A 208,005-nucleotide genomic window follows, 5' to 3' on the forward strand; every position below is an offset into this window, starting at 1 on the left:
ATATAACAGAACAGAGATGGGCTTACATAACGTTAGTTACTTAATTCTCAATCATCGGAAAGGAATAGAATGATGGCTGATAGTGTAATGTTATGCGTGATATATGGAAGTAACTGACTCTTTCTGGAGTAAACAGATCAAAAATGACCTGTTGGGAAAAGTGGGCAACTCGTCCACTTTTCCCGATTAGTAGAGGAGCCACTTCTCCCGATTGGACACCATGTCGGTATAAATGACTCACAGATGGAACTATAAAACCAAAAAAACAAGGAATTACATTCGTAAGCCAAAATACATTGTCTATATATTGGTATTGTACAAAGCTATTACTTTACGTATAACTGAGGTAATAAGAATAGTACGAATGACTTACATCAGACCACTGAAAATCAGAAAAATTTTTACTAAGAAATAACGGAACAAGCTTCCTCTAAAAAACGCACTGACAACCGTGACGGTGTAGATTTAGTCTGATCTATTCTCGGTAGATAGCAGCACTGTTAAAAACATGAAGTATGCGAAGCCCACTTTTTCCCCTCTGGCCACTTTTCCCCATGTTCTCCTACACGGTTCGACTTACCGGCTTCGCCGACACGAGTTGCATCTTTCCTACCGATATAGGGTGTGTCCGTGCGTCAGAAAACTGAAAGAACAAATTCGAAGAGTTCGTCCACACATGAAGCGTCCTCTCCTTCAGCATGACAATGCCAGACTACACACGAGCGCTGCGACATTTCAACAATCCGACTCTTGGGTTCATTGTCGTAGATCATGCGTCATACAGCCTCGACTTCGTCCCATAGATTTTCATCTGTTTGCAAAACTTAAAAGAACAACTTCGAGGATTTTGATAGCGATGAAACAGTGCAAGCAGAGGTGAGGTTCTAGCTCCTTCAAGAAAATGAAACATTCTTTAGTGACGGTATCAAGAAACAGATTTCTCATTGGAAGAAATATGTTCGTCTGGAGGGTGACTATGCTGGGAAATAAATACGTAGACATGAAGAATAAAGATGTAGAATGTCAATGAAGTTTGTTTGATTTAAAAAGCTGTAAGAGTTTCCACGTAAAAATTTCGAAGGTATTACTTTTCAGCACTCTCTCGTACATGGTTTCATTATGAGCGTTTTCGTATATCCAAGGGATGTTGTGTGGATGTTCATCAGGTACACTTAGCGCCTTGGAGGAACGTTTGGTTTAGGTGGCTCACTAGCACACACTGCAAATCGCCAGAAAAAAAGATCTCCGCACCTCACATATCTGTCAAATACCACTTGCATTTTTGAGACATACGGATCACATTACTACACACGCAAAGTAAGTTGACACTCGGCTCGGTGGCTGATACAAGCGATTTTAAACAAGCTCCCACCAGCCAACGAGACCAGAGTCAATTTAGCTTGAGTATATAGTAAAATATGTGGTGGAAAACGCGTTTCATTTTTATTTAATAACTCAAAAAAATTATGTTGTATGAGAAATTACATTGAATGGGTTTAGTATTCATTTCAATGACTCATAGTCGCTCCAAGTAAGTTTTATGCCTGTTAATGAACACAAATTACGGGACTTATGATGTTTACCAGCATTCTCTTCCGTTAAAGTAGGCCGCTCGCCTTCGTTTATAAAAGCGTACTTCTCAGTTAGGATTTTAATGTGCACCACATTTACAACAACTTAAATATTTGCTGGGCCATAGCAGAAATCAAACGATCTCCTCATAACGAGCATTGTACTGAACTTACGTCCTTCTGTCATATTGAATGAAATTACTTATTATGGTGTTTAAAATGTATTGCGGAAGAGAAATTAATTTTCCTTTCATCATTCGATGTTAACTCAAAATATATCGAGAGTGATCCACCATGTAAAAACTCTATCAAGTGTCGCAGTTTGCAACATCTTATACAAGGGCTGTTCGTAAAGTAAGGTCCTATCGGTCGCGAAATGAAAACTACAGTGAAAATAAAAACTTTTTATTCGAAACAGTTAGCCACACCTTCCAGCTATCTCTCTAAACAGTCGCCATAGAAAGCAGACGCCTGTGCCTTCTGCTAATTCTTTACGCTGGTCTACCTTTCGTTGTTTGTGCCAAAATGTTGTCTTTGTAGCCAGCGGTTCATGTGAGCAGATATAAACAACGGAAGGAGCAAATTAAGGGCCATATTGTGGGTGATGAAACACTTCCCATCATAAACGCTGCAGGAGCGTCTTCATTCCCACTGCAGAATGCGGCTGAAAATTGTCATGAAGAAAGAAACGCGTGGCATTTATGTTATGTGGGCTGCATAGCTTCAGGCGAAATCTCTCGCCAGACCCACATACCTGGTGAGAGACACTGTTGTTTTAGACATTTCTATGTGATTGCTTTGCGCTCGGAACTGAAAAGAGGGATGTGAAGGGATCGACAGGCACACTAAAGACACTGCCAAACTCATTTGTGCAAAGTTCTATCACATTTTCATATTGGTTTCCATTTCGCGACTGACCGGACTTTACTTTCTGAATATGACTCGTAATAACACGACTGTAGCCGTTTGCAAATATCAGTCTGTCTTCTAACGACAATTATTTTCAGCGAGCGATAATCTAGTGATGTTCCTTTTACTGTAGATATAATGTCACATATGGTAAATGGTGTGGACTTATAGTTGAATTCGCTTGGGTACTGTCAGTCCTGAAAACACAATGCCACATGTGAATATATTACTCACAAGTGTACAAATACGTGCCTTAATAAGCCGTCCTACTATCGTTCTATATCCACTACATTTAAGGCATTTCTGATAAAATACACCTAACAGACCTAAGAAATATATATAGTTTTCCAATGTAGATGTCACACTGATACGACCGCTGATGTGATATAAAAAGGTACATGTTTCATCTGATTGGGAAGCCTCGTTACATTGTCCCATTAGTCAATGAATATCCCTAACTGACAATATCGCTGACCAATGACAGTAGAAGCGCAAGTCGGCTGGTTTCGGACTCAATTTCCCAGGTCGTACATCACATGTTGTTATCTGTTCTGTTCCACTGCACAGGAAAGCAAACGATGTTTACATCTTTGAATGTGATGTACCTCTTGTTGTTCACAATTTGTCTTTTTCGATAGACACTAACAACGGCAAAATATGAGTAAGAAACTTGCCCCTCGCGTTTGATTTCTTCTCAGCTACTGCGAAACTACCTCTTTAATTATTTTTATTAAACACTGACCTACAGAACTTCCCCTGACAAAGACAACTCAAACTTAACTTATTCATTTATTACCCACAATATACAAGCCCAACTCTGTCTGACTGCTATACATTGACAACATGATTTTCAATAATTAACACAAGAGAATGGCCCTGAATGGCAAGAAATCCTAACAATAATACAAATTGAAAAAATATGAAATTAAAGAAATATGAAACTACTTCCAACTCTGTTAATTGCCTAAACTCATTTCAGTCACGAATCCCAACAGTGCAAACCCCATTCTTTTTCATAAGACACTTACCGCACAGAAAATATTCATATCATGAACTATAGCAATTACAGCAAGTAGCAACTACAACCAGCTAAATAAAAAGATTCTAACTACTACAGACTCTAACTACTACGAGGCATATGGTTAGAGAAAGAAAGATTTTGTTGAAGAGCAAACAGTGTATTTAGAAAATTTTACCTCACTCATGTGACATCCAGTTCCCAGAATTATATATTTGTCAATAGTTCCACTGCTCAAACTTTATCTACCAAACATCCATCATCATACAATTCCTTGCCTATTTTCTTACAAACACATCATTTCATCTCACTTTACAATGCATACCCTACCAACACAAGAGTCTCCCCTAAGCATATCATGTCCATACACTTCCAAAATATCATGTCCATACACTTGGCAAAAGATTCCGGAAAAATCCACCATTCGGATCTCCGGGAGGGGACTGCCAAGGGGGAGGGTACCATGAGAAAAAGACTGAATAATCAATGAAAGAATAACGTTCTACGAGTCGGGGCGTGGAACGTCAGAAGCTTGAACATGGTAGAGAAACTAGAAAATCTGAAAAGGGAAATGCAGAGGCTCAGTCTAGATATAGTAGGGATCAGTGAAGTGAAGTTGAAAGAAGACAAGGATTTCTGGTCAGATGAGCACAGGGTAATATCAACAGCAGCAGAAAATGGTATAACAGAAGTAGGATTCGTTATGAATAGGAAGGTAGGGCAGAGAGTGTATTACTGTGAACAGTTCAGTGACAGGTTTGTTCTTATCAGAATCGACAACAAACCAGCACCGATAACGATATTTCAGGTATACAGGCCGACGTCGCAAATTGAAAATGAAGAGATAGAGAGAGTGTATGAGGATATTTAAAGGGTAATACAGTAGATAAAGGGGATGAAAATCTAGTAGTCATGGGGGACTGGAATGCAGTTGTAGGGGAAGGAGCAGAAGAAAAGGTTACAGGAGAATATGAGATTGGGACAAGGAATGAGAGAGGAGGAGGATTAATTGAGTTCTGTAACAAGTTTCAGCTAGTAATAGCGAATACTCTGTTCAAGAATCACAAGAGGAGGAGGTATACTTGGAAAAGGCCGGGTGATACGGGAAGATTTCAATTAGATAACATCATGATAAGACAGATATTTCGAAATCAGGTACTGGATTGTAAGGTGTACCCAGGAGCAGATATAGACTCCGATCGCAACATAGAAGTGATGAAGAGTAGGCTGAAGTTCAAGACATTAGTCAGGAAGAATCAATACGCAAGGAAGTGGGATATGGAAGTACTAAGGAATGACGAGATACGTTTGAAGTTCTCTAAGGCTATAGATAGAGCAATAAGGAATAGCTCAGCAGGCAGTACAGTTGAAGAGGAATGTACATCTCTAAAAAGGGCCATCACAGAAGTTGGGAAGGAAAACAGGTACAAAGAAGGTAACTGTAAAGCAACCACGGGTAACAGAAGAAATATTTCAGCTGGTTGATGAAAGAATAAAGTACAAAAATGATCCGGGGAACTCAGGAACACAGAAATACAAATCGCTGAGGAATGAAGTAAATAGAAAGTGGAGGGAAGCTAAGACGAAATGCCGGCAGGAAAAATGTAAAGACAGACACAGCATACAGGACAGTCAAAACAATCTAAGATGACATTATAAGAGATGGTGGTAACATTAAGAGTGCAACGGGGATTCCACAGTTAAATGAGGAGGAGAGAGCGGATAGGTGGAAAGAATAAATTGAAAGCCTCTATGAAGGGGAAGATTTGTCTGATGTGATAGAATAAGAAACCGGAGTCGATTTAGAAGAGATAGGGGATCCAGTATTAGAAACAGAATTTAAAAGAGCTCTGGAGAACTCAAGATCAAAAAAGACAGAAGGGATAGATAACATTGCATCAGAATTTTTAAAATCATTGGTTGAAGTTGCAACGAAACGACTATTCACGTTCGTGTGTAGAATGTATGAGTCTGGCGATATACCACCTGACTTTCGGAAAAGCTTCATCCACACAATTCCGAAGACGGCAAGAGCTGACAAGTGCGAGAATTATCGCACAATCAGCTTAACAGCTCATGCATCCAAGTTGCTTACAAGAATAATATAGAGAAGGATGGAAAAGAAAATTGACGATGCGCTAGATGACAATCAGTTTGGGTTTAGGAAAGGTAAAGGCACGAGAGAGGCAATTCTGGCGTTGCGGTTAATAATGGAAGCAAGATTAAAGAAAAATAAAGACATGTTCACAGGATTTGTCGACCTGGAAAAAGCGTTCGACAATGTAAAATGGTGCAAGATGTTCGAAATTCTGAAAAAGTATGGGTAAGCTATAGGGAGAGATGGGTCATATACAACATGTATAACAGTCAAGAGGGAATAGTAAGTGTGGACAACCAAGAATGAAGTGCTCGTATTAAAGATAAGGATGTTGTCTTCGCCCCTATTATTCAGTATGTACATCGAGGAAGCAATGATGGAAATAAAAGAAAGGTTAAGGAGTGGAATTAAAATTCAAGGTGAAGGGATATTAATGATACGATTCGCTGATGACATCGCTATCCTGAACGAAAGAGAAGAAGAATTACATGATCTGCTGAACGGAATGAACAGTCTAATGAGTACACAGTATGGATTGAGAGTAAATCGAAGAAAGACAAAGTTAATGAGCAGTAGTAAAAATGAGAAGACCCAAAAAGTTAACATGAGGATTGATAGTCACGAACTACATGAAGTTAAGGAATTGTGCTACCCAGGCAGTAAAATAACCAATGACGGACGGAGCAAGGAGGACATCAAAAGCAGACTATCAATGGCAAAAAGGGCATTCCTGGCCAAGAGAAGTCTACTGATATCAAATATTGACCTTAATTCGGGGAAGAAATTTCTGAGAGTGTACGTCTGAAGTACAAACTTGTATGGCAGTGAAACATGGACTGTGGGAAAACCGGAACAAAAGAGAATCGAAGCATTTGGGATGTGGTGCTACAGATGAATGTTGAAAATTAGGGGAACTGATGAGGTAAGAAATGAGTAGGTTCTGTGTAGAATGGTAGAATGGGAGAGGAAAGGAACATGTGGGAAACACTAATAAAGAGACGGGGCAGGATGTTAGGACATCTGTTAAGACATGTTGGAATGACTTCCATGGTACTAGAGGGAGCTGCAGAGAGCAAAAACTGTAAGATTGGAATACATCCAGCAAGTGATTGAGGACGTAGGTTGCAAGTGCTACTCTGTGATGAAGAGGCTAGCACAGGAGAGGAATTCGTGGCGGGCCGCATCAAACCACTTAGAATACTGATAAAAAAAGAAGAAAGAAACACTTCCCTATCCACTCTCTAGCTACTAGTCCGACCAACGACAGAATCTCTTGCCGAGGGCACAGAGCGGTATCAGCGATATTAATACAGTCTATAGCGCTGCAACATACAAACAGGCTACTTACATCTGCTGTTCTCAGTCTCGAACTCACACAGCAAACACTACTGTTCTCAGCCACGAACCCATCACAGCAAACACTGCTTCAAACCCACTTAAACCAGAAGATTTTTCTGTTGTTGGCAAAAACTGTCGAGAAAAGAGTTGTTAATGAGTGTGACGCAAATTATACGTGATTTTTGTTCATAGTAAACACTAGTGACATACTGAAACTTGTTTACTTCGCTTCCTTTCATTCCTTGATGCCATGTACTGTTGTAGTTCAAGACCGCGAACATCGTGCAGAACTGACATTTTCTGTGCAAAAGCAAGACAACTCGGTAGTGGGAAACGAGGGTTAAATCTCGGAACTCATATAGTCCTCTACTTTGAGACTTGGGATACTTATACTGACATCGCAATATATTTACATCCAAATGAGATGACTGGCAACAAGGAGTTTTTTTAGTAGTCGTCAAGTACAAGTGACTGTCACAACTACAGATATGACAGAGGTTTTCTGATGCTAATGATTGTGTAAAATTCTTATTTTAAAAGGTGAATAATGGACCTGATTGTACTACAGCAGCTTAATTTGCATACCTGATACGTCAATTAACAGGGGTGAAAAGGGAAATTGTGTCTGGTCAATTAAGACTAAGCTTGCAGTCTGTGTCGTGTGTTTATTGATTTCAGGTACTTCCACGTGTTATCTCTGTGCTTTTCGTAGCAGTAGTATGCCTACTTGCTACATGGTCTACAGTTCAGGTTTCTGCCACTAGTTGTCGCCGTTGTTGTAGCGCTACATTCACTGGTGGTGGCAGGAAATTCAAAATTGCAAAATGGCGAATGATGGGAAATTCAGAAATCAAATACAGTGCTGGTTTCAAATTTATAAATGCAAGATTACACAGACGAAATATTAAGAAGTGCAAGATACAGGGGAATTTTTTAAAAAAAATGTAAGAGAGATCAAAAAATTGAAGAATAAAAAAAAATCAATATTTTGGAACTATCCCAGGTGTGCTTTGCAACCTCTCCCTCTCTCTCTCTCTCCCATCTCCCTTAACCCTTACCCTCTCCGTTTCCCTCTTCCTGTCTCTGTCCCCGATCCTCTCCTTCACCCTCTGCCTCACCATCACCCTTTCCTGCCACTCCTTTCCGACCTCCCCTTCAATCTCACCCCAGTACTTTACAGTCCATTAAAATGAAACTGCCAACCGCAATGTAGAATCAGAGCTGCCATTGTGTCTGTGCTTAAAATATCTGAATGACGAATTTTTGTGTCATCTTCAAGAACGTTTATCCTACAAATTGTGTAAAGCGTGCAACTTGCAGTATTTCCACATCTAAAGTACATCAGCAAACACACACACACACACACACACACACACACACACACACACACACACTATATGTGCAATGAGCATACAGGTTAAGCAGAACTAGTGAATGTGCGATACGCAATTACTGTATCATATATGGCGTAAGGTCTAACGAACACTCAAATTAATTATTCTGACATCTAAATCGTTCTATGGCTCTTGTCAAATGTCACAGTGTTAATTCAGTGCGTAAAATATCACCAGCAATACAAAAAATGGAATGTTTACGTCAAGTGTCAATTTCATTTTCCATGCGCCCTTGCGCGCGCCTACGCACACACACACACACACACACACACACACACACACACACACACACACACAAATTCGTCAAATATGGCCTAAAAGATAATTTTGAACGCTCAAAGTAAGAGTGCCAATGCAATATTTTATGTGTAAGAACATCTGGCTCGGAAATGACGTGCTAAATAGGGAGTTCACATTTTTAGCTAGACCTAAATTAAGCAATGTAGCAGAACGAACCTGACCAAGCAGAAAATACTTGTTGGCTAAAATACTATGCTAAGCAGACAAAGGTACAAAGTAATAAGGAGTCTGAGTCACTACCAGCTAGAGGAAGGATGTACTTAATTACACTACAATGTAAATGTTTCATGTGAAATAAGGTACAATTTTATAAAAAGTTTATTTTTCTTGTTGCGCCTACTGTCGTAATTTTAGGCGTGCACGAATCTTTCAAAAAGAGTAACATAATTTTCATTTTCATTTATTTCATATTACATACCATTAAAATCTATCAGCCATGTTGATGTAGCAGATTAGTTAAACACAGAGTGCTTCGCGAAAATTCTAGGTTGTGGTTACATTGGGGTGACTTCAGTGATGAAGAGAATTCTGTGATCGATGGAGCTTTTCCATGGAATTGCAGGTTCTGTCAAAAAGACTGGAAAATTAAAGAATAGGAGGTGAAGTTTTGTACCATTCAGGCAGAGTTTGAAACCATGAAAACTGAATTACGACACCTGAAGGGGGAGCCAGCACGGTTACTCAGCGTGTTCAGAGGGTTAGCTGCCCTCTGTAATAACAAGAAAAAAAAACTGAGTTGATGGATCAACGACGAGCTGAAACGGATGTCTTGCGACGTCCGCCCCGAGCAGACACAACGAACGAAAACAAAAAAAATGAGATTATTTTTTTTTTTAAAAAAAGGGGGGGGGGCAAAAGAGAAGGGCTACTGGGAAAAGGCAACAAGGAAAAGGACAACCAAGGGAAAGTTTTGTTAGCAAATTCGAAATTCAATGGTGCAATATATATTGCTTGCTGCCACAATTACAGAAGGAAGTGCCTTATACGGATTTAGAGAAAGGTAGTAGGCGACACAACAATTTCAAGAAATTTACTGATAAGTGGGGTGAAATACAGAACATGAAAACAAGATTTCTGCTGATGGGTAGCGCTCATGAGAGGATGAAACCAGGAGCTGCAGGAAAAACTGGATGCAGCACATCTGGTCACAAGTTTTGTGAAACCAAGTGCTAGTCTTAGCCAGGTTAGCAGCAAACGTAGGACAAATATGTAAGCATTTTAACAATGATTATCAGGTGTACATAGTTGGGGACGCTGGGAACAGCCTAGCTAAAAACAAAAAATGCAGTACTAGGCGTGATCTGGACGTAATAGAAGCAGCTATTGAGCACACGAGGATGGGTTTTGTGGAGATTCTGTGGCCCAGGACTGCTCCTGGATTACCTCTGCTGTAAAGCACGTAAACATGGAGCTGAGTGTGATGCTTCAGATGAATGATAAATCTGGTGCTCTTGTAGTAGTGGTTATAGGAAGATGGGGATACACTGTGCTTGTGGCATTCACTTGAATGGTAGGGGTAAGGACAAGTTAGCATATCTATCAGCAGAAAAGATAAGGGAGGGGAGGGGTACACCAGCACACAAAGGCAAATTCCTGTATTTATAATGGTTAGGCGAGACACTACCTACAGGAAAAATGCAGAATTCAGACAAACAACGTTAAAGGAAATTACATTGTCAGTGACTCCTTGTTCATGTTATAATGATAGATGAAACAATATTATCATGTTGCTTCATCAGAATATTAAGGGGGGGGGGACATTAAATAAATGAACAAAAGAACAATGTACTGTGGGTCCTCGTCTTACGTTAAAATCGTCCACATCTGTCAGTGGCCGTTTTGTCTCACACCGTACACTGCACCAAGCCAAAACCTAATGCTCTGCTGTGGGCTCCAAGAGCGTCATGTTGACGCTTCTGCAGAGGTCTGGAGCTTATCGGGAACTGACAAGTCCTCTGCAATACTGTGTAAATCAGATTATTGACGTCACCGTATCTCTGTTTTATTAATGGCCTGCTTTTTCTCATTTCCTTAAACTACAATCGACAACTTCTAACTGTTCCGTCATAGAAGTATTAAAAAGTTATAACCATCTTTCTGACCTAAAATAATTCTACAGAGTTGTTAAGAAATCTCATTTCGTTGCCTTTCAGTTGTGCATTCAGAGTAAGTTTCTTTCTTGAGTGACGATCTGTCTGACCAAGCCGTTAAGGGTAAAATGGTTCGTTGTAAACGTTATGTAAGCAATACTTTGTTGCCTGTTGACATTTCAGTTGAAGATATTGATGAATTACTAAAAACGTCAACGATGCCTGTAGCATTTCGGAGTTGGCCGTGGACCACGAAACTGACAGTAGTTTACAATTTCGCGATCTGAACATTAAGAAGCAGGGTAGTAAGCACGCATTTATCGTCTACAGATAACAGACAACTAATACTGTGATTTCTAATGATTCATACTATCCACAGGTTTGTTAAGAAGCAGCCTTCCGTGGTCTAGTGCACAGAGCAGTCAATATGCCAATGACCAGGAGTACAAAACAACCCCTCAGTGCATGGTGAGCGTCACATTTGCATGAAAATTGTTTTTCACTGGCATTGGAAGAAAGGGTTCATTTGTGCTCTGAATGTCCAGGTGTGTATATGATCCTGAATTTGACTGGTCCTAGGCTTTTGCTAGTCTTAAGAATGGAGAGTAAACTCTTTAAAATTGATTATGAGTTTGTTCAAACATAATCTTTTTAAATTGATTATGTTCATGTGTTTGTTCAAACATTATCTTTTTAAACGTTCTTACTGTGTTGATCCACTTATTTTACTACTGCTAAACTTTCTGTAGTTCATTTTGAATTTTAACGTTTATGATGCTTGAAGCATGTTAAGAAAGATTGCAGGTAGCTTATAATGCCTTCTGGTTCCCTTCAACTGATTGTATTGAACCGAAATTGGCTACATATAAGTTGCAAGCATTAAATTTCTACAAGATAAAGAGAAATTTTTGTTTGACATTCCTGGACATAACCTTCTAGTGAATATTAAGTTTTATTACTGTTTCCTAAATTCAACTAATTTAATTTTGTTTTCACTCCAAGACTGGCTTCATAAGTGTCAAGCAGATTTCCTTTTAATTATGTCAATGATTATTTGCCAGTGACATTTTGTAATTTTTTAATATATGTGTGTTTTAGATTTTGCATGTAACTGATATGTCTTAATGAATTCTTTGAAGGCAGCAGTTAGCAAGACCATAGGGGCTGGTTATTTGGAGGTTATGCTGTTCATTAAGTGCTGTTATTTAGTAATTTTGTAAATTATTCAGACTGTTATTTGCTGATAATTTATTGTTGAATAAATAATATATAATTTATCTGGATCATCTGCGTTTGTGTCCACAGTCCTTCCACGACACAAATGAGCGTTTTTATGTTTTGTCCAGTAGTTGGCTAGGATAGATCAACAGTGTACAGGTCACCACTGGGTATTTGGAAAATTTTCATGAAAACGTCTGAAGAATCATTGTACTCCCATTTGTGCAGTAGGAAGAGTTGTTGATTTTAATGTAAATTTCTGGAAGAACTCTGACAGGAACAATAATTTAGAGGTGCTTATAAGTTGATATTACTTGTACCACAGTTGCTCAGTGCAGTAGTGCCCTTCGAAATAATTCATTTGACAAAGGAATGTTAAAGAGCCACAAGCCTATCTAGTGGTAAACAGATTGTCAGATCGCACGATTAAAAGTTAGTAACATTATATAACTGAGTTCCATATGCAGTTGGGAAAACTGTAAGAAACGAGTGAGACCGATAAGTGACAAAATTATGGAAGATTTTAAGGAAAGCTTAAAAATGTTGACATGGGATGAAGCTTACAATGAGCCTAAATCCAACTCTAGATTCAGCTTATTTGTTCATGAGTTTGTATCCACTTTTGATAACAGGTTTCTTAAAAACATAATTAAATCTAATAATGATGTGCCATTGAGGAAACTACGAATCACTACAGGTATCATGGAAAAACGACTTGTATAAAATAGCCAGAATCCTTTTTATTATAAACAATACTCTGATGTATTAAGGAAAGTTGTAAAAAAATTAATCTTGTCTGAAACTGACAAATCAGATAACAAAATAAAATTAGTATGCAATGTTGCTAAAAGGGAGACAAGGAAAGGAGTCATAGAAGATGACACTATTTCTATTAAATAAAACTGGAACGTTGTAGAAGACAGTTCTTTTGTAGCAGATATTTTTAGCAATTACTTTTTAAAAATATTTGAGAAAATTGGTGCAAACAGTTCAGAAGAAAAAGCGAAACAATATACTGAAGATGCAGAGAACATTTAATGAAATAAAAATCTCACGCCCTCATCTGAAATATAGAAGCTCATCATGACTCTACAAAAGTAAAAGTTTATAGGGGATGGATAATATCTCCAATAAGACATTAAAAAGCTGTGGGCCTGTAATATGTAATATTGTTAGTCACTTATGTAGTGGCTCATTAATGCAGGGTGTTTTTCCAGCAAGATAGGAGTATGCCATTCTTAAGCCAGTCTATAAAAAGGGTGACCCTGCAGATGACAATAAATACCACCCAGCGTCACTTCTCACACCAGTTTCTAATAATTTTGACACTTTAATATACTACAGGATTGTTACTCAACTGTCTAGTAACAGAATACATAGCCAATCACTGTTTGGATTTCAAAACTGCCGTTGTACTGATCCAGGTATTTATGCATTTACTGTGTACTTAGTAAAATCTTTAAATGATAAGATATCATCAATTGTGACCTTCTGTGACTTATTAAAGGCATATAATAAAAATAGCAGGATTAATATTTTGCCAGAAATGTGAATTTTTAATTTTTTATTGCGTTTTACAAAAAGCCATAACTCAAATTCGAATCATGCAATGGATTTTAAAATGTTATTGTAGTGTTCTAAGATGGTTATAAGTAAAACAGCATTATCGACACCTATTTTCAGAACTTCAAGTCCATAGAATGTCGTTTTTGACCATCTAATCCAAATTAAGTGAATAAGGCTTTCATTCGCTTCCTGTGCCTTCCCATGAAAACAATTTCTCAGTAAATCAGAGAAATCAGAGCTTGTAAGAAACCTGAATGCATGCTTAATTGCATTTATGACAGGTTCCAGTAATAAGTGTTTACATGAATACATCCCATTTCTTCTGTTCTGCTTAAACCAATTGTCTTTTGGACACAGATCATGCATTGGTGTTGGGCCAGTGGATAGTTTCTGGGAAAAAAAATTGCCCACACAGTAGGTCTCAATGCCTCTAAATCGTTTATTTGTTTGCTGATAGCTCTCCCATAAGAAAATGAAAGCCGCGCGGGATTAGCCGAGCTGTCTAACTCGCTGCAGTCATGGACATTGCGGCTGGTCCCGGCGGAGGTTCGAGTCCTCCCTCAGGCAGGAGTGTGTGTGTGTTTTTCCTTAGGATAATTTAGGTAAGTAGTGTGTAAGCTTAGGGACTGATGACCTTAGCACTTAAGTCCCGTAAGATTTCACAAACACACAAAATAATGAAGAGAACCAATTTCTTTCAGAGTAAGGCTCCCTTTCCCTCCTAGTGATTTTGCCACCTCAAGCACCTGACCTTTCATTTCCTTCAGCAACTGGCGGAGCCTACCACCAAGCCTCTTTTGGACATGGCCAACACACTTCAATTTTTCTACTGTAGGGTTGTTGGTTTTTTATCTGTCATCGTTTTGTAGAAAGAGAAGTTCTCATCACCAAAATATTTAGTATTTCTAACAGCATACTGATACTGAGAGCTGGAGAAAATCCTCACAACTACAGAGGCCTCTCCGCTCCTGCCTGAACCACTATAATTTTTAGAACATGTTAATGCATGCTTTCCTTGCCACAGTTTCTCATTGTCAGACATTTTTCTTGATGCACATTGGTGGGATTATTTAAACGTAATTTCTACATCTAAAACATTACCTGAGTCAATGCCAATTAAGATGCGACCCCATGTGGAGATGTGTATTCTTTTTCATCCAGGCCTCATCTACGGTAACAAACAGGTCAGTAACATCTGCAGGAGATGAATATCTACCACAGCTTTTATTTTTTTTGGTTTATTTCCATCAATTCTCCCACTGCTTTTTTCATTGGAGTTTCTTCATTTATTTTTTCAAACCTTGTAAATTACCTCCTTCCCTACGCTGTCCAAGGCATCTCAGAGCATATGCAATACTAAAATTGCTTTCATAGGTACCACTGGCAGTTTTTTTGGAGAAGGTGAATGAAAATTTGTAGCCATATGAGTTACAAATTAAGATAACTAGCTACCCCAATCTTCTTTCTCTGGCAGCAGTCATACAGTCCGTATTTTTGCAGCTAACACATGAACATTAAAGCTTTATAGCTTGGCAGAGAATCTCTAAATCAGTAAGCCTGAATCAAGTGACATCCATATCAAGATCACTCATGCATGTGTACAATACTCCTATTGCAATTTTTCATGCCAAAGCCAAGAATTTTTTCTAATGCTGCTATCAAGAAAAAATTTACACACAATATTGATCAAACACTGTAGATTAAGAGAATAGTGTTTCAGAACAATCGATTTTCTCTTCCCAAGCCCATTACATACCCCTGAAGTTTTTATCATATGTGTGGTTCAGCAGATGTCTGGTTTAGTTCTTATTTAAGTGTCAGGATGAGAAAGTTGCCATAGACAGTATGAGCAATACAAACAGGGCTTGCTACTATTCTTGCTCTATGTTAATGATCTGCCATTTTATTTAAATCAGGAGGTGGAATTAATCCTGTCTGAAGATGATACAAACATTGTTGCGAAACCAAACAAGGGAGTAAATAACAACAGAAAATGAAGTACCTGAATGGTTTTGCACAAATGTAGTATCTTCAAAGTTTGAAAATAAAAAAATATGGTTCATCAATGTATGTACTGTACAAAAATACACTTTAACCTAGTACATCATTGAGAAATAATAAAATGGGTAGAAAACTGTATGTAGATACGAATACAGATGAAGTCTTAAACTGGAAAAGCAATGTAGCACACTTGCGAAAACATTTAGCTTTAGTTACTTTTGTCATAAGGATAACTGTAAACTTTGAAGATGCAGAAGTCAGTAAGTTAATGAATTTTGCAAATTTTTCTACATTGATGTCTTGTGGAATAATATTCTGCTGTAATTCCTCTATGTGTGGAGTTCACACATGTATATCTTGCAGACATCTTTTTAAGCAGCTGGAAATATTAATGACAACTTTGCAGTAAATTTATTCACTTATGAAATTTGTTATCAGTAATCAGTCAGTGTTTGAAAGTAATAGCGATATTTATAAGCACAAAACTAGAAAGAAAAATGATCTGCATTAGTCTTTAATGAATCTACTTACTCACAGAAGTTGGTGAAATAAAATGTTTCACATACAGCAAAAGTATTTTCAAAAGTAGATAAAATATGTTTCTCTTTAAGAACTCCTCCTATACCATCCAGAAATTACTGAGAACAGATGATTACTCATTTTTTTAAAGAAAAGCTTTATTAGCAGTTCCAATACACAACCAATATGTAATTTTTTTAACCTTACAGAACTATTAAGTTCTCACAGTAGTAGCTTCTGTTTTGTGCTTGAAATCTTACATATTTTAAGAAATAATACAATTTTATTTTTTGTAAAGATTGAAATTTCATTCATAATTAGAGATTTGTAGTTATACCAGCATATTATGGCAAGCAACCTGTTTATGTATTTGCGTGTGTGTGTGTGTGTGTGTGTAGTCATTATCTTTACTTATTATGATAAATAATTTTATTACAGTGGGAAAGATTGTATTTTTGAGACGTTCCTCTATCTTGTTCCACCATTCTGTTTGATTGTATTTCATCTCCGTCTTGCGCTACCACTACCATCTTTGTTCATGTGTGTTTGCATTTGATGTTTGGAGTATTGCAAAATTATACCCACACGTTGCGAAAATATGTAGTGTATGTGATTCAGAACGATAAAGTTATTGTCAAAACACCTTCTTTCTTTCTTCCTAAAAAGGTGTTTTATTAGTTTGCTTTCTTGTGGCTAAGTGAGATGTGAATGTGTGCTTTTTGCATCATGTATTTTCATACGATTTTTGGTGTAATTTACACTGATCAAGCAGAACATTATGACTACCTACCTAATAGCTGATATGACCACCTCTGGCAAGGATAAAAGTGGCGATGTGTCGTGGCATGTAACCAATGAGGCCTTGGTAGGTCGCTGGAGGGAGTTGGCACCATATCTGCACACACAAGTCATCTAATTGCCGCAAATTCCTGGGAGGTGGGTTATGATCACTGTGATCACTGACGCCACGTTCAATCACATCCCAGATGTGTTAGATCAGGATCAGACCTGTCGACGTGGAGTTCAGCACATCAAATGGAACTCTGGAAATCGCCACCACGTTCCTCGATACAACCCATCACACTCCTGGCCTTATGACATGACGCATTATCTAGTTGAAAAATGCCACTGCCATTGGGAAACATGATCGTCATGAAGCAGCGTATGTGGTCTGCAACTGGTGTACGATACTGCTTTGCCGTTATGGTGCCTTGAAAGAGCTCCACTGGACCCACGGATGCCCTTGTGAATGCCCCCAGAGCGTAATGGAGCCCCCACCAGCTAATCGACGTCCCTTAGCAGAGGTGTCAAGGAACTGTCCCACAGAAGATGACGGATTCGCGCCCTCTCATCGGCATTATGAAGAACGTAACGGGATTCATCTGATCATGCAACGTTCTGCCACTGCGCAAACGTCCAGTACCGATGGTCATGTCTCCATTTCAGTCGTAGTGGCCGATGTGGTGGTGTCAACATTGGTACATGGATGGGTCGTCGACTGCAGAGGTCTGTCGTTAGCAGTACTCCACCCAGCATTAAAGTCTGATGTTAGTTCCACCACAGTTGCCCGCCTATTCTGTTTTACCAGTTTGCTCAGTCTACGACATTCGACGTCTGTAATGAGGAGTGGTCGCCGAATACCACGACATCTGGACGTGGTTTCACTTTTGTTTCGCCACGTGTTGAAGATACTCACCACAGCATTCCTCGAACGTCAGACAGGTCGTGGAGTTTCCGAAATGCTCGTGCCGAAACTCAAGGCCATCACAATCTGCCCTTCGTCAAACTCAGACAGATCACGCGCATTCCCCATTCTACACATGGACAGCACGCTCACTGATATTACTTGCACCATCATATGTCTGATTAGCAGTCATTCCTCGCCAGGTGACGCTGCTATTCCTGGACGGTATTTAAATCAATAGTAGGTCGGTGATCATAATGTCCTGTGTGATTAGTGTACTAGCTGATTATTTGGAATACAGTTTTAGAGGGCCCTGGCACCACGGTTCCAATTGTTAAATATTGTAACATTACTGTAAAATTTGTTTTGGACATAATATCTAGTAGGCCTATATCAAATGCAAATAAAAATCAGTATTAGACCGTTAATAGCATCGGTTATGTTTAGTAGCGTAGAACATGCTGCATTATCTTCATACCTTATAAAATGGTGCTTGCTAAGGCGAAACATTATCTAAAAACCTGTAAACACTACAAGTGATGATTCGTCCTATGAACCAGCAATAAGCCGGCCGGGGTGGCCGAGCGGTTCTAGGCGCTACAGTCTGAAGTAGTTCTAAGTTCTAGGGGACTGATGACCTCAGAATTTAAGTCCCATAGTGCTCAGAGCCATTTTTTGAACCAGCAATAACGTACCCTATGACTGAAATACTAACACCATTTCCCTATTTTATATGTGAAGATACCATTGCGACACCTGACAAGCTTCATAAAACAATTTAAATGCTGTAATGTTTTATTTGGGGCTTTATTGTGCGTGTAATTAATTACATCCTCCCAGTAATGTAACGATTTAGTTCCTATTTCTTCGTGCGTTTGTTTGCTTAGCTTAGTATTTTACCCAACGTGTAATTTCTGCTTGATTAGGCGCGTTTTGCTACATTGCTTTCTTTAGGCATTGCTAACAATGTCAACTGCCTGTTTGGGATGTTATTTTTTAGCCAGATTTGTTTAGACATAGAAATAACATTGGGGCACTTAATTTGAAAGTTCATAATCATGTTTTAGGCATCAGTTTGATGGTTGTGTGTGTAGAAAATAACATTGTGACATTTGAAATAGATAGGGCATTTTTTGTACTGTTGATACAGTTTTACAGAAATTTTAGCTGTTGAATGAAAATTTTGACATTTGACAAATTCCACAGAAGAATTTAGAGGTCTACTGTGCCTTCTACCACATGTGATGCAGAGATCAAAATTTGTTTATTCGAAAGTGCTGATTAACCTGAAAGTCTATAGCATACAAATAATGTGTGTGTGTGTGTGTGTGTTTTGCTGGCGTATTTTAGGTTTTGAAATACTGGGAATTACATCTTTCATGTAATATTTTGGCTAAATACTTGAACATGGCCCAAAAATTTAGATCGTTTGGCTGCCTTTGAACACAGCCATGATTGTAGTTTTGGAGCTACATTGCGATTAGCTGTTTTATTTTAAAGCACTGTAAAGGGGTGGCATGTGATAGAAGGAGAGGGAACAGAAGGGGTGAGGACTGGGAAATGAAGGATTGGAGGGAAGGAGTTACATAACACAACTGGGCTATTTCTATCATCTTGGTTTTCTGAATTTTTTCCTGTTTTTCTTGAATTTTTTCAATTATTGAATAATTTTTAAGTTTTCCACTGTCTTGCATTCTTTTATAATTTCCCAACATCACTATCTCGAATTTTTAAGTATCCCACCATCTTCAATTCTTGAATTTAGTGTCACTGCCATTGAGTGCAGCATAACAGTGCGGACTACTGATGGGAACTTGAACTGTTTACCAGTTAGTAGCTAGCTCTGCTAATTACAATACATAAAGTCACAATGTATGTGGTATAGAAATCGTTGAGACATGGTAGACATCTCGCTTATTGAACGCAACGCGCGAGATCAGTTGACAGAACTTCAAGTGCAATGCACATGACCAAGTCCAGGCATAATCGCCGAACACAAGTGGGAATCTGGCCTACCCTGTAGCAAGCTTGTGGGCACTGAACCGTGTACGGCTCGTGTTCATGCCATTTATTGTTTGTCATCTTCTATTACGGTACTGCCGCCTCGTTTTCTTATTCCATTTACTGGAGTCACTAACTTTCTGCCTTACTTGTCCGTGAGTGGCAACAGCAGCTCGTATCGATAAGTGCACTGTCGTACCATCTCTGGAGCGACCAATAGTATTTCCGAGTCGTTGTGTGTCTTAGTAGTCAGTACGGGACGGACCAGCAGTGCAGTCGGGACACAGCAGCAGTGAAGTCGGGAACGGAGTGCCGCTGAGGTGCCAACAGCCAGTGCTCGCTGACCGCTGGCGACACACATGAACTGTCGGAAGGAGGGACATTGGAGCGGGATGACCGTTTGTTGGCCTCGGCAGTTGGTCGGTTGGCGTGAAGTAGCGAGGAAATCTCCGCGGTGCATTGTTTGGCTGGGCCCACTGGCGGCCTCTGCACGGTGTCGAAGTGTGTGGTGCAGTTCCCATTGCTACGAGGTTCGTGGCTCACCGATCCTGGACATGAAAGTTGAGTTTTGACTTAATCTACCAGCAAGTCACGACTGTTGACATTGTGTCATTTGGAGTTCGTTGTCAGCTATTGGGGTAATCCCACGAGCAACAACGTGTGTTTTCAAGTTGGCAAATTTTAGTCACCCTCCGGTGGAGTTTAACTGTACTTGGTTATTTGAATTGAAATGCACCAGTAGAATCTTCTGTCTTGTGGCCGTTAACGTTCCAGTTACCTGCCCTGGTCGTTGACGTAAATTCAGGTAGTGTATTTTCCTCATCGTATTATAGCTGTCTATCATGGTGTGTAGTTTGACAGTTCAATGTATAATTGGTTGTGGGCGCCAATACCTTCTACGTTGTTCCATTGAACTCCCTGTTGTGTGCTCGTCAGGTAAAGTGGAAGTTATCTTGTCGGTGGGTCAGTTGACTGTCTGTCGGTAGGGTTGTCGTCGGATGGACAATGGTTGGGCCGACTGCCTGTCTCACCTAAGCGAGCGTTAGTGTCTGAATTCCAGGCTGACCCTCAGAACTTCTGAGCGCCCTTGGGTGTCTGCCTTCACCTGTTTGCTCTTGTTGTTTGTACTTGTATGGCTTCTAGCCGATTTTTAGATTCAGGTTGCTTTGCCCTTAAGGCCTCAGATGGTTTAGACCTTCAGCCTAATTTAAGAACTGTTTTACGTAAAGCCTTTGGCACTTTTAAAATTAATGTTATTGAGTCTTAAGTGATGGTCCTTCAGCCGATTTTGAATTTAAGTTGTTTGCTTTTAAAGTGTCAGATTCTTTGGGCCTTCAGCCTAATTAAGGGATTGTTTCAAGATAAGGCTTTGCCTTTTAAATTTCTGATTTTGGTTGAGCTTTAAGTTATGGGCCTTCAGCCGTTTTTAAATTATAGTGCTCTTCCCATTAAGGCACAAGATTGTAAGGTGCATTCAGCCGCTAATTAAGTTCCAAAGCTAAAGCTGTGTTTTCTTAAAAACAATTTTTCATGCCTCTTGTAATGTTTGATCAAATAAAAGGTTGTATGTTCTAGTGTAACAGAAAACCACTTATTTTGGTCCCTTTCCACAACTTAAATTACGGGTTTAGCAGGGCTCCCAGGCATGACGAAAGTTTTCGTTAGACAAGTGGCCATATTGTAGTATAATATCATGTGCGTGAACACATGAGTCCTCTAAATTGTATGCGTTTTGATCAGATGAACTAGAAGAAGCTGCACAGGACATTACCCATACCAATCTGACTGTGCCATTGATGATGTAAAATTGAAGGGTTATGAATTGTGTAGTCTGTGAAAGCATGCTAGTCTCTATAAGTGTCATGTGAGAATTATCTCTGGACATATGTGGAGCAAATTTGGTAGTATTGTGTCTAGGAACTCTGCACACTCAGTTCGCTACGCAAACAATCAAACAACTCATATTAATGAGTTTTATTACAACAAGACAAGTACAAATACTTGGGGGGGAGCAAAATAATGCGATACGTATTTTTTTTTCTTTGTGTCCAATTTCACTTTTAAGAGGTAAAACGCAGACCCAAAAGGTAATTTGGCATGTTGGGTTTAGACGGAATATCTTCGAAAAAATGACTTGTAAAAAAGGTTTTTCATTTGAAAGTTGATATGTAGTCAACGTACTTAAAAACTGTATAATAAATTTCTGTAATAATTTGAAATTTTGTGGAATGCCCCATCACCATGAATTAATTTTGAAAAATGAGAATTTTTGTTGCACAGTGAATTATAGAAGCTTTTAAGCCACAGTCATCCACGTGTAATAAAGCTGGTCTCTAAAATACTATTTTTTTAAATACGCTCTACAAAATGTGCTGTCAGAGTATTTTCAGCATACTTAATTAAAATATTTAAACATTCGTTGGTATTCTAATTATGTATTATAATTATATTGGCTATGTTTTACATTCATATTTTACGTCTTACAGTCACGGTTCCTTTTTTTTAATTTGGCGTTTCACGTATGTTTATTTTGTCAATTGAAAGTAGTGGGTAATTCATTGTGATGATACAAAATCATTACAATAATGATAATCTGTAGAGAAAGTGTTTTAATTTTGTTTTTTGCACCATGTACATTAAATTAACGGAATTTAATCACATAGTGTACACGGCAGAGAACACAATACAAAACAAAATTCAGCAGGATTTCAAATTCTCGCGACTACTTTTAATTTTCTTAATTGTATCAGGCATATAAAAGAACTTTGGTAACCCTAAGTGAAGGGAACCGAATACGTATCAGTGACTGCAGTTTGTTATATTATTTCTCATGTGGAGACTGACACCATAATCATTCAGCAGAACTAGAGCTCAAAATTTTCTCACAAAGTTCTTGCGACATCGAATGCTAATTGTGTCCAATGGCTACACCCTGTTCTGTCCAGTATTTTGGGATTATCAGATGAACAAGTTCCTTTTCCTCAAACGGATCTTCCACGTTGCCCATCCCAAGAATCTAACAATAATACAGTTTTTCCTCCCTCACTGGGGAAGAAAACACATTTCAAATATCTTTTGACATGGTCAGATATTTGGTTACCAGGTTTCCATGCTGTCACAAGGACATTTGGGGTTTCAAAAAGAGATTCTCGAATCCTCGGTACAAACTTATTATTCGTTTATTTTAAAACTATGAAAGTGTGAAAAAACCATTCTGAGCATCGTACCCGGGGACATCAAATTGTTCATCTGGTGTTCCCAAAGGGGTCGCCGGCACAGCTACAGCCACGGTACGTATACAGCTTTCGATGTTGGAAGGAATTTGTGAGAATGTTTTCAGATCTAGTCCTGTTGAATGGTTGTGATGCCATTATCCACTCGAGAAACAGTGTAATCAAGCTTCAGTCACTCGTACATAATCATTACTCATCGCCAAGCCTTACCAATGTACTGAAATATGACTGATACGAATCAGGATATTTAGAGGAGCACCTGTGACAATTTGAAATCCTGCTGAATTTTGTTTCATATTGTGTTCTCTGTCGTGTATATTATATGAAGAAATTTCGCTCATTTTATGTGCATGGTATACAAAAATGTTATATTTTAAGAATTTCTTTACAAATTATGATTATCAAAATGATTTTGTACATAATAGTGAGTTACTTAATATCTTCAATTAACCAAAGACACGTGAAATTTAAAACTTTCCCAGCTTACAGACTGCTTGTACTGTATTTCAGCGCTGTGTCTTCTGGCCGTCTTCCCTATTTAAAATCACGCCGGCACGTGCATGGCGTCCTAGTTGGCATAGCGCATACGGTTCATAGCACGTACGTTAACTTGGAACCGTCGTCTCGATTCATAACTGATTCATACTGTCGTATTTCCACTGACTTATCCCTATGACCCCGAGATGAAGGAAGACAAGCATATGGATCACCAACGCTGAAAAAGTCGTAGACCCAACCCTCATTGAGCAAGGTGGTGATGAATGTTTTTCCTTGATGCTGACTGGTTATGCTCTTTAGGGGCCAACCACCACTCGAGAATATTACCGAAAGCTCCTGACGAAGTTATAGGAGGCTGTCAAAATGAAGCTTCGAGGGAAATTGTCCGTCAGGTTGTTTTTGTCCACGACAATAGCCGAAACATTCTGAGCAGGACACAGTCATACATGCTGATTATTTGCGTTATCGAACATTTAGTCTGTACTGTCCCCAATCCGGTATTCTCCTGACATGGCACTCATAAGGGAACATTCTCATGTGTAAATAAATGATACTGATGAAACCTGGCCGGTAAGCATAGGAGGCAAAATAATGCAATACATATTTTTTCGTTGTGCCCAGTTTAATTTTTAAAAGGTAAAACACACCCCAAAAGGTAATTTGACATATTAGGTTCAGGGTGAATATCTTCGAAACAATGATATCCGAAAAAGGTTTTTCATATGATAGTTGATATGTAATTCATGTCCTTGAAAACTGTATAACCACCTTTTGTAATAATTTGAAATTTTTCGGAAAAGAATCATATGGACCTCGTAGGAGTTGCTGAGGTAAGATGGAATGGACATGGAGAGTAGCAGTCAGATGAATATGTGTTGTACTACTCAGGAGGAGAAGTAAAAGGAATGAATGGAGTAGGAATGATTATGACAAAGGAATTGGCTAAATGTGTGGAATATGTAGACTATGCAAATGACTGGGTTATTGGTGTAAGGCTGAAACGAGCACAAAAAGATTTACTAATTGTCCAGGTGTATATGCCAACTTCAGAACATGATGACCAAATTGTAGAGGAAACGTATAATGTAATAGAGAGGATAATGGACGAAAATAAAAAATGCTGCAAAATAGTAATGGGAGACTGGAACGCCATTGTGGGAAAAGGGAAAGAGGGAAACATAGTAGGCAGTCATGGTCTTGGAAAGAGAAATGATAGAGGTGAATGGCTAATTGACTTCTGCAGGGAAAGGCAGCTGATAGCGGCAAACACATGGTTCAAGAACCACAAGAGGAGGCACTACACTTGGAAATCACCAGGGGATAAATGCAGAAACCAACTCGATTTTATACTGGTAGAAGAAAGATACAGGAATGAAATCAAGAAGGTGCACACATTACCAGGTGCAGTTATTAATAGTGACCACAACTTACTTATGGCAGAAGTAGAACTAAGAATGAAAAAACTGAAGAAGGCGACCATGGTGAAGAAGTGGGATCTAGAGAAGATAAGATCCAACAAAGAACAAATTACAGAAATGCTGTCTCGGGAGTTTCTCAACACATTACGAGACAAAGAACCACCTGATAATGCCAATGAGTACTGGAATATGCTGAAAGAAGGAATCATTAAATCAGGACAGCAAAATATAGGATATGTAAAAGGGAAAAGGTCAAAAAAACCATCGGTCACACAAGAAATGATTTCCAAGATGGAGGAGAGAAGACAACTGAAAAACAAGAGCACTGAAGATGCAAGAAAGACATACCGATGGTTAAATAATGAACTGCGAAGAGAAACAGAGCAGGCTAGGAAAAAATGGCTAAAAGAGGAATCTGATGAAATTGAAGAACTGGACGGGAAGGAAGATACGACCTACTATACAAGAGAGTAAAGACTATGACATGGGAACAAAACAGAGCAGGAAGTGCTGCTATGTAAATTTTGAGTAAAGACGAAGAGGTGGTGTACAAAGATCGTGACGATGTCCTCCAGAGATAGGAAGAATATCTAAAAGAGCTATATAACACAAATAGCAAACCAGAAACTCTGGAACTTGATCACACAACAGTGTAATTGATGACGAGAAAGGACCAACCATCATAATGGAAGAAGTAAAGTCTGCCATAGCTGCAATGAAAAATGGCAAAGCGGTAGGTATAGATACGATAACGGGAGAAATATTAAAGTGCTTGAACCAAGGTGGAATAAGAGAAATATTGAGATTATGTAATAAAATATATGACAGTGGTGAATAGCCTGAGGACTTTCTGACAAGAGTAATGATTCCATTACCGAAAAAACAAGTAACCAAGAAATGCAGCGAGCACAGGACAATCAGCCTCATTTCGCATGCAGTCAAAGTGATGTTAAGAATAATTAATGAAGGACTTGAAAAAGTAATGGAGGAGAATATTGGCGAGGAGCAGTTTGGCTTTAGACGGAATACTGGCACCAGAGATGCAATAGAGCTCCTACGAATCTTGGGAGAAAGGTTTATTGAAAAAGGAAAAGACCTATATATGTGCTTCATCGATCTAGAAAAGGCACTTGACAGTGTGGTTTGGGACAAGCTGGCGACAATAATGAGAGAAAAGAGAGTGGACTGGAAAACCAGAAGACTTGTAAACTCATTATATCTTAATCAAAAAGTTTCAATTAAAGTGAGAGGAGAAAGTACAAACTGGATCGGACTAGGAAAAGGAGTAAGACAAGGATGCTGTCTATCACCTTCTCTTTTCAACCTCTACTTGGAAAATATGATTGACCAATGCTCAGTAGATGACAAAGGCGTAGAAATTGGAGGAAGAAGAGTAGGGTGTTTGAGGTTTGCTGATGACGTGGTCTTTCTAGCCACAGGGGAAAAAGAATTACAGGATTTAGTGGGCACCATTGAAACTAACGGAAAAAATATGGAATGAAAATTAACACAAATAAAAGAAAAGTATTGGCACTAGGAGGAAATACGTAAATAAAAATAATGCTGAATGGAGAAATACTAGAACAGGTGCAAAATTTTAACTATCTTGTAAGCAGGATAGACACCGACTGGAAGTGCTCCACAGAAATTAAAACAAGGATAGCAATGGCAAAAGAGGCGTTTTATAAGAAAAGGAGAATTTTCTGCAGCGGTCTGGACAGGGAACTCAGGAAGACACTCATAAAATGTCATGTGTGGAGTGTTCTTCTCTATGGCGCTGAAACATGGACTATGAGGAAGAATGACAGAGAAAGGCTGGAGGCTTTTGAGATCTGGACGTGGCGGAGGATGGACAGAGTAAAAAATGAAGAGGTATTGAGAAGAGTGGGAGAGAATAGACAGTTACTAGATGTAATAAAGAGAAGAAAAAGAAATTAGATTGGGTGTATATTAAGAAAGAATAATGGACTGATCAAAACAGTTTTAGAAGGTTACGTAGAAGGGAAAAGGAAGCGAGGAAGGAAGAGATTCCAAATACTGGATGACATGATGAACGGTACAACATACAGCAGCCTTAAGGAGGAAGCAATGGATCGCACAAAATGGAGAGGCAAAGGACTTGCTAATATAGCAGATAACTGATGATGATGACCCCACGAGCATTAATTAATTTTGAAAAATAAGAACTTAAGTTGCAAGATAAATTAAAGAAGCTTTCAAGCCACTTAAATCAATGTCAATAACATTGTTACTGAAATAATGTTTTTTTTCTTTTTAAAAAAAAAGCTGTACACAATGTGCTGTCAGTGTATTTTTAACATACCAAATTAAAATGTCTAAACATTCATTACTTACAATTATTTAATGTTTTAAATTGTTATCTTACGTTTTACATTCTTCTTTTTTGTACTTTACCGTTTCACACACATTTGTTATTCTACAAAATTTCGGGAGAACTGCCGGATGTCTCTAACGTGCTGGTACGACATTTCGGTGCAGTGTCTTCTGGCCATCTTCAGGTGAATACTGAAATACAATTAGCTCCCCCGTTTTTAAACGTCTTGATACGATGTAAGAGCAATGGCACTTTGGGTATTCAGTATTTCGAAAAGCCACAACTTTATTTAGAACCTACTAGTTGCCACCATCCTGCAAAAATGATGGACGTCCTAAAGACCTTAATCCAACGAGCCCATACCATCTAAGGTGCCTATAGCCTTCAACCGGAACTGAAACACCTACAAACTTTGTTCCTGAACAACGGATGTTCATCTCACCAACTGCAGGGAGCGACAGACGTATAAACGACAGAACAATTAAGACAATTAAGTCTTCAAAACGACTGCTTCTCTACCATGCACTGGAAATATTTCAGATAAAACAAGCAGAATATTAAAAAGACATGAAGTTAAAGCAATCATCCGACCTCCTTCCAAAATATCAGCTCTTTTAGAGTCTGTTAGAGACGACATAGAGTTTCGCAACGCAGTTGTTTACAGAATTCCATATGACGACGGCAAATCTTACATGGGGCGAACGACACGCACTGTGCAGGATCGCATTGTAGAACATCAATGGCATACTCCATTCTCCAAGCAATTACCACTGGTCAGTCAATTAAAAACAATGAAACAAAAACCACGGCCAGTATGTCACAGAGATACATCAAGCACTCTTCCAAGATGATTGGGCGGCTAATAAGCGCCGGCCGTTGGTGGTCGAGCGGTTCTAGGGGCTTCAGTCCGGAACCGCGCGACCGCTTCAGTCGCAGGTTCGAATCCTGCTTCGGGCATGGATGTGTGTGATATCCTTAGATTAGTTAGGTTCAACTAGTTCTAAGTTCTAGGGGACTAATGACCTGAGATGTTAAGTCCCATAGTGCTCAGAGCCATTTTAACCATTTTTGGCTAATAACCAATCTAGATCAGTTGTTTCCAACCTTTCTGAGATCATTACCACTGAGTGCGATTAGATTTAGCTAATTCCTCCCCCCCCCCCCTCAACCCCCTGCCAACATCATCAAGAAAAAGGCCTAATTGAACTTTTGTACGAAAAAGAACTTTCTTTTAAAGCCCATTTGTAAAATGATGCAAGGTAAATGATATTTAGTTTGTAGGCATTTTATTAAACAACGAAATAATACGCTAGTCATACAATTGATGCTGCTTATTTCTAACAACGTTTTCATTCAGAGACTGATGAAACGATTCCCAGGGCGTCTCGAATGTTACTTACAACTCCTCCTCAGAAAATAAAGGTTAGAGTCCATTTTGAGGTTACACACTTGTTACAAAATATGCTTCTTCTGCAGTAGTCATGTCCCTCGACATTTGCTTCATCCATATCCTAGACCCAGTTTAACATCAACAAAGTTGAAACGTATGTGCTATACTTTGTAAATCACTTGATTGCTGGAATCTTTTCTTCTGAAGTGGCAGAAATTAGAAGACTACAGAAGAAAAATGCTTTGTATCTTACGAACGCAAGTAACATTATTATTATTATTATTATTATTATTATTATTATTGTGCTATCAGTTAGTTCATTTATTACTTCAAAGCGGATAATGAAGCAATTTCTGGTCTATTGCAGGAACTACCTGCAAATCGGAAATTGTATTTTCGTGCGATGTTTAAGCATATGCGTTGGGTAGGTCTCAACTTTGTCATAGATACATTTACAAAGGATTTATGTAGCAGGTGGATCATTTGAGGGAGATGTTGTGCACACATCTGTTTCACAAGCCAAAGCATCCACCACATTGAGTCACGTGTTAATGCTAGTAACTGGAAAAAGTTATTTTTTATAAATCAAATAATCAGTATTAAAGTTACAAAGTAATAATAGTAATGGTCTTTCAAAAATAACTTTGTTTGGTGACGGAAACACACTTTAATCCCTTTGTTTTTACCCGTCAGAAAATTACATTTCACACCTCAAAGTTAATTACTCCCAAGATGGGAACAACTGATCTAGATTGACCGGAAATAACTGCAACAGCCCAATGGCAAGTGGCTTGTGTGGAAAACTGTCCTTGGACCGGTGCTGGCTGCTCCGTTCTGATTTGGCTGCCCAGGCGGAGTGCAACGGTGCTGTGGCAGGAGGACTTCAGTTTAAAGAGGAACTACGGGAGGAACGCGAAAATTAATATTTAACAATCTTTGTCAAACGAAGGAACACAGGAAAACACTTAAAATTCTGTAAAAATCACCTTCTTGAAAATCACATAAAACTGTGTTATTTGTTTTACGTCTTTTTAGATAAATGCTAGCATGTTTCCCATTCAGAATGGGATGCAGCAATCTTTGTGCATAAACGTTGAAGTCACCATCAGATTATCATATGTAGTTTAATGAAACGTTTAGACTAAGTAACATGAAATTGTCAAAAAATCATGAAGAATAGGAAAATATTGTAAAGCCAGTATGAAAAAGTTGAATTTACTTTTAGTGCTTAATACCAAGTTATTGTTGCTATTACGTTATTAAATCACGTCACAGGCTTGCAAATAGACACATAAGAATAGAATAACTGGTAATAAATCCTACGAGGTATGGATTTTTGTCCGTTACTTGATAGACGAATGATGTGGCACGCAAATGTTTCAGCGTTGGATTAAATTGTCTGCTCTTGACTGAGTATAGGTACACTAATAGATCACTTTCTTTTCCTGCAGTGGACACGTTTTTTAAATTTTCTTTCTGATTTGTCAAATCTGTAGTTGGGATTATTCCTAGATTTACGAAAGTATCTTTCCAACGTTGATTTGGGTAAGTTAAGCTCCTTGGATGCTTTTAAAACTCCCATTTCAGAAGATGAAACAGCTGAGACTGTCTTTTCCGTTATTTAATACCCCATTGCTGCCTGTCACTGTTTGTAGAAGAAGTTCCCTCCATCTGGAAAGGCAAGGGAAAAGCTACACTCGTGGAAATGGAAAAAAGAACACATTGACACCGGTGTGTCAGACCCACCATACTTGCTCCGGACACTGCGAGAGGGCTGTACAAGCAATGATCACACGCACGGCACAGCGGACACACCAGGAACCGCGGTGTTGGCCGTCGAATGGCGCTAGCTGCGCAGCATTTGTGCACCGCCGCCGTCAGTGTCAGCCAGTTTGCCGTGGCATACGGAGCTCCATCGCAGTCTTTAACACTGGTAGCATGCCGCAACAGCGTGGACGTGAACCGTATGTGCAGTTGACGGACTTTGAGCGAGGGCGTATAGTGGGCATGCGGGAGGCCGGGTGGACGTACCGCCGAATTGCTCAACACGTGGGGTGTGAGGTCTCCACAGTACATCGATGTTGTCGCCAGTGGTCGGCGGAAGGTGCACGTGCCCATCGACCTGGGACCGGACCGCAGCGACGCACGGATGCACGCCAAGACCGTAGGATCCTACGCAGTGCCGTAGGGGACCGCACCGCCACTTCCCAGCAAATTAGGGACACTGTTGCTCCTGGGGTATCGGCGAGGACCATTCGTAACCGTCTCCATGAAGCTGGGCTACGGTCCCGCACACCGTTAGGCCGTCTTCCGCTCACGCCCCAACATCGTGCAGCCCGCCTCCAGTGGTGTCGCGACAGGCGTGAATGGAGGGACGAATGGAGACGTGTCGTCTTCAGCGATGAGAGTCGCTTCTGCCTTGGTGCCAATGATGGTCGTATGCGTGTTTGGCGCCGTGCAGGTGAGCGCCACAATCAGGACTGCATACGACCGAGGCACACAGGGCCAACACCCGGCATCATGGTGTGGGGAGCGATCTCCTACACTGGCCGTACACCACTGGTGATCGTCGAGGGGACACTGAATAGTGCACGGTACATCCAGACCGTCATCAAACCCATCGTTCTACCATTCCTAGACCGGCAAGGGAACTTGCTGTTCCAACAGGACAATGCACGTCCGCATGTATCCCGTGCCACCCAACGTGCTCTAGAAGGTGTAAGTCAACTAACCTGGCCAGCAAGATCTCCGGATCTGTCCCCCATTGAGCATGTTTGGGACTGGATGAAGCGTCGTCTCACACGGTCTGCACGTCCAGCACGAACGCTGGTCCAACTGAGGCGCCAGGTGGAAATGGCATGGCAAGCCGTTCCACAGGACTACATCCAGCATCTCTACGATCGTCTCCATGGGAGAACAGCAGCCTGCATTGCTGCGAAAGGTGGATATACACTGTACTAGTGCCGACATTGTGCATGCTCTGTTGCCTGTGTCTATGTGCCTGTGGTTCTGTCAGTGTGATCATGTGATGTATCTGACCCCAGGAATGTGTCAATAAAGTTTCCCCTTCCTGGGACAATGAATTCACGGTGTTCTTATTTCAATTTCCAGGAGTGTATATAGCTGATACTGTAAGCGGGCGACGTATGTTATGGTCTTTATGCAAGTGGATAACGCATGCTACACGTCAATGGATAATGTACCTTAACTGTCTCAAACCCCGGGGGGGTAAACAGGCATTCCACATAGCTATAAATTTTGGGCTTGTCCCAGAATTAATTAAAACGCCACTGTGACATGAAAAGAATGGGTTGTATCCTAAAATGTAACGCAACTTCTCCCTTTCTCATTCTACATTTTAATTTATCAAAGCTTTCAACGTTCAAGTCATAAACAACAAGAGGGTTTAATTACTTTCAACTCCCAAAAAATTAATTAACATTTAGATACTGAATGTTGTTGTTGTGGTATTCACTCCAGAGACTGGTTTGATGCAGCTCTCCATGCTACTCTATCCTGTGCAAGCTTCTTCATCTCCCAGTACCTACTGCAACCTACATCCTTCTGAATCTGCTTAGTGTACTCATCTCTTGGTCTCCCTCTACGATTTTTACCCTCCACACTGCCCTCCAATACTAAATTGGTGATCGCTTGATACCTCAGAATATGCTCTACCAACCTATCCCTTCTTCTAGTAAAGTTGTGCCAGAAACTCCTCTTCTCCCCAATCCTATTCAATACCACCTCATTAGTTATGTGATCTACCCCTCTAATCTTCAGCATCCTTCTGTAGCACCACGTTTTGAAAGCTTCTATTCTCTTCTTGTGTAAACTATTTATCGTCCATGTTTCACTTCCATACATGGCTACACTCCATACAAATACTTTCAGAAACGACTTGGTTGGTTGGTTGGTTGTTTTGGGGAAGGAGACCAGACAGCGTGGTCATCGGTCTCATCGGATTAGGGAAGGATGGGGAAGGACGTCGGCCGTGCCCTTTCAGAGGAACCATCCTGGCATTTGCCTGGAGTGATTTAGGGAAATCACGGAAAACCTAAATCAGGATGGCCGGACGCGGGATTGAACCGTCGTCCTCCCGAATGCGAGTCCAGTGTCTAACCACTGCGCCACCTCGCTCGGTCAGAAATGACTTCCTGACACTTAAATCTATACTCGATGTTAACAAATTTCTCTTCTTCATAATATTGAATATGTGATTATTAATGCGTTATCTCTATATATGAAAGTATTATGACAAATGAAACAATTAAACCTTTATCAGTGATATTTACATCTACGTTGTCGTAGCTCAGCAATGGGCTAAGTTGATGGAAAATGAAATTTACCTTTTGAACAAATCTAAAGTCTCATGTACGCAATGGAGGGTATGTTAGTAATCAACTCTTGAATTTCTATATTCATAGCATACACAGGTTGGAGTAAACAAAATCTCGACTCAACATTTAATCTCGCCTAACGCGTGTTGGTACATTACGAATCGGGAACTGCAGCGGCATTGTCTCCATGCTGGATCTAAAACGCTAATACCCTGCTGTGGCCTTGACTGAATTCGATCAGTCTTAACTTTCCTGCGTTCTGTAGAACGTTAAACTTTCGCTAGTCGAAATTAATGGCAATTCCACACTCGCTGTGGGATGAAGCGACGTGCACAAATCTCAGCCCACAAAAATTCCTGCAGGACTATGAACTACCACTTTACGTTTGTCACCAAGATACGTGAAGTATACCACCCTCACTCGCAAACGTAAAGTTTGAGTCTCAACGTCTTCGCTAATTTTACCACATGCATGTGTGTGGCCCGCAGCGAAATGAGAGCTCTCCGTGTGTTAATTTAATTCTCAAAATACTTTTATATGCCGTTACTCTCCCGAGCACGATTCTACTACGTCACACAGTATGGCTTCGGCAACTGCTTCCTTGTTATAAATGAATTCTTATTTTTCTTTCCCAGGTCGCCACTAGCCTCGTTAATGTAGTATCACCAGTTACCCACAGTCTCGGCTGTGTTTATTCTAAAAGGTATTATATTGCACTCGCCTTATTTCTGTCTGAGCTGCAGCTAGGCCCTCTTTTGTTAATGTTAATTGGGGTTTCCCAATGCCATTGTTTCGTTATTCGGTACTTGAGATTGCCATAGTTTCTTCCTGTTGACAATATAGAGTTATTTTCTGGGGATTTTTATTCTGTATCGTATGTATGAAGATTATGTAAGGTCCGAAAAATCCGAACACTTTACACATGCCGTCCCTTCCGACTTGATTTTGTGCTGCTATAAGCAAGATTGAGGTATTGGTCATTGCAGTGAAAAATTATAAACTCAGTTAATTTTTCATTATCCAGCTACTGTTCTATCTTATTCTAGATGATCTTGTCTTAATATCCTGAAATTTTAATTTAAAATCTGGCTTTACACGATATTTTTTCTGGGTGGTTACTGTTTTGCTTGACAATCTTTTATAACAGTGCTATTGAATTCAGTCCTACAGTATTTCCTTCCTCTTATAGTTAAATTAAGTCAAAATGGTCCACCCACACTATATATTGTGTTTTGTTAATAATAATTCCAGGAATTCCACAGTAATCAGACACTCATGATGCTGATTATGGAAGATGCAGTTAAGGAAGCATTTTGTTTATGTTGTCTATAGTCTCAACACATATACCTGTAGCTTCAATTAAATTGTTATCATATTTAAATAATTAATAATTTTCCATTGTGGCAACCTTACATTTTTCATCTTATTTGTCTTTGCAAAAACATGTTTTCTATCTCTCTTATACACTAATATTTTTTGCTATGTTTAGATTAAATGAACAGACTGTACATATGAAGTACAAAATTATAAAAACATGATGATTTAGATTAAATAAAGGAACTTTACATACAGAATACATACCATAAATATAGGGTACATTTTTCAAATACATTTACAGTGGAATTACAAAAATACAATGAATTCCAAAATACAGATGCGCAGTGGTACAGGTCCAATTTATTTACTGGTATTTTAATTCTTTTCTTTGAATGAGTGTCTTTTTCTCTCCTTTTCGTATATTACCATGACTTTGCAACATGCATCACTTTTTTCATAACACTTTCACTTAATTTTGGGCTGGGTTTGTTCTTGATGCTACTGTTGATTAGTGGTCACTGATATTATTGTCGGTTGTAGACTCTGCTGTTGCTGAAGATCATTTGACATCTACAGTTCTGAGTTGTTGATTACAAGTGCTATTACATGGTCAATTCGTTCAAGGCACTGTCATGAGGTAATGAGTTAGGTGTCCTCGTCCCTTTTTCGTGTAGTTGCCATCGAGAGTGTTGAATGTAACTCCTCAACAATAGTTGCAGGATGCTGTATGAAGTCCCAATATGCGCTCTGCTAGAAGGTTTGATCACCTTTATTTGTTGAATAAATTAATTGTTAAGGTTTGTTGAATATTACTTGTAGTTTATTTGCGACATTTACTGCTTTTAAGGTAAGGATTGGGAAAAAAAGAATCTTTTATTCTGTCTTCTGCCCTCATCTTGGGAACCTCTCTCCTCTTCGTTTCGTGGTGTACTTTCATGTCTTCTTCTATGGAACTTGCGCTTCTTGGGCATAGAGATAGGATTTGTTGTTCAGTAAATTATTTGAAAGGATTGCCAGTTATGTCTGTTATGAGATATGAAGTTTGAAAAGATCACAGAAGTGATAAATCGGCATTCAGATATAGACTTGTCCATTAGGTAATTAAGAGAAATACTCGGTGTTTGTTTTTACCAGGTGGTCATGATGATAATGTGAGCTTAGCTTGTTTCCTGTCGCTATTGTTGTCGTTAATGACGTTTGCTTGCCTTCCTTACACATGTACATCCCAGGTGTCCTAATTGCTGTCTTTCCCTGACCCTTTCGGCAAACGGGGTGAGGCACATTCTTAAACATCCACCTGCTTCGTTATCCACCTTCATGTAAGGCGTGAGGCAGTGAATTCTTTCCTTCAGTAGTTGGTTTGTTGCTGACGCCATGTTGCGCAATCGTTTACTCTAACTCAGATCTGTAGCTTCCCGCAACTTTGCGTTTTTAACATCAGCTTGGCTGCTCCTTCCTCACCCAGACATTAGTAATGACGTGGCTCTGCATCTTCTTCACCTCTTGATCACTACTTACAATTTTCTTTACATGAATTTTACAATACAGTTTACATCACTTCATTACATAGATAATGCAACAATATGAGCTTACATCGAGTAATTATATAGACTTTTAGATAAATATTTGCATAAATGAACATGTACATGAATAACACAATAAATATTTAAATGTTGGATTTTAAATAAGATTTTCTTAGTTACTTTACATAAATTTATCATTTATATGCCTTTACATTATTTTGGTTTTACGGTTCCTTCACTTCATGTATGAGTATGAATTGGTGGTATGCAGATTAGTTTGTTAGTGTGTCATGTTATTAGTTTCCTTTTATTAATCTTTTCTGACCTAGTTTACCAATTTAATTGATTAGCATTATGAGACCTAAATTTTAAATGATCACTTGTTTTTGTAACTTGTCCTGTCTACATCTTGATTTCTGCTGTAACCTTTAACAAATCTGTCTTTGTTCTATGTTATCCATGATCTATTGATTTTTATTCTCATGGCTACATGCCTTATAATTAGTGTAAAATTATTTTACAATGTGCCTGTAGATCAGCACGCCATTCTTCAGCAAATAGTGCTGTGGAATGTCAACCAATTTCTTTTCTTTCCATTTATGTTTAACTTTTATCACTTCAGGATCTTCATTCTTTTCGTGTACGTCATAGTCATTACTGTCACTATTAAATAACTGCTCTGATATTGTTGTTAACTCAGTTCCGCTATCTATAATTGCGTTAACACCAATACCCTTTACTGTTACTCGCAGTATCGGACTTATCTCCGAAGTACTCTTGTCTCTGACTTCTTCCATTAATACATCCTCAATTACTTCGTAGTTTAATCGATGTATTTGTGTTTGTTCGAAAGTCTGGGGAGAAGCATTTCCCTTTTGCGAATTATGCAACTGTATTCTTGCTGCTTTTAGATCAGCTTCTACCTCAGCCAGTCTAGATATAAAACATCATTTTAACACCTTGCTCTCTCTTTTAACTTTATCTCCTCATCACACATACACGTGATCGTATTTTATTTGGACTTTAAATCATGACAACTATTTTTTAAATGTGGTAGTACCTCACGTTTAGATTCTGGAGATTCGTTATATTATGCATTAGGTGTGTTTGTACTCACACCTTGAGTCAACAGTTCGTTTTCATCTTTGTTATCTGCCACTGAAGGTTGCAAATTCACATTTTCAGCTATGTCGTTATTTATTGCGATGCAGTTTCCTGTATCTGGCTTGGTGATCACATATTCTTGGTAATATTGCCATACCATGTCCTCATATGTGCCACAATTATATACCCCTGACTCTGATTTATCAGACTGTTCATATACTTTATTGTTTGGTTCGTTTTTCGGTCTAGACGAAATATTTGCCCTATCATTGGCCTTACTATGATCCACCTGTTCTTCCCTATTCTTTTCGATTCCCTGTATCCATAACGCTTCCGACTCTTTCTGTTTTCCTTCCAAGGTTTGATGGAAGGATTTTATCAAATCTTGCAGCGTATCGAACTTTTGATTAGGTATTCTAGTTCGTACTTTCCTTTTTGCTTTCTGACCTACACTAGCTGTATTTTATCGTCTTGATCAATTGCACAGTGAATAATTACATTAGGACGTGTATTATCCTGTTGAGAATCGTCTTTCATCTGTGCAGAATCAAACATCTGCGCCATATACACCATTGCTTCCTCATTATTACTTGGTTAATGATTACGTAAAGTTAGGAGTTCGCCCTCATCGTCGGTATCTGTCCAATCTATCTCATCCCAACACTTTTGTTGTGACTTCCTTACTATCTGAAGTATCGGTCCTGATACTTTTGACGATCCTTCTCTCTTTCCTGTTTCCAATTTTGAATCCTGTCCATCATATTTTAACCTGTTTATCGCTGCTGTTTCTCCGTTACTCTTTTCAATTACCTGACGTATTTGGTTGTGGTTGCGTTCTTACACCACCTCCCCATCTACTTTACCTCCATTGACCTGGCGACCGCTGATTAAAATCAGTCTGTGGTTTTCCCGAAGTCTCCAATTGCCATGCCTATTCTCGTCTCTATTCGTCCTGTTCCAATTATTACCATTATTAAATCCGTACCCATTACGTTGTGGTCCTGTATTTCCACTATTCCTACTTACGTAAGTATTTCCATTTCGTCCAGAATTCATTCGCGTTAGCGATCTACCCTTGCTACCATTACTAGTCTCTTTATTACTCGTTCTTTCAAAGTTATTCTCTCCTGACTCATAATGTCTTTGAGTATCATTTTCATACATGAACTCAACTTCTCGCAAAACACTTTTGAAAGTTTCAACATTATCGCCGCCACGTCCTATCAGTGCTTGTTGATATTTCATTGGCAGTTTAGTTTTGCATATCTGTATCAATTCTCCATCACTATATGGGCTGTCTAAAAATTGATTTCTTTTTGCCACATTCTCAAAGAATTTGACTGTGGTTTTCTTTCACGAGTTTTGGAATGAGACATTTTGCAATAGGCCATACTTGATTCTCATTTGCGCCTCAGGTGACCAATATCTAGCTATAAAGGCTGCTCGAAACGAGTCATACGAATCGCAAGTTTCTGCTATTTTCTGCATGGTTTCAGCTATATTTCCTTCCATGTGTGCGCAAAAGAAATCTAGTTTATGTTTCACAGGTCAGTGTGTTGGTATTCCTACTTTGAACTGATCAATAAATGTTCAAGGATGTAGACTATTTATATCTTCCTTATAGTGCTGGTATTTGCGCACTGTAAGAAAGTGGTTACCATCAAAACTTCTTGCTTTGCTCTGTGACATCATACCTTCTGTCCTATGTTTACATTAAATATACAGAAACTTGTGTAATTGGGCTCATTCTGTGACACTTGTACCGCAGAATCACTTGTAGTTTTCACTGTGCAATATGCATGCATAACACCCGCTACCGGCTCTGTATCTTGTCTTGTGAGAGATTCTGGCTAGTGAGATACTGTACTGTAACCCATCGGTATTCGTCCTACATGTTGTGGTGTTGCGCAATTTGTCGCTATTGCTTGGGCTGCGCATGTAACGCTTCGTGCTTGTCGTAGGTAAACTTGCTGCAAGCAACATTCTCGTATTCCTGACTGACCTGTTATTCTTTCGTGAACAAGTGGTCGCAAACCACATCGTTCCCTACTGGTACCATTTTGCTCTGGGATATGCTGTTTCGGACTAATGTCCCAATATCTGTCTGCGGTTTCCGACTGACATTCACATGTGCCTTTCCGTCTCACTTCACCCATACTTTCGCGTTGTTGTTTGTCATACAGTCGACGGCTGTTGAATTTACCATCTTCACAGTATTATCTACCGACATTAAAGTGAATTCTCTCGTCGTTTGCGACTCCCCACTAACGCTTTCCGCGTCTCCTCGACTTTCTATTGAGCGCAAAACTTCCTTTCTGAGCCGCTGAAATTGATGTTCGTTTTTCTCTTGTATCTTTAAAATAGGATCATCGAATTTCTTTAATGCAGCTCTTGTTCTTTTGTGAGACATCGTTTCAGCAATGAGATGTCTCGCTTTCGTCTATGCTTTGATGGCAAAAGCTTCGACCTGTTTTTAACTTTTTTGCCACATTTTGCATATTTTCACGTAACTTATTCATGTCTTCTTGGACAGTGTCAATGTCTGTTCTCATTTGTGTGTCCCCTCTAACAAGGGTTTGAGCTTCAGTTCGGATTTCATCTAATTGACGTAGTATATTATTACGCACTTTTTGTATTTCTTTGCTAGTTTCTTTCAGCCCCAGTGCTATGCACCATTCTAACTCTTTTTGCCCTTGAGTTATGCACCCTTCTAAATTCCCTACTAATTGTTTTTGTCCATGAGTTATGCGTCCTTTTTCTGATAGTTGAGATTGTTGTAATAACCCCTGCAACATACCAAATATGTTGGCGTTTTCTACTCATATATCATTTTCACCTGTTGCCATTTGATGTAACCGTTCCCTCCCGCGTTTTTCGTGAAACGTTTCCTTCTCTTCTGAACACAGTGTAGGTGCACTAACACTTGTTCTTTCATGTGATTGCAAACCTGTCTGATTCAATATGATCACGTTCGGTTCTACATACTCTAAAATACTGTCAAAGGATTCTATATCTGAATAATGTGCACCGCTGTTCTCATGTTCATTCATTTGACCAGATTGAACACTATGTGTTACATTTTCGGTCTCATTCGGTATTTCTACATCCTCTGTTTCGTGTTGTTCATGCTGATCTGGCTGTTGGCGTGTTCAACTCGATCCTATGAATATCTGCCATGACCTCTCTCTGCCTTGACCTATTGTTATCTGTCATTTTTGATCGTTCCTCTGAGCGATGCTGTTCGTGAATTTTTCGAACCTGACTACGCGATCACATCAGATTATAAGACTTGACTTTACCCCAAAATATCAGTCACACAATCTTATATTCAATCCATTTCCCCATCTTTCCTTTAGCCTTTTTTGTTACTGGAGTTGAGACACAACTCAACAAAACACAGTACAACAATAATTTTGCGCCAGGAATTGAAATATACACAAATACACTTCTATCTACGCTTTACTTATATACTTAACTTATTTACTACTACACAGTTGAGTCATATGTAAATGAAAATTTTTTTCTCCAATTTGCGTCAGCTTTTTACACACCGTCAATAAACTATCAGAATGCTGTTAATTCAGAATCCTGTATTTTCTATCTGAGCAGAACGCTGTTTATTCAGTATCCTGGCAGGCTCGCCATTTGTAAGAGGGTGATGTATCTTATGGTTTTCATGCAAGTGGGTAACACATCTTATGCAACAATGGATAATGTATCTTAACTGTTGTCTCAAGTCCAAGGTGGTAAACAGACATTCCACATAGCTAAAAACTTTGGCCCCGTCTCAAAATTAAATAAAATGCCACTGTGACATGACAAGAAAACTCAAATTAATATAAATGACAAGTTTGGGATTTATCCTAAAATGATAATACAACCTCTCCCTTTCTCATTCTGCATTTTAATTTATCAAAGCTTTCGAGATTCAAGTCATAAACAACAAGAGAGTTTAATTACTTTCAACTCCAAACAAATTAATTAACATTTAGATATTGAATATGTGATTATTAAAACTTTATCTATATATATGAAAGTGTTATGACAAATGGAACAATTAAACCTTTATCAATGATATTTACATCTACAGTGTCGTAGCTCAGCAATGGGCTAAGTTCGTGCAGAATGAACTTTATCTTTTGAACTAATCAAAACTCTCATGTACTCAATACAGGGTTTGTTAGTAATCAACTCTTGAATTTCTATATTCAAAGTGTACGCAGGTTGGAGTAAACAAATCTCAACTCAGCATTTAATCTCGCCTAACGCATGTTGGTACATTACCAATCAGGAACTACAGCGGCGTTGTCTCCGAGCTGGATCTGAAACGCTAATTCCCTACTCTGGCATTGACTGAATTCAATCAGTCTCAACTTTCATGCGTTCTGTAGAACGTTAAATTTTCTCTAGTCGAAATTAATGGCAATTGCACACACGCTATGGGATGAAGCGACGTGCACAAATCTCAGCCCACAAAAATACCCGCAGGAATATGAACTACCACTCTACGTTTGTCACCAAGATGCAGAAGCGTACCACCCTCACTCGCAAACGTAAAGTTTGAGTCTCAACGTCTTCACTAATTTTACCACATGCATGTGTGTGGCCCGCTGCGAGATGAGAGCTCTCTGTGTGTTAATTTAATTCTCAAAATGCTTTTATATGACGTTAATCTCCCCACCACGATTCTACTACGTCACACAGTATGGCTTCGACCAACTGCTTCCTCATTATAGGAGAATTCTTATTTTTCTTTCCCGGGTCGCCTCTAGCCTCGTTAATGTAGTATCGCCATTTACCCACAGTCTCGGCTGTGTTTATTCTAAGAGGTATTGTATTGTTCTCGCCTTATTTCTTTCTGCCCTGCAGCTGGGCCTTCTTTTGTTAATGTTAATTGGGGTTTCCCAATGCCATTGTTTCGTTATTCGGTACATAAGATTGCCAAAATTACTTTCTGCTAACAATATAGATTTATTTTCTAGGGATTTTATTCTGTGTAGTACGTATGAAGCTTCTATAAGGCCCGAAAAACGCGGACACCTTACAATATATACTTACACCAAAAAACTACTGGGCAGAACGGGACACTATCCCGTCCTCCCCATTCCCTTCCGCTCCCAAAACATATTTCAGGGTAGCAGCTTCTATGGAACATAATAACTGACTCATTGATATGTAGTATATAACTGACATATAGCGAATGGCTTTTATCTTAAGATCGCATGTCATCTAAGGGTGTTGGATTAACAATTAACGGCTTATCTTGAGTAGAAATTCACCAAAAGTTATAAAAATACAACTGGAAACATGAGCGACAACTATTGACTTATATGCCCGTCAACAAACCAAGTGAAAATAGCTGTCGCACCTTTCCTTCTGTTCAGTAACACAGTTAGATGTTAGAGATGAGGCAACAAGTCGTGCAGGAAGTATGCAACCATATTATGTAACTGGAACAGTACAGCACACATGCTGAGTAGGGCACTTAATAAAGTGTCATCAGCTGGTGACTGAATTCACAAGCTGATGACCTTATACTGAGTAACCTATTCAGCATTTGTGCAGTAGAGTGTCAATTGTAGTTGCTTGTCAGAACAGCACTGTCCAATTTAGAAAACAGGACATTTGTGTTGTGCACCACAACTCCTTTTTGCACCGAGTTACGTAAATTTAGTTTTCCGAGATGACAATTAAAATGTTACTACCGCTGATGAATTACTTTACAGATGAATTACGTTCTTTTTGTATTCTGAAACTGTGGTCCCATGATATGTTCAGCATCCTTGTAAAAGTAAGCCGTGGATGAGCAAAGCAACTGCAATTACTGCGTTCCAATTTGTTCATGAAGTTTGGTGATGAATGCCAAGATAAAGTGATTAGAACTTGTTTTATTTAATTTTTAGTAATGTACGGTTACCTTACGTGGACTTGAAAGCATGGAAATCTACTGTAAACTGGTAGACAATCAGAGTGTACTTTACCAACAGATTGAAAGGCATATTTGCCGCGTCAGAAAAAGTGCATCAGTTACCGTCAGTTATGTTAAAAATACGCAGTCGTTATAAGCTGACATGACGTCACAGACTGCTGACATTTCTCGTGGTGAGCTCGTAGATCCCCTCTATCATTATCTAATATCTCAATACAGTTGATCGATTAATTCCACTAGAATAAAGTGACCGCGTACTTCATTACTGTTGCGTCTGAGTGGATGCATTGATATCGGCAACTTTACGTTGGTGTCATGTTGTACATAGACGCTGCTGGAGGCGACACAATGCTAAAACGCGAGACGCATACTACAACATAACTCAGAGACGATACTTAAAAACAATAATCACTGGCCTTTCCTTCGTGGGGGGACCAAAGTCGTATAGAATTTTTTGAATGAAATTTGCGCCGTTTGAGTGTTAATTGTTTATTTACTTCACAAAATCGTGATTTTGGCATTTGGAGCCATTCTCAAGTGCATGTTGATATGTTAAGATATGTCTGACCTGTCTGTGACGTGCTATCGTCGAAAAAACATATTTTTGCTCTTATAGACCAGTTGTCGCGCAATGAACAATTAACAGTGCAACTTACAATTAACAGTAACATGGCGGAAATTACTTAAAAAAAACTCACGCAGAACAGAAATGAATAACGACGTTTCCTCATGAATATAATCCTAGCATAAAACTCTGGAGACACGTTAAGCTCAATGTTTCTAAGGAAACTATTAAGGTTTCAAACTGAGAGAATGAACTCATGAGCAGCGTCCTACGTACGCTTAGCCATGTAATTGTGTTGGTGCAAAATTGGACACAAGACGTCACTGTTACGTTTACCTTCTGCAGCAAGTGAAAAGTCATGCACTTGGTGACGATTACACAATACTCTTCTCATTTCAGTTAGTTTTGTAACTTTGTTTCACCAGTGAAGTTTTGTTCTTGTTAAAACAGACAAAGCTCAAAACTCGATTTTCTGCACTCGCAGGTCGTCGGTATACGACAGCAGTGCGATGTCCATGCGCTCTGCGTCCTTGTCGTGTGCAAGTGTGAAGTTGGCCTGCATCAGCAGGTAACTGCGAGTCGAGTTGTCGTACGGCTCCCAGATCACAGGGGCTGGCGCTGGAGTGGGATTCCTGTGGAACAACGAATCTGTCATAGAATATTCAAGGATGTAACACGGTTGTTACATTGACATCTATATTTCGATTCTTTACAATTTTATTGTTTATTTATTTATTAGCAGCTCTGCTGCATATGACCTGTGTCCTTGAAGCTACTAATGGCTGTGTTCCACAGTTGTAATTAATATCCAAAGTTCATTAATAAAATGGTTTCTTTTTACAAATCATCACCGAAACACGACACCACATGACGCTAAAATATTTAATTATTCAAAAATGAAAAAATAATAAAAAAGAAAGGCATCTAGCGAAAGAGACAAGAATGAAACTGAAAAAGGTAAGGAAGTGTCTAATTACAGACAGGTAATAGACTAATAAAAAATGTTATAAGTCATGGTAAAAAAACGGTGAAAAAATAATGAAATACTACTAGGCATTAGGTGTTAGGCTCATGTTTTTGTTATTTCTTTATCTGTATGTGATGGGGGTCACTGCTTCGACGGCAGTCCATGACTCCGTATCCGGAGCGCTGAGGCACTTACGTTACGCTCCTGTAGACTCGGAAGACGCGGTCTGCTTAAGTCTGCCAGATGCTCACACCGGTCTTCACGTTTTTGACAAGGAAGGTGTCATCCACTGGGTATGGCTGCGGACATTTCCTTTGCCCAACGCCGCAGACTCTGTTGACGTGCTCTCTTTCAATCCTGTGATGGAGTGCGTAACAAGCCGGAACTGCTGGTGTAAGCACCCTATTATATATTTCTGCGTGAAATTTAGCCCAAATTTACCTCCCGATCTATAAAAAATCTACGTACTACCGAAACTATGTACCCACAAACTGTTGTCCAACTTAAATTTATACGCTAACATTTGACAAACACAACCTAATTTGAATAGCACTGTGACTGATGTGAATACAACTTGTTTTCATATTAAATGCACTACTGAAGTAAAACTTTTACCTTGCCCTTATCAATATTTCCACTTACTTCGTGGCTTGACAACATTGTTGCAAATTTATCGAAAGCACAACAGCAACAGCAGGCAAGAAGAGTCTAAGCTAGATTTCTATTTTTTACACAAAATTTCCAAACAAAATACAAACTGTGGCACACCATACGGTGCAATGTGGTAACGTGTAATGATAAACCTTCTTTAAACAATGGGATGGGGAAAGTAGCATTTTCTATAAAATGATATACCAAGATAATGATTTTAGAATGAAGCATGTATTCAAAAAGACAGAGTAAAACTTCGCGTAATCTTCACACGCAGCATTTGTCCGAACAGTATTATGCTTTAGAAAGTGAACAATCGTTTAAATAGGATACAATGTTAACATAGAATTTCTATAAAATTCAAACAGGTTAATCAGTTGATATAATAATACACGGTTCAGGGAAGTGGGGTGGTCTCTTTCGCAGCTCTGAGCACGTTAATCAGCTGACAATCATATGTAGCTGTGCAGTTCTGCATTCTTACCCCAAACTTCTTCTCTTCAAAAATATATTTATATTCTTTACGCCTTCCAATATATACATCACATTTACCCTTGCTGTCCTTTACAGTAAATCTTTTTTCATCTAATAGATACAATCAAGTCAACACAGCACTACCGAATACGCCCATCATCTGCCACACTTCAGCTAAGCAGATATCACACAGCACAGAGGGAAAGACCGTACCATAACGAGACCGAAGACTATTTAACGGTAACGTAACTTGCTCTGTCTATGACGTGCACAATGATAACTTACAAAAATCAAAATGACATGCCCACCGTACACTGGTACTGATCAGGGACGTAGAAGTCAAGGCTACTCGTACTTCCTGGGAATATAATGCTACGTCTTGCCAAGAGTTGGCATCACTTATTTGTTTTTTCACTGTGTCCCCCGATACTAGGTCTATAGTGACAGTGTACTGTAAAACGTTACCGAGCCTCCTCTCTTAAGAGTAAGATGCCTCTATAGCTCTGTAATGGAATAAGTGTCTTACAGGCAGTTTAGAACAGCTCAGATTCTCTGTAATGTATGGTATCAAAGAAACTACGACCACTTAAACAGCCTGTCTCGGCAGAAATTGTGGATCTACTCGTATACTGTCAGATCAAAACAATTCGAAAGTCCACATGTAATATGGAACCGACCAGTAGATGTCATGAGAAGCGGACCCGCCAATACAAAAGGAGATTGGGAGTATAGTGTTATCAGCAGAGAAGCAGTAACATCAGAATGGGACGATTAGGAGAGATGCGTGACTTCGAACGTGGGCTAGTTACTGGATGTCACCTGAGTAACAGGTTCATCGGGTACGTTTCAAACCTTATAAAGCTGCCCAAGTCGACTATTAGGGATGTTTCTGTGAGACGGAAACGCTATACTAAGACCAGATAGATCTCATATACTGACAGACAGAGACCTTGAACATTGTGTAGGGTGTTTGTGAAAAATCACATGAAATGAGCTTAACGAGTCACCCTCGACTTCCAAAGCGATACTAGCAGTCCAGTTAAAACAATGACTATGCGTAGGGAGTTAAGAAGGATGGGGTACAATGCAGCTCCTCGTTAGACCCACATTTTGGTAGTCAAGCTAAGCAACACATGAGGTGGTGTAAAGAGCGACACCACTGGTACACTGGTAGGTGGATGAATGGAAAAAGAGTGCTTTTAAGTGGTGTATCACGTTATACCTTGCGGTAACCCTACTGAAGGGCTGGGTTTGGCGGATAGCTGGAGAACGTTACCTGTTATCATGTGGAGTGCTAACAATGAGGTACAGTATTACGGTGTGACGGTGTGTTTCTTTGTTAGGGTGTGGTTCCCCTATTGCGCTTAAGAAACCGTAAACTGTGGAAGGATATGAACGTAGTTTTCAGTGTAATGTACTGCGCACAGTAGAACAATTCTGAGACTATGGTTATATCATGATGACAATGCACCCTGTCAAATTACAATATCTGTGAGGTAATGACACGTGCACAATAACGTTTCTAAAATTGTTTGGTCCGTCCAGAGTCCCGATCTGAACCGATGGAAGACCCTCGGCATGAGTTAGAACGTTGAATTCGCTCCAGCCTTCAACGCCCAACGGCTCTCGAGCGAAAATAGGCTACAACTCCTCTAGTCATTCAGACACCTCATTGACAGCGTCCTCAACGGAGGTGAAGCCGTCACGAAGGCGCAGGGTGGACACTCCTCCATGTCCACTACTAAGAGTCCGAATACTTTTGATCAGACCGTGTATGTTTCTCCACAAAATGTACCACTCGTTGCTACTTGCCACATTATAGAGAAGTCAAAGTAATTAGAGAATGAGCCTACATATGATAGGAAGAAAGTTTCAGGCGCTTGGAATGACTCCATGAAATGGAGGATGGCAACAGGACTCTCGATTTACGTGTTGTGTAACACGACTAGAGTTTTGAGGAAGCAGCTTTCAAGTACTACAGTTTCATGAGTGGTTTGTTTACAGTGCAAATGCACATTCCGGGATGAGCGAGAAAGACGAGGCAGAACTCGCGGCGTATCGAGACATCAGAAAGTTAGAAGGCGATAAGTCACTGAAGGTTCTTGACTCGCACGAAGGTTGTTCCCTTATCACCTAGTAGCAGATATTTGAAGACCAGGACAAGGCCGTCCAGTTCCTGCAGATACAATCTTTACGTCTTGGAAACAGTTCTTTGTCAACCATCTTGCAGCGCAACCGTACTTTGCCAACAGCAAGAGTTCGTGCAGATTCACTACAACATGTCCGTTCAGATATTTGCGGTCACATATACGAATTTCCGTAAATTGTTTTATAATATGAAGAGCTCTTTAAATTACGCCAACTGGACAAGCAGAACTTCCACATAACGTATCCAAGGAAGGTTTCATGAACACAGCAGCAGGCTGCGCAGTATGCTCAAGAGAAAAGTAATAAATGATTTGTAATTACTCGAAAAGTTATCGTAATGAAGTATAAAAATAAAGAAGAAATTTCCAGCATCTGGAAGAGATACAAAGCGAGTATCCGCAGATGTTGAGGAAGATTTCACTTTTTTTGTTACAAACTATAAATGACAGGAACACATCGGCTATGTCACTGTATAGAGGAAGGTTTAAAGCTTTGACACAGGAGCGCTGTTGTTTGTTTGTTGAAATGAAAGAAACCTTACTAATAATACACTCAAAAGAACGTCAAAGAATTTCAGCGGTATTTGTCAGTGTTTTCCAAGATGAGACAGCCCAACAGTTACTCTCACAATAAAAAATATAAAGAAAACAGTCAACGTCCCATTGTAGAAACCTTTTGTCTGCAATAACGCGGGTGTCATTTAACGCTACCAGCTGTGGTTACAGACGAAGAGGCTACACTACGCAACATTTCCGCCACAGCTGAAACCGGACCTTGGCCCCACAAAGTACTTATCGTGTCAGTGTCTACCACAACACGGTGCAGGTGCTGGTTCCATGCTGGGTAAGAGCAGCCGCATTCCGCTTCGCCGCAACCAGCTGCGCATCGGTTTTACCGGCCAGCAAGAACCCTATCCCACGAAACGAATGCTGACCGGGGCGCACGACTCGGAAGCCCTTCAATTAGTGGTACATAGGTTTAAACTACCGCGCCACCGAACAACCGACTGCGACATCGTCACCTACACTGATATCCAATACGTGGGTCCCATAAGCTTCACCTTAGAGTGTCAACTATCACAGACTACCACCACTCTACAAAGACCGCCCAAACACGGCTGAAAGTGTTTCCTAGTGATCCGGAATCATAAAAAAATGTGAACATCCTCTGTCATCTGGGCGAACAGGCAGAGATAAGGTTTGAGTTGGAAGAGAGTACCTCAGAACCCAAGGCAGGCTCATAACACCACATTCGACAATGCGTGAAGCCCAGCCGAACCTAAAGCGCGAAATTCTCATGCTTACCTGTAAATTCCCGAGCACCCAAGAACAAAGAGTAGTTCAAGATCCACAAACAGGGAAAAGGGGGAGATGTTAAGAATCACACCAATATTCAAGAAAGGTAGTAGGAGTAATCCACTAAATTACAGGCGCATATCGCTAACGTCGATATGCAGCAGGATTTTACAACATATATTGTGTTCGAACATTATGAATTACCTCGAAGAAAACGGTCTATTGACACACAGTCAACATTGGTTTAGACAACATCGTTCCTGTGAAACACAACTAGCTCTTTATTCACATGAAGTGTTGAGTGCTATTGACAAGGGTTATCAATTCTATTCCGTATTGGTGGATTTCCGGAAGGCTTTTGACACTGTACCTAACAAGCGGCTCGTAGTGAAATTGCGTGCTTATAGAATATCGTCTCAGTTATGACTGGATTTGTGATTTCCTGTCAGAGAGGTCACAGTTCGTAGTAATTGACGGAAAGTCATCGAGTAAAACAGAAGTGATTTCTGGCGTTCCCCAAGGTATTGCTATAGGCCCTTTGCTGTTCCTTATCTATACAAACGATTTTGGAGACAATCTAAGCAGCCGTCTTCGGTTGTTTGCAGATGACGCTGTCATTTATCGACTAATAAAGTCATCAGAAGATCAAAACAAACTGCAGAACTATCTAGAAAAGATATCTGAATGGTGCGAAAAGTGGCAGTTGACCCTAAATAACGAAAAGTGTGAGGTCATCCACATGAGTGCTAAAAGAAACGCGTTAAACTTCGGTTACACGATAAATCAGTCTAATCTAAAAGCCATAAATTCAACTAAATACCTAGGTATTACAATTAAGAACAACTTAAACTGGAAGGAACACATAGGAAATTTTGTGGGGAAGGCTAACCAAAGATTGCGTTTTATTGGCAGGACACTTAGAAAATGTAACAGACATACCAAGGAGACTGCCTACACTGCGCTTGTCCGTCCTCTTTTAGAATACTGCTGCACGGTGTGGGATCCTTACCAGATAGGACTGACGGAGTACATCGAAAAAGTTCAAAGAAAGGCAGCACGTTTCGTATTATCGCGAAATATCGGAGAGAGTGTCACAGAAATGACACAGGATTTGGGCTGAAAATCGTTAAAAGAAAGGCGTTTCTCGTTGCGACGGAATCTTCTCACGAAATTCCCATCACCAAATTTCTCCTCCGAATGCGAAAATATTTTGTTGACACCGACCTACACAGGGAGGAACGACCACCACGATAAAACAAGGGAAATCAGAGCTCGTACGGAAAGATATAGGTGCTCTTTCAGTCCTCGCGCTATACGAGATTGGAATAATTGGAATAATAGAGAATTGTGAAGGTGGTTCGATGAACCCTCTGCCAGGCACTTGAATGTGATTTGCAGAGTATCCATGTAGACGTAGAATCAAGGAAATCAAAACTAAATACTTTTGCAAAGTATGAAAGATGTGGTTATGCTTGGTTTGTGGCGACTGTTTTGAAAAATGGTGATTTTAGAGGCCGATATTCACAAACTATTTATTACATTCACAATTTCTATTTATTCAGGGTGTTACAAAAAGGTACGGCCAAACTTTCAGGAAACATTCCTCACACGCAAATAAAGAAAAGATGTTATGTGGATATGTGTCCGGAAACGCTTAATTTCCATGTTAGAGCTCATTTTAGTTTCGTCGGTATGTACTGTACTTCCTCGATTCACCGCCACAATTTTCACAATCAACATCTGTGGGCTGACGAGAATCCGCACGCAATTGTGCGATCACGTCATCAACACAGATTTTCTGTGAACGTTTGGGCAGGCATTGTTGGTGATGTCTTGATTGGGCCCCATGTTCTTCCACCTACGCTCAGTGGAGCACGTTATCATGATTTCATACGGGATACTCTACCTGTGCTGCTAGAACATGTACCTTTACAAGAACGACACAACATGTGGTTCATGCACGATGGAGCTCCTGCAAATTTCCGTCGAAGTGTTCGTACGCTTCTCAACAACAGATTCGGTGACCGATGGATAGGTAAAGGCGGACCAATTCCAAGGCCTCCACGCTCTCCTGACCTCAACCCTCTTGACTTTCATTTATGGGGGCATTTGAAAGCTCTTGTCTACGCAACCCCGGTACCAAATGTAGAGACTCTTCGTGCTCGTATTGTGGACGGCTGTGATACAATACGCCATTCTCTAGGGCTGCATCAGCGCATCAGGGATTCCATGCGACGGAGGGTGGATGCATGTATCCTCGCTAACGGAGGACATTTTGAACATTTCCTGTAACAAAGTGTTTGAAGTCACGCTGGTACGTTCTGTTGCTGTGTGTTTCCATTCCATGATTAGTGTTGCTTGAAGAGAAGTAATAAAATGAGCTCTAACATGGAAAGTAAGCGTTTCCGGACACATGTCCACATAACATATTTTCTTTCTTTGTGTGTGAGGAATGTTTCCTGAAAGTTTGGCCGTACCTTTTTGTAACACCCTGTATAATGAAAATTCAAAATTTTTGCTTTTTAGTTTTATAAGTTATTCTCATTTATATTCGTATTTCAATCAAAAATACTTGTATTTCCAGTTTTCTTACATTTAGTACTAGAAAGAAGTATGTTTTCCAATTATCCCACAGACCCAGTCCGATCATTCTTGAAATTATTTTTCGACCGACCGTTCTAGGGTTAAAGATGGTACAATGCGTCGTTATGACAGCAGACCCACCCGGCCGTCACAAACCTCTCAGCCTGTGTCCAGTGGATCTGCAGATCGCGAAGAACGCTACTGATGAACTGCTCTAAGCAGGGGTCATGCGATCATGGGACAGTCCGTGGGCCCTCCGCGATCAAACTTGTCTGGAAAAAGGACGATATCATGAAGCCCTGCGGTGATTACGGGGTTCTTAATTCTAGGACAATTCATTACAGATTCTCGATTCCTAACACGCAAGATTGTACTCGTACAATGATGGGAGCCACGATGTTCAGCGTCATGCACTGCTCCTGCAAATTCCAATGCATCCAGACGACTTTGTGAAAACCGCTTTTATTACCCAGTGGGGAGTGGAAGAACAAGAACTAAGTAGATTAAAAAGGATTTAAGACAGGGATGCAATCTTTCACCCCTACTTTTCAATATACACATCGAAGAAGCAATGATGGAAATAAAAGAAAGGCTCAGGAGTGGAATTACAATTCATGGTGAAAGGATATTTATGATACGATTCGCTGATGACAGTGTTGTCGTCAGTCAAAGTGAAGAACGATTACATGGTCTGCTAAAAGGAATGAACAGTCGAGCACAGACGATGAAGTGTGAGTAAATCGAAGAAACAGGAAAGTAATGAGGAGTAGCAGAAAAGAGAAAAGCCTCGAGAAACTTAACGGTAGATCATCATTGATGGTCACGAAGTAGATGAAGTTAAGGAATTTTTCTACCTATGCAGGAAGCATAAAAAACAGACTGCAGTGGCAAGAAGGGCGTTTCTGTGAAGAGAAATCTACTAGTATCAAACAAAGGCCTTATTTTGATGAAAAAATTTCTGAGAATTTACCTTTGTATTACAGCATTGTTTGATTGTGAAACATGGACTGTGGGAAAACCGGACAAGAGAAGAGTATCGAAGTATCCGAGACGTGGTGCTCCAGACGGATGTTGAAAACTTAGCGTGACTGATATGGTAGGGAATGAGGAGGTTCTGCGCAGAATCGAAAGGAAATGAATATGTGGAAAACACTGGCAAGAAAAAGAGACAGAATGATCGGACCCTGTGAAGATATCAGAGAATAACTTCCATGGTACTAGAGAGAGCGGTAGAGAGTAGAAGCTGTAAAGATAGACAGAGATTGGAAATACATCCAGCAAATAATTCAGGACTTAGGTTGCAAGTGCTACTCTGAGATGAGGAGGTTGGCACAGGAGAGGAATTAGTGGCGGGCTGCATCACACCAGTCAGGAGACTGCTGATTAAAATAAAAGGTTTTTGGAGTATCTGTATATGCCACATGATATGAAGAATGCAGCCCAAACGCGGCGGAGATTCACTGAATGGCTCTTTTTCCACCTCCCACGCTGCTACACGTATTTATACTATATTTTCATCTGTTCCAATAACCTCGAAGACCACTCAGTTCATTTAGAGCCGGTCTTAGTCAATCTCCGTGAAGGGGTATGAGAGTTGTCATTAACGAGGCTAAATCCCAAACAAGCTGAGGTCACGTTCCTGAGCCATACCCAGATGCTGCCTCTACGGGAGACGTCGTTTCCTCGGCACATTAAACTTCTTTTACCATCGTAACCCACCATATGCGGCTACTTCAGTCGTTGCAGACAGACGCGCTGACTGGAAAGGACAAAAAACAGGCAATAAAAAGGTCGAAAGGATGACAAGCATGTAAAAAGCCTTCACATCTCGAAACAACAGCTGCTTAACGCTGTCATCCTAGCGAATGCGCAACTTGCAGCAAACGCTAGTAGCATCGCAGTTGGGCCACTCCGCAGCAGATCGTCTACGACTTACCGCGTCCGTTTAGATTCTTCTCCAAGAAGCTAACACTTCCCTAGTGTAAGTGGTATGCCGTTAATTACGGACTATTCATGAGCTACGCTGCGATCAAACATTTTCGAGAAGACATAGAAGGTGCAACATAACTGTTTACATCGACCATAAGCTGCTTGTGAACACAATCAAGAAGCCCCATCAAGACGTCACCCCGCGCCGTCTCCGCCAACCAGACCTGATTTTGCAGTACACTACTGTTCTAGGGGCAGACAACGTAATCGCAGATTACCTCTCGCGGATCAGTTCAGTTTCGTTACAAAAAGACTGTGAACTTATGGCCACAGAATAAGTCAATGATCCTTCCATCGACGAACTCATGACAGGTCAGACGACCAATCTCGAATTGAACCCTAAACCTTTACCCAGTACCGAGCTAACACTGCTGTGAAAGACAGAATACAGCCCATCGTGCCACTCAGCACGCAGCGAGGCATTTTCAACATACTATACATGTCGAGCCACCCACGAGTCAGAACAACACACCTGTCACAGACAGGTTTGTGCGGGATGGGCTTAAGCAAGACTGCAGACACTGGGCACAAGAATGGTTAGCCCGTCAAGGAAGCAAAACAGGCCAACGTCTCCAGCCACAATCCGGACGCTTTCTGATACCCAAAGAACGTTTCAAACACGTACATATCGACATAGTAGGATCCCTTTCTCAATCAGAAGGCTTCTTGTACCTGCTTTCGGCCATCGATAGAACATCAAGTTGGGTCGAGGCGGTACTCACCTTCCATATTACAGCAGAAACGAAGGCGCGCACATTACAGAAGTGTGGAGCATGTACACTGGAATCCCAGAACGTATCACGATGGATCAGGGCCGGCAGTTCAAGTCACCCCTCTTCACAGCCCTGTGCCATCTGTGTGGCATCGATCGCATGCGCACCACGTCTTTCCACCCCCAAAGGAAAACGCTGGTCGAGAGGTGACTACGATGGCAGCTTTGATGTGCCACGGTGGGTCCTGGTCTGAGGCACTACCACGGGTGCTCCTCGGCATTCGATTGGCATATAAAGACGAGATCCATTAGTCACTTTCCGAGCTATCATATGGTGAAACTCTACTGCTTCCCGTGGAATCCGTACAGCCTACGTTCGACGCAGCACACACTGAGCTGCCGACACCAGTGAACCAAGTTCGTAAACATACTCAGAACATAACAAGTTTGTTTGCGTGGCCATCCTCCACTGCAAGCATATAAATATTTGTTTTGTAAATAAAACTACCTTTTCCTGCCGCTCCTTATTTATTTATATGGGATGAAAAATGGTTCAAATGGCTCTGAGCACTATGGGACTTAACATCTGAGGTGATCAGTCCCCTAGAACATACAACTACTTAAACGTAACTAACCTAAGGACATCACACACATCCATGCCCGCGGCAGGATTCGAACCTGCAACCGTAGCGGTCGCGCGGTTCCAGACTGAAGCGCCTAGAACCACTCGGCCACCAGGGTCGGCTATTTATATGGGATAAATAAATTAAGTTGCAGCAGGGAAAGGCCGTTTTATTTACAAAACAAATACTCAGAACATGTATGTGCTGCCTCCGTCACCACACATCAAGAGTGGATCTTTATCACAAGGACCGTTACCAGCGTGAGTTTGTAATGACACGTGATAACACCATACATCCAGCCCTCTAGCCACCATACACAGGGTCTCACAAAGTGCTGTCCCTCGGCGAACAGACATTCGACGGACTAATGCGCGGCACACCAACAACAGTGTGCCTCGCAAGGCTCAAACATGTGTGAGCTCTTATTTATTTATTTATTTATTTACACGTCTGGTTCCGTAGGTCATAATTGAGGAGCAAATAGCCAAGATCTAGAACGTGTCAGTAAATTAAATTACAACATAAAAGTAATAACAGATAAAACAAAATGTTTATGAACCCAAAAAAGTCAAGCCATAAGTTTAAGTAAACGCAATCAACGATATAACATAAGAATCAGCTTAATTTTTGAAGGAACTCCTCAACAGAATAGAAGGAGTGACCCATGAAGAAACTCTTCAGTTTCGATTTGAAAGCGTGTGGATTACTGCTAAGATTTTTGAATTCTTGTGGTAGTTTATTGAAAATTGATGCAGCAGTATACTGCACACCTTTCTACACAAGAGTTAAGGTAGTGCGATCCAAATGCAGGTTGGATTTCTGCCGAGTATTAACTGAGTGAAAGCTGCTAATTCTTGGGAATAAGCTGATATTATTGACAAGAAACGACAGTAAAGAATAATATATTGTGAGGCCAATGTCAAAATACCCAGACTAGTCAACAGGGGTTGACAAGAAGTTCTCCAACTTACACCACTTACTGCCCGAACTGCTCGGTTCTGAGCCAAAAATATCCTTTTGGAATGGGAAAAGTTACCCCAAAATATAATACTCTACGACATAACCGAAAAGAAATAAGCAAAGTAGACTAATTTTCTTGTCGAACGATTACTTACTTCAGACACCATTCGAACAGTATAACTGGCAGTAGGACGTGCTGGGTACTACACACAGAATGTTCACACAATCACGTGGAATTGTAAGAAAAATTCTTCTTAGCGTAAATGTTGGTTAATTCGTCAAAGCACTCTCCCTTCATGTGAAACTGTACTTTGTTCTTTTGTGATAGGTTTGTATCGATACGACCAAGTTTCATCGCGTGTGATGATTTTTTTCCCGAGAAGAAATGTCCGCATCTTGCATTTCAATTTGAATCAAATCGCGGAAGGCGTCCAGGAGTGGTTGTTTTTGTTAGGGAGTCAAGGTATGCAGGAGAAATATTACTGACACTTTTCTTTTCTTCGAAAAGTTCTGGAGAATGTCTTCAACACTTGATTTACAGTGTTGCTCCAATGCGATTTGTGACACAACAGCCTTGGAAGACTACTGTCATACGTCCACGGCATAACACTGCTTGCTGACAACTAACTAGTTGAAAGCACTTCTGTTGTTTACCGTTGTTAGTTCAAGCTGCCACAGTATCAACCGCGCTGACGACGATTTTTTTTTTTTTTTTTTTTTTTGAGTCATCAGTCTTCTGACTGGCTTGATGCGCTCCGCCACGAATTCATCCCCTGTGCCAACTTCATCTCAGAGTAGCACTCGCAACCTACGTCCTCAATTGTTTGCCGGACATATTCCAATTTCTGCCTTCCTCTACAAATTTTACCCTCTACATCTCCATCTAATACCAAAGAAGTTATTCTCTGATGTCTTAACAGGTTTCTCATCCTGTCCCTTCTCCTTGCCAGTGTTTTTTCCACCGCGCGAGGTAGCCGCGCGGTCAGCTGCGTCTTGTCACGGTCCGCGCGGCTCCCTCCATCGGAGGTTCGAGACATCCCTCGGACATGGGTGTGTGTGTTGTCCTCAGCGTAAGTTAGTTTAAGTTAGATTAAGTAGTGCGTGAGCTTAGGGACCGATGACCTCAGCAGTTTGGTCCCAAATTTTCAGTGTTTTCCACATACTGCTTTCCTCTTCGACTCAGCGCAGAACCTCCTCATTGCTTATATTATCAGTCCAGCAAATTTTCAACATTCGTCTGGAGCACTACATCTCAAATTCTTCGATTGTCTTCTGTTTCGGTTTTTCCCGGTTTCACTACCATACAATGCTATGCTCCAAATGTACATTCTCAGAAATTTCTTACTTAAATTAAGGCCTATGTTTGATACTAGCAGACTTCCTTGGCCAGGAACGCCCTTTTTGACAGTGCTAGTCTGCTTTTTATGTCCTTGTTGCTCCGTCTGTAATTGGTTATTTTGCTGCCTAGATAGCAGAATCCCTTAATTTCATCTACTTTGTCACCATCAATCCTTATGTTACGGTAGGTTCGTCACTGTTCTCTTTTCCGCTTACTTTCGTGTTTCTTCGATTTAATCTCAGTCCATATTCTGTACTCATTTGACTGTTCATTCCATTCAACAGATCATGTAATTCTTCTTCACTTTCAAAATGGTTGGTTCAAATGGCTCTGAGCACTATGCGACTTAACTTCTGAGGTCATCAGTTACCTAGAACTTAGAACTAATTAAACCTAACTAACCTAAGCACATCACATACATCCATGCCCGAGGCAGGATTCGAACCTGCGACCGGAGCGGTCGCTCGGCTCCAGACTGTAGCGCTTAGAACCGCACGGCCACTCCGGGCGGCTGTCTTCACTTTCACTCAGGGTAGCAATGTCATCAGTGAATCGTATCATTGATATCCTTTCACCTTCAATTGTTATCCCACTCTTGGATCTTTCTTTTATTTCCGTCATTGCTTCTTCGATATGTAGATGGAACACTACGGGCGAAAGACGAAATCCCTTACACCGTTCTTTAATCCGACCACTTCGTTCTTGGTCTTCCACTCTTATTATTCCCTCTTTGTTCTTGTATGTATTGTATGTTACCCGTCTTTCCCTATAGCTAACCTCTATATTTCTCAGAGTTTCGAAAATCTAGCACCATTTTTAATTGTCAAAGGCCTTTTCCAGGCCGACAAATCCTATGAACGTGCCTTGATTTTTCCTTAGTTTTGTTTCCGTTACCAACTGCAACGTCCTAATTCCCTCTCTGGTGCGCCTACCTTTCCTAAAGCTTAACTGACCGTCATCTAACACATCCTCAGTTCTCTTTTCCATTCTTCAGCAAATTATTCTTGTCAGCAACTTGGGTACATGATCTGTTTAGCTGATGCTGCGATAATTCTCGCACTTGTCGGCTCTTAGAATCTTCAGAAATGTGTGGATGATATTTTTTCGAAAGTTAGATGGCATATCGTCAGACTCAAACGTCCTACACACCAACGTGAATAGTCGTCCTGTTGTCACTTCCCCCAATGATTTTAGAAATTTTGATGGAATGTTATCTATCCAATCTGCCTTAACTGATTTTAAGTCTTCCAAAGACTTTTTTAAAATTTGATTTTAATACTGCATCCTGTATTTCTTCTATATCGACTCCATTTTCTTCTTCTATCACGTCATCAGATAAGTCCTCTCCCTCAAAGAGGCCTTCAATGTACTCTTTCCACCTATCTGCTTTTCCTTCTGCATTTAACAGTGGTATTCCCATTGCACTCTTATCGTCTTTGTTTTTAGTTTCAGTGAAGGTTGTTCTGACGTTACTTAATCCTGGGCCAATCCTTTCGATAATTATTTCTTTTTCAATTTCTTAATATTTTTCATTTACCCATTTCGCCTTAGCTTCCCTGCACTTATTCGTGAATTCCCTTGAACATTTTTGTATTTCCTTTTTTCATCTATCAACTGAAGTTTTGATTCTGTTGCCCATGGTTTCTTCGCCGTTACCTTCCTTATACCGACGGCTTTCTTTGCAACTTCTGTGATTGCCCTCTGTGGAGATGTTCGTTCCTCTTTAAAAATATGAACTGCCTACTGAGCTACTCGTTGTCGCAGTATCTATAGCCTCAGCGAACTTCAAGATTACCTCTTCATTCCTTAGTATTTCCCACTTCTTTGCGCACTGATTCTTTCTGACTAATCTCTTAAACTTCAACCTAGGTTTCATCACTACTAAATTGTGATCTGAGTCTACATCTTCTCCTGGATACGCCTTATGATCCAAGGACTGATTTCGGTATTTCTATCTGGACACGACATACCTAACTGAAATATTTCTGTATCAGCCGGCCTTTTCCTAGTATACCTCTTCCTCCTGTGATTATTGAACAGTCTTTGCTATTACTAACTGATATTTACTGCAGAACTGAATCAATTTTTTCCTCTCTCATCCCTAGTACCAATCCCTCATTCTCCCATAACCCTTTCTTCTGCTGCTTCCCTTACAACAGCATTCAAATGCCCCGTAACTATCAGGTTTTGATCGCCCTTGATGCACTGTATTACCCCTTCAATATCCTCATACACTTTCTCTGTCTCTTCATCTTCTGCTTTCGACGTCGGCATGTATACCTGAAATATCGTTGTCGGTGTTAGTTTGTTGTCGATTCTGATGAGAACAACCCTATCACTTATCTGTTCAGAATAACTCATCCTCTGCCCTACCTTCCCATTCATAAAGAATCCTACTGCCGTTATACTATTTTCTGACGCTGTTGATATTACTCTGTACTCATCTGACCAGAAATGCTTGTCTTCTTTCCGTTTCACTTCACTGAACCCCTGGACCTAGATTGAGGCTTAGCACTTCGCTTTTCAGGTTTTCTAGCTTCTTGCCACGTTCAAACTTCTGACATTCCACGTTCCAGCTAGTAGAACGTTATACTCTCGTTGGTTATTCAGTCTTTTTCTTATCGTCACTTTCACCTTGGCAGTCTCCTCCCGGAGATCCGAGTGGTGGACTAGTCCGGAATCTTTTGCCAATGCAGAAATCATCATGGCTCTTTTCCAATTCGAGGCCACGTGTCCTGTGGATACACATATGTGTCTTTAATGCAGTGGTTTCCATTGCCTTCTGTATCCTCATGACATTGATCATTACTGGCTCTTCCGCCTTTAGGGTAGTTTTCCACCGAACGGTCAAGGGAGCGCCCTAAACCTCTGTCCGCTCCTCCACCCTCTTTGGCAAGGCCATTGGCTGAATAGGGGCGACTTCGTATGCCAGAAGTCTTCGGCCACCACTGCTGACGATTTTTATTTCAAATTTAAATGGTGGCAAGGCTCGAACCCGGGACCGAAGATGTTTTTTATTTCCAATCAAAGCCGCTACCTCTAGACAATGTACATTATACACCAGCAATAAAATCAGGTTCGGAACTTTTTGAACGAATGTTTCTGACACTTTTTAGCAGATTCTAGTTAAAATGTTTGTTTAACATACTCGTAGATTAAGGGTCTGTGTTAAGGTCAATTAAATTATTGAGAGTGTGTACTTATCTTGTTGGTTTCGACGACTTTTCTCCGCCATTCGACATTAATTGGGGTGGAAAATATTAATTGCTTTACTGCAGAAATCACAAGAGTCAATTTTAAAAGTTAATTGTTTACACCAACGCATAGTTTGCATTTTGTGTTGATGTTTATATTGTCCAGAACATTCGCACAATGCATAGCTAAAAAAACTGATTTTACAGATCATGTACTTGAAGTAACTGAAAACAACTGCCACTCCACTGCCACTCTACTGCCGGTCTGCTGCCACCCTTGAGCTGTTAGGCTCACTGCTTGCATAGTTTCTTAACACTACAAGTTCTTTGAAAGTATTCTTCAACAAAGTGACATAAATTGAGTTACTACTAAAATCGGTTGTTTCATAAGAAATTTCAGTTATAATTTTGAAGATAATAAATGACTGATTATAACAATATGTTATTTCTAATATTGCGTTTCAAATTTAGTATCGAAATTCTAAAAAATGGTTCAAATGGCTCTGAGCACTATGGGATTTAACATCTGTGGTCATCAGTCCCCTAGAACTTAGAACCACTTAAACCTAATTAACCTAAGGACATCACACACATCCATGCCCGAGGCAGGATTCGAACCTGTGACCGTAGCAGTCCCGCGGTTCCGGACTGAGCGCCTATATCGAAATTCTGATTGAGAAGTGTGACTAATAGTACTTGATATTAAAAAAAGGAATTTTGCTGCTAACATAGTTTGGAGTACTTTACATAATGCGAAAATAGATTTTGAGGTTAAAATTTTACAAAATAACCTCGTCTTGACCAAATGATGAAAATAATAGTTTCTTCATGACAGAAAGTTCTAGAACTCGAAAGTACAGAATTAATTTCAATGAATCTGATTTGAGTTTTTATAGAAACATAATCTCTTGAGGTTGAATGTAACTTTCACTGCATCAGTTAGCCATAAATCTGCTCAAAACATTAATTTATGAAATCATCGAATTTTGAGAATTAATTTCCAGTTTAATGACTGAACTGATTTTTACACCAACATTTCTAAATGATTACTGTCTGATAGTTACACAAGTGAAATAATAGTTTTTCTGTAAATTCGTCACACTGATGATTACAATAAGATACTTGTTACCTGCATTTAAATGAACTGTAGTTGGCTAAAAAGGTGTGTTAAATTTTGCATATCATTTGTACAATGCTACTTGAGACAATATAGAGCACTAAAAGTTGTATTTTTACATTTACTGTACTATGAAATGTGTATCGTGTAATACGTAATAGCGTGCTACCGAATGTTCATATAAGGGTCCCCCATAGTACGTGCTGTGTACGTGTACGCCGTTGACTCCGTGGATAAGTGTCAGCAGCAAATCCCAATCGACCCCAGGATTTTTTTTTCTGTCACTTATCTTCTCTTTCACCTCAAAAATGTCAAGCTGCACTGTCGTTCGGAGTCTGTGTTAAAATGGAAATCCCCTGATAACTCTAAGTAAGACAGTTTAATTGTGGGAGAAAGACAATGTAGCACTACCTTTAGCAGTACCACGCCTCTAAAGCACGGTGGTGTTGAAATCAACCTTTGAGCTGGTGACGGCTTGACTTTTTGTTTTTTGCTGAGACCTGAGCAAGGACAACAGAGTTCTGAGCTGGACAACCACATTCATTGAAAGCCAAAGTACCAAAGGAAAGGAACTGGTCATCCATCCTCCTGTCCAAAAATACGGGTTCGGCATCCACAAATGGAAGATGGGCATTTCCTCGCTTTGTTTCATTTTTATCTTCTCCAACTATATATCTTACTAATTCAGTTGATTTGCACTGACAAAAAAAATTAGAGCGTTTACAAGGCATAGTGCCCCTACTGTACACAAAGGGCATTTCATCCATATCACGCATTACACTTTCGGCCCGAACTATTCATGCGCCTAGCCCCAGTGCCGTTAAAGCCTTCCGGAGTTGAACGTACCGTCACAGCCTCCGGTGTCCAGGAACCAGTAGCGACGGCCAGTCCCTCTATTCAGTGGACCATGTGTTCGGATATCTCATTATATCCCACCAGGCCGTCACCGTTCTGTGGCAATAAGTTTCCTATACGGCAGTTCTCAAAAAGAGCAAAGAGCGACTTCAGCGCCAAACAGCGTCGTTTGTTTTCTGATATTATCAGCCACCTACCTAAGGCCCGGCTGTTGCTGTCTCCGACCAGTGCTTCTGGACGACACAGAATGTGACAGGGAGTCCATTTATTGTTCTCGGATAGAGGGAGCAGATGCGAAGGGACAATGACAAGTTTGGTGCATAAGACGGCTATCCTCCTTTGTGGTGACCAGACGTCGTCGACCAATACCTTGACGAATGTGCCATCCCTCACGTTGTCATAAAGTCAACATCAAGCCATTGTCATATCCGAATGCACCACAAATCTGGATACTGAACGACTCGACCGGCTGGCCAAGTGGAGACCCACAGTGAGGCTCCATATTCTATCACGTGCTGATAACGCTGTCTCATACGAGTACGCGCCATCTTTGTCTCCTTTGCATGTTCACTCTACATCTAACACTGTTCACGCTCCCCTCCTCCCCCCTCTCCAATATACCCTATCAGGCCTGGTAAAAACTCTAAACTTGAACAACAGTGATGCACTCTGTTTGGTACTCTGCTTGCACAGAGGACTGCAACTCTAATCATTTACATACTCCCTGAGAGTGTGTTCTCAAGAAGAGAAAAGAGCGACTTCAGCTGTACCCTTGTATTTCGTCGTTAATTCTGGGTTGCTCTGAGTGTCTTCACTCGCTTCTTATGAGCAGTCAAAATCGTGTTAGCTTTGAAAGTGATTTACTTTCTGGTGAAAGTAAGCAAGGATTGAGTAACATTCTAGTCGGTGCGAATTTTAATATCCTGAGTGAATTACGTACAACACGCTCGATCATGAAACCGGCAGACTATCCGCATCTGTCTTTAAATGTGAAATGAATTAATAACATTTGAAACTTGAGATATGGAAACGACAGCCAGAACATTGTTGCATTCACTGTGGTTGATGCTGCTTATTGTAGGTTCATTTCACTCTGTTAGTTAAATAGTTACAGGTAATGGTGATCAGGGGTCTACAGTCAACAAGGCAAAAATCAGGGAAATATGCTGAGAATACTACACGTTCGTGGAGCGACCTTAACATGTATGGTTTAGAGACTGCAGACATTACCATACTTGTAAAGGCGATGTCGGTTGCAATATGACATGTAGGGCATCATAATGTAGCTATTGGAGGCAGCAAATCTTAACATCCTGCCGCCTTAGGCTAGTATTTTGTTAACAGAGAGCTACTGTTTGATTGATATAGCCAGCATCTGTACCTGATTTAAATTTCATTTAATATAGCTCGTATGTCTTAGCTTGAGCCACTGCAGGCGAGACAGCAATACCAAGTATGAAAACATTAGGTAACATTGGCATGCTTGTCGTTCTGTACAAATCAAACGAGACAAATAAGAGCCTGCTATTATAAGTATTATGTCCTTGGCTGAGGAACCATCGTGAAAGTCGCTTCATGAAAATTAGGAAAATCACAGGAACTCTGAATCTGAAAGGCCTCTCAGGGTCCTGTGTCCTGACCACCTGCATAATGACTGATCAGGAGCCTGCTTTCCTAACACTGGCGTACACCTTCTCGCTCTGTAAACTTTGAAGAGGGACATCGGCAAGTAGCTCTGTTGTTCCGAGTTTTTGTTAATCATATAATAACGTCCGGTGAAATGATTATCATAATTTTCTGACAGACTGTAACACTGTGCTGAATCGCACTCCTGTCTAACTGTTGACATTAGTGGGGAAAACCCTCATCAGTTAAGCTATTCACGCACATCTCAGTGTTCCAGTTTGTCAATATTTTCGTCCTCCATTATCAGTTCCTTTTCCAGAAAGTGATTGGAGAGCTATAAAAAATGAATTTAAAAGCTTCAAATAAAACAACTTGATTAGCTTGCGTAATTCGAAAAGTTTCTAAGATATTGAGCGACATGGAAAAGAATTAGCAAGTTATCCTACAAGTTTTAAAACCACGCGTGAACTTTCCGTATCACTTCATATCACATGGATGTTATTCAAGGAAGCTTAGTGTATGTTATTTCTTTATGGTAAGACAAAGACTGTACAATCTGATACAAACAACATACCCATACTTAGCGAAATTGGTCCAATGTCGAAGTACCCTTCGACGCACTTGCTCCTCCTCTGACACTGGATCAAAGCTGTACTCAGTGTCCTCCCTGAGGAAGAGGAACGGCAGCTCACCGGAATGTTTCACGCCTGAAAAAATTGGAAACTGCTAGTTTCTAACCTTCTCAATTAATTCCAGAATGGAGGGTAAGTGTTGCTCTAAATTACGGTGCCTATCTAAAACATGTTTTGTGCAACATTCTTTTCATCTATTTTAATTACTGGGGTATATTTATCAGACCAAACAGACGTAATTAACATAATTTTGGGAGGGGTGACCAATATAAATAAGTTTTGCCTAAACTTGAAAGAGTTTAATGTATTCAGGGACTGATTCACTTTCTTAGGTCATCGTTAGGCGATAGCAGTTGACTGACGCAAAACAAGCAAAGTGCATATAAAAGTTAATATATTTACATCCGTCGTGGATTCGAAAAATATAAACAAGAGCATATCTGCACTTTTAAACATAAAGTTAATCCTAGATCACAAATACCTTGTTACATCATATTTCCATAAATCAAGTTGAATCCTATTGCCTCTAGATTTTAGGGTCCACCTAAGTAGTACAAGGGCGATGTTCCAACATATTGTGTGTTAACATCGTTAGATGTCACTACCTTCTTCACATATAGGCCAAAAGGTGAATGTATAAAATTAAGAGAACTTGTGTAACACTGACAGAACTTTTACACTGTCTAAATTAAACACTACAGAACAACGTAATATAAGCTGTGGTAAACCAGGCTTACTGAAAGCAAAACTGTTTTCAATTCTTCTATTAGTTATTACCACCTGAAATTTTGAAAGAAAACTTTGAATTTATTCTTAAACACAGAACATCGAAGATGTAAAATAAAATCAAATTCAGATATGCAGATAAAAAGGTTTCGTTGTGTAAGACTCTGTAGTTTTCCAAATTAGTAAATTTAATTGAACTGCAAGCATTGAAAAAGTTTCTAGAATGAAATTTTCACTCTGCAGCGGAGTGTGCGCTGATACGAAACTTCCTACCAGGTTAAAAATGTGTGCGGCACCGAGACTCGAACTCGGGACCTTTGCCTTTTGCTAGCAAGTGCTCTACCGATTTTTTCTTTTGGACTACCCCCCCCCCCTTTTTAATTTTTTGTTTTTTTGTTCTTTTTTTTAAAAAAATAATAGTGTTTAGACCTCTTCCACTTGAGACGTTGGCCCCTATCACCCATTCAACCCTCAAAAACCCACCTAACCTAAAAACAAAAACAGAGCTTGTGCCACCGCCATTTTGACTCTAAGGCTAACTAGGACGGCCATGCGCCACCACTTCAGGCTCCACCCACAAACAAAAATTAAATATGCCTCTGAACATTTTATTAAAAAAAAGAAAAGGTTAAAGGAAGGGGTACTATACTTTATTACACTTTATTTGTTGTACATTTGTTCTTATGTTTTCATTTGTAATTCTTTTCTGTTCTACATTTTTTCTCGGGGGTGTCCACAGCAGACAGACGGCGGGATGTCCTGGTCGTCTTCTCTTTCAACGAGGTGAAACACCCTATAATTACCGTCGATGTCTCTCATCAGTCCTTTATGTTCGATATCTCAGTCTCTTCTCATACCCAATGGTCTGGAGGCCGCCTACACAACTACCCCATGTAATTCGCCAACAGCGTATCATACGACGCTTTGCGCCGTAAAATCGTGTAGTTACTCGTAAAATAATGCCAGTAATCTAACAACCCTGCAACGCTCTCGTAAAAAAGGATGATAATGCCATACCCTTAACCCACACCGTGGTGTTATGACGAGTAGCAGGGGAGTAAGTGATGTCGGGATGGATCAGCTCGGTGGGCTCTACGGACTGAGGCGTCCGTCGCAGCAACAATGCCAACAAGCGCCGTGTGAGGAGCCAGCAGTCGGTAGTCGTGCCACAAGTGAAACGGTGCATATCGGTGTCGACAGCGGCGTATCTAGGGCAGAGAGGATCCTCGGCAAGCCGTACCATGTGTAAACGTAATCGGGCGGGGAATTTTTCAGTCGTTGTCATATACCACAGCGCCATGACCATTATGGGAAAGAAACACACCCGCCTCCATCAAACTGCCGGATGTCGGCGTTCAACCACATTAGCAGGCAGCGTCCGTTGAAAGTAGCGGTAGAAGTCCTTGGTTCTAGGATCCCGCGCGGTCGGCGTGATACGTCCAACAGGAATCGGCGGACGGAGGGATTGAGGCACCAGCTTCTGAATCAGTGTATGAGGGAGGGTGTCCTTGTCCGAAGTACGTAGGCGATGCATCGTCCGCAGGAAGAGAGCGAGCGCCCTGTTGTGCACGTTTATCATTCCAGTGCCGCCTGCATGTGTGGGCAACGTTAGCGTCTCGTAACGGTTCTTGAACACCCTACCCTCGCTGATGAAATGACCGAAGGCGACTGGAACTGCCGGCCGCTGTTGTCAAGCGGTTCTAGGCGCTTCAGTCCGGAACCGCGTGGCTGCTACGGTCGCAGGTTCGCATCCTATCTCGGGAATGGATGTGTGTTATGTCCTTAGGTTAGTTAGGTTTAAGTAATTCTAAGTATAGGGGACTGATGACCTCAGATGTTAAGTCCCATAGTACTTAGAGCCATTTGAACCATTCGACTGGAACTTGGCAGCTACCGTAGCGGCCATCAGGAGAACGTGCGTGTAATGATTAAGTTTCGGAGCGGGTTAGACGTTGACAAAATGTACACGCATGATCAAGTCATGAGTTGGAAAGTTATGGAGACGAATTTGCGTGCGGATCACATTAAATAGTCTGCGAAACGTAGCTGCTACTGTACGATGCACGTTCCCATGGAAGGTCACCCCCAAACACTTCATCGCCGGGACTTTGGTAATGGGCACTAGCGTACTCAAATGCAATCCTCTGCCCATATCTATGTAGTGCGACTTTCGCAGGTTGATACGGCTCCCGGCCACCTCTCCGTATTGCTGAAGCCACGTGATCACCCTACATGCATCATCTGCCGACCTCGCCAAAAATGCTACATCGTCCGCGTAGGCACAACATTTGAAGCGCACGTGGTGGAGGCGAATGCCCTCCAAACGCTGTCGTAGACCATGAAGTGCAGGCTCGAGGGCGACGGCGAAGAGAAAAGCTGACAGGGGACATCCTTGTCGCACTTAGTGCTGAACAGTGAATAGTGGCGAGTGGTAGCCATTGACCAGAAGTGTGGAAGGGGCTCCGTGGATGAGACGGAGAACCACACCTGCCGATATTGAGGTCAGTCCCATGTTCTCTAAAACAGCCTAAAGGAAATAATGCTCAACTCGGTCACATGCGTGGTCTAGGTCAACCACCACGAGGGCACCTTCTAAGTGGCATACCGACATGAGCGCCACCACATTTCTATAAGAGCTTTACGCCGTGTATATGTTACTGCCACCTCCCAGACATGTTTTGTCGGCATGAATGGCATCTTTGACAATAACGAGGAGACGAGCACGAAGAATGCGAGCGAAAAGCTTGTCAACGGCCGGAAGTCTTGCGGTCTGCACCCCCCCGCCCCTTTGGTTTTGGCACAGGGATGATCATGCGCTCCAAAAATTCGGGGGCGGGGGGTATGCGGAAGTCCGGATCCAGGAGTTCATAGCACATCTGCCGAAAAACTTCCCCATCAAGTCAGAAAAGGAGCTATAAGATTCAAGTGGAGGACCGTCAGGTCCAGGTGATTTGTTTCTCGCGCTCCGCGAGAGGGCCATGTGCATTTCTTCCCACGTGGTGGTCTCCTAGAATGTGGCGTCGCCTTGCGCCCTACCCGAAGGTGGCAGGTCGTGCACGACGTCCTCAATGTCATTGTCATGCTGTTGATCTGGTAGATAGAGAGTGCGGTAGTAATCAGTGGGGGCACTGGAGATGGTGTTGTATGTCTGTGTGCGTTGACCGTCCGCAGAAATAACTGCCATGATGAGTCGTCTTTTACGGTGTCTCCATTCTCTGAGGATGTGATAAAGAGAGGCACGTTCCTGTGGGATGGAATTTTGCAATCTCGATCGAACCTGCATGCCATCCAATCTGTCAGTCGTGATTAGCAGAAGCTGTGCCTGTGTCCGGTGGATGGCCATTTGGCGCTCTGGGGAAGTTTGTTCCGACGCTAGTTCCTGGAAGACTGAGTAGTAAAACTCAGAGCTGGATCGGAGCCAAAGCACCTTGTCTCGACCATACGCCATGAGCGTGCAGCAAAAAGCTGGTTTGGTTCAGTATGTCCACCATCGTGTTGTGGAATCATATGTATGACGCTGTCGCTCCCATTTGTGCCAGGTATCAGTGACGGCTACATGGCAAGCCTCTTCCCGGAGAATGTTAACGTTAAGAGTCCAAGGTCCTCTACTATGGCTTGTCTGTTGTGGCAGAGTCATGGCGCAGATGGAGGCCTGATGGTCAGTGAATGCAGTGGGCCACAGGTCACCACCGGCAGTTCCTGCCCGAAAACCTCGGGAGATATAAATACTGTCCAACCTGCTGGACTGGTGAAGCGTGTATATCCGCGTCGGTCAGCGTGGATTAGCATCCATGTATCTTGCAAAGCGAGATCTCTGACCATAGCATGAAGGGCTAGACATGGAACGTGGTGAGGGATCTGATCCTCAGGGCGCAAGACGCTGTTAAAAGTCCCCACCCACCACCAGTTGCTCTATAGCGCCTTGAAACAATGGAGCTACCTCAGTGGAATAACAGATTGTTCGCTCTCGACGCTTCGCAGTACCAGACGGGTCATACAGATTCACAAGGCGGACTGCGCCGATGGTGAGCGCAATGTCCCTCACTGATATCAGAAACTGAATATCCGTTGGTTCGATGCCATCGTGTAGTAGTATGGCCGTACCACCACCACCCTCAGATGATGGGTTGACGTAAGACGCGTATCGGAGGAGTAGATCAGGCCGTACCCCTTGAAGAAACACGTTATCATTGTCCGCCGCTCGAATCATGTCCTTTAACTGAGTTTTGATCGTGGGACTAATACCGTTGACATTGACTGTACATATCTGATACACCTGGGTCACTGGATAGTACGATGACGTATCCTGCAGTCGTTTAAGCCAGTATGTTCCTTGTCGTCCGTCCGACCATCCCTGTCACGTGCACCGTATGTATATTGATCGGCTGAGACAAGATGTCCGTCCGACAATCCGCCGCCACGGGCATCTGGTTGTCGCTCGAGTCTGATATCATTCTTTCCATTTCCATCTCAGACGCCCAATCACCAAGCTGGAGGTGTGGTACGTGAGGTGACGCAAGACGTTAATCCGATGTCTTAGCCGCAAAATCGCCAGGGGGCTCGTCGGTGAGATGAGCATCGTCAACTTGGCTTTGTCCTTGGGCGGACGTTGCCAGCAGCGAACCAGGAACCGTTGGTGTGAGGTCGACAGCCTTGGCCGCAGATGGATTTTCCTCATCCTCCTGCAACGTGTCACCATCTCGCGAATCATTTCAAGCAGACAGCCTCCTCTTCTTTCGTCGCTTGGGCGACCTCTGCTTGCGGGAATGCGTGTCCACGTCCTGTGGATCACGGCAAACAGTAGGCACCTCCCAAATCTCCGTGTCAGAACTCGAATCGATTTGCTGATGATCTCCTTCCTCACACGGCTGGGGTGCAGAGATGGCCGCTGCTGTCGAGCACGGCGACGGTACCGATGAAGGCTGCGTCGTCGTGGGAGCGGAAACCGGGCCCGCGGAGGTCGGCAACTGGAATGGAACAATGTCCACGTCCGACATGTTCCTCACTGCCTCAACGTATGTAACAGGCAGCGTTGTCAGTTGCAATGGCGGATTCGTGTCTGCAATTGGTATCTGCAGGCTACAGAGCGTATATGCCCTTCCTGCCACCACCCTGTACAAGAACCCTGTTGACCGTCATAAATGACGATCGCTCGACAGCCACCAACGGTCACGTACGATGGGATGTGTTTAAGCAGTTCGATTCGCACCTGATGCGCTCCATTCAGTTCATGAAACGTTTCGAACGTATGCCACTTTTCTTCTACATGACTTAATACTTGGCCGGCCGGAGTGGCCGAGCGGTTCTAGGCGCTACAATCTAGAACCGCGCGGCCGCTACGGTCGCAGGTTTGAATCCTGCCTCGGGCATGGATGTGTGTGATGTCCTTAGGTTAGGTAGGTTTAAGTAGTTCTAAGTTCTAGGGGACTGATGAGCTCAGAAGTTAAGTACCATAGTGCTCAGAGCCATTTGAACCATTTGAACTTAATACTTCCCCATAAGGGCGCAGCGCGTTCACGACAGGCGTGGCTGGAACTTCAAACGGCAGCTCGTAGATTCGTATGTTCCGAACTCCGAATTCTGCATGGTCGACAGTCACTACACCCACGTTGCCATCCGAGTGGTGGAAATGATATCCATTGGTGGAACGGCGAAGAAGTCGTTCGGACGCTGCTTCATCGACAAGTTTCAGGTGAACTGTGCTGGAGACGATCGAAAATGTATACCAATAAGTTCCTGTGGATAGACATGAATGACTTCACTCAGGAAACGCTCTACTTCGTATGCCTTAGGTCGTGAAAAGTTACCTTAATCGTGGCCTTTCTATAAGAAAGCGCCATCGTCGTTAGAGGTGATCTGTTTACACTGCAATACCGCTGCCAGAGCGAGTAAACAACGGCCCGCACTCGGAGCGCCGCAAAGAGCCCCGCACACGTCCGCTTCTCAACGCGGCTGAGAGCCGACTGTCCGATTGAGCTACACAAGCACTACTCTATGGGCGCCTGCAGTGAGCTGGTCCGATTGAGCACTGTGCGCGTTGTGGGTGCGCCGCCACCCGGTACTCGCGCCGCGACGCCGTCTGCTGCACGGTCGCCCCGGCGGTTCTCGCTGGTGGCTTGTATCGCAGCTGCGCGGACGTGTCGGCGCGCGCGACATGTCCTCACAGCTTCGATTCCGCCAGTACCTCGTCTCCTTCTGAGCCGTGTCACGGCTCAGCTCATTTGATTTATCCGCGAGATTATTCACTTGTTTTCGCCACAGCGATAGGGGGCGTGATCGCTGAGCGCTGTTGGCGCTGGTGCGCGAAGCAACAGTTTTGGAGGACGGCTCGGTCGGGAGATGGCGAAAGGACGAGTCGGTCAGTCTCGGCGAGTCTGTTCAGTCGGTTAGTCGCTCAGTCTGGGAGTCGGTGTAGTGAGGTGACAGAGTCAGTCAGAAGGCAGACACTCGCATGTTAGTCGGTCTGCTCTAAGGCTCAGTCGCTGTTGGGTTGTGCACTGAGCCGGGTTCGTCGTTACTCCGCGGTTGGACGAGTTGGCAGTCAGCAGCAGCCAGGTCCGCACGGTGTAAGTACGCGCCGGGGCCGTGGTCGACGCAGACGGAAGGCCGTTGGTCGATCGGTCTGCAGGTTGTCGTATGGCGACAGGACGGAAGTGGCTGGGAGTTAACTGGTGCCAGCCGTTAAGGACTGCGATAAGATGGCTGTTTGCGAGCATGTGGAGAGGACGGAATGCTCGCTTGCTTAGGGTGGTTCTCCATGACCAGCTGTTGCTTGTTGGGCCTAGCACTCGAGTGTAACAGGAAACTGCATTGGTATGGTTCTCGTCACCTGGCTAAGGCCGAAATTTTCATATACTTTTATTATATTTCATGGTCATTACTTATTATGGGGTTGGTACTTGTAGCCAACATTTTGTGATTTGGAATAATTCAGAATATCATCTCGTGCCAGGTGTCTACTGTGAATAATTCTTAATTTGTTTCATAGTGTATGGCACGATATCCACTATCATCGATCATTTTATGAAAGTTCTGTCCTAATTATTATTACATTACATCTTGTTAAACTTGGTGCGTTTATATTGCAAATTCCCTAATTCTACTAATACTGCTTGGGATACAGATTTTGAGCTGTGTTGTGCAGGCACTTAAAAGGACAGTTGTGAGTGAGAAGCACACTTGAGTGTGTAATCTTTTTCAGTTCCATTGTTACGAAGTGACCATTATTTATATTGCGTGATTTGTTGGATTTTGTAGTGAGTGGAACTTTAATTGGTGTTATTCTGTTTTGTAGAATGTTTTTCGTGGCAGCATTTGAGAATCAGTTGTTACACGAAGTTGCTAGCTCTGAATTGCCACCTCGTTAATCAATCATTTATTGACTGAGGTGTTTGTCTGTCTGTAGCAAGTAAGAGGCAGCAACTGTAGTTTCTTAGTACAAAAACTGTTATGCAGAAATTTGAATGGGAAAAAAGGGCAGTCATCTTTTATTATAAAGTTGTTTTATAGCATGTTGGAAGATCATTATTTTACTAACAGTACCTTTATGTAATGTTTCAGAGTGGGGCTGCATGTTCTTCTGGAGAATGTTACAAGAAAAATTTTTCTATTGCTAAAATTAAAAAAAAAATGGTTCAAATGACTCTGAGCACTATGGGACTTAACATCTATAGTCATCAGTCCCCTACAACTTAAAACTACTTAAACCTAACTAACCTAAGAACATCACATAACACCCAGTCATCACGAGGCAGAGAAAATCCCTAACCCCGCCGGGAATCGAACCCGAGAACGCTACCGCACGACCACGAGCTGCGGGAGCTAAAATTTCCTTTAAACTGTTAATTGCATTAACTTAGATGTATTATTGTTAAATAATAAATTTGTGTCAATAAGGCTTGGACCAAATAAATGTGCCTACCCCTTTCCCATCCTGGGTCTGCTACCGTCGGTACATTACACCTTCCTTCCAAACTTCACGGAAGCTCTGGTTCGCAGAAGAGCTTTTGTGAAGTTTGGAAGGTAGGAGACGAGGTACTAGGGGAATTGAAGCTGTGTGGAAGGATCCTGAGTCGCACTTGGGTAGCTCAGTCGGTTGAACAGTTCCCCACGAAAGGCAAAAGTCCCGAGCTCGAGTCTTGGTCAGCCATCCAGTTTAATCTGCCAGGAAGTTTCATTGTAAATGTGGTTGGATAGCTTGACAGTCTTGTAAAATCGCGTCATGGTTTTCGTGTAAAGGTCTCAGAAAACTGTTTTTCTTAGCTAAGAGTGAATTTACAATGAAAAGAGACTGTCTAGCAATGACAACTTACTTACTCATTTACAGACAAAAGAATGCACAAAAAATAACATAAAAACAATGTAGCAAGCAATTGGGTACAAAAATTTCTTCATTGAAATATACGGTCGTGGCAGCAGTCACGCTTTACTGTTATTTGAAAAGAAAAGAAATGTGCCTTGTAAAAACTACTGTTTGTATTTACCGTTACTGATTTTACCAAAGTACTGTACGCCCTTATTAGTAAAGACAATTACGTCAAAACTTTTCAATTACAACTTTTTGGTAGACTGCAGACGGCTCGTTACTTTTAGAATTTCGCAGCTGAAAAAAAGGAATGAAACACTTTTTCAGTCTTTCCTGAAGAGCATCACTACAGTAATAGGAAATCTTTACCTTTTGTTTCAGAGACATTTGTCGCAGCACTAATTACAAAAAATAGGTTTTTTTCTTTTCAACCAACACTAAATGACTTTTGAGCACAATGAGGTAGAAATGCAACAGAAGCTATGGATACAGAACCACGAAAACAAAACTGCATCATTGCTGGAAATTCGCGCTATAATAAAGTTGAATTAACTTCGTCAGACACAGGCTCATTTTTCGTACAATTTATTTCATAAATGAAATGTTTACTGGAAGGGGAGATTTCGAATGTGAAACATTGTGCTTTAATATACGGTAAGACGCACTGACGTAAGTACAAAACTTCACGTATTACGCACTGAATAAAATATTAACTCTAACAGAAGAGGGAAGAAGTACACTATGTGATCAGAAGTATCCGAACACCGGGCTGAAAATCACTTCGTGGCGCACTCCATCGGTAATGCTGGAATTCAGTATGATGTTAGCCCTCCCTTAGCCTTGATGACAGCTTCCACTTTCGCAGGTATACTTTTAATCAGGCGATGGAAGGTTTCTTTGGGAATGGCAGCCAATTCTTCAAGGACTGCTGCACTGAGGAGACGTATTGATATCGGTGGGTGAGGTCTGGATCGAAGTCGGTGTTCCAAAACATCCCAAAAGTGTTCTATAGGATTCAGGTCAGGACTCTATGCAGGCCAGTCCATTACATGGATGTTATTGTCGTGTAACCACTCCGCCACAGGCCGTGCATTATGAACAGGTGTTCGATTGTGTTGAAAGCTGCAACCACCATCGCCGAATTGCTCTTCAACAGTGTGAAGCAAGAAGGTGCTTAAAAGATCAATGTAGGCCTGTGCTGTGATAGTGCCACGCAAAACAACAAGGGGTCCACTACACACGCTGGTAGATGACGTTCTCTGGGCTTTCGCCAGACCCATACCCTGCCATCGGATCGACACATTGTGTACCGTGATTCGTCACTCCAAACAACGTTTTTCCACTGTTAAATCGTTCAGTGTTTACGCTCCTTACACAAACAAGGCGTCGTTTGGCATTTACCGACGTGGTGTGTGGCTTGTGAGCAGCCGCTCGACCATGAAATCCAAGTCTTCTCACCTCCCGCCTAACTGTCATAGTACTTGCAGTGGGTCCTGATGCAGTTTGGAATTCCTGTGTGATGGTCTGGATAGATGTCTGCCTATTGCACATTACGACCCTCTTCAACTGCCGGCGGTCTCTGTCAGTCAACAGACGGCCTGTAAGCTTTTACGCCTTTATGCTGTACGTGTCCCTCCACATTTTCACTTCACTATCACATCGGAAACAGCGGACCTAGGGATGTTTAAGAGTGTGGAAATTTCTCGTACAGATATATGACACAAGTGACACCCAATCACCTGAACACGTTCGAATTCTGTGAGTCCCGCGGAGCGCCCCATTCTGCTCTCACACGATGTCTAATGACTACTGAGGTCGCTGGTATAGGATACCTGGCAGTAGGTGGCAGCACAATGAACCTAATATGAAAATCGTATGTTTTTGGGGGTGTCCGGATACTTTTGATTACATAGTGTATAAAGTTACATGCAACTTTCCAACAGCAATCCATATAAATCTCACTATTCCGTTTTATATTTGACGCACTGAGTAAACAATAACTTCATAATCATAAAATAAGAGTATTATCCTAAACGCATCTTTACGACAGCCGTCCACATAACTCAATCAATTTCTCATAGTTGGCGTAACTTCCTAAATCGGACTCTTTCTCATAATCGGCAAAATTCCTGGAACCATTTCACTTCGTACAACGTTTTGGTCTTTTGTACAGTGCTATTGGTTCATACTTCAAGCGTGTTAATCTCTTTGACAAGCCTAACACTTATATAAATCATTCACAGCCAAAAACACAATTCTCTTCTATTGTCCTGCTCTACAGTGCGTTTTTGCTGCTTCAACTGTATGAATAGTAAATTGATTTTAGCTAAACTCTCATATATAGAATTCCACCGTCCATTCATATTACTGTGACCACTGCCTAAGTTCGACGTCAACATGCAATTAACACTCACAGACGGCGGATGGCAGCACTAGCATTGGAGGGTATATAAAGCCTGTCGGGGGAGCGGGGGGTGGGGGGGGTGGGGGGGGGGGAAGGGTAGGAGGAGGAAGCGGAAAAACAATGCAGTTGTTGTCGTAATAGGGGGTAATTTATCTGACGTCCAAAACGGAATGATCACTGGTTTTCGGGCTAAGAGTGGAAGCATTCCCGATACGGATAGGTTTTTAAACTGTTCGTATGCCGCCGTCGTTAAAGTATAACGTGCATGGCAAAGTGGCACAATCCAAAACCGGCTCCAAGGCAGCTGTGGTGCGTCGCGAGCCATAAATGACAGAAGCTAGCGACGGCTGGGGAAATATGTATGGCCTACTAGACTTGCAACTGTTGAGCAGCTGACGGGCTAGATGAACCAAAGGGCTGCCAATAGCGTCTCCTCAACGATTCTTCAGCGAACGTTGCTATTTGTGGGTCTTCGCTGCAGGCGCCTGGATCATGCACCCAATCGTTCTGCGAACGTTGCTAAGTATCGGCCTCCGCAGCAGACACCTGGATCATGCACCCCTCGGTGCCATTGGACGTCCACCGAGTGGTGACAGGTGGCCTTTCCAGATGACTCATGGCCGTTGGAGTGTGTGGCGTGAAACGTCTGAAAACAGACATCCTGCAACAATCATCGGAAGGTTGCAGGTCAGAGGAGGGAGCGTTATGGTCTGGAGGTTGTTGCAGAATTCTGTGGATGATCTCCACGTTCCGCAAGGCACGGTGGATCAACACAAGAATGCATCTGTCCTCGGAGACCGTGTCAACTCCTACACGCAGTTTATTTATCCTCTGCACGATGGCATATACCAGCAGGACAATGCCACGTGTCACACAGCTTGCATTGCATGCCCGTTGTTCGAAGAGTACCAGGCCGTTTATCGTACTTTCTTGGCCACCAAACTCCCCGGAAAAACTCAATCGAGAATCTACAGAATCACCTCAACCGAGCTGTTTGCGCCATAGATTCTCAACCGATAAACCTAGCGCAGCTGGCAATGACACTGGAGTCGCCATGGCTCCACATCCCTGTCGATATCTTCTAGAACCCCATCCACTCTTCCTGCGCGTCACGCAGTGATGGGCGCTGCAGAAGGTGGTTATTCAGGTTTTCACAGGTGGTCGCTTTAAGGTGGTTTGGCAGTGTACAAAAGTTAAGTAAAAGATCCTTATACCTTTTCTCTCACAAAATATTACAATGTTTTCAATTTCATAGACATGTGAAATAAATCATGAAAAATACACACATTACAACTATGTTCTGGCTACCAAAAGATGATGTTTTTAATATTTATAAATAATATGGAAGAGTCAAGTGGTACAACTACATAAACTTTTCGTCCAACCTTATAGATTTGGAAAGTACAACAAAAAACAGCTAGGATTTTACAAGTGCTGTTGTGCAATGTATTGTTTGTTATAGTTTATCGACAAGAACGTTACTGAGTACTTAAAACTCCCAACAAACAAAATAGAATTCACATTCGAGCGAGGATGCAATTTATTGAAACTAATACAAATACTGATTTAGAATGGAAGAGAGGGCAACTGTTACTAATGTTACAGTGTCTGCAAGCCCTTTGTATCCACTGGGTCACAACTATGAAACTTTCCACTCATTGACGTATCTCTTACCCTATCCGCACCAGACTTTCAAATACTGTTCGTACCTACGTCTGGCAGAAATTCAGGAGTGCCCTGCAGGCAAGCAGAGTTACACGACCGACTACTTGTGCAATCCCGTGCTGCTGGTGTCCAATGCAGTTCTTCCAGTGTTCTGATCAAACGGCCGATATATATGACAGGTTGTGTTGCAAAGGGATCTGATACAGTTCCTACTTTCAGAGGTCCGTGCAGACTTTCGTGCTTTAAGAAATTCTCTGCTCCCGGAATACGAATGTAAGTATGTGATGGTAAATGTAAGAGTATAGTGATCTGATACACAAATGATTTTATTTGCATACGATACAGTTCCATACGATTATAGAGAAATTGTACGATTCATATGAAAAGAAATCATAACATGATGATGTCTTCCTGGAAATGGCCGGATATCTGTTTGTCAGTTGTTTACCGCAGACGTGTTCTTGGTATACCACACTGAACCCTTGTCCGTCTACTTGAATTTTGTATACGTCGGTCTCTGAAGAACGAATGTGGTTGGATGGAACAAGATCACAAAAAGCGACACTAGAAAACAAAGAATCTAACGCAGCCTATTGATCCTAGAAGTACGTTGCAGCTAAACATAGAAATTTCCGTTGCCAACGTGTTTGGGGTGGAATTTGTCGTTTGACGGATGAACAGAGTTGGAACCTAGAAGACCTAATGAAAGCCACGAGTTTGTATTACCGAGCCCCATTGGTTGGAGAATTTATCACCGATAATCCAAGACAAGGACGTCATTGGAGGGCTGTCATGTTGAGGGCGTGCAAGAGTGAAGATCCTTACTAGCCGCTGCTACTCTGTGTTGGTATACCTGCGAATGTCTAGCACCATCTTGTCCACACTCGCCTGGTGACAGCATCACGGGTCTTTATACTGATAATCTGAGATTAATCGCACTTCTATGTTGACGCGAGCCACACTGGTTGCTCTGGTTATAGATGCTAGGCAGCATCCCAGTATTCGCCCCTACCTGCCTCTATATACCACGCTGCAGCCTCTTCCCGGATATGGGAATCCATTGACTTTTATAAGCACTTGTCTCACTGCATAGCACTGACTAGTCATCTCCCGAAGAACAGGTAAGTTTAATGATACCAAGGCAACAAGCCTGCCACAATTTTGATGTCTGAGCAGATGGTAAGTATTTTCTTTTTTCTCAGTTAATCCTTCTTTGTAGAGATTCTGTCTTGCTGTTCATCGATGTTTCCAATTTTTCAATACATGTAGTTCGCAACAGTAATGTTTCATTATCTAATACCCTGCATATCTGTATTACATACCTAATATCTTCTCTTACAGACCTCTTAAACGTAAACTAAACCCATACGAATGAATTATCCTATAAATTCGAACCTCAATGAGCACTTTATCAAAGCAAAATTAAGACTGATGAGACAAAATATTATGACCATTGGCCGCCGCAAGACTAAATGCTGCCTGGTGGCACTCTAGATAAGCGACGTGGTACAGAAATTATATAAGCAGAAGGAAAGAAGGAAATTGGATTTAACGTCCCGACTTCGAGATCATTAGGAACGCAGCATAAGCTCAGATTGTGTGAAGGATGAGGAAGGAAATCGACCATACTCTTTCAAAGGAACCATCCCAGTATTTGATTGGAGCGATTTAGAGAAATCGCGGAAAACGTAAGTCTGGATGGCCGGACGCGTCCATTGTGGTAACCACTGTGCCACCTCGGTCGGTATAAAGTATTTAAACCGACAAACTCTGGGAGGTTGTAGGTGACATCAAAACAAATATTTTTCCCTAATGTCATTTTTTCCTAGGATTATTTAAACCGGAGGAGGCCGTATTACGATCATCAGTTGCTAGAGGGCGTACCTGTATTACGCTCTTCAGTTGTAGGCAACTGCTGTCCACCAGTGTAGTAGTGCATTACCTTTGTTTACAAATGGAGCGATACACCTGGAGTGAGTACACTGATATGGTTGGTGCGTACTACGTAGCCCACCACAACGGACGAGCTGCACAGCGGGTTTATCAACAACAACATCCTAATCATCGTATTCCACATCATACGACCTTTGTTGCTGTGTACCTACGTCTGCGTGAGACCGGGTCATTTAGCAAATTACCTGGACAGGACGCTGTCGCACGGTAAGAACGCTGTAATTTGAGGAAGCTGTCTTGCAGCATGTGGAGCGGGATCCTTCAAACAGCACTCGTGCAATTGCGCGTAACATGGGGACGAATCAGACAAATGTAAGAACAGTCCTTCGAGAGCAGTTGTTACGTCCATTTCACTTACAGCTTGTCCACAACCTGGAACCAGTTGATTATCCACCCAGAACACAGTTTTCGCAGTGGTACCTGGAGCAGTGTGAAATGCATTCTTCATTTTCATCCTCTGTGTTGTTTACCGATGAAGCAACGTTCGTGCGTGATGGAGTCTTCAACATGCACAATTCGCATGTTTGGAGTGAGGATAACGCACATGACACAGTTACTAGCGCTCATCAAGTGCGGTTCTTCGTTAATGTGTGGGTCGGTGTTGTTGGGGACTGTTTAATTGGGCTGTATCTGCTACCTAGGCCATTAAAGGGCAGGCACTACAACAATTTTCTCGCCAGAGCATTGCCAGAATTGCTGGAAGACGTCCCGCTCCCTACAAGACAACGCGTGTGGTTCCAGCATGACGGGGCGCCGGCACATTCCAGTCGTCGTGTGCATCGATTCCTGGACCGACGGTTCCCAGAAACGTGAATTTGCAAAGGTGGTCCTGTACCATGGCCTGCTCGATCCCCAGATATGTCCCCTCTGGACTTTTTTGTGTGGTGAGAGATGTGCAACCTTGTTTACGCAACTCCTGTTGCATCAGAAGAGGATCTGATTGCCCGGATAGTAGCAGCAGCAGGAACAATTCAGGATAATCCTGAGGTTTTTTCTCGCGTCAGACAGAACATGATCCGACAGTGTAACCTTTGTTTACGTGTCAGTGGAGGAATTTTTGAAAATCTGCTGTAATTGGAATTGGGTTGTGTTAATGTGTTGTCTCTTGGTCATAAAAAAATGGAAAAGTCTTTGTTGGTCTAGTTAATTTGCCGCCAGAGAAATCTTCCTCTACCGGTTTAAATACTCCTCATAGGAAAAAATGACATTAGGGTCAAATATTTGTTTTGATGTCCCCTACAACCTCCCAGAGTTTGTCGGTTTAAATACTTTTCACCCTGTATAAGCGGAGCAGAGACGAATGAGAAATCATTATAGTCGCGATTGGGGAAATCAATTGATATAAGCGTCTTTGACAAAGGGCAGATTATTATGGCCAGGCGCCTGGGATGTAACATCTAGGAGACGGCGAAGCTGGTCAGTTTTTCGCGTGCTGCTGTCGTGAGCAAGCGGCTGAAGAACGGTGAAAGTAGGAGACAACGTGCTGGGCGTCTACGGCTCATCAGAAAACGTAGAGTTCGGAGGGTTGTCCGCTCTATAAAGCAGGACAGGCGGCGATCTATCACAGGTCTGACGACAGAGTGGAAAGGTCGTACAGTCAAAGTTCAGAGCACACCGTTCAAGTGCATTGTTGGACATGGGCTTCCGCACCAGGCGACCCTTGCGTGTTCCAATGTTGACACAACAATATCAGCAATTACGATTGTTGTGGGCAGCATGTAATCGAAACTCGGCCGTTAATCATTGGAAACGTGTCGTCTAGGAGGTGGATCACTTTCCTCGTGATTCCTGGCGAATGGCTGCACGACTCATGCACTACGTCACGAACACTCGCTGATGGCCGTAGTTTTATGCTATGGAGGACAGTTATCTGTGTTTCCCTGTAGCAGTAATCAAAGGCACTGCGACAGCTGTGAACTACACCACCTGCACCGCTTCATGCTTGATGTCTCTCCCGACGGCCATGATGTCTTCCAGGAAGGCCACAATCATGCTGCAGTGATTCGAGGATCGCGATAGCGGGCTAACGTTGATGTCTTGGTCCCTAAACCTGCCTGAACTGGACTCAATGGAACACACCTGGGACGTTATTGGCCGCTTGCTTCGCGTCCATGAACAATCGACTCGCAATTTACGGGAATTGCGTGACCTGTGTGTACAGATCCGGAAACCTACCAAGGACTTGTCGAATTCATTTCACGTAGAGTCTCTGTTGAACTGCGTTCCAGATGTGAACCAACGTGCTATTAATCAGCTTGTCTTAATGGTCTCGCTTACCGGTCTCTTAGTCTCTATGGAACATACCTCAATAGATACGTGACCATATCTGCAACTGCAGGTACAGCACGCTCTCTATCAGTCGTCTAATTTTACAGATATGCTACCCGGCGGTCATGTATGCACCTCATTCCACTCCACGATATGGTCGATCCTTACTGACAGAACGCTAAGATAAGGAGGAGAGGTGCAGCTTGTGTCTAAATTTAAGAAACTGGGTCCCACCTGAGTATGCAAAACATAAAATCTTAATGCTACGCTCAAATACTTTCGTCACAGAGATTACAACAGAAAAAAATAATGGTAGATTGAATTTTCTAGTTGGGAATTATTCCGCAAAAATATTGTATTTACAAACATCTATAAAGTATGACTACACTGATGACGAATGTATTATGGGGCAACAGATTTGGCCGGCCGCGGTGGTCTAGCGGTTCTAGGCGCTCAGTCCGGAACCGCGCGACTGCAACGGTCGCAGGTTCGAATCCTGCCTCGGGCATGGATGTGTGTGATGTCTTTAGGTTAGTTAGGTTTAAGTAGTTCTAAGTTCTAGGGGACTGATGACCACAGATGTTAAGTCCCATAGTGCTCAGAGCCATTTGAACCATTTTTGCAACAGATTTGAGTAATAAGAAGATTATTTCAGTTGCCTTATCAGGCGGAACCTAATTCTCATAATGCAGTAGTCTGATGAAGATCGGTTAGCAGTCTTCACGTTAAATATAAAACTGCATAGTTACCATTATATTAATGAGTTTTAAGCTAGGAACGTCTGTATGCAACAAATTAAAGGTAATATGTGTTTTTCCAACCTAAAAATCATTAACACACTGCATGACAGCAAAAAGTAAAAGGGGAAGAGGAAACGATATAAATTTTCGCTGGTTATGCATGGTGCATAATAAGCCTATGGCTATTCGCCCTTGTAATGGCTATACGTAGTCGACCGAACCATGACGAGTATGTCAAGCCTCACGTTCTCATGCAGTCTAAAATCGAGTCACTGTCACATCCGAATGCCCCACAAATCTGGATATTTCACGTTTCGACCAGCCGGCTACACAGAGCCCCCTTTCAAACTCTGCCAGGTCCTGACAATATCTCCTTCGAAGTGTTAGCTCAACATATGACGTCGTCCGCGCCTAGTATGTACCCCACCAGGCGTGGTAATAACTTGAACATTACTAATGAGCTCTGGTGGTCGTTCTACTTGTCACATACAATTGCAAATCTAGAACTATTTACTTACGCGCCGACTGTTTGTACGTGTACGAAGTTACTTTCACATCCGATCATGTCTTCTGGATGCATTATTTTTTTGTCAGGCAGTGTCTAATATTACTAGGAACAGAGGATTTACAGATAAACAACATTAAAGGTATTTAGTGCTTACGGTTGCCAAATTTTATGATCAAATTTTCTCATTCTCACTCATACGGAACACTTGAATTTGCAATCTCAAAGACTATTTATTTTATAGTCAGAAGTGGTAACTATCATATTTAATAATCACGTAATTTAGTTTGCATCACCTTGGCTCTTTCTGAATTAAAATTAACCACTTTTGGATGTTTACTGATGCTATTGAAGTATTAAAGACAGTACTACTGAAAGAGCATATTTCTCTTTAATTTCGACAGATCTGTCCTTGTCGAGCTTTCGGAAAGGAAAAAAAAATGTAATAAACATCCACCATTCACAAGAAATATTATATTCAGACGTATTTGTGTGCAGAACTATTTCAGAAATGAAAACTATTTGAGTATGGTATGACTAGAAGTTTCTTAGAATTCTGCCATATACTGTACAGGTAAGCGCTTGTCTCTTATGGTTGAAGTCAGAAAAATAAATGGAGTCGGAAAGAAGATTTGTCGATGAAACACAGAGGAAAAATAAGTATTCTGTTATTGAGTCCGTTTTGGAAGACACCATGTTCAACTTCCTTTTAGTTAAAAAACAACTATAGCCTAATCGAGTTTCATTGTAGTATCTCGTTATATTTCATTTAAATTGTGAGTTATCTCTGCTTATCTGCAAATAGTTTCCGAAGAAATAGTAGAGGCGAAATAACACGGAATTTTTCTTAGGTCTTAGTACTAATAAGTGCAAGAAATGGAAGTATTATTGCATTATTTCAGAGGAAATATATTGAAATTTGTTTAAAGTCTGTTATCAGTCTTAATATCTTTCTAACTGAACGAAATGTTACTTAAAATAACACGCTCTTGAAATACGTTTGTGTAGCCTCTTCGTACTTACCCCATTGTGTGACGTTCACGTGCTCTCCGCGATAGTCAAATTCGTAGTAGAACACTGGCAGGTCGGCAACTTCTGTCACTTTTCTCACCAGAGCGTCAGTTGGCTCCAAGAAGCGTAGGTCGTTGCTGAACTATTGCAGTACAACCAAATTCATTGCAGAAATTGTGATATGCATAATATGTGTAATGAATTATATATTGTAGTAACACTTAGGTTCAAAAATATTTTCATTTGTACGAAAAGCTATACGAATTATGACAGCAACTCTTACGAAACTACTACTACTTGGTGTCTAATCTTTCGGTAGTAATCTAATTAAAAACGTTAGAAATTCTGCAAGAGGAAAAATTACTATATGATGGCATTATTACGATATGATAGCATTAATTTGGATTACAACGAACGCTTTCCATGTGGTATATTATCGAATAGTGAAGAAAAACACCGGAATGTGTCAGAGAAGACAAAATTCCAATTTCTGGTGACTTCATATCTCGAAGAGCGTACACGTTTTCCCAAGACTGTTTCTTAAACTATCGAAGTTACCTTATTACTTCACTTTAAATGCGAACAAACTTCAAGTAATTGTACTAGTGATGTAGTGCAGTGTGTGTGAACGTGTGTGAATTCCTAAGGGAACAAACTGCTGAGGTCATCAGTCCCTAGACCTACACACTATTTTTAAAGTAACTTAAACTACGTTACGCTAAGGACAACACACATACACACACACACACACACACACACACACACACAAACACACACACACACACACTTGCCCGAGGGAGGACTCGAACTTCCGGCAGGAGGGGCCCCGCAATTCGTGACATCGCGCCTCACACCGTGCGGCCACTCCGCGTTGTAGTACAGTGGCTATAACTCTAAACATGTTATGGCCTCTCCTTTGCCCCATCCTTTTCCAACTGAATTAGGTTTTTTTTTCTAAAGCCGTCGACTTGCACGAAACGTTGAAATTTCTCTTTCGTTCGAATAATCTGATCTTGCTTATACGTATTTTTTGTTTATCCTTTTCAGTTTAAGGACTAAGCTTTTCCTTAAAAAGTATTGTATTATGAAATCGATTGACTTCCGTCATCTTTCCCGTGTAAGAAAATAAACTTTCCTGACACTAAAAGAACATTCCGATGATTCTTTCTCAAGCTGTGGGCTATAGAAGTGACCTTTTATCGGCGTGTAACATCACGATGAACGTATCCGCGGGTAACTCCTCCAAAAAGAACGTACAGTGCCAAATTACATTCGTCATCGCCATATCCCAGCACGCAGCGTAATAGTATGGTGGGCCGTTGGGTGCACTACATGATCAACTCTGGCTTGCAAGGTCTTTACTGCAGCCAGCAGCCGTTACATTTCATACGTGTTAAGATCGGTTGACGAACCCTATCTTCGAGGTCTCTGTGACATTATGTTTCAACATGATATCTGTCTTTGTCGAAGCCAGTACTTAGAAAAGAAGGGAAAGCTCACAGGTGGAAGGAATACAGAATGTTGAAAAAGCATTCCATATTGTGAGAAATGGTAGTATGGTCGAAAAAAAGTCACCAAGGTCCAATGAAAGTGGTTTCTAAAAAGTATATCTTAACAGCTATGAGAATTTGTTCATCTTCGCTACTGTGAAGCACTTCTTTTCTGCTACATGGACTTCGTTATTGCGAACCACCTACAGAATGCAGTAAGCAAATTTTCCTTTATTTCCCATGGATACACATGTTTTAGGAGATATCATGTCTACAACTGCTGGAGATGTGGTTCACGCATATTTAAGCGCCAGCCCATTTACCCTGAAATATCCCACACAACATTTAATGCGCAATGAACTGGTCACGGAGGTCCAGTATGTTGGCTAGCTCGTTACCACGATCTTAATCCCTTCGACTTTGATTGTGGGGATGTCCAAATCTTTCGTCTACGTAGGTCCCATTAATGAAGAAAAACACTACAGGAACATGCAAAAGCATCCGTGACCTGCCTGGAGTTTGCTAGAGAGTGCGTGATTCTCTAAGACGTCTCACTTCGAATGGACACGACGTCAGGCACCTCCTTTATCAAAAAATGTGTATGAATTCCTAAGTGACCAAACTGCCAAGGTCATCGGTCCCTAGACCTGCACACTTCTTAAACTAGCCTATGCTAACAACAACACACATACCCATGCCCGAGGGAGGACTCGAACCTCCGGCGGGAGGGGCTGCGCAGTCCGTGAAAAGGCGCCTCAAACCGCGCGGCCAATCCGCGCGGACCTCCTATGTCCATGGCTCACAAGTGCAGGTCGTATTTAATAGCTAGTAGATTACTTTGGAAGATTTATTGCTTCACAGTAACAGAATAAGTGTTCTCATTTGTTGACTGCATTCTGTAGGTCGTTCATTGTACAGGAGAGCTTACAGTAGAAGAGATATGTTTCACATTTGCGAAGATAAACATATGCTCCCAGCTCTTAAGGCATGCATCTTATATCCTCTTTAACAGAACAGTCTTTTTCAAGGTTTCGTTCATACTACCACCTCTCAAAATACTGAATATTTTTAATACCCTGTTTAGCGGAAACAAGCTCGAGGAAAATATTATAGAAATAGTAGAGGAAGCTCGTGAATCTGAGATGGAAGCTATGATACTGTAAGAATCTGTCAGAGCACTGAAAGGTCTAAGTAGAAACAAGTCTCCTGGAATGGAGGATCAAACGAAGTGCCGTAGTGGTTAACACACTTTTCTTACATTCGGGAGGACAACGGTTCGGACGTAGACCCGAAAATCCAGATTAAGGTTTTACATGATTTCCCTAAACCACTCCACACAAATTCTTGGTTGATTCCTTTGAAAGAGCGCAGAGGATTTCCTTACCGATCCCTGAGCCAGTCCGAGCTTGTGCTCCGTTTCTAATGAGCTCGATGTCTTCATTCCTTTGCTTTTGATTACATGGCCTTCGCTTAAAACTATTGAAATCCTTCGGAGAGTCAGCCACGATAAATCTGTTTCACCTAAAACACAAGATATACTGGACAGAAGAAATGCCTTCAGACTGCAAGAATAATGTTTCTTGCAAAGAAGACATGCACTGACGGGTTTGGATACAACTGAGTCATCAGTTTAATAAGCCATTGTTGCAAAATATTGAGATTAACTACTAACAGAAAATGGAAAAAACGAGTTGAAATCGGCCTTAGGGAATGTCAGTCGAGTTCACGAGAAATGTAGGAACATGTGAGATAATACAGACTCTATGTCTTATCTTAGAAGATACGTGAATATTGCGAACAAACGTTTATAGATCTTGTACATCTACCGAAAGCGTTTGACAATGTTCACTGAACTACACACTCAAAAATTCTGAAGGTAGCAGAGATAAAATACATGGTGTGAAAGCTTATTTCAAACTTCTACAGCAACAAGATGGCAGTTATAAGACTCCAGGTGCATGAAAGGGGAACTGTGGTTGAGAACGGAATGAGACAGGGATTTAGCTTATCCCTGATGTTATTTAACCTGCACTTTGAGCAAGTAATAAAGGAAACGACGAAGAAATTTGGGAAGGGAATTAAATTTGTTACATCATTATACCCGAACTCGGTCAATGTAGGATTATTGCTAATTTGTTTATAACGGAACCCATAGTGCTTTGACCTTGAATGAAGAGGCATACACATTTGAGCTAGTTATAAAGATGATAAGGGGGGAGGAAGCTCGAATCTTATTGGTCCGTGTGATTTCCCCCGATTTTAATGTCCTACCAATGGACCAGTAGTTTCCCGCCGACTTTATATCCCATGACCAGTATTTAGTTACGTGTCCACTTGCCTAAGGTGTGTGGATAGGCCAAGAGTTCCTCAGGGTGACCTTGAATATAACTTGCACAACTGCCTAAGGTGCGTGCGGGGTTGCCCTAGAGGACCTTGAATGTACCACATACACGTGCTGGTGGCTGCCTAGGGGGAAGGAAATGGGGGATGATCATTAATACAAGTCGCCGAAGTGTCTAACCGGACACAGAATGTGTCACCTGACACCGGAAGTGATAAGATTGCTTTCTGGGCCGATACCCACAATAAATGACGATTGCTCATCAGTTATTGCGTTATCATATCACTAGAAGTGATGCGTCGCCCGATGCTTACCTGCACTCGTACACGCCATGGTATCCTACTACAATGAACCAGACTACATATGCACTGCAAACAGAAGGCACATCTGGACTGAAAAGTACCAAACCTCATGAATATAAAAAAATTACTAAAAAAAGAGAACAGTAGTCTATTAAAGAGATAAGATATACACGCTACAGTCAAATAGCAAACTAAAGATTAAACAGCCACAGGAGGTCTTCTCTGGAGACATTGTGGCTGTCTTTAATTCCGTCTCCACTGGAACTGTAAGTTACACAATTTAAAATATGGGTCATAGTTTCATGTTCACCACACTCATAGAAAGGATCATTCGCAAGACCCACTTTCTCATTAAGCTTTTACAGCAACCGTTCCAGCTATTATTCTGTTTAATATTGTCCAGAGTCTTCTTGGAAGATCAAAGCAGGAAGTTGTTTTGTCACAACAGCAATAAGGAATCCATTTTGTTCCTTGCCAGTGTTCCTGGCAATCCCTTCCTTCTTCAACAATTCTAGGCTTTGGGTGGTTTTTCGGACAGATGTTCTTGACTTCAGTCGATCCTCCGTGTGTAAATGATGATAAATTGGGAGATCGCATTGGTTTGATATCTTCTTCCATTCTTTTTTTATTGCAGCTTCCCGTCTGATGTTTGGTGGTGGGATACTGGCTAGCACTGGAAGCCAAGTTTTGGGGGTCGGTTTCAGAGAGCCAGTTAGCCTATGATCTTCGTCGATTCATTGCGATCCACATCAACTCTTATTGGTGAGGCATTCGTTGCCTATACTGGGGGTAGAATTTTGCAGCACTAGATACCAGTGCAAATGCTGATGTGCACAAAGTGTTTGAGTCGCTTCCCCATGAGCTACCTGCTAGCTTGGCTAGCATAAAGTTTCTGGAATTCAGTGTTCGTTTAACTTCTTCCACGGGGTTACAATAATTGAACTACATGAAAAAAAAGCAAATTAATTACAGACTACGGTGTGAACACACTTTATTCGACATGTAAACGTTACTACAGATATTCGGATTTAGGTTACGACATGTTCGATATGCCTGCCATCATTGACGACGATGTGGCGCAGAAGAAATGGCGAAATTCTGCATGACCAGCTGCACTGTCGGAATATCGATGTTGTCGATGACCTCCTGAATGGCTGTTTTCAGCTCAGCAATGGTTGCTGTACACCTTATATTTAATATAGCCCCAAAAAAAGGAGTCGCATGTGTTCAGATCCGGAGAATGTGGCTGTCAATCGAAGTCCATGCCAATGGCCTCTGGGAACTCCCAGCCAGAATGTGGGCCCCAAAGTACTCCTCCAGGACATCAAACACTCTTCTGCTTCAATGGGATCGAGCTCTGTCTTGCATCAACCACATCTTGTCGAAATCAAGGTCACTTTGGATAATGGGGATGAAATCGTATTCCAAAGCCTTCACGTACCGTTCGGTAGTCACCATTCCATCAAGCAATATCGCACCCATTATTCCGTGACTCTGTGTTGCACACCACACAGTCACCCATTGAGGGTGAAGAGACTTCTCGATCACGAAATGCAGCTTCTCAGCCCCCAAATGCGCCAATTTTACTTGTTGACGAACACATCGAAATGAAAGAGGGCTTCGTCGCTAAACCAAACAACAATGCGCATACTGATTCCCATTATGCCCCGCGAGACCATCCGTACAGTTTTAAGGTTCTAATGCAAACCGTTCAGGAGTTATGACTATTTTATTTCATATAGCTCAATAAATGTCACCCTATAGGTGGTGCCTGAAGGAAAGTGTATGGTAAAGTTTAGCTCCTAAGTACTTCAGTGTGTTTTCCTCTTTAATTGGCTCTCCGCTGAGTTTAAAGTTCAACTTACTGTTACCTTCTTTATTGTTGAGATGCACAGTGATGCAGATCTGGAAGGATTTGGTCTCTTGTGGCAAGTGGCATAGTACACTACTGGACATTAAAATTGCTACACCAAGAAGAAATGCAGATGATAAACGGGTATTCATTGGACAAATATATTATACTACAACTGACATGTGATTACATTTTCACGCAATTTGGGTGTATAGATCCTGAGAAATCAGTACCCAGAACAACCACCTCTGGCCGTAATAACGGCCTTGATACGCCTGGGCATTGAGCCAAACAGAGCTTGGATAGCGCATACAGGTACAGATGCCCATGCAGCTTCAACACGATACCACAGTTCATGAAGAGTAGTGACTGGTGTATTGTGACGAGCCAGTTTCTCGGCAACCATTGAACAGTCGTTTTCAATTGGTGACAGATCTGGAGAATTTGCTGGCCAGGGCAGCAGTCGAACATTTTCTGTATCCAGAAAGGCCCGTACAGGACCTGCAACATGCGGTCGTGCATTATCCTGCTGAACTGTAGGGTTTCCCAGGGATCGAATGAAGGGTAGAGCCACGGGTCATAACACATCTGAAATGTAACGTCCACTGTTCAAAATGTCACCAATGCGAGCAAGAGGTGACCAAGACGTGTAACCAATGGCACCCCATACCATCACTCCGGGTGATACGCCAGTATGGCGATGACGAATACAGGCTTCCAATGTGCGTTCATCGCGATGTCGCCAAACACGGATGCGATCATCGTGATTCTGTAAACAGAACCTGGATTAATCCGAAAAAATGACGTTTTGCCATTCGTGCACCCAGGTTCGTCGTTGAGTTGTGATGCAGCCTCAAGGGTAACCGCAGCCATGGTCTCCGAGCTGATAGTCCATGCTGCTGCAAACGTCGTCGAACTGTTCGTGCAGATGGTTGTTGTCTTGCAAACGTGCCCATCTGTTGACTCAGGGATCGAGACGTGGCTGCACCATCCGTTTCAGCCATGCGGATAAGATGCCTGTCATCTCGACTGCTAGTGATACGAGGCCGTTGGGATCCAGCATGGCGTTCCGTATTACCCTTCTGAACCCACAGATTCCATATTCTGCTAACAGTCATTGGATGTCGACCAACGCGAGCAGCAATGTTGCGATACGATAAACCGCAATCGCGATAGGCTACAATCCGACCTTTATCAAAGTCGGAAACGTAATGGTACGCATTTCTCCTTCTTACACGAAGCATCACAACAACGTTTCACCAGGCAAGGCCGGTCAACTGCTGTTTGTGTATGAGAAATCGGTTGGAAACTTTCTTCATGTCAGCACGTTGTAGGTTTCACCACCGGCGCCAACCTTGTGTGAATGCTCTGAAAAGCTAATCATTTGCATATCACAGCAACTTCTTCCTGTTGGTTAAATTTCGCGTCTGTAGCACGTCATCTTCTTGGTGTAGCAATTTTAATGGCCAGTAGCGTAATTAAACTTTCCCTGTTTAACACGTTATAACACTGAAACTAACTACCATACGAGGGTCAAACTTGGCAGCATTAATGTCAAGGACATGGGAAAGAGAAATAATGCGGAATCAATTCAATTCAAGCACTTTTAATATTCTGCTATGGTACATCACACCATTACGACTACGAAAGGGGCACAATATGGCGCCCATTAGTGTCCAGAATAGTCTGAAAGCGCAGAATTGCATGCTTCACAGCAGAACGAAGAATGTCCGTAGGTATGCTGGCTACCTCTCTTGGTATGCTGCGCTGCAGATCAGCATATGTTTGAATTTTTCTCCGGTGAACCCTGTCCTTCAGGTTTCCCCACAACCAGAAATCACAGGGAGTGAGATCTGGTGATCGTGCCGGGGAAGCATTTGGAAACGATGAGCTGATAATTCGATCGTTCCTAAATGTGTTTCGGAGAAGCAGGTAAACTTAACGAGCGATGTGCGATGGGGCTCCATATTGCATGAAAACTGTTGAGTTTAATGCGTCTCTCTCCTGTAGGACGAGTATGACATGCTAGCGAAGCATATCGGACAGACAAATTTATGTGACTGTGCGATGGGTAAGCCCGGTGTACATAAACTGAAAAGTAAGAGATTGTGCACTGAACTTTGAACTATGCCGTTCTGAAGTGTTCTGATACTGATTACCTTATCTCTCAGGTGGGCTCCAATAGCACAGATTTCATAGTCTTCAGCGAAACCTTGCCTTTGACGACTTCTATGGGTTTACTTAAACGCCCTTGGATCCAGACTGAGTCATATGCTGATGATAGATCCAGTATCACTGCTCCTGTTTCCATTGCATCTTGGGAGACTCTTTCTATGTTTGTGGTCCATACTTGTTCACAGCAGCTCCAATTTTTCTTGTAACCAGCTTGTTCCACCGGCAGCACCATTTCGATAAGTGGCCGTAGTCTCGAGGCCACTACAGTCTCAAACAGTTTGTAGGTTGTACATAACAGAGAGACAGATGTACAGTTCTTCGGATCGTCTGTGGTTTTCCCTGGTTTAAGTATTACAATCACCATGGCCTCCTTCCACATCTTTCTGTAGTTTTGCAGAATCAACTATTTCCATGAAACAGATTTCAGTTTTTGGTCCCAATTTTTCTTTTAATTTTGGTAGTTCACCATCTAGATTTGGTACCATATGGTTTTTCACTTGTTTAAGAGCAGCATCTATTTCATCAGTATCAACTGCACATGCAATTTATGTTTTTTCAGGGTCTTTTCTAAATAGCTGTTCCTCTTCCTACTCATTTCCTTCTTTTCTGAACTGCTGAGTCTTATTTTTGATGTTTGCTTAAGTGTGAAAGCAATCTGGGTTGGTGAGATGCTGGTAACTACGGCTTTCAGTTGGTTCTCTCGTGCCAGTTTTGCTAGAAAGTTCCATCCCTTTCCATTGTAATGCATGAAGTTAATAGTGTGATTGCGCCTACTTGGTCTGCAACCCAAACTACATCCCAGTTACGCAGGAAGCTTGATTGCTGCAGACGTTATTCGGGGGCTACTGCGGCACAGACGAACACCAGACGGCGACCAATGCACCAGGAGTGGTTGCTGGACCTCTTTCTAACGTTAGCTACGTAACAGGAAGCAAGACAGAATGTATCTTGGCAGCAAGGGCTGTATTTCTGGCAGTGCTTGGGCCCTAGTTAGCGAGTCCCACCGAGCGAGCTTTCTGGGCCAGGCGCCGAATTCTTATTGCATTTCCACAATCAGGAGCTCTTTCGCTGGTCGTCATTACGCCGCGATCGCCATCCGAGCCAGCCTCCTCGCCCTGAATCCTGCAAGTGGTCTCTGTCTTCCCTCCTCGACAGGAAAACTGATTCTATATTTTGGAATACCTCTGTAGTTCCCTGTTGTGTGGCCTCACCGGACATAGAACTTCTTCTTTGAAACTTAGATTCTAACCGTTTTCCACCGGATTGCGTTGTCAGATTTAGAAGTCCTGTCGGAGTTTGTCACTATCCCAGATGTGTTGTGAACTTTGAATAGACTTAGTTATTTCTCTAAGTGACTCAAGAAATTTCCTCCGACAGTGCTTATCTGAAATGTATTAAGAACTTACGATCACAGATTCTTTCCTATCTTTTAGAGCCAAGACTCAGAACAGCACTTGGTTTTCCTCATTACCAGAAATCTGGACTATGTTTATGTTTCACTCAGAAGACTTCATATGGGTTTTTCCTTTAGTAAGATAATTCAAAATTAGAAAACTTTGTTGTCTTCTTCTGAGACTGTTTGTGCTTAAATGGTTCAAATGGTTCTGAGCACTATGCGACTTAACTTCTGAGGTCATCAGTCGCCTAGAACTTAGAACTAATTAAACCTAACTAACATAAGGGCATCACACACATCCATGCCCGAGGCAGGATTCGAACCTGCGACCGTAGCGGTCGCTCGGCTCCAGACTGTAGCACCTAGAACCGCACGGCCACTACGGCCGGCTGTGCTTAAATAGAAGACTGTAGTTTGTTTCAAGAGTCCCAAGATATCTCATTATTAAGTTTCTCTCTATTCAAATAAACTTTGTTCGTTTGTTAATACATTGGCTGTTTGCTTGTGTACCGCTTATTGTGGGCACTACATAGAGGATACTGTCTCCCACCACCGATTTCTTCGTTATCAATCTAAGAACTTGATTTCACGCCTACCCGCCTCCATCGCCCAGAACTCTGTTGCACTCAAAAAGTGTAGAATTAACCGCAAGCGACTCCCGAACGCACCCCTGCCTCCTGGCCCTCGCGAAGACAAACAAAGCTTGATGGTCTATTAAAAACTTGCCTGAAGGAAGATACGAAAACAGTTAATGTACAGAAATGTAAAGCTGCGCGCTTCACATAATGATAAAACGTAGCACCCAATGATTATAATATTAGTAAGTCACAGATGGAATCGGCCGCCGGTCGGAGTGGCCGTGCGGTTCTAGGCGCTACAGTCTGGAGCCGAGCGACCGCTACGGTCGCAGGTTCGAATCCTGCCTCGGGCATGGATGTGTGTGATGTCCTTAGGTTAGTTAGGTTTAATTAGTTCTAAGTTCTAGGCGACTGATGACCTCAGAAGTTAAGTCGCATAGTGCTCAGAGCCATTTGAATCGGCCAACTCACACAAATACCTGGGTACAACACTTCGTAGGAATATGAAATTAAACGATTACATAGACTCAGTCGCCGGTAAAGCAAGTGGCAGACTTCGATTTATTCGTAGAATACTAAGAAATTGCAACCAGTATACAAAGGAAATTGCTTACAAGTCACTCGCGAGGCCTGTCCTAGAAAACTGCTCAAAAGTGTAGAACCCGTACCAAATAGAACTAATAGGAGATATTGAACGTATGCAGAGAAGGGCAGCACGTACATTCACAGGTTTATCTGACACGCGGGAGACTGTCACATAGATTCCGACAGAACTGAACTTGCGGGCTTGAAGATAGACGTAAATCATCCCAAGAAGTTTCAAGAACTGACTTTAAATGATGAGTCTATGAATATACTGCAACCCTATGGACATCGCTCCAATAAGGATGTTGAGAACAAGATTAGATTAAGTACAGGACATCCAGAGGCACTTAAACAGTCATTCTTCACACGGCCCATACTTGAACGGAACGGAGAAAAGCCATAGCAACTAGTACAACGGGACGTACCCTATGCTATGCACTTCACAATGGTTTGCTGAGTATGGACATAGATGCAGATGTAGAAAATGGCTGGTTATGGGAGTGTTAAGGGAATTGGGCCACAAACTGGTACATCAGAAACTCATTGCTGTCATGCCAGCATCAAAATCAGCAAAAGAACAGCTTGCGACAGTGACAACGGAAAAGCAGGAAGATAGGTACAAAGAAATAAATGGCTTCAGAAAACCGAAGTAGGCCCAGAACAGAAGGATTAATGGCTACAGACGGCACCACAGACAAACCTGGGAGCAAGTAAAATAAAATTTCACAAATGAAAACCAGCTCCACATGTCGATCTTTGCATCCTATTCTATATTATTTAACGAATATAAAATCATAACTTACATTGATTTTGTGCTTGACAACCAAATGAAAAACGAAAATTATAAAGAAGCATTGACTGAAGTAGGAATATGGCACGGAAAGCATGGGGATTCATTACTAATACCCGTCAATAAATAAAAACAAAGTGCAGAAAGGTGAAGTAAAATTCGTTTGTACTCCGCTGCAGAGAGAAAATTCGTTCTGGGGCAAAGAGATAAAGTTTAACAGTTTTCAGCTTGTGCTGCAACGTGAGCTTTCTCCCGTCCCAAATCAGTTACATTTCGAAAAGTAGGAGGATTACGTCATAAAGTACAGTGTGCGAAAGACAAGAAAGAGGTTTCAGGGAAAGGAGAAGGTACATGTAACATCTGAATGGTATAGGTGCTATAGAGGAAGGGGAAAGATTAGGGTTCAGAAGAAAGCCGGCGAAGAGAAACTTTAAATATAATCGAATTACTTTCAATATTCTACGCGTTTTAAACAGTGTTTTAGAATGTGACTGTGAAAAAGATGTGAAATGCGGTTTGTATACTCCAGTTTATAAATCAGACGTTCTTATTTTGTCTATATGCTGATGCTATCGAAATACAGCACAGAAAAAATCTCTTTTAAAGAATTGGGAATATTTATGATGACAGGTCGGTTTAACCACATTCATGATTAAAAATATGTGAACAGGAAGTTACTTACAATCACGAGAGCATCAGGACTGTTATCTGCAGAGATAGTCTCGTTTCTGAAATAAAAGTCTCTCAGTTTAAGAGCTGCGTCGATTTGTTGCTCTGTTGTAGGTAGGTGTACGTTAGATCCCACTGATTCAACAAATCGGTTGTTGAGGAAATTGATTTTTTCTATGTCATTTAGAAGATTTGAACCTGTAATATGAATTTAGGTAAGTAACCAGTCAATTAGAATTAAAATATGCTACAGCAATCGTATTGGAATAGCTTACAGACACACCATCGAAAACGTATTCAGTGATAACCTGAATAAAGTTTGACTGTAAATACTAGGTAGACTCTAATGCGTTACTTAGTAGTTTGAAAAGTGTAAGGGAAAGTTAGTTTAATGTATGTGCAGCTTCAAGTGATTAATGGATAGTGAGATGCCTATACAGAATTTGCGTTCTACTGTTAAACATAATTTCTTTCATCAGGCCGGGAAATTCATGGCTACGAACCAAGTTCGCCAGAGGTAACGCCTGTCAGAATTGGCACTCTGTGGAAACGTCCGTAGATGAGTGCCTGAATAGGAGACTCCGAGAAGAAAGCGCAGTCCAGCTCAGGCTCTATGTGTGGCCACCAGGGAGAATACGAGAACAGCATTTGCTCCTGTAATTGTAATTTCTGGTTACTTTCTTGAAGCGGCGTAATTGCTAAAACATGTATTCGTATATCATTGTACACGTAGTATATCTCCCCGCGAAACGATAAAAACAATACCGTATCCAGTTCAAATGGCGATCTAAATTACGTCAGGCAGGACAACTGTTTCTTGGCTACGCTACACGACAAAAACGCCAACTAAAAGAATTAAAATAAATATTGGTAATCTTTTTGTACATCACCGCAACACTACGTTCCTAGGCCACTGCTCATTATTTCCGCCTTTTATTCATTAAGTGTCCTGATTGACAATATGCTTTGAATTTTTTACAACTGAACAAAAATTTATTTTAGTAGAGTAAAGAAAATGTGGTTTCTAGTGCAAAAAACACCAACAGGTGTACAAATACCTCTTTTCTAACAATTATGTGGAGAGAATCCGAAACATCTGTACCACCTACAAGGAGAATGTCTTTAAAGGAAGCACGACAAGGGAAAAAGTCTGTCATTTAAGAGATTCAGTTTGAAGTGAGCAATAAACCACCATTAGTTATACCATTCTGCTTGGTGGAAATATGCTGAACTCTAACCTACGTTGGGCTTTGTTGGTCAGCACAATAATTACCAACATCGTGAATTATGATTGCACACTTGAAGTACAAGCCAGAAAACTTAGCTGGTGACCGTTTGCTAGGTATTCATTGGGTAGCTCGTAAGCAACATCGACCATTGTTCTTCATAATTGTTACCGGTGAGGGAAACTTGTACTACAAGTAGGAGTAACTAAGTCCTATCAAAACTACAACTTACCGTTACAACGCTTACTTTCACTCACAAAAGTTGACATTATGCGAATTGTGACTGGAGCAGTGTATGCTGTACCTCATCTGTCAGGAAGAGTGAGGTGTCTAGCAGAAGGTCAGTAGCGTTGAGAGAACGTAAAAAGTCCACTAGCTGTTCAGAGTCATCAGTTTCGAATCCCAGGGCAGTACCCAATCTGAAGGCGTGTCTCCGAGCCCATTCCATGGTGAGCGGTTGCCCGATGAAATTTCCGCTCTGAATTATGACCTTTGAGAAGAGACCTGTTAGAAGATGACATACATCAGTCGAAACCCATTTGAAGATGCTTACTGCACTGTAACTCAAATAATTTGATTGCATTATTATTTTTAAAGGCATCTTTCAGATATAAATAGAGACTGTAAGAAGATGAATATAGGCGGTGAAACATGTTCGGGTATAGACTAAAGAAATAGGTTGTGTACAGAAGGTGGAATTTAAAAACCCATATTTAAAATTTACTTCCTCTTTCCTTTGCGAAATTTATATTTTCCATCATTGAGGCAGAATAACGAAGAACTGTTTGCACATATCGAATGAATTTAATGGGTGGACAGCATTAGCATCTGCGTAGTATTAAAGGATTTTTCAAAAGCTGTAATTTGCGCATTTGTTATGTTTTAAGAGGTGTGGAAACAATGAAATAGTTTACTGACTTATACGGAACACAAGATACTACAAACAAGAAAAATAATACATGTGAATCAGAGTGAAGATGTCTCGCGAAGAGTACCACACAGATTTTTTATAGTTGGATGTTCTTTTCGTAATATCCATGTATGTGGCGACGAAGAGAATCTTAGAATCTTGTTGAAAAGAGTCCATTTTGTTATGCGTCCTTCTCTTTTTACAGGGTGTCTCCAGTTTGGGGGAACTAAGCTCTTCCCATTCTGCACAATATTTCTCCTTACAAATGCTGATGATAGTATTTTAATGTGTCTTCAAAGCGTCTGCAGTTCTTTCGACTACTTTCGTTACAGGCAATAGAGTTGCACCATTGTCTCTCTCCTTATCCAAATATTCCCACACTGAGCACACACTCACGTGCATTGACCACGCAAAACATGGGCAGATCGCTGAACATTCCGTATAGCAGTCACATCATTTTGCTCACTTCCACTACAAGCGTCAGACATTCTGTAGTGCCATACAAATTCGCCCCACAAAACAATAAAGCACGCAACGAAACGACCACAGATGTTTACGTTGCAAGCCGCGAGTGTCATACGCAGCTGGCTACATCAGGCGAGGCGCTACCGGGAATAGCAGAGAGATTTGACAAGGGTGAAAGGAACAGGAGGTGCGACCAAGTTCGTTCTCTAATCGGCTGTTGCTGAGGTAGCAGCCTTGTGAACAGTTAGATGTCACTCACTTCGTTATTCTGGTCCGGGTACAGAGCACAACATCATATGGATGTAAGTCATAGACTGTGGAAAAACTGGAGAAGAAGATAATCGAGTCATTTGAGATGTGGTGTAAAAGGAGAATGATGAAAATTAAATGAACTAATAAGGTAAGAAATCCTCCATAGAATCTTTAAGAACAGGAATATGTGAACAGCATTTGCTGCAGGAAACGATAAGATGAAACAACGTTTGTTAGACATCAAGAAATAACTTCCGTAATACTAAAGGGAGCCATGGAGGATAAATACATATACAGAAAAATATAAAAGAAAGTAACTGTGGAGATGGGGTGTAGATGATACTCGTAGATGAAAAGACTGGGCTATGTGAGGAAATCATGATGGGCCACATCCAAATCACTCATAGATCGATGACCCAGAAAACGTAAGAAAAAAAAATTGTTCAAACAGTGATTTTGTGTGGCTCCCGTCTGGTATATTACGTTACATTTTGTCACGGACTAACCGTTTTTCAATACAAAATGCTACACCCTGTGAAGTCCGCATACTTTCACAAAGAGATATATCAGTGCTATCGTTAATAGGTGGACGTCTTAAATGCTCATGTCGTATGATGCCATAAGCAAAATACTGGATTTACTTCTTTTCATTGTAAATATATCGTCAAATAACCCATTTTTATTGTGTTGACAATTCTTCTGATAAAGCGTGACTAAATTGTCTTGTTCATCGTCCGTTTCGTTGATTTTACTGCTAATTTTATTGCGTTATTCAACGCGAAGTTTGATATTTAAAGGTTTGTGCATCACTCGTTCTCTTAACGTCTAGTGCTGCTGCTTCATAGCTTATTGTTCTCACTGCGATGTTAACTAAAGAAACCTCTGTATTCTGTTTAATAATGTCAAACATACGGCAGATGATACTTTTCAACGTAGCATACGTTCCATTCAGTGAGTGAGACTCATCCAATTCTTCTACAGGATTTTTAATTAATATAACCGATATGGTGAGGGTCTTTCACCGTAGTAACAATGGCATGTTAGCGTACGAAGAACGTATCCGTTAGGACAGTTCGGCGAAATTTGGCGCTAATGGGCTATGGACAGCAGACTACCGACGCGAACACCGTTGCTAACAGCACGAAACCGTCTGCAGCTCCTCTCCTGGGTTCAGGACCATATCGGTTGGGCCCTAGACGACTGGAATATCGCGGCCTGGTTACACGAGCCCAGGCTTCAGCAAGAAACAGCTGATTGATGGTAGGGGCCGGGTGTGGCACAGATCCTACAAAGCCATGGACCCAAGTTGTCAACAAGGCACTGTGCAAGCTGATGGTGACTCCATAATGGTGTGTTTTGTTTTTACATTGAATGGAATGGATTTTCTGGCCCAACTGAACCGATCATTGACTGAAATGGTTTCGTTCGGCCACTTAGAGACCACGTGCCGCCAAACAATGATGGAATTTTTTTGAATGAGAATGCGCCGCGTCACCGGACCGCAATTGTTTGTGACTTGTTTGAAGGACATTCTGGACAGTTCGAGCGAATGATATGGCCACCCAGGTAGCACGATGTAGCTCCCATAGAACATTTATGGGCGTAATCGAGAGGTCAGTTCGTGCACATAATCCTGCACAGGCAACACTTGCGGAATTATTGACAGCTATTGAGGCAGAATGGCTCAGTATTTCTAGAGGGACTTCCAAAGACTTGTTGAGTCCACACCAGGTCGAGTTGCTGCACTACGCCGGAGAAAAGGAGGCCCGACACGATATTGGGAAGTATCCCATGACTGCCGTCACCTCCACAATTCTCTTTGTAGACACGTTATTAGTAAATCAACTACCGCAAGTCGTGCATTATTGTCAAAACAATGTTCCTAATTGTACCCAAATAAAATAAACCTCTGAGTTTCAGGATACAGTGGTTAGTAGTTTTATTAACAGTGTATCTAGAGATAGTACATAATAGACAAAATTAAAATAATTTCTTAAATAAAGAGGTCCAAACTTTAAGTGAATTCTTGTTTATAATTCCCGTACATTAATACGCACAATTACAAATGTTTTCAATCAATTTGAACTCTTAAGTCACAAACAACTGATCCAAAATCGGTTTTTACTGAAAAAATTATTGATGACCATACGCCAGCATGTTGCTGAAAATTATATATACAATATTGTGAAATGAAATTTCAGAGGACCACGTTTCTTAAACAGTTTAGCTTATTTATTAAGCCTGAGCAGCTGACATTCCACTAGTTAATACCCACAAATTAATGGCGCCTTGTGTCCTTCCCTTTTGATATTTTTCTTATATTTCTATGTACTCCTCATAATATTCTTGAGCTTAGAAGCAAAAACAAAGACGGAATTTTAGCAACACTGAAGGTTCACATACATTCTAACGAAATTAAGGTTCTCATTTCCAGTTTTGTTCCGTAACCTCAAAGACATCTGGACGAGCAAGAAGAAAAAAAAAAAAAAAAAGAAAAGATGCAGGCTAACTGGAATAATCGCTCGGTTAGCACATTCCCGATTATTTTAGAACTTTCGAGGTAATGTTATCCGTTTCTTTTGCCTTCTCCGATCCCAAATTTTCAAAGATACCCTTGAACGCGAGTACGGTATCTTAACCTCTGTCTTGGTTCACGCATTAACGACGCGAGCAAACGCAGGACGGTACATTGCCACAGGCAGTTGCTTAGTGCAATATGCTGAACCACAGCACCCACTTAAAAGTAACCAAAAATAATTTAAACTTTGAATCCAAATAAGAATTAACCTTTATCGCATGAAAAATACCAGCTGGTGCTGGCCTGAGAGTTTGTGACCAACGTGTAACCAAGCCAGGGAGGCTCCGGTACGCAGCGTACGTGACATTTGTGACACTCACACTATGACAAACCCGTTTGGGCACGTATAAATACTGGCATTTCGGCTGGGCATGTCATCCGATATAATGGATCGAGACAGCGTCCGCTTTAGTGTTGGCTTTCGCCATGAGCCTGCTTCTGCTCCACCGTCATCCCTTCAGAGAGTCCACATGCAGCACTATTGGTCCTGGGGTTGAACTGAGGCTTCGTAGCACACAGCGTTTTCCAGATGGACGACTGCCTTGCTGCAGTCATTTTCTCTTGAGATGGATTCCTGTAGCTCTCAGGAATCCATGGAACCCACAGTGTGTCGACAAACTCTAAGAACGACTCCTCCACCCATCTGTAGTGGTTATTGCGCACTGGACCGCTAGACTGCGGTGTGGTTTCATTGAGGATATTGGATAGATGAATGGTTCTCCTGGAGAATCACCCAGCTTTCAGCTTATAGGACTTGAAGTGTCAACGGCGAACCAGCGTGCTATCGCTTCCTATGATATGAAAGATAGAGCTGGTGGGAAACTTGGCATAATGTTGGGTTCACTGACGACAGAAGATTCTGCCTCGAAGTCAATGATGATCATCTGCAAGCGCACTAGGCAAGAAGAGTGGAGACTACTGGGAAGTATCAAGTAGCGATATACATATGTCACTCTGCACATAATACCATGTGTAGCAGTTGTCTACGATGATTGTACATCTCCACAGTTTTTTGATTGGTACCATTGGAAGCTGCTAATAAGAAAGCTGCCTTGACAAGTGAAACACGTTAAAAGTAAATATTTAATAACTTTTATCAGTTTCACACTACGATGTGAATACTTTGGCTAAAGACATTATATATATGCTTGCTTGACGAGAAGCTTGAACGGTCACATGTTTGTCTGTCTCGCGAGAGTTTGCAACAGAATTGCTGAAAACACTAACGCTGGTTGAATGTGAAGAAATACGCCTATCGAGAAACTTTCAGAACAGGTATTTAGTGCGGAATATGCAAATATCGTTCGACCACCCACTGTAGTTCTTCTGCTAAAGATATTAAGTTAGCAGCAGACAGTTCGGTTTTAGTATATTTCACAGCAGAACACTTGTGTAATCGAAGAAAATATTAACAGTAGAACTGTACAAAGGGTGGAAAAGAAAATATGCCTAGTCTCCACCATCACATGCGCAAACCAAATATACTTTAAAACCCAAGGATAGACCCTTAATTTTTTTGTTGTGTAATTACACACCTAATCTTTAAGTAAATCGATTGTAAAACTTATGTCATGCGGAAGTTTCTTGAAGCTGCCCTTACTGAACCTTAGGCGTGCGCTGGCGGTTCTGATGCATCATGGACATCAAAAATGGTTATGTAAGGGACGAATGGTAGTGAAAGGATTTTTTGCAATAGATCCTGTCCCTAACTCTTGATGACTCCTACCATCCTTTATCCCACACATCTCTCGCTGTAGCTGCAGCTCTTCGTAGTAAATGGGTAGTTGGAATTCCACAATGACTATTTAAACCATCGCGTGTTACAGCCTTAGCCACGTCTAATGTCGTATAGCATTGTTAGCTTGGAGTGACCAAGGAACAGATTACGTCGCCTTTGCGCACAATAGCAAGTTTCCTCGTTAATTGAGAGTTTGACAATGATAAGAGAAAAGGGATATGATCAAAACCATGGCCAGCAAGGATTCATCTCAGTTAAACGTTCCTGTTTGACGGACAGGTCACAATGAAGAGTGTCAGTGCAGTCGCTCCATGAGACATTGTGAAGATATTTCAAATAAAGCCTAGGAAATAGGCAAAATGTTGTTTGGTCTTAGATCTTCAGGCGTATCACCTGCCTCCCTTATCCGGCAAAATACTGGCGGAGACAAATTTTCCCTCCCTGGTTTACCTGTGCAGTTTGGTGAATAAAGACTCAATATTGTGGAACTATCCCGACTATAGTTCAGCCCTTTCTTTTTCCGTTTCTCTAACGTGAAGGATATTTGCTTTTTGAACAGAACTAGGCCCGTGCAAATATGTCTCCTTTTAACCAACACGCTATCCCAGGTATTTAGCAGATCCTCTGATAGCGCAGTTTCCCGACTCGTTCCCCACTGAGCATCTGTGGTTCGTTATGAAGTTGCGTTGCATTACTAGCAACATCTTTTAGCTGTCTACAACAACTGTTGGTAGCAGCGTACAACCATATCTCCCAGGATGACATCCGACACTTCAGACACGACTGAAAGCGGTTTTATACGCAGGGAAGGCTATGAAACATGATGAAATTATTGACCAAGACAATATGTCCACAGATGTATGACCGCGATAATATGATCATATAATATATACAACCTGTGCAATTAATTTGCGTGGGCTTTTCTTCAAATTTTTCGTCTTTTTTCCACTAGTAGAGATTCGGCATCTCCAACTCAGAGTAACGGTTAATGCATAGCTTGAAACGCATTACACAAGTCTAATCCACTTTACATAATGTTTTACCCTCTACTTTGAACAGGATTCTAAAACATTATACTGAAACGATAGAGTACGAATCCATGAATCTGATATATATCGCTTTATATTAGTGGCATCATTCTTCTGTTTCGTTTGTCTGCAAAAATTTATTTTAATAAATAATAGATGGGTTCAATAGAAATGGAATGCGAGTAGAGGTGAAAACTAGCTACATTGTCGCGAACATCATATAGAAAGACGGATAAAAAAATCGTAGCACCAAAAAGGAATTGTGTGGCAAAAACGAAACTTGGTAGGCCTGTTTCTAGATCTGATAGATGATATCTATTCAGATTTGGCGCCAGTCCCATAAGAGGGGCGCAAGTAACGCCACTATGAGAATGAAAATCGGGTTCAAATGGTTCAAATGGCTCTGAGTACTATGGGACTTAACTCCTGAGGTCATCAGTCCCCTAGAACTTAGAACTACTTAAACCTAAATAACCTAAGGACATCACACCCATCCATGCCCGAGGCAGGATTCGAACCTGCGACCGTAGCGGTCGCGCAGTTCCAGACTGAAGCGCCTAGAAACGCACGGCCACTCCGGCCGGCTGCAAATCGGGTTTGCTTTAAATACACACTGTAACATTCATGAACATTGGTTACCTTTGAGACTGGTCGCGGTAGTCAAGATTGTCTTTAAGGTGACAAAGGAACCACTAGCAGCACTTCACTGAAGTTGAATGGGGATGTGTAATGGGGCTACGTGAAACTGGATGTTCCTTCTTCGATATTGCAGAGTAGCTTGGCAGGACTGTAGCCTCTGAACATGACTGCTATCAGCGATGGTCATGAGAATGTATGGCCACAAGAAGACCATACTCCGGACGACCACCACCCCTGTGGACCCGGGGGTTAGAATAGGCCTGAGGTATTCCTGCCTGTCGTAAGAGGCGACTAAGAGGAGTCTCACACCTTTCAGCCTTTATGTGATGGTCCCCTGTAGGGTTGACCTACATTTTTCAAAATTTCCCCGAAGAGCGAGCCAATTCGGGAAGGGCGCCTTAAAAGGTGCATCGTGTTCATCGCCCATTGAGATCTTTAGCCCACTTTCTCGTCATGGCATTGCAGTCCCGCTCGTCCTTCATCTCTTGAGTGAGGACACCTACCTGGGTGCGTTTTCCTCCACCAATTATGCAGTGTCGTTTTCTGCCCCGATGAGGACCATGGAATTCTTTACACCTCGTATCCAGTATGATTTTTTTTTGCTCGTCAGTCTACTGACTGGTTTGACGCGGCCCGCCACGAATTCCTTTCCTGTGCTAACCTCTTCATCTCAGAGTAGCACTTGCAACCTACGTCCTCAATTATTTGCTTGACGTATTCCAACCTCTGTCTTCCTCTACAGTTTTCCCTCTACAGCTCCCTCTAGTACCATGGAAGTCATTCACTCATGTCTTAGCAGATGTCCTATCATCCCGTCCCTTCTCCTTATCAGTGTTTTCCACATATTCCTTTCCTCTCCGATTCTGCGTAGAACCTCCTCATTCCTTACCTTATCAGGCCACCTAATTTTCAACATTCGTCTATAGCACCACATTTCAAATGCTTCGATTCTCTTCTGTTCCGGTTTTCCCACAGTCCATGTTTCACTACCATACAATGCTGTACTCCAGACGTACATCCTCAGAAATTTCTTCCTCAAATTAAGGCCGGTATTTGATATTAGTAGACTTCTCTTGGCCCGAAATGCCTTTTTTGCCATAGCGAGTCTGCTTTTGATGTCCTCCCTGCTCCGTCCGTCATTGGTTATTTTACTGCCTAGGTAGCAGAATTCCTTAACTTCATTGACTTCGTGACCATCAATCCTGATGTTAAGTTTCTCTCTGTTCTCATTTCTACTACTTCTCATTACCTTCGTCTTTCTCCGATTTACTCTCAAACCATACTGTGTACCCATTAGAATGTCCATTCCGTTCGGCAGATCATTTAATTCTTCTTCACTTTCACTCAGGATAGTAATGTCATCAGCGAATCGTATCATTGATATCCTTTCACCTTGTATTTTAATTCTACTCCTGAACCTTTCTTTTATTTCCATAATTACTTCCTCGATGTACAGATTGAAGAGTAGGGGCGAAAGGCTGCAGCCTTGTCTTACACCCTTCTTAACACGAGCACTTCGTTCTTGATCGTCCACTCTTATTATTCCCTCTTGGTTGTTGTACATATTGTACATGACCCGTCTCTCCCTATAGCTTATCCCTACTTTTTTCAGAATCTCGAACAGCTTGCACCATTTTATATTGTCGAACGCTTTTTCCAGGTCAACAAATCCTATGAAAGTGTCTTGATTTTTCTTTAGCCTTGCTTCCATTATTAGCCGTAACGTCAGAATTGCCTCTCTCGTCCCTTTACTTTTCCTTAAGCCAAACTGATCGTCACCTAGCGCATTCTCAGTTTTCTTTTCCATTCTTCTGTATATTATTCTTGTAAGCAGCTTCGATGCATGAGCTGTTAAGCTGATTGTGCGATAATTCTCGCACTTGTCAGCTCTTGCCGTCTTCGGAATTGTATGGATGATGCTTTTCCAAAAGTCAGATGGTATATCGCCAGACTCATATATTCTACACACCAACGTGAATAGTCGTTTTGTTGCCACTTCCCCCAATGGTTTTAGAAATTCTGATGGAATGTTATCTATCCCTTCTGCCTTATTTGACCGTAAGTCCTCCAAAGCTCTTTTAAATTCCGATTCTAATACTGGATCCCCTATCTCTTCTAAATCGACTCCTGTTTCTTCTTCTATCACATCAGACAAATCTTCACCCTCATAAAGGCTTTCAATGTATTCTTTCCACCTATCTGCTCTCTCCTCTGCATTTAACAATGGAATTCCCGTTGCACTCTTAATGTTACCACCGTTGCTTTTAATGTCACCAAAGGTTGTTTTGAATTTCCTGTATGCTGAGTCTGTCCTTCCGACAATCATATCTTTTTCGATGTCTTCACATTTTTCCTGCAGCCATTTCGTCTTAGCTTCCTGCACTTCTTATTTATTTCATTCCTCAGCGACTTGTATTTCTGTATTCCTGATTTTCCCGGGACATGTTTGTACTTCCTCCTTTCATCAATCAACTGAAGTATTTCTTCTGTTACCCATGGTTTCTTCGCAGCTACCTTCTCTGTACCTATGTTTTCCTTCCCAACTTCTGTGATGGCCCTTTTTAGAGATGTCCATTCCTCTTCAACTGTACTGCCTACTGCGCTATTCCTTATTGCTGTATCTATAGCGTTAGAGAACTTCAAACGTATCTCGTCATTCCTTAGTACTTCCGTATCCCACTTCTTTGCGTATTGATTCTTCCTGACTAATGTCTTGAACTTCAGCCTACTCTTCATCACTACTATATTGTGATCTGAGTCTATATCTGCTCCTGGGTACGCCTTACAATCCAGTATCTGATTTCGGAATCTCTGTCTGACCATGATGTAATCTAATTGAAATCTTCCCGTATCTCCCAGCCTTTTCCAAGTATACCTCCTCCTCTTGTGACTCTTGAACAGGGTATTCGCTATTACTAGCTGAAACTTGTTACAGAACTCAATTAGTGTTTCTCCTCTTTCATTCCTTGTCCCAAGCCCATATTCTCCTGTAACCTTTTCTTCTACTCCTTCCCCTACAACTGCATTCCAGTCGCCCATGACTATTAGATTTTCGTCCCCCTTTACATACTGCATTACCCTTTCAAAAAATATCCTCATACACTTTCTCTATCTGTTCATCTTCAGCTTGCGACGTCGGCATGTATACCTGAACTATCGTTGTCGGTGTTGGTCTGCTGTCGATTCTGATTGGAACAACCCGGTCACTGAACTGTTCACAGTAACACACCTTCTGCCCTACCTTCCTATTCATAATGAATCCTACGCCTGTTATACCATTTTCTGCTGCTCTTGATATTACCCGATACTCATCTGACCAGAAATCCTTGTCTTCCTTCCACTTCACTTCACTGACCCCTACTATATCTAGATTGAGCCTTTGCATTTCCCTTTTCAGATTTTCTAGTTTCCCTACCACGTTCAAGCTTCTGACATTCCACGCCCCGACCAGTAGAACGTTATCCTTTCTTTGATTATTCAATCTTTTTCTCATGGTAACCTCCCCCTTGGCAGTCCCCTCCCGGGGATCCGAATGGGGGACTATTCCAGTATGGTAGCCAGTCCATTGTGGTGAGGCTGCCATGTACCTTGTTGGTTGTAGCCCCCTGACTACACAGGGATCGCTTTGCTGATGCCTGCGCTGTTAACTCCCCACATATGCCAAGGCGTAGATGCCCATCACCCTGGGTCATCGGGACTCCCGACAATACACATCCTGACAGGTGGCCTTTGCTGAGGCTGGGTGGCACCTGTGAGGTGGGGCCCTGGTCGGAGTGGGTGGCATCAGGGCGTATGACGCGCGCTGAAGCGTACCACATCATCACTTGCTGGTGATCAAACGCCAGCAGTCTCTAAGCGTTCCAAGTCTCAGTACAATGCAAGGAAGTATGATCCTAAATCGTCCCCCTCTCTGGCCACGCCCTGAAAGGAATGCCAGGCTAAGGATGGCAGCGAACCTTATTTACCCCGGTACCTCATATGTATGAAAACTTATGGGGACTCCTTTGTTTCTATGAAGCCTCAGTTTTTTGTAGAGCATTTAGAGGACAAATTTGGGGAGGTGGAAGGCTTGTCCAAAATTCGTTCAGAGTCAGTCTTGATAAAAACGGCTTCCTGGCTTGTGACAAGCTGAGGGATGTTTCAGTTGCCATCACGCTTCATAAGAGCTTAAATATGATCCAGGATATTATATTCCACAGGGATCTTCTTTTGCAGTTTGACGACGAGCTGCGCGCCAGCTTAGAGCGGCGAGGAGTTCATTTCGTCTGGCGCATCCATCAGCGCCCAAGGAATATTCAGGTTGCCACCGGTGCCTTCATCTTGGGCTTTGAGGGGGACACATTACCCGAGAAGGTCAAGGTGATGGTCTACCGCTGTGATGTAAAGCCCTGTATCCCTCCCCAATGTGGTGCTTTAAATGCTGGAAGTTCGGCCATATGTCTTCGCGCTGTACTTACAGCATCGCAGGTCGAGATTGTGGACGTCCATCGCATCCCAACACTCCATGCGCCCCACCTCCCATCTGTGTCAACTGCGGAGAGCATAATTCCCCTTGAAACTTCCTGGCAGATTAAAACTGTGTGCCGGGCCGAGACTCGAACTCGAGGCCTTTGCTTTTCGCGGGCAAGTAGGAGACGAGGTACTGGCAGAAGTAAAGCTGTGAGGATGGGGCGTGAGTCGTACTCGGGTAGCTCAGTTGGTAGAGCACTCGCCCGCGAAAGGCAAAGGTCCCGAGTTCGAGTCTCAGTCCGGCACACAGTTTTAATCTGCCAGGAAGTTTCATGTCAGCGCACACTCCGCTGCAGAGTGAAAATCTCTTTCTGGAACCATTCCCCTTGCTCACCAGATTGCAGGATTTTACAGCGAGAAAGGAAAATCATGGAATTCAAGACCCTGGACCGACTGAACAAACTGAAGCCAAGAGGAAATTTGTATGCCTACATCCTGTGGCTATGACCTCCTCTTCTGCCGCCACTATGAGAACAGTTGTAGCCCCGTCAGTTCCCCGAGTTCCAGTCTGCTCTGAGAGCTGGAAGACTAGATCTGCCCTCTTGATAGTAGGGGAAACTTCCCTCTGTGTTGCCCCCACACCACCTACCTCTGTCTTCTTCAGCTCCTCTCACTAGTAAGGGGTCACTTGGATCAATCCCTTCCCAGGTTTCTGCTAGTGGGAAACATCTGCCACTAGCTGAAGTGCCCAGAAGCAGCTGGTTGTAGAGTTTCACGATCATCTTCAGTCCTGGAGACTGGATCAGTGAAGCCCTCCCAGCCAGAGAAACCCAAGGATCAGCGAGAGAAATCCAGAAAGAACACCCCCAGGAGCAAGGGAATTGCGATGGCACCCACACCACCGCTGCCTACAAGCTCTGCGTCTGAGGACCTAGCCGGCCGAAGTGGCCGTGCGGTTAAAGGCGCTGCAGTCTGGAACCGCAAGGCCGCTACGGTCGCAGGTTCGAATCCTGCCTCGGGCATGGATGTTTGTGATGTCCTTAGGTTAGTTAGGTTTAACTAGTTCTAAGTTCTAGGGGACTAATGACCTCAGCAGTTGAGTCCCTTAGTGCTCAGAGCCATTTGAACCATCTGAGGACCTAGATCACGCCGGACCCTCAGACACAATGAATATAACATGTTCAGGATATAAGTTGGTGGCAGCTGGTGACCCTGAGGCGTAGACTGCCTCATTGAGTGTTTCATGCCTCCCCAGTCTCACGATCACGTCATCCTCCAGTGAAATTGTGGTGGTTTTTTCTATTACCTAGCTGAGCTATGGCAACTGTTAAGTCTTACACCTGCTTTCTGCATTGCCCTCCAGGAAACCTGGTTCCCGGCAATGCAGACCCCTGCCCTTCTCGGCTACAGGGGATATTACAAGAACCATAGCGAATGTAATAGTCAGGTGGAGTTTGTGTTTATGTCCTGAACTTGGTATGTAGTGAACCAGTGCCCCTTCAAACTCCTCTTGAAGCTGTGGCTGTCAGGATACGACACGGGAAATAACTGTTTGCAACGTATATCTCAAGACTAATCTTGAACGAACGAACTGTGACAGAAGCCCGAACAACGGGGGACTGACGTACTAGGACATGCACTGAAACTATGAAGTAGTGGATGGATAGTGGCTAGGCACTAGCCGAAATCTAGATTTGCTTAACAAGACCTGAAATGAGAGGACGACTGATTGCTGTGCTCCATCATTGTGAAAGTCTTATCACAGTCGTTGAGTGCATACACATTCCTATTGTAAGGAAACTTGATGAGCATTAATCGTCCCAGTATTATCGACCAAGTGCAGCAGGCGTGGAACTCCGTCCCACAAACTGACATCTGCCACCTGTGCAACATAAAGCATACACGTTTGCATGCTTGCATTCTAGCGGTTACACAGGTTATTTATGTACCAGCATTTCACATTTGCAATGTCTTACGTTCTGCTTACATTAATTTGCAATGTTAATCACTTAAATATGTTACCTAACAAATTTATTCCCGAAATTTCATTAGTCTACATTAATTATTTTTTGATGTTGTGGTTTTTTCCGTCAGTGTACTAGTTTTCTGAAATTAAAAGAGTGGATATTAGCAACGAGGTATAGATCAATCCTTCTAATTCTTGTATATAACAACTGAAAATATCGAGCACATGAACGGTGAAAGAAACAAAGAAGAGAATTAATTTGCTTGAGTTCATTAGGGAAATTTAATATCTTATTCTTCATCCCTTCTTGTTTCCTCGTTTATTAGGCATATGCCTGATTGGTTCTCAGTGCATCTGTTGTTCGTGGTTACTTATAATTTAATCTCTTCTCCTCTTCCTATATATTGACCTTTTCCCTATTGCTGGAGGATTCATTACAATTTTAGACATTCAATTTTCACACTTTCTTGTGAGATGACCTCTCTGTGTTTCTATACTCCTTGACCTGTTCATTCTTTTTTAAGCCCTAATTCTTGTTTGATTGTTATATTCCTAATCACATCAGTATATACCAGCTGCTTTCCTTGAAAACCCTGTCTTATTTGAGAACAGAGTTTTAATGAACCTAAAACGAATGTCTGTAAATAGTGTGTAGATTCCGTTTTAACATTGTGGAGTTCCAATTCATTGTGGAGGCCATTCATAAACTGAGAGACGCCAAAGGGGCAGAGGAAACTAGTATTTTGAATAACTGAAAGGAACAAAACACGTGTAAATTAGTGAGAGGAAAGGCAGTGGTAGAGGACGTAGCGATCACGAGTATGATGTCATGGAGCACTGACCAGATTTACTGAAGCATGATTCGATTAAAGTTGAAATAATCGAAATAAGAAATCCGATTGAAACTCTTTACAAATCATAACTGTGTGCGGTTCAGGGATTCGAACGCAGGACCTTGTCTTTCACTGGCATTGTAGTAATTGACTGAGCTATCCAGTCTGTCAAGAATCTAGACTGACGTCGACTTAATGGAAGGTGAAGTTGTGACGCCAGCTTCTTCTTCTTCTTTTTCTTCTTCCACGTGATCAGGCCCAGTGGATCGAAAGCTTCTACAAGTTTCCTCTTCCAGTGTATTCTGTCAATTGGTGCTATTCGCTATAGCCAAAGAGGGGAAATACGAGGGGTGTTCAGTAAGTAATGCAACACATTTTTTTCTGGAAGCAGGTTGGTTTTATTCAGAATTCCAATACACCATACTATTACCCACCCTTCTGGCTACAAAACATGTAGCGTTGCTCTTGGGGGGGCAAAAAGAAAAAGAATTGTTATTTTATATTTTTTTTGAAAAATGTCGAAAAAGTGAATATTTTAGTGGACCACTTGGCAACTGAATCAGGGATTGATTACACTATTATAACATACGTTGAGCATTAAATACCTGAATTAGGGAAACATTATCATTTCTGAGCATTTTTATATTCGCGAGGTAGTCATATCTGGAACAACACTAAGGGACCAGAAGATTTATAGACTTTAAAAGAAATGCAACACTACACAATTAAAAACAAATTGGTTCAGAAATAATAGGAAAAATATAATGTTCCTTCTGCTTCATGGTGCGTTCGGCCCATCAGCGTGATCGCAATTTCTGATGATGAACTTTTCATATTAAATTACAATAGATGACCATTGTGGTTAAATACTTTATACATAACACTCAAAATGTCCTCTTGATGCTGTCTGTTCGTAATCAGTTACAAGAAACTACATGTTTTCTGATTGGAAAAATAACAATTAGCATATTCACTCAATATTTTCACATGAAATATAAAATGCCGTTGCGGAGCGCAGCAAGTCCGCGTCCGCCTTTCATGGAAAACAAACAGTAAAAGGTGAGGCGCCAAATGCCTCATTTGTTTTGAAACAACAGAATTCTTTTTTATATCATTAATCGATACATGTACGTAGAGATTTACAGGCACCGCGCAAGAACGGCAAAGATAAAGAATAATAGATTCTGTCGCTGCTATGCGATGGTTCATTTCTTTTACTTTACAATTGTTCGATAACTTTAGGCCATCAGGCGTGTACTATTGAGCGTATATTAATGTTTGTGAGGCGAAAATTACTAATATTACAAACCATATTTTTCAAAATAATTTCCATCCAATGCGACGTCCTTACGCCACTTTACTGGGTGGACTTATACGTACACATGGTACCACTCTTGCTGCATCAGTAACCTCCCCATCATTTCCCCGGAGCGCATCCTTCATCAGGCCAAACAGAGGAGGTCGGATGGTGTGTAGTTAGCGAGGAGCCCAGCGTGCACGCACCTTTGAGTCCATTTGTGCAGTGAGGTGTTTGATTGTGATCCGTCGATCACTTCGACTGGGAGTGTCCCCCCCCCCCCTTCTCAACACTGCAAGAGACCCAAGTGCGTGCCGCTGGCCGGCAGATCTGCGCGACCTTGTTGCGATGACGACAGAGGCCTCGCCCGACGACTCACCGTGCTTTACTACCAGGTCTCCGCAGACATTCTACAAGCATCGATGAATATCTGCGATGCTCTGGTCTTCTGCCAAAAGAAACCCGATGAGAGCTGTCTGCTTGGAACGCACCTCCGTTACAAACTCCATTTTGAAGGTTACATACAGCACCGTCAACTACAGGAATTTCAAGAAACTGTAGGAGCTGAAGTAATAATATTCCACGGTGTCCGAAAACAAATTCTGCATTTATTCAACCGAAATTGGACGAGAGAAGAATGTGTTTCATTACTTATTGTAGTACTTTATGCTGGATTGCTAATCGCAGCCGGCCGCTGTGGCCGAGTGGTTTTAGGTGCTTCAGTCCGGAACCACGCGGCTGCTACGGTCGCAGGTTCGAATCCTGCCTCGGGAATGGATGTGTGTGATGTCCTTAGGTTAGTTACGTTTCAGTAGTTCTAAGTTCTAGGGGACTGATGACCTCAGATGTAAAGTCCCATAGTGCTTAGAGCCATCTGAACCATTTAATAATGTTGACTGGAATACTCTCTTTCAAATTCTAAAGGTGGCAGGGGTAAAATACAGGGAGCGAAGGGCTATTTACAATTTGTACAGAAACCAGATGGCAGTTATAAGAGTCGAAGGACACGAAAGGTAAGCCGTGGTTGGGAAGGGAGTGAGACAGGGTTGTAGCCTGTCCCCGATGTTGTTCAATCTGTATATTGAGCAAGCAATAAAGGAAACAAAAGAAAAATTCGGAGTAGGTAGATGACATTGTAATTCTGTCAGAGACGGCAAAGGACTTGGAAGAGCAGTTGAACGGAATGGACAGTCTCTTGAAAGGAGGATACAAGATGAACATCAACAAAAGCAAAACGAGGATAATGGAATGTAGTCTAATTAAGTCGGGTGATGCTGAGGGAATTAGATTGGGAAATGAGACACTTAAAGTAGTAAAGGAGTTTTGCTATTTAGGGAGCAAAATAACTGATGATGGTCGAAGTAGAGAGGATATAAAATGTAGACTGGCAATGGCAAGGAAAGCGTTTCTGAAGAAGAGAAATTTGTTAACATCGAGTGTAGACTTAAGTGTCAGGAAGTCGTTTCTGAAAGTATTTCTATGGAGTGTAGCCATGTATGGAAGTGAAACATGGACGATAAATAGTTTGGACAAGAAGAGAATAGAAGCTTTCGAAATGTGGTGCTACAGAAGAACGCTGAAGATTAGATGGGTAGATCACATACCTAATGAGGAGGTATTGAATAGAATTGGGGAGGAGTTTGTGGCACAACTTGACAATAAGAAGGGACCGGTTGGTAGAACATGTTCTGAGGCATCAAAGGATCACAAATTTAGCATTGGAGGGCAGCGTGGAGGGTAAAAATTGTAGAGGGAGACCAAGAGATGAATACACTAAGCAGATTCAGAAGGATGTAGGTTGCAGTAAGTACTGGGAGATGAAGAAGCTTGCACAGGATAGAGTAGCATGGAGAGCTACATCAAACCAGTCTCAGGACTGAAGACAACAACAACAACAACTAATCGCATTCTGGAAGAGGCTTTTATATTGCAGTGGTTGAAGAATGACTGATGACGACATACGTGTTTGTATTGGAAACTTACCGTAACTGGAAACTTTTCTCATACGCAGTGCCCCATCTCCTTATATCTTCAAGTAAATTTAAATACTGGCTGTTATAAAATGTAGCATGTAGAAACATGTGAATTGGAATTTTGAAGAGGCTAGAGAATATTGAATCGTTGAAAGATAAAAAACAAAACAAATAACAAAACAAATGACATAGCGTAGCTACGTGCCGACAAAGGCGCGACCAGGTGGAAGGAGACGGCCATGCCCCCAGCACTCTGTCCGAACGGCGTCACCAGGTCGGGGTCTCCTCCGAAGCTGGCGATGTTGCGCTGCACCCAGCTGAGCGCCAATTGCTGATCCTTGAGGCCAGCGTTGCCAGGGACGACCTCATCTCCCGTACTGAGGAAACCTACAACGAGTGGCTGTTACACTGTGCGAACGGTACGATATGTTCCTGTAATCATGCTTTACTGGTAGTGCATTTAATGTACAATTATGAACTCAAATTCTCAAAGCAAGAGCTGTCTTTGTAGTATGTTTATATCATTTCTGTTACTAACGGTATTTATAACTCGTATTTGCAACTACTAGAAAATGCCTATCTATATCATCATACGCATTGTGTTTTATTGACTTAAATCGTGATCAATGGTGTGAAATAAACCACATTTAAAATTGTTTTCCTTTCTAGATCGTTACATAAGATATTGAGTATGCATGGATGTTTTTGGCCTAAACCTTTAGCCGGGACAACGTAAACAAACATCAATGGTGCTGTCTTTCATCGTATTTTACGTCTAGGAATGTGTAGTGCTGTAAACGGACGAGATGTTGGAGCTACAGTCATCCTGTCTTTTTGACTTCAATGCACTCTCTCCCATCAGCCAAAACATTATGACCACTGCCCAGCTCGACGATGGATGCTTCCTGGTGGCGTTTCGGACACGTGACGCGCTAGCAAAAGTATTTAAGCGGAGCGGACTCGGACGAGTGATCAGCCTAGGAAAGATATGGGCTGCAATTGGGGAGATCCATTAAGATAACTGTCTCTGACAAAGGCAGAGTACTTTTAAGCAGAACCTGTGAACGAGGGAAACGGCGAATCTGGTCGAATGTTCACGTGCTACTGTCGTGAGCATCTACGGAAAGAGGCAGAAGGACAGTGAAACAAACACTAGGCAATAAAAGGTTGGACGTCCATGAGTCTACACGGAACGTGGGCTTCCAAGGCTTTTCTGTTCTGTAAAGGAGGATAGAGGGTGATCTGCGGCATCTCTGCCGAAAGAGCACAATGCTGGTGCACGCATAAGTGTTTCGGAGCACACTGTGCATCTTACGTTGTTGAACATGGAGCTCCGCGACACACCAACCGTACGTGTTCAATTACGACTGCAGTGAGCGCGGGACCACCGGGATGCAAACAGCGATCAATGGAAACGTGTCGGCTCTTCGGGTGAAGCACATTTTTGCTACACTAGGTCGATGGTCGTTTCCACAGACGCCGTCATCAAGGTGCAGCGCGCCACAGACGCAGGCTGTCGGGAACAGTTTTATGCTATGGGATACATTCTCCTACGCTTGCGTGGCGGCTGTGGCACTAACCGGAGACACGCTGACAGCGGTGAAACGCCTGCATGCTTGATGTCTTCCCCGACGGCGATGTCATCTTTCGGTTGTACAAATGTCCGTGTCTCGGAGCCAGAACAGTGCTACAGTAATTTGAGGAGCATTATAGGGAAGTCACGTTGACGTACCGGCTACCGGATTCGACAGATGTAAGTCCTATGGAGCCCATCTTGTTCTCTATTGGGCGCCATCACCGCGTACTGAAACCAGTGACTTGTTATTTACGTGAATTACATGATCTGTGCCTAGACATCTAATGTCACATACCTCCAAAAACCTACCAACAAACTGTCGGATCCCTGAAACGCAGAATCGATTATGTATTTCACTCCAAAGACAGACAAACGAGCTATTAAGCAGGTGGTCATAATATTTGGGGTCATCAGTGTATCATTTACATCTACCTTTACGTGATTACTCTGCAGTTCACAATTAAGTGTATGGCAGAGGGTTTATCGAACCACATTTAAGCTACCGCTCTGCCGTTTCACTCCAAAACAGCGCGCAGGAAAAACGAACACTTAAATCTTCCCGCGCTAACTATGATTCCTTTTATTTTATTGTCATAATTATTTCTCCCTTTGATGGTGGTCGCGAACAAAATATTTTCACACTCTGAGGAGTAATTTGGTGATTGAAATTTCATAAGAAGATCCTGACGCAGCGAGAAAGGCCTTCGTTTTAATGATTGCCTCCCCAATTCGTGCATCATATCTGTGCACTATCTCCCTTATTTCACGATAAAACAAAACGGTCTGCCCTTAGTGGATCTCAGATTCAAGAGAAGTAAAAATCTAGCTGACAAACAGAAGTTGAACTAAGCGAAAATGAGTATAAGGAGAGCAATGAGAGAAAAGTTCAATGAGTTTGAATGCAAAACTTTGTCAGCCGATCAGAGTAAAAACCCTAAGAGGTTTTGGTCTTATGTAAAATCAGTAAGTGCGTCAAAATGATTTATTCATTCACTCAGTGACCATACTGGCGCAGAAGTGGAAGATAATGAATAGAAGGCCGAAATACTGAATTCGGTCTTCCGAAATTGTTTCAACGCGGAAAACTGTAGAACGGTCTCTCCTTTCAACCGTCGTACGAATGTCGAAAGGGCAAATATTGAAAATCGATCGCGGAATAAAAAGCAACTACAGTCGCTTAGTAGCGAAAAGACGTCAGGACAAGATGAGATACCTATAAGATTGTACAAAGATTATGCGAAAGAACTTGCTTCCTTCTTGCAGTAATTCATCGCAGATCCTAGAGCAACAAACGGTACCTGCCGACCGGAAGAAAGCGTAGTTCATTCCCGTTTTTAAGAATGCCTTAGGACATTATAGACCTACATTGTTGGCGGCAGGCTGCTGTAGAATTATGGAACACGTTTTATCCTCAAGAATTATGCCGTTCTTGGATAAGGAAAATCTCCTCTATAAAAATCAACATAGATTCCGCAAACAGAGAGCCTCCTAAACTCAGCTCGCTCTGTTCCTCCATGAGATCCACAGCGCTGTAGGCTCAGGTTGATACTGTGTTCCTTGACTTCAGGAAGTCATTTGACACCGTCCTGCACTGCCTTTTAGTCAAGAAAATACGAGCTTACCGAGTATCAGAGCAGATTTGCGACTGGATTCAGGCCTTACTTGCAAACAGAACTCAACACGTCGCTCTTAACGAAACGAAATCAACAGATGCAAAAGTAATTTCCGGAGTACTCCAAGGAAGTGTGATAGGGCCATTACTGTTTACAATATGTATAAATAATCTAGGAGAAAGCATCGGATGCTCCCTAAGGCTCTTCGCAGATGATGCGGTTGTCTATAACAAAGTAGCAATGCTAGAAGATAGTAACGATTTGCAGAATGACCTGCAGAGAATTGATGAATGGCGCAGGTTCTGGCAATTGTCCCTGAACGTAAATAAATGCAACATATGGCGCATACATAACAAAAGAAATCCACTACTGTATAGCTACACTGTTGATGACAAACCGCTGGAAACTGTATCTGCCGTAAAATATTTGGGAGTAACTATCCATAAAGACTTTAAGTGGAATGATCACATAAAACAAATTGTGGGAAAATCAGATGCCAGACTCAAATTCATAGGAAGAATCTTCAGGAAATATAACTCACCCACGAAGGAAGCGACTTATAACGCGCTTGTTCGACCGAGTTTTGATTATTGTTCATCCATCTGGGATCGCTACCAGGCAGGACTGACAGAAGAGAGAGAGAAGATCGAATAAAGAGGGGCACGTTTCGTGACGGGATCGTTTAGCCGACATGAGAGCGATTCGCAGATGCTCAACAAACTCCATTGTCAGACATTACAAGAGAGGCGTTGTGCATCACGGAGGGATTTACTATTGAAATTTCGATAGCGCACTTTCTGGGAAGAGTCGGACAACTTATTACTGCCCCTCCCACTCCCTTCCACATACGTCTTTCTGAATATCCATGAGAAGGAAATTCGAGAAATTAGAGCCAATACAGAGGCTTGCCGACAATCATTCTTCCCACGCGCTATTTGCGATTGGAGCAGGGTTGGAGGGCTCAGTTTGTGGTAGAAAAGATACCATCCAACACACAATTAGGTGGTCTGCTGTGATATAGATTTAGAGGTGTGAATGGCGGAGCGGCCAAGTTGATAGAGATGTTCATGTAGATGCAGATGTTGAAGCAGATGAGAGAAGTTGTGTTGACGACATGTCTTTGAGTCTTGTAAACCAGGGATGGCCAAGAATTCTGTTCAGGTGCAGTGATGTTGAATGCGTGCCAGTCTGTCACGCCTGAGTACACTCTTCTTCCTCCACCACGCCACGCTGAGAGCGGAGAGGATCATGAGCCGTAGGTGGGGCGGGGGGGGGGGGGGGGGCGGAGGTGTAATGTGAAAGTGCCACATGCGACATGCTGGTTTGTTTCATATTTCTCAAGAAGATAGATCACAAAGTTTAGTATAAGACATAGTAAAATTTATATCTGGTATAAACTATAGGCAGACGGAGAGATGTAGACAGTTTCGCAGACTTTCGTCATTATGTTGTCACGTGATGGAGACTTGTTTAGTTCTGTAACAGCAAAAAACCTTTCACGTATATACATAGATCGAAACACTGATATCTCGTTTGCAGCCTCGTGCTGGAAACGACGACACTCTTCCTGCAGGAAACAACGTAGAACTCCCGCACAGTTTTAACGTAAAAGAATTTGTCTTTCAAACGTAAGTTACAGTACAAATCGAGCATTTCCATCTGCAACTGCACTGACGCGCTTTCAACTGAAATCGTAAACGATCTACAAACAGCTCAAAACAGTTGTATGACTGGAATGGTCCTTAAGCGCTTAGAAAGCTATTTCTGTAATTCTTTCAACGCCACATTATGTTGTTCAAATAGCGCGGTTTCCTTATCCCCAGTGAACTTAGGTAAATGGTCGGTGTTCCTTGTCAGAAGTTGTACCTTTCATAATGGGATTTTCTTTTTAATTACATCCAATTTCGTCATGAAGTCAGAAAAAGTTGTTTCTCACCTTGCAATGTCGTACTAAGGGTAGTCTGCAGACAACTCTGCTTGCACTATGAAGTCTGCAGTCCATTCCGGATCTTCTAATTTTTGCTCTTGCTTTCTTTTTTCCTTCAGAAATTCAACAATAGCGGGTCTTAAATAGAAGATCGTTCCAGGCACGTCCTTTGACTTAACAAATGGAATCTGCAGTAATATATAAGGTCTCCACACTCTTCGCTCAATACCATCGAAAAATATTGAAACTGACGATAATGTAAGCGACTTCAGAAAACGCATTATTCACACCAACAATTCCATCAAGTGTTCCATGTCTGCATAACTAACACAGAGTGCTTCTTGATGTGCACACCTATGAATCCCGCACAAATCGTCTGTTAGCTCTTTCAGCGACAGCTAAAATCTTTATATTCTTTCCGCACGCCGTTTCAGAGCAAATTTGATGTACCATTCGATTATGCGACTACGTAATAGATACTGGAAGTTCTCATCCTTCTCCCATGAGATTCCATCCATTTTCAAAGGATTCCGACGATAGATCGTTAGATTCCACCTTTTTGAACAAACAGCCACTGAAACTGTGAATTTCCTTTATACCATTGTAACGTTTATGTCTTAAGTAGGGTGTGGTGTTTATGTCTAACAAAGAATAGTTTTATCAAGTGGTGAGCTGACTGCGTATCTGTATGTTTACCTGAGCCTATTTTAAACAATCTGTCTATTAGCAAGAAAGCAATACCAGTAAACCCAAAATAATCAAAACCTGTGCGCGATAATGACAAATTAGAGGTAAGTACATTCAGATCTACTCGATCTTACTACGGCCCTCTAAATCTGAATAAGTACAAAAGTGGTTCCTGTGCAAAAAATTTACGAACTGTGTTAATTATATTCCTTACCTCGTACTGGTGTCACCTTGGGTAGCGCGTTGTTCTGCTCTCAGCAATATCAAACTAATCACAGTTGCAAAAGCCAAAATGCAAGATATTTGGCTGAGACACGTTGATGATTTGTTTAAATAAAAACGACTTGGAAATGAGAGGCGGCGCATGATTGGGGAGAATGACTGTAATATCTTATTTGAAAATCTTACTACATTGTGAAAATGACTTGCAATTGTTACGCCATATCATATAAATTACATTTACGCAAATAAATGATCATTACAAAAAATACAATAAAAAAACTTGGAGTTACATATCAAGCTGGTTTCATTCAAATTCGTTCTACAGCATAAATACATCAATACTGGTTACCTTATTCTAGATCGATGTAACAATATGTAGACAAAGTCTTCGTCGAAATTCCATAATAATACACTACTCGCTGTTAAAATTGCTACACCACGAAGATGACGTCCTACAGACGCGAAATTTAACCAACAGGAAGAAGTTGCTGTGATATGCAAATGATTAGCTTTTCAGAGCATTCACACAAGGTTGGCGCCGGTGGTGAAACCTACAACGTGCTGACATGAAGAAAGTTTCCAACCGATTTCTCATACACAAACAGCAGTTGACCGGCCTTGCCTGGTGAAACGTTGTTGTGATGCTTCGTGTAAGAAGGAGAAATGCGTACCATTACGTTTCCGACTTTGATAAAGGTCGGATTGTAGCCTATCGCGATTGCGGTTTATCGTATCGCAACATTGCTGCTCGCGTTGGTCGAGATCCAATGACTGTTAGCAGAATATGGAATCGGTGGGTTCAGAAGGGTAATACGGAACGCCATGCTGGATCCCAACGGCCTCGTATCACTAGCAGTCGAGATGACAGGCATCTTATCCGCATGGCTGAAACGGATGGTGCAGCCACGTCTCGATCCCTGAGTCAACAGATGGGCACGTTTGCAAGACAACAACCATCTGCACGAACAGTTCGACGACGTTTGCAGCAGCATGGACTATCAGCTCGGAGACCATGGCTGCGGTTACCCTTGAGGCTGCATCACAACTCAACGACGAACCTGGGTGCACGAATGGCAAAACGTCATTTTTTCGGATTAATTCACAATTTTCTTTATAAGTACCTGTTTCACCGTGAACAAATAGTGAAGGATAAATAACATTTACGTCACTATTCTGATAAACTGAAGACAATCTTGCCGACCAAAACAAGCCACACAAAGTGCTGGAAGAAAGTGTCGAATCGGACTGCTAAATGGAATGTCGCGCTATACCGAGAATGATATAGCAATACCGAGACGTACCGAATAATGCCGAGACAGACCGAACCTCGGACCACATGCAGGCAGCACATTGGGCAAGTGTTAAATTTTGCGGGTCGTGGCTGACCTGGTGTAAACTTGGTTCTTTATGGTATCATATTTTTACTGTAAATGTGTAGTGCTTTCTGAGGCAGACACTAGGGAGCAACTCAACATTTGCATAAACGAGCGCGGAAAACCGCCTAAAAGCCACACTCAAGTTGGTCGGTATACCAGTGTAATGTTTGTTAATCGTCTGCATATTTTCGATTCGGGCCTGGCTCAAATACCTGTCTCACAATGATCCGCGCCTGGCGATGCATTACACGAAAAGATAAAAATAAATGTATTCAATAACGACATATTAAAAATAGCGTTTCTGGGTAGAGAAATTATCTCCTAGTTTCATGTACATACCGAGCGGCCCGAGGCGGTAATTGATGGTGACGAGAATGACGCCGTTGGAGACTATGAAGTCTGGTCCGTACTGCTGGTCTGACCCGCTGCCAGATCCGAACCCGCCACCGTGGATCCAGAAGAGCACCGGTAGCGCCGCTGCCTCCGCCGGCGTGCCCGGCACTTACACGTTCAGGTAGAGGCAGTCCTCGCAGCCAGTGCCCGTACTCTGCACGCAGTCGCTGCCGTACTGCGTAGCGTTCAACACGCCCTTCCGGGCTGCTGCTGGCCGTGGAGCCTGCGGAGAACACGAAGAAACAATTCCGTGCAAAGATGCTTTGATTTCCGTTTGGTTGTACATGATATTACGAGTTGTCGAAGAAAGGCAGAAAATTAATAAACCCATCGGATACCGTCACTGAGTTAACTTAATAACATGCCCGCCCGGTTGGCCGTGCGGTCTAACGCAGTGCTTTCCGGGCGGGAAGGAGTGCCGGTCCCCGGCACGAACCCGCCCGGCGGATTTGTGTCAAGGTCCGGTGAACCGGCCAGTCTGTGGATGGTTTTTAGGCGGTTTTCCATCTGCCTCGTCAAATGTGGGCTGGTTCCCCTTATTCCGCCTGAGCTACACCATGTCGGCGATTGCTGTGCAAACAAGTTCTCCACGTACGTGTACACCACCATTACTCTATCACGCAAACATAGGGGTTACACTCGTCTCGTGTGAGACGTTCCCTGGGGGGGTCCACCGGGGGCCGAACCGCACAATAACACTGGGTTCGGTGTGGGGCGGCGGAGGGGTGAAGTGGACTGCGATAGTCATCGTGGGGTTGCGGACCACTGAGGCTGCCGCGGGGACGGAGCCTCTCCGTCGTTTCTAGGTCCCCGGTTAACATAACGTAACATAACACAACGTAACTTAATAACATGAGTACGAAATGTTTTTTATCAGTGTTTTTAAAATGGAATTTTTTTTGTACTTTTGTATGGTAAATCCTGATTAGGCTGGCCCACGACGAGAGAATATTACTGTCCCATCAACAATGATGCCATTAGAAACGGAATATGCGACGGTACCTGATGCTTACTGTTGAGTAGTTGCTCTTCTAAACAGCGTCCTATGCAACTAAACTAGTTGTTTCTTTACCTATGATTGCTCGTACTGTACTTGGACTATGCGCAGCATAAAAGTTAAACAATAAATTTAAAACAAGGGTTCTGTTCTTTCGTATGTAATTTCTAGACGAAAGAGAATTATGTTTAATACTGTTTGTTCAAGAAAGAACATCTCAAATGAACTAGAAGTGGTCCTACGATATTCAGTTAACAGAAAGAAAATAGCCTTACCAAATGCAGTAAAGTTATATTGAGAGCTTCACGAGAATTGTAGCAAAATCCTTAAAGTAGATTGTAATTTAAGATATACGAATGACAATACACGAAATATTCGCCAGCTCAAAACAGTTGAGAGTTAACATGATTCACAAGTTGACAAACGTGGTACAAACGGTTTTAACTCATACTCTGTCTGTCCTCAGTTCCGCAAAACAAGGAGAAAAAGTTAGTCCTGTTCTGTAGCACATTCAGACCTCTTGAAATATAAAGCCCCTTCAAAAGTTACAGTATTGTAACCGCCGTTCACCGCCCAGTGTCTGTCACCAACAGAAACGAATGTCACACGTTACCACAAGCAGGTCTGCCTTCTTCCAGAACAAACATCTGAGTGTCCTCTTCAAGATCCAAGCGAAAAGCGTCCTCAAAAGTTAAACTCTCTTCGCGACTGTTCACTGCCCATAATCTATCACCTATACAGCTGAATGATGCACATTACCACAGGCAAATCTGTCTTCATCCTGCACAAACATAAAAGTGTCATGAATCGCTCCCTTGAGCTCTTCTCACGAAAAGTCCCAGTCTTCACTTGGTTCCCATAAGGTTCTGCTACTGTCTACTTTTCCATTGGATGAACGCCATCCCCACCAAAAGTACATCGTTCTTACGTTCCACAGACTTCATGCGACTCAATGTGCCCACTTTGTGGACTAAAGTAATGTGTTAAAACAATACTTTAAAAAATTTTACTAACATTTATCACACTCATAACATCCACAATAAATTTAGATAAGTATTTCTCCATGAATAAATAAGCCAGTATTCTTGTGCAAGTGACGACAGATTGTTGTTAAATATGGTTTAAACAGTTATTTATGTCTGCTTCTCAGAAGCCTCTTTTGTTTCTCTTTTCAGTTGTGGTGTCCACTAACACGGGACCACTTTTATGACGTCATCTGAGATATCGTTTGTTGAAATCGCATGAAGCAAGTTGTTAATTCAAAGGTTCACTGGGAAATATACAGCTCTGTAGTTTTAAAGATATTGAAATATTGTTGTATCACTGGGTGCGCTTCGTTTTTCTCAGATTGCGGTTATATTCAGATTTGCTTTAATACATGACTGTAAATTATTACAGACTCTCATAAGACCTGTAAGGAGCCATTTTTCAGCTTGTCTGATGCTCCACCATTTTTTGTGCATCAACTGTACAAAGGCCATGGTAGCAACAATTGTCCGAATTCGCAGCTTTGGGATTTACCCATTTCCGGTGGTGCTGCTCGTCTTAGCACCTATTTATTCATAAAGAGCTTATTTACCTAAAACTAGTGTGGGGAAAATGCTGGGGAAGACTAGTATGGGTTCAGAAGGGGTAAAGAAACAAGAGTTGCTGTAGGTTGTGTGAGGATGACTGAGGAAATAACAAAAACGAGCAAGGAGGTGCATCTTTATTTGGTCTACCAGGGATGGAGTTCGATAGAAACAGCTGGAGTACACTGATGAACATCTTAAAAGATGTTGGTATATACTGGGATGATAGAAGTTCAATAAAGGAGGTGTACACGAAGTAGAAAGTGACAGAACAAGGAATGAGGCGATGGAAGAGATGGGCAACGGAAGCGGTTGTGGAGAGTCTGATGTCCAACAAAGTCAGGACCCACCCCAAATGATCACGCAGATTAATTTAAAAAGAAGATACTGCCACACAAAGGAAAATGTCATATTTGAAAAAAATATTAATAGGGGTATGGCACCTTAGCATGAAACACATCGGTGCCACATCCCTCACACAGACATACTAACGGCAGGAGGAAATTCTAGCTCTGAATGAAAACAAACGGTCACAATAACAATTAGACTTATTACCTTTAGACATGACAAATACCTCCCGATATTTATAAAGAAACACTGACAAATGAATAATGGAGTGTAGCAGTAAAGTATAACCTTGGCACAGGTGGATAAAACAGTTACATTAAAAATTTGGGGGCACGGCCAGTGATTACGTTAATTGTTAATTACATATAGAAAGTACACCAAAAGATACGAGCAAGCACTTTAGAATTGTCAAAATTGAGAGCAGCAAGCTGGATAAATAACTTTAGAAACCAGGCTCCTTAAGGGAGTGAATGAAAACACGTAGAAAGTGAATATGGTAGCTGGCGCCAATGGTGGCTGGAGAATATGACTTCCGCCCTCTCTTTGTACTATTACTGCTTAAGTACAGACGTCCTTCCAGGCTTGTCCTACCAGTCATCTCTTCTGACTTAAACTGAGCTCATTAAAAAAGCCTGAAGTGGATTGTACTATACAAAGTCTAAAGCAAAGTGCTTACAATAGCTTGAATAGAAGTGTTGTTTCCAAATGCTTTTTGTAAATCGGTTGTCATGCTACCAGAAAGGGAAATTGCCTCCCAGGAGCATGGTGAGTTCCAACGAAAGAAAAATACGTAACAGCGTTAAATAGTTTCCTGCTATTTCCTGTATCATTATACTACAATCGATCGGTCAGAGGTGGTCAGCTGAAGCGAGGAGACTTCTCCCGATTCTTGACATGTTTCTCAAATTGATGAACGAAAAACCGCACTTTGGATCAGCGTAATAGAGAGGGCTCTCCCGAAAACGACAAAATGATCCAATCAGAACGTTTTATTCTAAAAGTTGAAACTGAGTGTTACTTTGGGACAGCGTAACGGACATTCACAAACCTAGAGGTCTCTCACCTGGATAAAAGGCTTCTAGAGAGTTTTATGTTTTTGACAGAAGAATGCGTGTTCTGCTAACCACCTGGAGAGTGGGCTGGGGGAACAAGAAGGCCAGGCTCACTACCTGCGGATAGACGCCTGCCCGTATCTTAATAGTTTTATAGCGGAAAATTCCTCTAAAAAGGACCCTTATCTCGTGCATCCAACACTTAAGCTTTCAGGTCCTCGAAGCCTCCACCAAATACATACGAAAAATAGAAAAGCAAACAGAGAAGTGAAAAATAGCGACTGACAATGTTAATTTTTTTTGTCATCAGTCTTCTGATTGGTTTGATGCGGCCCGCCACGAATTACCCTCCTGCACTATCCTTTTCATCTCAGAATAGCACCTGCAACCTACGTCCTCAATTATTTGCTGGATGTATTTTAATTTCTGTCTTTCTCTACAATTTTTGCCCTCTACAGCTCCCTCTAATACCGTGGGAATCATTCACTCACGTCTTAACAGATGTCCTATAATCCTGTCCCTTCTCCTTATCAGTGTTTTCCACAGGTTCCTTTCCTCTCCGATTCTGCGCAGAACATTCTCATTCCTTACCTTATTAGTCCACCTAATTTTCTACATTCGTCCGCAGCACCACATCTCAAATGCTTCGATTCTCTTCTGTTCCGGCTTTCTCACAGTCCATGTTTTGCTACCATACAATGCTGAACTGCAGACATAACGTTCTCAGAAATTTCTTCCCCCAATTAAAGCCTATATTTGATAGTAGCAGACTTCTCTTGGTGAAGAATGTCCTTTTTGCCGTTGCTAGTTTGCTTTTGATGTCCTCCTTGCTCCGACTGTCATTGGTTATTTTACTGCCTAGGTAGCAGAATTCCTTAACTTCATCTACTCCGTGGCCATCAATCCTGATGCTAAGTTTCTCACTGTTCTCATTTCTACTACTTCTCATTACCTTCGTCTTTCTTCGATTTACTCTTAATCCATACTCTGTACTCATTAGACTGTTCGTTCAGTTCAGCAAATTGTGTAATTCTTCTTCACTTTCACTCAAGATAGCAACGTCATCAGCGAATCGTATCTTTGATATCCTTTCGCCTTGAATTTTAATTCAATTCCTGAACCTTCCTTTTATTTCCATCATTGCTTCCTCGATGTACAGATTGAAGAGTAGAGGCGAAAGGCTACATCCCTGTCTTACACTCTTTTTAATACGAACACTTCGTTCTCGGTCGTCCTCTCTTATTATTCCCTCTTGGCTGTTGTACATATTGTATATGACCTGTCTCTCCCTATAGCTTACCCCTACTTTTTTTCAGAATTTCGAACATCTTGCACCATTTTGCATTGTCGAACGCTTTTTCCAGGTCGACAAATCGTATGAACGTGTCTTGATGTTTCTTTAGTCTTGCTTCCATTATTAACCACAATGTCAGAATTGCCTCTTTCGTGCCTTTACCTTCCCTGAAGCCAAAATGACCGTCATCTAGCGCATCGTCAATTTTCTTTTCCATTCGTCTGTGTACTATTCTTGTAAGCAACTTGGATGTATGAGCTGGTAAGCTGATTGTGCGATAATTCTCGCTCTTGTCAGCTCTTACCGTCTTCGACATTGTGTGGATGATATTTTTCCGAAAGTCAGATAGTATGTCGCCAAACTCATACATCCTACACGCCAACGTGAAGAGTCGTTTTTTTGCCTCTTCCCCCAATGATTTTAGAAATTCTGATGGAATTTTATCTATCCCTTCTTCCTTATTTGATCTAAGTCTTCCAAAGATCTTTTAAATTCTAATTCTTACACTGGATCCCCTATCTCTTCTAAATCGACTCTGGTTTCTTCTTCTATCACATCAGACAAATATTCCTCCTCTTAGAGGCTTCCAATGTATTCTTTCCACCTATCCTCTCTCTCCTCTGCATTTAACAGTGAAATTCCCGTTGCACATTTAATGTTATCACCCTTGCTTTTAATGTCACCGAAGGTTGTTTTAATTTTCCTGTATTCTGAGTCCGTTAATGTTAATATAGGTCTGCAATTAGAGAGCAGTGTAACTGAACGACTACTTGATCAAGGGAATTTGCATATCATCCTTTGAAGTATGTTTAGAGGAAAATGGCCACATTACAGAATGCTAGTCAAGAACTCTCATTATCATCGAAGCTGTTCAACAAATATGGAGAAGAACTGACAGCCAAGGCCGTAGAGGACACAATAAGCTTTTTTATTGAAGGAAAAGGGGTAAAGACTGTATAATACGCGGATGATCGTGTAGTGCCGGAGGGATCAGAAGGTAGTTAGACCAGATGCCAAAGAATTTGCAAAAAGTGACAAGTAGTACAGCATGAAAAGAAAACTACAGAAAAGACATAATTGATAAAAATAAGCAAGTAGGAAGATCTAGTTAACATTGAAAGGTGGCTACACTGAGTCACAGCGCCATAGATTGCGCCAAAGAGTATTATTCCGCCGCCTCCATTGGGGCAGTCGTAGTTCAGAGGTTGCCGTGGGCAGTTGTAGTTCAGAGGTTGCCGTGGGCAGTGCTTGTTGAGAGGATGTCGAGAGCAGTACTAGTTGAGAGCATGTCGTGTGCCGTTATTGTACTGCTGGGCGAGAGAGTAGATGCTGTTCGGTTGGTGTGATGTATGTATGGAAGATGTTGCAATGATCACAGTATATCTTTCGTCAGTATACACTCCTGGAAATTGAAATAAGAACACCGTGAATTCATTGTCTCAGGAAGGGGAAACTTTATTGACACGTTCCTGGGGTCAGATACATCACATGATCACACTGACAGAACCACAGGCACATAGACACAGGCAACAGAGCATGCACAATGTCGGCACTAGTACAGTGTATATCCACCTTTCGCAGCAATGCAGGCTGCTATTCTCCCATGGAGACGATCGTAGAGATGCTGGATGTAGTCCTGTGGAACGGCTTGCCATGCCATTTCCACCTGGCGCCTCAGTTGGACCAGCGTTCGTGCTGGACGTGCAGACCGCGTGAGACGACGCTTCATCCAGTCCCAAACATGCTCAATGGGGGACAGATCCGGAGATCTTGCTGGCCAGGGTAGTTGACTTACACCTTCTAGAGCACGTTGGGTGGCACGGGATACATGCGGACGTGCATTATCCTGTTGGAACAGAAAGTTCCCTTGCCGGTCTAGGAATGGTAGAACGATGGGTTCGATGACGGTTTGGATGTACCGTGCACTATTCAGTGTCCCCTCGACGATCACCAGTGGTGTACGGCCAGTGTAGGAGATCGCTCCCCACACCATGATGCCGGGTGTTGGCCCTGTGTGCCTCGGTCGTATGCAGTCCTGATTGTGGCGCTCACCTGCACGGCGCCAAACACGCATACGACCATCATTGGCACCAAGGCAGAAGCGACTCTCATCGCTGAAGACGACACGTCTCCATTCGTCCCTCCATTCACGCCTGTCGCGACACCACTGGAGGCGGGCTGCACGATGTTGGAGCGTGAGCGGAAGACGGCCTAACGGTGTGCGGGACCGTAGCCCAGCTTCATGGAGACGGTTGCGAATGGTCCTCGCCGATACCCCAGGAGCAACAGTGTCCCTAATTTGCTGGGAAGTGGCGGTGCGGTCCCCTACGGTACTGCGTAGGATCCTACGGTCTTGGCGTGCATCCGTGCCTCGCTGCGGTCCGGTCCCAGGTCGACGGGCACGTGCACCTTCCGCCGACCACTGGCGACAACATCGATGTATTGTGGAGACCTCACGCCCCACGTGTTGAGCAATTCGGCGGTACGTCCACCCGGCCTCCCGCATGCCCACTATACGCCCTCGCTCAAAGTCCGTCAACTGCACATACGGTTCACGTCCACGCTGTCGCGGCATGCTACCAGTGTTAAAGACTGCGATGGAGCTCCGTATGCTACGGCAAACTGGCTGACACTGACGGCGGCGGTGCACAAATGCTGCGCAGCTAGCGCCATTCGACGGCCAACACGGCGGTTCCTGGTGTGTCCGCTGTGCCGTGCGTGCGATCATTGCTTGTACAGCCCTCTCGCAGTGTCCGGAGCAAGTATGGTGGGTCTGACACACCGGTGTCAATGTGTTCTTTTTTCCATTTCCAGGAGTGTATATGGAGGTAACAAAATATTTTTTTATTTCAAATCTCCTTAATAATAATGCCTCTTGGTCACAGGTTCAGTCAACAAAGCATCTGGCTCGTGTTCATGTATTAAACCTGTAATTCTTGTTTCTGTGTGCAATTATAGTATTTCTGGCTTTTTTAATTAGTCCATTGTAAATGGTGTTACAAATATCTTGTCGTATTGAGGAAAAACCGTGCCAGATACATGTACGTTGAATCACACTATCACACACAGAACAGTTACACTTGTGCTTTGTTGTTTCGTAGCTTTTATAGTTGCAGGGGACTTAATTAATCAATTGTGTTAACGGAAATTTCTCTCCATTCTTTATTGCTATTTTATGCAGACAGATTGCGTACTAATACCAGTCAGGGCCAACCGGTTACGAGACTTCGTAACCGGACACACAGCTACTAAAATTATTTTCATTTTATAATTAAGCCCCCATGCAACGTATTCTTAGACACAAAAGTAGAACAAGTAAAATCATTTCCGTATCTGGGATGTTTAATGATGTGGAACAGAAGCCACACAGAAAAAATAATCGGTAAGGTATCTATGGAAAAGAGAGAGTTTGAAAAGATGATGAAGTTACTAACAAGTAGAAGAAATCCAATGGAGCTGAGTAAAGATATGCTAAATATTATGTCTTAAGTGGATGTCATACTGTAGTGAATCATGGATAATTATAAAAAAGAAGAAAGCTATTTTGAAAGTTTTGAGATGTGGTTTGAAGGCCTACTGAGAGCCTTAAGAATGAAGAAGTAATGAACAAAGTAGGGGAAGAGAAGGAGAACTGGAATCGACCAGAAAGATGAAAAAATGTTATCTGGGACATACCGGGAGGTTATAATTAAACTTTCCCTATTCAACACGTTTTAACAGGTAAATTAATTGCCGTGCTAGTACCAAACTTTGTAGCAGTAATGTCTGGAGTATGAGGTGTACGATTTCCATGTGACTCACCACCACCATTCAGTTCCAACTATGGCCACCAGCTCCCGTGATCAGTCACCGTGTTTCATAGTCTCACACACCTGACCAGTAGCAGTGCGCTTGTTGATGTGTCAACATAAGCTTGGACAAAAGGAGCAGGGCGCTATTGGTGAAATTCCATTATCAAAGCAACAGTAATCCTGCAGCTGCACTTCAAGAATATCGCCGGCTGAAAGGAGCTTGAGGAAGAAGTTTGAATTAACTTGAGAACTGGGCGTCACTCCGGGAAGAGGTCGACAACCGGTTGCATCACGTGTGGTTGATGAAATCGCTGTTGCTATGGCAGACGACGCTGCGCACAATTCCCGATCGTCAGGCAGTGCTAGCGCTGTGTCACGACGGTTGAACATCCCGTGGTCGACTATACGGAAGATGCTTAGAACCATTCTCAAAAGATATCCATACAATATCCATATCGTACAGCAGCTTGCACCACAGAACTCACAACAACGTGTTGACTTCGCTGTCCACTTCCTCGCAAGGATTGAAGTTGACGAGAGCTGGCCTGGACCATCCTATGGGCAGACGAAGCTCATTTTTCTCTGACGGGTGAGGTGAACACACAGAATTGCCGAGTGTGAGGATCTTCAGCTCCAGCCACTGTGCATCTAAAGTTGCTCTGTATGGCGAACGTATCACCGTATGGTGTGGCTTCACGGCTAAGTTCATCATTGGCCCATTCTTTTTTGAACAGATTGGCGCTCAAGGACCAAGGACATGCAGTGTGATTGGCCAGCGTTACTGCGATATGTTTCGCCAGCATGTCATACCCGCCCTACAGGAGAGAGACGCATTAAACTCAACAGATTTCGGGCAATATGGGGCCCCATAGCACATAGCTTGTTAAGTTTACCTGCTTCTCCGAAACAAATCTGGAAACGATCGAATTATCAGCCGACCGTTTCCAAATGCTTGCCCGGCACGACCACCTGATCTCACTCCCTGTGATTTGCAGAATGGAATTCTGCGTTTTCAGACTCTTCTGGGCACTAATGGGCGCCATATTGTGCCCCTTTTGTAGACGTAATGGTGTGATGTACCATAACAGCACTTTCAAAGTGTTTCAATTGAACTGATTCCGCGTTATTTCTCTTCCCATGTCCTTGACATTTATGCTGCCAACTTTAGCCCTCGTGTGGTAATTAGTTTCCGTGTTATAATGTGTTAAACAGGGAAAGTTTAATTATAACCACCCGATATACCACGTAGGAATTATATGCAACAGAAAATCTTAAACGGAGTATACAATCCAGTAAAGATATTACACTTTCTGGAAGATGCAAGCTATTGCCAGACCGTAAGTCGAACGTGTGACCTTTGCTTTTCGTGGACAAGTATTCTACAAACAGAGCTATCCACAGTTTTACTTCCGCAGTAGCTCATCTCCTATCTTCCAAACGTCAAAAAACTTCCCCTGTGAAACTTAGGGTACTAGCACTCCTGAAGGAAGGGATATTGCAGAAACATTACTTAGCCACAGCCTGAGAGATGTTTCCAGAATGAAAGAAGAACACTGTATTCCTATCACAATAAAATGTAGTACTCAAATTCTTTGTCAATGCTATTCTCTGTGTGTCAATTTCGGGCCATCTGCGCAGCAAATGTTGATTTATTTAGATTTTTGCTATTGAGTGCATACGTATTTTCGACACTGTATGCTGAAACTCCTATCATTTTGGTCAGGTAAAAATTTAGAGCATGTAGAGCATTCCAGCTTATTGATGCAAGATGTGTGATACACTTCATTCTACAAGGTAGCGCACGAATAGTTGACAAAGTTTAACACAGAATAAACATTATACATCAAGAAATACTTCATTCAGATTTCGCTGCAACTTCTTTTGTTTCATGGAAATGTCGGTAGATATCGTATTGCTGCAGTATCGCCAGTGCCTTGATTTGCAGTTAGGCGCTTTGCCATGACCGAGAATGGACGTTTATCTGTTCAATAGCATGTCAAGACAGTGCTCCTTTATGTTAAATAGAAAAGTGGCATAGCAATGCAAAGAAGACAAATGGCACTATTCCACACGCGTTGGGTTCCATCAAGCAGCACAGTTCTCCGATTAACGAGAAAATTTTAGGAAGAATGTAGTTTGTTGGATGGGAAACGACCTCGGGCACCTATTGTTCGTTCTCCGGAAAATACCGCAGCGCTACGGGTCGTCATTCAACGAAGTCCACTCAGATCGTCCCGGCGGGAAGCAAGGGAAGTGGGGATATCATCTCGTTCTGTACATAGAATTTTACAGAGTAACCTCGCGCTCTTCCCTTACAAAATGACTGTGTTACAGCAGCTGACTGAGCAGAACGAATAGGGAAGACTGGGGTATTCATTATGGACAGAAGGAAAAGATGAAATAATGTTCGCCGGACGCTGTGGCCAAGCGGTTCTAGGCGCTTCAGTCCGCAACCGCGATGCTGCTACGGTCGCAGGTTCGAATCCTGCCTTGGGCGTGGATGTGTGTTATGTCCTTAAGTTAGTTAGGTTTAAGTAGTTCTAAGTCTAGGGGACTGATGACCTCAGATATTAAGTCCCATAGTGCTTAGAGCCATTTGAATCATTTTTGAAATAATGTTCAGCACATGGTTATTAGACAAGCTTATTTCCACCTAATAGAACAGTAAATAAACAAAATTGTTGGATGTGATTCTTGAGTTTCTCCCGGCGTATTTGATAATCAAAATATCCACGGGTATGCTGTCGGTCTATAGTGTCCAACGGGCACAATATTTCGGCGATCATACATGTCGCCATCATCAGGTGAACTGACGGACTGAGCTCCTGTGAACGTGCCGGCACGGAGATCCGTACGCTATGGCTGCTCAGAGGGAACTGGGTTCGGTCGCGGCGGCGGGCGATTTAAATACCCTCCGCCCGCGGCGCGCTCCCTCCGCCGTCCGCGCCCTGCGCCACGATCGCGCCGTGGAACAGATTGCGACGGCGTCTGAGATGACGTCGGTGTGATGGCCCTGTCCGCCGTGGTCGCCACAACTATACGTTTGCTCGATTTACTCTTGATTAACCCGATCGCTGGTTCCCAAGCCTTGCTAAGGTTATAGCCACAGTCACGGTTTATGAGGTCGTCATTGGTGCGAATTTCGATGGCCTCTCTAACAACGCTGTCCCAGTATCTCGACGTCTGTACCAGAATCCTCGTGCGGTCATACTCCATGGCGTGATTTTCCGACAAACAATGTTCAGCAACCGCCGACTTGCTCGGATACATCAGTCGAGTGTGCCTCTGGTGTTCACGGCATCGATCCTCGACGGTACGCATCGTCTGACCAATATACGACTTGCCACATTGACACGGAATCTGGTACACGCCGACCTTCCTCAAACCGAGGTCATCTTTGGCGCTCCCCACCAGTGCACGAGTTTTATTCGGAGGACAAAACACAGTTCCGACCCGGTGTTTCTTCAGAATGCGGGCGATTTTCCCCGAGAGTGCGCCTGTGTATGGAATAAATGCAGTGCCTACCTCCTCCCTCGTGACTTCATCCATCTCAATAGGTTGTGCTGCAGTGGTTGGGCGGAGAGCACGTTGAATCTGCCAATCTGAGTACCCATTTTTTCGAAATACAGTTCTCAGATGTTCCAATTCCTGGGGTAGACTCTCTGCGTCAGAGATAGTGCGCGCCCTATGTACTAGAGTTTTAAGTACCCCATTCCTCTGTGAAGGGTGGTGGCAGCTGTCTGCGTGCAAATACAGATCAGTGTGCGTAGTCTTCCGATACACCCCATGACCTAGGGTGCCGTCAGCCCTTCTCTTGACCAAGACGTTGTAAGTAGGCTGTTTATGTTTTCTTATTGGCAACGTTACGTAGCGCTCAATATGAAAATCACTGGCTGTGCTGTGTGCAGTCTGTGGCTAGTTTGCATTGTTGTCTGCCATTGTAGTGTTGGGCAGCGGCAGCTGGATGTGAACAGCGCGTAGCGTTGCGCAGTTGGAGGTGAGCCGCCAGCAGTGGTGGATGTGGGGAGAGAGATGGCGGAGATTTGTAATTTGTCATGAACTGCTATATTTATATATGATGATATATACATTGTTTGTTCTCTATTAATATCTTACATTTGCTAACTATCCCTATCAGTAGTTAGTGCCTTCCATAGTTTGAATCTTTTATTTAGCTGGCAGTAGTGGCGCTCGCTGTATTGCAGTAGCTTGAGCAGCGAAGATTTTTGTGAGGTAAGTGATTTGTGAAAGGTATAGTTTAATGTTAGTCAGGGCCATTCTTTTGTAGGGAATTTTGAAAGTCAGATTGCGTTGCGCTAACAAAATATTGTGTGTCAGTTTAAGCACAGTCATGTATAAATGTTCAAAGGGGACGTTTCAACGTCAAGGAAAGGTAATTTACCCCCCGATTCAGTCTCCATAGTGAATTTGATGTTGGGGTGTATGGAGTTTAGATGTGTAAGGAAGTCAAGGAGTTTATCCATACCATGTGGCCAGATGACGAACGTGTCGTCCACGTAACGGAAAAAGCAAGTAGGTTTCCATACGGATGACGACAGGGCTTCCTCCTCGAAGTTCTCCATGTACAAATTCGGCACCACCGGTGAGAGTGGGCTACCCATGGCGACTCCCTCCGTTTGTTCGTAGTATTCTCCATTAAGAAGAAAATACGTGGAAGTCAAGACATGCCTAAAAAGTTCAGTGGTCTTCTCGTCAAACTTCTGACTAATCAATTCTAGTGACTCTCGCAGGGGTACCCTCGTAAACAAGGAAACGACGTCAAAACTCACCATGATATCTGACTCATCCAACGTGAAGCTATCAAGGCGTTTAACAAAATCCACGGAATTACGGATGTGATGAGGGCATTTACCCACATAAGGACTTAATATTCACGTCAGGTATTTGGCCAACAAATATGTAGGTGCCCTGATGTTGCTGACAATGGGGCGTAATGGTACCCCCTCTTTGTGAACCTTCGGGAGTCCATATAGTCTAGGCGGTACCGGACCTTGGGGTAACAATTTCTTAGCGTCACCCTCCGGTAAATCTGCGTCCTTGAGAAGCGCCCTCGTCTTGTTCTCCACCTTCTTTGTAGGGTCAACGCTGATCTTCCGGTAGGAATCGTCATTTAGCAGGCTCTGCATCTTATCAGTGTAGTCCTTATGGGAGACAACAACTGTAGCATTGCCTTTGTCAGCCGGTAAGACAACAATTTCAGAGCACTCCCTCAGATCACGAATGGCCGCCCTCTCTTTACTGCTGATATTTGACTTCATCGGCTTGGATTTCGTCAACGCACGACAAGTTTCACGACGTATTTCCTCGGCTGATTCTGGCGGAAGTCGAGCTGCAACCTGTTCAACAGCACTAACAATTTCTGCGACCGGAGTGAACTTGGGGGTGGGAGCGAAGTTGAGACCTTTCTGCAAAACCGAGACCGCATCATCACTCAACACCATGCCACTCAAATTGATGACAGTCTTGCACGGAACCTGCAGAGATGATTTGTCAAGGAGACGTGAGAACTTAGCTGTTTGACGTCCCGTAGCCTTCTTATGGGCGGAATCAGCTGACACCCAGGTGACACCTGGATGGATAAACTCCTTGACTTCCTTACACATCTAAACTCCATACACCCCAACATCAAATTCACTATGGAGACTGAATCGGAGGGTAAATTACCTTTCCTTGACGTCTTGGTCAAGAGAAGGGCTGACGGCACCCTAGGTCATGGGGTGTATCGGAAGACTACGCACACTGATCTGTATTTGCACGCAGACAGCTGCCACCACCCTTCACAGAGGAATGGGGTACTTAAAACTCTAGTACATAGGGCGCGCACTATCTCTGACGCAGAGAGTCTACCCCAGGAATTGGAACATCCGAGAACTGTATTTCGAAACAATGGGTACTCAGATTGGCAGATTCAACGTGCTCTCCGCCCAACCACTGCAGCACAACCTATTGAGATGGATGAAGTCACGAGGGAGGAGGTAGGCACTGCATTTATTCCATACACAGGCGCACTCTCGGGGAAAATCGCCCGCATTCTGAAGAAACACCGGGTCGGAACTGTGTTTTGTCCTCCGAATAAAACTCGTGCACTGGTGGGGAGAGCCAAAGATGACCTCGGTTTGAGGAAGGCCGGCGTGTACCAGATTCCGTGTCAATGTGGCAAGTCGTATATTGGTCAGACGATGCGTACCGTCGAGGATCGATGCCGTGAACACCAGAGGCACACTCGACTGATGTATCCGAGCAAGTCGGCGGTTGCTGAACATTGTTTGTCGGAAAATCACGCCATGGAGTATGACCGCACGAGAATTCTGGTACAGACGTCGAGATACTGGGACAGCGTTGTTAGAGAGGCCATCGAAATTCGCACCAATGACGACCTCATAAACCGCGACTGTGGCTATAACCTTAGCAAGGCTTGGGAACCAGCGATCGGGTTAATCAAGAGTAAATCGAGCAAACGTATAGTTGTGACGACCACGGCGGACAGAGCCATCACACCGATGTCATCTCAGACGCCGTCGCAATCTGTTCCACGGCGCGACCGTGGCGCAGGGCGCGGACGGCGGAGGGAGCGCGCCGCGGGCGGAGGGTATTTAAATCGGCCGCCACCGCGACCGAACCCAGTTCCCTCTGAGCAGCCATTGCGTGCGGATCTCCGTGCCGGCACGTTCACAGGAGCTCAGTCCGTCAGTTCACCTGATGATGGCGACATGTATGATCGCCGAAATATTGTGCCCGTTGGACACTATAGACCGGCAGCATACCCGTGGATATTTTGATTAAAATTGTTGGATTTTTAGGGTAGAGAAAAACCAAAAGATTTTTAAATAACTTCCGGGAATTCAGCCATGTAACACTTTCAGCGACCGCTGATATTTCTGCGGGAGGACACCCCGCCATTTTCAAGGCAAACTGCAACGGACAGGCGGTGTACATGCAAATTTAATACCTCGGTTCTCGGACTGAAGCAGGAAAGATAACACACACACACTGAACACTAGTGCCACCAAAGATGACCAAAGTCAGAGCTATCGATAGTGAGACTATGAGTTCGCAGGTGAGGTAGTATTGACTCTGTCCCTCTGTTTTTTGACAAGGGAGAGAGCCGGATTCCAAACAGAGTTTAACCCTAGGATGCATGGTGCCGAAAACACATATGAATGCATATGCTGGTCTTCCAAGGCCCTACCGAAATTTAAAATTTTCCTCTTTTCATATAATCATTCTTTGGAGTTAAATTTATTTCTGTCAAATTTATTGTCATATTGCAAGATTCCTGAGGTACAGTAACAGGATCTGGTGGGCCTGATTAACATTTTATTAATTTTTTAAAAACTCTAAGAGTGAATTTTTATTAGTTACGTCCATTTACATGCAACTTATACAGTTAATTTTATTAATTCAATTACAAGTTGCAATTTACATTTTATAACATTCATTACAACCAATTTCTTCAATTAAAACATACTCATTATTCACAATATTATGTATATAGGCTATATTTTGACAAAAAGTTATTATTCATTGTTCACATAAAATTGCATTTTTCTTAGTTTTCAACATGTGACAAACAAGAAGCACATAGAACGCCACTATGTTCCCACTATGTTGCTTACAAATGTTACTTTTACACTTAATGCATGTCATAGCACTTTGCCTGTGTTTATTATATGGACAATAATTGCATCTTCTTCTTTTTCCTGAAACAGGTAGTTGGTTCGGCAATATGACATCTTTTTGAACATCACATCTTTGCATGGCATCAACGATTTTCTTTGGGAGATTAGGGATCTGAATACTAAGTTCCATTAGTGGTCTTACCATTTCCTCTGCTAAATTTCTTATGAACAAATGCCTTTCATCACTTCTTCCACTATGGTATATCAGATGTTGGGCGGAAAATAAAATTTCACTGTTCATTGTTGCGACGTCCATCATATTCATCCATAATGCAAATGGCCATCTTCTGTTTGTCTCTTGCAAGTGCAATAACGAATTTTCTGGTCCATTTGATCCACTCCACCCTTCGTAGAATTATAGAACTTTATTATATCTGGTTTCTTTTTTGCATGAGTTTCATCAATGTTTCTAACGTGATGCATTGTGCTAATGAGAACTACAGACTTTTTCTTTTTAGGAACATAACTCACCATTGTAATGTCACCTCTAAATACAAACAAAGAGGAATGAATCGCTCTTGGGCAGATGGTTTCATCTCCTTAGGAATTTCTGGTTTATTTTGTTTGATTGTTCCCACCACTGTCATTTGCTTCTGAAGCATCTCTTCAGCCAGCTGCACACTAGTAAAGAAGTTGTCAACAGTAATATTTTTTGATGATCCTTCAATGCTTTTAGCAAGATCTTTCACCATATTCAATCCAATATTTTTCTGAATAGGTTCATGGGGCTTCCTTCCCGTGTAAACAATTCCGTCTAAAGCATATGCAGATGTACCATCACATAACCAAAATATATTTATGCCATACTTGGCTGGTTTAGAGGGCATATACTGGGTGAAGCTTCATCTTCCACGGAATGGGACTAGCTGTTCGTCAACTGTGAGCGAATCATTGGGAATCATTCTATTTCTACACTTGTCAAGAAATAGTTCCCATACATAGCGAACAGCTGCAAGTTTGTCATCTGCAGATCGAGCTTCACGGGTACGCCTGTCATCAAATCTAATCATTCTCCTTATATCCTCGAATCTATTTACTGACATGGTGGCCTTATATGTAGGATTTGCTTTATCATCCAAGAATAATTCTCTAATAGGGACATCCCAACTCTTCTCAACACCAGAAAGCAGTAAAAGACCAAGAAAACCCTCCATTTCAGCAAGCGAAACGTTTTTCCACGTTTTACCACGTAAAGCAGCCACTCTTCTGCCTTCAATATTTGTGCAGTTGACGATTTCCTTTAGTATTTCCTTGGAGATGAAATAGTCCCAGGCATCCTTAGCTTTACAGGTTTTCAAACCACGGGCTGGATCAGGTGCCTTCTTTTACGATATTATGAACAGGGTACGAAAAGTTGCAGGAGGACCTAATTTCCAAATCGTTCCATTCCGACAAATGTATGTGTGGTTTTCTATACCTTTTTCTGGTGGTTCTTCATTTTCAGACTCTGATGAAGTAATATTATCGGAAGGACTACCATCTGCCTCAATATTCACATCTGCAGGTTCATTGGCTGATTCTTCACTACTTCATCTTCAAAAATATTTCCTTCGTCGCAAGAATCATCTTCTTCAAACCACTGAGCCACAACACTTTCAAAATTAGCTGCATTTGCACGTACTGACTCTCTTGCTTTACGTGTCGAAGCCATAGCAAACGGCGTGTCTCTCCAACAGCAGCTCGTGCAGCACTAAACGAGTCATACTCGTAACAATATGGCACTTGCAGCAACAAACAAACTACAGTAACAATGAGGCTGACAAGAGCAGCACAGGATAACAATACTATGCAATAATAAAACATTTGATAGCAAAAGGTTCGATAATACACATCATCGCCAATATGTGAAAGTAGTGTGTATTATTTTTTAGTTATACTATTACTACTACAGCTACTGCTGCTGTTGGCACTCCTGTTGCTGGAAATATCACTACAGTTATTGTTGAATTAATAACTGCTCCCAAACAAATGTTGAAGACATTATAGGCTAAAGAACATTTATAAATGTGTGAGGGCTTCTGAAGCCCTGTTTGTGCATTCACGGTGTATGGATAAACGTATTGAATTATACAAAAAACTTAAAAAGGTATCTCGTTCAGACTTGATAGGAGGAATGTCACACTGTTAGTGGAAGAGTACTAGAAAGCAGTTTGAAATCAAACAAAAAATTACAAAATTTTTAAAAAAATGAAGACATACAAGGGCCACGGAGGCCCTGTATGTGCATTCTAGGCTTAAACAGAAACTCCATCCCTCTTAACGAAGTTTCTCGCTAATTTAATCTCAACTGCCTCTCTAATAACACTGTCCCAATAGCTGGACGTGCATGCCAATATCTCGCTGTTATTATATAACATGGGGTGACCAGTATGCAAGCATTGTTCGGAAATAGCAGATCTATTTGGCTGCTGTAATCGTGTGTGCCGTTTATGCTCAGTATATCGGTCCTCCACGGTCCTGACAGTTTGACCAGTATGCGCCACGCCGCAGCTACAAGGCATACGATATACACTCGCCATACGCAGTCCGAGATCATCCTTAACGGAACTCAAAAGTGCTCTAATTTTAGATGGAGGTCGGAAAACACATTTCATATCGTATTTCCGTAAAATAGGACCGATCTTGTTGGACGTGTTTCCTACGTAAGGCAAAAAGGCAGTAGACTTAGGTGTTGACTCAGAATTATCATCAATCACCCGATGTACAGTTGGTCGATAGCGCAACGCACGTTCAATCTGTCTATCACTATATCCATTTTGACGAAATGTAACTTCAAGATGGGACAGCTCAGCTGGCAAAGTCTCAGCGTCAGAAACGACATGTGCCCTGTGTACCAAGGTACGAAGTACCCCTTCACGCTGAGCCGGATGGTGACAAGTATTAGCCTGTAAGTACAAGTCGGTGTGAGTACGTTTCCTGTAGACTGCATGCCCCAATGATCCATCATCCTTCCTCCTAACCAACACGTCAAGAAACGGAAGGCAACCATCCTCTTCTACATCCATCGTAAAACGAATGTTCGGATGGATGGAGTTCAGATGTTCTAGAAAGACATTCAAATTCTCCCTACCATGAGGCCAAACAACGAAGGTATCGTCAACGTATCTAAAGATACAGGCGGGTTTCAAAGGCGCCGACTCCAACGCACGTTCCTCGAAGTCTTCCATAAACAAATTTGCGATCACAGGAGACTACGGACTACCCATCGCAACTCCATCTGTCTGCTCGTAATACTGGTCATTAAATAAAAAGTAAGTGGATGTCAATACATGCCGAACGAGATTAGTTAATTCAGCACCAAACCTGGCCTCAATTAACCGCAACGAATCAGACAGAGGAACACGAGTGAAGAGAGAGACCACATCGAAACTCACTAAAATATCAGAGTCATTCAACCTCAGTCCCTCCAAACGACGTAAAAAATCAGCTGACTTCCTGATATGATGTTCACACCGACCTACTTGTGGACTCAACAGAAAAGCAATATGCTTGGATACACGATATGTCGGAGCGCCGATGTTACTCACTATAGGACGGAAAGGATCCCCTTTCTTGTGAACCTTCGGAAGGCCATATAACCTAGGGTGCACGGCACTATAGGTGTTAAGACTCTTGATAGTGTCCTGCGACAAACCACTTTTCTTCAGGAGGCTGTTGGTCTTTCTCTCAACACTTTTTGTGGGGTCAGCATCGATTCTGCGATACTCTGAATCAGATAGTAAACGTTGCATCTTTTGTACATAATCATTTTATTTAAAACAATGGTGGCATTGCCCTTGTCAGCAGGTAAAATAACAATACTAGGATCAACTTTGAGAGAGCGTAAAGCAGCCCTCTCTGCTGCTGTTACATTACTCTTGGGTGGATGAGCCCTAGTCAAAACACGGCATGCCTCCCTCCTAACCTCCTCTGCAGCGTCAGGAGGTAGTTTGCAAACTGCCTGTTCAATTGAACTAATAAAATCAACTACCGGCAAATTCTTCGGAGTGGGTGCAAAATTTAGACCCTTCCCTAGCACGGATAAGGTTGCGTTGTCAAAAGATTTCTCTGTGAGATTTATCACAGAACGTCGAGATATAACATCCGTTCCGCGCGATGAAAACGTTGAAACTTTGCCAAATGCCGGGCAGTGACGGAGTTGTATTCCCAGTCTGCATGGGTCCATGAGGCGCCGTCCAACCAATCCCAAGTGAAATCAGACACTTCAGATGCAACCATTAAATAAAACGATACAATTCTTTGGAAACAGAATCCAAACGTCGACGAGTAAAACGAATCCTTTCGCGAACAAGAGCCAAACCAGTACGTTGCTTGATACGATTGGCGGCAGGAGAATTAATATGGTGCACAATCTTAGCAAATGTTGGGACATGATTTTCATCACGACACCTCAATAAAAACGACAAAGCACATTGCAGTCTAACTCGACAGCTACGAAGTTTATCCAACTTACGTAAACACCGATACATTTCCTCCCCGTAGAGGTAAACAATGTGAGACCTGGCTTGGCAAACATGATTATGTACAAAAGATGCAACGTTTACTATCTGATTCAGAGTATCGCAGAATCGATGCTGACCCCACAAAAAGTGTTGAGAGAAAGACCAACAGCCTCCTGAAGAAAAGTGGTTTGTCGCAGGACACTATCAAGAGTCTTAACACCTATAGTGCCGTGCACCCTAGGTTATATGGCCTTCCGAAGGTTCACAAGAAAGGGGATCCTTTCCGTCCTATAGTGAGTAACATCGGCGCTCCGACATATCGTGTATCCAAGCATATTGCTTTTCTGTTGAGTCCACAAGTAGGTCGGTGTGAACATCATATCAGGAAGTCAGCTGATTTTTTACGTCGTTTGGAGGGACTGAGGTTGAATGACTCTGATATTTTAGTGAGTTTCGATGTGGTCTCTCTCTTCACTCGTGTTCCTCTGTCTGATTCGTTGCGGTTAATTGAGGCCAGGTTTGGTGCTGAATTAACTAATCTCGTTCGGCATGTATTGACATCCACTTACTTTTTATTTAATGACCAGTATTACGAGCAGACAGATGGAGTTGCGATGGGTAGTCCGTAGTCTCCTGTGATCGCAAATTTGTTTATGGAAGACTTCGAGGAACGTGCGTTGGAGTCGGCGCCTTTGAAACCCGCCTGTATCTTTAGATACGTTGACGATACCTTCGTTGTTTGGCCTCATGGTAGGGAGAATTTGAATGTCTTTCTAGAACATCTGAACTCCATCCATCCGAACATTCGTTTTACGATGGATGTAGAAGAGGATGGTTGCCTTCCGTTTCTTGACGTGTTGGTTAGGAGGAAGGATGATGGATCATTGGGGCATGCAGTCTACAGGAAACGTACTCACACCGACTTGTACTTACAGGCTAATACTTGTCACTTTTTGCCTTACGTAGGAAACACGTCCAACAAGATCGGTCCTATTTTACGGAAATACGATATGAAATGTGTTTTCCGACCTCCATCTAAAATTAGAGCACTTTTGAGTTCCGTTAAGGATGATCTCGGACTGCGTAAGGCGGGTGTATATCGCATTCCTTGTAGCTGCGGCGTGGCGTATATTGGTCAAACTGTCAGGACCGTGGAGGGCCGATATACTGAGCATAAACGGCACACACGATTACAGCAGCCAAATAGATCTGCTATTTCCGAAAATTGCTTGGATACTGGTCACCCCTTGTTATATAATAACACCGAGATGTTGGCATGCACGTCCAGCTATTGGGACAGTGTCATTAGGGAGGCAGTTGAGATTAAAGTAGCGAGCAACCTTGTTAACAGGGATGGAGGTTTCTGTTTAAACTCTGTTTGGAATCCGGCTCTCTCCCTTGTCAAAAAACAGAGGGACAGAGTCAATGCTACCTCACCTGCGAATTCATAGTCTCACTATCGATAGCTCTGACTTTGGTAATCTTCAGTGGCACTAGTGTTCAGTGTGTGTATTATCTTTTCTGCTTCAGTCCGAGAACCGAGGTTTTAAATTTGCATGTACGCCGCCTGTCCGTTGCAGTTTACCTTGAAAATGGCAAGGATTTCTCCCGCCGAAATATCGGCGGTCGCTGAAAGTGTTACCTGGCTGAATTCCCGGAAGTTATTTGAAAGTTGTATACGCCAGGAGAAACTCAGGAAACCAAAAGATGTTTATGTTATTGAAGATACCACGCATGAGGGAAAATTGATAGTGTGGGGAACTCTATACGTCACGGCCTAATGGGACCTGTGTTTTTCAATGAAACTGTCAGACTGACCGATACAAGACAATATTTGACCTTGTCATATCTTCTTGCTACTAATCTTCCAATGAACACACAGTGCCGCGCGGGATTAGCCGAGCGGTCTGGGGCGCTGCAGTCATGCTGGTCGCGACGGTTCGAGTCCTCCCTTCCTCGGGCATGGGTGTGTGTGTTTGTCCTTAGGATAATTTAGGTTGAGTAGTGTGTAAGCTTAGGGACTGATGACCTTAGCAGTTAAGTCCCATAGATTTCACACACATTTGAACATTTGAACACACAGTCGTTTATGCAAGATGGCGCAACACAGCATGTCTAATGCTTTACTGCATTTTCTACACAAAATATTCTGCAATCTTGTGATTTCCCATCGTTACTCGTAGCGCCATCATGGAGCATTCTTTTGACCTCCTTCAAGTCCAGATTTAAATGCCTGTGAAGTTTTTTATGGGGATAACTGAAAGAGAATCTTTTCCCTTTGAGATCACAGAATGTCGTGGCAATGCGTGCCCGAATAGTACAACTGTGCAACGAGATAAATAAAGTTGTGCGGCGCAAAGTTGTAAGGAATACGTGCACTCGCCTTCGCGAAGTTGTCTGCTGCAGTGGAGTGAACAAGTGATGAAGTAAAATGCATTTCAATGGACCATACTACTTAGTGCAAAATTTGAAAAATTTTCATTTCACTAATAAAAGTGTTGTGACAATATTACGTGTGTCAACTATTCTTGCGCCATCCAGCTCAATTTTAAGTTATGATTTTGTCTTTAATTTTACCGTTTGTGGAACAACTACTTTAGGTATCTTTCGTGTGAATCTGTCATGGAAACTCTTCAATGAAAGGTATGCTAGGAAAATTCACTTAATTTGGGGGAGTGGGAGGGAAGGGAGAGTGTGCAATGGTGTTTTGGTGCTGTGTATTGTAGATGTGAGACCCATGTCGCAAATTCCATGATGGCAGCAGCCTCAATCCCTCATGTGACAATCCATGCTCTCCTTACCAATGATCTCATCGAGCCACGTCCCTTCCCCTCCCCATCTTCTCCCCTACCCCTACCTCCAACCAATAAAACTGAAGTATGAAAAATGGAAGAGCCAATCAAAGGTTCAAGATGTTGTAACTAACCAAATTGTGTTATTGGGAAATAAAAAAAAACCTCTTCTCTCCTCTCCCTCCCTTCCGACTATCGCCATTAAGTCTAAGCGGCGTTCAGTAAGTAATGCCACCCTTTTTTTCTTGGCCAATTTCGGTTGAAGAAATGAAAAATTTGTTTGGGACACTGTGGAGTATTCCCGCTTCATTCCTTACAGTTTCCTGAATTTCAGACAAGGGTGGCGCTATACGTAGCCTTCAAAATGGCATCTGTAATGGAAATGTGTTCCAAGCAGAGAGCTGTCATTCAGGTTCTTTTGGCAGAAAACCAGAGCATCACAGATAATCACAGGCGCTTGCAGAATGTTTATGGAAACTTGCCAGTGAACGAAAGTACAGTGAGTCGTTGGGCGAGGCTTCTGTCATCATCGCAACAAGGTCTTGCAGAGCTGCCAGATCTCAGGTGTACCGGCCGGTTGCACACATCTCTGACGCCTTGACAGGGGACCAGTTAATCTTTCACCTATTTTTCGTATACGGGAAATTGTTAAAAATTTTGTTACAACCTGACACACCTTGAGCTAGACTCTAGAAAGTTAACGGCATGAGCAGAGGTTGATGGATCCCTGGTAGGGCCCTAAAAGCATGAGGTATTTTTATGGTTCTTAGCTGATAGAAACGGCATATTGGGAGTTCAGAGCAATTGGCGGCGAGTCCATCCTTCAGTAAATCTTGCTGGATAGGCCCACAGCTCTACGGGGCAGACAGGGCAGCCTCTCATTGAGACAGGTCTCCAGCAGAACAATGCTGCGATAATTGCCTTGGCACCAGCCGAAGTCTGGGCTGCGGGTTACAGTCTGAAGGAATGTGTCTACACAGTGGAGTCATAAACCAGGCATTGTGTGCAGAGCCACGCGTAGAAAAAAATCACTAGTTTCCGTGTTCGCCGATACTGCAAATAGCCCTGTGAACAACTTTCATCGGCCGCCTCTGTTGTATAAGAAACTCTGCCATCCGAGAAACGTTTAGAGGCAGAATCGTTATTATACCTCATAGCTTGGACTAACATGCTCCAAGGCACAGGTGATTTACATAAAGATCTTTAAGATTGCATCTGTTCGCTTGTTGCTGTGGGAAGTAACACGACGTCGGAGAAAATCATCATCCCCTCTGCGGAAAAAAAAGCTAGTAATTGGCAGTTCTTTTTTTTTTTTTTTACAGAGACGCATGTTTCTTAACTCTTGGCCTGGTTCGACATGAGTTTGTGCTGTCTTGTGGGATGGGAGATTTACCGCCTCCAGAGTCCTGTGATTGGGTAAAGATGGGGTGAAGGCGGTGTCGTTCATGCACTTTGCAGGAAAAAGGAATTTTTTTCTAGAGAGGTACGTAGCTCTCGGATGTGGGACTTTTGTCTGGAAAGCACTTCTAGTCGAGGCTCTGGTATGTGTGATGGGTACTTGGAACCTGTCCTGAAACTGACTTCATTTGCAAGTAGTTTAGACTGGGGAGCCTGTGGTGAAGTGTGACTTGACAGTGTACCAACAGTGTGCCTTGAAACATCTCGGATCGCTAATTTGCCGAGGGCACACTTACTAGGTTTTGGTTTACCAGTCTTGACATTTGGTATCCTTGCGCACTCTGTCGTATAAGTGAGCCAAATTGGTCCTTGGTACGACCAGCGAACAGGTGTGTCACACACTGAAACCTACTGTGATTTCAGGGCTCTGGTAGAGAATAAATTGCGATCCGCTTGCCGCCAAGTCGGTCCCTACCGGGTCCAGGATCCGCCTATCAGATCTGTTGTGCAGGTGGTCGGTACGTGCAGGCGCTCAGCCGAGATACACTGAGGAGAACACGTATGTGTGTGTGTTTGTGTGTGTGCGTGCGTGTGTGTGTGATGTGTACGTAAAAATGTCGTTTGGAAATAATGTAATTTGACACTATTTTTAGGTATCGTTTTTATATTAGCCAGAGATATGTAAATACTGTATATATAACAATATTCGCAAAAGCAAAGTTGCTGCTCACTGTAAAATGGAGACGCTAAGTCGCAGATGTCCACAAAAACGCTGTCACAATATATTTTGACATTTTTGTTGTTGTGCCTATCAGCGACTTAGCATCTCCGCAATATGGTGAGTATCAGCTTCCCTTTTCATAATATTGTTACGTTACAAACTGGATTTTCCATTGTTAAATTACGTATACCTTTGACTTTCAAGTGGAGGTTATTTATGCCTCATTTCAAACCCGCTCTCCGACTGGCTGGAAAAGGGAAGGTTTATTTTTTTTTTTTTAATTTCCCACTATCACAATTCGGCAATTTCCACCATCTTGGAGTTTTTGATTGGTTCTTTCATTTTTAATACTACACGTTGATTGGTGGGGATAGGGGGCAGAGAGAAGGAGTAGGCGGAAAGTGTTTTTAATTTTACATTAACACAATTATTTAGTTCCACCATCTTAAATTTTTGGTTGATTGGAGGTAGGAGGGAAGGGGAATGGCTTCCCAGTGATCATGATGATGAAGAAGAAAAAGAAGAAGACGAAGATGATGATGATGATGATGATGACGATGATGACGATGCCACTGGTAAGACCGAAGGTGTCGTTAGTTCAATGACATCAGTCATATGTGAACAAAGTGCGGCAGAATACCCAGTGTAAATAAAGTGACCTAGTGGCTTCTGAAAATCGGCCGAATTAGTTCCAATTTTTCTTCCAACAGTATCTTCCTTCGAAGACTGAATTTTCGTTTCTTCATCAAAGGTTTCAATTTTCCTTGCTTCTACATAGATATTGTCTTTCCTTGTGGGACTGAAACGCAACATATCGTTATTATTGCAGTCTGCAGTACCAACAAGATTTCCTCTCTTCTGACACTGTCGTTAAGGCCGCAAGGAATTTCATTTATCTTTTTTTATTACTCCTTCCGTTTGATCTCCATATGTCTTGTAACTGAATTATCTTAACTTGCAAACAATAACAGCTAAGGCAAGCGATGACAGTGTCATCTCAGTAAATGCGCAGCATAGAGCTAACACATGAGTTACTGTAATGAAGCGGTAAAACTGTGTCTATTGCATCATGAATGAAGCGCAATATGACGTGTGTCCATATGGTGGTCACTGCAGGGCAGCCCTGGCACAAATGACACAACATTGAGCACTTTGAATCACAGACAGATTGATAGGCTAATTACAGAAGAACTGAGGGCGAAAAGTGGAAGAACCATTACTCCCTTCCCAGTTGCCATTTCGCTGCTTCCTTGTGCAGAATTTCTGGAAGATTCTTTCTCAGCATGAAAAAAACACTACACTACTGGCCATTCAAATTGCTACACAAGAAGAAATGCAGATGATAAACGGGTATTCATTGGAAAAATATATTATACTAGAACTGCATTTTCACGCAATTTGGGTGCATAGATCCTGAGAAATCAGTACCCAGAACAACCACCTCTGGCCGTAATAACGGCCTTGATACGCCTGGGCATTGAGTCAAACAGAGCTTGGATGGCGTGTACTGGTACTGCTGCCCATGCAACTTCAACACGATAACACAGTTCATCAAGAGTAGTGACTGGCGTATTGTGACGAGCCGGTTGCTCGGCCACCATTGACCAGACGTTTTCAATTCTCTATCCAGAAAGGCCCGTACAAGACCTGCAACATGCGGTCGTGCATTATCCTGCTAAAATTAGGGTTTCGCAGGGATCGAATCAAGGGGAGAGCCAGGGGTCGTAACACATCTGAAATGCAACGTCCACTGTTCAAAGTGCCGTCAGTGCAAACAAGAGGTAACCGAGACGTTTAACCAATGGCACCCCATACCAACACGCCAGGTGATACGCCAGTATGGCGATGACGAATACACGCTTCCAATGTGCTGAAACGTCCGCTTTGAACAATTATACATGACTGTGCTTAAACTGACACACAATATTTTGTTAACGCAACGCAATCTGACTTTCAAAATTCTCTACAAAAGAATGGCCCTGACTAACATTAAACTATACTTTTCACAAATCACTTACCTCACAAAAATCTTCGCTGCTCAAGCTACTGCAATACAGCGAGCGCCACTACTGCCAGCTAAATAAAAGATTCAAACTATGGAAGGCACTAACTACTGATAGGGATAGTTAGCAAATGAAAGATATTAATAGAGAACAAACAATGTATTTACCTTGATATCATTATGTATAAATATAGCAGTTCATGACAAATTACAAATCTCCGCCATCTCTCTCCCCACATCCACCACTGCTCGCGGCTCACCTCCAACTGCGCAACGCTACGCGCTGTTTACATCCAGCTGCCGCTGCCCAACACTACAATGGCAGACAACAATGCAAACTAGCCACAGACTGCACACAGCACAGCCAGTGATTTTCATATTGAGCGCTACGTAACGTTGCCAATAAGAAAACATAAACAGCCTACTTACATAGAGAAAACATAAACAGCCTACTTACATATTACATAAGAACCTAAACAGCCTACTTACATAAAGAAAACATAAACAGCCTACTTACATAGAGAAAACATAAACAGCCTACTTACATAGCCCCCATGCTCCCCACAAAAAATTTTTACAAATGGTGTTGGGCACTGGCCAATACAGATTTGACAAAAATTTTTTACAATTACAGTAACAAAGATATAAAATGCACACACTTATTGATACAATGTTGGTCAAAAGCTAAAATTTTCTCACAGTCCATAAAGATAGTCCTGATCATTCATCATAATAGTAATTACAGTTTCTCATTAGTAAAAGAAATTGCACACAGAAGTAGTGGATTTCCATACAGTCTTGAAGAAGTAGTGTCCTTCCATCAGAAAGACAGTGCTGACTCTTGACATGCTGACAGGTAATGGGCCACAACATAGCAAACCCACAGCAGAGTCATTCGACGTTTTGAAGAGTATTGGTAGGTCATCACAGAGCAGACCCACTGTAGTCCTGGTAGAGATTACGGTATTGGTGGGCCACCAGAGGTGCAGACCCACTGCAGTCCTTGTAGAGATGATGGTATTGATGGTTGATGTAGACCCACTGTAGTCCTTGTAGAGATAATGGTATTGGTGGGCCACCAGAGGTGCAGACCCATTGTAGTCCTTGTAGAGATGGCCAGCAGCCATCTGTTGCGATTATGCAGGTGCACATTCACCATCGAAGAGTCTTGCGGAGAATATAGCAAGTCCATAAACCACCACTTGTGCACTCACTAAGTTTTTGGAATTGTCCTTAGAACCAGCAATGCTGTTATCCAGTCCCTTGCTGAATTATTAACACACGTGCAAACACTAACAGTCCCTACTTCTCACATATTGTCCATATACTATGACCAACAGAAACGTGTGCAGTGAAATGTAACTTACAAGTTAATAATATCATGAACTGGTGACAATTACAATTTTATAAATTTACAACATGAAAATACAATTACAAAGGTACAAAATACATCATTAAAGAACATAATAATACAGATAACATTTGTAGTAACACAGGCTTTACAAAAGAATAGAAATAAACATATACATCAGTGTCACAGGAATTATGAGATAAGTAGATACATAAAAGATCAGAATAACTTTTGTAACATCAACTTTACACATGAGCATTAAACAGAACAGAATTAATAATGTCTAACATCTTTACAAAGTAAATAACACATTATTAATGCCAATTGTATTTGAGGATAACAGTATTCCTCATCATAGTGAATGTGACTTAGTATTAGAAGAGAAAAAAGTTCTATGAAACAGTACACAGAGACAGGAAGAAAACAAATACACAAGGGTACACAAACACATAGTGGGATAACACCAATAGGAAAGGACAGGGTTCGTTTTCAGTGTAACATGTGGTACTGCAGTCCAACCCAAAACTTCATATATCTTTCCTCTTATTTCATCCTTTGTTTCCACCAAAAAATTCTATCTAAGCATGCTTTCTGTATTTATATGTTCACACATTTCTTACCTCAACATTTATTTCCAAGAAAATCCTACCTAAACCTGTTTTCTCAATGCATTTCTTCCAATTCATCGCAACTCATTCTCTTAGAGGCTACCCCCTCTTAAGCTAACTTAAATCTACTGATCTCAGATGCTAAACTAAGGAACGAGGCAGTGCAGCAGCACAAAATAAGTAACACAAACAACAATGACCAAAAAAATGGAAAATTGCAAAGCAAGCTACAGTAAATCTAAATTAACAGAAAAAATGCAAAATTACAACTAATATGAGCCAATGTGCAGCAACAAGAAAAGCTTAACAGAGTAATACAAAGTCAAATTCAGTAACACTATACCTGGCAAACAGCAGCTTATATCTAAACATGACATAGCTCAAGCAGAAAAAATAGTACACTAAAGATAACAATGCAGATGAGGGAAATGTATAATCACATCTCAATGTCTAAGTAATTAAAGTGGTGCACCACAAATTATTCTACAAAAGAAATTACCAAGTACTTGAAAAGAAAATTATAGATGCAGTTACTGGTATTAGTCCCTTCTTATTGTTCTCTCCATTCCAAGAGCTCCTTTTTCGAAGAATGTGGATCAGAAAATAATTATTTAATAAATCTGTTGACAGAAAGTGTTCATATTAGCAAACGCATTTAATTTTATTTTATGAAACTAATGCTGTAACACAGCTGGAAAACAGGTATCAAATGAAATAAGCAATTACGCAAACCAAAGCATAAAAATATCATTCAATAGTCATGTGACATTTCATAAGTTAGTAGAAATTCTCTCAACTCTCGTAGAAAGACGCTTGTCGTAATCAGGTGTGCAGATGTAAAAATATTTCTCGTCATTTCATTAGGCATTTCAGTAAATATCAGAAAGTACGATATGTTTCCAAGTAATCAGCGTGTCGGATTTGCGATGCTTTCTCTAAAGGAATGACAATGGCCAGGATAATGGCCTCCCTTTTTTTTTCCTGTGCTCTGAAAGGCACGCGCTAATGGCTTTTTCTCCAGGCGTCCGACACAGCTGGGTGCCCACGACGCATTACGTGCAGGTGGTCACTTAACTTTCTTACGGAAATATTTATGACAGCAGTTTCCGCTACAGTGACAGTCTCACATAGAAATATTTCACAGGTCAAGAATTAGCGTTGCAAATCTGTAGAAACAAAATGCTATTGATATAACAGTGTCAAAAAATTTTCGTCTGCATTGTAATACATTCATGCATATACACACACATTTCATAACTCTTAAAGTACGATTCTTGGTTTCCAACAACCTTTTCATAAATCAGAGTCCCTAACCCCTACTCCTTATTCCTTACCTTATTACACATATACATATTCATATTCATCAACACGTCTTCAATATTTCATCATGAGAAATACGTAGCATAATAAACATTCCTCAATAACATAATACACATCGTCGTCGTAATAATAACATCATAAAACTTCAGTCAAATCTCAAAATCGTCGTAACTTCCTCCAATAATTAAAAAAATTCTCTGCTCATGTCAAAAGTGTCATCTGCCTCAAACGTACTTTAAAATCATGCTCCCTTACCAAATATATCATTCAAAGCTCTCATAGTATCACAATGGTTCCGAAAAAATATGAACAGATCACACAGTACAGACAAAATACAATTTCGTAAGTGTGAAGTAATCCAACTCTGTAATTGCGTAAACATATGTCACTGATGTAATAAAAAAAGTTTATCTCTCAGTTACATGATCAGATAGCTGTGTAATTATGTGTTGGAGAAATATGGTACCGATGTGTAAAGTTGTATAAGCAAATACCATATTAGCTAGGGTTCCTTGTGGTTGCCACACACATGGTACACAAAGTAAGCGTGTACCCCCCTGAGGATTTATGTAATTATACCCTCAGGTGTTACAGATTACACCAATGGAATGAAATATATCACGGAAAACTTTCTTTGTAATTCAAAAATCTTTAAAAATAAATGTTTTAAGTATAAAATTGATCACTGAAATGCGTGTCCTGTAGCGCTAAATGTGCATCTTGTTGTAAGATAATCTCTGTGGAAGTGTCGTAGTTATTTTCCTCTGAAAGCTAAGTTCTGCAGAAGTCAATGTACTTACCTCATGATAAACAAAAGTGAAATGCTTTGCATATAGATATCGTAGTTATAATGCTTATTGGCGTGATGAAGAAAGTACTGTACAGTAACGTAATGTTGTGCCACGAAAAAGGCTAAACTATACCTTTCACAAATCACTTACCTCACAAAAATCTTCGCTGCTCAAGCTACTGCAATACAGCGAGCGCCACTACTGCCAGCTAAATAAAAGATTCAAACTATGGAAGGCACTAACTACTGATAGGGATAGTTAGCAAATGAAAGATATTAATAGAGAACAAACAATGTATTTACCTTGATATCATCATGTATAAATATAGCAGTTCATGACAAATTACAAATCTCCGCCATCTCTCTCCCCACATCCACCACTGCTCGCGGCTCACCTCCAACTGCGCAACGCTACGCGCTGTTTACATCCAGCTGCCGCTGCCCAACACTACAATGGCAGACAACAATGCAAACTAGCCACAGACTGCACACAGCACAGCCAGTGATTTTCATATTGAGCGCTACGTAACGTTGCCAATAAGAAAACATAAACAGCCTACTTACATAGAGAAAACATAAACAGCCTACTTACATATTACATAAGAACCTAAACAGCCTACTTACATAAAGAAAACATAAACAGCCTACTTACATAGAGAAAACATAAACAGCCTACTTACAGTGCGTTCACAGCGATGTCGCCAAACACGGATGCTACCATCATGATGCTGTAAACAGAACCTGGATTCATCCGAAAAAATGACGTTTTGCCATTCGTGCACCCAGGTTCGTCGTTGAGTACACCATCGCAGGCGCTCCTGTCTGTGATGCAGCGTCAAGGGTAACCGCAGCCATGGTCTCCGAGCTGATAGTCAATGCTGCTGCAAACGTCGTCGAACTGTTCGTTCAGATGGTTGTTGTCTTGCAAACGTCCCCATATGTTGACTCAGGAATCGAGACGTGGCCGCACGATCCGTTACAGCCATGCGGATAAGATGCCTGTCATCTCGACTGCTAGTGATACGAGGCCGTTGGGATACAGCACGGCGTTCCATATTACCCTCCTGAACCCACCGATTCCATACTCTGTTAACAGTCATTTGATCTTGACCAACGCGATCAGCAACCACGCGATACGATAAACCGCAATCGCGATAGGCTACATTCCGACCTTTATCAAAGTCGGAAACGGGATGGTACGCATTTCTCCTCTTTACACGAGCCATCAAACAACGTTTGAGCAGGCAACGCCGGTCAACTGCTGTTTGTGTATGAGAAATAGGTTGTAAACTTTCCTTATGTCAGCACGTTGTAGGTGTCGCCACCGGCGCAACCTCGTGTGAATGCTCTGAAAAGCTAATCATTTGCATATCACAGCGTCTTCTTCCTGTCGGTTAAATTTCGCGTCTGCAGCACGTCATCTTCGTGGTATAGCATTTTTAATGGCCAGTAGTGTATGAATATTGTGGAAATAAAATCCGAAGACTTGTTACGATAGAATGACACATGTATTATCATGTGGATTACGTTACCTCTGATGCAGGAGTCTAACAGCAGTATCAGAATCGTCTCTAATTTTCTCTTACAGTTATTCCATACTGATCGCCTACTGAGCGTTAAAGTCTTCTCACGCTATCTAGAATTGTGAAAGACACAGACACAATGCTTAGGAACGAACATCGTGAGATGCGCCCTGGAGGGCCAGCGCTGTGAACTCACCTGGAATCGTAGCTCTCCAGTGGGTGGCTCCGCGTACGGGATCCCCAGGAAGGCCGTGTAGGACGTGTTGTAGACGCTCGTGGCCGTCGTCCCCATCAGCTGTCCTTGCTCTGTGCTCACCAGCACGTTCTCAGCCTGCACAGACTGTGGAATGAGCTCGAGGTGATTACAACAAATGGGATTAAACAGCTCAGTTGAAGAAGTAAGAGGATCTATTAAAAATGTCCGTCCAAAAAATTTTAGGCAACTAGATGTAGCACCAACATCCGTCACTGAAATTAATACGTAGAAGTATAAAAATTCTAAAAAACAAAAGCTCATGAGGTGTTGATGGAATTGCAAACATAATTCTGAAAACTTGTTTCAACTTAATAAGTACTCTCATTAGTGATATTTGTAATGCGTTACTGGAGCAGGAAATTTATCCAAACAGGTTAAAATATGCAATTGTAAAACCTCTTCATAAGGAAGGTGACACAACAGACTTAAATAATTATCATCAAATTTCCTTACGGAGATCTTTTTCGAAAATATTGAAAAATTATTGCCCTCAAGGGTAGTCTTACGATTAAGAGGAGACAATTTACTTAGCATATCAGAGTTTGGATTCCAGAAGGGCTATTCGACTGAGAGTGGTATTTATACACCCATCAACTAGTACAAGCCTTAAATAATAAAAGATCGCCAGTTTTTGTGATATTTCTGAGGCGTTTGACTGTGTAGATCATGTTACTCTGTTAGATAAACACAGCTTCTATAGAATTAATGGCTTTACACACAGCTTGTTTGAATCAGGCGTATCAAACAGAATGCAAACGGTTGTGCCGAATAATTCAAACAATGTCGGAAGGGTATAAAATTTTAGTGACTGGTGGAAAAGCACAAAGCGAGCCTCAAACTGTTAAATTTGCATCCACTCCTGTTCCTTATACACGTGAACAGCCTTCCACTTAACATTCAACATGCAGAATTGATAGGTACCTTTTTCTTACAATACTAGTAATGAATCCCGATAGAGAGAAAGCAACAGAATAGATGGTAAATGATATTTTCCAAAGAATTATAAAGTGGTGCTCAGAAAATGGAGCCTCGCTAAGTTTTTGAAAAAAAACAAAAACAAAACACTACATTCATTTCTGTACAACGAATAGAATCATACCAAGAATGGAGGTAGATGAGCAGGAGCCAGTAAACAGAGCAGAATGCTCCAAATTTTTGGCTGTACGTGTTGATGAAGACTTGAACTGGAAGAAGACTATTACAGAGCATCTCAAACAATTAAGTTCAGCAATTATTGCTCTTCATTCATCTGCTGATCTTGGAAACAAACGAATCAACCTCCTGAAATATTTTGCATATTGTCACACAACAACGACTTATTCAAAAATATCATGGAACAAGGATATATTGACTGCAAAAAAGCAAACAGTAAGATTAATATATGATGTTCACCCACAGACTTTATGTAGGTACATGTTCAACGAGAAAGGCATTTTAACTGGGCCGTTACAATATACTTATAAATATTGACTAATGAAATTCGTCATAAGTAATCCATTACAGTTTGAGAAAACAGTGATGTCCATACCCACAACACTAAAAGGCAAAATGATCTTTCTTATTCTTTATTAAAGCTGTCAGTGGCTCAGAAAGGAGGTCAATATGCAGAAACACCAATATTTGATTATTTTTTCAATGATACGTCTCACAGTTAGGTAAATATAACTTAATCCGTTTCACCTGGACAAATTCTTCTATTCCATTAACGAATTTCTGCTTTAACACTATATGTACATGCATGATCGGTACTAAAATAACAATGCGTTCACTGTTGTTCACATTAATCATTCATACATATTCTGTAAACTGACTCGATCAACACCATTTCGATCAAGGAATCGTTCAATTGATGTATAGAATATGTAACTAACTAAGTTGCCGCAACTTGGTAAAGTTTGTCTCCGGATTGTATCATCTTTAGTTGGAATATACTGCACGCATTATGAAACTGTAAATATATGAATGTGGAATAAGCATATTTGGCTGAAGCAGCCCGTTTTATATCGTGTACGTCACCCAATTAGAATATGCTTATAATTCAGTATTTCGAAACTTACTAACAAATTACATGTGTGAACCGGCTGTCAACCAAAAATTCTTACCATTCATAGGCAGCCTGCTACAAATCTGTTAGCTTGACGTAATTGCTCAACTTCTCTCAAGTGCTTCCTGAAAATCTTAAAACACGTCATGTCAGCTCATATTATGTCCAGGAGCGCCTTGTCCAGTACGTTGTAAGCGAAAACTAGAGAAGATCCATCAGTGCATAAAGTATACTTAATTAATATACTTAAGCAGTGCCTCATTTATAAAGAAAAGAAGTTCCGGTATTGTGACTTCCCAGGTTTTTTTAAAAATTATACATCTTGAAACGTTATTTTAAAGCTTCTTTTTCAGAGATACCGGTACAGTGTACCGACGTGTACAGACACAAATCAAGCACCGTAATTAAGTATAACCTAAGAATTAACTAATGAGCCAAACATTATAACCACCTGTTTGATAGCATCTTGGTTCACATTTTCCTGTAAGACCTTGAAAGCATTTAGGCGGTATGTGGCACAAGACGTCTACTCATAGGTCACACAATTTCCGTAAATTAAGGGCCCGTGGTTTGTGGTCACGGAACTGGCGCTCGACATCGTCCGAGATGTGTTCATCGGTTCAGATCAGGTGAATCTGGTGGCCAAGACATCAATGTAAGTTGTCTATTATGCAACCACTCTTATACGATTCTGGACTTGTGGCGCGGACAGTTGCTTTGTTGGAAGATGCTATAGCCGCCTAAGAAGACAAAGCGTAAAGGGATGCAGGTAATCCGCAACATTTGTCACTATACCATAGTGTCATGGAGGCTTCCATTACTACCACAGGTCCGTGGATGTCCTGGGGAACGTCCCCTACATCATAACAGTGTCCCCGCAGGTTTGCGTTCGTAACTAGGTACATGCTTCGAGCTGTCTTTCGCCTGACCGACATCGTATGGTTCAAATGGCCCTAAGCACTATGGGACAACATCTGAGGTCATCAGTCCCTAGACTTAGAACTACTTAAACCTAACTAACCTAGGGACATCACACACATCTATGCCCGAGGCAGGATTCGAACCTGCGACTGTAGCAGCAGCGTGGTTCCGGATTGAAGCGCTTAGAACCGCTCGGCCACAGCGGCCGGCGACATCGTATCTGGATACGAATTTTGACCTAGTATAACAAGAAATGTGACTCATCGGACCAGGTGACACGTTCCCATTGGTCCACGGTCCAGTCTCCGTTATCAGGTATTCACTGCAACGGTAACTGACGGTGTCGTTGTCTGCAGCGGAGTTCCTTATTCAAGAATGTACACTGAACAGTGTGCTCCGAAATACTACTGACTGTGCGTCTGCATTTTACTCCATCTACATCTACATGGTTACTCTGCAATTCACACTTAAGTGCCTGGCAGAGGGTTCATCGAACCATTTTCATACTACTCCTGTACCATTCCACTTTCGAATGGCGCGTGGAAAAAAGGAACACCTAAATCTTTCCGTTCGAACTCTGATTTCTCTTATTTTATTATGGTGATCATTTCTCCCTACATAGGTGGGTGTCAACAAAATATTTACGCATTCGGTAGAGAAAGTTCGTGATTGAAATTTCATAAATAGATCTCGCCGCAAAGAAAACCGCCTTTGTTTCAGTGACTGCCACCCCAACTCACGTATTATATCAGTGACACTCTCACCCATGTTGTGCGATAACACGAAACGAGTAACCCTTCATTGCACTTTTTCGATGTCCTCCATCAATCCTACCTGGTAAGGATCGCATACCTCGCAGCGGTATTTCAGCAGAGGACGGACAAGTGTAATGTAGCCTGTCTCTTTAGTGGGTTTGTCGCATCTTCTAAGTGTTCTGCAAACAAACCGCAGTTTTTGTTTCGCCTTCCCCACAATATTATCTATGTGGTCTTGCAATTTAAGTTGCTCTTAATTGTAATTCCTAGGTATTTAGTCGAATTGACAGCCCTTAGATTTGTGCGATTTATCGTATACCCAAAATTTATCGGATTTCTTTTAGTACCAATGTGGATGACCTCGCACTTTTCTTTGTTTAGTGCTAATTGCCACTTTTCGCACCATACAGAAATTCTCTCTAGTTCATTTTGTAATTGGAATTGATCGTCTGATGATTTTACTAGAAGGTAAATTACAGCTTCATCTGCAAAGAATCTAAGGGGGCTGCTCAGATTATCACCTACATCATTTATATAAATCAGGAACAGCAGAGGGCCTATGACACTACCTTGCTGAACGCCAGATATCACTTCGGTTCTACTCGATCATTTACCGTCTATCACTACGGAATGTGACCTCTCGGAGAGGAAATCACGAATCCAGTCACACAACTGAGACGATACTCCATATGCACGCAATTTGATTAACAGTCGCTTGTGAGGAACGGTATCAAAAGCCTTCTGGAAATTTAGGAATATGGAATCGATGTGAGATCCCTTGTCGACAGCACTCATTACTTCATGGGAATAAAGAGCTAGCTGTGTTGCACAAGAACGATATTTTCTGGATCCATGTTGGTTATGTATCAATAAGGCATTCTCTTCGAGGTGATTCATAATGTTCGAGTTCAGATCTGCCACAGACAGCGCCCTAGTCTGCTTTTCAGAGCAAGCAAGGCGCCTCCGATCTCAAAATTCTGTGAAGAGGCGTGGACGTCCTACACCCTGCTGCCCACTCGTGCTTCCGTCGTCCGTCAACCACTTTCCTTATGTGTTCATGTCAGTATCATGCGATTTAGCCGATCAGTTTCGCAGTTTCCGAAATGCTCATTACAAGTCGCCAACCACCTGTCGTTTGTCACACTCCCCTATGTGAGTGGATTTTCCCATTTCTGAGTCGTATCATCACTAGAGCGATTCCCCGTTCGTCTCGGCTCCGCTTGTAGTCCCTCAAATATCGAGAGCTTCCGATAAATAATCACATCACATATTCAGTGATAATTATAGGATATCATTTACGTAATTTAATTTTTGATATTATAATCAGTTAACTTGTTTTATAATAAGTATGTAACTATATTACACTGTATAGAATATAATATTATATAAGTATATTATAATTAGTTAAAAATTTATGGGTGAATTTTACATGTTCACTTATCTTCTAAAGAGCAATGAGAGGTATCCATAATTTCTCTGGCTACAGGAGTCATTGTACCCAGAGTTTCTGTTTGGCAACAGTAGCCATTCATATAACTGAAACCCACAAGATGCCGGCAAATAAGAAGTAACCGTTGCACATTTCGCAAGCGGGCTACTTCGTTGCAGTTTCTCCTGCACTGTGTGCCTTCTCGGTTCGTTAAAAACTCTTCCCTCCTCCACACGGTGGATGCCAACCGAGTGCTTGCTTAACACCCCTCTCGCGTCTTGTGGGATAGAGACAGGCATTGGTGCATTGCTCACAAGGAAGTTGGTAACATGCAGATTTAGCGCGTATTGTCTTACATTTTTTCTCAAACCGAGCGTATAATAATGGCCCCCTCCTGATTTGCTGTCTTCGTCCAGTCGCATCAGATCGTGGTCGATACCAGTCGTCCTGTATGGGACAAAGGAAGTGGACTGTTAGTCCGAAAACCTTGGCATAGGCGGCCATCTTTGTCTGGTTTTTACGGATTGATTAGCAAATGTTGACGAGGTGAGGAAATTAAGTTTTCCGCCTCGCGTTAAGTCGTGTGGTATAAATATTAATTTTCACCATCCGCACACCAAGGTCATTCGTAATCCACCGTCGCCGACGCTGCTGGAACGCGGGCTGCCGTCTCTTACTCTTCACCACTCGCACTTGAGGCAGGTAGGAACGCTAGTCGGGTGTCCAGTTTTCCACAGTTCACATCCTCATAAAGTCCTCAGGCTCTTCCCAACGTTTGCTTTATCTTTCGGACCTGAATATCAATCTCAAAATACATTAAAGTGTGTCCTTCAAGTTAGTAGCATGCTGGGGGCAAAAACCACGATTACTGTGCGCGTTACATTACCTTTGGGACGACAGGGCCTACTATGAATTGTTAATTCAAATTTTCAGTGAAAGAGTCGCAAGAATTCGGCCAAGCTATTTTTTTTTGAGGGTTTTCTTATATCAAAAATCTTCCATCGCATTCTCCACATCTGCAAAGCGGTCGATTTTTTCCCAGACGTTACTCCCCTAGTTTTCTAATAGCTGTTTTTGGGGAGGAGCGTCCTTGTACGACGCTAAGATCATCTTGCATTTCTTATTTAACTGTTGGTAGTTCTTTAGCCTTTCTTAGAGCTTAAAATCATCTATCAAAGAATGTACCCTGACAATTATTACTAACAAATACTAATGCTTTCAACCAAGTAGTCCATGTAGTGTTGATATCGGAAGGTGATATAGAAAGTCTTGTCGTGTATTCATGGTCTACTAGCAACCTTTTTTCAAGTTTTTCTTAACGCTATGAGTATTCTCCCCTTTTAATGCTTCACGAAGCCTATGATCACCGCACACAACGCACGCCACGTGTTTCAAGCTACAGAAGTAGACCTCACAATGGAAAACGCAAATAACATGCAAGAAGTTCGATCTCTAAGCAAGGGCCCTGCTCGATCACAGTTCACTATACCAGGCCACGTCGTGCAACATCCGATGTTGAATCACTGCATCACGGTAGAAATGGTTGTTTCCTCAAGCAAGCGTCTTAAAAAAACATAGGCTTCACTGGATCTCTAGTCAGAGGCTGCACTAAAATATTAAGTATGTTGTAAGAGGTCCGACCAGATGTAATTTCGATGTATTGCTCACGCGCTGCCTGCGATATGTAAGGTATAAGAGAATCTCAGACCAGAGAGCAGTGTTGACTGCAGTAGGAACTGTGTAGCAGTAGCAGTAAGTTGTTGCTAGCGAGCAGTCTAGTCTGGTCTGGTGTATCGTGTTGGCTGGGCCGGTCGTGGTGCAGCGATGCCGGACCCTGAGCGTTATTGTATAAGGTAAAAGCAGCCTCGCGCATATGTAGTATTGTTATCTCAAGTCCCATGTAAATGTTTTAAAAATGTCCTAACAATAATCTTTCTCATAAAAAGAAACTTTTAACAACCATTCATTTCAATTTAAAGAATTTACTAATTTCTCCAATCCATGATCATCCCGATTATTGTAAAAGTAAAATCAGTTGTTCCTTTTATAAATGACAAATCTATCGGCCAGCATTGCACAGAGCTGTGCCAGAAAAGTTTATTGTAAGAGCAGATACATATGCGTTATCCGGCGACTTCATTGAGGTAAGAATTTTTGTTTTTTATTCAGAATGATCTTTCAGGGCCATGACGCAGCACTGCTGACGTCCCAAATTTACCAGGTTAAATCCACAGTCAATTACTGAAAAGTTATAAGTGAGCGACAATTTAATTGAGAGGTTAGTTATATCGTATTATTACCAGGTTGCTGAATTTATTTTTTGTTGGGACGTTACACTGAATGTGAACGACATAATTATAATTTTTACTGTTGAGAAGTTTAGGAATTTTTCTGTTTAGAGGTTACAGTAAATGTGAATATTATTCTTATATATTATATTATTTTAATTTTTTGTGAGGGGGTTACACTTGGCGACAACCGGCCAGGATCGTATTTTTGTGAATTTCTGAGAAGTAGTCAGTTATATATCTGCTCTTATTTACTTAAATGTAGTTTGCATCTGGCGCAATCCATTTACTAATTTGTCACTCTTTCTTTCACAGATCATCGGCAATTCATTGCTCTTTGTTGTAATTGTGTTTGTTCCATTTTTGCTTCGTCTTTGTTTTATTTTGTAAGCACATTTTGATTTGTGAAAAATGCCGCGAAAAACTGTTATGTGCAATGTGCAATGGGTGAAATAGCCGACTCGAATAATTTGACCGATAATACTTGCGACACTCAGTGTAATAGTGATAATCGTCTAATTACAGATAATCAGTGCCTGCCGATCACTAGTATTGAGTTAAATCCTAATGATGGGCAAACAAATTCAATTATGTCCACAGTAAATTTAACAATTGATGACGCGGTACGTTCCGATCCAATGAACGCTGCCCAGTTTAACACACCTGATTTGCAAAATCTACACAGTGAACAGATAAATGTTTCTAACGAAAATGAACAAAATACTCAAAATATGTCAGATATATTTGATTCCGATGTAGTGACTAACAGTGCACATACAATTGGCAAACCTTTTTGTGAATCAGACAATGACCAAATGGTTACACAAAACGTGACACATGCAGATACACCGTCACACAGCACAGAAAAAGAGTCGGTAATTTTGGCTTGGATCAAGTTATGGCAGTATTGCTACAACAGAATGAAAGACAAGACAACAACTTCAAACAACTTAGTGAACAGATTGCAGCCGTTGCCATGCAATGTCATGATACTAAAGAACAATTACGTGAGGAAATTAAGGCTTATGCTAGGAACAATAGTGAAGAAATTAGATCTGTGACACAAGAATTAAGTAATACACATGTAGCCACAACTAAATAACTTAGAGATGAAATTAGTGCAGTCGCTAAACAATGTTCTGAAAACGCAACACAGTTACGCGACGAGTTTAAATTAATGTCAGCAGAACTTTCACGCACACTGTATGTGAAAGTAGACACGAAATTTGACCAACAGAACAGCCAAATTGACGAACGTTTTAACCACCACCTACAAAACAGTGAAACGCGTTACCGTAAATTTATACAGGAACAGAATAAAGTAAAGCAACAAGTCATGGAAACAATTACTGCACGGAGACAGGAAGATAAGCGTAAATTGTTTACGAAAGCAAAAACATACGTAGACAACAGTATTGCTACAGTATCAGACGAAATCGAACAGTTGAACACCGAATTGCATGATGCAATCTCCGATCTTAAAACAAAAACAGACACACACACATTAGACTTTCAGACAATGACCAACAGACTTGAAAAGTTGGAACTAATACAGGATCCCGATGCCATCAAAGCAGACATTAAGAAATTGAACAAAACCGCACGTAAAATACAAAAACAAATTAATGCTTGTGATACTAAAAACGATGATCAGGTAAAAGCACTGACTGAAAAATATGATGAATTGGCGAGTCGTATTGATGTTACCGAAAATAATAATGACACCAAATCAGACGATACATCACCAGTTTCGCTTAATCAAACACCGGAATTCCAAAATTTACAGCAGACGATCAGCGAGATAGGTTCGTCAAATAATACATTACGTAGAAAATTTTCATCTTTACAGCACGAATTGACAGAGATAAAAAATATATCAGCCTTTAACACATCACAGCATACGCCACTCTTTGAACATTTGTCAGACTCACACAGCCAGGTAATTTACAGAGAGTACGTGAGTTAGATTCCGAACACTCACAGACAAATAGATTATCATACAATCCTGAACCTGTTCATACATACAGAGACGATAATTTTGATTACAAGCACTTTCTATCCGTGAGAAAATTTAAGGTATTAAAAAATGACATAACACGGATTCGCCCCTTGGACTGGATACAACAATTTGTTTTTGAATTTTCACCAGCACTGCCTGTAACGCAGAAACTAAAATTTATTTGCAGCGCGTAAGTGACCTCAGGGGATTCATTACACTTCGATGAATATGTGCCATAGCGTGCACAGGGCCCCGAGCCGTAGTAGTGCTATTTCATCTTTAGTTTTCTGCACTGCTGCCTTCTCTTTTACTATCCTTTATATCTATCAAAACAACTCTTCAACTATCGATCTATCTAGGATTAGAAACGTGTAAAGAAAACCCAATATGACAAGTTTTACCGAAAGTGACAATTTTCATTAGACACTCCAGAACTACCAGCGTAATTTTAATAACAGACAAAATTTTAATCATCAGTATGTACAAAATTGTCAGCAACAGCAAATACGTTTTGGCAACAATAGAGGCTTTTCTCCGCAACAGCATCAAAACCAGCCGGTTAGCATACCTAACCAACTATGTAGTCTGCAAGGTCAACCAAGCATTAATGTTTCGCCGCCTACACGTATAGCGTCCGCTCCACCAAACAGTAACGCACAGCAACAAGGAAATCAGTATGTACAGAAAACACATCATTTCAATTCCTATCGCAATGCGCCGTATAGCAATGACTATCATGACAGACGTAAAAGTAATGAGCACAATTTTCAGCGTAACAGTCGGTCTTACCAGCAGCAAAATTATCCGCAACAACAGATTATCATGAATGAACCAGACAGTCGGTATCATCCCGAACGTAATACGTCAGGAAGAAATAACAGAACAGTACAAATAGTTGGAATGCCACAGCATCCTCCCGCAAATAATAGGACGTCAGAAAGAATTTGACCAGATACAGTACAGGTTACATCTTCCAGCAACGTAAGCCATACTTTTGACACACAGAATCTTGCTCACGAAAATGTTATTAGTTTTGACGACATCCGATACACACTTTTGCATGAAAGACAGAATCACAACGTATGTAGACAACATCGTTATCGCAGAAGCTAACTGGTCTGAACATAATCTGATTCTGGAACAACTGTTCCAAACATTTCGTGCACAAGGACTCACAGTTAATCATAACAAATCGCACTTTGGCAAAACTTCCATACAATTTCTTGGACATGTAATTTCAGCTGAAGGCATTGCGCCTGACCCGGAAAAACTTCAAGCTTTACATGACATTACTGTTCCTACGAAGAAGAAACAACTACGCAGCTTTTTGGGTTTAATTAACTTTTTCCGTAAATTTATTCATTACTCTGCTTTAGACACCCCTAGATTATGCCAATTGACGGGTAAAAACGCTATTTGGTCCTGGGATAGCCAAACACAGTCTGAATTTGCTAATCTGAAACAAGCTTTGTTGAATGCACCACTTTTATCACACCCAGATCCTACCAGAAATTTTTCCATTGCCACCGACAGTTCGAACACCGCTCTAGGCGTACACATTTTTCAGGAAATTGAAGAAGACGGTAATACAGTAATTAAAAACATCGCCTTTGCAAGTCGCATTCTGTCACCTGCTGAACGCAATTATTCTGTTACAGAACTTGAAACATTATGTGTTGTATGGGCATTTACGAGATTTAGGCATTTTCTTTATGGAAGACATACTACTGTTTACACAGATCATAGAGCGATACAGTTTTTACTTTCCGCAAAATTTACACATGACAGGTTAAGCAGATGGAAACTTTATTTACAGGAATTTAATTTTACAATTGTTCACATTCCCGGTACACAAAATATTGTAGCAGAAGCACTATCCCGTTCTCTCAGCAACAATCAGCAAGACATCGCAACCAACTTCTGCCAAGCAAATTTTAGCGTCATGTATATTCAGCAAGTAGCATTTGAAAATTTCATTTCGTCGTCATTACGAGACATACCACAGGAGCAGAGCAAAGACAACGTATGGAAAGAAATTAAACACCTTTGGCAATATAGGAATTATGTTACCATTAGAAACCATTATACTGTAAGCAATAATATTCTGTTTCGCCGCTCTCACCCTGACAGCAACAATTGGTTACTATGCATTCCTGACGAACTTGTTAACAAATTAATTTGGTATACTAATTTAAGTTACCCACATTATGGAGCAAGAAAATGTTTTCTTATACTGAGACAGAACTGTTATTTTGCTAACATGGAGAAACGTATTCGACTAGTTTTAGCGTCATGTAAAATCTGCCAGAAAGCTAAATCAGACACGACTTCACATATTCCTCCGTTACATCCCATTGTGCCCGTTAAATTGAGACACATGGCCACTGTAGACATTTTTGGTGCAATTCCCAGAACTAACAGAGGTTTTTGTTACATCTTTGTCGCTGTTGAACTCACTTCGTAATTTGTTACCTTCACTCCGTTACACAAAGCTACTGCTAAAACTATTTCGAATGCATTTGTAAAACATTTTTTATTCCATGTAGGACATGTATTGAAAGTAATTTCTGACAATGGACCACAATTTCGATTTGCTATATGGACACGTATGTTACGAACAAGAAACATTTCTCCGATATATATATCCAAGTATCACGCTTCTTCGAACTCTTGTGAACGTCTAATGAAAGAAATTGGTAAACTATGTAGAATATACTGCCATAAAAAACATATTGATTGGGATACACACATACTCTCATTCCAGGATGTAATTAACTCCATACCAAATGAATCTACTATGCTATCTCCGACTGTTATACTGAAAAATGTTGAACCACCTAACAAAATTAAAGAACTAGTATCCTTTCCTACATCCCGTCGACTACGCCACCATGAAATAATTGACATTGCGCTGAACAACATCAAACGTGCCGCAGAGCGCCGGAGAAGACAGCAAAAACAGGTTTGTACACGCCGCGACTTTCACATAGGACAGAAGATATTAGTACGTACGCACTATGTATCCCACAGAGGAAAGAGTAGATGCAGTAAATTTGAGCTTCTATACGCAGGTCCATATCGAATTCGCAGCATTCCTCACCCCAATGTAGTACACGTCGAAACTTTGAGAACCAGAAAAAGCAAAGGCAATCACCATGTATCCAATATTAAACCCTTTATTGAATGAATATACTTTTTGATTTTTCACACTGTAATGCCATTTCCTGAATTTTATATGACCACTTATGCAATTATATTTATATGAACACTTACTGATGATTATCATATTTTTTCCTGGCAAGTGCCCGGCAAGGTAAGGTTAGCAGGTTGCTTTTCTTGTCGTTATATATCAGACCGTGCACATTTTCCATTTTTTGTGTATGTATGATTGTTTTCCTATCGAAAGTAGATTTTTCTCTGTGTGCACTAACTAAGAAATCTTTAAGGTGTAACGAACAAGTTGACTTTGACATTTTTGCCTTATGATATCTCAATATCTTGACTATTCTACATTTTTTGCTACTACATTATGATACTGTGTGTACATTTTTTGCGCTTGAAAACTGTCTATGTTTTTGACATAATACGTTTTCTGTCATGCTATGCTCTATGCTTAGTTGTATCACTAGAAACAAGTTTTTATCTAATGGGTATATGATTTAAATGCAAGATATTAATCCTTATTCATCATTTTCAGAAAGCGATAACATGTACAAGAAATAAATTAAACGAACCATAGTGGTTTACTCTGAAATGGAAATTTTACCATCGGAATGAACGAAAGAAAATTCAATATCTTGTCAGGAAGAGTAAATGGATCAGAATTAACAAGCATTAACCAGAATATACTATAAACATCGTATGATAGCAGTCTTGACTATTACTTTTCTTTCAGAATACGAGGCGATTGACGCAGGCTGTCAGACAGAACTACACATGTTAATTTTGGTGATGAAATATGCTAGAAATAAGAAATTCTATACTATGAATAGTTATATGAAGTAAATGGTAATATGAATATGAATAATGAAGTGTCTATTTTTTGCAGATGATAATAAATGATGATGAATAGTTATATGAAGAATATGGTAATATGAATAATGAAGTTTTTCTTTGCAGGTGATGATAGTGATGAAGTTATAGTAATATGAATAATGAAGTTTTTCTTTGCAGATGAGAATAATGATGAAGTTTATATATTTACTATTAGTTAAGAAATGCTATGTAGTTATTTAAGTATTTGTTGCAGTTCCTTTTAACAGTATGTCTTATGTTGCATGGTATAATGACTGAATGTTTTGGAAAAGACACCTAGAGTACATACATATTGAGTACACGTTTCGTTACCTGTTAATTCGAAGTTCACTACTTTTCAGCATAATATGCATTTCTTCTTTCAGCTCAATAATCCATTTTGTATTTTTTCCAGGAGAAGCTATTCATGAAATTAATGTGCTATAAGCAGTTAGCCATTAAACCTGTTCTAGAACTTGCATTTTTTTATCCATTTGTGTGTATCATTCATGAATGTGATCACATATACTCTACTTGTTTCATAACCTTGCTACAGCTGACTCATGACGAATGACATTATTAATCCTTATTTCCAGCAATAAGTCAAAAGCATATATTTTCATGCCCCAGCAATTATCGATCCCAACGCAATGCATTGCTAACACAAAAAAAATCTATTACCACTCCCAACTATTACCAGTATACAACCAAATAATGCTACCAGTTTAGAATATATTTCTAGTCCTAAATATAATGCAGATTTCTCATATGTATTGAATCCATTATATCTATGTATTATTGGACCACAGAACTTGTGTAATTGTTACAGTGTGTTACATTTTAAATATGTCCTATGTCACTTGAATGATGAGTTCTGAGTAATACTGAATGATGTTTTCTAATAATGCATAAATGTTATACCAATAATTTCTGTAAATAATATTTTTGGTATACTCTATAAATGCTATGCCAATAATTAACTCTTGTTTTGAATGATGACTTCTGAATAATACTGAATAATGTTTTGTAAAACTATATGAATAGTTTGTAACTAGCCAATGAGTGCCAATAATTACTGCAATCAGATGAGTTATGAATAGTGTTTTGTAATATTCAATACTTGCTACATGTTTAGTAACTGCCAATGAATGCCATTGATTACTATAATTTGATGAATTATGTATAAATGCTATGCCAATAATTAACTCATTTTGAATGATGACTTCTGAATAATGCATAAAACAATGCTTTGTAACTGGCCAATGAGTGCCAATAATTACTATGTTGAGATGACTTACGAATAATGTTTTGTAATACTCCATACATACTACTTAAATGCTGTGTAAATAGCCAATGAATGCCAATAATTACTCAAATCGGTTGATAGACTAGTGTAATTCTCAATGATGACTAGCATAAGACATAATGTCCTACACCTTCTGACCTAATTACCAGAAATTACTGCAATATCCGTTTGTCCTGTCCATCCTCATGATCATGGAGCACTATATTTGGTTTTTGCACTAATTCTACGTTGATGTGAGAGTATGGATTCAACAAGAATGTGGTGTTGACATATCAAGCTGTCCACCACCTTGAACGATGGAGATGTCATTATGGTCCTACTGTTTGGTGTACCAAATGTACTACCAAAATGATAACATACAATATTAATACAACATTTCAGTGTCCTGGCTACACTGATAAATACTTCAGGGAAGAGGGCTTCAGATTGTCTCACTTGGTGTTGTGCTTCTGTAGAAAGATATGGACTTTCGGTGCAACTACGTGCAACCTACTGTGCTACAACCATGATGCAATCCTTCCCATTCATTTCCTAGTTCCTAAATATGCTAAAGACTTTTACAGTGCGTGTGCACTTCATTTCAATTGTTAATATGATCAGTCGTTCTAAATATGCTAAAGAATTCTACAGTGCGTGTGCACTTTATGTCATTGGTTAATATATTTTGTGCTCAGTGCGTGTGCACTTTATTTCACTCCATGATATGTTGTAAAAATGCTAAAGACTTCTACAGTGCCTGTGCACTTTATGTAATTTGATAATATATTTTGTATTCATTGCGTGTGCACTTTATTTAACTCCATGATATGTTATGTAAAAATTGCTAAAGACTTATACAGTGCGTGTGCATTTTGTCATTTGTTAATATTTTTTGTACTCATTGCACATACATTTTGTCATTTCTTGATATATTCTGTACCCAGTGCGGGTGCACTCTATTTCATTACTTAATATGTTCTGCACTTATCAATAATGTAGTGACTGTAGACTTAGTAACTAAATAGATTTTAGAAAAATTTGTTGCTCATGGCAAGTCCAATTGACTCACCATCGCTGCCAAATTTTTGCCCCCCCCCCAGTGGATGGTTGTGTAAGAGGTCCGACCAGATGTAATTTCGATGTATTGCTCACGCGCTGCCTGCGATATGTAAGGTATAAGAGAATCTCAGACCAGAGAGCAGCGTTGACTGCAGTAGGAACTGTGTAGCTGTAGCAGTAAGTTGTTGCTAGCGAGCAGTCTAGTCTGGTCTGGTGTATCGTGTTGGCTGGGCCGGTCGTGGTGCAGCGATGCCGGACCCTGAGCGTTATTGTATAAGGTAAAAGCAGCCTCGCGCATATGTAGTATTGTTATCTCAAGTCCCATGTAAATGTTTTAAAAATGTCCTAATAATAATCTTTCTCATAAAAAGTAACTTTTAACAACCATTCATTTCAATTTAAAGAATTTACTAATTTCTCCAATCCATGATCATCCTGATTATTGTAAAAGTAAAATCAGTTGTTCCTTTTATAAATGACAAATCTATCGGCCAGCATTGCACAGAGCTGTGCCAGAAAAGTTTATTGTAAGAGCAGATATATATGCTTTATCCGGCGACTTCATTGAGGTAAGAATTTTTCTTTTTTATTCAGAATGATCTTTCAGGGCCATGACGCAGCACTGCTGACGTCCCAAATTTACCAGGTTAAATCCACAGTCAATTATTGAAAAGTTATAAGTGAGCGACAATTTAATTGAGAGGTTAGTTACATTGTATTATTACCAGGCTGCTGAATTTATTTTTTGTTGGGGCGTTACACTGAATGTGAACGACATAATTATAATTTTTACTGTTGAGAAGTTTAGGAATTTTTCTGTTTAGAGGTTACAGTAAATGTGAATATTATTCTTATATATTATATTATTTTTATTTTTTGTTGGGAGGTTACAACGTTAAGTGTTCCGCCTGACAGTCGTTTTACTCGATCAGCAGCTGTTATTCGTCCAATTTGTGGCTATTTTTCTTCATATAGCAGCTGAAAGTGTAACTTTCTTAAAGTGCTCTAATCGAGTGCATCTAATGGAACGGTCAAGCTTGGAAAAAGAGGACAACCACTAGATAGAAACCCGCTGATGAGTCAAAAACTAATTTTTAATTTTTGTATCTGAAGTGTCTCACCAATAAACTACCGTCTCACTGTACTTTTGGGACGTTGTTGTTCCTTATACGTATTGTGATTTGCAATTTCCACATGCTGCAGTACACGGTTTAGCTGATACGTTTCATCATTTTTGCTGATACGTTATAAATGCTGCACTTCGCAACAGATCGGTCATCCTGAAAACCGGTGATATTGAACTGTTTAGCTATGTGTTACTTCATCCCAGCGCTCATTTTTTTTATTTTTTATTTCGACATCTCGAACGCAGACCAAAATGAAATATTAAACAAGTAGAAGAGTGCCACAAATAGGAAATGGTACGCTCGTCAGTGTGCGTGACGTACTGAACGTCAGACTGCCTCTACTCGCTGAGTGGCCACTAGACAGGCACCCTGAAAATAGCGCAGCAACGATTGTCGGAACTAGCATAATTAAAAAATTTTCCTTGTGATGAATTTTTGTAATTTTCGAAATTTATTCACGTAAATAACCTAGGCAGGTGTACATTGTTGTTTCATTTGCTTCTTGTGACAGACTTAACAGTGGTTCTGATAAAAGTGTAGCACTTCGCCTAATAACAAGGACTTTGGGTGGCTGCTCGCTAACCGCGCACAAACACCGTAATTAACACAATTAATCCGCCCATGAGTGTCAAGCAGCCGATGTTACTTGAAATTGTAGCCGTAGTGTCTATCCTAAGGGAAACACTGCGGAACGGAATTTTAATTACTGAAATCCAGAACGACCAATCAGGGACCATACTTTGCTAACATGTTAAGTAACTTTCTCTCACACGGAACAGAACGCTAAACATTACGGGCCCTGGGGACATGTGCTCACGTGCACTTTGAGGAGGAGTATAACGGACTCAGTAGCTGCATTATTAACATTTATTTCACAAATGGAGCGTACTCCTGAGGCTACATTTACATGAAAAACATTTTAAAAAATTAAACTATGTTTCCATTCGACCAAACAATAATGACGTACTATCATTTATCAGCAAAAGGACACGCGTTTATTCACACACAAAGATGCAAACCCAAAATTCGTCACTTTCCGTTATTTGCTGACCATCAAAGCCAACTCGTGACTCTTAATGACAAAGACAAAGGTTATCACTGGTTATACGTTGAATGAAGTGCTTCGTAACCATAAAACACTGAAGACGGGTCCATCAGAATTTATGCAAAACCGATGCTGAAATCGTCACTTACTAAAATTCCCCACTGCTCCTAACGATGGAATTTTAACTTTATAGAGGAACATAACTCGAAATCGATCTAACTCACATCCGAAAATCACAGCTTGCTTGATCACGGAGTAGCGACAGCTTCTTGCGACTGCTCTAGTCCAAGTCCCTGCAAATTCTCTCTAAACTTGAATTTACTCGCTCCTGCATACTGAGAGCGACCAGACTTGGTGATGGCACATTGACCAGCCCCAGAACTGCTTCTTTTAGTTAGAGCTAGAGTTTGCTCCAGTCAGAAAACACCAGAGAAAACGCCCACTTTTCTCGACCAAAAAATTTTCCTAAGCGTTCAAAGGCTGAATGAGGATGGCGTCCCAACGACCGGATACGAAACAGCCAACCACACAGCCACACCACGCCTAGTGACACGCGGTCGCTTTTGGTGACACAGAGTCGCACGAGAGTGTTACGACAATAGCTGTCTTAGAAAATAACGTTCAGCCGCCTTCTCAGGCTACTATCACTAAGTTAAACTAACAGCTTCCACCTGAATTTCTCTAGCTGCATGCATCTGTTAATACACCCACATGCACTCAAAATGAACAAGCGCTCATGTTTGGGACAGGTGGGAATAGGTACATGTTGTACTGTCGTAGTTAAGGTGAGAGTAAAGAAACACAGATTCAGGTTCCCAGTGTGATATGCCGGCCTGATACGGAAAATATGATCATAGAAAATACTAGCAAATGCAGGCAGAGGAAGATACTCCGCCGAACTTAATAACGCAAAACCGCCAAAATTATTTGAGAGGCGGAATGACTGGTCCTTCAGAGCCGTTGACAGTTTTTATTAGAATTTCATCAATTTTCTCTTCCATAACTCGTATTTTGTTATTTGTTTGTTATTCATGGTAATGTAACAATAACGTCACGCAGTAGCAAATTTTGATCTTTGTGCTACAATTCAAGTGTCAAATTATTTCTGCATAAAGTAATGTAGTCCCTTTTGTACGTCTGTTAGATCGACATCTGGTGTGTAAACAGTAAGTTTCCCAATGTAAACAACCGCTAGAGATAAAAATATTACCAAATATCTTTTATTTCCTTCTGGGAGTAAACATGTGTTAAAAGGGCGACGAGGAGACAGCAAATGAAATTTTAGCCTTACAAGTGCCAAGCACGGCATTCAGTGAGGCCGAGGATTCCAAGTACGTATGCACGCCTTTGAACATTTTAGACAAAGAAGTAGGGCTGACCTCAACGATGCCTGGCTGCGTCACTTATTTGAACATATAATCAAGTTAGAAAGGTACTCAGCCAGGACACAAGTGGATGCTTTACAATATTCCACCACAAAATGTAAACGAAGCATGAGAATCTGTCAACCGCTGATATCTGCAGTTCATTAGTAAGGATAAAAAATATTTTAATCAAATAAAACAAGAGCACATTTGAGGTACTGTGTGACAAGTCTTTCTCCCTTAGCATCTTTCATTATCATTGAAATAATAATTACGTCTTCCACTCCAGTGTTTTTTCGAAAACATTAATTTGTCTTCTCTTCTTTCTTGCCAGTCCCGTCATTCGTCTCCCCATTCTTGCTCATCTACCTTGTTTTTGAATGCCGTTCGCATTTAATATTCCGGTCTCACTGCTGTATGTTCTTAAACCTGGTCGTATATACTGATTGTAAACGTTCAGTTCCACATGCATTGAAGACTCCGTTTCGAAAAGTCTATTTTGTTTCACAAACGTACTCTTCTATTTATTTCTTTTGACATCTACCCAGTTATAACAATGCCTTGATTTGAAAAATCGCAAGTAGATGCATGACTTCTAGGACAGTTTTCAGTCAACGAATATTTTCAGATAGTACCATATCCAGAACAGACTACCATATCTAGAAGTTCGGGACACAGTATACTGTAAACAGATTTTGATAAAAAGAAAAGTACGTGCATAGCATCTATCAGTCCTGAAAAAAACTTAAACTATACAGATGTCACTCAGTATAACTTACAGATGTGATAGTGTATTTCTGACTGTGGTAGCATTTCAAACAAAAGCGAGGAACCAAATCAACTAACATGGCTTGCTGTAATCAATGTCAAGTTTATGTGGAATATTGAGAATAAAAATTTATAAATAAAAAAAACTGTGTCATTGAATAATGTTTCTAGGTCTAATATAACAGTTAAAAAAATATGACAGTTTTATTTGCTTCAGAGGTGACTACGCTCACGGGAAAATCAAGTGTAGCTCAATTAACGCCACCAAACTGATACTCCAATGTTTCCATGTATGCAGGATATAATGATTAAAATCTCAAGTTTGTGGGAACTTACTTCCAGTATTTTCAGTAAAGAAAAAAATCTCTTTCTACAGCCGAAAAATGATGTGAGCACTTGTGTACAAAGCCCCTTTTACAAGATCGGCTTTCTTGTCTCAATTGACTACTCGATACAAGTGAGTCTACTGCAGCGCGTTTTTTCCTGTATTGAGTTCAGTGGTCATTTTAGCCCACGTCAGTGCCAAAATTGTGTGTCTTGTGAGAGCTGTCTGCTGTGCAGTTTGGCATCCGAACGGTGAAACTGAGGATATGAGGGACTCTCCTTTTTACGAAAAACTCGAAATATAGTAACAAAATATAGGATCCAGCCATAATAATAGACTAGAATTCACAGTGGATGTTCTCAAAGGCTGTGTGGTAAATTCTTTACACTTCTGAGAACTGAAAGAACAGGAAAAGTGTCATCCAAACATTTTAGAACATATACATTTATTTTTTTGTTTGAGAATACATAAATTTGTGAACAATACCTCGAACGCAGTAAATGGCTCCTTTTTATTTTATCCCTTACCTCTTGTTTTATTGGTAAGTGCCAGATAAGAATGAAAATTATTTTTCTCTGTAAATAAGTCTGATTTTTTCAACTATTGCAATGATTTTCATTGAAACACATTCATCTGTTCACGTTCTTATTTATGTATGGTGTGGATTTTTTTCTTTATAAAACGTAAATACAAATTTGGTTTCAGATATTTCATCTCTATTGTGGGAGAACACTAGAAGGAAAAATATCACGACCTTGTCTATCTTCACAGTTTGTCACGAAAACGAAGCAAACAACACAATAAACATTAAGACGACACGAAACTACAAACTTCATTTCTATAGTAGAATTAAGCTAGGCCAGCATACGTTAACTTTCGATATTAGCAGACGCCGCCATAGTCCCTTGTTTCTGCGCATGCGCAGTGTGCAGTATAATCGGATATTTAGAGCACACTCTGCACAGTCTATAGGTCACTGACGTCACAGACACAAGCATGTTGTGGCTGGTTGCTGCTTTATACGCAGGAAGCCAGGCGCACGCACTGAGGGTGGTCAACTTTGACAAGGAAGTCGCTCGTGTAAAACGGTTAACGACACTGGAACTTTTTAGGTGCATATCACAGCACAGAAAGCCTAGAGGAAGTGCACGGGAAGCTTACTGCCAGCTTTCGAAGACTGAGGTGTGTCGAAGCACTGCAACGGGCCATATGGAAATATTATACTGACAGTACGCACACTGTGTTGGATGTACTACAGTGACTGCAGAACCATGGTACCTGGATGGAGGTGGGACAGCACTGTGATAAGTAGAACATAGCAGAAATTCGGGCAGTGATTACAGGCAGAACGTAACAAAGAATTTTCTGGAGCAGAATACAGGAAGCTGGTTTGAGATCTCGAGTTGCCACGCGTCTTTTTTACCTGTGTCACCATGCCGCAGGGAACAGAGACTAACGTGGTCTAGGGTCAGAGTCAGCTGGGACACTTAGCAGCATTCTGCGGTGCTCAACGATGGGTCTCGTTTGTTTATGTGGTGATTTGAACGAAGCCGAAGTAGCTACAGACGACATGGTGGAAGGTCACAGGCAGCAGTGGTTCTGGAGCTCACAGTTCTCCAACTCCTGGAGTCGTGGTGTAGGAAGGTATTTTAAGAGACAGTCAAATGAAAAAATTGGCCAGGTGCAGGTACCATTCGTGCTGCGACGGTTCCGTATGAACTTAGTTATGTTTATAGATAGCACATCGCCCTCAGGAATCGAGAATATCGAAGATTTTTGCCTGTTATCGGCGTCGTTACTGGCAAGGTAGAGGTTCTGGGGGCCCCCAGGCTTATGAGAATGTTTTTCGTGTTACATAATTACAAGTTAACTACTTTCAGATTTTTCTCTTTTACTTTTACTGTAAAACCTTGCTTTTTGCCAATTTTTACGACTGTAGGCTAATCGCAAGATTTTCATGAGTGAGTTTGCGAGTATTGAAATATGTGACATAAATGGCTGTATCCTTTGAGTGCACTGACTCCGAAGTTTAAATTTTTTTACACTGCCAAGGGACTATAGAGCTTAGTATGTGACATAAGTTTCGTACCTGTTCCTGAGAAAGATGGGTCTAAACAGGCGACAGACGGACAGAGGGACAGACTGAGGGACAGACAACAAAGTGATCCTCTAAGGGTTCCATTTTCACCGACAGAGGCACGGAATCCTAAAGATGAGGCAGATGGGGAACAAGTAAGCAAACCGTTTATTATTTCAGAAGTAATCGCCTTATCTGTTCAGATTTTCATTCCACTGTGAGGCAAGACGGTCAGTGCCTTCATGGAAAAATGTTAGCGGTTGCCCAAGGAACCATGATTGTACCGAGCCGGGTGCGTCTTTGTCCGATGCATATCGACGGCCACGAATGTCTTTCTTCAGAGCTCGAGTAATATGAAATTCGCATTTAGAGATATCGGGATTCGGACTGTATGGGGGATGTGTAGGGGCTTCCCAGCGAAACTCCTGCTGCGTAACCAAAACAACCTTGGCAACATGTGGGTGGGCCCACGTTGGCCGTTTGTCTCGCAACAGAAAAAATGTATTTACAGCTGTGTCGATTACTGTTGAAATAATAAACAATGTACTTAATTTTGAGGGCTCCGCACGTCACTCGGCACAAACGGAACCCTTATAGGATGACTTTGTTGTCCGTCTGTCTGTCGGTCCGACTGTTAAAAACTCTTTTTCTCAGTAACAGATAGACATATCAAGTTGAAATATCTCCCAAATACTAATGTCTACGGTCTCTTTTCGGTGTAAAATATTTAAGCTTCTTAGTTAATGCAGTCAAATGATACGACTATTTGTCTCACTATTTTGTGTTCGCAAACTCACTGCTCAATACCTAGAGGGTACTTCCCGTTGACCTGGAATCTTGAAATTTGGCAAGAAGCAAGGTTTCACTGTACAACTAAAGGAAAAATGAGGAAACTGTTAATTTGTAATTATCTCACACCAAAAAATATTGTTTATTATTTATCATCGGACTGTACCTCTGTCCATAGGCGTATCAAGTTTGAATTTATGTCACGTGTTAAGATCTACAGTCTCTTGGCGGTGTAATACACGTAAGCTTCTAAGTCAATGGAATCAAAAGATACAACCATTTATATAAAATATTTTGATGCTCGCAAACTCACTCATCGAACCTCTATGGTGCTCCCCATTGGTCTAGAAACGTGAAATTTCGCAAGAAGCAAGGTAAAGGAAAACTATTAATCTGTAATTACGAGGGTGAGTCATATGAAAACCTTAAATATTTTTTAAAAATATTATTTATTGTGCAGAAGTGGTACCAAGCTGTATCACTTTCCAGTATAATCTCCCCCACGCTCAATGCAAGTCCTCCCGTGCTTATAAAGTGCATGAAATCCTTTAGAAAAAAAAAATTCTTTTGGTAGTCCGCACAACCACTCATGCACCACGTGCCGTATCTCTTCATAAGAATGGAACTTCTTTCCTCCCATTGCGTCTTTGAGTGGTCCAGACATATGGAAATCACTTGGGGCAAGGTCTGATGAGTATCGTGGATGAGGAAGACACTCAATATGCAGGTCTGTAATTGTTGCACCTGTTGTACGGGCAGTGTGGGGCCTTGCATTGTCATGTTGCAAAAGGACACCTGCTGTCAGCATCCACGTCGCTTTGATTTGATTGCAGGCCGCAGAGGATTTTTTTACGAGATCTGTGTTTGATGCACTGTTGACAGTGGTCCCTCTAGGCATGTACTGCTCCAAAATGACGCCTTTTTCGTCCCAAAAGAGCGTCAGCATAACCTTCCCTGCTGATGGTTCTGTTCGAAACTTCTTTAGTTTTGGTGATGAGGAAAGGCGCCATTCCTTTTTCGCTCTCTTCGTTTCCGGTTGGTGGAAGTGAACCCAGGTTTCGTCCCCAGTAACGATTCTTGCAAGGAAAGCGTCGAAAAAGTCTTTCACAAGCATCAATACGTCGTTCTCTCATTTCAGGAGTCAGCTGCCGTGGCACCCATCTTGTAGACGCTTTGTGAAACTAGAGCACATCATGCACAATAATCTGTAAACATGCTGCAATGTCATTCAGTGTCACTCGGCGGTTTTTCTTCACTATGCTGCAATGTTCGGTGGAGTCACAATTCGTTGTGCCTTACCTGGATGAGGAGCATCTTCCACTGAACTCACACCATTTGCGAACTTCCTACTCCATTCCTAGACTTGCTGCTGTAACAAACATGCGTCACCGTACTGAACCTTGATTCATCGATGAATTTTAATAGGTTTCACACCTTCACTACGCAAAAACCGAACAACAGAATGCTGTTCTTACCTGGTGCAAGTCGCAAGTGGTGCGGCCATCTTTATACTGATACTGCGACTGTATGTGTGCATCTGCACTATGCTGCCACCTACAGGCCATTCTGCACGCTGTTTGTAGCACGCTTACCAACTTACAGGATAACGGCGCGAAATTTCGATTTTTTATTACAAATTTAAGGTTTTCATTTGACTCACCCTCGTATATTACACTTTCATACCAGCATGAAGCTGGCAATCTTCGTTAACTGACACATCATTTGTGTCAGACTTGGTAATAGGTTCCTCGAGGTTACATTCGGAGCACGATTGCCTCCATGTCATAAAAAATACAAGAGCTTATTCGTTCCTCTAACAATCACGTACTGATGTTGATGGTGGGCGTCTGTTCCAGCTGAATCAAAGTTTAATCCTGTAATAACCATTATGTGATAAACATCACCATGAACTTTGAACAGTTTCGGACTGCTGCTTCACAGAGCACACTTTCCATTTCCGTAAACGTAAATATTATTCATTTTTTTCATTATAAAAACAGGAATGTAATTTTTTATAAATCCATAGTTTTGGGAGCTGATAAACTTTGTTGAGGCTATTAACTGATATCTGATCTCCTTCGTGGCAGCGATCTCTGTAGCGCAGCCTTAGATACCCAATGATCTTCACATGCTGTAATCTTAAATAAAATGGCTTTTTATGCATTATGCTGCCCGATCACTTACTTCACTGACTACATGTCAGTGCCACATATTAGTATTGGAGTTGTAAAGTTCAGATTGTGTGAATGATATTTGAGTTACGTGCTTTACCTTTTATTAGTAATTTGGAACCTCTTTAGCAGGACAGCGTTAGTATTACAACCGTGTATACTTTTTTCCCTTTGCTGATTCACGTCTAGTATCAATGAAGTTAAAGAACAAAATCTTATAAAATTACAAGAGTGGTATTTGTGAAGAATTGTAATTGGTGCATCCTAAAACACGCAAAGACTTAAATAATTAGAATTTCTGCAAACAGAATTTAAGACTCCTACTATATGAAGATTACCTTGACATAGCCCGAGCTGTGAAGAAGCAGAAGGGTAATGAAGCCGGTGCCAAGCATCATGGTGCTCAGCCGCAGGCTGCCGGGATAGCAACACTACCGTACCTACCTCGCTACACTACAGGTGATCTCATATTGATCCAGTTGCAGAGTGGAGCAAGGCGTTAATGTTTCCTTGTTGGTTCAGCTGCAGCAGCAGGTACATTTGTTTTTTATGAGAGGATTGCACTGCAGTTACATACTTTCAAGGTACATTTATTTTGAGAAATTTTGCCTGTTTATCCATGTCAGCTGAAAAATCTTATGTAGATGTTGCTGATCTGTTGCAACGGTTTCCTCAGAAGCACATAGTTTACCAAAAAAAATCTTAATTTAGATTACTGTCACATGAAACCTTTGAACAACTCATGACCTGCAAATTAAAACTAGTGTTCTTTCTCCATTATCTTTTCTGGCTAGCATATTATACCGTTGTTCCAGTATTTTCATGATTTGTTAAACACTATAACAATTATTGATAGACCTTATTCAATTAAAGATAATTCGGTAGCAAACAACCGTCATATGCCAGAGCAGTGAAAATATTACAGTATTGAATTTTATGTGTGTGCTGGAGGAAGCATCAGTTACTAGAATAGTTCAGTTTCTCTTTGTCTTCAATGACAGTGATAGTGGGATGGAGTCGAATACTGAATTATTTTATCACCCCTTAATTTAAAATAATATGTCCATCTTTGATGAAGCAGCCTTAATATTGATATCGTTAAGGATCCTGCAGGATAGAGGACCACCTCGGCAGAAAAAATGGTTCAAATGGCTCTGAGCACTATGGGACTTAACTGCTAAGGTCGTCAGTCCCCTAGAACTTAGAACTACTTAAACCTCACTAACCTAAGGACATCACACACATCCATTCCCGAGACAGGATTCGAACCTGCGACCGTAGCGGTCGCGCTGTTCCAGACTGTAGCGCCTAGCACCGCTCGGCCACCTGTACTTCGGCAGATTCACAAATTTTATTTCATGTTACAGAATGAGATTTTCACTCTGCAGCGGAGTGTGCGCTGATATGAAACTTCCTGGCAGATTAAAACTGTGTGCCCGTCCTGAGTTCGAGTCTCGGTCGGGCACACAGTTTTAATCTGCCAGGAAGTTTTATTTCATATTGTTTTGAACCACAGCGGTTTCAGAATGATCTAAGCAAGCAACCATAAATTGATTACGAAGAAATTCCTCGTCAGAGGCTAGTGGGAGTAAGTGTACCGCATTCATCATCAATCGTCATCAGTTACTGCAGATACACTGTTCTAGATATTTTCTGAGAATAGATAAATTTGAATTATTCTTTTAAGGCATAGTAGTACGTAGTGTTTCTAAAATATCCACCCAACGTCGAAATACTTTATCTTCTAAACTGATGAAGATAGAAGCTTTGTGGTTAGTTTTAATTTACGCATGCGCCTACAAAAAATTTTATTTTCCTAAGAACTATCTTATTTTACATTAACATATCACTGGCGAGCCTCCTTCTGCCTCAGTAGCTAATTGCTCAGCATAGATGGCTGCCATGTAGAGGGCCCGGCTTCGATTTTCGGTACTGCAAAGTATTTTTCCTTGGTGGCAGCACTGGTGCAGTGTGCACTAAGTCTTGTGATGCCAAATGAGGAGCTACTTCACCGAGAGGCAGCGGCTCCACGGTCTGGAAAGTCTGCAAAACGGCCGGGAGAGCGGCGTGTTGACCACATGCCGCTACATACCGCATCAGCATAACGCCGCAAGGCAGAGGATGAGACAGTAGTCAGGCGATATCCATTGGACCTTCACTGCTTGGCTAGGAACCCCTTATATCTTGTACATGGATGCACATACCATCTTTGTGTACTTTTTACATTTACGTTAAGGATCGAAGTTTTCGTTTATTTAGCGCAAATGTTCAATTTTCTCGTCTCATACTTTTGCGAGCCTATTTGGTATCACTGCATTCACTGCTCTTGCTATGCGGCATTTCACCAAAAGGTGCTGGAAGCGAATGCACATACACGGAGTCTTCCTCAAGCTCCCCCCACCACCACAACACGAAAAATAAATAAATTCACGTACTGTGACATCAGGTGACATTGTAGGCCACTAGTGCAATGTTGAAATGCGAGACCTGTACACCTCTTACGGACGATTCGTCATTGTGACCCCTCAATGTTAATAAATGCTCTTGAATTCATGCGGCATTACGATGTAGCTCCATCTTGTCGAAAAATGATATTTTCCACATATGTCCGCTCACTTAGCAGAGTGTTCAGCGCGTCTTAATGTCATACAGTGGGCCCTGATTCGATTCCCGACCCGCTCGGAGATTTTCTTCTTTCGGGAACTGGACGTTGTCATCACCATTTCACCTTATCGACATACGTGTCGTCAACTGAAAAGACTTGCAACCCGGCGGCCGAACTTCTCCCATATTGGAACTCTCGGCCATCAATGCCATACGATCTTTCATATCTCATCTCATATTTTCACAAAAAGTCAGATCTTCAACATACACAGGTATATGAGTTCTGTAAGAATCTTCTTCGCAAAAAACAACGTGGTGCAATTTTTTAATTGGGAAACTGCGAATCAGACATGAAGTTTTCAAGATTCTCACATGCGCTCAACTGCAGTATGCGGCTGCTGTGTTCTCCATACAATTGCGAAATGCCGGTTCACTTTTGCACTGAAATGGAATCTAGCCTCATACTGAACACTAAACTGGCAGGAAATAATAGTCTTCAATCTACACGCACAGAATGAATTCACAAAAGTCTGCTCGTTTCTCACCTCCATCTGCTGGCATGACGAGTATTGTAGAATACATGCAAAATACTAAGAAATTCGCTCTACATATTGATCGACCACACGGTGATAACCTGTGGATTGCCCCATATCTTAACAATTAGTGCCCTGAAAATGCTGACGCCATCGCCAAGTGCTTTGACCTGCAGGTAGTGCCGTGCCAGACTCTCGACTAAGATTACGCCACGAACCTGCAACTGAATTCAAACTGTTGATAAGGACAACGCTAAACGCTTTATTTTGCTGAGTTATCGCTATCTGGACTCGACGACAATGGATAACGAATGGGCTAGCGATCTAGCTGCACCTGGGAGACCCCGACTGGTAACCACATGAACGGGAAACTTACAACAGACTCCACGGTAATTTCTGAGTTTCGATGCGTAAGTTAAAATTTGCTCCAGGTCTCTATCTTCAGTCATGTAGGAAATACACTATATACATCCATACATACAATGACGGAAGAAAAAGTCGCAGGACCAAAAATTAATTAATGTAGAGTAATGAAATTCCGGTAATACATTTATTTAGGTAACGTATTTAAGTGATTAACATCACAAGATCATAAGGTAATGCAACCGAGAGATAAGCCATTACAATGTGAAAAGCTGTTACCTTAACAAGCGGTGTACCCGAAGAATGTTGAATGCAAGCATGCAAACCTGCATACCTTGTGTTGTACAGGTGGCGGATGTCAGTTGATGTGGTGGAGTTCCGTGCCTGTTGCACGTGGTCAGCCAACACAGAGACGATTAATGCTGGTTGTGGATGACACTGGTTACAATAGCGGTGTATGGGCGAGTTTTACCCCGTTGGAAAACACCCCTGGAACGCTGTTCGTGAATGGCAGGACGCGTAGAGAGCAACGTGCAAACTTGCTGTTAGGGAGAACGGGAAAATTACGGGAGTACTCCTGCTGTCATACGAAATCGCACCCCAGACACTTAACTAATGTTAGGCGCTAAATATCGCAGTAATAATCCATCTCATGTAATTGAAATTACTGAGAATTACGTTTTCTTACATTAAAACAGAATGAAGGCTGTCATTTTTTCAAATGTATTGCATTGTGCGTGAAATATTGAGCATCATTGTCCCAAAGATTTAGTATTATCATTAAACTTTATATTATCAGAGTAACCGAAAATACAAAATTTACATGTTGTACTTTTAAGTATATGTGAAGAATCAATTAGAAACTGCGAACAAGCACAAGACAATATAGTTATGATATTTAACTGTGTATTTGAAAAATTTGTCGGTAAAATTTGGTTTAATAACCATATACAAAATATGGAATGTAATACCACTCATTTGTAAATAACAGTTTTGAAGTGTTGCTGGAGTGTAGCTAAACTATAACAACAACCAAATTATTCACAAATATCTGTGAATTCTATGAACAGCTCGCCTGCAATGAAAGAAAGCGCTGAAATACTATTTGAGTAATACGCTTTTGGGAACAATAAGAAGCAAACTTCACAACACACGTAAATATCACAAATAGAGCTCCTTCGTCATTCCGTCACCCAAGTCACAGGCATATGGGCTATTGATAAAATGTCTTAATATCTGATGCATAGACAGGCAGAATATTTATCAACACAGTTTCACATTTATGTTTAGAGCTTTTCAGGGTAATTGTACAAAAGGCCTAAAGTATTAATAATGTAACACTTATTTCTGCTAATGGTTAAAGCAGCATAAGATGACTTTCAACGCTACGAACAATATTTGGCTAAAACCTGATCCACTTAAAATTCAAAAGAACATTGAATAGAAAAACAAATACGAAAACAATTTAAATATTCACACAAGTATACAAAAATAAGAGCTTTGAAAGATGGTTCATAATCATAAAATCTGAGAAAATGATATACATTGCATTCATATTGAACCAATAATTACGTTGAAAAATCTCCCACGTAACAACTGACCGTTCATCTGCTAACACTTCCCACTCAACACTACAAAATGACAAAGTAGCAAAGACTATTATTCAACTTATATGTCACAAGGAAAAAATAATCACACTATCAACATTTGCTGCTGACAGTAAGTGGTGTAACAAGCATATCACACTGCACAGTTCTTGAAGAATACACAGCCATCTGACAAGGTTATAGTGACAACAGATGTTGCTGCTATGATAATAAGGAAACATTTGTTTTGAATTCTACGTCAACACCATATGTACGGAGGCGGCGTATCTACGTGCTCCCTAGTATTAAAGGGGGGGGGGAGGGAGGGGGAAGAGGAACAGTGGTATCAACAGGTTAGTAAGAACGTAAACAGCTGTGTGTACATATAGGCAACTCGTCAATGAAATGAATAACAAGACAGACTTCAAAATATGAGAGCAAGACAGGGGAAAAGCAGTTTACTTCGAGAATACGTGAGCTACAGACAGTTTACAAAACAAGCAAGCTTGGTACAGAAGCATACACCAGATAAATCATACATTATTACAGGAACGGGATATTCTCTCCAACGCAACTCACAAGATGTACTCTGGTTGCTATAAGCTTAAACTAGAACGAACAGAAAAAAAAAATTCTATCTGTAGTAACTGTGATGCACAACTCTTTTTAGTTTCCCTACTTAAAGTATATCATTCAGTTAGAGATTTCTCTTGAACGGTAATCTTTTCTCCTTATCATTTTCCATTTTGTAGCTGTATCTAAATGTTGACAATTGCCCAAACAATGGAGTTACCCCGTTCTATTTGTAGATTTCACAGGATAATATCAAAAGACATCATTGGCCTTAAAGCAAACAAGAATTAATCAACTTGCTAACTCACGTCACTTTGGAAAGATGCGGAGAACAATTTGAAAGTTGGAAAGGTACAGCACTTTTTCCCAGTTACTTACAGGCGCAGTTACTGTTGCCACAGTTTTCAAATCTATTGTACGCATTTACAACAATATATCGCCTTCGTCGTAAAAATGCAACTGGGAAACGTAAGAAATGTTTAACATTTTCTTATGCTCATTGACAAAACTTATGCTGTGAACCAGACATAAATTTCCACATACTCTCAACTATCTGTTGACTTCAATAAACGTTAGAAAAGAAACTAGTTACACAGACTGCATGCTTGAAGTGAAATTCTCTTGATCACCGATATCCAGTTCATAGCTACCGATTTATATTCATCGGCTGAGAATTTTAAAATGTGTACTTCGCTGTTTTAATTGTAATTATTGGCTCGTTCAAGAGCATAATACTTGTTCACAATTCTAAATACTAATATTCAAACGCTAAATATGGCGTACGCCCAAGGTACTACTACGAATCACAAAAATCATGACTGTTTAGCAAATGAGTTAAAGCACCACCAAACGCTCCTATTTTTTCGTTGTACTCATAGTGCATCCGTTCGCTTGAGTAACATGACATCGCTCCCTATTTATGAGACAGCTGTACGGCATTGTTCCCTAGGCCTTCCCTAGCTTCGACTAGCTTATTTCATCTCCTGTGTAGCTGCAGTGCGTAGTGCATTTTAATATTCGTCCATTTAGGATTAGGTAACGTTATCGTTACAAGGTTTCACTTAAAATAAAACACAGCGGCTATTACAATAATTAATCGTCACTTATTCTGCAACTAAAATTCTTTGCTCACAGTTTCAGAAAAATGCTTACACTTTGTTAATATATGTTATTAAAGAGATCTTACTGTACCAGTGTATACATGCCGACTGACTCCACATTGAATAATAGTCACAGTTACGAAAGTTCGTACAAGTTCGGCCACCGTCTTCCTCTCTTGGAAAACACTTCGTCATTTACGTGTTTTATAAACTGCATACGATTCACTCTACAACTTACAGTACCTGAACAGGTAAGTATAAAGAGTTTTCCTTTCGTGCTTACTTAGTTTTCCAATAATTTTCCCATAAATAATTAGACTATATAAATAGTTTGCCATGTCGACTTGGCTCAAGTTTAGATGTGCTTGAAAGATGTTCACGTGAGATAAACCATCCCACAACACTAACTTACGCTACGAGGCTACAGTTGTTCTCTTACCTGCCATCCGATGTAAATAGTTTGCCACAAGGACTTCGCTCAAGAGCCGATTTACCTGAAAAGTGTTCACCTGCAGGGTGGCAGGTGCACTCTTACCTGGTGTCCGTCCGAAGTTGTTCTCAGCGCTACGAGGGTTAAACAGAAACATTTGTTGGTGCTTCAACTCGCTACTAGCTTATAATTGAGGGACTCAATACGAGTCCTCAACAGGGATATAAATGACTGAAGATAAACAGCTGGTTTGATTGGGAAACTTCACAATGTCTATGGTATATTCAAAATGTCTTTCATAGTTCTAATGTAATTTCGTAATTCAAGGTCATGGAAAGATAGTGTGAACGAAGAGGTTTTCTTAAAAACTGATCTTTGGCACTACCATAAAACACACCTATTTTCACTGTACCTCTGATAAAACATACCCATTTACTCTTATTTTATAAATCTTTCTGTTCCAGAAAGCACTCATCAATCGTTAAATTTTCTATAGTTGAGGATCCCTTCATGGATTATGATAGAAAAAACGTAAAAAATTTGCTTAAATTCGTTTCGTAATTAAAACTGTCACACAGCTGCATAATTTTTCTTCAGATGCAGCTCGAAGTACATTTTGTGGGTACCATACTGATGATAGCACTTTAAAAAAAATTATATAATCACTACTGTTCTTCTGTAAATGCTGAACTGGCATGTTAATAACCACGCTTACCGAAAATTTGCAATAACTGTGATGATATCCATGGTTAGAAGGAAACTAGACAATAAACAGATAGGCGAAGAGGAATTTTACAACTGATGCCTTTGTTAAAGTAAAAAGAAAAACTAAGCAATGATGTTAACAATCGTATTTAATGCAGAAGCCCTGACGTATAATGACCAAATATGTGTAATGTTAGTGACTTGCATATTAGGAACATAAGCCTCTTCTTGTGAATGAGTCACAGTTATAATTTAAAGGGAATAAAAAAATCAGTAACTATTAACTGCAGTTAAGTCACGTGGCTTTCAAGACTTCGAAATTGTATCAAGTAGACATAGTAAAATACAGAGAATCTACTTAAATTACGGGTATATGAGTATTAGTTAGCACAGTAGCAAAATTGTAACTGGGTATTGTGAATGGTGATTATAATTGTATATCTCATCAGCTATTTGACATCCTATGTTGGATAAAGGCCTCTCTGAGACTTCTCCATATTACTGTCTTCTCCTGTACCTATCCATATTTTCTAAAGTCAACCACTCGTCCCCCATTACGTTGTTTTCACAGTGTCTTTTTATCTCTTGGAGTCCTGAAAGGTACATCATTGATCCATTGATTATCTATTCGACTACCCACATAACCTCACCATCATTTAATCTTCATTACATAATTATGTCTTCCACAGTGCTGGGTTCGTTCACCAATTTATTTGTTTTCTGGACTCCCAACTAGTTCCCAGCATGAATATTGCTGTTTCTCTATGAGATAGCCTCAATTTTTGAATCTTTCTGGCACTCAAAGTCAATGCATCGCTGCCACAAATCAAAACTGATAATAGACACAGATTTGAAAATTACAATTTCAGGAACACGACATTTTAGTTTTGGAAACTAAAACACTGAGTCGAGTTTATTTCTCTTGCTGTCCATTCAGTCGTTTCCTTCAGCTGCTCTAGATATGAAAGCTTACTACCTAGAGCTGTAACACCATCGTTTATCGATATAATTTATTCTTCAAAGTGTTCATTACAGATTGTTATACTCTTGTTACAATCGACTTTGAAGCCTAACTGCAAACTTGCTCTGCTAAATTGTTTTATTATTTGTCGAAGTTTGCCCACACATGTCTAGCAGTTATCGCGAATTATTGGCAGGTGACGAGCGGGCGTGACCTGGTAGCCAACAATGATCCAGATCAGGCGAATTTGGTGGCCAGAACACCAGCTTCATTTCGCTACCATGCTTTTCAAAACATAGTAGCACGATTCTGGTCTTATGACACTGACAGTTATACTGCTGGAAAATGCCATCAAACGCCGTGGAAGATACTGTTGCGGCCACATGTAGTAAGCGTTGCTTCACGCAGTGGAGAATGGCAAAACAGAGGCACGCCGGTGACCGACGCGTTGCGAAATAAGCACGCACAGATAGCCTTGCTGACACCAGCAGTCTACCAACAGACTGACGCAAGGACGCACACAGACTGAGCGCTGAGCGACGCCTGGAGAGTGCTGAGTAAGGGGAAGTGAGGCCAGCACGCTAAGCTACACTGCAATATACTGCAGGAGTAATAACAAAAAGCTACCACCGAGGGTAAAAAATGCCCTCCAGCTGGATATAAATAGTGGAGCGCAGGCAGCAACAGACAGAAGCCATTAGGAAGCAGTTCAGATCTAAGGACGGACGTGGTCCGTGTCCGAATGTTCAATCTTCGTAGGTGACTATTCCGGAAGTCTGTTCCAGCTCGCAGGAGTCATCTGTTCGCCACCAGATGTCAACTTCAGTTCTGGAGGTCGACCCGAGTTCGGTCGGCACCATGGCTGACTAACTACAGCGAGAACTTCCAGCAAGACCGGCCGCAGCGCGGTCTTGCGCACAGGCGCCGCCGGGGACTGACACCCGGACTTCACGGCATGACGGGACCTCGCGGACATCGCGACTAACGGCTTCCCAGCCGCCGGTGCAGTAGGCGTCGGCAGCTGACCTCACGGCGACGTGGCTCCGTGGGCGTGCCGCACTGCGGCGCCGGGCGGCGATAAGTTCATCTCAACCACAGGGCATCCTGGCTTCAGTGGAGCACTGGTGGCCTGAGGCTCCCGAGTTAGTTCAGCGGCGCGCGTGGCGCGCACTGTCAGACAGCAGCAGCCAGGCGGAGGGATCCGCAGGGCTGGGCGGCGACGATGAGGGAGAAATTGTAAAGAAATTTCAATAAATAATTGTAAAACTCCACGCCGTCTCAGTCTTTGGCGCAGCCACTGTGTCTGCTGCTAACAAGTGGTGCAGAAGCCGTAACAAGTGGTGTCAGGAGCACCCACGCCACGACTTTAACCAGCACCAGTAGTAGAACAATTAATAGAGCAACAACTGGAAGATGGACGGACAGTGGCGGACGTATATCCCATTCCGAATATCACAGAAACGTTAGACAACCTCGGGCAGTGTACATTTTTCTCCACTATGGATTTGCGAAGCGGTTATCACCAGATTGAAGTATGTCCGGAGGACAAGCCAAAAACAGCATTTACGACGCATTGTGGTCACTTCGAGTATAAAAGAATGCCGTTTGGACTAAAAAACACTCCAGCAACATTTCAGAGGTTGTTGGATGGAGTCCTTCGCGGGTTGAAACCGAAAAAATGCTTGGTGTATTTGTATTTCAAGAGATATAGAGCAGTATGTGGAACGGTTAGAGGAGGTGTTTAAAAGATTAGAGGCAGCATGGCCAACATTAAGTTTGGACAAATGCCATTTTGAACAAGCACAAGTAAGTTATCTCGGGCATGTTATCAGTCAGGACGGGGTACTTACAGATCCTCGTCTCACTTCTGCAGTACGAGATATTCCGGTTCCGCAAACGGTTAAACAATTGCAATCGTATATTGGTCTTGCGAGCTATTATCGAAAATTCGTACAGGGGTTTGCAGAAATAGCGAGGCTACTTACTAAGTTGCTAAGAAAAGGTGTTACCTTCCAGTGGACGTCAGAGTGTGAGAAAGCATTTCAAGAGTTGAAACGGATACTGACATCAGATCAAGTTTTGAAGTTTCCGGACTTTTCGAAGGAGTTTATACTACAATGTGACGCGTCTAATCACGTTCTTGGGGTTGTACTTGGGCAAGAAATTGATGGCAAAGAACATCCGATTGCGTTCGCGTCTCGTCAACTTAACAAGGCGGAACAAAATTACTCCACGACGGAGAAGGAATTGTTTGTGGTAATATATGGGATTTCGTACTTTCGATGTCATCTGTACGGCAGAAGGTTTAAGGTTGTGACGGATCATTCAGCTCTGAAATTGTTATTAGGTCTAAATGACCCAGCTAGTAGGCTAGTGAGATGGGTGCTGAAACTCAGTGAGTTCGATTCTACATCTACATCTACATTTATACTCCGCAAGCCACCCAACGGTGTGTGGCGGAGGGCACTTTACGTGCCACTGTCATTACCTCCCTTTCCTGTTCCAGTCGCGTATGGTTCGCGGGAAGAACGACTGTCTGAAAGCCTCCGTGCGCGCTCTAATCTCTCTAATTTTACATTCGTGATCTCCTCGCGAGATATAAGTAGGGGGAAGCAATATATTCGATACCTCATCCAGAAACGCACCCTCTCGAAACCTGGCGAGCAAGCTACACCGCGATGCAGAGCGCCTCTCTTGCAGAGTCTGCCACTTGAGTTTATTAAACATCTCCGTAACGCTATCACGGTTACCAAATAACCCTGTGACGAAACGCGCCGCTCTACTTTGGATCTTCTGTATCTCCTCCGTCAAACCGATCTGGTACGGATCCCACACTGATGAGCAATACTCAAGTATAGGTCGAACGAGTGTTTTGTAAGCCACCTCCTTTGTTGATGGAGTACATTTTCTAAGCACTCTCCCAATGAATCTCAACCTGGTACCCGCCTTACCAACAATTAATTTTATATGATCATTCCACTTCAAATCGTTCCGCAAGCATACTCCCAGATATTTTATAGAAGTAACTGCTACCAGTGTTTGTTCCGCTATCATATAATCATACAATAAAGGATCCTTCTTTCTATGTATTCGCAATACATTACATTTGTCTATGTTAAGGGACAGTTGCCACTCCCTGCACCAAGTGCCTATCCGCTGCAGATCTTCCTGCATTTCGCTACAATTTTCTAATGCTGGAACTTCTCTGTATACTACAGCATCATCCGCGAAAAGCCGCATGGACCTTCCGACACTATCTACTAGGTCATTTATATATATTGTGAAAAGCAATGGTCCCATAATACTCCCCTGTGGCACGCCAGAGGTTACTTTAACGTCTGTAGACGTCTCTCCATTGATAACAACATGCTGTGTTCTGTTTGCTAAAAACTCTTCAATCCAGCCACACAGCTGGTCTGATATTCCGTAGGCTCTTACTTTGTTTATCAGGCGACGGTGCGGAACTGTATCGAACGCCTTCCGGAAGTCAAGAAAAATAGCATCTACCTGGGAGCCTGTATCTAATATTTTCTGGTTCTCATGAACAAATAAAGCGAGTTGGGTCTCACACGATCGCTGTTTCCGGAATCCATGTTGATTCCTACATAGTAGATTCTGGGTTTCCAAAAACGACATGATACTCGAGCAAAAAACATGTTCTAAAATTCTACAACAGATCGACGTCAGAGATATAGGTCTATAGTTTTGCGCATCTACTCGACGACCCTCCTTTAAGACTGGACTACCTGTGCTCTTTTCCAATCATTTGGAACCCTCCGTTCCTCTAGAGACTTGCGGTACACGGCTGTTAGAAGGGGGGCAAGTTCTTTCGCGTACTCTGTGTAGAATCGAATTGGTATCCCGTCAGGTCCAGTGGACTTTCCTCTATTGAGTAATTCCAGTTGCTTTTCTATTCCTTGGACACTTATTTCGATGTCAGCCATTTTTTCGTTTGTGCGAGGATTTAGAGAAGGAACTGCATTGCGGTCTGTGAAACAGCTTTGGAAAAAGGTGTTTAGTATTTCAGCTTTACGCGTGTCATCCTCTGTTTCAATGCCATCATCATCCCGGAGTGTCTGGATATGCTGTTTCGAGCCAGTTACTGATTTAACGTAAGACCAGAACTTCCTAGGATTTTCTGTCAAGTCGGTACATAGAATTTTACTTTCGAATTCACTGAACGCTTCACGCATAGCCCTCCTTACGCTAACTTTGACATCGTTTAGCTTCCGTTTGTCTGAGAGGTTTTGGCTGCGTTTAAACTTGGAGTGAAGCTCTCTTTGCTTTCGCAGTAGTTTCCTAACTTTGTTGTTGTACCACGGTGGGCTTTTCCCGTCCCTCACAGTTTTACTCGGCACGTACCTGTCTAAAACGCATTTTACGATTGCCTTGAACTTTTTCCATAAACACTCAACATTGTCAGTGTCGGAACAGAAATTTTCGTTTTGATCTGTTAGGTAGTCTGAAATCTACCTTCTTGCTAAACAGATAAACCTTCCTCCCTTTTTTTATATTCCTATTAACTTCCATATTCAGGGATGCTGCAACGGCCTTATGATCACAGATTCCCTGTTCTGCACTTAAAGAGTCGAAAAGTTCGGGTCTGTTTGTTATCAGTAGGTCCAAGATGTTATTTCCACGAGTCGGTTCTCTGTTTAATTGCTCGAGGTAATTTTCGGATAGTGCACTCAGTATAATGTCACTCGATGCTCTGTCCCTACCATCCGTCCTAAACATCTGAGTGTCCCAGTCTATATCTGGTAAATTGAAATCTCCACCTAAGACTATAACATGCTGAGAAAATTTATGTGAAATGTATTCCAAATTTTCTCTCAGTTGTTCTGCCACTAATGCTGCTGAGTCGGGAGGTCGGTAAAAGGAGCCAATTATTAACCTAGCTCGTTTGTTGAGTGTAACCTCCACCCATAATAATTCACAGGAACTAAACACTTCTACTTCACTACAGGATAAACTACTGCTAACAGCGACGAACACTCCACCACCGGTTATGAGGTAATACATAAGCCAGGTGTGAAACATGCCAATGCTGACGCATTGAGCAGGAAAGTGGCAGTATTTCAAGTAACAGGGTTGATTGAAGATGAGTGGAAAAGGGCACAAGCCGTGGATAGTGATTGCCAATTGTTCAGAAAGCAACCGCAGTTCCTAGTACAGGATGGGTTACTTTGCTGGTCGACGAAATGCGGCCCACGCGTCGTCGTACCAGCAGCGTTAAGATGAAGTTTTGCACAGGCGCATGACCATTTTCTTTCAGGACATGGTGGGATAAGAGCTACGGATAGGCGGATAGCGGAGAAGTTTTGGTGGAGGACACGACGTCAAGGCGTAGACGAGTACGTCAGGAATTGTGTGCCATGTGCACAGCGTGCGTACTTGAGCCATCAAAAGATTCAGCTTCAAAGATTACCAGAGGCAGACAGACCTTACCAACAAATCAGAATTGATGTATTAGGCTCATTTAATAGGAATGCAGCAGAGAATATGTATGTGTTGACAGTGATTGACCACTTTTCTAGTTATTTAGTCATGGTCACATTACCAGATCAGAAAGCAAGTACTGTGGCCCAAGCTTTAGTTAATAATGGTTACTCAGGTATGGGATACCTCAGTCCTTAATCTCGGGTCAAGGTACTAATTTCACGTCTGATCTGATGAAGCAACTGTGTAAGTTACTGAAGGTAAAGAAACTACGGACTAGTCCATTCCATCCGCAAGCAAACGGACGAACGGAGAGAGTGCATCTCACGATCGCTAAGATGTTGAATCACTGTGTAAATAGTCAACACACAGACTGGGATGTGTACTTCCAATTCGTAACCAGTGCATATAATAGTAAGGTACATACGTCGACAGGATTGTCGCCGTACGAGGTGGTGTATGGGCGGAAGATGCCATAACCTTTTGACATGCTTCGTCCAAGGCTGGGAGCGGAGGGCGAGCATGTAAGGCAATTTGCGAAAACCATTAAGGAAGTATGGCAGAGAGTTAGACGAGATAACACGAAAGCGTTGGAATGACAAGAACGGATGGGAGGTACCACGAGGAAGTTGCCACAGTACAAAGTAGGCCAATGGGTGGTACTAGCTAATCCGTATGTTCCAAAAGGGAGAAGCAAGAAGTTCACAAACAAGTTCCAGGGACCGTACCAGGTAGTGGAAGTGACATCACCTGTCAATGTAAAAGTACAATTGCCTACCAAGACAACTGTGGTTCACGTTAGTAGAGTTAATCCGTTCCAGGGGTTAGTAGATCCGTGTATATGTACTTCTCCTTCTGGCAGAAAGCGAAAAGAAGCGCCAGAAGCAGATAGTAAACCGGGTATTAAGTATAAGTTGTGTTCGATGGATGTGTAGTTAGCAGTAATTATCATGTGTGTATTATTTTTGTGCAAGGACTATTGCTATTTTATTGGTATTAAGGGGTAGTGATAGGAGTTTTTTCCTTCTCTCTTCATTCTGTAGGTGACGCAGGATGGGGTACACGTGTATAGTATGGGGCGTAGTCCTCTGGCAGCTGACACAACCTGGCCAGTTACAGGATATGCCATTGCGAAGTGGGGTGTTGTTCGGGAAACAACCGGATGTGGTCCTCACGAGTCACGAGTGTACGCTTCGGCTGGCACTCAGCATCCTGCAGATAAGGAACGAGATGCGGCAGCTACAGGAGGTAGTATCGAGTGTGGAAACTGTTGCATCTAAGAACGGAATATTACGGGACGTGCAAGAACAGTACGAGGCTTTGGATAGGTCATGTAAGGAAATAAGGGAACAACTGCGCCAAGTCGTGAGCATGATTCCACGGAGGAGAAAAAGAGTAAAGAGGGATTGGTTGGATGCAGGTGGGAAGTTTCTGAAAACAATTTTTGGAACAGCGGATAGAGACGATATTGAGGGTTTGAACAATTTTTTAACAGTTATTCGCGACAAGTAGAAAAGCATAGGGAAGTTAGTGGATATAAACACAACAGAGATACGGGGATTAGGTACAGCGTTGTTGAATGTGACATGCGTTGTGCGTGGGATGGCTACAGGGTTACGAGCATATATAGAACAAACACATAAATTATTGAACACGGATCTGGAACAGGTACAAACGCGATTGTATATAGTGGAAAGGAAGCTGGAAATGGCTAAATTGCTGCAGGAACTGGTTAACAGCATTGGTGATGCACGAGTGAGGATGGATGAATTGCAAGAGACAGTACATCGCGCATTGCATGGGCAGGTGAGTGTGACGTTGATGTCACCAGAAAAATTCTGACGGACTCTGAAGCAGGCAGAGGGGGAGTTTCCAGAGGGATTAGAGCACGTAGTGCCGATAATTGAAGCGATTATGTCACTTTTTTATTATATGTCTAGGATTAAGGTAACAACGGATCTAGTTAAGATGCACATAAAGATTAGATTTCCAGTAACTAGTGTGGGGAGACAGTATCACTGTTACACAGTGCATTCTTATCTGGTCAGATGGGAGCACATGGGGAAGGGCGTACAGTCCAGGACAGAGGAGGTTTTATTAATTTCTAAGAAGGTGGATACTAATGCTAGTATGTCGTGTTTAGAATAGATGTCTAACGGAGTCAGTTTCCATTTGTCCATCACGGGTTGTTTTCACAGGCAAGGGGTCGTGTGAGATCCAGTTATTTAGGGCAGAAGCAGAAGCTTCGGAGTGTCGGGGAATAATAGTGAAGCCTACGCCACATTTTCACCAAAATGGGAGGCATTGGTTGTATTCAGTATTCGCTACGAAGAGGATATCAGCCAAGTGTTATGACAATGGGAATTGGACATCAACCACGGACATGGAATTACAGGACAGAGGTTTGCTAATCAATGGGACAAATTGTGAAATAGTAGGGGATAGTTTCAGCTTGCCAGCGACAGTCACGGGAGTCACCAAGGTTACAGATACTCATTTGACGTTGTAATGGCCAAATGCGTCATTCAGCATCGCTCCAGGACAAAACTTTGACGTATATTAACAACACTTTGGATGCTACACTATTGCAAACGATAGATAAATTAGTAGATTCGGAGAAAGGTCAAATTTCAATGCAGCAATTATTAAGGCATGTGGAGGAGTACGATACCAGGCGGAAACGTAGCATAGTGACCATTGGTATTTCAACCAGTACTATTACCGTGTTAATTGTATTTATCGGTGTGGTATATGTCTTATTAAAACGAAGGATTCAGCATGTTAATGCAAGACCGCTCCATGAGATTTCTGTAGAATGCATTACCAGTAGGACATGAGTCAGGGCAACCTGGATGTATACAGGGAAGAAATAGAATATAGGATAGAACTAGAGATAACGTATAGGGTAAATTCGGGGACGAATTTAATTTTTAGGAGGAGGCAGTGTTGCGGCCACATGTAGTAAGTGTTCCTTCACGCAGTGGAGAATGGCAAAACAGAGGCACGCCGGCGACCAAGGCGTTGCGAAATAAGCACGCACATATAGCCTTGCTAAGGCTGACAGCAGAAGTCTACCAACAGTCTGACGCAAGGACGCACACAGACCGGGCGCCGAGCGAAGCCTGGAGAGTGCTGAGTAAGGGCAAGTGAGTCCAGCACGCTAAGCTACGCTGCAATATACTGCGGGAGTAATAGCAAAAAGCTACCACCGAGGGTAAAAAACGTCCTCCTTCTGGATTTAAATAGTGGAGCGCAGGCAGCAACAGACAGAAGCCATTAGGAAGCAGTTCGGATCTGAGGACGGACGTGGTACGTGTCTGAATGTTCAATCTTCGTAGGTGACGATTCTGGAAGTCTGATCCAGCTCGCAGGAGTCATCCGTTCACCACCAGATGTCAACTCCAGCTCTGAAGGTCAACCCGAGTTCGGTCGGCACCATGGCTGACTAACTACAGCGAGAACTTCCAGCAGGACCGGCCGCATCGCGGTCTTGGTCACAGGCGCCGCTAGGGACTAACGTCCGGACTTCACGGCAACGCAGCGCCATGGCGCGTGGTCCGTCCATGACGGGACCTCGCGGACATCGCGACTGACGGCTTCCCAGCCGCCGGTGCAGCAGTCGTCGGCAGCTGACCTCACGGCGATGAGGCTCCGTGGGCGTGCCATACTGGGGCGCCAGGTGGCGACGAGTTCATCTCAACCACAGGGCACCCTGGATTCAGCTGAGCACTGGTGGCCTGAGGTTCCCGAGTGCGATCAGCGGCGCGCGTGGCGCGCATTATCGGAGGATCTACACAGCAGCAGCCAGGTGGAGGAATCCGCAGGGCTGGGCAGCGACGACGAGGGAGAAATTGAAAAGAAAGTTGAATAAATAATTGTAAAACTCCACGCCGTTTCGCCGGCCGAAGTGGCCGTGCGGTTCTAGGCGCTGCAGTCTGGAACTGCGAGACCGCTACGGTCGCAGGTTCGAATCCTGCCTCGGGCGTGGATGTTTGTGATGTCCTTAGGTTAGTTAGGTTTAACTAGTTCTAAGTTCTAGGGGACTAATGACAGCAGAAGTTGAGTCCCATAGTGCTGAGAGTCATTTAAACCATCCACGCCGTTTCAGTCTTTGGCGCAGCCACTGTGTCTGCTGCTAATGTCTGCTGCTAACAAGTGGTGCAGAAGTCGTAACAATACGAAGCATGACGGGAAGCAAGTGCTCCACAATAATGTTCATATAATCCACACACGCCCTGGTGCCTTCTATTATTACCACAGGTCCCAGGGAAGACCGGGTTAATGTCATCCATCGCATAATATTTCCTCCACCGACCTAGGTCAGTGGTGCAGTGCATGTTTAGAGCAACAGATCCCCTAGATGGCGGCACATCAGTACACGATTAATCCCACTAGGTAATTTTATTAATCAGCAATCCAATATCGATGATCCCTTGCCCATTGCAGTCGTAATTGACAATGTAGTTGAGGGTACATAGGAAATCTGCTGCAGAACCCGTTGTTCAACAATGTGCGCTAACGATTTTCTCCGAAACACGTAGTTTCACCATCCTTCAACCACTTTAGAGAGATGCTCAGTCTTTTCCGACATACTCTTTCCTATGTGTCTGACCATCAAAGTCGCTTAAGTCAGTGATTTCCCAATTTGCGACCCGTACAATGATTCCTCATTTGTCTCTGCTCTGCTTTCATACTTTTCTTAGCACGTCAAATGCGTGCAACGTCACCAGGTGGTATCAACTTTTATGTTGTTCAGCGATCCAATGTTTTTAAGTTGTCAGTGAAATTTCTTGAGTGGGTTAATATAAGTTGCGTCAATGCTTTGTTCCTTAAGTACTGTTAGCATAGATCTAGTTGAAATCGAGTCAAAATCTTTCTCATCATTTATAAATCTACATCACGATGTTAATTAATAGTATATGCTGTGTTCTTCATTATCAGTCAAGATTTACAATCGACGAGTTGTGCTATATCCACCTTTAATGCCAGCTTGTTCCTGTGTTTGATTAAACGCAATGATTTTGCTTACAACAGTTAATGAAAACTGAAATCTTGTAAATTATTTAGGGAAAGCTGAAAGCGAATAGCACTTCATTTTTGTACATGTTCTTTCCTGAGAAGTTGTCAGTTATGCGCATTGTTCCAATTTAACGTTTTTAATACATATTTATACCAAGCGAATTTCACAGCTGTCTTATATTGTTCCCTTTGTTTCATGAATGTGCTATATTTAGTACTCACCAGCAACCAACCCACAATGGATAACGTTTGTTTCTAACACATTGTCAGTCAGGAAGTTGGACTGCCACAAACGCATCACTAATGAAAACACTGTCGTTATACCACGTAATATAGTTGATTGCACCTGTTTGCATTTGTAGATTAGTGAGACAGCAAATTTAAGCTAAAATATCGTAAAATTGGAGAATCTTTCAACAAGACACAAAACAAATTTATCTATGTAATTTTTAGTTAATGTCTGGTTACAAGTGTTGGTTTCCAAAATAGACAGCAAGATACATAAAATTCATACGTGTCTGAGTACGTAATACATACTGTTGGGGGAAGCAGGGCAATAGACTTCATGTAAGAAACTGAAACTGACGCACATGGAGCAAAAAATTCATACAAAATAATCCCTGAAGTGACAGAATTACAAATTTGACGTATCCAGTAGTTTTGGACAATGATTTTTTATGTACTTTGATGGCAACATCTCAGTAAGAAATAGGGAATCAGTCACATTATGTCAGAGGCTCTCACCTAATAGATCAGAAACCGGTCGGGCAGACCCATCACGTGGGCAACCATTACTGCCACTGCATGCCTCAGCATAGCAAATGCGACTCGATGCCTTCAAGACCGGCCACCAGGAGGCGAAGCCTGCGTCTACAGAAGGCACCACCGACACCGAACCTGCTAGAGTCCGCGCGCCGCGTAGCAAGGAAAAAGTGCCAACAATATTCCGCCGCAGGCAGCTATGTAAGCCGGCGACAGGAGAGCACCAGGTAGCACCAACATACAGACATAGCACAGCAAAGCTAACTGTTATTGCCAGACGTAAACCAGCTGACCAGTCGGCAATGCAGTGAAGCCGTACTGCACAAACCCAACCACAGTGCGATCGATTTAGGGCCAATCGACCACTCATATAACGACCTTGGCTTGTTACAGGACAGCTGCAGCTGGCCCAGGAAACTTTGCAGCAGTACCTCTCCTCGATAGGACTGACACTATTTATGACGACCTAAGCAACGACGACGCTACCGAGCATTGAGCGATACCCAAAAGTAAGAACAACCCCGCCCTTGGATGATCTGTCACTGTTAGCAAGAAAACCGCTACTGCTCTTACTATCCGACCAGGCTATCACAGAGGTTTTTTTCCCTTGGCGCTTGCCTTGGTACTGTTTTTTACCCCTTTGCCCATGAAACCGCTACCCTTCTTTCGCCTTTCGCCCACCATCTATCTCCTCAATGCCACCGTACTAGTGGGTAAACCGACCCAGACGTATGGATAACATCACGGCTCCACATCCTGTGAAGGCCTCGATTAGTAACTAACAAATACAGAGGGAACAGTAAGTAGATTTCTTATGATGGCCTCCATGTCGGTGTGGGTGTGGAGGGGCTCCACCCTTAAAAAAAGCAGTAGTCAGTCAGGCTTCGAGAATCTTCGCTGGGCCAGACAACGGGGGCTACTAACACCATCAAACAGGATTGCTCTCGAAATCCGTCCTTAGCAATAATCTCCGTTGCCAGAAGTCATCGTAGGTTTTTCTCCCTGACTCTCTCACTGACTGATATCCAAGGTCGTTAGTTCCTGCAGCGACGTTATTCTGAATAGGACTTGCTGGCTTTGTTTTCGGTCCAAGCTCTAAGTACTATCTTATTGGACCTAAACACGGACAGTCGTCATCCTCGGACTCAGCCATGAACTTAACATATAGCCAGAGGTCATTGAGGAACCAGCAAGTGGTCATTCCCGTGTTGGCTTCAGGCAGGATTTTTTTCTGTCCAACCAGTGCCCTGGGCTCTTAGTGCAGTCTTGCCTTATTTTGATCCACAATTATTCAGTACCCATTCTGTTACCCTTGCTACTGTATTCTTACCTTCTAATTACCTACAATCGGAGCGAGAGTTTGTTTTGTTCAGTAAACTTATTATATCTTGGACTTTCTTGTGCCGCTCAGCACGACACTTCAATCACCGGTTTAAATAAAAAGTAATAAGAAATACTTTCCAGATCTCCTTTGTACTGTAGCGTCATGGGATCATGTCCGAGCCCAGTGGCGAAATCGAGGCACTTTCTGACAATCACTGGCTCAGCATTTACACTATGCCACTGGCCTTGCAACTACTACCAAGATACAGGGAGCAATAACCATCATTAACAGCACTTGGCAGGCCGCGTGCTTGACCTCAGCTGCAACAAGACCTGCATTGTTGTGTATAAAAATTGGCTGTCCAGCCAGGGTGCAGCTTAGACATGTTGCGACAACTGGGCATCAACGTCTACTGTGTGCAGGCTGCTACTGCGAGGTTGCCAACGTTCTTCCATCATCCCGACGGGACTGTCAGCCGGGGGTCCAGCCACAGATTGTATGGTCTTAAGCCACTATGGTCGGACTGAGCCAGCCACCACCCTCCGACCACCGGTCCCACGTTCGACCCTGACCCACACGCTGGCTCCTTCTACCGCAGTTATGAGAGCAGGGTCACAGCCACCTGATGTAGCACCGAGGCAGTACGGTGCGCTGCTAGCTGGGTCAGTGCCGAGCCGTACTGACGGAAAGCACTTATTCTAGGCACACAATTGCCACTCCGTCCCGGCCAGAAACTCACCCCCTACCGACTTGCCCATCCAACTTAGAAGTAAATTTGTCACCGGTAGTTCTGCATCTACCACCTACCACCTACCATCCTCCGCTCGCCTATACCTAGCCCATGCTTTTACAAGTGATACCACAAAACCTGTTGAAGGTTGGAATGAGGACGATGACAGGGGCATTGCAGAAGTGATGTTCGACGAAAATGTACAAGTAAGTGTGTGGGGCTGCATAGGCCCATTAGGAAGATTTTGCCTTTTCTGTTTTGTTTTCCTAGGTATACTGTAAATTCCTGGTAGTAATAGTTGTGCAAATTGGCAGTAAGTGAAGAAGTGTCAACTCAAGAAACAATTCATCACTTGCTGCACCAGTTAACTAAAGTGCAGGCTGATAATGTGTATTTATATAGTGAGATACACAGACTTAGCGAAGAAAGAAGGGAACAGCCAATTCCTAACATGTCCCCATCAGTCTTAGACGCTAGAATGGTATCATTAGTGACTACACTGTGGTGTAAATCTGGGGAATATTAGGGAATTTAAATGACGAGCAGTTGTTAAGTATGGCTCGACTATAATTAGCTGGTGATGCTAGGGCGTACGTGATGTGTCACGATGAGTTTCGAAACAGTCAGTCCTTCCAGGATCTGCAGGATGGACCAGAACACATTTGCACACTATCGGAAACAACTGAAGGGAATAACTCAAAAACAGAGTTTGTGGAGAGTTTTATGGATCACATAAGGAAGATAAACATTAATATGTATCAACCGATAGATGACGATAATTCCAATAGGGCAGAGGCAGAACAAAGGGTGCCAGAAGCATTTTTGTGAGGTTTGTCTTCTGAGACGACGTGTAAAGTGTGCGTAGAGTTTGCACCGACTTTAAACGAGGCCGTAACAGTCGCAACAACTTTGGCCATGATAGACGCCGTGAGCAAGCCTAGGGACAGGAAAGTATGTTTTAATATCAAGTTCAAGTGTTATAGATGTATTCAGCCAGGTCACCTCCAACGATATTGTAGCAAGTTTCAATGTATGAAGTGTAAATACGTTGGGCTCTGAACGAGACTGCCAGCACAGGAACACGCAAACATGAGGATGGGGTTCTGGGGTGGATCTCTCTCACCAACGTTAAATCAAACAGGGAACAGTACAGCCACTGTGCAGCGTTCCCAGCGAATGTCAGCGGGAGGCACCCTATGCTAACTCAGTGGCAGACTACTTCTCTAACCAGCTGTGTAGGAAACTGAATGTGCAAGTTTTTGCTAGATACAGATTCGCAGGTATCCGAAGTCAGTCAGGCATACTTGGTACAAGAAATCAGAACCCAACTAGTTGTAGGCTACGTGGTGCAACAGTTTGTAGATTTTCGAGTGCAGATATCACTCACCTGTAAGGATTGTCGGTTAGAATGTTTCCTAATTCATTCCTACCTGGTGGCACAGGGAGCCCAGAGGAGATTCATTACACGAGATAAGAGATACCAGACAAAAAGTCCCAAACACTGCTCCCCACTCTGGAGTTGCTGCAAAGCCGGGCCAAGTGAGTCACCGTCTGTCCCAAAAATCTACTATGTACAGCACCGGGCTCGTCCGAGGTAAACCTGTTCAGTACACAGAAACCAGCATTTGAGTGTTCCAGGCAGGTAATTGCAAGCAAAAATGTCAAATTGGCTGTTTCCTGAAGCGTGTCCCGCAGTCATCATCCATACCAGTTATGGCCACGGGCACACTGGTAGCACAATGTGTTTAGAACTACGAGGGCAAGCGATGTTGATTAATGGCATCAGCTGCACAATTTCTGAACGGATTTTTATCCGCCACCATCCTCAAAGCCTAATCTTTACTACTGTGATGTAGTTCAACATGGCACAAATAATGAAAATTCGAGATGCCTCGAGCTAGTGATGAATGCTTGTGTTAGATACGTATGCAACATACGGTTGTATGATCATATCAGTCCTTCATACTCCCAGCTAGGTTGGATACGCCCACATAAGGCACGCGATCTCCACACGACGTGCTTACTTCATCGATTTCTTAGCCACTGGTGCCCCCAATACTTATCTTCTCACAAACACCTATCATCATTCCACAACCGCAATACCAGATCGGATACGTCTAGCATCTTGGCTGTACCTTTACATAACACAAAATCTTTCTCCGTGTCATTCTCCATCTCAGCCATACGACTATGGAACGCGCTCCCCTGTGATCTGCGTCTTATCCAAAACCACTCAACATTCAAGAGGGAACTTAAGACTTACATATTAGGGACGGTATAGCCACCATTGTTGTGCCCCCCCCCCCTCATCTTTTTCTTTCTCCTCTCCATCATAGCTTCGAATTTTACCATTCTATTTCTCTTCCTCTAACCTATCTACCTCTTCTATATCTCTTTCACCCCATTCCATCGTCTTATGTCTCTGCTTGATGAGAATAACTCACAAGCTGCAAGAATATAACGAGAAAATTCCCAACTAGCAATAGGACTGACACTCATAAAAGAAAAATATGTTTACTTTCGTATACATAGTCATTATTATTATTATTATCATTATTATTATTATTTTTATTATTCTTGATTGTTATAATTATTTTTTGATTGTTATAATTATCATTGTACTACTTTTATAATCTCTATTTTTTTCTTTAACATTAATATTGTATAACATGTTATATGTCCTAATTTTCTGTAGACACTGAAATTTGTTGAATCTGAGTATGCCTGGTTAGGTGTAAGAGAGGGCCTGAAGGCCCTAATCTTGCCAGGTAAAATAAATGCATAAATAAATAAATAAATAAACAATGAACGGACCAGGGGTCGATTTAACGTTCTCTCAATTTTGAGCCACTGCGGCCTGACAGCCACCGATCCAAAGCTAACTCTGGGCCGCCACAGGACAGCTCCTCCTGACTGCAATTACGAGAGCAGAGGCGCCGCCGCCTGACACAGCACTTAGACAGTTCAATGTGCTGCTACCGAGGTCGTTGCCGAGCCATAGAGATGGAAAGCGCTGACTCCGACGTACGGTTTGTA

At 41.8% G+C, this 208,005-nt stretch overlaps 1 protein-coding gene across 1 annotated transcript; it reads right to left on the reverse strand.

Annotated features, from left to right (window-relative positions):
* Positions 1 to 43,264: 43,264 nt before the first annotated feature.
* On the reverse strand, positions 43,265 to 183,300 carry LOC126475234 (acetylcholinesterase-like). The gene is given in 10 exon segments (XM_050102912.1): positions 43,265 to 43,988; positions 64,464 to 64,596; positions 84,111 to 84,240; positions 96,290 to 96,474; positions 96,780 to 96,930; positions 97,807 to 98,006; positions 115,832 to 116,017; positions 123,371 to 123,647; positions 157,321 to 157,464; positions 183,179 to 183,300. Coding segments are annotated over 10 exon segments (1,641 nt in total). The 5' UTR covers positions 183,239 to 183,300; the 3' UTR covers positions 43,265 to 43,813.
* Positions 183,301 to 208,005: the final 24,705 nt, after the last annotated feature.

This window comes from Schistocerca serialis, chromosome 4 (genome assembly GCF_023864345.2).
Source record: "Schistocerca serialis cubense isolate TAMUIC-IGC-003099 chromosome 4, iqSchSeri2.2, whole genome shotgun sequence".
NCBI lineage: Eukaryota > Metazoa > Arthropoda > Insecta > Orthoptera > Acrididae > Schistocerca > Schistocerca serialis.